The sequence below is a fragment of the Hemiscyllium ocellatum genome, chromosome 1, assembly GCF_020745735.1.
Source record: "Hemiscyllium ocellatum isolate sHemOce1 chromosome 1, sHemOce1.pat.X.cur, whole genome shotgun sequence".
NCBI classification, from domain to species: Eukaryota; Metazoa; Chordata; class Chondrichthyes; order Orectolobiformes; family Hemiscylliidae; genus Hemiscyllium; species Hemiscyllium ocellatum.
The window spans coordinates 83,118,518-83,361,025 of NC_083401.1; the positions used below are offsets into that span (position 1 = coordinate 83,118,518).

The 242,508-nt window shown below is 41.2% G+C and overlaps 2 protein-coding genes across 3 annotated transcripts; one reads left to right on the plus strand and one right to left on the minus strand.

Annotated features, from left to right (window-relative positions):
• Nucleotides 1-5,012: 5,012 nt before the first annotated feature.
• On the plus strand, nt 5,013-144,133 carry LOC132819047 (E3 ubiquitin-protein ligase RNF180-like). 2 transcript variants are annotated; one of them, XM_060830340.1, is made up of 7 exons: nt 5,013-5,234; nt 14,830-14,955; nt 19,455-19,550; nt 34,329-35,375; nt 105,419-105,647; nt 111,208-111,333; nt 143,608-144,133. In XM_060830340.1, exons 2-7 carry the CDS (start codon nt 14,845-14,847, stop codon nt 143,799-143,801), a joined length of 1,803 nt encoding a protein of 600 aa, XP_060686323.1. In that variant the 5' UTR covers nt 5,013-5,234; nt 14,830-14,844; the 3' UTR covers nt 143,802-144,133. The 2 variants fall into 2 exon arrangements, with proteins under 2 accessions (XP_060686323.1, XP_060686334.1); XM_060830351.1 differs by having other exon boundaries at nt 5,013-5,167.
• Nucleotides 144,134-157,531: 13,398 nt separating this feature from the next.
• On the minus strand, nt 157,532-220,092 carry LOC132811747 (NAD 5'-nucleotidase-like). The gene is made up of 9 exons (XM_060822906.1): nt 220,085-220,092; nt 214,873-215,024; nt 209,059-209,642; nt 202,300-202,447; nt 186,445-186,610; nt 171,884-172,031; nt 159,274-159,457; nt 157,627-157,788; nt 157,532-157,545 (listed from the first exon to the last, which is right to left on the minus strand). Exons 1-9 carry the CDS (start codon nt 220,090-220,092, stop codon nt 157,532-157,534), a joined length of 1,566 nt encoding a protein of 521 aa, XP_060678889.1.
• Nucleotides 220,093-242,508: the final 22,416 nt, after the last annotated feature.

A 242,508-nucleotide genomic window follows, 5' to 3' on the forward strand; every position in this document is an offset into this window, starting at 1 on the left:
TGTGGGAGGAAACTGGAGTACCTGGCGGAAACCCACACAGACACGGGGAGAATGTGCATACTCCACACAGGCAGTTGCCCAAGGCTGGAATCAAACCCAGGTCCCCCTGGTGTTTTGAGAGAGCAGTGCTAACCACTGAGCACCGCACTGCCCAATAGCAAGAAAAGGGACAAGTACCTCCGTCTAACTTTCAATGGCCTCAACATTCCCAGTCTTTCACTGATGGTGCCTTATGGCTTACTACTCTTTAGCTGACTACTGGACCAGGGTGTCAAATTAGTGCCTACAAGACTGCAAGGCAGTTTGCAAATTCTATATTTATGGTTTATCTCCTGACCCCCTCAAAGCTTTTCCACAATTGGCAATATTTTACATAATTGGCAACACAATTGCAGTGAAAATTAAGAATCTATTCACTCTCCAGGTCAAAGCCTCTGCCGTGGTATCTCAATATTTCTCCCCACCATCATGGTGACTGCACCATGTATACATTCAGGCAGACCTTCAGCAATTCACCAAGTTTAATTGGACAGAACCTCTCACTGCTATTCCAAAGTTAACTAGGTATCCTCCAAAATTGATTATCTTCAGATTAGCTCAGAGATCCTAAAACTAGTGGTCAACACAAACTGATTATTTTGATCTCTAAGTGTTTTGTTCTGTATAAAGATTTATGATCTGCAAGCTATTGCCTCAAGGGGGCGCCTAAATACTGTTATATTGCAGGAAATGGAGCCTGTTAAATCGCTGCAGGACTGGCCTGGCCGAGTTTCAATGTGAGAAACATGCCTCAGATAATGGATCAAAGATTCAACAATAAAGATTTTTTTTCTTTAAAAATTGGAAACGGTTTATTAAACCCTAGACAAAGAGAATTGTTGCAATGCATTTTGAGGAACCCTAACAATCCACAAAGTGGTGATAAGCAAAAAAAGGGCACTTGGATTTTGCGTTCCACCAGCACACATATTAATACTGAAGCACATAACATACCGTTGTCTAAATAATTGTCCTCGTATAAACTGATTTTGGTAAGAGTTATTGCTTAGATGAACAGTTTGCCAATCTTTTTTAACATAGCATAGGTATGCAAAATTACAAAAGGTATGAACAAAATAGATCATAAGAATCTCTTCCCCTTTGCAGACATGTCTAAAACCAGAGGGCATACGTTTAAGTGAGGCTTTACTGCAGATATGAGAAGGACTTTTTCACCCAGAGGGTGATAGATATGTAGAATGTGATGCCATAATGGAGACAGAGACTCTTATAACGTTTAAGTATCTAAATTCCAGACCACAGGAGACTATGGAACAGGTGCAGGTGAATGGGATTAGTGTAGTTTAGTGTTTATTAGTTGGCATAGACATGGTGGACTGAAAGGCCCATTCCTATGTTGTATAACTCTATAACTCTAGCAGTGAAAACAAAAGGTCACTGTCATTTTAAATGTGATGAAAGGACAAAAAAATATGGAACAAGTGGCAATCATGTTTGTAACATGAGTCACAAAGTTAATAGAAAATTCTGATACAAAATCCAAACTATCAGCAAAAGAGACTAGCAAAATCTCTCCACAACAAATTGACTTATTCCAGTATAATAAAAGAAAAATACTGCAGATGCTGGAAATTTGAAATAAAATTTAACAGAAGAGGCTGGTGAAACTCAGCAGGACTGGCAGCATCTTTGGACACAGACAATCATATTGGAGCTGCTAAGTTTTTTTGCAGCACTTTATGACCTTAATCCAACATGTTTCATCCTAAAAATTAGGAGTTATATTGATGCAATTCAGTTGGGGTGAATTTCCTTGATGCACCCCTTACCATAACTTTGGTGGAACCGCAGAACCAGAATTTGCAAGGGCAGGTCATAGAGCCATAGAGATGTACAGCACTGTGTGGAATTAACCTCCAGAGTAAGTGTTGGAGGATAGTACAATTGCAACATTTAAAAGGCTTCTGGATAAATATATGAATAGAAAAGGTTGAGAGGGATATGGACCAGGTGTTGGCAGGTGGGACTAGATTGGGTTGGGATATCTGGTTGGCATGGACAAGTTGGACTGAAGCATCTTTTTCCATCATCTAATGTTATCTATCATTAGTGATGCTTGCCCACTGCACCTTCTAGTTCAGAACATCTCTGCCCACAAAGTTGACAAAAGTGCTACGTAAGGGCAATGATGTATGAAATCTGAGTGCATGGGGCAGCCAACTATATGTGAAAACAAATGTGATTTTACAATAGGGAAATAACACAGAAATACTGAGCAGACTGAATTAAAAGAAATGCATTCCATATTAAGTAATGCTCAGCAAGAGAAATACAGATATAAAAAATGGATTGAGAGAAAAAAATGAGAAAATGGAATACTTAAAATTTCACATTTCTTCTCACAAAATTCAAAATGCAAAATAATTGGATAGTCACCACAACAGAAATTGCTAGAAAAGCTCAGCAGGTCTGACAACATCTGTGGAGAGAAATCAGAGTTAACGTTTTGGGTCCAGTAATCCTTCCTCAGATCTGGATAGTTGGACCTTCGGTCTGTACGCAATCAGGTCCTGGAGCTTCCCGTGGCTTGCCACTTCAACGACAATCCTGCTCCCATGCCCACATGTCTGTCCTTGGCCTGCTGCAATGTTCCAGTGAAGCTCAACGCAAACTGGAGGAACAGCATCTCATCTTCTGACTAGGCACATTACAGCCTGCCGGTCTCAACATTGAGTTCAACAACTTCAGATGATTATTCCGTCTCGACCTCTCTGTTTTCATTCTGCTTCGTAATTTTATTTCATTTATTTTGTTTATTTTTTTTATATTTTTTTCACTGTTCTGTACCTCTTATTTCTTGATTGTCTCTCTCTTTCTCGCTCCCCACTCTCTCATCACCTTTTTCCTCTCCTCTTCCCCCTTTGCTATCCCTCTCCCCTGTTTTCCATTTTGCCTCTGCTTCACCCATCTCTCCCATCCCCCATGTATTTTGTCACATAGCACTGGCTTCAGCCTTGGTCATTCGCAGCTCCTAATTTCCCTATAATCTCTCCATACACTGTCATTATCACCACTTTATTGCTACCTTTGCTTCTGGAGTCATGACTCACCTTCTCTCAGCCTCGTATAAATACCTCCCTATTACTCCCTTTTTTCAGGTTTGACAAAGGGTCAGTTAGACTTGAAAGGTCATTTCTTTTCTCTCCTTACAGATGCTGCCAGACCTGCTGAGATTTTCCAGCATTTTCTCTTTTGGATAGTTGGATAGTCCCTTGTTACTGGTGCTAAAGAGGTAGATTGTCTGTCTTTAACATTATATCCTCAGAAGATTACTTTTAGCCCTTGGACCAATCAAAGTATTTTCATGAGAATATTAGGCTGATTCCATGAACTGAAAAATGTGTTGCTGGAAAAGCCAGCAGGTCAGACAGCATCCAAGGAGCAGGAGAATTGACGTTTCAAGCATAAGCCCTTCCTTCCTGAAGAAGGGCTTATGCCTGAAACGTCGATTCCCCTGCTCCTGGGATGCTGCCTGACCTCCTGCATTTTTCCAGCAACACATTTTTCAGCTCTGACCTCCAGCATCTGCAGTCCTCACTTTCTCCTAATTCCATGAACTGACTTATACAAGGAATGCTTGCAAAGAAATCAGCCTGTGATATTCTGCGGGATTAGTGAATGATAGATATATCAGGACATATCTGATGAGCTAGATACTTTGCATTTATTTGTCATTCTGAGTTTGATGCTAGTCTGATACTATTCCACAGAGGTTAGATTTTAGGCAATGAAGGGAGATTTTCCAGTTTGGCGGATCCACTTTGATAAAACATTTCAGGAAAAGGTGAGGGGAAGTGGGAATGCAGATTGGAGTCAGGTCTGTGAGACCATTAAGCAGTGCAGAAAAAAAGGTCTAATGAAGAAAAAGCAGTCAGCTGGAAAATAAACTTGAAATGCTTCAGTTTAACAAGCTTATTATGAAACAGGTTTCTTGCAGTTTATTTGAAGGTTGGAGCACTTGGCATCCTGTCACCATCAATACCAGCTGTAAAAATAGAACAAATATAAATAATTATCCTTTTATTTCTTTCCCTTTATATTTAGATGTTTTTAAACTATTTTTGTTTAAATTGTATGCTATCATTGAGGGCATAGGTGTAGAAAACTTCCTAAATCTTGTCTGATGAATCCTTAAGAAACAAAAATTGTCAGTGGCTTCTAATTTATTGAAATTCACATTTCTTCTAACAGTTTTTCTTGTTTCCACAGTAAAAGTCCAAAAGCAAGGCTGACTCCCTGATAACTGAATTTATGGCCATGAGTGTGAAGTACTCTGAAATGACATGATCTAGAGGAATACTTGATCTTTCCATTGTCTCTGGATTGCACAGAGATGGAAATAAAGTTAGGAATTGTGGAGACTGTCCTTAAATCCTCACAGGATGTGGATGTGGATGAGGACTGAATATTCCTGCCAGTTGATATACTGCTTATCCTAATTCAGAATGAATGATACCGATAAGGAATATAAGGAGAAACTAAATTATGCGGCAGAATAGACAACACAGAGAGCACTCATTTTAAACTGATCGCTAACAAAATTCAGAAGCAATATGACTTAAAGAATAGGGATTTGGAAGGGGAAAATATAGAGTCAAGGGGATATTGCGAGTGGAGAATCGAGCACAGGTAAAGGGGGGAGCTGGAGCGAGGAGGAGAAATGGTTAAAGGAGGAAAGGGATGGAGGGAAGTGGGGCAGGGATCAAGGGAAGGACAAAATGAAAAGAGGGTGAGTGAAAGAGAGGGAGGAGGGTGGAACGGGGGGAAAGGAGGGAGAGAGAGCATGAAGGATAGACCGGGTGGTGGGGAGAAAGGGTATGGGAGGCAGGCAGAGAGTGGGGAGTAGAGGAGGGAGAGAAGAGGGGAGGAGAGCAGAAGGTGTGTCTCAGTGTCGGCGCCCGGAAGCTGTTCGGGGAGCTTTTACGGATCATTTCCCGGAGCAGCTAGAGCTGATCCCGGGCCGGGGGAGAGCCGGGGCCGGGACTGGGACTGGGTCGCTGGCGGAGCCGCAGTATGTTCTGGCTGTGAGCGGGGAATCCTATGTTCCTGATGTGAAACAAAGTTTTACACAAATTCGAATGAGGAGACTAGAGCTCGGATCCAGGAGGTGAATGTTAATATTTAGCTTGAATCAAAAGATTTGAAACATTTTACTTCAAAGGCGCTAGATCAGTGTAAGTTGTGGGTTTATTTGATGTTGGTTCTTGCTGCACCTTTTAAACTTTCTGCAGCGCCCCCCCCCCCCCCCCACACTCACACACACAGACAGACACAGACACACACTCACACAGACCCTTGCTGCGGTCCATTCTGGCCTAATGTTTCCAGGCGATGTCTTCTCATGACCGTCACCCTCCCCAGAGCCGCTTTACCAATTTATTTCCATCTGTTTAAACCTGTGCTCCTCTGGAACATCTGTGTAGTGCCCCCACAAGAGACTGTGGGGCATACTCATGTTAAATGCATTATTTACAGCTGCAATCTGCTATCAGAGGACCTGAGAGAATCTCAAGCTAAAATGATGAGGCACGTACCACTTCAGCATTTAAAAGTTATCTGGATGGTTATACGAATAGGAAGGGTTTAGAGGGATATGGGCCAAACGCTGGGAAAGAGGACGAGATTTAATTAGGATATCTGATCGACATGGATGAGTTGGACCAAAAGATCTATTTCTGCACTGTATATCTCTATTTTATGTTAAGGCCAAATAGCACATTTACAGTTTGTTTTTTATTAATTTGTGAGACAGGATGTGGGCATTGCTGGCTGGCCAGGATTCATTACCCAATCTTAGTACCTTGAGAAGGTGGTGGTGAACTGCATTCTTGAACTGCTGCAACCTACTTGCTTTAGGTTAACACACAATGTCCCTGCAGAGGCAATTCGAAGATCTTATACCAGTGACAGTAAAGGAATGCGATATGTTTCCAAGTCAGGATGGTGAAGGGCTTGGAGGGGATCTTACAGGTGGCGGTGTTCCCATGTATTTGCTGCCCTGGTCCTTCTAGATTAAAGTGGCCATGGGTTTGAAAAGTACTCTGAGAAAAGCTTTGGTGAATTTCTGCAGTACATTTTGTAGTTGGTATACACTGTTGCTACTGTGTTGGTGGTGGAGTGAGTGGATGTGATAGGAGAAAGTGAGGACTGCAGATGCTGGAGATCAGAGCTGAAAATGTGTTGCTGGAAAAGCGCAGCAGGTCAGGCAGCATCCTAGGAGCAGGAGAGTCGACATTTTGGGCATGAGTCCTTCTTCAAGAATCCTGAAGAAGGGCTCATGCCTGAAACGTCGACTCTCCTGCTCCTTGGATGCTGCCTGACCTGCTGAGTGGATGTGATGCCAAACAAATGAGTTGCTTTGTCCTGGAGTGTTATTGGAGCTACACCTATTGCACTCCTGAGTTGTGCCTTGTAATGGTGGACAAGCTTTGGGGAGTCAGGAGGTGAGTTATCACTGTATGATTCCTAGCCTCTGACTTGCTTTTGTAGCCACGGTATTCATATGGGCTAGATTAGGTTCTGGTCAGTGATAACCCCAAGATGTTAGTAGTGGGAGTCCCAGTGATAGTAATGCTATCACTGTTAAGGAGCAATGGTCAGATGCTGTCTTGTTTATATGGTCATTGTCTGGCACTTGTGTGGTGCACATGTTACTTATAAGATAGTGAGGGCTGCAGATGCTGGAAAATCAGTGTCAATAAAGTGTGGAGCTTTAAAAAGCAGCATCAGAGGAACAGGGGAGTCGACGTTTTAGGTTGAGCCTTTCTCCAGGATTGGGGACCCAAGATTTCCATCAAGACATTACTAATCACTTCTTATCTCAAATCTAGCTATTGTCCAGATCTTACTGAAGAAGTACACTGATTAAACCTGAAGAGAGAAATAATAACCAGCATAAAAAGCATCAGAGCTGAGGGGCAGGTTATAGTATATGGTCTAAGTTAGGGTTTATTGTCGCATATACCAACATATCGTGAAAAGCTTTGTTTCTCAGCAGTACAGGCAGATCATAGTCAGTGAGAATATACAGGTCAAAAGACTTAGAAAAGGCAAACAAATTACATTGCACAGGGCCTGTGCTAGGTGAGATCAACGTTAGCAAGATCAGCATTATTTGAGGCTGGACAGTCCATTCATAAGTCTAATAACAGCGGGAAGAAGTTATTCCTGAACCTGCTGGTGTGTGCATTCAGGCTTCTGTATCTTCTGCCTGATAGAAGAGGTTGTAGGAGATCATTACTGGGGTGTGATGGGTTTTTGATGATGATGGAACCCTTTCCACAGCACCCGTGGCGTGTAAATGGAGTCCATGGATGGAAGATTGGCTTCTGTGATGGTCTGGGCTGTGCACACCACCTTCTGTGTGGACTGCAGATGCTGCAGAAGTCAGAATCAACAAAATATGGCGCTGGAAAAAGCACAACAGGTCAGGCAGCATCTGAGGAGAAGAAAGTTGATGTTTTCGGCATAACCTTTCATCAGGGCACTGTATGATGCTGTATGTTCAGTAAATAGCTGAAATACTGCTGTGGTCATTTCTTTAGTGTATGTAGACCTCTATCTAACATAGGACCAATTAGTAAGACATAACTTTGGATTTCCTGATATTACTTATTTGGGTTTTTGAAATGTATGCTTGCTGTATTTACGTAAGACCCCTATTTAATGGCTATCTTTCCATAATATTTCAGTGAGTAGGATTTCAGTTAAGCAGGTCAGGCAGCATCAGTGGTGAGAAAACCCACATAATATTTTGAGTCCAGTAACCCGTCTTCAGAACTGGTAAAAAAGATAAATACAGCTTTTTCCCAGATGCTATCATTTCTGAAGAATGGCAAAACATTTACTCTAGTTTCTCTCCACAGATACTGCCAGACCTGCTGAGTTTTCCAACAATTTCTGTTTTTGTTTCAGATTTCCAACATCTGCAGTGCTCTGTTTCATCTGAGGACTTTCATCAATTTTTTTTAAGCCATCTTACTAGAATGATAATGTTTATCATTTTTTATTTAAAACATTCATGCTTTTTTTAAACCTTGAAATGCTATCTATTTTTGGATTTTTTTTAAATACTCAGTGTTTGACAGACTGATGTGATTGTATTTAATTTCCCTTGTTTGTGATTGAACAATGCATTTTTGATAGATACATTTCAAGAAACTCTTTGTTCATTATATTATGTGCAATGTCTGTTCAGAAGAGGACCAGAGTCACCAAATGTCTGATGATTTTTTTTTCACTTTTCTAAGGAGTGCACTTTTAGTATGGTAATAATTAGATTCTAATTCATTTAAATCTGTGGACTCATAATTGCAATCCTTTTAAGAGTAGAAATAGTTTCTCCCTTTCACCTCTGCCCTGAGCCCTCATGATTCTGAATGCCTCTATTACATCTCCTATCAGCTGCCTTTCCTCCGAGGAAAATAGTCCTAACATCTCCAATCTGTTTTCCTGGATTGTGGGAAGAAACCGGACCACCCAGAGCAAATCCATGCAGACACGGGGAGAATGTGCAAACTCAAAGCAGACAGCTGTCCAAGGCTGGATTCAAACTCAGGCCCTTTTTAAATCTTTCCCCTCTCACCTTATACCTATGTCCTCTGTTTTGGACTCCCCTTCCCTCGGAAAAAGATCTCGGCTATTCATCTTATCCGTAGCCCTCATGATTTTATAAACCTTTATTCAGCTTCTACCTATAATTCAAACCCTCCAGTCCCAGCAATATCATGCTAGTGTTTTCTGTACCCTCTCAAGTTTAACGATGTCCTCCCTATGGAAGGGCGACCAGAATTGTACGCAGTATTTCAAATGTGGCCTCACCAATGTCCTGTACTGCCACAACATGACCTCTCAACTATATTCAATGCACTGTCTAATAAGGATAAACATACCAAGCACCTTCAGCACTCTGTTTACCTGCCACTCCACTTTCAAGACCGAGGGGTATGCACCTGTACCCCTTGGTCTCCTTATTCGGCAACACTCCCCAGGACCCTACTCTGGTTTGCTTTATCAAAATGCAACACCTCCCATTTATCCAAATTAAATTAAACCTGCCAATTCTTTGGTCTATTGGCCCAGTTGAAGAAGACCCCTTCATAATCTTAGATAGCCTTCTTCACTGTCGATAATACCACCAAGTTTGGTGTCAACTGCAAGCGTACTCACCATGCCTCCTAAATTCTCATCCAAATCGTTTATATAAATGACCAACAATAGCAGACTGTGGAATATCACTGGTCACAGGCCTCCAGTCTGGAAAACAACCCTTCACCACCGCCTTCTGTCTCCTACCTCCAAGCCAAACTTGTATGCAATTGGCTAGCTGTTCCTGGATCCCAGATTTATCTAACCTTGATAACCAGTCTACCATGCGGAACCTTGTTGACTGCTATGCTGAAGTCCATGTAGACAGCGCCTACTGCTCTGCCTTCATCAATCATCTTTGTCACCTCTTCAAAAGTGAAGTGTTGTAGGATTTTTTTTATGTTCACTTGGCCAGATATCCAGGATTTTTTTCCTATTCAAATGGTGGGGTATGTGAGTTGCTGACTGGTCAGCATTTATTGCTCATCCCTTATTGCTCTTAAGAAGGTGGTTATGAGCTGATGCTTTCAACTGCTACATTCCACCTGCTGCGAGCTGACTTACAAAGCCCTTAGGGAGTGAATGCCAGGATATTGATCCAGTGACAGTGAAGGAACATTGATATATTTCCAAGTCAGGATGGGGAGTGGCTTGGAGGGGAACTTCCAGGTGTTCTCATGTATTTGATGCTGTTGTCCTTCTGTTTAGGATTGCTGTTAACATGAGTTCCACTGTTACACAGAGCATGGTAAAACTATAAACAAAAACAACCAACAATTGGGTGAAGAAAAGAAAATTCTCATATTGTGACTGCTTTTTAATTGTTGGTAGTTGCTTCCAAAATCTCATCTCTAAGGGGATTGTATGTTAATGATATGTAAATGGCTCATTCAAAATTGCTTGAAGACCATACTTTGCCTGAAATTAGCAAAGCCTTTTAAGTTACTAATTACAGGGTAAGTATTTATTGAGCTGCCCAAAATAGTTTCTGCTCTCAATATGTTATAAGTGACGTCTTTGTAATTGACTCATGGTAATGGCAAATGGTTTATGCCATCTGTGTAAAGCTGCTGCCCTGCTAAGCATGGACAGTTTAAGTGGTAGGGGTTATAATGGATAGCAGTGATCATTAACCAGGAATGTGATATGTCCCACCATTGCATGGTTATTTTGGTTTGATTGACACTTCTCTATCCAGAAGCCTGCTAATTCTGCAGGCTGTTGATCCTTCTTTCAGTCACTTGTATTTTCATTTCCATATTCTGCTTGAAGAATTTGCAGGCTGGGCATCGCTTCCTATAGAGAATCATTGAACTACTCAGGAAAAGACTCCTAGAATGCAAATATTTTTATTTCACAAAACACTTAAATTTACAAAGTGGGGAGCAGTGGATATCTTGGGAAGTTTTGGCTGGTGTGCACAGGAAAGGGAAGAAAGTGATAGCAAAGAGGATCATGAGCATTTTGGACTTATTTATTTGACGGTGCAAAAGTCTCTCTCTGTAATATCATAATGATTGCTAATTGCAGAATTGCTTCTTTAATGATTGCTGTTATGTATATTTAATATCTGCTGTTCTCTGGAATTCTATTCTATGTGCTATTCAGATTCTAGACCAATTGCAATCTGTTTTGTCATTACCTTTTTGTCACTATTAGATAATTTTCTCTACTTGCATTTCTTGATCTGGGTATTGAGTCACATTCAAGAAAGTGATTGATAAAGTTGTGATATTAAAGGCATCAAGAGATGTGGAGAGAAAACAGGAATACAGCATTGTGATAGAGCATCTGCTATGATATATTGAATGGCAGAGCATGTTTGAAGAACTAAAAAGCGTATACATAGAGTCATGCAGCATGGAAACAGACTATTTGATCAGTTTGGCGAAAGTGAGGACTGCAGATGCTGGAGATTAGAGTGGTGCTGGAAAAGCACAGCAGGTCAGGCAGCATCCGAGGAGCAGGAAAATCGATAATTCGGGCTGGAGTCCTGCATCAGGAATGAGGCTGGAAGCCTTGGGGGTGGAAAGATAAATGGGAGGGGGTGGGACTGGGGAGCAGGTAGTTGAGAGTGCAATAAGTGGATGGAGGAAGGGGTAACCTTACACTTGCAAGGATGCCTACCTTGAAGAAGTTCTCCTCCTCTCTCTACAAGGTTCTCAGTGAGTCTCTCTCTCACTGCAACCCCCAGGTTGTCTCCTCTGCCCCTGAAGCTCTTCATTCCTCCTGTCAATCTTCCTTCCCACCTATCCGCTTCACCATCCTCACCATCCCCACCTCCATCCACCTTTTGCACTCTCAACTAGCTTCTCCCCAGCCCCAACCCCTCCCATTTATCTCTCCACTTCCCGAGGCTTCCTGATGAAGGGCTCCTGCCGGAAACATCGATTTTCCTGCTCCTCGGATGCTGCCTGACCTGCTAAATTTAGAGCGCCACTCTAAATTTGATCAATTTGTCTATGCTGACCAAGTTTTACAAACTAAACTAGTCCCATTTCCCTGCATTTAGCCCATATTGCTCTAATATTTGGGCGGCACGGTGGCACAGTGGTTAGCACTGCTGCCTCACAGCACCAGAGACCTGGGTTCAATTCCCGCCTCAGGCGACTGACTGTGTGGAGTTTGCACGTTCTCCCCGTGTCTGCGTGGATTTCCTCCGGGTGCTCCGGTTTCCTCCCACAGTCCAAAGATGTGCGGGTCAGGTGAATTGGCCATGCTAAATTGCCCGTAGTGTTAGGTAAGGGGTAAATGCATGGTGGGTTGCGCTTCGGCGGGTCGGTGCGGACTTGTTGGGCCGAAGGGCCTGTTTCCACACTGTAAGTAATCTAAAAAAAAACCTTTCCTAGTCATGTACCTGTCCAAATATGTTTTAAACATTATAACTGTATCTGCATCTATCACTTCCTTTGGCAGCTCATTCCACATACCTCTGTGTGGATCAAGTTGCCCCTCACTTTCCTTCTAAACTTGCTTCTCTCACCTTAAAATTATGCCTGTCCCAAGTTTCTACAATTCTGTTTGATCCAATCTGTGATCTTCCTGTTGCTTTACAAATTGTAGCATTTAAGTTGCTTATTACAATTATTCCAATGTTATTTTTTAAATGCATTCTTGGGATGTGGGCATTGTAGTCTGGGCTAGTATTTTTGCCAATCCTTAATTGTCCTGGAGAAGATGGTAGCAGGTTTGTGCACTTAACAAAAAAACTACTACTACAAAGGAATTGATTCTAATCACAGGCAAACAAACAAAACTATGGATTGTCAGCATGTGTCATGACTGGCTGAAACTGTAACTCCTTTTTAAACCCCTACACACACACACTAGAGACAGACATAGACAAGCAAACACACATTGATGCTGTTGTTGGTGAAATAAATGCTGGGGATACATAATCAGTATCACTAGTCCACTGGATCCGATGAGGTGTTCTTTTTGCTGCCCATGACCTCCTATTTTCTGAGCTCCATATTTCCAGATTCTTTCAATTCTTTAGGAAAGATACAGGTTGTTGGTACATTAATTGTGAACTTTTTGATCCATTGGTTAGAGGCAATAGCTTGCAGCAACTAGTGGAAGAGAATATGTAGTTGTCTTCCAGGCTTTAGTTACTTAAGAGAGAGAGAGAGAGAGAGAGAGACTCCTTGTCTATTGTCATAGAGTCATATCCCAACCCAATCTAGTCCCACTTGCCAGCACCCGACCCATATCACTCCAAACTATTCCTATTCATATACCCATCCAGGCGCCTTTTAAATGTTGCAATTGTACCAGCCTCCACCACTTCCTGTGGTAGCTCATTCCATACCCGTACCACCCTCTGCGTGAAACAGTTGCCCCTTAGGTCACTTTTATATCTTTCCCCTCTCACCCTAAACCTATCCCCTCTAGTTCTGGTCTTCCTCACCCCAGGGAAAATACTTTGTTTAATTGTCCTATCCGTGCCTCTCATGATTTTATAAACCTCTGATGCTCCAGGGAAAACAGCCCCAGCCTATTCAACCTCTCCCAATATCTCAAATTCTCCAACCCTGGCAATGTCCTTGTAAATCTTTTCTGAACCCTTTCAAGTTTCACAACATCCTTCCGAAAAGAAGGAGACCAGAATTGCACACAGTATTCCAAACCAATGTCCTGTACAGCCACATCATGTCCTCCCAACACCTGTACTCAATACTCTGTCCAATAAAGGAAAGCATACCAAACGCCTCCTTCACTATCCTACCTACCTGTGACTCTACTTTCAAAAAGCTATAAACCTGCACTCCAAGGTCTCTTTGTTCAGCAACACTCCCTAGGACCTTACCATTAAGTGTATAAGTCCTGCTAAGATTTGCTTTTCCAAAATGCAGCACCTCACATTTATCTAAATTAAACTCCATCTGCCACTTCTCAGTCCATTGGTGCATCTGATCAAGATCCTGTTGTAATCTGAGGTAACCTTCCTCGCTGTCCACTACACCACCAATTTTGCTGTCATCTGCAAAATTACTAACTATACCTCTTCTGTTCACATCCAAATTATTTATATAAATGACAAAAAGTAGAGGACCCAGCACCGATCCTTATGGCACTCCACTGGTCACAGGCCTCCAGTCTGAAAAGCAACCCTCCACCACCACCCTCTGTCTTCTACCTTTGAGCCAATTCTCTATCCAAATGGCTAGTTCTCCCTGTATTCTATGAGATCTAGTCTTGCTAACCAGTTTCCCATGGGGATCTTTGTCAAATGTCTTACTGAAGTCCATTTAGATCACGTCCACCACTCTGCCCTCATTCTTCCTTCGATACTGGGTCCAAAACTGCTCAAATCCGGTCCGACCAGAGCCTTATACACTCTCAGCAGAATATCCCTGCGTTTGTACAGAGGAACCTCGATTTATCTGAATGACACGGGCAGGGAGTATTTTGCTCAGATTATCCAATGCTGGATAATACAGTTTAGCCAACCTTTGGGACCTTGCGATCTTGATGCATAATCCAAAATTCAGATAATCAAATGCCAGATAATCTAGGTTCCTCTCTATTCTAGCCCTCTTGAGGTGAATGCTAACATTGCCTTTGCCTTCCTAACTACCAACTGAACTTGCATGTTAACCTTTAGAGAATTTTGAACTAGGATTCCCAAGTCCTTTTGTGCTTCAGATTTCCCAAGCCTTTCCTCATTTAGAAAATAGTGTATGCCTCTGTTGTTCCTACTAAAATGCATAACCTCACACTTTCCCACATTGTTTTCCATCTGTTATTTCTTTTTCCATTCTCCAAGCTTGTCCAAGGACTTCTGCAGTCTCCCCCATTTCCTCATCATCACTTCTCCTCCAACTTTGTGTTATCTGCAACGTAGCAACAATGCTTTTAGTTTCTTCATCCAGATTATTAAAGTGTAACATTAATAGCTGTGGTCCCAACACTGAATTCTGTAGAACTTTAGTTACCAGCTGTCATTCTGTAAAGCAACCCTTTATCCCTGCTCTCTGCCATCTGTCAGTCTTATATACATGCTACTACCTTGCCCCTAACACCATGGATGGGCATTTATCTCATTTAGCAGCATCCTGTGCAGCACTTTATCAATGGTCTCTGGAAATCCAAATAGATCATGTCCTCAAATTTGTGGTTGAATTCATTATAAATTTATTGGCTACTCCATTTGGGTATCTTGTGATAATTTTCATACAGGTAAATAAGGATTCAATGGGTATTCACATAATGGAAGGATTTCTACGATGCTGGAAATGCCGAAGATTTGTGCTGGATGCTCATAGTTTATCCCCTTCTCAATGGATGCAGTCTTCAACATTACAGGTAAAGTACAAATTTGATCGTTCTGTTACAATGTGTATGCTCCCTCAATCGTGAAATAAAGATTGGATTCAGCGATGCACTTTGTTCCTGTGACTTTTGTAGCCGGTTTAATATTTTAAACTTTATTAAATTCAACAACTGCATCGCTTATATGATTAAACTTGGAAAATTTGACTTCAGTAAAAATCCAACTGATCATTGTATGAACAGTTTAAGACATTTCAGAGCAAAATATAATGAAAGAAACACTTTGATAATCTGCAATATTTTATTTCCTCGTTTTTTTTCTGAAGCTGTCATCAAAACTGCATGAAATAATTGTTGACACAAAATTGTATTCATTAATATATATTCAGTAGATCATAAAATTAATACCTGTTTGTTGGTTAAAATATAGTTGCTATAGTTTGGTCTTCAAGGGTTTCCTTTTACCATTTAACTTAGATGAACCTATGGAAAACATATAGTACTTGCTAATTTAGAAATGTGCAAAATAAAGTGGATAAATCCCCAGGATCTGATCAGGTGTACCCGAGAACTCTGTGGGAAGCTAGAGAAGTGATTGCTGGGCCTCTTGCTGAGATATTTGTATCATCGATAGTCACAAGTGAGATGCCGGAAGACTGGAGGTTGGCAAACGTGGTGCCACTGTTTAAGAAGGGCGGTAAAGACAAGCCAGGGAACTATAGACCAGTGAGCCTGACCTTGGTGGTGGGGCAAGTTGTTGGAGGGAATCCTGAGGGACAGGATGTACATGTATTTGGAAAGGCAAGGACTGATTCGGGATAGTTGACATGGCTTTGTGAATGGGAAATCATGTCTCACAAACTTGATTGAGTTTTTTGAAGAAAGAGCAAAGAAGATTGATGAGGGCAGAGCAGTAGATGTGATCAATATGGACTTCAGTAAGGCATTCGACAAGGTTCCCCATGGGAGACTGGTTAGCAAAGTTAGATCTCATGGAATACAGGGAGAACTAGCCATTTGGATGCAGAACTGGCTCAAAGGTAGAAGACAGAGGGTGGTTGTGGAGGGTTGTTTTTCAGACTGGAGGTCTGTGACCAGTGGATTGCCACAAGGCTTGGTGCAGGGCCCTCTACTTTTTGTCATTTACATAAATGATTTGGATGCGAGCATAAGAGGTACTGTTAGTAAGTTTGCAGATGACACCAAAATTGGAGGTGTAGTGGACAGCGAAGAGGGTTACCTCAGATTACAACAGGATCTGGACCAGATGGGCCAATGGGCTGAGAAGTGGCAGATGGAGTTCAATTCAGGTAAATGTGAGGTGCTGCATTTTGGGAAAGCAAATCTTATACACTTAATGGTAAGGTCCTAGGGAGTGTTGCTGAACAAAAAGCCCTTGGAGTGCAGGTTCATAGCTCCTTGAAAGTGGAGTCGCAGGTAGATAGGATAATGAAGAAGGCGTTTGGTATGCTTTCTTGTATTGGTCAGAGTATTGAGTACAGGAGTTGGGAGGTCATGTTGCGCTGTGCAGGACATTGGTTAGACCGCTGTTGGAATATTGCGTGCAATTCTGGTCTCTTTCCTATCGGAAAGATGTTGTGAAACTTGAAAGGGTTCAGAAAAGGATGTTGCCAGGGTTGGAGGATCTGAGCTACAGGGACAGGCTGAACAGGCTGGGACTGTTTTCCCTGGAGCGTCGGAGGCTGAGGGGTGACCTTATAGAGGTTTACAAAATTATGAGGGGCATGAATAGGATAAATAGGCAAAGTCTTTTCCCTGGCGTCAGGGAGTCCAGAACTAGAGGGCATAGGTTTAGGATGAGAGGGGAAATATATAAAAGAGACCTCAGGGGCAACTTTTTCATGCAGAGGGTGGTATGTGTATGGAATAAGCTGCCAGAGGATGTGGTGGAGGCAACATTTAAGAGGCATTTGGATGGGTATATGAATAGGAAGGGTTTGGAGGGATATGCCCCAGGCGCTGGCAGGTGGGACTAGATTGGGTTGGGATATCTGGTCGGCATGGACGGGTTGGACCAAAAGGTCTGTTTCCATGCTGTCCATCTCTATGCCTCTATAACCATTTCCTGTAGACTCTGAAGAAGAGTTAAGCCATTTTATGATCCTAAAAGTTTTGCAACAGTAAATGCCAGTATCATTGGAGATGGCTGTATGTGGCAAAAAAAGTGTATTTGGCTCTGATGATGCAGGTGCTGGATGGACACCAATACCTGATATAGAATGGTGAAAGCAATATGGTTGCAAATTTTGATCATCAATTAGATTTTGAGTTGGCGATGCTGTATGCTTGTGCATTCCTCAAGGTCACCTGGAATCAGTAGATTTGATTATCATTGTGATAGCTTAGGCTGCTTTCTGTATAGGCCTACTGAGTCCTTGCACTGATTAATTCTCTCTTCCTCCTTCTGGTAAAGCCTGACATGCTAACCGTCATCTTCCCACAACAGCTAGGAATAAGGAGGATTCTTTTTCCCCTTGGAGGGTCTTTGGAAATGGAGACATCAAATGTATTTAAAGTAAAAACAAGGAATGCAGGAGGTTATTGGGGGTAAGTGGGAATGTAGAGTTGAGGCCCAAACCAGATTGACTATGATCTTGTTTAATGGTGGAATTGACTTGAGGGGCCAGATGGCCGAATCCTCTTAACCTGTAGGCTATATGTAAAATAAGACTTTCAGACCAAATATCTCTTCTACCACATGCCCACCCACTCAACAAACAGAGCTTTTTCCTCTTCCCTGATAAATTGTCTGTCTGTCTGTCTCTAGTTATGAAGCTACACCACCTATCTTTGGATATTTCACACCCCAGAGAAAGCCTTTTCCATGTTTGACAATTTCCCCAAAGGATTGGAGGGGGGAAAGGGGGTTTCTAAACTCCCCTGGGTTCCTAAAAAGATGAATTAAAGTATTTAAGAGCTTTTTAATATCCTGACCCTGTAAAGGTTTGGTCTCTTCCCACGGCCAGGTGGCTTTCAGCTACTGTCTGCCTCAAACCAGCTGCAGGCAGGTGAGGGCCATGTTGGGCAAGTACCATCACACAGCAAAAGTTGAAAAAGACAAGTGTTCCCGCTTCTCTGAGATTAAAGGCTTTGAAGTTAGTCCATGACAGATCACAGGAGGATTCTTTATTGAGGGTTTTGCTAGTTTGGAGACTCATCACCTTCCTCGCAACATGTGGCCATAAGAGGTGTTTGGACTTCACCTGAGCACCAGAAAGGTTATATCTGAAAATGGGTGGCTGCACCCTCAACAGCCCAGGTCAATGGAGTTATGAAACAGCAGCCTGCAAGGAAGTGTGCAGCGCTGGGCTTCAAGGCAGATGACATGAAAAGAGAAGGAAATACTGCCATGAGCACCGGTTAGGTTGCCTGGACATGTTTGAGAACCAGTGCCAAAATGAGATTGTGACTCTTTAGGCTGATAGTCACTGATGACTGTGCACTCATCAGTGTAGCTCTGCAGCCTCAGAGACAGTTGCACACTGGTGACAGATGCTCTGTACTGATGTTGGACAACATGAGCTGGGTGGCACAGTGGCTCAGTGGTTAGCACTGCTGCTTCATAGTATCAGGGACCTAGGTTCAATTCCAGTCTTGGGCAATTGTCTGTGTGGAGTTGGCACATTCTCCTCAGTGTGTATGGGTGTCCTCTAGGTGCTCCGGTTTCTTTCCACAGTCCAAAGATGTGCAGGTTAGGTGGATTAATTGCCCATAGTGTCCAGGGATGTTTAGGTTAGGTAGGTTAGCCATGGGAAAGGCATTATTGTAGGGATAGGGTGGGATGTGCTTTGGAGGATTGGTGTGGAGTTGATGGGCCAAATGGCCTGCTTCCACACTAGAGATTCTATAATTTTATGAACACATCAAGCTCACAAGTTGAAGGGGTATTGGTGTCAGTGCATATATCTATTATATATATCTACCTTGCTCAAGTCTAAGGGTCTTAGCCACTGTGATCAGATGTTCTGCCAGAGAGGTACAGGCCTTGAGGATGGTGAGATCCTGGAAGGGAACAGCTCACCAGGAGAAGAGCAGAAAGTGAAAGAATGGGAGGAATTGGAGCGGAGTAAGATGGGTCTGAACAGAAAGATCTCCCTACTCTATAATGGGCAAGCTCCGTTTGGCAATTCTTTGGGAGGAAGACCTCTTCCCCTCCCACACAGTTACCAGGCCTTCAGCTTCTCTCTGATAACATACCTCTCTGTCACACTTTGGCACAAACTCTCTCCCTCAGGACAATTTGCTGGCTCTCTCTGGGCTGTCTTTGGTGTCTGAAATCTGTCTCCTAATCAAACAGGAAACCCATCTCTAGATCAGGAAAATCCAAGCTTCACTCTGTTTCCCACTAGAGACAGGGATCTGACAAAAAAACAGTCTTGTCTCCTGTTTCCATGACAAAATCTAGCTCTGACTAGTTCTTCTAAGCTACAATGGAGTACGTTTGTTCTCTTTTATATAAAGTGCGTTGAGGAAGTTATTTCTTTAACAAATCCTGTTGTCCTTGATTTTAGAATGCTGCTGAGGAATCTGCTGGGCAAAACAGCTGCATGGTTTGGCATCTGAATGTAGAGGCTCTTCCCTCCTGGATAACAAAAGAAATAGAGAAGGTAAAGATTACTGAATTTAAAAACAGGAAATGCTGCAAGTCCATAACCTATGACCCCTTGGAGGAGTGGTTGCAGTTTTCATTGCCAGCTTACATCTAATGTAGGTCCAGGGTTTTTCTTCTTAAGTTATTGAATTATTTATTATTAAAAATTTGGATCCAGAATTAAATCAAGAAACGTTATAATTAGGCTAGTAATACAGAAAATGATTTTGATTTATATGCTGCTTTCTCCCAACTATGGCATAAACTTATTGTCCATCTTCTTACACCAGTCTTTCCGAAATAAAACTGTTGTAATGTCATTTACAGGATTCAGGTAGTCTTGACTAACATTTGTACTCAAATATAAGACCTAAGTTTTAACCTGCCTTGCAACCACACTGAGGTTGTGCTATACTTGGATCTCTGTGAAGCAAGATTTGGAATTCTCATCATTTCTCATTTAACACCATCGATAGGATAGGTTCACTGGCTGATCAAGGTTTAGAAAATGTTCAGGAAATCGGTTTGGGGGCTTCCTGTGTAAATTAATACGGCAAGAGTGGCAACCTGTGAACTGTTGTCTCCATATCAGGAATTAAAACTCTAGACACAGAGGTTGTGCTTATGATAAGAGCGAATGATACTCTTAGACAACACACACAATAGGAAGACTGCATGAAACTTTTACAACTACTGGTCATTTTCCCTTCCTTTTTTTGTAAATATATTTATTAGCAAAATGATTTTAACTTTACAAACATATAAAATTATTGAAAAATATAATCAATAACAAATATCAATATAATAAAAATTTAAAAAAACACAAGTTACAATATAACTACTAACCTACCCTATAATACAAAACAAACTCTAACACTGAGAAAGCAACACCAAAAAAAAGCTAAAGAAACCAAAAAAAAAACCACACACAATACAGAACAGCTATACTCGGCGCAAAGCTCCCAAACAAAGGAACGGGAGCATTGTATACATACCCAGATTAACTCGGGAGACTCCCTCCAGGGCCCAGGGCTTGACAAATCTAATCATCCTGGTTAAACGAACTCCATAGTTAAGATAACTGACAAATCTATATCCAAATAACTCAAGTAGGGCTGCCATGTTTTATAAAAATGGTCTGTTGTGTGGTGCACCATGTTTGTAAAAAAAAAAGTCCAAGGGAATGTGCTCCATAATTAATTTCTGCCATCTCAGCAAACTCGGCGGGTTCTCAGACACCCAATTCATCAGAATATTCTTCCGTGCACAGTATGCAAGAATATTAAACAGTTACTTCTCATGCCCATCTAAAGGTGGTAAATTCAGTAGACCTAAGAGGAGAGATATCAGTCAACTTTGACATCACTCTCCCGATCTCTCCCGCCACAGCACGCCAATAAACATGGAGCCTGTGGCATGTCCAGAAGCAATGGGTAAGAGTACCTACACTTATTTTACATTTGGGGGACACTGAAGATGCCCCTTTTTTAAACTTCGTCAGACTGTCTGATGCCAGATGAGCCCTGTGCAGAACTTTTAATTGTGTAGCGCATGTCCAATTACAGATTGAGATCTTTTGAGTATTCTCCCATATGTTCTCCCATGTTTCAGAAGAGATGTCCACTCCCAGCTCTTGCTCCCAGACCTCACATAACCGGTTAGTATCCTGCCAGGCCCTGCCACCCGGCAGGTGATAGAGGGCATTAACCGAAAGGGTGCTTGCGGAACGTAGCAACAACCTCTCTGTGTCGGGCTTATAGGGCTTAGTGAGAAGTGTAGTCTTCTTCTGGAAGAAATCCCTAACCTGATTAAAAAACAGGAAAGATCTCTGTTGGGCAACCCGTATTTGAGGCTCAGTTGCTCAAAGACATCATAACCTCCTCCTCAAACAAGTCTCCCAAACCAGAAACTCCGCTCGCTGCCCATACTTAGAACCCTGAGTCCATCATCCCTGATCAGAACCCTGGCATGCCAACTATAGGCGTTAGTGGCGAAGTCTTGGAAAAACAACACTCACTCTGATTCATTGCCCTCCAAGCCTTGACTGTACTAATGACAATGGGGTTGTGGCAGTGGTCCATAACTGTCCTCACCTTATCCATGAACAACAGGTTAACAAGAGGGCACTTTGCCTGGGAGGCCTCGATATCCAGCCGCATTGAGTTTGGATTGTTACCTGCCCAATCACAGACAAAGGAGAGCAGGGAACTCGACTGATACCTCCTGATGTCTGGGAAATCAACTCCTCTCCCTCCTTGAGGCAACTTCAATTTGGTAAGTTTGATGAGGGGCCACCCACGCTGCCAGACAAAGGAACCAAACCACCCCATAAGTTTCCGCAGCGTTGACCTTGGAAACATTATAGGGAGCATACGCATGGGATAAAGCAAACGAGGAAGAACATTCATCTTAATGAGAGATATTCGGCCCAGCCATAAAATTGGAAGAGCCTTCCATCTCTGAGATCTCGCCTAATATTGTCGAGCAAGTGAGCAAAGTAGTCCAAAATAACAGATCAAACTTGGGGCTAATAAAAATGCCTAGATATTGGAACCCTGCCCGTGACCACTTAAAAGGGAACTTAGGGCCACCTTCAACTTCTGACACATCTTTAAGATTCCCCAAAGGCATAGCTTCCAATTTTGCAAAGTTAATCTTATATCCTGAAATAGCCCCAAATGAATTGATACATTGTATGAATTGGGGTACAGAGGTCATCGGGTTTGATAAAAACAGAAGGACATCATCCGCATACAGTGTAATCTTGGGTGCCCTCGATCCCACTTCCAGAGCGGTTATGTGGACGTTCTGACAAATGGCCTCTGCCAGCGGCACTCACTAACGTAAACAACAACGGTGAGAGGGGGCACCCTTGCCGGCTACCTCTACCAATTGTAATATTCCCAGACTTCACTCCGTTGGTGATGACAGTGGCCAGAGGGTGGTGATATAAAACCTCCACCCACCTAGCAAAGACTCCACCCAACCCAAACTGTTCTAAGATATAAAAAATATATGGCCATTCCACCTGGTCAAATGCTTTTTCTGCATCTAAGGAAATCACCAACCCCTGAATCGATCATTGCTGACAAACTTAGACCACATTCAGCAACCTTCTAATATTATTCGAGGGCCTACGGCCCCTTAAAAGCCTGTCTGGTCCTCTTTAATAATATGGGGCAACACCCTTTCCAATCTCAGTGCCAGGATCTTGGACAGAATCTTGAAATCTGAATTTAAGAGAGCGATGGGCCTTTATGAGGCACAATCCTCAGGAACCTTCCCCTTCTTAAGAATTAAGGAAATATTAGCTTCTCTCAAAGATGATGGTAGGCATTCATGCATATAGAAGTGATTGTACATCTCCAACATCGACCCTGACAGAATCCCTATAAACTCCTTATAAAATTCACCCAGGAGACCATCGGGGCCAGGTGCTTTCCCACTCTGAAGTTGCCTCGCTGACTCCTGTATTTCCTGAACTGTCAAGGGGGCATTAAGGAGAGAGGCCTGTTCCAAGGTTACCCCTGGGAGGTCCAAGTTCTTAAAAAAGGTCTCCATTTTAGCCCACCTGTCTTTGCAACCTTCAGATTAATTCAATTCAGAGTAGAAGCTCTGTAAAGCCTCATTAATCTTTTTAGCATCGAATGTAAGGACCTGTCTCTGATTGCAGTAATGGATTGGGCAGCATGCTTTTTCCTAGTCAAGTATGCTAAATACTTCCCTGGCCTATCCCCGTATTCAAACAGCTTTTGTCGAGCAAAAGCAAGTTCTTTCTTTGCGTTTTGAGTCAGTATTGAATTCAAGGCAGCCTGGAGGGCCGTGATCCGCTGTAGCTTAGTCACTGAAGGCTGTGTAAAATGTGCTGCCTCGGCAGCTTTCAACTGCGTCTCAAGTAGACACTGCAGTTCCTCCTTCTGTCGTTTCCACCTAGTTGAATAGGAAATAGCCAAACCCCTAGCAAAGGCCTTAGCAGTCTCCCATAGCATAGACGGACTACTAGCCATGCCTCAGTTGATAGGCAAGAATTCCTGAAACTCTTTCAAAAAGTATTCCACAAATTTGGAATCCTTAAGGAGAAAAGGGTCCAAATGCAGTGCCTCACACCGAGCCCTTCAGTCTTGGTCTTAACATCCAAATATACTGCCGCGTGATCAGAGATAGCTATGTTCCCAATTTTACAACCCATAATCGAATCCAGAAGGGTCGAGGGAGTCAAAAGGAAGTCAGTCCTCGTGGGACATTTATGTGGGTTTGAAAAAAAGGTGAAGTCCCTGCCGGTCGGGTGAAGACATCGCCAAATATCCACCAGCCCCAACTCCTCACATAAGTCAACCACCTGCTTGGCCTGTGAAGAAATAGTTGGGGCCCACAAGGCATCCTGTCCACTGTCAGATCCAAAAGACAATTAAACCCCGCCCCCCATAATAATGTGCCGTGTTCCAGAGGCACTCAACTTAGAGAAAGCACTCATCAAAAATTTGAGGGGATGCGCTGGAGGACAGTAGATCTTTTAACTTGCCATATTCCTCCCCCATGTATCAGGGCTTTAAGTATCACAAACTGTCCTTGCTCATCTTTCACCTGCTCTAATAATGTGAATGGAAGATTTCTCTGGAAGTACTGCCACTCCCCCACCTTTAGTAGTAAAGGATGAAAAGAATACCCAGTCATAATCCCCCTGTTGTAATTTCAGGTGTTCCCCCTCATCAAGATGGGTTTCCTGCAACAAAGCGATATTAACCCTTTCCCTCTTAAGGCTAGAAAACACTTTTTTCCTTCTAACAGGCGAATGACTTCCATTAATGTTCCAGTTGCACCATTTAGTAAAACACTTAACCATATCCCTTTAAGACACCCTTGAACCCCTGGGAGGGAGAACCCTGCATACAAAGCACAGAGCATAAGTAAATAAAGACTCATAGAGTCGAAGAACTATATGTACAAAAACTACTCTATAATAACCAAAAACAACTATTACTATCAAAGAACTACAAAGAAAACCAACTATAAAACCTTGAATGGAAGACTCTTTCCCCCCTGCCCATAGGAGGCACTCACCCTACCCATCCCCTTTTTCACAGCTCCTTCAAATCTGGACTGTGCCCCAGCCTTAGGCCAGAAAAAAATAACAAGCAGATGATCCTTAAATTAACAGAAAAAACACAAAGTCAGGATGAGCACTCCACCCATCCCTGGCTTCATGTTACCCGTACTTGTGACTAAAAGAGAAACAGAACAAACTAAAATAAAGGGGGAGAGACAACAAAGAACATCCACAAAATTTCCCATTAGAAAATCCAGTTATTAAAAAAAAGGAACAACTTATTCCAAGGTCTTTTCCACCTTTCCAAAAGGGAAATTATTAGGGAGAAAGAAAGGAATAAAAAAGGAAGGAAAAACATGGGGAAAGATAGAAATGAGAACAAACATTAACCATATTCTTCAGGCCAATCCATCTATTTTAAAGTGTCTACAAAGTTTTTAGCTTTATCCACTGAGTCAAATGTATAAATTGAGTCCTTGTGGCTAAAGTGAAGCACTGCAGGGTATCTCATGGAGTACTGGATGTCCAGGTTCCTCAGCCTCTTTTTAACTTCATTGAAGGACTTCCTCTTTCAAATTACAGCTGCAGAGAAATTCTGGAAAACATGATTTTTGACCCCTTGTACAGCGGTGCCTGTGGATCATTTCCTAGGGATCTGGAAGCTTCTATGACTTTTTGCTTGTCTTTTTTTGAGGGGAAGTGCACTAGAACCGAGCGGGGGTGCTGCACTGGGTCTGACCTGTGCACTGTAACCCGATAAGCCCTTTCAATCTGCAACTTGCTGGACTCTGTGTGAAGGCCCAAAAACTTCGGCAGCCAGCTTTCAAAGAAGCTGACTGGCTGCTCACCTTCCTCACCTTCAGAGAGCCGGACAATTCGGAGATTTATCCTCCAACCTCGATTTTTGAGGTCGTCGATATGGTTTCGCAAGGCCTGCACCTCTCGCTTCAGAACCTGGATCCGATTGTTTGAGGAGTCCATCGCAGCTTCCGAGGCCTTAGTTTGACCCTCCACCTCCTCCAGCCATTCACCGAGGCCTGGATCACCTGCTTGTGCTTCTGCAGCACGGATGCGATGGGTTGAACCTGGGCACGAATCTCCCCATGGAACTCCTCAATCGCAGCCGCAACTTTCAAGGTAAGTCTCTCCATCACCGCAGCCAATTCCTGTGAGTTTGTCAGGTCCCTGGGGGGTTCAGGAGAGGCTGCTGTTGCTGCAGTCTCTGGTGTGGTAGGTGCTGCAGGGGAGCTGCTGTTTGCTCGCTCTTTTTCCTTTTGACATCCTTCCCACTCCCAAATATTAGCAAAGGTGTGTTCTGTAAGATTTTAAACTAATAATTCCACCATATACGTTGGTCAGGGATGGCAAAAAAACACCAGTATGTCTTGGCTGTTAGACAGAGCTGTCCACAGCAGTTCTACAGAATCGCCACCATCTTGCTGAGTCCATTTTCCCTTCCTTTAATAGTCTCACTTTTTAATCTTACAGCTAAAAGGCTACATCTTCTCTCATCCTTCACCTTTTCTATGACTTTACACTAAATTACATCTGCTTGGCATTCCTTGTAAGATATAATAAGAAATGTACACAAAACAGAGTCATAGAGGCATACAGTATGGAAACATACCCTTGTCAAACAGCTATAAGGCTATACAAGATATAAAAATGATGGTGTGATATGATAATAGTGCAGCCTTTCAAACCAAAACACAACAACAGATCATTGATATCCTGTGAAATCTCAAAACATTTAATTTTAAATACCAAGAGCACAACGTGGTCTTGTGAACATGGAGCTCGTTTCTATCGTCCCAATTGAACCCAGTACCCTGCTGCTAATGCAAAATGTATAGTAAAACTAGGTGTGCTCTTTATAACCATTTTATTCTCAGTATCTCTTCCTATGATGCTAAGTGTATTTCTGCATGTCAGTCATAGTGAGTGTCAACAGACCAAAGTGCTACTACTTCCTAACCAATAGATCTGTTGTCTAACTTGGAAAGGGCTGGGAAAAATACTTTTGAAAATACTGTTTAACAGCAGTGTTTAGTTAATTATCATTGATTTGGTAACCCTCTTGATATTGAATAATGAAAACCAAAAGCACAATGTGGAATACTGGCTGAGCATTTTAGAAATGGTAAATTTATATCTCAACATGGCAATTTGTGAAGCTGAATTTAGCCAGACTGATTGACTTGCCTGCTACCATGCTTACCAATCAGTCTACATCTAACTCCAATCCCAATCTACAAGGTTGACTATTAGTCCCCAAGAGCAATGAGCATATGCAGTATAAATTGGACAACATCTTTTTGAGAGAATCCTTGAGTGGAGATGATCCACTGTATAATAGTGCTTTTATACAGTCTATAGGGACAGAATTAAATATTCACTCCATATTTTCCAGTCTCAGTTAATGGTACAAATGTAATGCAAATGTAATATTTTTCACAAGAAAGTTGGGGGAAAAGGATGAGAGGCTATTTCAAACTTAGTGGGTCGGTCACTTATGGAATGATTAACAAACAAGCTGACCAAGCTTTTCAACTAAGCAATGGTCAGGAAATGTGAGATAGTGGGGAAAAATCCTGCAAAAATGAAATAGAAGCAAATAGGTAAACAATGCCAGTAGAAAGGATTTTGCATGTTTAGTGATTTTCAATGTCTAAATATAAAAATAAATTGTAATTTGTAACAACGAAAGTGGACTAGAAGAAGACATTGATGTATCAGCAGGATGCAGCCAAAGTGATTAAGTTGCACATTTTATAAAGTATATAGCAAGTACCAATTTTACTATTTTTGTACTGCCTTTTGTTGCTGTGCTTATTTTGATAATTGAAGAGGGACTGTTAACCTGTGTTTCAGTTTTGTCTTTTAACAATAAAAGTTCTTTCATTCCACACAGTACTAATTTCAGAAGCAGTTAAAATGCATTGTTCTTAACAACTGAAGTTTTGCTATGTTATATTCAGGAAATGAAGATGTTTCATACATTTGCCTTTTATTGGTCAGTGCATTGAGTATAGGAGCTGGGATATCGTGTTGCGGCTCTACAGAATATTGGTTAGTCACTTTTGGAATACTGCATTCAATTCTGGTCCCCCTGCAATAGGAAGGATGTTGTGGAACTTGAAAGGGTGCAGGAAAGACTTAAAGGATTATGCTAGGGTTGGACGGTTTGACCTATTAGGAGAGGCTGAATAGGCTGGGGGCTGTTTCCCTGTAGCGTCGGAGGATGAGGAGTGACCTTGTAGAGGTTTATAAAATCATGAGGAGCATGGGTAGGATGAATAGACAAAATCTTTTCTCCAGGATAGAGGAGTCCAAAACCAGAGGGCAGCATATTAAAGGGACCTAAGGGGCATCTTTATTACACACAGGGTGGTACATGTATAGAGCAAGCTGCCAGAGGTAGTGGTGAAGGCTGGTACAATTACAACATTTAAAAGACATCTGGATGGCTACATGAAGAGGAATATAGGCCAAATGTTGGCAAATGGAACTAGATTAACTTAGGATATTTGGTCAGCACGGTGTGTTTCTGTGCTGTACAACTTGGACTCTTAATGCTAAATCATTAATGTAAGGATTTGATTTTATTAAAAAATTCTAAGCTGCTGTTTTTGAAGTTTTGATCGTGTCAGCTTAAATTATTTTACCTTCAATATAACTTCATTCCTTGTAAGGAATCTTCCTTCTACCAACATTTGTCATCCCCTTTGCACCTATGTGCGATAGGGTTAGTCACCATACGTAGGAAAACTGAGTGCAAATGTCTTTTAAATAATTAGATAGGAAGGACAGCAACGCTAAATGGGTAGGCTAAATGCTATTGTGTTATACAAAATGGACTTAGTAACCCAATTCTTCATCAGAGGCTCACAATTCCTTGCTGCATGTCTGTGTGTTTACAGAAAGTGTCTAGTTGACATAGGTGGGTTACAGCTCTGGAGTCAACAATATAACCATTGAAAAGTTATTGCACAGAAGGAGGCCATTCAGTCCATTGTGTCTATGCCAGTTGAATAAAAAGCCGGCTAGTCTATGCCACCTTTTGCCTCAAGTACCAAACTGGGCAGCAGATTCCAGACACCCACCATCCTCTGGCTGGAAAGGTTTTTTTCTCATGTCCCCTCTACCAATCACTTTAAATCTGTATTCTCAGATAATCGATGTCTCTGTTATTCTATCCAAGCCCCTTATTTATTTGCATGCTTTAATTACATCACCATCTCAGCCTGCTCCAATCTTTCCTCACACCTGCAATTTTAGGGCCATGGCAATATTGTAAATCTCTTCTCGTGCGTTTACTGCAATTATGTCTTTCCTCTAACGTGGTGACCAGAACTGTACATAAAACTCCAGCTGTGACCTACCTTACCAGCATCTTATTTAATTCCAGCATTACTTCCCTGCTCTTGTACTTAGTTCCTTATTTCATAGTTCCAGTGACAGAAAACATCCAGTTACTTTCTTCAACTTGTTAGCCTATCCTGCCACCTTCAGGGACCTGGAGACATACACGCCAAGGTCTTTCATTTCATCTACTCCTCTCAGTACCCTCCCATTTATTATGTAATTTCTGTTTTGTTTGCCCGGCCCAAATGCATAGCTTTGCAATCTTTGGGTTGTATTCCACTTGCCACCCACTCAATCAAACATTGATGTCTTCCAACAGTCAACATTTATTGCCTTCACTGTCAAGTACCTGTCCCAATCTTTATGTCATCTCCAAATTTCCCAACTATGCCTCTCATGTTTAAGTCTAAATCATTACTATATATCACTAACAGCAAAGGACCCAATACTGAGCCTGGTAGAACATCAATGTTAGTCAACGTGGATGGGTTCCAGGTGTTGAGGAGTTAATTTTCCACATATTGGTGATAACTGATAAAGTTAAAGATTATGACTTTTGGATCAGAAGCAGTGAATTGTGCATGATTGTGAAAGACTTTCATTTTGGGTTTGTTAAGATCCAAACAAATAGATATTACGAGACAAGTCAGAAATCTGACTTGATGGATTTTTAGTTTGTTTAGTTAGTTGAATTGGTGTTTAATTACTGTGTTTATTCATTTAGGCTGTAGGTTTTCTTTTATGGAAGAAAAATTTGTAACACAAAGAAAAAGAAAAGTGAAGCAAACCAAAGCTATCTAAATATGTAATTTAGATAGAATGATCTTTCTCACACAGCAAAACAATGTTTCAGCTTGTTTCCCAATAGTCTCAAGTCCAGAGAAAGTATTCTCCCTGTCCTAACTCTTTTGTGATCTACTTAATTACTCCTTCCAGATTCTAAACCATAAACTTTGTTTGAGACTTTCTAAATCTGCTCGTATGAATGGCTGTCAAATTTGACACCATAACCTTTCTTGGTCCTGTAGATTTCTAACCAGACTTGCACGATTTGAAAGTTTCACAAACTATCCTTTTGCTGAAGCAACATATTCCCTGAACTGTCCTGAATCTTTACTGTAGGAAGGAAACAATACTGACTTCTTAGTTCAACAGAGTTTTCTGAACAGAATTGAAAAACTTGCTTCTGATCTGAATAAAAAGACCTTGCTCACCCTGGCTACTTATGAACTGAGAACAAAACTAATGTCATTCCACAAAAAAACCCAAAAAATCACAGATGCTGGAAATCAAAAACAAAAACAAAAACAGAAATTGCTGAGAAAACTCAGCAGATCTGATAACATTTGTGGAGAGAAAGCAGATTTAACATTTCAGGTCAAGTAACCCTCCTTCAGACTTGACTATAGCTTGCTAAAAGTGGGGATGGGGTAATGCTGGAGTAAACAGTAGATGTAGATGGACTCAGCAAGAGAGAGAGAGAGAGAGCGAACAACAGTTGGACAGAAATGGAATAGGTAAAGATCAGCCTGGGTGAATCAATAGCTGTTAATTAGAACCATTATTGTCTGAAAATTAGATGGTTGTGGTAGCTGGCCCATGTCATGGCATGGCCTGGTGGGTGGAGGTTTGGGTAAGGACATGGAAGATGGTGCTCAGGCCTTACAATTATTGAACTCAATATTGAGTCCAGAAGGCTGCAGAGTTCTCAAGTGGAAATTTAGGTGGTTTTCTTCCAGCTTGGACTGGAGCACTACAACAAGCCTGAGACAGAGATGTTGGTCAGGGAACAAGGTGGTATGTTGTAGGGGCAGGCATCTGGAAGCTCAGCGTCTTCTTTGTGGACAGAGCGTGGATGTTCTGTCACCCAATCTACGCTTCATTTCCCCAATGTAGAGCAGACCACATTGTGAGCAGCAAATAGACTAGTTTGAATAAAGTGCTACTTCACCTGTAAGGTGTCTTTGGGGCGGGAGGGAGGAAGTAAATAGGCAGGAATTACACCTTCTGTAATTGCATGGGAAGGTGCCATGGGGCTGTGGGAAGATGTTGGGAGTGAAGGAGTACCAAGGTATCCCAGAGGAAATGGTACCTATGGAAGGCTGGCAAGGAAGGGAAGGGGAATGTGTATCTGGTCGTATCATCCTGCTGGAGATAGCAGAAATGGGAGTCGATGGTTTTGTAGTGGATATTGGTGACCAGACTATTCTCAGAAATGGAAACATGGATGTTGAGGAAGGGATGGGTGCAGTCAGAGATGGACCAGGTGAAGATAAAGGCAAGTTGGAAATTGAAAGCGAAATCGATAAACCTTTCCAGTTCCGGACACGAGAGGGAAGCAGCACCGATGATGTCATCGATATTGTGGAGAGAGAGTTGTCGGTGGTGTCCAGAGTAGGTTTGGCATATTCCATGTACCTCACAAAGAGACAGGTCTAACTAAGCTCTATGGCCTTGCTGCTGACCTGACAACAGTGGAAGGAGTTAAAGGAAGAGTTGTTCAAAGTGAGGACAAGCTCAGCCAGGTGGAGGAGAGTGGTGATAGACGGAGATGGTCTGGACCTTTTCTTCCCCAGAAAGAAGGGGAGTGCCCTGAGACCATCGAGTTGGGGGATGGACATGCAATCAAATTTGATTTGATTGATTTATTGTCACGTGTATCTAGGTGCAGTGAAAAGCTTTGTTTCCAAGCAGTACAGGCAGACTAAAGTAAGCAAGGACATGCAGATCATAGGGCGAAAAAACACTAGACAGAGGCATACAGGTTACATTGCACAGTGTGTGTGCTATGCAAGATCAGCATTACTTGAAGTTAGAGGGTACATTTATCAGTCTAATCATGGCTGGGAAGAAGCCGTTCCTGAACCTGCTGATGCGTGAGTGCAAGGTTCTGTATCTTCTGCCTGACAGAAAAGGTTGTAGGAGATGGGTGCAATGGGTCTTCGATGACGTTCCGTGTAAATGGAGGCCATGGATGGAAGGTTGGCTTCCAGGATGGTCTGGGCTGTGCCGTTTCTGGGCAGAGTAGTTGCCATACCAGGCCATTGCAGCAGGTATAACACCTGCCCATTTACCTCCTCTCTTCTCAATATCCAAGGACCTAGACACACCTTCCAGGGGAAGCAGCGATTTACATGCACTTCACTCAATCTAGTCTATGTATTGACTGCTCACAATGTGGTCTCCTCTACAGTGAGGAGATGAAATACAGATGGGGTGGCGTTTTGTCAGCAAAAATGACCCTATGCTTCCAGTTGCCTGCCACTTGAACACACCACGGTGTTCCCTGGCCAACATCTCTGTCTCAGGCTGGCTGCAGTGTTGCAGCAAAGCTGAGTGCATGCTGGAACAACAGCATCTTGTTTTCCACTCGGGGGTCTTTGCAGCAAACTGGACTCAATATCGAGTTCAAGAATTTTAGGGCCTGAGTATTTTCGCACATGTCCTTACCCCAACCCCATACACAATGTGGTGTTACAGTAACCATCCCATTGTCAGCTACCAATCCTTCTCTATTAGCAGCTATTGATTCTATCAGGATTACCGTTACCCATTCCTTTGTCTAACTATTGTTCTCTCTGTTTGGGCTTCATCTCTACCTGTCATTTAGTCCTCTCTCTCCCTCCACCCCATCTTCAGTATATATACCGGTCTTTTTCCTAGCTATACTCAGGTCTGAAGAAGGGTCACTGGATACATAGATCTGCATAGATACATAGGTGGAACTCAGATCTTTTGAATTTCTGACATTTTGAACTCCTTCACTAAAGATCTGTAAATGTTTTATGCATACAATCTCCCAGACCCAAACATTGTACAGCTAATGTGGGAATTTTACTCCGCATGCCTCTGGAAATAAGGGTGTATTCTGCTATGAAGCTCTCCTTCCACTGAAATCAAACTGAATACAGGGGTGTGAAGGAGGTACACTTACAAGTTGCTGCATGAGACTAGGCTCTTGGGCATCAGACGCAATGCTGCTGACTAACACATTGGAGGAAGAGTTCCATAGTGTCTTCCTTGCAATGCTCCCATCCCTTGTCAATTAATTTCTGTGGTTCAAGGAGAATTATTTCTAGAATTAAAATAAAATCTTGGGTCCCTTCCATTCCATTTCAGAACTACTTTTCATTTGATGCAGAATTTTGTTTTCCCGGAGCAGAGTGCTCCACCTTACTGGTGCGATTCTCTGCTGGTAAGTTCCCTGCCTAAGTCATCAGCCAAGGGAGGATTACTACTGCAGATTTTTGTCTCTTCCAGTGCAAACATAATTCAAAGCTTTTGTTGTTATTATTGTTTGTATTAAAGGTGTTTACGTTTGCTCTTGAAACGTTTTCTGTATTTAAAAGGAATCCTTTATCATATTGTGGCACATTATTTATATTACTTGATACAATCAGATGTAATTTTTGCATTCGCCTTGTATTTATTCTCCTTCCATAGCTGAATGACACAAATACATTAATGACAAGTGATGAATTTTAATTATTTTTCAAATGTCATTCACAGACTTTTGAATTATTTTAGGTGAGCAATACCGAGAGCTTCTTTTCCATTTGTATGATTATTCAGCGCGTTCACGGGGCTATTTAATTCCATAAAGATTGACATTTTTTAAGTATCTCTTCACAAAATCTAGATTATGGTTGAGAACACAAACCTTTACAGTAAAAGTTCTATTTAGGGTGAGAAACGATGTAAATTGGAATTTACAAGACACACTGTGATGAATATCTACTCACTGTGATAAGGATGTAATTTGTACCATCTTCAAATAAATCATTTTCCATACATTTTAGGCCTAAAGAAACATAACAAACTGTGTTGACCTTGACCAATTCATAATTATTTTCAACGATATTTAATACTTTTCAGAGGATTCTGAAATAGCAATGAAGCTATGCAACAATTTAATTTGTATTTGTTTTAATGCTTTGTAGGTTAATGGTTTAGCTTTGAGATTTTGTTGAACTATATGCTGTATTCCGACAGTCTGGTCTCAGTTGCACATACATGGCTATTGCTTTTTGTTCATTAAAGCCACTTATATTCTTCACAGTTGAAGATGGCGTCTTATACCTTTTTGAAATTTGACGTGAAATAGTGTGGAATTTTCAGGCTTTGCTGAAAAATACTAATATCAATGGCAACATATATTTCTAAAGTCTGCTGCTACATTTTACATTGTAAAAAAAACACAATTTGCTATGTCAGGTGTCTCAGCCTTACTGTTGTGTTGGTTTTTCTGTGTTGTACTAGATTCCACACTACACACAGAAAAGAAAAGCTGACCTTGTGAATTGTATAAAAGAGTTTATGTGGCCTGTTTCCCACTTTTTTTTTGTTACAATGACCAGATTGTTTTCTATTTCTTTTCCATAGTCATGGTGGACAATTGGGAAACTGAACTGCCTACATTGTGGGGCCCGCCTAGGGGATTTTAACTTTGTCAGCAAAGCAAAATGCCCTTGTGGGCAAGCAGTGACTGTACATATTTGTAAGAGTCGTACTGACTATGAAACACCACGTTTAATCAGAACCATTGAGTCGGCAAAGGTGAAATCTCGCCCGAAACTGCGACGCATTTACAAGTTAGAAACGGTGGGAAATGTGGAGCATGGAACAGAAAACATCATGTCCAACAAAGTGTTTAAAGATTTTTTACACTCTTCGAGAAAAATGGATCGTGAAAGAATAACTGAAGCACTTTGCCTGGAGGCAAGATCACGCAACCGAGAAATGGTAAAAGTTGACAGCAATGAATTTAACTTCAAAGAAGCTTATCCACAGCCAGGCTCTTCTGCTTCACAGCCTCTGAGAGCCAGATGTGCATTGATTGGTTTTCATAAAAAGTCTCTCAGTCTGGATTTTAGCAGCACAAACTCAAAGGATGAATCTGTTAGTTTTTCTAGCATGCATGGATTGTGCCCACGGTCAGCTTCCTGCGGAGTTATAATGCATCATCTAGGTGAGGTTACTGGTTCTAGACAGTTTCCATTGATAGAAGATGTTAACCTGCAACAGCCTGCATCTGCAGAGTCCAGCAGTTCTGCATTTCAGAGTCAGTACAGTCGAGAGTCTGATTTTATGGCATGTCCTCAATCATTCACTACCAGTCCTGTAGAAGCACAAGAAAGTTTGGATCCTGGACCATCTGTGCCAAGACATTGCAGGAGCAAATTTACCAATGCTACTTTTAGAGGTTGGTCGTCTGATTCGAGTACTGAAGCAAGAAGCATTGAGGAGTGGGAGGAAGGGCACGATGGAAGCACAAGCAATCCTTGCAATGAATCACCTCCATACGTTCCCGTATTCTCTACTCTAAGTGGAAAAGCACTGAATAAAAGACAAAGAAATAAACTTAAAAGTTTGAAAAGGAAACAACGAAGACGAGAGCGGTGGCAGAGCAAGCTGAAGGAACAGAAACAGGTGAGTGCCTGAAAGCAAGATCCATCTGATATTCATACTAATGCCATCTATCACACTGTGAAAATCAACAAATTTAATATTTGAAGAAAATAATCAGCAACATAGATTCCATTTGGCTTCTGAAGGGAATTAAAATTATTCCTAGACGGCAAAAACTGCTTTTTGACAATGATAATTTAAATTCACATTTGAAAAAGCAGCCACTGCACAACAGTTTTGTACTATATTTAGTATTCAGTTTTTAAAGTTGCATTGTAAAATTGTTTTCTAATTTTTGTGCCAAATATTAATAGGGTATACTGGAGGCTATGCAGTATATAAGTATGCAAATTCCAGTTGGTTGCAGCTAGAAAACTGGTGTTATTCTGGAAGCACAGTGAGAGGAATGTCAAGGAAGTGTTGTGGAAGCGTGTTTTCAGACATTCCTGAAGTGAGGAATGCAGATGCTGAGAGTTAGAGTCAAAGTTAGTAAAATGTGGAGCCCACAGATTGCCCGAAATATTGACTCTCCTGCTCCTCTGCTGACCAGCTGTGCTTTTTCCAGCTCCACACTTTATTGATTCAGAATTCCTGGACAATTCCAGGAATTTCAAGCAGTCCTTTCTTCTTAGAGTGTAATCTGGGTCTGCAAAAGGCAGACCCTAGGTCCTAGTGCACCTCCAGGCACTAGAAGTAAACAAGAAAACTGAGGCTTGAACTATTGTATAATAGAAACCTGTAGTAAAAGTAGGTATTTTTATGCAGTGGATTTAAAAGTGAGCTCTGTTTTCCTTTTCTTTGGTATTTGTGGTGAGAGCTGAAAATGTGTTGCTGGAATTGCGCAGCAGGTCAGGCAGCATCCAAGGAACAGGAGATTCGACGTTTTGGGCATAAGTCCTTCTTCAGGAATGAGGAAGGTGTGTCCAGCAGGCTAAGACAAAAGGTAGGGAGGAGGGACTTGGGGGAGGGGCGATGGAGATGTGATAGGTGGAAGGAGGTCAAGGTGAGGGTGATAGGCCAGAGTGGGGTGGGGGCGGAGAGATCAGGAAGAAGATTGCAGGTTAGGAAGGCGGTGGTGAGTTTGAGGGATTCGACTGAGACAAGGTGGGGGGAGGGGAAATGAGGAAACTGGAGAAATCTGAGTTCATCCCTTGTGGTTGGAGGGTTCCCAGGCGGAAGATGAGGCGCTCTTCCTCCAACCGTCGTGTTGTTATGGTCTGGCGATGGAGGAGTCCAAGGACCTGCATGTCCTCGGTGGAGTGGGAGGGGGAGTTGAAGTGTTGAGCCACGGGGTGGTTGGGTTGGTTGGTCGGGTGTCCCAGAGGTGTTCTCTGAAACGTTCCGCAAGTAGGCGGCCTGTCTCCCCAATATAGTGGAGGCCACATCGGGTGCAGCGGATGCAATAGATGACGTGTGTGGAGGTGCAGGTGAATCTGTGACGGATATGGAAGGATCCGTTGGGGCCTTGGAGTGAAGTAAGGGGGGAGGTGTGGGCGCAAGTTTTGCATTTCTTGCGGTTGCAGGGGAAGGTGCCGGGAGTGGAGGTTGGGTTGGTGGGGGGTGTGGACCTTACGAGGGAGTCACGGAGGGAGTGGTCTTTTCGGAATGCTGATGGGGAGGGGAGGGTAATATATCCCTGGTGGGGTCCATTTGGAGGTGGCGGAAATGATGGCGGATGATACGCTGTATATGGAGGTTGGTGGGGTGGTAGGTGAGAACCAGTGGGGTCAAACCTGACTGCCCCGGCCGACCCATTGTCTCAGCCTGCTCCTGCCCCACCGAACTCATCTCTGCATACCTTGACACGGTCCTGTCCCCCTTAGTCCAAGAACTCCCCACCTACGTTCGGGACATCACCCACGTCCTCCACCTCCTCCATGATTTTCGCTTCCCCGGTCCCCAACGCCTTATCTTCACCATGGACATCCAGTCCCTGTACACCTCCATCCCCCATCATGAAGGACTCAAAGCCCTACGCTTCTTCCTTTCCCGCCATACCAACCAGTACCCTTCCACTGACACCCTCCATCAACTGACTGAACTGGTCCTCACGCTGAACAATTTCTCTTTCCAATCCTCCCACTTCCTCCAAACCAAAGGAATTGCCATGGGCACCCGCATGGGCCCCAGCTATGCCTGCCTCTTCATAGGATATGTGGAGCAGTCCATCTCCCTCACCTTCCTAGACCTTTCCATTTCTATCTCGGGCGACCGAATCAACACGGACATCTACTATAAACTGACTGACTTCCACATCTACCTAGACTACACCTCCTCCCACCCTGCCCCTGTAAAAACGCCATCCCATATTCCCAATTCCTTCATCTCCGCCGCATCTGCTCTCTGGAGGACCAGTTCCAATACCGTACAGCCAGATGGCCTCCTTCTTCAAGGACCGCAGATTTCCCCCAGACGTGATCGACGATGCCCTCCACCGCATCTCCTCCACTTCCCGCTCCTCCGCCCTTGAGCCCCGCCCCTCCAACCACCACCAGGACAGAACCCCACTGGTTCTCAGCTACCACCCCACCAACCTCCATATACAGCGTATCATCCACCGTCATTTCCGCCACCTCCAGCATCTGCAGACCTCACTTTCTCCTCTATTTGTGGTGAGAGCTTATTACAGGATTTAAAAGCTACAACGTGTATTGGAAATAACAGTTAATTAGGAATAGTAGGGTTTTGGAACAATGATGAGAAAGAAACTGCAAAGCTAAGTGTGTGAGATTAAAGGGAGCTTAGTTCTAATGGTATACAATTTACAGCTGTTATAATTTTACGTGGTAAAAGTTGTTGGTGAAATATGTTTGATATGTTCCTGTACTCTCATATTTCACATAATGTATATGGAACCCTCAGTCTGAAAGTTTACTAGTAAGAGCTAGTTTGGACTGGATGCTGTTGAACCTTTTTGGTTGATGTAGCTGTATCAGGTGACTACTTCCAATTTAAACAATGCATGGAAGAGTCAGTGAAGCACTTAACACAAGATGTCTATAATCTTTTCTTGTAGCCATGATATCAGCAGGACTGGTCAAATGAAGCTTCCAGTCAGAGGTGACCCCATGAATGTTAATGGTGGGGTGAGGTGGAGATGTGATGGTTGTGACCCATTGGAAGTCAGGAGAACATGTTTAGATTTTCTGTATTTGACGGCGGTGTTAATGTCAGATGCACAGCGCAGTGCTTTTACTCCAGATGCTTTTATGTTGAATTGTTGAAATAATTTCATCTTTTTTATAATAAAGTTAATGCAATTGTAAAGTTTTTAGGACTTTTCTTTAGGCTAGCTTACATTGCCTTTTTAACACTTCTATTTGTCAGTGTTTCTGAATATTTTCATCTGGTATGGCATAGCAGCATCCTTTCTTTAGTCAAGACTGTGCTGTTTAAAATTCATTTTCTGATTTGGCAAAGTGAAACTTCCGTGTAAGTAATTGTAAGAAATATTTATTTAATCTGATTTAATCAGCAGTGGCAAGTTAAACTTCTCACAGCTTCACTGATCACATAAAGCACATGTTACACAATGGGCAAGTGTCTCAACTGCTTAGTTTAGGAATTCAATACTTTCATTTTAACAGCAAGTGGTGAAGTTAGTTATTAATATGAATGCTTCATTGTGTTACTACACCTTCAATTTCAGTTATAGATTTTTGTCAGATTTGATTCCCATGTTGTAGTCATAGTAAGGTCTCCAAGTACTTGAATTGCAGTTGGAGGGTTTGGACTGAAATAAGGTCCTGAGCATAATGAATATTCTTTTAAAGGGAATAACTAATAACCTTAATCTAAACAAATGTCATGCAATAGAGCTTGTACCCATCGTCTGCTCCTCCTCCTCCACTGTATGAGAAGTCATGGCCATTTCCAGTGTCCTTGTTGACCCCGTGTGCAGGATGTGTGTCCAGCTGCAGCTACTGGCTAATCATGATTCAGAGATGGACTCGTTTGGGAACATCCATGATGCTGAGATTGTTGTGGACAACATATCCAATGAGGTGGTCATGCCACAATTTGGGACTGAGCTGGTAGAAAGGGACTGGGTGACCAACAAGCACAGTAGAGGAAGGCAGTTAGTTCAGGAGTCCACTGCCCCTTCCTCACACCCATTATCACTACCACCAATAAATGTACCACATTGGACACTTTTGAGGGAGATGTCTTCTCAGGGAATATCAGCGAAGGCCAAGTCCATGGCACACTGGGCGGCTCTGGTGTGCAAGAGTGGAGGAAGAAGAGTGGCAGGTCTATAGTGAGAGGGATTTCAGTAGTAATTGGAGCAGAAAGGTGTTTCTGTGGGCATAAAAGAAACTCCAGGATGGTATGTGGCTCCCTGGTGAAGAATGTCTGTAGCTGAATGGAGACATTCAGAAACTGGGAGGGTAAATAACCTGTGATCATGATACATATCAGAACCAAAGACATAGGTTTAAAAAAAAGGATGAGATCCTACACGAAGAATGTTGAGACTTTGGAATTAAATGAAAAAAAAAGGACCTCTGAAGTTTGTAATCTCAGGATTGCTACCAGAGCCAAGTGCTAGTGGGAATAAACATAACCAGCTATAACAGATAAATGTGTGGCTAGAGGAACTGTGTAGGGGAAGAGGATTCAATAACTAGGGAAACTGATCACATTCTCTCCCTTTCACACCTTAATTGACACCACTTTTATATCCCTTTCTTTCTCCTCTAAGAACTATTCCTTTAACCTTTGTGCTGGGTCTCTCTACCACCTCCCCATTTCTGCCTCTGTCAGAAATATTAAAAAAGAAGTTATTTTCCAACACCTTTCAGCTCTGAACAAAAGTCATACCAGACTCAAAATGTTGACTCTATTTCTCTCTCAACAGATGCTGTCTGACCTAGTGAGTTTCTCCAACATTCTGTGTTTGTTATTAAAAATATTCAGAATTATTTCTAGTTGTATTAATGTACTGTAGTTATTCTCCTAGTAAATTTAAAAAATACTTTGCAAGGTTTTTTTTATAATGTGTATACAGCTATTAGTGTGCTCAGATAAACCAACAATTTATTTTTATCAGCTCCATGAATGCTTACAAATAGAACTCCCAGAGATGATTAGTTTACCCTGGGAGCCTGGGTAGTTTTTTGGGCAGGACCCATGTTTTCTAACTTTAAAGAAAAGCACAATAGATTGTAGAAACTGAAATGTAACAAGTGTAATTTGTGCTTTAACTTCTGCAATTTTTTTGTATGAGTTATGACTTGAGACAGAAAAATATTATGACTAAGGGGAAATGCTACACCAAATATCAGTGGGGGGAGGGGTGGGTGGAGAAAGAGCGGAATTCTTCTTGCATAACTTTTTCTCATATTAAGAAATCTACAGTTGGTCCAAAGTCACTGAGTTAGAGAAGATTGACCAGTTTCTGATTGCTGTAAAGTGTGCGAAAAGATACGCACATTGGCAGTGGATAGGATAAGATTGAGCCTTGTAGTTGAGTCTGCCACTTTTCTCAAGCTTGTGCATCTAGAATGCCCAATACTTATTGACCTATACCTTTAGAAGCAAATGGGAAAATGACAAATAAAGGAATGTTTAAAAAAAAGTGCTGGGAACACAATTAATCCTGATTTCAAATGGCCTTTCTGGCCTTGTAAAAATCTATATAATAGAGTTCGTATTGTAGAGTGAAACTTAAGAACTGTAAGTTGAAGTTTGCCAAACTTGTAATGTGTATTGCTAAAATATGTAAAAGCCTATCCCACATGAAGGTATTCTTTAAATATGTGATATATTTAAGAAAGTGAAGCTTTAATTGTATGTTGATCCCTGCAGTGTTATATACCATTTTTGTACCATGCTCTGAAAAGCTGCAGAAATACAACTTTTTATTAAGAAACAACATGCTGTGAGCCTTCCTATGCGCACCATTTGATTATATAGTCTGGAACTTATAATACCTATAAATATGACGGTAGCAGCCAAGCTAACGTGGAATGGTGTAAGAAAAGATTAAGTAAGAGGAATCTTTGTATAGAAAGTCATACTTTGTCTGGACATTGTACCCAGACAATATGAAAGAGTTTGCAGGCTCAAATTTCGTCTTTAAACCCTTCTCATAATGTAAAATATGACTAAAATATGTGCCTTTGTGTGTAAACAGTATGATCCTGCAGAATAAAATAAGTATTAGTAATTTAGTTTTTGTTTTGGTGCTCTGAAACTTGTATGGATACCATACAGGAAGGGTCACTTGGCCCAAAACATTAACTCTGCTTTCTCTTGTGACAATGCTGCTCTATTAATAAGGTTACGTTGTCCTTGGTTTATTTTCCAGAGGGGTCGGAAAGGCAGAGGTTCTGATATGTCTTAGGGTTTATCTACTTGAAGAAGCTTTTAAGTGTTGTACAATGTAAGGGGAATAGCCAGTTCTCCCAGTCTAGGGTTTGATTTGAATTGGTTTTAGCGAGCTGTTTGGTTTGCAGCTGCTGGTCAAGTTTAAGCTGAAGACCCAAAGAAGCAGTTCCATGCTGATCATCTCTTTGACATCTCTCCCCTAAGAGCCTGTGTTTGATTTTAACTTTTTTGCCGAGGAGTTGTTTATGGGGATGTTGCAAGTACTTGGAACAGTATCATTAAGTTGCGTTTCCGTGTGATTGGGTATTCAGATAAGTTATGGCATTCTATATTCTGTTCTTTTTTTGTTCATCTGGAACAAAATTGTGTTTTGTTTAAAACTGAATGGTTGAGCCAGCTACATCACTCCTGGAATATCCACTTTACACCTGCTTAAAACAACTGCAAAGTTAGGGTCTAGGCTACCGTCTTGAAATGTTTTGAGGGGGTCTCGCCTGGTCTATAAGACTCTCCAGACCTGCTCCAGCCATTTTTGTTTATGTTATCGATTTCTAGCACTTGCAACTCTTTGTTTTTTTTTTGCATATTGTATTCAATGTGACTAATGCACTATATATCTTGAAGGCTTAATATAGACAATTTCCTACTCAAAAACTCTTAAATCACGTTGGTCAATCTGCACAGTACTCTCTCCGAAGCCAGTATATTTGTCCTGAGGTGTGGTGCCCAAAATTGAAAACACCATTTTAATTTGAACTACAACTCTGTATAATCGAAGGATTACTTACACTCCTTGCTCCATTTTGTATTTACAACTGCTTTGAGATAAGGGCTAGCATTCCATTAAGATGTTTATTTATTGTATTTGTCTATTAGTTTTAATAATAGTGTACTTGTACTGCTGAATCTCCTTGCTTCTTTACATCTCCTAGTTTTTAATCATTTAAAAATTAACCCAATTCATCTCTTCAAAGACAATGACCTTGAACTTGCCCAAATCGAGCTCTATTTTCCTTAACTTTGCCATTGGGGTCATATTCAGATGACATGAATCTCTAGCCATGTCAAAGTTGTCAGCCATTCATACGAGCAGAATAGCAAATCCAGTGGATCGATGCTTCCGATCAGCTGGAATTCCGCACTGGTAACCTCCAGTTAGCTGAACTTGTGTAAGCTTGCTCTATGATTGCTAATGGGTGGGGATGGAGTTAAGCCATGCAACAGCACAAAATCATAGAATGCTAGGAAAGCCATTGTTTGACCTTTTCTCCCTTAACTCATGGGATGTGGGCATCACTGACTGGCTAGCATTTATTACCATCCCTAGTTGCCCTTGAGAAAGTGGTGGTGAGCTGCCTTCTTAAACAGCCACAGTCCATGAGCTGTAGGTTGACCCAACATACCCTGCAGGTGGGAATTTCAGGATTTTGACCAAAATTTCTTCATTTTGACAGTGAAGAAATGGTGATATATTTGCAAGCCAGGATGGTGAGTGGCTTGGAAGGGAACTTCAGATGCTGGTGTTCACATGTTTGTACTGCCCTTGCACTTCTAGATTAAAGTGTCATGGATTTGGAAGGTGCTGTCTCAGGATCTTTGGTGAATTTCTGCAGTACAATTGTAGGTAGCACCCTCTGCTGCCACTGAGCATCAGTAGTGGATGGAGAAGATGGTAATGAATGTGGTGCCAATCAAGCAGCCGACTTTGTCCTGGATAATGTCACAACTGTTGATTGTTTTTGACCCCTCAAGGCAAGGGGGGAGTGTTCTGTCATACTCGTGACTTGTGCCTTGTAGTTATTTGATGGACAGGCTTTGGGGAGTCTGGAGGTGAGTTACCTGCCCCACTATTCCTAGCCTCTGACCTGCTCTTGTAGCCACTGTGTTTATGTGTTGAGTCCAGTAAGTTTCTGGTCAATGGTAATCCCAAGGGTGTTGATAGTTGGGGATTCAGTGATGGAACACCATTGAATGTCAAGGGGCAGTGATTAGATTGTTGCTTATTGGACATGGTCATAGCCTGACATTTGTGTGGAATGAATGCTATTTGTCAGCCCAAGCCTGGATATTGTCCAAATCTTGATGCATTTGAATATTGTCTGCATCAGTGTCTGAGGAGTTGTGAATGGTGCTGAGCATTATGCAGTCATTGCTGAACATCCCCACTTTTCACCTTATGATGGAGGGAAGGTATTGATGAAGCAGCTGAAGATGGTTGAGCCTAGCACACTACCCTGAGGAAGTCCTGCAGAGATCTTGAGATGTGTGCATCCAAGCAACAACATTGCTTTGTAAATATCATGACAATTCACATGCAAGGCCAGGCTAACAAAGCCTCCTAAATAACCTATTTTTGAGGTGTGGTTCAGGACAGCGGTCAAAATATATCAACAGAAGAAAGAGAACATTACTATCATTGGACATGTATCCTGTAGACCCCAAAATCACTGGCCTCAGAATGTCAAGCTGACATTATTGCCTCCCTACACCTTGGCCAGTCTCCAGGCTTAGGATTGGACTTGAATGGAACCTGAAAACCACTGCTGATATCACTTGATTTCTCGGATTAACAAGGTCATCAGTAAGAAGCAGGATTATTACCCAGCTGTTCAAGAGGCCAGGGTCAAGATGAAAAAGGCATGTTGACTGAAGTCATAGTTGCCAACTGTTTCTACCACACTGGGATCAAACAGGCACATTCTGCATCAGATGTCAAAAAGAAAGGGACCAGGTTGAGGCTATTTAACCCTTTGAGGCTCTTTTTGTTTGCATGTGGGAAACTGGCATAGACCTTTCAGCTGAGCAACCGTAGAAACTTATGCAGATATGGTGTTACACAACAGAACTGACAGGTAAGATAGTCATGGATTCTTCAACCAAGGAGCCTGAGGAGGCCAAAGACCCTGAAGAATCTGACAAACACCTGGTTGCCTACTTCTTTCTCTAGCCAAAGCTCCATACTCTGGGATTTCACCTGACGTCTTTGACTGGGTTGATGATGCAATTAATTTTATTATTTGTTTGAATCCCGCACATTAAAAATGACTGAGCTTCTCTGGAATTAAAATCTGACGATTTTACTGTGATTCATAAGGTTAGGACAAGGTGCCAAAAGATTAAATAATGACATTTTTCACATTGCTTAGTTGTGTTTTTATTTGGCAATTTTCAGACAGTGAATTTGCAGGAAAATTATGTTAGATGGGAGCCTCTTTAAACAATTTCTAAGCTTTATTTAATACACATTTTGGGGAAGGAATTGTCAGAATCATCAGAGGGGTTTGACTCATCAGAATTTTGCTGTTCTTTTGTAACTTCCCAGCCCCAGCTCCAAACTGTAGTGTCTTCAAACTTGAATATGCAGCGCTCTATTTCCTCATTTAAGTCATCAATAAATAAGGCGAGTAGTGGACTTCTGGGAACAGAGTGTGGCCTAAGATTTAGGACTTTTAGGGAATGGGAAAAGTGTTGTGGGGTGGGAGTTGGGTGTATTCAGGATTATATCTACACAAAAATAATTGAGTTTTAATACTGGTGCACTTTCTGATATTTTAGAGTATATGAGATTTAGCATTTAAAAGCAATTGTTTGTTTGGGAATAGACATTAAAGTAAACGTAATTTTATGACAAATTGGAGTTTACTCTTTAGTTTTGCAGTATCAGAAAGTTGTATTCAAGTTCACTTGAACCACTGTGACTATTTAAGAACTGAATAGAGCTATTTTTAACATTATGATTGAAAACTCAGATGGATGTCAAATTCATACTTAGCCCTAATCAGTACTTGATAACTGCTTTTTTGTCATTAAAAAAATCCTTTGCATTTAGTTGAAGAAAAGCTTCATCAAAACTACAGTTTTAATGTTGGTCACACCTAAAATAGTAAATTAGAAAAGCCTACCTTTAGGTTCCTTAAATTAAATTAAACAATGACCCGATATCTATGCCTGTCAATTTTGGCTTGAAATGATCAACGGGGTTATGTAAAAAGAGCTTCAAACACAAAACGTTTGCAACATAAAGCTGATGCTATTTCCCTTGCTGAAACCTTTTAGTTCATCCTCATTTACACCTTCCCCAATAAGGGATGTTCTAAATTTCTTTTAATGAATCATGCTTTCAGAAAAGAAGTTGGTTGCTATTCCTGATAATGTTTTCTCTTCTTATTGGAAACACAGTATGTCACTGCATTGTTGGAACTGTTAGTGGCAAAAACTTGCCAGACAAAATAGATATGTGCTATTTTGTAATAAATAGTTTTTCATTATCTGTGTAATTTGCTCTGCCACCTTCGTAGTTTCAAAGCATCGTTGAATTTATTCCTGCACATTGTCTTGGGAACCAGATGCTGTCTCCATATGAAATCTTCTTTACAATTTTTGTGTTAAATTTTTAATTTGCATGAGCACAGTGCAGAGTAGTCTAGTGCACTGACACTAAAGTGGGTGAGCATTCCACTATCAAAGGACATTCAAATGTGAGCTCTGGACCTATTTCAAAATTTGAGCAAGATTCTTTGAGAATTTGACAGGGAACTCACAGGTTGCTTCCTGTGAGAGAGTCCAGGGCCAGAGGGTATAATCTTAGAATCTGGGTTTATACATTTAAGATAGACACCAGGAGGAATTTCTTTTGTTTGAAGTTGTGAAATCTGGAATTCTTTACAACAGAGAGCCGTTGAAACTGGGTCACTAAGTATATTCAAGGCTGAGATCGATTTTAATCAGTAAGGGCATCAACTGTTATGGGGAAAAGGCATGAATGTGGAATGAGGATTACCAGGTCAGCCATGATCTCATTGAATGGTGAAGTGGACTTAATGGGCTGAATGGCCCAGTTCTGACACTCTAGTGCAGTACTAAGGGAGTGCTGCAAGATGGATGTGAAAGATTCTGTGGCATGATTTTAGGTAGAGCAAAGAGTAATCCTGCTGCATACATAACCCTTATTCACTTTTTTATAGTGATAGTAATTATCTACTGGTCATTATTTGTGGGATTCAGTTGGGGACATTGTATATAATACTATGTTTTCAAACATATTTAATTGTAAACTTTATTGACCTGTACTTGGTGAGCTAATTGGCTTTGTTTTGTATGTGAAGAACTCCTAACTCTATCGTATGTTATATCTATAGTGATTTCATGTGGTCTTAGAGCATGTTTTTCCCTTAGTGGTGTGAAGTATTGTGTGATGTGTTCTGTCTCCCAACCAAGCCTTTACGATACTCCCTTTGAATCACATTTGCTGCAGTTTCAAAAATGGAGACCTACAGACAAAAAAAAGGATCTAAACTGTCAGATGATATCGATGCAAATGCACCAAATAACAAGGTGCACGGAAATGAATTTTAAGTAATTCACGTTGTATTGTTAGCTAAATGTTTTCAAACTAAGCATTGTGTCTGTTGAAGCAAGCAATGGGCTTTACATACCAGCAGAGGGCACTGGATTTCATTTGAGCATGCAGTATAATAATTGTAAGCGACAGTTTATTTAAGTACTTTTATAAATCTGACTCTGAAAATTAAGTATGTTGGGAATGTTAACTTATTTCCCCTTTTTACCATCTGTTTGGTTTATTTGGTACTTTTATCAATTTATTTGACATTTTCTATTTTATTATTTTGCATTGGTTTAGTTTCCTCCTTTCTCATGTTAGACAATTCGTTTTATTTTTAAATGTGTTAAAATTTTAATACTTGCAACAATAAGATCTAGTCAACAAACTCTTTTGACTTCCTGTTGAGTATAATCCGATGTTACAGATGCATCTTTGAGCTTTAAAGAGAATTTAGTTAGTCACGGTTTTCCAGAGATTCAGATTCCATAGTTTTGGCAGTAACAATAGTAGGGTTAAAATGTTTGTTTAATCATGTAGCTGGAGCTTGGACAAATGGAGCAAAAATGAATAGATAGTAAACATTGTGGCCTTCACTGACCTCTCTGTCTAAATTCCTGCTGTGCATGTTCAGTTTCCAGTAGGGTTCCACCTGGTACTGTGTTGGGGCCCCTTGTTAATGATCTGAACTGAAATGTAGATATTATGGTTTGTGGATGAATGAAAGTTGTTAGGATGGTGAGGAGGATAGCTATAAATTGCAGGAGGATATGTATGGATTGGTCATCTGGACAGAGCAATGGAAGATAGAATTCAAACCAGAACAGTGTGAAGTAGTGCACTGGGACCAACTAGGCAAAGGGTAGGTGCTTGTTATTGAAGAACAGAGGTACCTCAATGTACAAATCTTAAAGGTAGCTGGTCAGGTAGATAAGATGGTTAAGAAGGTAAATCATTACTTGCCTACATTAGCCAAAGCAAAGACTGCAAAGTCAAGGAGGTTAGACTGCAAAGTAAATATATAGAACTGCTGATCAGGCCACAAGAGTATCTTATGTGGTTCTGGTTACCATATTATAGGAAAGATGGGATTCCACTGGAGAGTGTGCAGAGGAGATTTACCCCCCCAGGAAGTAGCTTAGGCTGGAGAGTATGAGTTATGTGGAAAGATTGGATAGCCTGGGATTGTTTTCTTTGGAGCTGTGAAGGTTAAGAGGGGATCTGATAGAGGTCTAGAAAATTATGAGGGTGTGGATTGGGAAGACAGAAGTAGAAGTGTCAATTATCAGGAGAGAAAGACTTAAGGTAAGGGGTGGAAGGCTAAAAGGAGTACAAAGAACAAAGAAAATTTACAGCCTAGGAACAGGCCCTTCGGCCCTCCAAGCCTGAGCCGATCCAAATGTACTGTCTAAATAAGTGTTGAGTGGAAGCTTTTTGGTGGGAGTCTGGATCTCATTGACTGAAATGGGGATTGAGTCAGAAACCCTTGTAAAATTTGAACATATTAACTTGCGTTGCCATAGTCTCCAGGGCAATGGACCAAAAGCTGAAAAATAGGATTTGTGTAGTCAGATCTTTACTGACCGGCATGGGCACAAAGGTTTTGTGGCTTCTTTCGGTGCTGTAAATGTCAATGAGTCTGAATGTAAATGTTTGTAAAATCATTCGATTAAGCACTGGATTTATGCCATCAACAATTTTATGCAGCCAGAAATGATCTGGACTAAAGTAAGGCTTTCTTGAGTCCACACAAGCCATAGTGGAATTGCAGTCACAAAAGGCAAGAGAATTTTGGGAAAATGGTAGTGTAGTGTTGATGTTACTGGGTTAATAATCCAGCTAGTGTTGTAGGGTAATGGGCCCAAATCCCACCATGGTGGTAGCAGTTAAATTTGAGACGGTATATTGGTTCAATGCTTAGCACCGCTATCTCAGAGCAACTGGGACTCAAGTTCAATTCCACACTCGGGTGGCTGTCTGTCTGGAGTTTTCATGCTCTCCCTGTGTCTATGTGAATTTCCTTTGGGTGCTTCAGTTTCCTCCCACAGCCCAAATGATGTGCAGGTTAGGTGGATTGGCCATGTTAAATTGCGCATAGTGTCCAGGGATATGCAGGCAAAGATTAGCTGAGGGAAATGTAGGAAGAGGATAGTGGGATGGGTCTGGGTGGGATGCTGTTCGGAGGGTTGGTGTGGACTCGATGGGCTGAATGGCCTGCTTCCATACTGTAGAGTTTCATGATTCTATTTGGGAAAGAACAGTTTGAATTAGAGTAGACTCAGTCTAGATAGATATGATTGATAGAGCAGTAGCCAGGTAGAACTTTTGTATGAGCAACTCAGAAAGAGACCAAAGCAGGTGCAGAATGAACAGACCAAGAATGGAACCAGAGTACCAGACCCAGCAATGTTTTAGAAGAATGCTTAATAAATGGAGTTGTCAGGAACCAGGCACTTCTATGCCAATTTTTTTTTGCATTTTTACAAGTTTATTGTGTTATAAATTATAATAGTTGACCATGTAACCAACTGCGCTGAAAATGTGTTGCTGGAAAAGCGCAGCAGGTCAGACAGCATCCAAGGAGTAGGAGAATCAACATTTCGGGCATGAACCCTTCTTCAGGAATAAGGAATTGGCTGATTGAAAAATAGGTAAAAACAAAATAGGACAAATATTTTGAGGAATTTAGTTCAGTTTGTTTTGATTGTTCGGTTTATTTATCTTTTGTGCAACTATGGAGTTCTAATTTATTACTCCTTTGTAAAAAAAATTTAGCAAGTTAGATGAGAAAATGGCTTAAACCTTTCAAGTGTCTAATGAGAAGTGCAGGGTAACTGCAGCATTTCTGAGCTGATCTCCTATTCCATTGGTCATGCTGAATTTTACATTGATCGGGGTATCATGTAGTCTGCTGCACATCATGTTATTAGAGCACATGATTTGGTCGTGTAATAATTCTGTGACAAAATTTCTTTGATTGTTTATAGCGTGTACTTGGGTGTTCATTTCATAACATTTGAAAATGCCATATTTCAAAGGGAGCAATAAATTTATGCTACATGAGAAAAAGAGTGTTGATTGTTTGGCAAATCAGCTCTGATTGAGGTGCTGCTGTTAAGAATGTACCAGGGAGTATATCTGAACATGCTACTTCTGTTGGCAAAGCACTAGGCTTGTCTGAGCATGATCAGTTATCTTGGAAATGAACACTTGGCTCTAGTACGCTCCATTGGAAACATTCTATAGAGAACTTGTCTGTTTTAAAGTGTGAGTCAAACTATGTCGCCTTTTTTGAATTAAACAAAAGTATGAGGACTTTAGTTCCTTTGTGCATTCTTCTTGGCTATACATGGACCAATTAAAGAAGACTTATTAACCGATGCAGATCCTTTCCATTGGCATAAAAATTCTTGCTTCTTTTGAATATTGGGCCTGGATATTCTGATGACCAGAGTGTTATTGGAGCAGCACAGACTAGATTGTGTCTGTGTCTCATCAAGGAGGTCTTCACAGAAATCTGCTGGCTCTGCCACAGATGCCATGTCAAACATGGACAAAGGAAAACTTTACCTGTGAAAATAACTTATTATTAAACCTTTGAGCCCGACTCTTTCCATTCTTAAACAAGCACCATTTGCAACAATATTTATTGTGCAACAGTGGATAACAAAATGAGTTCCGTGAAACTGTATCCCATGAAAGCCTAGTATGTTTCTTTCTCCCATAAGAGAGAAGCAGACAAAGTGAGTATACACTTTGCAAGGACTGCAGGCCTATCCATGGTGCAGAGATGCCATAGACTGCACCAGGGATGCTCCACTCCCACAATATCTAGCTGATTTGAAACCATGCACAGCTTAGCATTCAGGCCTATGCTCTGTTTCTATGCAGCAAAGCAATATGTTTTCATTCTGGAAAGCATTGTGTTTTGGCCTCAACTACTTCCTGTTACAGAGAATTCAACAACCTCACCACTTCTGGGCTGGGGAAATTTCACCTCGTCCTGTTCCCTTAAATCATAACTTGTCGCTCTGGACTTCCTTGTCATTGGGAACATCTTTCCTGCATTTACCCTGTCAAGTCCTGTTAGAGTTTTAACAGGTTTCTACAAGATCCTTTCCCCCTCCTCCTTCAAACACTATTGAGTATGGTCCTAACCGATCCAGCATGTCTTCATACACCAGCCGTGCTATCACAACAATCAGTCTGCAACCTTTCTTGCGCTGTACTCAAATTGCTTTGCTATGAAGGCCTTGTTTACCAGCAGCTCTGTTTGCATGATCACTTACAGCAACCAGTACATAAACCCAGCATTTATTGCATTCTTCTGCCTTTCCCAATTTATTGCCATTCAGATCATAATGTGAATTCCTATTTTTGTTACCAAATCCATTATAGTTCATCTGCCCGCTCACTCAACCGGTCTAAATCACACTGAACCGTCTCTACAGCCTCCCCACAGTTCATCCTCCCATCCACCTTTGAGATGTCTGCAAACTTGGCGATATACATATAGTATCACTAACTAAATTATTAGTGTATATTGTGAATAACTGAGGCCCAGACACTGATCCCTGTGGTATCCCATTAATCACAGGTTCCATTTATTCCTACTCTTTATTTCCTGTCTGCCACTTGATCTCTATAGTACCCCTAATGCCATGTGCTTTAGGTTTACATGCTAATCTCTGATGTGGAACCTTACTAAAAGCCTTCTGAAAATCCAAGTCAACCATATCTGCTGGCTCCCCATTATCATCTCTAGTTATATCCTCAAAACTTCCAGAAGATTAGTCAACCATGATTTCCTTTTTCATAAATCCATGCTGACCCTGTCCAATCTTGTCAACATTTTCCGAATGCTCTGCTGTTAAATCTTTTATAATGGTCTCTAGCTTTTTCACCACTTTCAATGTCAGGCTAACTAACCTATAATTCCCAGTTCTCTCTCTACCTCATTTTCAAACAATGAAGTTACATTAGCTACCCTCCAACCAACTGTTCCAAAGTCTATAGAATCTTTAAGGATGACCACCAGCCGTTATTTCTAAGGCCAATCATTTAAGTACTGAAACAGAAATTGCTGGAAAAACTCAGCAAGACTAGCAGCATCTGTGGTGAGAAAGCTGAGTTTTGTGTTCAATGACCATTCTTCAGGACACAGAAGTACTTTAGAATTAGATTGTTGGACTTCAGAATTTATTATCCTTTTCATTCCATCAATTTGACCAACATCATTTCTTGACCAATACTGATTTCCTTCCCTCTCATTACACCCTGCATTCCCCAACATTTTTGGAATGTTATTTGTGAAGACAGAGCCAAAAGATGTATTTAATCTTTGTTTCCCATTATAACCACCCATGTTTCTGACTGTAAGGGAGCTACCTACATTTGTCTTCACTAAATATTTTTTCTTCACGTACATGTTCAATATCGGCAATAAATGTTGGTCTCGTGAGTAATGCTGACATCTCTCATTACAGTGGGGAAAAACAGAATGGCAGAGCATTATTTCAATGGTGATAGATTGAGAAGGACTGATTTACACCGTCTTTACAAAGATTTACAGATTGTTGTACACTGGTGCAGGTGTGGCCAGCAGTTTGGAAAGTATGTTGCCCTTCATTGCAAGAGGGTTATATGAAAATCAAAGAAGTCTTTCTGGAGCTGTACAGGGCCTTGGTGAGACCACTCACTTGGTGATTATGGCGTGCAGTTTTCTTTCTTCTTACCCAAGATGGACTTCACATAGAGAGATGACATTGAAGGTTACCAGGTGATTACTGGGTGGTATGAGGAGAGATGAGATCCACTGGGCCTGTGTTCTCTGGATTTTATAAGAATGAGAGGTGACTTTGATGAATCATATAAAATTTTGTCAGGGCTGGAATCACTGGATACAGGAATGCTGTTTTCCCCCAGCTAGGGTATTCAGAACAAGGGGGTCACATTCTCAGGCTGTGTGTTAAGCCATTTAGGACTTTTCTTTTATTCAGTCTTGGGTTGTGGGTATCACTGGCTGCACAGTATTTATGATGATAGTTATGATGAGGTGCAATTTCTTCACTTACTGTGGAATTCTGAGACACAGATGCTGTGAAGGCCAAGTTGCTGAATATAATAAATAAATAAATAGTTAGATTTCTAGAAGCTGGAAGTGTGAAAGTGTATCAGCGAGAGCAGGAGCGTGGCATACCTGGAGGATTGGCCGCGATCATGTAGATTATGTTAATGGGCTAAATGGCCTATCCCTATTTTCGATATTTCTATTTGGGAAATATACATAAACAAAAACCTACCTGTCACACAAGAAATCAATCAAGAAGCTGTCAATGGAAGTGATTGTGTATGTAAACTAGTAAGAAACACAAAAATGGACTGGGGAAGTTCTGTTGATTTGTAAAAAGGAACAAATCAGCAAATCATGGTAATTACAGACAGAAACAGGGAAACGAACTAATTACTTCGATTTGCATTTTACAAAAAAATTGTCTAGTTGTTAATTTCACGGAATTTCAAAGAGATTTTTCTCAATGAGCTCAAGTGAGTTATCTCATGCAATTCTATTTTGCTCAGCTCATTATGTATGCAGGTGAAAATGTGTTGCTGGAAAAGCGCAGCAGGTCAGGCAGCATCCAAGGAGCAGGAGAATAGATGTTTCGGGCATGAGCCCTTCTTCAGGCTCATGCCCGAAACATCGACTCTCCTGCTCGTTGGATGCTGCCTGACCTGCTGCGCTTTTCCAGCAACACATTTTCAGCTCTGATCTCCAGCATCTGCAGTCCTCACTTTCTCATTATGTATGCATCACACCTCTATGACGCTGACAAGAATTTGCCCTCACCAGTGGCAGGGATACTCCAGCACTGCTGAGACCTGCCAGGATTTCTCCCAGCAGCACCATATTTAAAGCCCAGCTGTGCACCAGGTCAATCATTGCCCGTGGTTAATAGTCCTTCATAGATCGCATACTGAGAGGAAATTGATAAAACAAAACTTCTGAGGTTACATAAGTGGTATATTCCTAAGATTACATTCATAAGTATTTTGCCACTTTATATCATCACCTGTCTCACATTGTAACCACAATTCCAAGAATAAAGCTATATAAGCTACTCATCCTGAGCACCTTACTATGATTGAATCCTGTCTAAGGGAGTGCTACTTATTCCCTAGCACCCAGTGTGGCGTAACACCTCATCGTTGTTCACGACTGATTATGGCCCACTCCTGACTAACTTGGATGACAGATTCAATTGATAAGTGGCAAGACCCCTGACTGATCTCATTGCAGCTCCTACACTGACTTATCACTAATCCCCTGTGCAAACAGTAATGATACGGGACCTCTAACTCTGATGGTTGTTCCCAAACAATGTCAAAGATCCTGGACTGATTTGAAATAATACTCTTGACTTACTCTACCAGTTTCCTCTCAACTGATAACAGTTCCATTGGCTTGACTGAGGATGGCATCCCTTAGATTTCAAAACATGACCATTTGATTGAAACACATTCTGTGAGCTCTGTAAGATGTAAACGTGCGGTTCGACCACTTGGCCCATGCACTCTGCTCTGCCATTCCATGAGGTCTTGGTTAATATAAAGTCATAGAGACGTACTGCACAGAAACAGACCCATCAGTCCAACTTGTCAATGCCGATTAGATAATCTAACTTAATCTAGTCCCAATTGCCAGCACTTGGCCCATATCCCCCTAAATCCTTGCTATTCATATACCCATCCAGATGCCTTTAAATGTTGCAATTGTACCAGCCTCCACCACTTCCTCTGGCAGCTTATTCCACACATGCAGCACCCTCTGCGTGAAAAAGTTGCCCCTTAGGTCCTTTTTATATCTTTCCCCTCTCACCCTAAACATGCCTTCGCGATCTGGACCTCCCAACTCAGGGAAGAGACTTTGTCTATTTATCCTATCTATGCCTGTCATGATTTTATTAACCTCTAAAATGTCTCCCCTCAGTCTCCAATGCTCCAAGCCTACTCAACCTCGCCGTCAAATCCCTCAACCCTGGCAACATCCTTGTAGATCTTTTCTGAACCCTTTCAAGTTTCACAAAATTCTTCCAGAATTGCCCACAATATTTCCAGAAGTGTCCTAACTAACGTCCTGTACGGCCACAACACAACCTCCCAACTCCTGTACTCCGTGCTCTGACCAATAACGGAAAGCATACCAAATGCCGCCTTCACTATCCTATCTACCTAAGAGGCAGCACAGTGGCTCAGTGGTCAGCACTGCTGCCTCACAGCACCAGGATCCCAGGTTTGATTCCAGCCTCAGGTGACTGCCTGTATGGAGTTTGCACATTTTCCCCATACCTGCCCTGATTTGCCTTTCCAAAATGCATCTCCTCACATTTATCTAAATTAAACTCCTTCTGCCAAGATCCCATTGTACTCTGAGGTAACCTCCTTCACTGTCCACTACACCTCCAATTTTGGTGCCAGCTGCAAACTTACTAACTATACCACCTACTTTCACATCCAAATCATTTATATAATGGATGAATAGCAGTGGACCCAGCACCAATCCTTGTGGCACTCTATTGGTCGCAGGCTCCCAGTCTGAAAGGCAACCCTCTGTCTTCTAAGTTGGAGCCACTTCTCTATCCAAATGGCTAGGTTTCCCTGTATTCCATGTGATCTAACCTTGCTAACCAATCTACTGATGATCCTCAACTCCCTTTTTCTGCTTTTATGTCTATAACTGTTAATTTTGTTACTTTTAAAAATCTGTCTATCTCAGCTGTGAGTATACTTAATGAAAGCCTTGATGGCATTCTTTGGTTAGGAATTCCATGGATTCACTAACCTTGAGGGAAGAAATTCCTTCCCATCTCTGTCTTAAACGGAAACCCTCTGATATTATATCCTCTGGACCCAGACCCTTCCACAATTGGAAATAACCACTCTGCATCTACCTTGTTAAGTTCCCATTGTATCAATAAGGCCTTGTCTCATGCTCCTAAAGTAAACAAGCCCAAACTGCTCAACCCCACTTCATCAGAAAATCTCTCCATTCTTGGAATCAGCCTAGTGAACCTTTACTGGACTAGGAGAAAGTGAGCACTGTAAATACTGGAGATGAGAGTCGGGAGTGTGTTGCTGGAAAAGCGCAGCATTCGGGGAGCAGGAGAATCAACATTTCTGGCATTAGCCCTTCATCAAGAATGAGGCTCCTGATGAAGGGCTCTTGCCCAAACTGTGGATTCTCCTGCTCCTTGGATGCTACCTGACCTGTGCTTTTCCAGCAGCACACTTTTGAACCTTTTCTGGACTGCCAGTATATCTTTCGTTAGATAGGGGAACCAAAACTGTTTCCATTATTCCATCTGATTAGTATTTTGGATAGTTTTAGTAAAACCTCCCTATTTTTAACCTCCCTATTACCTACTGAACTTGGATGCTAGCTTTTTGTGATTCATGCACACGTACACGCAAAACCTTCTGTGCTGTAGATTTGTTCAGTCTTTCATCATTTAAAGAATATTCAGCTCTTCTTTTGCTGCCACAGTGCATAACCTCAAATATCCCCATATTAATTTTCATCAGCCAAGACTTTGTCCACTTACTTAATCTGCAGACTCTGTCATCATTGCCACTTGCCTTTCCACTTCATTTTGTGTCATCCACAAACATGAATATTTGCTTCACATGTCTAAGTCATTAATATATTGTAAATAATTGTGGCCCCAGTACTGAGCCCTGTGGCACTCCACTCACAATGGGTTATCATCCTGCAAATGACCCCTTGTATGGTTAATGAAGAGGAAGGGTTTAATGGGAATTGGGCCAAATGCTGGAAAATGGGATAGATTAATTTCGGCTATCTGTTAGGAATGAACGAATTGGACTGAAGGGTCTGTATCCTTGTTGTACAACTTGATGACTCTGTTGTTTATTAGTTTCCAATCCTCTATCCAGGCTAGTTTACCACTCCCAACTCCATGGGTTCGTACCTTATTAGTCACCTTATGTCTAGCATCATGTGAGAGAATAGTAGATTGCACACAAATGAGGTGAGATTAGGTACTAATTAGATGAAAATATATGTAAATCAAGCTCTTGTTGCTCATTAACAGATTCTATCTCACTGTTCAAACCTTGGTTAGAAAGTTGCACTATTCTTTCTTATTACCGAGAATCTTATTTTTACAAACTCTGTGTTTTCCCAATTGAATTGACTTTTCTCACATAGCTGAGAGGCTGGGAAATTTGTGTCTGCTTTCATGGTGGAAAATGCATGAAATCTCCCAAAGATCCAAAGGTCTAGTGAGAATATTGGACTGAAAGAAATTGGTATTTGTAAAAGGAAAAAGGTCACATTGGTGATGTTATTGGGATTGAATGTTAACAAATCTTCAGGACTCCATGATCTACATCCTTCTGTTGAAAGAGGTGGTTAAATATATAGTGGGATACATTGATCATTTTACAACATGGTACTGATTCTGGAATGATGCTTGCAGACTGGAAGATTCCGGTAAGATGAAGGTGGAGTAGGGCTTCTGAGTCTGGGGCTCGTCTGCTTTTCTTTTTATTTCTTTTCTTTCTTCTCTCAATTTGTTTCTTTTCTCTTTTATTTGACTTACCTCTTGGTGAAGAGCTTGGTTACGGTGATGACATCAGCAGTGAGTGGGCCCAGCAGTGCAAACTTATGGCAGCGGCATTGGAGAGAGTTTGGGGTTACTGCCAGCTTCTGTGTTGACGAGGCGGTCCTAACGCTGTCTCACGTTTGAGTCCCTGGCAGTGTGTGCGTCCAGCGCAGATTCAGGGAAGTGGCAGTGGAAGAGATTTAGGCCCAGTGTGAAATGCGGCAGCATTAGCAATGGCTGCATCGGTGAGGTGGGCCTGAGGAGGACTCAAGGCCATGGTAGGGGCAAATTAGAGCCAGTGCGGTTGCCAGCAGCATCTGCATGGGCACGATCCAGCGAGGACATGTAGTGGCATGGCTATCGGTGGAGGCAAGATGGCGCCGAAGACTGGTGACTTCCATTCCAGCGGTGGTGAAGGAGACTCATGCCTGGCCACCAGGCCTATGGCCCATGACGGAGCAGTTACCAAGAAGGACTGTAAAAGTTGGACACTTTACTTCTTCTGGTTCTTTGAACCACTTTGCAGTTAGAGAGGAGAATCAATTCCCTGAAGACCAAAGAAAATGTTGGGGTGATCCACAAACCTCAGAAGTCTCATGCTGAGTCTATCAAGAAAGGAATTTCCCAAGCGGTCTAAGGAGTATCCAGACACACACCTTGTTTTAGGAGAAGTGAAAGTTGTTATGCATAATGTTTTAGTTCAAAGAACAGACCTAGGACAGAGCAATGGAAAGAAATGATGAGGATTAACAACACCTTTGTTGTTTCCAAGTTTTGGCCGTCCTCGGGATGATAAGAATTGTGGCAATTGACATGATAGAGTAAAACCTTTATCCTTGCATCATTTTGGATGAGAAACTTGGAACTTGGAAGTATTGTTAAAGGGGAACCTGATGTCTAGCAGCTGGACAGTATGGAGGTTTAGGTCATTAGTGCGTTTGTGGTGTTTGTCATCAGTGAATTGAAGTGAAAGTAATTGCATATCCCTGGTAGCACCAAATGTCATTGGTAGAGGAATGGGAGGGCAATGTTCCAGGTAAAAACAAGGACTGCAGATGCTGGAAACCAGAGTGTGGATTAGAGTGGTGCTGGAAAAGCACAGCAGGTCAGGCAGCATCCGAGGAGCAGGAAAATTGATGTTTCAGGCAAAAGCCCTTCAAAAGCTTCTATTCCTGATGAAAGGCTTTTGCCCGAAACGTCGATTTTCCTGCTCCTTGGATGCTGCCTGACCTACTGTGCTTTGCACCACTCTGATCTAGGGCAAGGTTCCAGATCTAGGCTGTAGTTCTTGCAGACAGTGACACACTGCCCTTCTATTATTGTGTTGAATCATCAGCTCCCTCCAACCTTTCTGGAGCTGCTCAGTTTCTTGGCATTTTCAGCATTTCGGGCTTTACTGCTTTTGAGGGGCTGGTTGCTCATTTTCCAACTAGCTCCCTAAATTCTGACTGCAGGACCACATACTTGTATCTGTAATATCAACATGGGTCACAATCTCTGGTTGATCATTTTTGAGAGTTCTCCCTGTGAGTCCCGTTGACTTTAATTTTATTAGGGATCCTTGATGCCACACTCGGTCAAATGCAGCCTTGATGCCAATCAGTCATTCTCACTTTACCACTGGAGTTTATCTCTTTTGCCCATGTTATGTTAGAGACAAAAAGACTGCACATGCTGGAATCCAAGATAGATGAGCAGGAGACTAGAAGAACACAGCAAGCCAGGCAGCATCAGGAGGTGGTGGAGAAATCAACATTTTTGGTGTAACCCTTCTTCAGGATTCATGTTTGAACTGTAGCTGTAATGAGGTCAGGAGCTAAGTGGCTCTGGCAGAACCCATGTTAGGAATCAGAGAGGAGGCAATTGCTAAGTGACTGCTGCTTGATAGCACTGTTAATGACAACTACAATTGCTTTATTGATAATCAAGAGTAGACTAATGGGGTAATAATTGCCCAGATTGGATTTCTCCTGCTTTGAGTGTACCAATCATACATGAGATTCAGGAAGGGAAGGTTGTGTTTGACAAACTTACTGGAGTAATTGAAGATGTAACAAGGGCGGTGGATGGAGGGGAACAGGTGGATGTTATATATTTGGATTTCCAGAAAGTGTTTGATAAGGTACCACATAAAAGACTCATCCATGAGATAAGAATGCATGGAGCTGTAGGGAATGTACTAGCATGGAGAGAGGATTGATTAACCAATAGGAAGCAGAGAGTTGGGATAAATGGGTGTTTCTCCGGTTGGAGATTAGTGGTGAGTGGGGTGCCACAGGGGTCAGTGTTGGGCCCGATATATATAAATTATTTGGAAGAGGTGACTGACTGTTACGTATCCAGGTTTGCTGATGACACTAAATTGAGTGGAAAAGCAAATTGTGCAGAGGATGTGGAGGGTCTGCAGAGAGATTTAGATAGGTTAAGTGAATGGGCAGGGGTCTGGCAGATGAAGTGTAAACGTGAGGTTATCCACTTTGGAAGTAAAAATAGTATGTCAGAGTATTACTTAACTGATGAAATATAGCAGCAGAGACACTTGTTGTGCAGAGACACTTAGGAGTCATACAATAATCGCTAAAAGTTGATTTGCAGGTGCAACAGGTAATCAGGAAGGCAAATGGAGTATTGGCTTTCATTGCTGGAGGGATTGAGGTTCTGCTGCAATTGTACAAGGTGTTGGTGAGGCCACACCTGGAATATTGTGCACTGTTCTGGTCTCCTTACTTGAGGAAGGATATACTGGCTTTGGAGGCAGTGCAGTGGAGGTTTACCAAGTTGATTCTGGAGATGAGAGGGTTACCCTATGAGGAGAGTTGAGCTGTCTGGGACTGTACTCGCTAGAATTTAGAAAAATGAGAGGGGATCTTATAGAAATATATAAAATTATGAAAGAGATAGATAAGATAGAGGCAGGCATGTTGTTTCTGCAGGTGGGCGAGACTATTATTAGAGGGCATGGCTTCAAGATTAGGGGGAGTAGATTTAGGACAGAGATGAGGAGGAACTGCTATTCTCAGAGAGTAGTGAATCTATGGAATTCTCTGCCCAAAGAAGCAGTGGAGGCACCTTCATTAAGTATATTCAAGACACAGTTGGATGGGCTTTTGCATGGTAGGGGAATTAAGGTTATGGGGATAGTGCAGGTAGGTGGACTGAGATGATGAATAAATCAGCCATGATCTTATTGAATAGAGGAGTAGGCTCGATGGGCCAAATGGCCTACTGCTTCTATTATTATGAAACTATGAAAACATCCAAATTGTCAGGTAGATATTGGGATTGCGAACTGCTACTGGGCAGTTTTGTTAAGAATATGGAAAGTTCTGCAGCCACATCTTCTGTACTACTTCTGGGTAGTTATCAAAGGCCCATAGCATTTACAGCATCCATTATGGTTCCTTGGCATGATTTACAGACTCGTTAAAACTGGAGTCAATGCTAAATGTTTTCCACAGCACCCCATCATCTCACCAGTGTTACAATGGTGCCCTTTGTATACTGATGTACACCTTGATGCACTTTAATGGTACAGTTTGCCTGAATAGCATGCAAAACCAAACATCTCACCATATTTCGGTACATGTGACAACAATAAGTTCGTCAGTCAATGGTGGCAGTGTTTAAATGACATCATAGATATTTTTTAATCATCCCATTCAGAAACATTGTTACACACTTTTAGAGCAGATGAGATTTGAACCTTGGAGTCCTGGCCCAGGCATAGGGACACTATAATTGTACAACAATCCATAGTTAAATGACTGATAAATATGGTCATATGGTGCTGATATAGATATTTAAATCAATTAGATGGAATAGAAAAGGAAGATTTAACGGGAACTAAATCTTGTAAAATTCTAAAATTAAGGTCTGAATAAGGTCTGTAGCATCCAAATTAATTGCTGTATTTACATTTTGAAGACATCTTTATGTATTTTAGGATTGTCATTTTTTTGTTGCATATTCATTTGCTAATTGAGTGTGAGAACAGTCAACACACATTATATTTCTGAATCCAAGATTCTGTCTCACAGACTCCCCCGCTCTATCATACCCTCACACTTTCTTTCATGCTCTGATACACAATCCCCCAGTCTCTCACATCCTTGCACACACTCCTCTGCTGTCTCACTCCCGCACTCACGCACTCACTCATGCCCCCTAGGTCTCGATATTCTGTTCTGTGATCTTGACCGAAAACAGGAGACTGGTGCTTCCATTGTTGGGTCAGTACCTGCTCGACAATAGGCCTCTTCACCCACTCAGCCAGCAAGTTCAAGTCACCCTCCTGATACTTATCCACTTCCTGCAGGTTCACAGCAATTGTCAGGATTCAAACCTCAGTTTGAACGAATCCACTGCATTCACACTGCTTATTGCTCTTCCAATCGCAGAATGTTTCTCCCTCCCACATTTACACTGAATAGCTGACTGGTGATCTGTCAGCAGCAGATGTCAGAGACAGCTGGCCTGTGTTTGGAAGAATTGCTCATTGCAAAATCTTTCCCTTCCATTGACCTGTGTTTATACACAGGCTTCGGGCACATAAACTCTCGGGCACATACAAATCTTCTCACAAACTTTGAACATAAACTCTGTTGAATGTGCCTAGTTAACCCTCCATATCCCACCATCTTAACTTCAACTGATGGTCTGTAGAAGCCCCTCCCTTCAGAAACCTTCAGTCTTTTAACACTGACTTTATGTACTTTTCCTTTGGCTTTCCAATGGTTACAGAATATTCAGCATTTTGAACCTCGCTGCTGGAACTCCTTACCCATGTCCCTATGCTTTCCCACCTCCCTTTCCAGATCAAGAACTTCTTTCATTAGTCCATGTGTAATTCATGGTAAGTGTCATTAAGCTCAATTTCTCAGACTGTTGTTTATTCTTCCACCTAGTGAGAAATATTTGGTAAAGTTAAGCTGAAGTTGCCATCCTACTATTAGGTACTGAAATCACATTGTTTCAGATGTGTATCTTTGTTTTTTTTTGATTCACTCATGAGACATGGCCATCGCCAACTTCTTAGCACTTATTGTCCATCCAAGTAGCCCTTATACACCTGGAGGAAAGGTTCATTTTCATTCTTTAACCAAATGTACTTTAAAATATAATGTATAAAGTAAAAAAAAAATTAGGTTTTAAAGTGTTAAAAATGTTATCAGCAAAATTATTTGTTTACTTTTTTGGCAGTTCTGATGAGAATGGAAGAGTAAATTATTTTTTAATCAACATTTTTGTGTTTGCTTTTAATTGCTTTTTTCTAATTAATTCAAATCCAGGCATTATTTAATTGACTTTGACTTTGAATTAGGAGTCAGGACCATTTTTCTCTTAATTGGTTAAAATAATGAAATTCTTACAGTGAAGAAGATAATCATTCTTTTTAATCATGTGTACTGACTTTAAGTGCAACTTAGCTTGTAGCATTCTCCTTCCTGATCCCCTTAGCACGACAGCTTTTTTTCTTCAGAAAATGATATCATTTTCTTTGGAAATCAAAAAGCTGAGAAATTTATGGGTAAGTTTGATGGAAGAGGTCATTTTGTGTTATTTATATTTCAGTGTTTGGCTAGCCTAAGGATTAAAGTACATGTGCATTTAATCAATTCATTGTTATAATTCTTAAGGTCATCATAATGGTGTTTTTTTTTAACTTATTGCAAAGGTAGAACAACTTGTACTGATTATGTTCCTACAGCATTAGTCTGGGTTTCTAGAAAACCATTCCAGTAGCTACACAACTAACTCCCACATTTCCATCTGCAATGGTGATGGTCAGATCACGTCACCTCGCTGCCTGTTCCATGCTCAGAGACATTTGATTTGTACACAGAATATGGATATTCCTGGCAAGGCCAATATTTACTTGCTGTCAAGAAGGTGGTGATGAAGTACTTTTTGAACTGCTTAAGTTTTTGTGCACTTAAATCCACTGTGCTGTTAGGGAGTAAGCTCCAGAGTATTGCACCAGCAAATAAGGAGGTGTAGATACATTTAAACATTGCTAAAAGGAGGCATGAAGTCAAGTCTTTTCATCTTGCACTCATCAAAACTGGGATGTAAAGAACCAGACTTCAAAAAGAAATACCTATTTATATAGCATGAGAAGAAAATGGTGATTGGTTAGACTATTGTTAGCATGGAGCAATACAGGAACTGTTAGCTGTCAATCTTCATTCTCATATCAGGCAGATAAACTGACTTGTCAGGTTTTTGCCAGTGGAGTGCAGCAGAGATTGAGAGTCACCATGACCCCGTTCCTAACGAGAATGGTGGGATGTAAGTATGAATCCCTTTTATCAATACCAAATACAGTCTTAGACCATAAGATATTAGCAGACTTAAATCATTTGGCCCATCTACTCCTCCATTTAATCATAACTGATATATTTCTCAACCCCATTCTCCTGCCTTCCCTCTGTAACCCTTGATCCCCTTCTTAATCAAGAATGTATCTATCTCTGTCTTAAATACACTCAATGACTTGGCCTTCGCAGCCTTCTGATTCAAAGCCATCTGGCTGAAGAAATTCCTCCTCATTAAGGCTCTAAGGGCATTCCCTTCACCCTGAGGCTGTGTAGATCCAGAGCCCTCAACCATTTCTAATATAACAAGCCCTTCATCCCCAGGATCAGTCTTGTAAACATCCACTAGGCCCCCTCCAACATTCTTCCTTAGAACCCTCAACTGCTCATAATATTCCAAACGCAGGTTGACTAGAGCCTTATACAGACTTAGTAGTACATCCTTGTTCTTGCATTCTAGCTCTCTCAAAATGAATGCTAACATTGTATTTGCCTTCCTTACTGCCAATTGAACCTATATCTTAGCCTTAAGAGAATCTTGAATTATAACTCCCAGGTCCTTTTGTGCTTCAGATTATTGAAGCCTTTCCCCATTTAGAAAATAGTCTATGCCTCTATTCTTTCTAACAAAGTGCATAATATTACACTTTCCTGCATTGTATTCCATCTACCACTTGTTTGCCCACTGTCCTAGACCATTCAAGTCCTTCTGCAATCTCTCCACTTCCTCAACCCTACTTGATCCTGCACTTATTTTCGTGTCATCTACAAACTTAGCAACATCCTGAAAAAGACTCTTTTATCCCCATTCTCTGCCAGTTAGCCAATCGTCGATCCATGCACTATCACCGTGGGCTCTTATTTAGGTGTAACACCTCGTTAAAGGTCTCCTGGAAATCCAAAGAGATCATGTCACTGGCTCTCCCTTGTGTAACTTGCTCATTACCTCCTCAAAGAATTCTCACAGATTTGACAGGCATGACCTCCCCTATTTTACCACGATCTTTCAAGGCCTCTACAATCTCATCCATAGTAATAGACTCTAAACTCTTATTGACAACCAAGGTCAAAGCCAACTGACCTATAGTTACCTGTCTTTTGCCTCCCTCTCTTCTTAAAAGGATGTAACATTAGCCATTTTCCAATCCTCTAGGAACCTTCCTGACTCCAATGATTCCTGAAAGGTCACAACCAATGCCTTCACAATCTCCTTAGCTATCTCATTTAGAAATCTGGGGTGTAGTGCATCTGATCGAGGTGATTTATCCACCTTCAGAACTTTCAGTTTCCGTGATACTTTCTCATACACTTTGAAAATAGGTTGAGATTGTTTTGGCCACAAGACCTCTAAGCATTCACTTTACCGGACTGCTTGGCAGTCGAGCACCAGCTATCCTGTGGGAAACTTTGGACTGAACCAGCTACTAAATAGTTTGATTAGTCTTTCACCCCTATACCAAGGTCAGACAATCAAATTGCACATCAGGACTTCTACAGACTTCCACCAGAGTTTTCCTCTGGCTTTGCCTTGCCCAGGCTCCTTAACGATGGCCACTACACTCAACTCTGTTTACTGATTATCTGGAAGTTCTGTTATGCAGCTGGTGTTTTCTACTGTGAAAATGATACAAAGTCCCAATTCAGTTCCTCCACCATTTCTTTGTTCTCTATTACTCCTTCTGCAGTCTCATTTTCCAGTGGTCCAATGTTCACTGTTGCCTCTCACTTACCTTTTAGATATCTAAAAAAACTTCTTGCAATCTTTTATATTACTAGCTGGCTTACCCTCATATTTCATCTTCTCCCCTCATATTGCTTCTTTTAGTTATCCTCGTTTTTTTAAAAAAGGTTTCTCTATCCTTTAGTTTCCCAATAATCTCCACCATATTGTATGCTTTTTCATTTGCTTTTCTGCTGTTCCTAACTTCCCTTATCAGCCATGGTTACCTTGTCTTCCCCAGAGTATGTTTCTTCTTCCTTGGTTCTGCTGTGCCTCCCAAATTATCGCCAGAAACTCCTGCCATTGCTGCTCGAACTTCTTCTCTGCTGGGCTCTCATTCCAATCAACTCTAATCAGCTCCTCCTTCATTTCTTTGTAATTGACTTTACTCAATTGTAGCTGAAAATGTGTTGCTGGAAAAGCGCAGCAGGTCAGGTAGCATCCAAGGAACAGGAAATTCGACGTTTCAGAACTCAATTGTAAAACTGTTCTATTTGATTCCAGCTTATCCCTCTCAAAATACAGTGTGAATTCTATCATATTATGGTCACTGTCCCCTCGGGGTTCCTTCATCTTAAGCTCCCTAATCAAGTCTGACTTATCACACATCAGCAAATCCAGAATTCCTTGTTTCCTACAGTATTGACCCACAAACTGCTCCAAAAAAGCACCTTGTCAACATTCCACGAATCCTTTCCTTGGGACCTATTACCAACCTGATTTTCCCAGTCCATTGCATGTTGAAATTCCCCATGATTATTATAATTTTTCCCATGCCTTTTCTATCTCCTGATTTATCTTCTGTCCCACATCCTGACTACTGCTAGGAGGTCTGAACATAACTCCTATCATGGTCTTTTTCTCTTTATGGTTTATCACCCCAACCATTTAGATTCCATGCTTTCCGACTCGATATATCACGTCTTGTCATGGATTTAATTTCATTTCTTATTAAGAGGGCTATTCTGCCCCACTCCACATCTTTCTGTCTTTTCAATAGAACATATATACCATGATATTTTGTTCATAGTCCTGGTCTCTTTGCAGCCATGTCTTTGTGACATCCACCAATTTCAATCTGCCCTACAAGCTCATTTACCTTGTTTCATAAACTGTATGTTTTTAAGTACAACACCCTCAGTCTTGCATTAACTGCCTCTCTTCTCATATTCATCCCCTTATCTGCTGTGTCTGAAATTAGATTCCTGGCCCTTTCCATACTCTATCCTTTTACTTTAACCTCTGCTGAGCCCTCCGCCCTTTAACCTTTTCCATAACTTTCCATGCAACTGAATCCACATCCCACTATTCAGTTGAAAGCCCAAACCACAGCCCTGGTTATATGATTTGCAACTGGCACGATTCAGGTGGAGCCCATCCCTTGATAACAGCTTGTTCTTTCCTCCGTACTGGTGCCAATGTTCCATGAATTCAAACTCATTTCTCACACACCGATCTCTGAACCATGTGTTTGCCTCTTTAATCTTCTTGACCCATTACCACTTTGCTCGTGGTACTGGTGGTAATCCAGACATTGTTACCTTTTTGGTTCTGCTTTTTAATTTAGCCCCTCGCTGCTCGACTTTCCTTAGCAGAACCTCTTTCCTCTCTCTACCTATATTGTTGCTACCTATGACAAGTGGCTCTTTGCCCCCCCCCACTCCAAGTTTCTTTGCTGACCAGATGAGATATCCTGAATCTGGCACTGGGCAGGCATCACAGTATTTGGGGCACTCTATCCTGGCCAGAGCGAACAGTGTCTATTGTGCTGCCCATGCCATCCTGAGTACAACTACATTTCTCTATCTTTCCCGCTCTTGAATGGCTCCCTGTACCACAGTGCTACAGTCAGTGATAGCCCACACTCTTACTGCCTGGATCTCTCTGCCTTCCTCTCTTGTGGTTACGCTTTCCTATCTCTGACCCTGACCACTGACTTATTTCAAAGTGTATGCAGCTTCTAGAATCTGCACATGCAGCGCACTGTGAACACTAAATTGGTTTCCAGTGCAATTTGTAGAATCACTACAGCTTGCAAACAGCCCAATTGGTCACACTAACCCTTTGAAGAACAACCCACTCAGATCCATTACCTATCTCTGTAACCTTGCTATCCCATGGCTAATCCACCTAGCCTACACGTCCCTGGATTGGGAGAGGAAACCAGAACACCCAGAGGAAACCCACACGGACACAGGGAAAAGGTACAAACTCCACACAGACATTCGTCCAAGAGTGGAATTGAACCAGGTCCCTGGCACCATGAGGCAGCAGTGCTAACCACTGAGCCCCCGTGCCACCTTAACTTTTAACACAGCCAAGATTACTTAGTGAATGTGCATAACATTCTGAGGCTTGCAGCATGGCCAATTGAGTATGCATGGCATGGTACCCGCTAAGAATGGTAAATGAGACACATTGTTTGATACAGTTCATCAGTTATTGGAGGTAACAGCCTACATGCCTGGCTTTACAGTAGCACGAAAACACATCACATTAGTCATTTGTGTGATCAGCACGATGTATCTTTGCAGCAGGCATTGTGTCAGTTGTGCTCAAAAGCCACACTTGCAACTTCCGAACACCATGTCCTACATTAGTTATGATTCTGCTATTGGACATTTACTGAATAATCCAGACTGTGCTAAGACTTGCACCAGAAAGCAATTTAAGGCTAAACTGATATATCAGCTTTTAAATGCTGATACCACATTCAAACATAATTGAAAGATTCAAATACCTGTAACATTTAAGCTATTGGTTATGTGACTGGAGTAAAGATTTCCACTCAACTTATCAATGTTACCAACTATCTATGTGTTCTATCTTATGCAGTGCATGCTAGTGAGAGGCTGTATATAAGTCTGTCTTAATTGAATATTTAAATAAATATAATTTACAAAGTGAACCATTAAGCTCAGCTGTTATTTTGTCAATATTTGAGTATGTAGTTCAAATTGAACTCCACTCTATCTCCATATTTCTTTGAAACCCTTTTCCCTCATCTGTCTACCCATTAACTCTTGTCAAACTTTCTGCCTGAAATGTTTCCTTGATTGCATTAAAAGTATGTTTCTTCCATCATCATCATCTGTCGAATTAGATTTTAGCAATCCTAAGACATGACTTGCTGTCTACGTGCAGTACAAAGTATCTATGTCTGTTAGCAGTGACAAGAATAAGCTTAATGAGACAAAGTTACAGCATCTCTGTTTACAACCTGTTTTCGATTTGTTTGCCAGAAAGAGCTCTCCTGAAGGATGCCGAGTTGTTGTGCCAGTTAATCTGAATTTGTGGCACAGGTAATGGTGCTAAATGGCTTATTTTAGTTTTGGCCCAATCCACTATTTTGTAAGCAAAGTCCAATGTGCATCTTTTAATCCTCCAAGCCAATATTATGTTGAACACTCATCCCATTATTGACCTGACCCAATGTAGGTCAAGGATCAAACCCAGAAACAGCTTGGTCTAAAACCAAAAAACTGCAGATACTAGAAATCAGAAATAAAAATAGGAATTGCAGGGAAAGTTCATTCTCTGGGATTCATCTCCACCTATTGTTTACTCCTCCTGCATTCCATCTTCTGTATTTGTGCCAACCTTTTCCCTAGCTACAATCAGTTCTGAAGAAGGATTACTGGACCTGAAACGTTAACACTGCTTTCTCTGCACAGATGCTGCCAGACCTACTGAGTTTTTCCTGCAGTTCTATTTTGATTTTGAACTTCCTGATCTGTCTGGTGTACATTGCAGCCAACCCATGATCTGTTTATCTATATTGGTATTAGGTGGTATGTATATATGTATTTCTCTAAAACTAAACTACTTAACAGTTCAATTGATACATTTTTGTTATGCATGGGCATTAAGGGTTATAGAATCAAGATGCATGTAATTGAATCGCAAAATCGACATAGAAAATTGAATGGATTATTACTCTTACTGTGTTTTAAAATGTCAGTTATGCAACCACCACAGATAGCTTTGCGTTTTTAAAGGCAGGCCCCGTTTTAGTTTTGGTTGTTGATGCAAACGTATCAGTCCCTCGCAGTCTCACTCTAAATCAGATGTTGACGGTTCAAGTCCCATTCCAGTCTTAAACACAATATAGGCTGGAACACCAGTGCAAAGATGTGAAACTTTATACATTGCCAGAGTCTTTCTGATGAGACCTTTGACTGAGTCTCCTTCTGCTTTCAGGTGTCTAGAAAAGATCACATGGATTACTTCAGGGAGAAATAGGGGAGTTAGCTAGATGTCTTCGTCAATTGTTATCCTTCCAATATCTCAAATGCAGATTATTTGGTAATTATCATGTTGCTGTTTATGGGAACTTGGCTGCTACATTACAACAGTGATTACACTTCAAAACAAAGTACAACATTGGCTCGAACGCACTTTGGGGAGTTCTGAGGTCATTAAAGGTGATATTTAGTTGGAGGTCCTTTTTATGCAATTAATGGTAATAGGCCTCAAATTATTAAGATTTATTGTGAATAAACTGGACCATGTGTATAATATTTTGAAAAAAGTTTACCTAAACCTGTACTACTTCTACATGGGCAACAATTTAGATGTTACTAAGCAACTCAATGCAAGTTCATTGGCTAAGTCACAACTACTCAGCATGTATCACTTTACAAATATACACTGCTCTTTGCAGATAAATAAAACATCCAGTATATTTGAAGATGAGTACCATCTCTTTCATGCTGCTTATCTTAGACATTATCTTCACACTACATTATCTTCAATCAGTGCTTCCTGGACAGCTAAAATGCAATTTAAATATACTCACTAACATAAAAGGGAATAGTGCAAGGAAAAACACATGATTTATTTATTTGAGAAATGAATAAAGCTTGGGACATTTGAGCCTCTTTATTACTTTGCACTTTAATAGAATTACAGTAAATTCTGTCATCCATCAGATGAACTGACTTTGAATGCCGCAAACAGACTTACATTCCCCCGTTATAGTCCAGTCAAATTTAATTCATCATTTACCCAAGAATTTTCTCTTTCTATTGACTCTGATCGTGTGTTAGGGAATTAAAATAGGAAATGGGATAAAGTGATGCTCTTGAGACAACACAGTGAGCTGATTTTTTGGCTTTTGTGTTTTCATTCAGTAGTACAGTACTTTATTGCTTGTGAAGCAGCTGGAACTCTGTGCACAAAGGGAGCATTACAATATATGATAAATAACTGTACAACGTTCAAATGAGCTGTACAGTTCGACAATATAAAGCTGAAACCATTGCGCAAGATGTAGCCAATGTTGAAGAGTATAAAATGTTAGAATTTCAATTACAGTTCTGAATAATCTGTAGCAAAGGGAAGTTCCAACATCTGGATTCCATTTGCACTGTTTTCCCAGGATTTGTGACTTAAGACGAGTGGACAATTCTGATGGGAAACTGCCTTCAAAAGTAATTATTATAAATCCTTTAAAATTTCTTTATCTCCACTTGGAAATAAATTTAAATTCATATTTTTAAAATGTGATAGATAATGCATGTCAGAATGGCTCATTTGGTAGCACTCTTAGCACTGAAAATTGTTATGGGATAAAATGTCATAACTGGACTTGAACGCAAAATTCAAGGATGACATCCAATGCAGGACAGAGGGAATAGCACAGTATCAAAGGTGTACCATTTAAATGAGATATTAAGTGAAGGGCTCGATGGACCAGCTAAGATGGATGTAAAAAATCCTATGGCACTATTTTGAAGAAGAGTTGGGTAATTATCTCTGGGTGTCCTGGCTAATATCCTAAATTGAACATCATAACACTAAACAGATTATCTGGTTTTTAACAAACTATAGCTAGTTGCTGATGCAAATTTGTTGCTGCCTTTCTCACATCATCGCAGTGACTGCACTTCAAAGATGCTTCATTAGTTGTAAAGAGTTTTGAGATGTCCAGTGGTTGAGAAAAAATGCTTATATACATCCATTATTTCTCTATATAATAGGAGACCATTGAAATGAATAAATCCATAATATCCCTCCACATAAAAGGTTTGACAATTTTAAACACAATCTATCTTTTAAAAAACCCATAGAATCATAAAATGCTTAAAGCAGAGAAGAAGACTTCAGCCCACTGCATCTGTGTTGACTGTCTGAAAGAACTTTTTCACTGTAGCCCTTTTCAGGTAATGATCCAATTCCCTCTTGAAAGTCTCCACTGACCCAGCCTGCACTATGCTCCCCAGCAGTGCATTTCAGATCCTAATCACTTCCAGTGTGAAAATTAGATTAGATTAGATTACTTACAGTGTGGAAACAGGCCCTTCGGCCCAACAAGTCCACACCGACCTGCCGAAGCGCAACCCACCCATACCCCTACATTTACCCCTTACCTAACACTACGGGCAATTTAGCATGGCCAATTCACCTGACCCGCACATCTTTGGACTGTGGGAGGAAACCGCAGCACCCAGAGGAAACCCACGCAGACACGGGGAGAACATGCAAACTCCGCACAGTCAGTTGTTCTCACTGTCTCCATTGCTTCGTTTGAAAATTTCATTAAATCTTTACTCTCTGGCTTCTTGATCCTTCCACCAGTGGAAACCGTTTCTCTCAATCGACTCTGTCTAGATCACTTATGGTTTGGATGTGCAGTACATTAAGTTTGTGCTGATTTTGATGGACGGTTTCACCCCTGCAATGGTCAGTTGCATTCCTATTATTCAGCGCAAATGTCTTTGATGTAGTTTCAGGCTCATTTTTATTTAACAAAGGAAACACAATTCCCTGATTTAGCAACAAAACATTTTAGGTTCTGACTTGAGGAGTGCATTTACAGGATGTGGGAATCACTGGCTGGTCAATGTAAACTTCACAACTTGAAAATGTTTATGGATCGCAAGAGTCGGCAATAACTCTTTCTGGAATAAATTTTTTTCTTGAGGTGAAAGGGACACAAAGAAACTGTTATAAAGGAATTCACAACAACTTGCGAATTAACCATCCCTAGGAAGGAGCGACATAAACAATCTGTTTCTTGGGAGAGAGGCGATAACAACTTTTTAAGCTGCTGCCTTGTAACAGATGGGCAATTGCAGAAAAAGCTGTGTCTTAAACAGCCAGGATATGATGGTGCTGGTGTTGGACTGGGATGGACAAAACTTAAAAACCACACAACATCAGGTTATAGTTCAACAGGTTTATTTGAACGTACAAGCTTTCGGAGCGCTGCTCCTTCATCAGGTAGCAAGATCATAGGAACACAGAATTTATAGTAAAAGATCGATGTGTCTCACAACTGCTGTTAAGTTTTTAACCACTTAAACTAGGAATGCAGGTCTCAAGTGATTAGATTACATTCACTACAGTGTGGAAATAGGCCCTTCAGCCCAACAAGTCCATACTCACCCAGTCCCATTCCTCTACCCTATATTTGCCCCTGACTAATGCACTTAACACAATGGGCAATTTAGCATAGCTGATTCACCCGACCTGTACATCTTTTGGATTGTGGAAGGAAACCCATTCAGACACTGGGAGAATGTGCACACTCCACACAGACAGTCAGCCAAGGCTGGAATCGAACCTGGGTCCCTGGCAATGTGAGGCAGTAGTGTTAACCACTGATCCACCGAGCTGCCCATTAATATGTAAATCCCAGAACTTCTTTCAAGTTACAGTCCCGAGATAACTAAAGGTTTTATGAAAAAAAAAGTGACATCTCAACTCAGACATGCATTACAAGTGTGAGGGAAGAGTCTGTATACCAAACTTGAGTCAGATTGTTTCTATTTCCAAAGTAGGAATTGATAAAATGTGACATGGACTGACTGCCTACGGATTGTGTGTTTTTTGAACAAAATAAAATGTATCTGCAAATACAAATTCACCCCATAGACATATCTATGTGTGTGTGTGTGTGTGTGTGTGTGTGTGAGAGAGAGAGAGAGAGAGAGAGAGAGAGTCTGTGTGCATGTGAGAGTGTATGACACTTTGATCTTTTACTATAAATTCAGTGTTGTATGACCCTGCCCCACTAGTTAGCCGATCAAGGATCAGCGCTCTGAAAGCTTGTACTTCCAAATAAACCTGTTGGATTATAACGTGGTGTTGTATGACTTTTAACTTTAAACTGACAGATAACACTGAATATAACAAGAAACAAGGGAGCTACGTCTGGTGGGCAAGCTACAGACTTGAGGTCTCCAAAAGAATAATCAATTTTGGGGATGAACGAATCTATTGAATCTTCAAAAATGTCGCACCACAAATCTGAAAGAGAGAAAAATGTATAAGAATCTAGCACCAGAGTAAGTCTGTAACAGAACTTCGAATAATAACACTGTACAAGGATCAAACCCTAGACTCTTCCAGAGACAGATACTGTCGATGGAATCTTGGCCAGATTCCATCCAATTGGATAACAACCAAGTTGGGTCGTGAAGCTTAACTTGCTTATTTGAGGGGTCTTACTTTGGTTGTTGCATGAAATAAACTTCATATTATTGTTTCATTACTTGATTGTCTGTAAGATTTCTTAATATCTACACGTATTAAAGATAACTTGTGGTGAGTTACCCACAACACATCCCTAACTGCCCAGAGGACAGTTAAGAGTCAACCATATTGCTATTGGTCTAGAGGTACATGTCGGACAGACCAGGTAAGGATAACAGATTCCTTCCCTAAAGGATAAAAATGAATCACGTCAGGTATTTACAATCTATATCAGGTTTGCTCACAACTAGGTGGGAAAATGGATTGTCAGGAGAATGTCAAACTACTGTAAAGTGTAGTTATGTGACAGTTATTATAACACAGAAGGAAGCCATTCAGCCTATTGAGTCTGTACTGGCTCTATTTCCAGTTCTATGCATATGGCCTGATACATCTATTTCCTTCCCATTCCAAATCAAGAAGATGGCAGTTGATGCATAATGTGAAGACTTCTCAAATTAACTGTTTTGACAGGAGGAATGGAAAAATGGAATTGTAAAGCAAAATGAAAAAATGAGAGATCAGTAAATGTTGGTATTTAGAACAAAATGGGGATCCTTACACATAAATCACAAAGTTAGATGTGCTAAATGGTATATTAGCCATTATTACCAGTGGATTGGATCATAAGAGTAAACATGAAAATATTAAGTTAATCAGCATATAGTTAGGTCTTCTGTTTTGCACTGATATGCTCTGCCCATTTGTTATTGAAGATGGGGATATTTTCTTCCTGTGCTTCTACTCACCAAGTTTACTCAATGAACGACAAGACTCTGGGATGCTCAGAAGAACAGAGGACTCTTCGGGTGATCATCTGCAAATTCCTGAAGATGGCAGCACGGGGTCAGTAGGGTGAACATATGATGACCCCTTTTAACGCCCACGGGGAATCACTAATTAATCTCCCTTTGGAGTTCATTGAGTGTGAGGTCCCTTACTAACAGGCCATGGCCTGCCCAGCTGGAACTTATCACCTTGATAAAGCAGGTCCATTATTATCTGTCTCTGAGTACCATAAGTTGTGGATCGATTTTGTTTTCAACAGTGGACAATGTTTCCTTCCACTTGGGCTTTGTGAATTATCACACTGGTGACGTAAGTAAAGGAAAGTTTTGGATAGCCTTGACTTTGAATGAACCCTGTAAGACAATGGGGAGGAAAGATTGGAAATGCCACTGTTTGAGAAACTGGAGTCTTATGGTGCAGGTAAGATGGGGTTGTTTTCTTTGAACTGAAATGGTTGAGGGGGAACCTGATCGAGGGGCATGGACAGAGTGAATAGAAGCCAGCTGTTCCCCTTATTTGAAGGGTAATTTAAAAAATAAGGAGCATATTGTAAAAGTTTAAAGCAGGAGGTTTAGTTGGGAAAAACGTTTATCATCCAGATTTTCTGAATTGAAATTCCTCCATCTGAATGGTGGGATTTAAATGCGGGGTCCCTGAATGATCTGGATTATTAGCCCAGAGGTGATAGCACTGCACCATTGCTTCCCCTAAATTCCCTTGTTTGACTATTTTATAGTCAACTAGTGATTAGTTGACTATTTTATTTTTCATAGAAGCGTTGTTTTAGTAAAGTGATGCCAGCTGTATTGACCATATAAAGTTATGCTTCGAATCAGAAATCTAAATTGCAAAACTGAGCTTCATGTTATGCCAGCATTTAAAATATCATTGAATAAAAAGAAATATAATGTGAAAATTTTCACCAAGGTCTATGTTTTCGCCAAAGCTAACAAATTGATCTTAATCTCTGACATGAAATTATTGGTTTAAAAAAAATTACTTCTTCAATAATCTAAACGAAAAGCCACCCTGTGTTCGTGAACCATTACTTCATTCATGCTATGTTAAAACAGTCAAAATATTTCACTTCAGGGAATGACTGCATAAATTTAAGGAAGAAATCATCTACTAACAAGAATAAATTCTGCAACACTTTCACTTTCCTATGTGAAGTGGAGATAATACTTCATATCGTCCTTCTTCTCCTCCCCCAGTATGTTTTCAAAGAGTTGTTGTATTTCCTCTTCCAGCTGAGAGATCTGGCCTAACATACTCTCTACAGTTGCTGTCAGCACCATACTGTTTTGGTCTGATACAAGGTCTGTTCCTGCCAAGTGGAACAACTCCTGTCAGTTGTTTCTCACAGACGACAGAATGCTGTTGGTATGACAAACTGCAGCTTGACGCAATCCAGAATTCACTGACTTTTAAAAAATTGAATAGTAGAATTAAATTGACAATGTTTAATGATCTAAACAAAATGCTGCAGTTATCTAGGATTATTGGTGATACTTACATCATTTTCATAAAACTACAAAATAGTGGCAGAAGTAAACCATTTGGCCCCTCGAGCTTGCTCCACCATTCAGGAAGATCAAGGCTGATCTGTTTGTGCTTTGTGTTCCACATTCCCATCTTTCCACAATAACATTTGAACTTTAGCGAATAATTTCCCCACAATAGCGCTATTCCAACAATGCACAAGAATAGATGTTATCACCACCACAAAAAAATCCTATGCAACTTGCTAACAAGCTTCACACGATTAATATGGCAAGTTTGTATGAATCACTAACAGATATAAAGAGTGTGAAGTTTCTCTCGGCCATCACTATTCTTGTTCTGTGTCTGTAACAGAACTGCAGGGATCAGCATAAACAGATATTTCTGTATCTTGTCAGAGATTTTATAAGTTTCCCATTAGAGTTACAGAGTTGCAGAATTTCTTAATATGGCTTAATAGAATTATTTAAATCTTTTTTTGAAATGTTGTATGATCTCAGCTACACTCATCATTACCAGCTACATTTTATGCAAGTGGAAGTAAACTTTTCCCATTTGGAAGGACTTAAAATTAAATGTCCTAATCAAAATTGTGTTAACCATCTCAGGTGTCATCTCAGTCAGAACACTTGAGTCACAGGATAAATGGAACAGGGTGAGGAATTGTTGCAATTTTAGAATTGTTGATTTTCATATGAGACATTAAACCCAAGTCTATTTTTACATCTCAGCTATACACATAGACCACAACATGTCATTTGATCCAAATGATCCATGTTAACATTTTTGCTCCACACATGCCTATCTCTACCTGTCTTTCTCTCAAGTTATCAGAATATCTTAATATTGCTTCCTCTGTCGTCTGCTCATCTAGCATCTCCTTACATATATTTTTGTTGGTTGTCTCAGCAACAGCATTGAATTCCATCTTTTTGCCAATCTTTGGGTTAAGAAATTTCTTCTGAATGTTGTCCCTTGGTCCTGGAATATGTCATTACTTCCCAAATCCATTCCTGTTTTTCTCGCAGCTTGACATTTGAATTTCCCCACCTCTACCCCAATCACATGTCCACCCTTGTGGATCAGGTAAGAGCCACATTAATGGTTCTTACCTAAGTCATGTATGACATGTGACTGTGACAGAAGCACACTTTACCTCTTCATTCTGTCTGCAGCCTTTAATACAGGTGACTACAGTTGACTTCACCAAGGCTTCTTCACTATTAGCCATTTTTTGGAACTGCCCTCACCTGGTTAATATCCTGACAAGGATGGATACATGATTGGGGTGGAGGAGTGGAAATTCAAACTGTCCTCATCTGGTTCCATTCTTACCTATTTAACCATAGCTTGAGACCCATTTGCATTGTTCTCTGCATCATTACTGCTGGTGTCCCCACTGCTCCCCACCGAAGCTTCAGCTGGTGTTTCCACAGATGCCAAGGAGAGTTGGACAGCCAGGCGTTGGTGGAAGGTCCCCAAGAAATCTTATACCACAGGGAATAGTGGGAACAATGAGGTGCATCAGAATGAACTCCTGCGAGTTGTGACACACCTTAATTTGGTCCCCGAAGCAGGAAAGGAACCTTCAACATCCTGTAAAGTACCAGAGAACCCACGGGTGTAAATAACAGTTGAGATTTTGAGATTGAGAATGGACCAGGAGCAGGCAGGTGGGACTAGTTTAGATTAGGATGCTCCATTCCAGGATCTTACTGTCCTTACTTATCTAACTGTACCATTGTAATGCTCTTTCCATTGTCAGAATCATAGAGATGTACAGCATGGAAACAGATCCTTCGGTCCAACCTGTCCATGCCGACCAGATATCCCAACCCAATCTAGTCCCACCTGCCAGCAACCAGCCCATATCCCTCCAAGCCCTTCCTATTCATATACCCATCCAAATGCCTCTTAAATGTTGCAATTGTACCAGCCTCCACCACTTCCTCTGGCAGCTCATTCCATACACGTACCACCCTCTGCGTGAAAAAGTTGCCCCTAAGGTCTCTTTTATATCTTTCCCCTCTCACCCTAAACTTATGCCCTCTAGTTTTGGACTCCCTGATCCCAGGGAAAAGACTTTGTCTATTCATCCTATCCATGCCCCTCGTAAAAGCTGAGATCTCCTTACAAGTTTGTTTCTCAATTTCCCTCTGACTATTAGGGGGTCTATAATACAATCCTGATAACGTAATCATCCCTTTCTTATTTCTCAGTTCCACCTAAATAACTTCCCTGGATGTATTTCTAGGAATATCCTCCCTCAGCACAGCTGTAATGCTATCCCTTATCAAAAATGCCACTCCCCCTCCACTTTTGCCTCCCTTTCTATCCTTCCTGTAGCATTTGTATCCTGAAACATTAAGCTGCCAGTCCTGCCCATCGCTGAGCCATGTTTCCGTAATTGCTATGATATCCCAGTCCCATGTCCCTAACCATGCCCTGAGTTCATCTGCCTTCCCTGTTAGGCTCCTTGCATTGAAATAAATGCAGTTTAATTTATTAGTCCTACCTTGTCCCTGCCTGCCCTGACTGTTTGATTCACTTCTGTTCTCAACTGTACCAGTCTCAGATTGAACTCTTTCCCCACTGTCTCCCTGGGTCCCACCCACCCCCCCCACCTTACTAGTTTAAATCTTCCCAAGCAGTTCTAGCAAATTCCCCTGCCAGTATATTAGTCCCCTTCCAAATTAGGTGCAATCTGTCCTTCTTGTACAGGTCACTTCTACCCCAAAAGAGATTCCAATGATCCAAAACTGTGAATCCTTCTCCCATACATCAGCTCTTCAGCCATGCATTCATCTGCTCTATCCTCCTATTCCTGCCCTCACTAGCTCGTAGCACTGGGAGTAATCCAGATATAACTACCCTTGAGGACCTCCCTTTTTAAATTTCTGCCTAACTGTCTGTAGTTTCCCTTCAGAATCTCAACCTTTTCCCTTCTTATGTCGTTGGTGCCAATGTGGACAATGAACTCCTGCTGGCCCCTCTCCCCCGTGAGAACATTCTGCACCCTCTCTGAGACATCCTTGATGCTGGCACCAGGGAAACAACACATCATTCTGCTTTTTCTCTGCTGGCCACGGAAACATCTGTCTGTACTTCGGACAACAGAATCCCCTAACACAATTGATCTCTTGGAAGCTGACGTACCCCTCGTTGCATTAGAGCCAGTCTCAATACCAGAAACTTGGCTGTTTGTGCTTCGTTCCCCTGAGAATCCAGCACCCCCTATATTTTCCAAAACAGCATACCTGTTTGAAATGGGTATATCCACAAAAGACTCCTGCCCTAGGTGCCAACCTCTCTTACCCTTCCTGGAGTTAACCCATCTATGTGACTTTATCTGAAACTTTCCCCCCTTCCTATATCTGCCATCCATCACATACTGTTGCAGTTGCAAATTCCTCATCGCTTCTATTTATCTCTCCAACGATCCACTCGATCAGATAAGATTCGCATCCAACAGCATTTATGGCAGATATAATCCGCAGTAACCCTGAAACTCTTTTTAAACTCCCACATCTGACAAGAAGTACATATCTCTGCAAAGGCCATTTTTGCTCATTCGCAATCTACAGATCCAGAAAATAACACCGTCTTATTCTTCTACAAAACACTGTCCCAGGTTAAATTAAGAGCTATGGCTTATATTTTAAGTTTAATCAAGAAACTTATCTCCAAAAACACATAATCAAGAAAGAACCCACTGTACTCACTACTGCAGCCTTTCTCTTGGACAGATTTAAAACAACAATTAACTTATCTGATTCTGTGCTGTGAACTTTGCCCAAACCGGATCCTCCAACATTAGTTGTGAAATTCACTCTTTGTTAATTTTCCCAGATGCACTCTGATGTTCAGCGACACATGAATTCAAATCTCTCTCTCTCTCTCTCCTGCACTGTCCTCACCATGTGCTTCCTTTGACTGCTCTTCTCCCTTTTAAAACTGCTGTTGTTTTGACTTTTTTTCCAAAGTTCCTAAACAATGCAACAGCATATAAAACAGTAATTGCTGCTCCTGGAATTTGAGGAAATCACCTCCAACACCTAAAATACCTCAAAAAAAGGAGCAGCTCTTACAGCCAGAAATTTTTCCCGTCCTCCATCTTGGATTACCCAGAATCCTGTCATTTAATTGTCATTAAATAAAAAAAAACTGGTGGGTGACCTAACAGATCTTTAAATTATGGAGAGTATTAATAGATTGGATGGCAAGAGAGTGATTCCTCTTATGGGGACATCATAACTAGAAGCCATCGATATAAGATAATCACTAAGAAATACAAGTTATGTTTGCTAACTCAGACATCACAAATAAAATCCTTACAACCACAGGTGATATTTTCTGAAATGATGAAATGCAAGATTAGAAAGAAATACAGGTGGTGTGATAATGAAACATATTCAAATTTCATTTTTACTACTGCTTAAGAAAACTAAATTCTAATGAAATAGACTTTCCTGGTACAAACATACGTCTTCACAGATGTATGGTTAAGTCTACCCTTGTTTTTGAACAGCTACCAAGACTGTTTCTTTTGTATTAAAAAGATAAAAGAACCGCAGATCTTGGAAATCAGAAACAAAAACAGATATTGCTGGAAATGTTCAGCAGATCTGGCAGCATGTGTGGACTGAAATCTGAGTTAACTTTTCAAGTCCAGTGACCCTTCCTCAGAATTGATAGCTTGGAAAAAATAGGTTTTTATGCAGAAGCTAGGGTGGTAGGAGTGGGTAAGGAGTAAACGATAAGTGGGGATATAGTCCAAGAAGAGAGAACAGTTGGACAGACAGAAGTGTGAATAATGATCAGCTACTAATGGGGACTATTAATGGCTAACAATGGGTTGTGTGTAATAGGAGATCATGTGATAACAAAGTTAAAACTCACACAACACCAGGTTATTGTCCAACAGGTTTATTTGGAAGCACTAGCTTTTAGAGCATTGTTCCCTCATCAGGTGGTTGTGGAGTCTAAGATTGTGGGACACTTTTGCTGTAAATTCTGTGTCCTATGATCTTCTACTCCACAACCACCTGATGAAGAAGTAGTGCTCCAAAAGCTGCTTCCAAATAAACCTGTTGGACCATAACCTGGTATTGTGTGACTTTTAACTTTGTACACCACAGTCCAACACTGGCACCTCCAAATCATGTCTTAACAAGGCCTGGTATGTGGGTTGTAATAAGAACATAGGAGAAGCTTCCTCAATCTCTAAAGTTGTTAAATTCGATATTGAGTCCAGAAAGCTATAGCGTTCCGAAGCGGAAGATGAAGTGCTGTTCTTCCAGCTTGTGCTGAGCTTTGCTGGAGTACTGCAGCAAGCCTGAGACAGAGATGTTGGCCAGGGAGCAAGGTGGTATGATGGCGTAGCAGGCAACTGGAGGCGCATGGTCTTTTTTGCGGATGGAAGATAGGTGTTCTATGAAGTGACCACCAGTCTATGCTGCTTTTCCTCAGTGTAGAGGAGACCACATTGTGAGCAGCCAATGCAGCATACTAGATTGAATGAAGTGCAGATAAAGCACTGCTTCAACTGGAAGGTGTGTTAGGGCTCTTGGATACCAAGGAGGGTGAACTAAATGGGCAGGTGTTACACCTTCTACAATTGCATGGAAAGGTGCCATGGACTGTGGGGGAATGTTGGGAGCGAAGGAGGAGTGCACTGTCGTGTCCCAGAGGGAACGGTGGATCCTGCTGGAGGTAGTGCAATGACAGCTAATGACCCTCTGGATGTAGGTACTGGTGGAATAGTAGGTAAGGACAACAGGGACCTTATCACTGTTGTGGGAGGGAACATAGGGGATGAGGGCAGAAGTGTGGGAGATGGTCAAGCCTGACCTGAGGGTCCTGTTAGCAATAGTGCTGGGGAACCTTGGTTGTGGAAGAAGATAAACATTTTGTAGATCCTCTTGTCGAAGTTGGCATAATCAGAATAGATATGACCAGGAGAATGAAATAGAAGCTTTACAGGAAGCAAGGTCTGGGAATGTGTAATCCGAGTAACTGTGGGAGGCAATTGGTTTGTAGTGGATATTGCTGGCCAGTCTATCCTCAGAAATGGAAACAGATGTCGAGGAAGGGAAGGAAGCAGGCAAAGATGGACCAGGGGAAGATGAGAGCAGGGTGGCAATTGGAAGTGAAACTAATCCAATTCTGGATGAGAAAGGGAAACAGCACCAATGATATCATTGATATACCGGAGAAAGAGTTATGGGTGAGGGCCAGAGCTGGACTAGAACAAGAAATATTCCATGTACCCCATGATGGCCACCCTGTTGACCAGAAGAAAATGAGCGAAGTTAAAAGAGAAGTTGTTTAGGGTGGGAATGAGCTCAGCCAGACAGATGAAGGTGGTGGAGGGTGGGGGTGGTTCAGCCTTTGCTCCAGGAAGAAGCTGAGAGCCCTGAGACCATCCTGGTGGGGGATGGATGTGTAAAAGAATTGCATGCTCAAGGTAAAGAAGAGGTGACTGGAGCTTGCAAACTGGAGATTTCCTAAACTGAAGTAAAGCACCAGAGGAATCGCTGAAATAAATGAGCAGGGACTGGACAAGTGGAGAAAAAGATTGAGTCAAGTAGGAAGAGACAAGTTCTGTAGGGCAGGAGCAGGCGGAAACAATGGGTGTGCTCAGGGGACAATCCTATTTGGGGATCTGAGGAAGGAGTTAGAAGCCAGCCGTGTGGGGTTTGGAGACTATGAGCTTGGAGGCAGTTGGGGAGAACTCACCAGATGAAATGAGGTTAGTTACCATAGTGGTCACAAAGGCCTGAGGTTCCACGGTGGGGTTATGGTCCAGCGGGGGATAGGATGAGGAATCAGATAAATGGCTTTCAGCCTCAGCAATGTAGAGGTCAGTCTGTCAGACAACAACAGCACCACCCTTAATTGGTCAACAGGCTCAATCGCAAAGTCAGGGTTGGACCTGAGAGCACATAATGCAGTCAGTTCATGAGGAGATAGGTTAGAATGGGTTGGGGGTGGGGATGGGGGGGTGCGGGGAGAAATCTTGCAATATGTTTAAAAATAATTGGTGTAGCCCAAATATTCATAGGCCTGAGTCTTTGAAATCCTCAGAAATCTATGAGAAAGTTATGTGCTTTTTACTTCAAAAACTCAGTGGATGCTTTTTGTTTTTATTCACATTTATTGCGAAAGTTGTTATCTACTGACAAAAAGATTCTCCTGAATGCATTTTAAGAATTCTGTATCCTGGATTTTTTTCGTATTGAGTTTTACTAGTTAATTTTAAAGGAATTAAAATTGCACACTATTATTACCTTATTGTTTCTGCAATTCTCAGCAAATTGCCTAAATACTTGCTGGACTACTACTTGCTCTGACTATGTGTGAATCTGCCATATACTCCCACCAGTGAAGTGTGTCAGATTAGCCATGATCCTATTGAATGATGGAGAAGTCTCCAGGGGTAACACCGCCTACTCTTGTTCTCATTTCTGATGATCTTATGGTCTCAGTGTGATTTCCCCTTTTTGTTCCTCAGTTTACCTGATATACTGTTGAATATGTTTGTCATGAAATAAGTGGGATTACCATACAGTTCTTTATTTGGGTCCTAGAAAGCTGTGAAACCAAATGATATCTTAGGGAGATTACTTTCTATTTGAATATGCATCCAAAAAAAATGCGGAAGTAGCAATAACAAAAATCTGTGGTGTGACACCTTGATATCGACCAGGACCACATTTAAACTGTGAAATGGGTCTGAATTTGGAGAGTTATCACTCCCTTGGCCTACCCAAGATGATATGATCAAAAATAGCACATTTACTCACTAGGGATGGGCACCTAATAATAGCACTCAAACTCAGGGTTATTAATTGAAAGAGTGAGCATTCAGTATTTTAGAAGTAGAAGTTATGGGAATTGTTATTTAGGACACGCATTCATGGAAACTTGTGAACTTGTGCATGCGATAAATTCATGTTTTATGCACCAGAAATATCAGGACCTCTGTGTATTGAGCATTGCAATTCACAGAACCTGAAACTTGTCCTATTGCAGAAATAACAGTAATAATAAAGTTCTGTTAAAGTTGCTAAGTCCACAATAATTAGAACATGTTTATCATATTACTTGGGACTGAAATGTGGATTATTTTAAACAATTTTTGTAAACTGGCTGAATAGATCCAGAAATTCCATTTACTAATATAGACACTCTTTTAAAATATTGAAAAATAATTAATTTCTATAATTGCTTAATTCCACCAATTTTAGTGTTACTTTGTCGACTTAGGTAATCTGAAGTAGAAAGTATTTACCCCAGGGGTGGGTGAATGTGGATGTCTAAGTGTAATTGCAGTGGAGGAATACCCTGTGTTTACTTGTGTGCAGAAACACTGAATTTCTTTAGACATTGTCACTATCTCCTACCAAAAGCGTTGGCGGTCTTTAACCATCAATGTTGTTTTTCTAGGCTTCTAATGATTTCTCACCAAGTCACTCTTTGGAGTGGAGAAATAAAAAGTCAAATGCAATGCCAGAGGAATAGATCAAGATTCCGACATGCTAAAACCTTTCCTTGGTCCTTCAAGAGCTAGGAATTGCACCCAGCCTTTACAGAGCAGTACAACAAGGAGTTTTGGAGCTTTGAATGAGTGACCTTTGAAGTTCTTTCACCCTTCATTTCCCTGTTGGAAGGGACAAGACAGTGTCCATATAGAATTATAAAATGGTTAAAGCTTTGAGCCTGGACTAAGTTAGTAAACAACAGAGGTGTTGCACATTTGCACACCAGATCAAGATTGTAACATTGTTTTTGAAAACCTCTATATTACAAAGGCCATTTTCAGATTTCCTGCTTTCACTAACCTGGCTGATAGTTAAGGTGTGCTATGTCATATTAGGTCGATGTTGAATGATATAATTTATATTATTACAACATTTGTAAATTAAAATAGAATTATAAAATCATTTTGTGTTTTTGGCAGGGAGTATTATAATTAAAGAGTATTATATTACAGCTGCATGCCTGCAATTTTCTTCCGTCACTCCCTGTGAGCAATAACTGGATGTGTAGAAACATAAGATATGCTTCTGTTTGAGTTATTACCTTAGCCTACTTTTCTCTTATTCTCAGGATTTAATATTAAGTTGTACAAATTAGTTTATGTTATAATTTATTAAAATGTTGTTCAATGTTGAGTTTATGAAATCATCGGTCTTCCATATGTGAATTTATAAAGAACATGGTATGTTTCTAAACAGGTTTGTAATCCAGGGAAAATTGGACACTCAATTCTAAATTAGGAGCTAAATACTAATCAAGTATTTGGATGGTGCTTTTGGAAACCATGTATAAAAATTTTCTTCATCAAACTAGATGTACCTTGTCAGCCATATGGCAGAGACTGATCTGCAAGGTTAAGGGTTGGTGGGAGACCTTGGCACCTGAAGAATTTTTTTTTTAAAACACATGTGAAACTTCTTTCAGGGTTTTGCATTAACACTGTCATTCCCTAACTCCCCACTCAGGGCAATTGCACCAGAAGTTGCTATATTGGGGAATCTCAGTTGTGTGTTCTCCTACGACCAACACATCAGGTGATACTTATGGGATTCAGTGCAGATTCCCCCTCTTCGGAAATCCATTTCAAGAAGGAGTGTTGGGGGAGTTAAAAGGGCATCTGTAGAAGCTTCATAAATTTTGCATTAATTCCACTTAAGACATTTTTTAGGCTCCAAACCATTATCATGAATGAGACTGATTGACTTCCTCAAGGGATCTACCTTATCTGGTATCTGTACAAAATATAAGAGATAATTTTTGTTGCGTCTTCTATTTGTAGAGTGATCCACCTGTCTAACTGAGGCTTTAGATTAACACCATTAAAGTAAGCCATCCAGATCGATCTACATAATTTGGAACAGATCTGTGTCAATAGATGAGACAATTCTGTTCTGCTAAATTTGGAGGGTTCTGTTTGTAAATTTGTGTGTTTAACCAGTTGTTAACATAATTTAAGTTAATTCGTGTTATTGTTTCAGTTCTGAAAAATTTTAACAATGTGAGATGTTAGCTCCATTTCTCTGTGCAGCTGCTGCTTGACCTATTGAGTATTTACAGTGCTTTTTGTTTTCATTTTATAGTTCCAGCATCCATACAGTAACTCGTTTTCAAATTGTGTATGAACCAGTTTACTTTGCACTTAACATTCTGTTGAAATATATATTTGAAATGTTAACTTGATTGGTTGAGAAATTGTTTCAACCATCCAGACTCAATTTAGTTGGGCTCTGGTCACATTGCTGAAACATCACATCCTTTATGTTTTATACCTGTTCCCCAAGGTAAAAAGAAGATGTAATGTAGTGCTGCAGCAGACCTTTTTGAGATTGAATTGAAATTCAGTTTATCACTCAATGTCATGTCCTTTCTAAATATGCGTGAGGCAAACTATAATTGAATTATTATATTTTTGGAAGAGCAAAGCTTCAGGCTTCCACTTAATGAATTGGAATTAAGTGTTACAGGTTATATGAGAAATATAGTATTCACTGTTTAAAAAAAATTAAACACTGTTATTGTTTGTACAGAGTGATTAGGTAAAAATTGCTTCAGCTATTTTGTTCTTTGTTATTTATGAATAGGGTCAACTATTAGCATAGCTTTAAATTAAGGGGTGGTAGGTATAGGACAGATGTTAGGGGTAGATTCTTTACTCAGCAAGTTGTGAGTTGATGGAATGCCCTGCCAGTCGCAGTGGTGGACTCTCCCTCTTTATGGGCATTTAAACGGGCATTGGATAGACATATGGAGGATAGTGGGCTAGTGTAGGTTAGGTGGGCTTGGATCGGCGCAACATCGAGGACCGAAGGGCCTGTACTGCGCTGTATTTTTCTATGTTCTATGTTTTCTATGTTCTATTAATAAAACAGTATGCAGGAACACTCCCAGTCAGAAGCCCGAAGAATCATAATGTCCAAAATCGAATACAAAAGAAATATATAATAAAGAATATAAAAATAAAAAGACGCAATAAATAATTAGGCCAGTGTACATTGTTATTAGTCATTTAGATACACATTGAAAAGAATGTCATTTGGGATGTCAATGCTGTACTGTACCTGAAAACAGTGTCGTTGCCCCCTCAAGAAACCAAACCTTGAGCCTACCATTCTTGCAAATCACTTATCAGTCTCAAAACTCCTAAATGTCTTGTTGCCTCCCAAATTTGGGTTTGCTTTTCCCAGAACTCCATGTTTTAATCTCTCAAATCAAAGTTCCATCCTACAACCGTATCAGAACTGCTCTTTGCAAACTCACAAATTACATCCTTTGTGATTGGGGTAAACTGTCCCATCTCAATTTGATTTAGTCTTTGACACATTTGAGCACCACCCTCCTCCAATGATCGATGCAACTGCACTAAATTAGTTCCTGTCTTGTGCATCGTATCATTAGCAAAGATATCATTATAGTGGTGGCATTTTTCTTTTTCCTGCACCTTACCTGCAATGGTAGTCACCATTGTCCTATCGAATCGCAGGGCTGCTCTCTTATTAGAGAGACAACTGGTGGTGGTTTAACCTGAGAGTCAGCCTGCTTCAGGTGTGGGGGAGGGTTGAGATGGAGAGTCCTTCATGGTAGCCTCAGCCAGAGTGATAATTGAACCCATGCTGTTGGCATCACTCTGCAATACAAATCAACCATCAAACCAACTGAGCGAAGCGATTCCCACTTTACTTATATGTTACCCAAAAGAATCTATGCTTGGCCCACTCATATTCCTATTATACATTTGACCTTTCTTGTTCCAAGTTCAGTTCACTTATCATTCTTATTGCTCTAATATTAATCCAATCTCCATATTTTTCAATACCTTTTTGGATTCTGTTACCAAACCTGATAATGAACTTGATTTGAACTCTTAAATCAACATGTTTTCATGCTTATATGAAATGAAAGTTTCACTAACATATTTTGACATCAACAAGATATTCATTTTGGTTATATTTATCCTTTCAGATAATGTACGAACAAGCTTAATTTAATTGCTATGTAAACGTGATAAAAATGTCCAAATTTTAACCTTAATAAGAAATGTGTGTAAAAATAGTGCACATAACACCTTCATGGTGGTAAGACATGGCCTGTTGATATTCTATTCCTGTGTCTGATTTTAATACATGGGACTTTCATGGACTGAAATCATTTTTAAAAATGGATAAATCACTGGTCTAAAATAACCACAGCAATTGCTTTACTGTACAATTTAGCTAGGTTTCATTAAACCAATGTGGAATAAGCAAAATAATCTGAACTAAAATTGACATTTTATCAAAAGTCACTGAAACTAGTCCTTTTCAGTTATGTCTGTTTCTTAATTGTTTATGGAATGTGGGCATCAATATACTTGGCAAGCATTTATTGCCCGTCCCTAATTACAGTGGTGGAAAATTCCAACGACAGGTTACTCGGGTATTAGGAAACCACTGGATAAAATGGTTTATCATTTTTATTGGCCCAGATGACACAAATATGTTGCCAAATTTTCTCAGATGTCAGGTCTGAAATCTGAAATAAAAACAGAAAATCCTGGAGAAACTCAGCAGATCTGGCAGGTCAGATTCAGCTTTAAATTTTATATCAGAAATTCTCAAAGAAATAGTGAATAGTTTGGGTGTAAACTGTTTGATGTCTTCAGCTTATCACCCATACTCTTAAGGAACAGTGAAAAGATGGCATCAACTTTAAAGAGCATGATTAGAGATTATTGACAAGAATGCCCTTATGATTGGGTAGAGGAGTTCTGTTGTTGCCTTTTACCATTAGAAATGCCATGAAAAAGTCAAACGATTCAGTCCTTTTAAACTGATGTAGTGACTCCTGATGGTATTACTGAACATGTCAGATTCCAGAGTGACACCTGGGTTGAAAGATTACAAGTGTTTTTTTAAAGTGTGGTTACTGTATTAAATATTCGCTGAACATATCCTCACCAGGCTGAAATTGACTTTTCACAGAAGAGTGCAAGTTTATTACACAAAGGTAAACAAAACAATATAAATAATAATTTAGAAACATCTTATCATAAATAGCAAAAGTAAAGATTCATCCTGATTTTTCCTGTTTATAGATACTCAGCATAGTGCAGTGTTGTTCCTATTTTCACAGGAAAGTTTCATATTGAACTGATAAGGTAAAAATTGTGATATAATTTCATTTCTTACAATACTGGAGGCCTATCCACTGCAGTATTGCTTGCATTGATGGACCCTGCCAGCACTAAGTGCAATTCCCCATTGTCTTCCTGCTCTCTGATTGTAAAGAGTCTATCCTTCCTGACCAGAGCTTGTTACATCCACCACTTTCACAGCAAGTTCATTCCACATGTGAACATCTTCTGTGTAAAACATTTTTCCCTCGTATCTAAATTTAAATCTCTCTCATCTCACTATAAAAATATGCCCTTTAGTCTTGGAATTCCCAATCCTAGGGAAAAGACACCTAACATTAATTCTATGTATACCCCTTATCAATTTATAAACCTCTGTCAGATCACCTCTCAACCTCCAATGCACCAGTGAAAAAAATCCCAGCCTATCTAGCCTTTCATTAAAACTCTAAAATTTTGTACCCAGCAACACCCTGGAAAATCTCTTCTGAAATCTCTCAAGCTTAATATTATTCCTCCTGTAACAGGGCAACCTGAACTGGACACAGTATTCCAAAAGAGGTCTCACCAATGTCCTGTACGACCTCATGGCTATACAACCTCAATGATTTCCCAACTCCTATCTTCAGTTTCACAGCTTGTTTCTGTAATATTATTACAAAATATAATTTCTCATTTAAGTTGCTGTAGACCTTAAGGGTCTGTGAGAGCGCATGAAAGCGCTTTCTCATCAGCATGCACCATCTGTTCTTGCAAACCTTGTTTACTTTGCTCCACAATATTGAGTCCTCACAGCCGTTCTGCATATTTTGCAAATCTCTCCCTCAACCCTTCTGCTTTGTTGCACTTTAGAGTCATAAAGTTCTACAGCACAGAAAAAGGCCCTTCGGCCCTTCATGTCTATGCCAGTCAAAAACAACAACTAACTATACCAAACCCATTTTCCAGCACTTGGTCCATAGCTCTTTTTTTGCTTTGGCATTACAACTGCACATGTAAATACTTCTTAAATGTTACGACAATTTCTGTCTCTAGTACTCTTACAGGCAGTAAGTTACAGATTCCTGTCACACTCTGGGTAAAAATGTTTTGCCTTACTTCTCCTCTAAACCTCCTACCCTTCACTGTAAAACTATGCCCCCCTGGTCATTGATCCTGTCTCCATGGGGAAAAGTTCCTTACTGTTTATTGTGTCTATGCCCTTCATAATTTTATACATCTTGATCATGTCAGTCTCTCCTGCTCAAACGAAAACAGTCCCAGTCTATCCAATTTCTCTTCATAAGTGAAATTCTTCAGCCCAGGCAACATCCTGTAAATCTGCTGTGCACCCTCTCTAGTGCTTTTCATTCTCCGAAGTTTTCTCAAAATTTACCTTTTCACCTATGCCTTCAGCACCCCAGCCTGCTTCCTTTGTGTTCACTGCTTTCCAAAATCTTGTAGAACCAATAAGGATGTGAAAGAGACTTTTTAAACATAAGGAGTTTTTGAGAAGTGCTGAGCACAATATAATGCACCACGTGAAGGCTAAAAGCATTATTGAAAATTTGGTATCACTTGAGACAAGAGCTTAAAATTCAATGGTGTTAACCAACTGTATCTGAAAAATCATACTGGGTTCACTAAATTTATTTAACATCAATTTCTTTTAACAACAGGGAAATACAAACACAATACAATTTTTCCAATTTTATTCTGAAATCCAAGTGAAGATAATTTGGCAAATATTGATCATGTATAAGAGAGTGTAAGAGATGTGAGAGGGCAGCTATATTCAAATTGGCACAGCATTGAACTTCAGATACTGAACTTTTCAGAAGCACCTGTTTTTGTTCATTTTTGGGGTTGTGATCATCACAGTATTTATTGCCCATTCCTAATTACCCAAAATGCAGAGGGGTTGGTTAGCAATGCAAAGTAATACTAACATCATGGGTTCCATTCCCACACTGACTGCGGGTTACAATGACAGACTCTGCTTCTCAACCTCTCCCCTCTCTTAAGGTGTGATGACACTTGGGTTAAACTATCACCAGTTACCGCTATCTAACGAGAAAGCAGCTCCGTGGTCTGGTAGTCCTGTGACAACTTTACATAAGTGCACTTCCAAAGTGGTACTTTGAGCCTGTTTTATGGATCATTGCTATTTGGTGGGGTGGGAAAGCACATTTGTGCTTTCCTACCTCTCTTACTCCTTACAAAGCTAAGAAAAAGATTTTATCTTTTCCCCTGCAAGAGATGACGGCTTGTGGTCCTGCTGGAAGAGCGGTGCTCCAAAAGCTAGTGCTTCCAAATAAACCTGTTGGGCTATAACCTGATGTTGTGTGATTTTTAACTTTGTGGTAATAAGATCTTCTTTGGGGAGATATATTACTACCAACCCTTCTTGTAAGGTTAGTGTACAGGGCTTGCTAGTATTAAGTGGTGAAGGATTAATCATTGATAACCCTTCAAAAGGTAAAGTAGTTTATTACATAATAGTATGATAACAGATTACATTTGTTAAGTACATTCACATTGTATAAGTGACATTGTTGGCTCATAAGAGAGAATAGCCAGGTATATGCTACACAGCTGAAAACAAAAAATGTTAGAGATCACAGAGGGTCAGGCAGCATCACCAGAGAGAGAGCAAATTTCTGTTTCAAGTCTGGACATTCCGTCATCAGAGCTGATATGGTAGTAGCTGTAGACTGACTAGTTTAGGACCAGCATAGACCAATGTCTTCAGCAAAATAGCTCAGTTAGATGAGTGTTATGCAATGGAGGTGCCTTGTGACATATTGGTAGTATCCCTCCCTCTGAGTCAGGAGACCAAGGTTCAAGTCCCACCTCCTCCAGAGGTGAGTGGCAACATCTCTGAACAGGTTGATTAGAAAATACTTAGAACAACTGAGTAGTGCCTCTCAGGGACAGTCATTGCTGTATCAGGGAGTACAGCTATTCCAAACCTTCAGAGTTAACCCTTTCAAGCCAACTGCCTTTTTTAGCATCTCAGTCAAGGCTTTTTCCACTTGTTAAACCTGTTGTTCAACTCCTTAAATAACTGTCAAGTCTCTACAAATTCTTCTTGACTTGGATGAGTGAGCAATTGTTTGAGGGTGATCTACTAAGATGTTGCTGTTTGTCATTTTGTGTCACTGCAGGCTCTTTTATTTCTTGAATGCTTTTTACTGAAGATACTTATTGGTGTTGGCATGGCTGGTGGATTGTTGTCCTGCCTGGAGGATCTTTAATTAAATCAAAGCATGTAATAGAAGTTAATTGAGTTTGACTTTGTTGCAAGGTACATTTAGATGACAATCTTTCACTATGCCACCTATTCTTTTCATCAATGTCGTCACTAGCTAGGGTGTAACTTTGTACACCTAGTCCAACACTCGCATCTCCAAATCATCATTTGTTTGTTTTGTTGTCAGTGGCACTTGCTGTGCATGACTGGTAATCTCTCTCCTCTGAACGGTTGTGGTCCCTAGAATGAAGAGCTTCACCAAAGGTTCCACAATGACAGTTCTACTCGAGTTTTCTAGAAGTCGAGTTCTGAATAGTTTCCCATAGTTGAGGAATGGATTAACAATTCTTTCAACCTAGTGACGTGAGTAGATGTTTCCGTGTTGGGAATGTGAAAAGTTGTTTGTTTAATATCAGCATAGCTGATCTCAGTTGGTGTGTTTTTCTTTCAATGTTCATCAAGCATTGTCTTATTGCTGACATTTGTCAAGTTGGTCAGTGTTGGAATCCTTTTCTAAATGTTAAGGTTTTTGGGACAAAATATGCTTTCCTGCTCAGAAGTAAAATCTTCTGATTCTGATTGACTTGCGCATGTTCTGTGAAATTATAATCTTTATGTCTTAAAGAAACTTTTAATTAACTTGTAACTTCTTTAACCTTGGAGGTTGTTCCACCCACTTGTGTAATATCAAATCAGTGTGTATAAATTTGTTTTTCACCTGCCATGTTTTATTGGATGATGCAGTGATTCCCATGCTTGTAGCAAGCTGAAATTGAGTTGCATTTCCATGGACATTGCTGAGCTGTGTCATGTCGGGTTCAGATGGAACACTTATTCCTCCAGGAATTGTTTGGTACTTCTATTCAAGAAGGTATATCATCATATAAACATACATGTTTCATGTACAGATTCTTTTCTAATAGTTTCTGATATAAAATATTGACTGCTTTGTGGATGTAATCAACATTGTTTCTGTTATTCAAGGATTGTTTTTGTATTTTGCAAAATATTTTTTTAAAAATCACATCCTTCCAAATATGAAGTTCTTATGATACAGTTGGACATTGCTTTAGTTTGCATGGATTTGTTATTATTCTTCTTGAAGTGTGACTTTTAGCATCAAAAGATTTGAACAGTCTTGCGTTAGTTTGTCATGTGATTGTTTGGAGTGCTTGTACCTTATGAAGCTAATAGATTCTTGTCGTCTTCTGCAGTAAATTTGTCCTCCTGTTGCTCAGATTTTTCTGGGTTTTCTTTCGAATCTCTGTGTCTAACATAAGCTGGATGGCCTTTTCCAATGTGAGATCTTTGAGGTAAAAACAATGACTGCAGATGCTGGAAACCAGATTCTGGATCAGTGGTGCTGGAAGAGCACAGCAGTTCAGGCAGCATCCAAAGTGCAGCGAAATCGACATTTCGGGCAAAAGCCCTTCATCAGGAATAAAGACAGTGAGCCTGAAGCGTGGAGAGATAAGCTAGAGGAGGGTGGGGGTGGGGAGAAAGTAGCATAGAGTACAGTGGGGGGTAGGGGGAATGAAGGTGATAGGTCAGGGAGGAGAGGGTGGAGTGGATAGATGGAAAAGGAGCTAGGCAGGTAGGATAAGTCCGGACAAGTCACAGGGACAGTGCTGAGCTGGAAGTTTGGAACTCGGGTGAGGTGGGGGAAGGGGAAATGAGGAAACCGTTGAAGTCCACATTGATGCCCTTGGGTTGAAGTGTTCCGAGGCAAAAGATGAGGCGTTCATCCTCCAGGCGTCTGGTGGTGAGGGAGCAGCGGTAAAGGAGGCCCAGGACCTCCATGTTCTCGGCAGAGTGGGAGGGGGAGTTGAAATGTTAGGCCATGGGGCGGTGTGGTTGATTGGTGCGTGTGTCCCGGAGATGTTCCCTAAAGCGCTCTGCTAGGAGGCGCCCGGTCTCCCCAATGCAGAGGAGACCGCATCGGGAGCAACGGATATCATAAATGATATTAGTGGATGTGCAGGTAAAACTTTGGATGTGGAAGGCTCCTTTAGGACCTTGGATAGAGGTGAGGGAGGAGGTGTGGGCGCAGGTTTTACAGTTCCTGTGGTGGCAGGGGAAAGTGCCAGGATGGGAGGGTGGGTTGTAGGGAGGCGTGGACCTGACCAGGTAGTCATGGAGGGAACGGTCTTTGTGGAACGTGGAAAGGGGTGGGGAGGGAAATATATCCCTGGTGGTGGGGTCTTTTTGGAGGTGGCGGAAATGTCGGCAGATGATTTGGTTTATGCGAAGGTTTGTAGGATGGAAGGTGAGCACCAGGGGCGTTCTGTCCTTGTTACGGTTGGAGGGGTGTGGTCTGAGGGCAGAGATGCGGGATGTGTGTGCGATGCACTGGAGGGCATCTTTAACCACGTGGGAAGGGAAATTGCGGTCTCTAAAGAAGGAGGCCATCTGGTGTGTTCTATGGTGGAACTGGCCCTCCTGGGAGCAGATACGGCAGAGGCAGACGAATTGGGAATACGGGATGGCATTTTTGCAAGAGGTAGGGTGGGAAGAGGTGTAATCCAGGTAGCTGTGGGAGTCGGTGGGTTTGTAAAAAATGTCAGTGTCAAGTCGGTCATCATTAATGGAGATGGAGAGGTCCAGGAAGGGGAGGGAGGTGTCAGAGATGGTCCAGGTAAATTTAAGGTCAGGGTGGAATGTTGATCTTCGGTCAGTTGTAAAAGATCTGAAAGAGGCTAATCAGAAATTCCAACAACAATTCTGTCTCTAATTAGTTTGGTTGTAATGCTCCATATTCATGATTCAGACAACATATAAAGATCATTGATGAGGTTGTCAAAATGTTCTCCTGAAAACTATATTTTTCTATTAAATCTATAACTTTTTGTCTGTTAGTGGTCCGGTAGAATTGTGCTAATTTGTTCTACTGATGATTTGATACATAGACTTGAAGAAACATTGCTATTCAATTATTTGTCAAGGAAAATCTTCTTTGAAATGTCTCCAGTACATTTATATCATTCCTGAAATAAGATGATCAATACTGTGCTCAGTTCTCTAAATGCAATTCCATCAATGCCCTATGTAAACAAAGTCTTACCTCTCACTTTGCGTTTGGTTCCCTTAGTGACAAATAATAAAAAGTCCATTAGCTTTCCTAATCACTTGCTGTAGCTATATACTAACCTTTTGCATGTATGAGGTTATACATGAGAGTTGTATGCATCGGCTTCTCAGATCTCTGTAATGTTTCTCCATTTAAATAATACGCTTACTTAATACGCTTATTATTGCCAAAATGGGCAAATTCAGATATTCCCCCACCACACTCCAGTTTTCACGTCTTTGCCTAATTATGTTTTAGTTAGCTTCCTTAAGTCCTCTTCACAACTTACTTTACTGCCTACTTTCAGCAAATTTGTACCTTCTGTCCTTTCATCCTAGTCACCTGTGGAAATTGTAAATAGTTGAACTCCCAACACTTGAGGAACATCTCCAAAGCAAATGGCACTCCATTTGTTAAATCTTGCAGACCTGAAAAATACTGATTAATACCTACTGTGTACTTCCTGTTTGCCAATCTACTATTCTCATCAATATGGTACTCCTTACCTCATAACATTTTATTTTCTGGAATAACTTGTGGATGTGGCACCTTATTTTTTTGACTGAGTACATTACATCCACTGAATTTTCTTTATTCTCAGCACATAGACCTAATTTAAAAAGCTCCTTTCTCACACACAAGTTGATTCTGCCTGATTACCTTGAAGTTATCCAAGTGCCCCTGCTGTAACTTATTTGATAATAATTACTCTAATTTTTCCCAATGACGGAAGTCAAGCTAACTGGTCTGTAGTTTCCTGTTTTCTATCTCCTTTCCTTTTTCAGTAGAGAGATTACATTTGCTACCTTCCAATCCAATTGGAACATCTCCAAAGCAACTGAATTCTGGAAGACTAAAAGCAATGCATCACTGACCACTGCTTTTAGAAACTAACCACTTGTCAGTACACAGCTCCAACAATTTACTCAGTATCATTTCTTCAATGATTGAGTTTTCTAAATTCCTCCCTCCTTTTCCATCTCCTGATTTGTTACAGCTTTTGGGATGTTACTTGTATCCTTGTAAAGACTGATACAAAATGCCTGTTTAATTCATCTGCCATTTCCTTATTTTCCATTATTATTTGTCCAGACTCTTACGCTTCACTGAGGTAGTGTATTAGAAATTGAGTCTCAGTAAACCAGGAGTCATCACAAAAGTTGAAGATTTTATAAAGATATGCAAAACTCCCCAATTTTTCTGTCTTCTAGACCTGAGTTGATGAAAGCATAGACTGGGTTTCTGTACCTAACAATGATAATGACAAATAAATAGTTTCTAGCTACAGGTAAACAGTTAGGAACTACCAACATATAACTACTATTTCAAACACTGACACCTCCACACACACACACACACACACACACACAGACAGACACGCACACGCGCATACACACACGTACACTATGCACACAGGTAGACATGTGGAGAGAGAAAAAAAAGCAAACATGAGTGTGATGGGCAGAGGAAATGACTGGGAAGGCAGTTTATTGGTCTCAGGTGAAAGTGAGGACTGCAGATGCTAGAGATTAAGAGTCGAGAATGTGGTGCTGGAAAAGCACAGCAGGTCAGGCAGCATTCAAAGAGCAGGCGAATCGATGTTTCATGCATTGAGATGATCTTTTTCATAGAATCATATGGAATATCTACAGTGTGGAATTGGGCCATTTATCCCTTCGAGTCCCACTGGCACTCTGAACCCAGACCTGCCCTCAACCCTATCCCCGTAACCTTGCACTTCCCATGGCCAATCTACCTGTGCATGTTTGGTCTATTGGAGGAAGCCCATACAAACATAGGGAGAATGTGCAAACTCCACACAGACAGTCACCTGAGGGTGAAATTGAGCCACAATGCCACCCCCCACCCCCCTTTTGGTTTTACTGGTCCTGTTGCTGCTCAGTCTTACTTGTCCAGGAACCTTCACTTGCTTTAGATGGCACAGGTTGACTGGTTCTTACTTATAAAGCCAATGATGTATTGCTTAAGAGCCACAGTTAACAGGGGAAATAAACTAACTTTCTTTTGAGGTGTTGCTTACTGCAAATAAGGAGCGGCTCCTTCCTCTCTCTCAGTCCAATGGTTTTTGATCAATGGTCCTTCTAACTTTCTTCTTCTTCTGCATGGTTCATGCATGGCAGCATTTCCTAGAACAAGAAGTCGATGCTACAATACGTTTCAGTGTGCCAATCACCGTGCACCGGAATTTGGAGTGGCAGCACATGCATGCAGATACACAGCTTGGAGTAACCATTACTTCTCAATCAAACATTCACATGTGCAAGCTATTCATCCACCTGGGAACCAATTGTATAGTTGTTGTCAGGCAGAAAGTCTTTGTCATCAATAATGACTCACCTTTTCCCAGGCCAATCAGCTACTTATTGCCAACCACATTCTCTGGTGCCATCTGTTCCTCAGTTTCTCCCCACTGGTTAAACAACAGTGTAAAAAGCACTTACAATAAGTACTGGTAGTTTTCTTTTACAAATTGAAGCAATCCTTCCAACCACTCTTGGTCTTTAACACAAGTCCTTTTCTCAGTTTAGTCCACAATCAAAAATAAAGGAAAATAAAAAGATATGGTCTTCACAAGTCTCATTTTCCATAAAACTAGCGCTCACTTTGTTAACTGCGTTTTTCTTTCAATAAAGTCTTACTATTTGTTTGTCAATTGATGGCTAGTTTTCTCTCAGACTTTAATACTTTTCCTCTTAAGATTTTGGTTAATTCATGCTGTTCTTTCATGTCCAGTTTTCGGACCTGCCACTTGTCTTGGCACAACTAAGTACTTTTTCTTTTAGTTTTTATACCATCTTTAAGATTTTTAGTTAATCCAGGTAATGGGCCCACCCTTTGGAATTTTTCTTACTCATGTATCTGTTCTGTGTAATTTGACATTTTTTCTGAATTGTATTTGAAATAGTTGATTACGGCTTTATATAAAGTGATAAACTATTTATTTTGCAAAGAATACTCTGCTTATAAAACATAAAACAAAAAACTTTTAAACACCCACCTGCTGATATAATAATTTCAAATAGTGCCTAATATAGCATTGCATGAGAATCCATGGTTTTTCGATGCATTATTGTTTGTTTTGCAGAGTGGTATTTCCTTCAGGTTAATAACAGTGAATTCCATTTAAGATTCTTTTAATTCACTTAAAAAAAGAACTAGAATTGTGGCTCAGAATCTAACAAGACTACAGAAAACGACAAGTATATAAAACAACTTGGCAGTTCTGAGTCAGTCTATACACATGGAAATAATAACCATACTGCGATGAACCCTTAGAATAGCACAATGCAATTTTATCTATGGAGGAGGAAGACAACAGTATAGATATCTCACAGTGTTAATGATATCTCATTAAAAATTGTCTGTTGGGAATGCCTAGCTTGGCACAAACAGAACTGTTTTTAACCAGATTTGGACAGGATTGGTGAGTCCAAGAGTGCCTTTGACATGCAAATTGCATTCTTATAAAGAGATCTCTGTGGATTTGACTCTACTTTTAACGCTGTTGAATCTTTTACTGAAAGCAAATCTTGATGATAAAATTTTACACAGAGTGGAAGTGCTAGCCTCGAGGCACCAGTATGTTATTTTTAGGCAGCTAAGTGTTAAGCCACAAATAAAATATTTTTCCACTTCGTTTCTCATGTCAATATCAAACTGAAATATAATGTTAAGTACAAGACAAAATTCCCCCTGTGCAGACTTGAAGAGAATTTGTTCATTCTGCATGCCTTTCCAATATTACAGATTGGATTATGAGGTGAGATTGACTGCCATTCATATCAAGGCCACGTTTGACCGAATGGGACATCAAGGAACTCCAGCAAAACTGGAGTCAGTGGCAGTTAGGGGGAAATCTCTCTGCTGATTAAAGTCTTAGCTGGCACAAAGGAAGATGGTTATGACTAGTGGAGATGGTCATCTCAGTTCAAGGTCATCTCTGCAGGAGGTCCTCAGGGCAATGTCCTAGCCACAGCAATCTTCAGCTGGTTCATCAATGATCGTCCCTGCAACGTAAGGTTAGAGATGGGGGTGTTCGCTGCACATTTCTGGAGGCTTACTATTGACCAGAAGCTGAACGGAATAGTGTGGCTCCAACGCAGGTCAGAGGCTAGGAATTCTACAGCATGTAATTCACCTCCTGATTCCCCAAAGCTTGTCCACCATCTACAAGGCACAAGTCAGATCTGTAATGAATTGCTCGTCACTTGCCTGGATGGGTGGAGAATCACTCAAGAGGCTTGTCGCCATCCAGGACAAAGCAGTCCACTTGATTAGCATCATATCCACACATGTTCACACCCTCCACTATCAGTGCTCAGTAGGAACAGTGTCTACCATCTACAAGATGCACTGCAAAAATTCACTAAAGCTTCTTAGATAATACATTTCAAATCCACAATCACTATTACCCAGGTGGATAAGGGTGTATGATACATGAAAAACCACCACCTGCAAGTTCCCCTCCGTGCCCCACACTGTCACTTTGGAAATATTTGCAATTCCTTTAATTGCTGTGTCAAAATCTTGGAACTCCCTCCCAGACAGCATTGTGAGTGTTTATACACAAAGTTTATTGCAACAGTTCAAAAAGACAGCTTATTGTCACCTCTAAAAGCCACCAAGGATGTGCAATAACTACTGGCCCAGCTGATGATGTCCATGTGTGAATTTTAAAAAGCTGCTGTTCAGTATGTGTGTCAACACATTAGTATGAAATTATTTTAATGAGTAGGTTATGACCATTGTTTAATTTTTTGACTTTGTATGACTGTTTTAAGACAATTCATCCATTTCAAATGTATAGACTGGAGAGCTAGAAACCAAGTAGTGAAGATGTCAGTAGGGGTGTAGTTTAATGGAATTACTTCATAGCTTTTAGCTTCTTGGTACTTTCAAATTTGTTCTATTACTGACGATTTCCATCTTTGTATACTCATGAACATAACCCCATTACAAAAACACCAATAAAAGAGCATTTACAGTTGGCATGATGCACCAAGTAACTTCCCTGCAGACCATTATTAATAAATGCCAAGGAGAAGTGTTTCAGTTTCAAGTTCATGACTTCTGCGAACAGTAACAGATCACCAAAATTTGTTTCATTGAGGCCAATTATTGTCCAATTTAATTTAAACCATATGCTGAAAATAGATTATTGTTACAGTCTATTATGGGGAGGTGATTGCCTCGTGGTACTATCACTGGACTGTTAACCCAGAGAAAGTGAGGACTGCAGACGTTGGAGATCAGAGTCGAGATTGTGGTGCTGGAAAAGCACAGCAGTTCAGGCAGTATCTGACCTGCTGTGCTTTCCAGCACCACACTCTCGACTGTTAATCCAGAGACCCAGGCAATGTTCTGGGGACCTAGGTTCAAATTCCACTATGGCAGATAGTGGAATTTGAATTCAATTTGAATGATGAGTCTACTGATGACCACGAGTCCATTATCGATTGTTGGAAAAATCCAACTTGTTCACTAGTGTCCTTCAGGGAAGGAAACTGTCATCCTTACCTGGTTTGACTTACATGTGACTCCAGAGCCACCTTAATGCAGTTAACTCTTAACTCGCTTCTGGTCAATGAATAAAAAAAAACATGCTTTAGTGCTCAGTCTGAGGCCTTTTAGTTGACACATGCCTGAGACGTGGCAAACATTTAGCAATAATTTTAAATAGCACTTGACTGAAAACATGAATGTAATGGTTAGCACAATCAGATTCTGAGTTAAATAGTGTAAAACACTGAGGAGGGAAAAGGATTAATGTAGCAGATTTTAAAATTAAACCTACTAAATCGTAAGAGAATTAAGGACTTGTTTTAGTTTGCCTCTAACTAAATGCTAACATCAACAAAATCATATAATAGCCAGAGCAGTTTAAAAATAAGCAGTATTTTGCAAATATAGAATATTATTATATGTTCATTTGTTCTCATTAGCAATACATTAAGACAGCATTTTCACCATTAGCAACCTCTTGTTTCTTTTTATGTACAACAATTTTCTTTCATTTTTTTTGGGATGAAGGTAATGCTGGCAAGACTGCATTTTATGGAAGCTATTTGTAGGTAATGCCCTCTCTTTTGCAAAAGTTTCAACTTTGTCCAGGCAATTTCCTTCACTGAGCACTCCACACTCTGTTTACTGAATAGAATATTTCTAGGAGTGTCAGTCTTCCAAAACAATGCTGCCTGCCTTTAAGAATGTACTAGCACTTTTATAGCTTTTAATTCCTTCCATAACCAACCTGACACACGTATCAGCATTTTTTGCAAGAAAGATCATGTGGAGAAATTACTTAAATTTCCATTGAACAATATTGCAAGATCTAGTGGGAACTCATTTCAGTTCAATCATCACAGGTGCATCTGGTAGCACAGGCCATCTGCACCCTGATTTCAGATCCACTCTGAATGTTGTATGTTATGTATATGCCTCCCACAAAATTGAAATAGATTCAGTAATTTAGTAGGAAGAAGACGGGCAGAGGGGGTGAGGTGGTCATGTTGGTAAGGGACGATATTCAGTCCCTTGCGAGGGGGGGACCTAGAATCGGGACGTAGAGTCAGTATGCATAGAGCTGAGAAATTCTAAGGGTAAAAAGACCCTCTTGGGAGTTATCTACAGGCCCCCAAACAGTAGTCTGGATGTCAGATGTAAGTTGAGTCAGGAGCAGAAATTGGCCTGTCGCAAAGATGTTACTACAGTTGTATGGGGGACCTCAACATGCAGGTAGACTGGGAGAATCACGGTGGTATTGGACCTCAAGAAAGAGACTTTGTGGAGTGCCTCTGAGATGGATTCTTAGAACAGCTGGTGCTGGAGCCTGCCAGAGAGAAGGCAATTCTGGATCTGGTATTGTGCAGAATTGATCAGGGACCTTGAAGTGAAGGAGCCATTGGGAGGTAGTGACCATAATACAATAAGCTTCAATCTGCAATTTGAGAGGGAGAAGGTACAATCGGAAGTGACAATATTTCAGTTGAATAAAGGGAACTATGGAGCTAAGAGGGAGGAGTTGGCCAAAGTTCAATGGTGCAATACCTTAGCAGGGATGACAGTGGAGGAACAATGGCAGATATTTCTGTGTATGATGCAGAAGATGCAGGATCAGTTCATTCCAAAAAGGAAGAAAGATCCTAGGAGGAGGCATGGGTGGCCGTGGCTGACGAGGGAAATTAAGGAAAATATAAAATTAAAAGAGAAAAAGTATAACATAGCAAAGATAAGTGGGAAAACTGAGGACTGGGAAGGTTTTAAAGAACAACAGAGGATTACTAAGAAGGAAATACGCAGAGAAAAAATGAGATACGAAGGTAAACTGGCCAATAATATAAAGGAGGATAGTAAAAGCTTTTTTAGGTGTGTGAAAGGCAAAAAAATGGTTAAGACTAAAATTGGGCACTTGAAGACAAAAACAGGGAAATATATTACGGGGAACAAAGAAATGTCAGAAGAATTGAATTGGTACTTCAGATCTGTGTTCACTGGGGAAGACGCAAGCAATCTCCCTGAAGTAACAGTAGCTGAAGGACCTGAACTTAAGGGAATTTATATTTGCCAGGAATTGGTGTTGGAGAGACTGTTCGGTCTGAAGGTTGATAAGTCCCCGGGGCCTGATGGTCTACATCCCACGGTACTGAAGGAGGTGGCTCCAGAAATCGTGGATGCGTTGGTGATTATTTTCCAGAGTTTGATAGATTCGGGATCAGTTCCTGCGGATTGAAGGATGGCTAATGTTGTACCACTGTTTAGGAAAGGTGGGAGAGAGAAAGCAGAAAATTATAGACCAGTTAGTCTGACCTCCGTGGTGGGAAAGATGCTGGAGTCTATTCTAAAGGATGAAATTACGACACAATTGGATAGTAGTAACAGGATAGGTCAGAGTCAGCATGGATTTATGAAGGGGAAATCATGCTTGACTAATCTTCCGGAATTTTTTGAGGATGTAACTCTGAAGATGGATGAGGGAGATCCAGTAGATGTAATGTACCTGCACTTTCAGAAAGCTTTTGATAAAGTCCCACATAGGAGGTTAGTGAGCAAAATTAGGGCGCATGGTATTGGGAGCAAAATACTAACTTGGATTGAAAGCTGGTTGGCTGACAGGAAACAAATAGTAGTGATAAAGAGCTCCATTTTGGAATGGCAGGCAGTGACCAGTGGGGTACCGCAGGGATCAGTGCTGGGACCGCAGCTTTTTACAATATAATATTAATGATATCTATATGGTATCAGTAATAACATTAGCAAATTTGCTGATGATACTAAGCTGGGTAGCAGGGTGAAATGTGAGGAGGATGTTAGGAGATTACAGGGTGACCTGGACAAGTTAGGTGAGTGGTCAGATGCATGGCAGATGCAGTTTAATGTGGATAAATGTATGGTTATCCACTTTGGTGGCAAGAACAGGAAGGCAGATTACTATCTAAATGGAATCAATTTAGGTAAAGGGGCAGTACAAAGAGATCTGGGTGTTCTTGTACACCAGTCAATGAAGGTAAGCATGCAGGTACAGCAAGTAGTGAAGAAGGCTAATAGCATGCTGGCCTTCATAACAAGAGGGATTGAATATAGAAGCAAAGAGGTTCTTCTGCAGCTGTACAGGGTCCTGGTGAGACCACACCTAGAATATTGTGTGCAGTTCTGGTCTCCAAATTTGAGGAAAGACATTCTGGCTATTGAGGGAGTGCAGCGTAGGTTCACAAGTTCAATTCCTGGAATGGTGGGACCACCTTATGATGAAAGACTGGAGCAATTGGGCTTATATACCCTTGAGTTTAGAAGACTGAGAGGGGATCTGATTGAGACGTATAAGATTATTAAAGGATTGGACACTCTGGAGGCAGGAATCATGTTTCCGCTGATGGTTAAGTCCCGAACCAGAGGACACAGCTTAAAAATACGGGGTAGACCATTTAGGACAGAGATGAGGAGAAACTTCTTCACCCAGAGAGTGGTGGCTGTGTGGAATGCTCTTCCCCAGAGGGCAGTGGAGGCCCAGTGTCTGGATTCATTTAAGAAAGAGTTGGATAGAGCTCTCAAGGATAGTGGAATCAAGGGTTATGGAGATAAGGCAGGAACAGGATACTGATTAAGGATGATCAGCCATGATCATATTGAATGGTGGTGCAGGCTCAAAGGGCAGAATGGCCTACTCCTGCACCTATTGTCTATTAAAATTGTGGGGCAATCTATCTTGCCACATGCAAATTTGTTGTCTTTCTCCTAAGAATAAATTTGGTTTTGTGCATTTGATGATACATGCATGCTGACTTCGTGGTTCTTAATTAATAAGCCAAAAAATGCAAATTTAATCTGGTTACTGGTTTCACTGACTATATCTTAAGACTGCTTGCAGCACACACATTTTTATTCTGGATAGGATCTTCATTTCAATCATTGTTTCTGTTTGTATAGTTCTTTATGCAGAACTATTTCTTCAAATATTTCTTTATTGTGTTTAAAATAAAATATGGTTTTCTATCTTTCAGACTTCTAGTTCAAATCTGACCACTTCAGGCGATGAAGATGAAATCAAGTGGGAGAAGGAAGGCTATGTATGTGCTGTTTGTCTGGATATTTTCTTCAGTCCATATATGTGTTATCCATGTCATCACATCTTTTGTGAGCCCTGTCTTCGGACTCTTGCAAAGGACAACCCCACCAATACGCCGTGCCCTTTGTGTCGCACTGTCATCTCAAGAGTTTTTTTTCAAACAGGTATGTGATAAAATAAAAGTGGTTTTCTGAGATTTGTCTTCCATGATTCAAAGAAACGCAGATAAAAAAAATCGCTCATCAATATCACCCTATCCTATAAGACCATACAAATTAGGAACAAGAGTAGGTCACTTAACCCCTCAAGTCTCTTCCCAATTCAATAAGATCATGACTGAACTGAGATGCCTCATCTCCACTTGCCTGCCCATTTCCCATAACTCTTGATTCACCTACTCATCAAGAATTTAATTGCTCAGCCTTAAATGTATTGTGACTCTGCTCTCATAGTTCTTTGTGGCAAGGAGTTCCAAACACACTCAACCCTCTAATAAAATAAATTCCCCCTCATCTCAGTCTTAAACTTCTAAGGCTGTACCCTTTGGTTGTAGACTCTGCCATATGGGGAGCATTTTATCAGCCTGTCAAGTCCCTTAAGAATCCTATCTATCCTGCCAGAAAGTCAGTGGAGCCGATGTCGTTTATATCTTTCTGATGAAGTGAGAGGTAAGAGAAATCCTACAGAAATCACTATGTCAAATTGACATCAAATCTTTTTCTGAACATCTATGAATTGAAGATGTGTAGGTGCTGGAAACCGTCAGGTCTAATGCACCAGTGGAAGTATTAATGAGTGGATGGTTTTTCCCATTGACTCCAGGAGAATGTCCAGGGTCATGTCAAGGTTAAATGATACAAATGCCAATGACTACTCGCTGTGCTATTATGGATGTATCCTGGGAACTAGCCAATGGTGGACATTGGATAAACAACACTTGCAAGCAACTGGAGATGCAGTCAGTGCCAAGATTCTGAATAATTCTTTAAATCCCTGTACATTTGAGTCACTTTGGAAGAGACTAAAAACATTGTGGCACTGACTTTCTAATGGCAATCCCCAGCCCTTGCAGTCTCCAATCTCTATGTCTCCCAAAGTGAGCCTTAATGTTGCGCTGTCATCAATAAGTTGTGTTTATCCTGCAGGTCAGGATACAGGAAATTTCCTCCTCTTACCCCACCCCTACCATCTTTACTGCCAAGAACCATATTAGGGTTGGATGAACTAGGACTTTGAGATTTAAAACTGATGTGGATTCACACAACTTGAAGATTCCCCATCTTAGCTGGGCTGAGTACCCATCTTACACTCCAATACTATCAATACGCTCATGAATTTTCATCTTCATTTTGTTTTTTGGGAAATATTTTCTTTGATCCAAATAAATCGATTATTTAAAAAAATACTTTAGCAAACAATCAATTAATTTCTCTTACTTTATTTAAGATTAAAATACGAATTACATGGGCTATTTGTTTCCTTCAACTGTGACCCCTGGTTTTGGACTATCTGGTCATCCAGAAACTACCTTTCTGCATTTACCCCTTCTTGTGTTGTTAGAATTTTAAAGGTTTCTATGAGACCTCCCAGCTCCCCATTTTTCTAAACTCCAGTGAATATAATCCTAACTCATCAACTAGGAGAAAGTGAGGACTGCAGATGCTGGAGATCAGAGCTGAAAATGTGTTGCTGGAAAAGCGCAGCAGGTCAGGCAGCATCCAAGGAGCAGGAGAATCGATGTTTCGGGCATGAGCCCTTCTTCAGGAATGAGAAGGGCTCATGCCCGAAACGTCGATTCTCCTGCTCCTTGGATGCTGCCTGACCTGCTGCGCTTTTCCAGCAACATATTTTTAACTCATCAACTAAACCAGTACCCAGTAATATGCATCAAAATGTAAGTTTGTAAACTCTATACTTTCCTACCATTGACAATGACTTGAATTTAACATTTTCCTTCAGAATTTTATTTTCTGTCTTAATCAAAAAACAAATTGACTTTTGATGAAGTATTTCAGTTTCCACTCAGTGATTGAAAACAGATCATTCAAGGAGTGAAAGCTTAAAATATCAGTATTGCATAGCTGGTTATGTCTATATATTCACTTTGATCCATAACATAAATACCGACTGATGTTGATGTGTATCTGATGTTCAGTTAGTGGTACTGCTCAGTCTGCAACATACATGTAATTAGTGTGCCACTGTACAAAAGTTCTCACATTAAATTTGAATTTGGCTATGCATGGTTTCCAATGTTTGCCTGTTCATTCCTTTATCATGTTTGTGCTGCAAAGGAGTATTTTGATTGATTAGAGTGGTCATATAATTCCTGATTTTCAGTATATTCTGTTTGTCTGCTAGTTTAACAAGAACACACTTTAAGCATCACCAATAAATGTATGAAATAAAATACTCTTGTGGGAGCAGTATTGGAAGCGGTAATATGAATGAAATGATACAATTTTAAAGGGAGTGCATGAATGAATGAACTGGAAGTTTTGTATGCAATGTATTAGGACGTTAATGAGCTGCTTTTGTTTGAGAAAAAGAAAACAGGATCCTGGGGTTTATAAATAGAAGCATTTGTACAATAACAACACTGCAAAACCCATATAATCACTGCTTATATTCAATTTTGAGCACCCCATTTTAGGAAGGATATTCGTGCCTTGAAGGGGGCGAAAGGGACATTTACCAAAAATCAACTAATTATGAAGCACGTCCCTCATGCAGAGAAACTAGATTATTCTGTGAAGAGACTTGGAAAAATAGGATTGTTCTGCTTAGAGCAGAGAAGGCTGGGGGAGATTTAATACATGTGTTTAAAATTATAAAGGATTTGAATACACTAAATAAGGAGAAACAGTTTCTGCTGGGGAGTAGTTGAGTAATTAGAAGGCATTCTTTTAATATATTTGGCTGAACAACCACAGAGAAGATTAGGAGGAACTGTTTCACGCAGTTTGTTGTTATGGTCTCTTATGCACATTAATTTTCAAAAGATTGTTGGGTCCATACCAGAAAAGGGGGGAGAAATTTATGTCTCAGAGAAAGAGTGGCACAGTGGGACTACTTGGAAAGTTCTTTCAAAGAACTGGTACATTGGGCACAATTGGATAGGGCTGGTATCAAAGCACATTAATTAATTTGCATCTGTTGTTGTTGATGCAGACTGCATGCAAACCGCAAGTTGCCTGAAATAGCTACATGCTATTGAATGGGATTGAATGTTGAATACGCTTCAGGGGCCAAAGCTGTGCAACCTTCCAGCAGCACTTTCAGTTAGTCTGCAGTAGTTGAGCTGCATTTGGCTGAAGCAAGTACCAGAATTGGTTGTAGAAGAGTGCGAGCAAGGTGATCATTGAATTGTAGTGCACAGGAAATGACCATGCTCCAGGGTTATTCCCTCTTGGTGAAGGACATGGATAAGATGAGAGAACTCATCAATCTACATGGAATCCACACTGTGCAAAGACAGTGAAAGTCAGGCAGCTTTGGGTGATGTAGTCCAGACCAAGTAGAGATGGGAGTTTCCTTCCTGAAAGGACATTAGTGAACCAGATTCCCGGTTTGACAATGGATTCATGGTCATTTTTAGACTCTCAATTCCAGACATTTAATGAATTCAAATTCAATCATCCGCTGTGGTGGGATTCGAACCAGGGTCTCCAGTACATTACCCAAGTTTCTGGATTAACAGTCTAGCGATAATTGTAATAATAATAAGACCATCACCTCCCCTCTGCTTCAATTCTGTAGCTTTCTGCAATCTCTGTTTAAATCATGTTCAGCTGCTGTGCTCTTCATTCCAATGTGTATAACTTCACATTTCTCTACATTACATTCCATCGTTCAAGTTTTTGCTCACTTGCTTAACCCTGTCCTTATTCCTATCCAGACGCTTTCTGTCATTCTAACTACTTGCCTTCCCATCCATTTTCTTGTTGTAGTATGTTCACTTTCCTAATCCAAATAATTAATCTATGTCGTTAGTAATTGTGGCCCCAGGACTACCTATTACTCATGTATACAACACCACTGCAATGTTAACACATGCATCTTACAGTTTAGACACATTACCAACCACTCAACAGTGACGCACCCAAACGCATTGATGAGTTTTAATGACATACCAACTAGGTCAGACTCTGCTGCATGCCTATCATGGAGAAGATGGTGTTTGACATTATTGGAATAATTGTATCTGATGCTGCGGCTGATAGTCAGTGTGAACTCATTGATGATGACAGTGGTGAAATCTTTTGTGCAACTGGCCGACACAATGTTTGGCCGAGTGTGTGCAGGGAGCGTTTGTGGTGTCAGGGTTTGGTTGGATGACAGCAAATGAGGGAAGGTGTTGCAGGTTATAATGAGAGAGGTAGAACTTGAACCTTGGTGGGAAGTGAGTACAGTAGCAGAGATAGAATGAGTGTGAGGCATTGGAGAGAAGATGGTGACATTTATGCTGTCAGAGTGAAGACTGTCACTGGATACAATGCTGTGCAATCCTTCAGTTGCTGAGAGTACTCTAACGTATGTGGTACTCTCAGCTTAGGCTGGCAATGTCTGGTTTCATGGCCCCCATTCCTGGTCATGGGGGAAGAGAAAGTTCCACATCTTTGCCACTCATTCACAAATACAGGCAGGTCCCTGCTTACATAGCAGGGTCTCAATTGCTCCCTGTCTGCCATGTCCATGACAAACATCAGGTGCAGTGTGGTGTGGCTGCAGACTGACAGTCATTGTCTGGGTGCACAACAAATTGTTTAAGGAAGGCACATATGGGTGTAAGTCTTGCCAGATCTGCCGGCGGGTATCTGCAGAGTGATCAGTTGTTCCGAGAATGGAGTATGGCAAAATGGAGCAACATGAGGGAGCCAGGAAAGGCAGTTAATGAAGTGCATTTGGTCAGCTACAGTGAGAGATTTTACAGGGAGAATCCCTCCAAAATACCTGACACAACTCACATTTAACCAAAAAAAAGTAAGATTCAGCCCAAGGAAATTAAATTTGTTTTCTATATCTTTATTGGGAGTAATCATTAGCTTATGTAATTCTAAAAGATCTGTGTAGAATACATACTTTATTTTCTTTCTCATTTGATTATTAGTTGCACATTCATTTTCCAAGTTGTCCATTCATCATGAATGACGCTGGATGATGAATCTCAGCAAGCCACTTTACTATAAGCAGGCATCCCTGTGTACACCCAATGTCATGTACACTTTCACTGACAATAGATGTCACCGGATAGTTATAAGGAACGTGAACCATAGCTACTCTGCTTCTACAGACTCAGGGTCTGAAGCGATCTGTTATGATTTGCCACCATCCAAGCTGAGATCCATCAAGAGAATATAAACTAAGGATTGGACCTGGAATCTACATGTGTTGGTTACTCATTGATCTGTAAACCATCAAGGAAACCCTAAAGAAATTGAAGCCATCTTGCTAACCTTTCCCGTTCTCGTACAATATTGCTCCACACTACTGAATATTTATGTTTAGCATAATCCTGAGTAAATCTCCCTTTGACTTTCCCTTGTTATCAGTTGGAAATTGGCTTCCTTTCACTATATAGCTCCCTGCAGCAGCACATTTGAGGCTGAGGACTCTGTGTGACATTTTAATTAACACTGACTACTTCAGAGATTGACATTTACATGTACCTAACTAATCATTACCAGCAACTTTTAATTTCTTTTATTCTTCTCTGCTTTACAGAGTTGAATAACACCATGAAAAGTTTATTCTCTGAGGAGTATTTAGCCAGAAGGCAAAACTTCCAAAAAGCAAGCTGTGCAAAGTGGCCGTTACCTAGCTGCAGGAGATTGTTCAGAGTCTTGGGAGGTAAGACAATATTTCAGTACTTCAGATATTTGCAAACAATTACTTAAGCTTTAACCACTATTTAGAACCAAATTTTGAAGTTTTATACTTCAAAAATTAAGGAATAAAAATTTAATGTGACCCTCACTATTGTAAACATTTAATAATTTCCTTTGCCTTACCGTTACTAAAGCACATGGGATTGGGGGTCATGTATTGAGAGGGATAGAAAATTGGTTGGCAGGCAGGAAACAGAGTAGGAATGAAAGGGTCCTTTTCTGAGTGGCAGGCAGTTACTCGTGGGATACTGCAGAGATCAGTACTAGGACTCCAACTGTTCACAATATATCAGAGAATCATAGAATTCCCTACAGTGTGCAAGCAGGCCATTTGCCCTATCAAGTCCACACCAACTCTCTGAAGACCATCCCACCAGACCTACCCCATCCCTGTAATCCTGTATTTCCCATGCCTAATCCACCTAACCTGCACTATGGAAGGAAATTGGAACACCCAACCCCAGCTCTGTGAGGCAGCAGTGCCAATCACTGACACACTGTGTTGGCAGAAATATGTCATCAGAAGCTCATCTTGAAATCAAGATTTTCCAGTGTACTGATTTTGTTTTAGACCTTTGATGATTGGAGCAGTAGCTAAGGAATGGTGTTTGAAGAATGGACAAAAGCAATGGCCTTTCCCAATATTTAACTGGAGGAAGTATCTGTTCAGTCAAAGCAGGCTGCTTACCTGAAATCCAGCAAAGTTAGCAACATTAGAGGAGTCAAAAGAAGCATTGAGGAAATAGAACTGGGTGTCATCAACATACATGTGGAACTAATGCTCTGCTTTCTGATGTGTAAACGGAGGTGGAGTATATCGATGAGAAATAGGAGAGAACTAAAGACAGATGTTTGAAAGACATGAGAGGTGGTAACCTGGGAATGGGAAGAGAAGGTATTGTGTGATGCTCTCTTTACAATTGGAGGCAATTGATGTGATCACACATGTAAAAAGTGACAGACAAGTTGCAAAGGAGTGGTAATTATTGTGGTAAAAAATGCACAGTTATCATTTAAATCTTGATTTAAAAAAGTTTTAGTACTATGTAAGGGACAGAAACCAGCTTGAACTTTTTGAGGAGAGGGTGATGATAAAGGAGTGGTGCAATCTGATGAACCATTAACAAAAATCAGCTAATGTGGGGTCTGGGGGAATTGGATAGTCAGCAGTTTAGTGTGAGGGGACCAAGAGAACGGGAAGTCAGTCTGTTGGACAAGAGAAACTCAGAGAACACATAGGAGGAGATTGGAGAGAAACTAGAGAAAAATACAAGCAGGGGGCATCTTTAGAGGAAGGTTGACTGGGCAGGTTACTGTGTGGGAGAGTCCTGGCAGAGGCAGCTGATAGAATGGAATCAGGGATGCTCTAGAGGGTGGAATCAGACCAGCACTGGTTTACCCGAGGGTGGTAGCTCCAAAGGAGATTAAAGATAAGGAGGAATGGGGAGGAATTTGAAAGGGATTTGCAGGTTAGCAGTATGAATAGAATATTGAGTCAGCAGATTCTTTTTTGTGGAGGATGGAAGCTAGGAGTCAAGATTAGGTGGAATAGTCAAGTGTATTGGTAACTAAGGCAATGTTGAGTGTATCAGCAGCAGATGAGTTGAAGCAGGGCCATGGAAACACAAATATGCAATCTTACTGATGGCATGAAGGTCAGCTTGGGTTCAAGATGATACAATATGATGCCAAGGCATTGAATAGCCTGGTTCAACCTAAGGAGAGGAGTGGTTTTGTAGAGTTTGTGGTGGATCTAAAAGAATGTGTCAGGCTTTTTTTATTCAACTTTGTTATGCGCCATGTTTTTCTTTTAGCAAAACCCATATTATTTTATTTTTACCCGTCAAGTTGAAAATTGCTAAGATTTATCTACGTTGGTAACCCCAGAACACTGGATCAACTGGGCATAAAATATAAAGTCGACAGGCTGGAGCAAGCACCTGTGCATTTTTTCTTAAGCCATTCATTTATACTCTATGCTTCAGAGACCACTTATAATAATTTTACCTGAGACAAAAGGAACTGTCTAAAAGCACTTTTTCTGGAGTACAGTTAAAAATCATTTATAATATGCTATTAACTTTATCTTAGGATCATTTCATCTTGTGATTCAACTAGAAAAGAACAAATAACATTCTTTTTATGATGGCAAGCTCTGAGGCAATGACCTGTGGCCTTCCTATAATGAGCTAATTAGAGCTGTTATTCAGTATAACCATGGTAATTTGTGCCTCATACTGCGCTAGTGTCAGAACATTGATGGCTACAGAGAGAAATCCTTAGAGAACGAAGGGAAAATAAATCATTGGAGAGGGCTCAGTAACCTCATTATTTCCTATTAATTGATTACATACTGCCACTCAATAGAAGTACATGAATTCTGTCACATTTGTGAATTCTTCAATGTCGGCATCATTATTACATGAAATGTACTGACCACGGCTGCATCCCCAAGCATTGGCTGCTACTACTTTTACAAATTGAAAGATTAAAACAGAGTTTCATTTTCCAGGGAGCTTCAGTATCCAAATTGAAGATAAGTGTGGACCCACGCAGGCCCTTTCAGAACTCACCCAACAATCCCACTATGACATGACAAATATTGTTGCCTGAGTATTGAACAAATCTAATAAATTGTGTAATATCCTTTAACTTTAAGTAAAACCTACAAAATATCTCAACTAATGAAAATGTGTAAATATTAATGAACTCAACAAAGGCCTATTAAAAAAAAATTAAGTGACTCAGTTTCAAAGGTGCTTTTTAAAAAAAGTTGTTTAACTGCTGGTTTGTCTGTACCAGGGAACAGAGGGATATGAGGAGAGGGTGAGAAAGAGGAATTGAGGTCAAAGATCAGCCAGGATCTTATTGAAGGGCAAAGTTATCTACTAAGACTATATGACTACTTCCTGCTCATATTTCTTATATACATCAAAAGTCTATTATTATGTTGGAAGCACTCCTGATTGTTCTTTATACCATAACAATGTTTTACACGTGGGAGATATGCTGTGCAAAGATAGGAAACGGTTAAGGCAGATTAGGGTAAAAACACACATGGGCAAGTAATATTATTATTGAAGCAATGCATAATTTCAAAATGCATGGATATAGTAACTGAATGTTCAGATCTAAAATCATGGAAGAAAGCATAAACAGCAGTTTGGAGTTAGAGGGAAACTACAGTGGGCGGCACGGTGGCACAGTGGTTAGCACTGCTGCCTCACAGCGCCTGTAGACCCGGGTTCAATTCCCGACTCAGGCGACTGACTGTGTGGAGTTTGCACGTTCTCCCCGTGTCTGCGTGGGTTTCCTCCGGGTGCTCCGGTTTCCTCCCACAGTCACAAAGATGTGCGGGTCAGGTGAATTGGCCATGCTAAAAATTGCCCGTAGTGTTAGGTAAGGTGTAAATGTAGGGGTATGGGTGGGTTGCGCTTCGGCGGGTCGGTGTGGACTTGTTGGGCCGAAGGGCCTGTTTCCACACTGTAAGTCTAATCTAATCTACAGCAAAAGATCACTGAAATCAGGTGCTATGAGACATTCGGTCTTTGAAGATGAAGATCTGAAAATGCTAACGGACAGGGAGCCCAATGATGCTTGACAGTGGCTGTATGGGTGTGAGAGAGTTTTGCATTAAATAATTTGAGAAATCAGTAATAAAGGCATTGATGAAAGTGTTGGCAGTAGAATGGAAAGGTAAACGTACAAATTGAAAATATTTCAGACACGGCTAATTGTGGCAATTCACATTCATACGGGGTAAAAGCAGAGTTCAAGGTCTAACCTGAGTGTGCAACAGGAAAGGTAATTGAACTTGAGCTAGCAATGAAAAAACAGAAAAATTATATGGCACTCTCAAACCTCAGTTTATCTTAAAGTGATTCACAGCCAATAAGAAACATAGAACAATACAACACAGTACAAGCCCTTCAGCCTTCAATGTTGCACCAACCTGTGAAACCAATCTGAAGCCTAGCTAACCTACACTATTCCATGTCCATATTCCAATCCAATGACCATTTAAATGCCCTTAATGTTGGTGAGTCTACGACTGTTGCAGATAGTGCATTCCACACCTCTACTACTCTCTGAGTAAAGAAACTACCTCTGACATCTGACTATCACCCCTCAATTGAAAGCTATGTCCCCTCGTGCTAGCCATGGCCATCCGAGGAAAAAGGCTCTCACTCTCCACCTATCTAACCCTCTGATTATCTTAAATGTTTCAATTAAGTCACCTTTCAACCTTCTTCTCTCGAATGAAAACAGCCTCAAGTCCCTCAACCTTTCCTCGTAGGACTTTCCCTGCATACCAGGCAACATCCGAGTACATCTCCTCTGAACCTTTCCAAAGCTTCCACATCCTTCCTATCATGCAATGACTAGAACAGTACACAATATCCCAAGTGTGGCTGCATCAGAGTTTTGTACAGCTGCAGCAAGACCTCATGGTTTCGAAACTTAGTCCCTCTATGGCTATCACGCCGTATGCCTTCTTAACAACCCAATCAACCTGGGTGGCAACTTTTAGGGATCTATGTACAGAGGAACCTCAATTATCCGAATACCAGTTATCCGAAAATCGAATTATCCGGCCAGGAGAGGCGGAGTCGGGAGTGGATGGGGAAACGGTATTGGGGGAGGGCTTGGGGCAATGTTGTACAGGGTTTGAGGCGGGGGCAGGCTGGAGGCAGTGTTGGGGGCAAGCGGTGTGCTGTATTGGGGGCAGGCAGGGGACCGGTGTTGTACGGGGTTTGGAAGTGGGGGCAGTGTTGGGGGCGGGCGTGGGTGATGTTACGGGTTGGCGGGGGGGGTGATGTTATGGGTTGGCGGGGGGGGAGTTGGGGTTGGGCAGGGGGCGATTTTGGGGTCGGGCGGGGGGGACGATGTTGGGAACAGGCAGGGGGCGATATTGGGAGCAGGGGGCGGCAGTGTTGGGGCTGGGCAGGGGGCGATGTTGGGGGTGAGCGGGGGTGGTGTTGAGGCAGGCAGGGGCGATGTTGGGGTGGGTGGGGGCATTGTTCTACAGGGTTTGGGGCTGGGGCAAGCGGGGCCAGGCGGGCGGGGGCGTTGTTGTACAGGGTTTGTGGGGGGGGAGGGCGGGTGGGGGGTGATGTTGGGGACAGGCAGAGGGCAATGTTGGTAGCGGGCAGGGGGCGATGTTGGGGCGGGCGGGGGACGGTGTTGTACGGGGTTTGGGAGTGGGGACGGGTGGGGGTGATGGGGCTGGGCGGGGTGCGATGTTGGGGCAGACAGGGGTGTTGTTGCGGCTGGGGGGCGCAATGTTGGGGGCGGGCAGGGGCATTGTTGTACGAGGTTTGGGGGTGGGGCTGATGTTGGGAGCGGGCGGGCGTTATACGGGGTTTGGGGATGGGGGTGGGCGGGGGGTGATGTTGGGGCTGGTTGGGGGGGCGATGTTATGGGCAGGTGGGGAGCGATGTTGGGGCTGGGCGGGGGTGGTGTGTACGGTGTTTGGGGTGGGGGCGGGTGGGGCCAGTGTTGTACAGCATTTGGGGATGGGGCGGTGGGGGGCTAATGTTGGGGGCAGGTGGGGGGCAATGTTGGTAGCGGGCAGGGGCGATGTTGGGGGTGGGTGGAGGGTGGTATACTGGGTTTGGGAGTGGGGGCGGGCAGGAGGTGATGGGGTGGTGTAGGGGCTGGACGGGGGGGCGATGTTGGGGGCGGACAGGGTGGTGTTGTATTGGATTTGGGGTGGGGGTGGGCGGGGGGACGTTGTTGGGGCTGGGCAGGGAACAATGTTGGGGCAGGCGGGGCGGAGTTGGGGCTGGGCGGGGGCAATGTTGGGGGCGAGCGGGGGCGGTGTTGTACGGGGTTTGGGGGTAGGGGCGGGCAGGGGGTGATGGGGTGGTGTTGGGGCTTATCTATGTCCCTCTGTAACCTACAACATCCTTTGTCACTATCCACAAGTCTACCAACCTTAGTGTCATCCACAAATATACTAACTCACCCTTCTATGCCTTCATTCGGGTCATTTATAAAAATGACAAATGACAGTGGATCCAAAATAGATCTTTGTGATACACCAGTAGTGACTGACCTCCAGGATGAACATTTCCCACCAACCACCACCCTCTGACTTCTTTCAACTAGCCAATTTCTGATCCAAACCGGTAAATAACCCTCAATCCCATGCCTTCATATTTTGTGCAATAGCCTACCATGGGGAACTTTACCAAACGCCTTACTGAAATCCATATACACCACATAAACTGCTTTACCCTCATCCACCTGTTTGGTTACCTTCTCAAAGAACTCAGTAAGGTTTGTGAGGCATGGCCCACCCTTCACAACACCATGTTGACTATCCTTAATCAACTTATCCTTTCTTGATGATTATAAATCCTATCTGTTCTAATCCTTTCCAACACTTTACCCACAACCAAAGAAAGGCTCACTGGTCTATAATTTCCAGGGTTGTCTCTACTCCCCTTGAACAAGGAAACAACATTTGTTATCCTCCAGTCTTCTGGTACTATTCCTATAGACAATGACGACATAAAGATCAAAGCCAAAAACTCAGCAATCTCCTCCCTGGCTTCCCAGAGAATCCTAGGATAAATCCCATCTGGCCCTGGGGGCTTATCTATTTTCATATTTTCCAGAATTGCTAACACCTCCTCCTTGTGAACCTCAATCCCATCTAGTCTAGTAGCCTGTATCTCAGTATCTTCCTTGGCCACGTTGTCTTTTTCTAGTGTGAATACTGATGAAAAATATTCATTTAGCGCTTCCCCTAAGTCTGCTGACTCCAAACACAACTTCCCACTACTATCTTGATTGGCCCTAATCTTACTGTAATCATTCTTTTATTCCTGATATACGTTTAGAAAGCCTTAGGGTTTTCCTTAATCCTTTCCGCCAATGACTTCTCATGTCTCCTCCTGGCTCTTAGTGCTCTTTTTCGGTCTTTCCTGGCTAACTTGTGACTCTCAAGTGTCGTAACTGAGCCTTCACATCTCATCCTAACATAAGCCTTCTTCTTCCTCTTGACAAGAGATTCAACTTCTTTAGAAAACCACGACACCCACACTCGACACCTTCCTCCCTGCCTGACCAGTACATACTTATCAAGGACCCACAGTAGCTGGTCCTTGATCCTATGTATCCTAAATCTTGCCTAATCGCATCATAATTACCTTTCCCCCAGCTATAACTCTTGTCCTGATTTGCATACCTATCCCTCTCCATCACTGAAGTAAAAATAACCGAATTGTGGTCACTATCACCAAAGTGCTCACCTACCTCCAAATCTAACACCTGGCTGGGTTCATTACCCAGTACCAAATCTAATGTGGCTTCACCCCTTGTTGGCCTGTCTACATACTGTGTCAGGAAACCTTCCTGCACACATTGGACAAAAACTGATCAATCTAAAGTACTTGAAGTATTGTATTCCCAGTCAATATTTGGAAAGTTAAAGCCCCATAACAACTACCCTATCACTCTCGCTCCATTCGAGGATTATCTTTGCTCTCCCATCCTCTACATCTCTTGAAGTAGTCAGAGCCAGTAGAAAACTTCAAACAGATAACCTCTTCTTTCCTGTTTCTAATCTCAGCTATTACTAGCTCAGTAGATGAGTCCTGAAACATCCTCTCTGCAACCTTAATACTGTCCTCAAATGTCCTTTCTGCAACCGTAATACTTTCTGCAACCATAATACATTGCAAATGTTGTTATGTCGGATGTACAACATTTATTTGATTTTTTAATCATTCGTGGGATGAGTATATTGTGAACAAGGCTGACAGGTTTTGATTATCTTTTAATACAGGTACAATCCTGTTAAGGTGAAAGGCAAGGCTAGTAGGTGGGGGGATTGCTGGATAACTAGAGAAGTTGAGGTTTTGGTCAAGAAAAAGAAGGAAGCATATGTCAAGTATAGCTAGCAGAGATTGAGTGAATCTCTAGAAGACAGAGAATCTCTAGAAGGCAGTAGGAGTATACATAAGAGAGAAGTGGAGCAAAAAGGGTTAAGGAGAATCCAAAGGGACTTTATAAATACATTAAGGGCAACTAGGGCGAGATTAGAGACCTTCAAAGATCCGCAAGGTGGCCTATGTGTGGAACCACAGGAGATGGAGGAGATACTAGAGGAGTATTTTGCAGCAGTGTTGACTGTGGAGAAGGACATGGAAGATACAGAATGTAGGGAAATAGACGATGGCATCTTGAATAAAGTCCATATTACAGAGGAGGAGGTGCTGGATATCTTAAAATAATAATGGTGGATAAATCTCCAGGACCTGATCAGGTATACCCTAGAACTCTGTGGGCAGCTAGGTATGTGATTGCTGGGCGCTTTGCTGAGGTATAGTGCAGGTGAGGTGTTGGAAGACTGGGGGGGTTGGCTAGCGTGATACCACTATTGAAGAAAGATGGTAAGGGAAAGCCAGGGCTCTATAGACCGATGAACCAGACATCGTTGGTGGGCAAGTTATTGGAGGGAATCCTGAGCGATAGGATTTACATGTATTTAGAAAGGCAAGGACTGATGAGGGATAGTCAACATGGCTTTGTGCATGGGAATTCATGTCTCACTAACTTGATTGAGTTTTTTTGAAGAAGTAACAAAGAGGATTGATGAGGGCAGAGCAGTGGACATGATCTATATGGACTTCAGTAAGGCATTTGACAAGGTTCCCCATGGGAGACTGGTTAGCAAGGTTAGATCTCATGGAATACAGGGAGAATTAGTCATTTGGATATAGAACTGGCTCAAGGGTAGAAGACAGAGGGTGGTGGTGGAGGGTTGTTTTTCAAACTACAGGCCTGTGATTAGTGATGTGCCACGAGGATCGGTGCTGGGTCCACTACTTTTCATCATTTATAGAAATGATTTGGACATGAACGTAGGAGGTACAGTTAGTAAATTTGCAGATGACACCAAAATTGGAGGTGTAGTGGACAGTGAAGAAGGTTACCTCAGATTAAAACAGGATCTTGATCAGATAGGCCAATAGGCTGAGGAGTGGCAGATGGAGTTTAGTTTAGATAAATGAGAGGTGCTGCATTTTGGAAAGGCAAATCAGAGCAGGACTTATACGCTTAATGGTAAGGTCCTGAACCCAGCGATCTTGGAGTGCAGGTCCATAGTTCCTTAAAAGTAGAGTCGCAGGTAGATAAGATGGTGAAGAAGGCATTTGTATGCTTTCCTTTATTAGTCAGAGTATAGGAGTTGGGAGGTCATGTTGCAACTGTACAGGACATTGATTAGGTCACTTTTGGAATATTGCATGCAATTTTAGTCTCCCTCCTATCTGAAGGGTTGGACAGTTTGAGCTATATGGAGAGGCTGAATTGGCTGAGGCTGTTTTCCCTGGAGTGTCAGAGGCTGAAGGGTGACCACATAGAAGTTTACAAAATCATGAGTTGAATGGATAGGGGAAATTGACAAGATCTTTCCCCTAGGGTCAAGGAGTCCAAAACAATAGGATATAGGTTAAAGATGAGAGGAGAAAGATTTAAAAATGACCTAAAGGGCAACTTTTTCACGTAGAAGGTGGTGAGTGTATGGAATGAGCTGCCCGGAGGAAGTGGTGGAGGCCGATACAATTATGACATTTAAAAAGGCAACCGGATGGGTAAATGAAGGAAGAGTTTTAAAGGGATATGGGCCAAGTGCTGGCAAGTGGGACTAGATTAATTTAGGATTTCTGGTCTGCATGGATGAGTTCGACCAAAGGATCAGTTTCCATGCTCCACCTCTCTATGACTGTAAGATGTCTTTGAAGCACCACCTTGGACCACTGCAGGTCCTTTGATGTAAGTACTCCGACTATTATTTGATAGTGAGCTCTAGTATTTCAACCCGCTGATGAAGAACGAACAACAATATATTCCAAATCAAGATGGTATGTAACTTCGAGAGGAATCTGCACATGGTTGTGTTGCCATGTGCCTTAACCTTCCAGGTGATAGAATTGGGGTTTGGAAGGTGATGTTGGAAATGTTTTGGCCAGTTGTTGCAATACATCTTGTATAGGGTATACACTTTTTACAAGATATACCAGGGACATTGTATGCATTTAGTGATGAATGGAGTGCCAGTTGAATAAGTTTGTTTGTCCTGCATGGTGTTCAGTTTCTTTGCTGTTTTTGGAATGACACTCATCCAAGCAAGTGCGGAATACTCCATTATATCCCTGACATTTTCCTTGTAGTTGGGGGAAAGGGTTTGAGAAATCAAGCGTCAAATCACTACCTTGGAATTCCCAGCCCATGACCTCTTTTAACTACAGTATTTATGTGATTAATCCAATTATGTTCCCTGTCAATGGTGATCATCAGGTGGGTGACTGTATGTCTCTGTCATGGTGAAGGGCTTCAGTGATGTTGAATCTCAGGCTGATTAGATTCTCCCTTGTTAGAGGTGATCATTGTCTGGCATGTAGCTTTCCATTTATCAGCCCAAGCCAGAATGTTGTCTAGGTCTTGCTGCATCCAGGAATGTATTCATATCTGAGGACTCGTGAATGGAACTGAATATTGTGTAGCCATCAGCTAATATCTCCACTTCTGACTAATGCTGAAGGGAAGTTGATCAATGAAGTGACTAAGGATGATAGGTTTATGACATTACCCTGAGGAGCTTCTGCATATCCGTTTTCTGGAATTGACCTAATTGGCTTCCGACCACCAAAGTCATTTTTTTTTATGCTAAGTACAAGTTTTCCCTTTGATGCACATTGAATTTGATTTTATTTGGATCCCTTGATATCACTCAGTCACGTACTGCACAGGGTGGCCACTGTGAACTTATCTCTGGAATTCATTCCCCTTTTTTTCTAGTTTGGATCAAGGCTGCGCAAGTAGGTTATCATTGAGCAACTATCCCTTGATGTCACTGTGTGCAACACTTGATGATTGAGGTTGACTGATGGATTGGTAGTTGGATTTGACCTGAATTGTTTGGGGAATATACCTGGGTATTTTTTCACTTTGTCATTTAAAAGCTGGAGCACACCTCGTTCCAGAGCACAAGTCTTTAACAGCACAACTAGATAATGTAGTGCCTCATTCTTTATTTCATATAAAGGAAATCAAATTGGCTAGAAAAGGACAACTTTGATATGGGAGTCAAGGGGATGGATTGGTGTTTCTGGCTGTAGGTGTTTGTAAAATGCTTCAACATTTTCTTTTGTACTTATGCAGCTCTCTATCCTATGTAGAATGCAGGTGTTGTGTGGTGTCCTCCTCCCACTAGTTGTCCACAATTATTCATGACCAGCTGTGGCAGGACTGTAGAGCTTTGATCTGATTTGTTGACTGTGCAGTGACTTAGCTCTGCCGATAGCATACTGCATCCATTGTGTACAAAAATGTTATAATAGTCTTCATCTTCATTTGCTCCAAGTGCTATTACTGACATGTAGTTCTGCACTGCTTCTTAAGCCAAGGTTGGTGCCCTGTCTTGTTAGTAATGGTAGAATGAAAGATTTGTTGGGTCTGACAGTACAAGTTATAGTGAAATATAATTCTGTTGTTGCTAATGGCCCACAATGTCTTATAGATGCCTGTAGGACATGTCATTAGAGCTACATCTCAGAAGACTTTAAACTAAACAGTAGGGGTTGGGTTCAGTCGCATGGAAAATGAAAAATTCAAAGATAAAGTAGAAAATAGGATTGGTGATGAGGTTGATGCTACCAGAAAATGAAAGGAAGTAACAGAATATGTGAATGTCGTATTGTATCAAGCATTAAAGTGTTGAGAAATCTAATAATAGGCTTTGTATTTTAATATGAATGAAGCATTTGGAACAAAATAGAATAACTTATGACGCAAATGAAGATAAATTGAGGGTTGCCATCAATTTAAACTAGTTAAATTGGTAGAGGGGGAAGGCCCAGATTGTTGAAGTTTTTAGAACAAGTAATAGGACAGAGCGTTTTGAAAGAATCAGGAATCTAACTTCAGTTACAGCAGATAAAGGACAACTATGGCAAGGGGGCAGTCAATGCAGGGCCGATGGTGTTGTACTTAAATGCAAACTGTACAGAGGAACCATGATTATCTGGCAATCGATTACCTGAACTTCAGATCATCCAAATAAGATCGCTATGTTATCCGGCATTGATTATTCGGCATTCAATTAACCAAATGAAATACTCTCCGCCCGTGTCCTTTGCATAATTGAGTTTCCTCTGTATGTCAAACAAGATAACTGAGTTTGTAGCACAGATTGAAATTGGCGGGTATGATGTGGATATCACAGAGACATGGCTGTAAGGAGATCAGGTCTGGGAGCTAAACATCCAAGGATACACATCCTATCAAAAGGACAGGTAGGTGGGCGGAATGGAGGGGTGGGAGAGGGTGGAAGTTAGGTTGTCTTGTTAATATAAAATTAAATCAAATTGATAGCAAGAAGTGATATAGAGTCAGGAAGTGAAGAATCTGCGTCAGTGGAACTAAGGAACTGAAAGGAAAAAAGACCCTGACGCGAGTCATGTACAGGCTTTCTGGTAGTAGGGGCAGAAAATAAATGAGAAGATAGAAAAGGTGTGGAAAAAAATGCACTACAGGGTACTACATGTATTATAGTAATCATGGGGGACTTCAACATGCAGGTGGACTGGGAAAATCAGGTTGGTATTGGGACCCAAGAAAAAGAATTTGTGGAATGTCTATGAGATGCTTTTTTTTTGCTGCTTCAACAACAGCAGCTTGTGGTAGAGCCCACTAGGGAACAGTCAATTCTGGGGTTATGTGATCTGTAATGAGGCAGACTTGATTAGGGAGCTGAAGATGAATCAACTCCTAGGGGCAGTGACCATAATATGCTGGGCTTCACCTGTTATTTGAGAGGTAGAAGCATGAATCAGAAATAACTGTATTATAATTGAGTAAAGGGAATGTAGTGATTGTAACGAGGTCAGTCAGGTGGACCTCATAGAATATGAGTTCGCAGATTGGGGCTGTTAATCTGGTCCAATCAGGGAGCCCTGACTGACAGATAAAAAGTATCAAGACATTCTGTCACTCTGAGAGCTGGCTTTGAGGGAGCTACATCAATATCAAGGAATTTCCATGTGTAAATAAACAGTGACTTGATGGGATATTGGCCTCTGTGGGGTTTATTTCAGATAACTAAAAAGGCATGAGAGGGAGGAACTGGCCAGAGTTGATTCAGCAGCTGTTCATTCTCCAAGGCTGACTTTTACTCACTCATTTGTGGGTTCAACTCTTCTTCCCCTCTCTTTGGGCTCTATGTCCACCTATCGATTACTCCTTCCCCTACCCCCACCCCACTTTCTCCATAAATACCACCCTTTTCCCTGGGACCATCAGTTCTGAAGAAGAGTCACTGGATCCAAAACATTAACTCTGCTTTCCCTCCACAGATGCTGCCAGACCTGCTGAGTTTTTCCAGCAAGTTCTGTTCTTGCTTTTGATTGGAAGTGATTATGGAGTCATAGAGATGTACAGCATGGAAACAGACCCTTCGGTCCAACCCTTCCCTGCCGACCAGGTTTCCAAACCCAATCTAGTCCCACCTACCAGCACCCAGCCCATATCCCTCCAAACCCTTCCTGTTCATATACTCATCCAAATGCCTCTTAAATGTTGCAATTGTACCAGCCTCCACCACTTCATCTGGCAGCTGTAAACCCTGTGCCCACACCTCCTCCCTCACCTCCATCCAAGGCCCTAAAGGAGCCTTCCACATCCATCAAAGTTTTACCTGCACATCCACTAATACCATTTATTGTATCCGTTGCTCCCGATGCGGTCTCCTCTACATTGGGGAGACTGGGCGCCTCCTAGCAGAGCGCTTTAGGGAACATCTCCGGGACACCCGCACCAATCAACCACACCGCCCTGTGGCCCAACATTTCAACTCCCCCTCCCACTCTGCCGAGAACATGGAGGTCCTGGGCCTCCTTCACCGCTGCTCCCCCACCACCAGACGCCTGGAGGAAGAATGCCTCATCTATCGCCTCAGAACACTTCAACTCCAGGGCATACATTTCCCCTTGCCCCACTTCACCCTAGTTCCAAAGTTCCAGCTCAGCAGTGTCCCCATGACTTGTCCTACCTGCCTAGCTCCTTTTCCACCTATCCACTCCACCCTCTCCTCCCTGACCTATCACCTTCATCCCCTCCCCCAATCACCTATTGTACTCTATGCTACTTTCTCCCCACCCCCACCCTCCTCTAGCTTATCTCTCCACACTTCAGGCTCACTGCCTTTATTCCTAATGAAGGGCTTTTGCCCGAAACGTCGATTTCGGTGCACTTTGGATGCTGCCTAAACTGCTGTGCTCTTCCAGCACCACTGATCCAGTAAAGGGAGAATGTGGAAAATCAGGGACTGTATAAAAACAAAAGAAAAAGCATACAATGTGTAGTGAAGATTAGTGGGAAACCTTTAAAAATCTGCATAGGACAATTAAAAAAGCATTAAAGTCAGTAAAAGATGAATATTCGAGTAATCTAGCTAATAGATTGCCCTTTTTTTAGATATATAAAAGGTTTAAATAGCCATGTGACCTAATTGATAAGGCATCTGATTTGGTATTAATCAGGGTATGATCAGGAGAGTTTGAACTCTGCTGTGATTGTGTTATCTTGTACTGAGGAATGAGCCTAGCCAGTTGATTGAAGTTTCAGCAGGGGACCATTTTGAGAACAGTGATCTTAATTTCTTAAGTTTTGAGATACTAATGGATAAAGATAAGACATGTCCTTGTGTGAAAGGGCTAAACTGGGGAAAGGCCACTTACAAAAGTATTAAGAAGGAATTGGTGAAATTAGACTGGGAGATGGCTATTTGAGGGTTTGACATGTGGGAGTCTTTCAAAGGTCAGTTCAGGACCAGTGAGTCTCTGTGAAGATGAAAGATAAGAATGGCAAGATTTGGGAACCCTCGATGACAAGATATATTCACAGTTTAGTCAAAAAGCAAAAGATGTATATGTAATGCTTAGGAAACTAAAATTAAACAAGGTCCTTGAGAAGATTAAGCGAGCGAAAGGAATTAGGAGGGCTGGAGGAGCCATGAAAAATTCTTAGCAAGTAGGATTAAGGAGAACCCAAAGGCGTTTTATATATATTAAGAGCAAGAAAATAGCTAGGAGAGGGGTAGGTCCAAGCAAGGGTAAAGGAGCGAGTTTATGCTTGGAGCCAGAGGAAGTGTGTGAAATCCTTAATGAATACTTTGCATTGGTATTCATCAAGGAAATGAACATAGAAGATGGTAAGAATAGGGAGGGTTATGTTGATATTCTAGGGTATTAAGAAGGAGTAGGTGAGGGTGTCTTGAAAAACATTAAAGTAAGTGGCCTGGGCCTGAGCCCCAGCTGAGGTCCCAGAAGACTGGAGAACAGCCAATATTGTTTCTTCGGTAAATGAGAGCAACATAGATAATCCTGGAAACCATAGGCCTTACATCCATGTACTAAAATTGTTGGAGAAGATTCTTAGGGACAGGATCTTCTCACATTTGGAAAGGCATAGACTTACTGGAATAGTCAGCATGGCTTTATACAGGAGAGATCTAATCTCACAACTTTTTTTGAGGAAGTAACAAAAATGACTGATGAATGTAGGGCAGTGGATGTTGTCTACATGGATTTTATTAAAGCATTTGACAATGTTTTTCATAGCTGGTCAAGAAGATTAAGTCACAAGCGAACCATGGTGAGTTGGTAAGCTAGATACAGCTGGAGATCAGTGACAAGTGGTGTTCTGCAAGGAACAGTGCTGGGACCTCTGTTGTTTGTAATTTATATCAGTAATTTGGATAAAAATGTAGGTGGTGTTATGACACAGAGGTCAAAACCCTCTGTTAATTAAAACCAAACACCCAGAAAAGCTCACCTTACTTCATAATTTGTTAAAGTGTAAGTGAGTGACAGAGAACTCCTAAATCCCACTATTTAAAGAATAATAACATCGAACAGTACAGTGCAGACCAGGCCTTTCGGCCCTCAATGTTGCGCTGACCTGTGAACTAATCTTAGCTCATCCCCCTACACTATCCTATCATCATCCACGTGCTTATCCAAGGATTGTTTAAATCTCCCTAATGTGGCTGAGATATCTACATTGGCAGGCAGGACATTCCACGTCATTACCACTCCCTGAGTAAAGAACCGGCCCCTGACATCTGTCTTAAATCTATCACCCCTCAATTTGTAGTTATGCCCCCACGTATAAGCTGAAATCATCATCCGAGGAAAAAGACTTTCACCGTCTACCTTATCTAATTCTCGGATCATCTTGTATGTCTCTATCAAATGTCCTCTTAGTGTTCTTCTTTCCAATGAGAACAGACCCAAATCTCTCAGCCTTTCCTCATAAGACTTCCCTCCAGACCAGGCAACATCCTGGTAAATCTCCTCTGCACCTTTTCCAATGCTTCCACGTCCTTCCCGAAATATGGCGACCAGAACTATACACAATATTCTAAATGCAGCCGCATTAGCGTTTTGTATAGTTGCAGCATGACATTACGGCTCCGGAACTCAATCCATTAACCAATAAAACCTAACACACTGTATGCCTTCCTAACAGCACTATCAACCTGGGTGGCAACTTTCAGGGATCTATGTACATGGACTCCAAGATCCCTCTTCACATTGAAAACAGTTTGTTTTCCTAACTTTAATAGTGAATGTTAAGCAAAAAAATTCACAAATCTAAGCCCCCCTTTTAACTACTTACAATCTGACCTCAATTATATTAAGTAATATGCTATTCCAATAACACACTTATTAAACATTACATTAATTTAATCTCAAACCACATAACCTCTTGTCGTCTTTGGTGTTTTCACTCTTCCAGCTGCTGATCTCCCCGGGTTCTTTCTACATCCACCTACAAAGTATTCCTCAGATTCACTACCCTCTTAGAGATGAAATTCCTCCTTATTTCCGCCCTCATCAAGTGATTGCTTTCTCTGAGATTATTCCTTCTGGTTCTAGACTTTCCCACAATGGAAAGCAACATCTCAACATCTACCCTGTCAAGTCCCTGAAGAATCTTGTATGTTTCATTAAAGTTGCAAAGTTGCCTCTCATTCTTCAGAACTCTAATGAGTACGGGCCAAACTTTCTCAAGAAAATTGCTCTGTCCCTGTGATCAACCTGATGAGCCATTTCTGGATTGCCTCAAATGTCGATATATCTGTCTATAGATTAGGGAACCAAAATTGCTCACAATATTCTAGATGTGGTTTAACCATGTCTTGTACAGTTTTAGCAAGATCTCCTTATTTTTATATCATTTCCTATGAAATACAGGCCATAGACATATCTGAAATAAGTAGGTTGATGAGGGCAGGATCAAGTAGGTTTTTCCCTTTGTGTTCCCCTCTCACTACCTGCACAGGCCCAATCTAACAGCTGTGTCCTTGAGAACACAACCAGCTTTGTCCAACATGATGCTACCAGGCCATTTTAGTGATGTCATCAACCCATATAATGTTCTGTGCTCTTCCTGTTCTTAGTACTTCTGCAATGGGAAGAGTACTGATGCTTCAACAGAGGATGGATAGTCAGTAGCAATCTATAGGAGCTTTTGTGGTCAGTGTTCCTCCTGATATAGTAAGATTTCATATGAGTTATTGCTGAGGACTCCCTCTCAACGGTATATCCCAATTTTCTCATCTTCTTCATTGCTATACTGCACTTTACCTCCAGTATGTTACTCACATTGGAGTTAGTCTACTGAACCTACAGAAATCCATTCAACCTATACCTCCTTCAGTCCAAAGCTAAGATGATTCTGAGCTCAGAAATAGAGCGACAATATACTGATGACGTTTGTACACACTCAGAAAATGGGCTCCAGGTCACTGATCAACTCCTTCTCCAAAGCATATTTGAAAATTCCCTTTTATAAAGCAGCAGGAAAACTAAGGCTTTCTTCCTACCTGCTCCCACAGCAAAATAATTCTTATCATCAATTAAGATTAACAGTGAGATCTTGTGAAGTGGAGACTATTTTCCATATCTTAGGAGCAGCTTCTTGATGAAGACAGACATGGTTGACAAAACACATGATTGTCTGGAATGTGTCAGCTCAGCCTTCAGCCAATTGAGGAAAGAGGTATTTGAGAACCAGGATCTCCCAGAATAAGGTCACGGTTTTCCCAGGCAGCAGTAATCTCCGTGTTTGTACTTGATTCAGAACCTCAGACAACCAACAGCAGGCATCTCAAAGCACAGGAGAAATATCAAAAATGATATTTTGCAAGATCTTCCAAATCTTGTGGCAAGGTAGCTCAACAGTGCTGATGGGGTTAAAAATTTTGGTTAGAAGTGTATTTTAGAAGTGTAATGTCAGCAGAAAAGTGTGGAACAGAAGATTAGCAAATTTACTGTAGACAGGATAAAGAATGACAAGTACAGGGAGTGGATGATGGAAACAAGGAGACAGCCGAGACAGTATGATCAGTAAGATATTGGAAGCTTTGTGTTATGACACAGGGTAGACACCCTGTGCTAATTTAAACCTGCAATACAGAAATGATTTGCCCCGTGCTGTAATCTGCTAAAATTAGAGAGGCAAAGAACTATCCCAAAAGTCACTTTTAAAGTAAAAACTAACAACTTTTTAAAAGCCTAACAGAGAATAATTAACTAACATCTATTTACAACTCATTAATCTGAACCTATATTTTACCTTCCTCCTTACAATACTAATCCTATAAAACCCCCAATTAAGATTTATAGAAAAGTTCAAATTTCAAAACCAGCCAGCTGTCGAATCTTCTCTTGGTATCTTCCTCTGCAGATTTGCTCTCCAGGCCGATGTCAATCTTTTTCTTATGAAACTCCTTCTCCAGACAGATACATTTCAGAGAGTTCTTACTAACAGCCTATATCTCTTGGTCTTTTAGCAGTTCTCCAACTGTTCAATTTGTCCTGGTCACATTGTCTCATTGGTGTTAATATTGTCAAAATACGAAATTCAAACTTGATTGGAGTTTAGTATCTTGAGGCATAATTTAAACTGATTGGCCAAAGTTGCATTTGTTTTTTTGTCACATAACAACCCAGTGACTGCTTGCTGCTGGATCAAATGTTACAATGTAAAATCTCTAACATTCTGTGTGCTTGCTAAGTCCTTCAACTCTCTTAAAGATATAATACATCTCTACACCTTCATAACACTTGCATGAATGAGGACAATGTCTTTCTACATGCACACAAGAAATTTGTAACTGATGCCAGCAACATCTACTTAGCATGTAGTATTTTGAGTATAAGTTGACAAGGTTAGAATTGAATGATAGTATGTCCACCTGAACAAAGGTAGTTACAAGGAGTGAATTCTTGCAAATGTTTTAGAGTTCAGTCTTTGACAAGGCTAGCTCTCCATGCGAATGTTTGAAAAATTAATCAACGGCTGTCCTTGAGTCTCCTAGTTTTTTAGGTCATACCACAGCAATATTGTTACAGTTGGCAGGATCTCAGGCCACATCACCGGAACAAGCATTGCAGGGAGGCCAATACTTTCTAACTTACCACCCATACGTAGGGCACTTAGCCTCACCAAACCAACATGGGAGAGAGGGAATCTACAGGACTGAGGACAGGAGGTGCTGGTCAAGAATGCAGAACTGTGTTGGCAGGATAGAGACAGGAAGCCAAAGATGCGCAGATAGGTTGAACCCCAAGAATCCTTTAACAGAACAAATTAGCCAAGCTTCACATGTTGAGAAGCTAAGATCACACAGGGCAGGTGGAAGTCTGAAGGAACATCTTAACAATGTGTTTGGGAGAGATGAATGCAGCAAAGAGTACTGTAGACACTGGGTACTACAGGGATCATGGAAGAGCACCAGAAATAGATTGTTAAGAAAATGGAAGATGGGCAGAACCCAGAGGAGAACCCCCAAGACTTACAAAATCTTCTGATAGGTCAAAAAAATGGAAAGTATCCCACATGATTGGCACGGTATCCACTCTCTCCAACACCGACACTCAGTAGCAGCAGTGTGTACTCTTTCCAAGATACACTGCAGACATTCACTAAAGATCCTTAGCACCTTCCAAACCCATGACTACTTCCATCTAGAAGGACAAGGCCAGTAGAAACTTGGGATCACCACAACCTGCAAGTTCCCATCCAAGCCATTGCCAACCTGACTTCAAAATATATCATTCCTTCACAGTTGCTGGCTCAAAATCCTGGAATTCCCTCCCTAATGGCATTGTGTATGTACCTACAGCACATGAACTGCAGAGGTTCAAGAAGGCAACTCATCCCCATCTTACCAAAGACAACGAGAGACAGGCAATAAATGATTGCTTTAATACAACCAGGGGTCATAGAGGAACCAGATTACATATCATAGAGCTGCTAGGAATAACAGGCTTTAAGAAAAGCTTGAAGAAAGGCCTGCTAGGGAAGAGCAAGTCCAGTCTTGGAAACACAACATAAACAAAATCCACCCCAGAGTAGAAATTTGGCCTTAAGTAGAAAGGATGCCTTGATTCATGGATTTGCAGGGTGTTCAAGGTCTATTTCACTACTGTCAAAATTTTGTGGAGGATTTTGCAATGACCATAACACCAATTCAAGATCTAACTAAAGGGAGGAAGGCATCACAGGATGATGTAGTATGGGTGGGGGTTCAACAGATATTATAGCAGGCACTCATGCACCAGCTCTGGGGCTACCTTGTATGGAAAAACTGAGCCACCTGTCTGGAAAAATTGAGCCACCTGATCTCAGTGAGCCTCCCCCACCTTACCCCAGTTCCAAACTTCCAGCTCAGCACCGCGCTAATGACCTGTCCCATCTGTCAATCTTCCTTCCCACCTATCCGCTCCACCCTCCTCTCCAACCTATCACCTTTACCCCCACCTCCATCCACCTATTGCACTCTCGGCTACCTTCTCTCCATCCCCACTCCCCTCCCATTTATCTCTCTACCTCCGAAGCTCCCAGCCTCATTCCTGTTGAAGGGTTCTGGCCCGAAACATCGATTTTCCTGCTCCTCAATGCTGCCTGACCTGCTGTGCTTTTTCAGCAAAACACACTCAAGTCTGATTTCCAGCATCTGTAGACCTCACTGTTTTCTGCTATTAGACTAGCTTTAATTCCAGATTTCTTAAATTCAAGTTTCATCATCCACTATGGTGGGATTTGAACCCCTGTACCCTGAACAATGGCCTGGAGTTCTGGATTACTCGTCCAGTGATGTTACCACTACATCATTGCTTCCCCTTTGATATTGGACAAGTTGTGAATTGTGAAATAGGTTGACCAGGAATATCATGCTAAGACATACTAGGACACTTTCCTGAATCAAGGTAATATATTAAGTTTGCAATTTTTTTTTGAGGTATAAGATGGGTGGGTTGCACCTGAACCAGAATGGGACCAGGATCCTTGCAGGGAAGTTTGCTGATGCTGATTGGAAGGATTTAAACTAACTCGGCAGTGGGATCCAGAGAAAATGTTCAGCAGGTGAGGTTGAATAACCAAAATTAGAAGTGACAGTGAGTGAATCAAGAGGTTAAATAAATTATAGGTCAGTTAAAGCACAAGGAATTTGGTAAGGCTGGATGGTATTTATTTTAATGCAAGGAGTCTGATCAACAAGGCAGATGAGTTGAGGACATAAATGAAAACTTGGGGTGTAATGTAATTATTTCACTGAGACATGGTTGAGAGAGTGTCAAGATTGTTCTAGGATATTGGATCTTCAGGCGAGACAAAAGAGGTAAGTATAAATCAGGGAATCAATTATGTAAGGAGGGATGACATCTTGGAAGGTTCTTCACAACTGATGCTATCTTGGTAGAATTAAAAACTAAAAAGGAGCAGCACATTGCTGCGTGTATTATAGGCTCCCTCACAGTTAGAGAAATAGAAGATCAGATATGGAGGCAAATTTCAGACAAGTGTAAAAGTAATAGTGTAATCATAGAAGGGGATTTCAACTTCCCCAGTATTAGCTAGGGTAGTCATAATGTAGAAGGTACAGAGGGACCAGAATTCTTAAAATGTATTCAGGAGAGCTTTTTAAACCATTGCATAGAAGGCCCTCAAGATGGTCCTGGACTTAAGTTCAGGTAATGAAATCGGGCATGTGGTTGAAGTATCAGGAGAGAGCATTTTGCAGACAGTGAAACTAACCCTGTTAGATTTCAGTTTGTTCTGGAAAAGGACAATGATAAGCCTGAAATCAAAGTCGTTCCCTGGGAAGCACTGAAGATCAGATTGCTGTGCACATCCTTTGGGATAGGTAGATGAAGCGGTTAAGAAGGCATATGGGATCCTTGCTTTTATTAGCTAAGGCTTAGAGTTTAAGACCAGGGAGGTTATGTTGGAGCTAAACTACAGTGAGAGTATTGTGCACAGTTCTATAATTCACAGTATAAGTGAGAAATGATTGCACTGGAGGGGATGCAGAGCAAATTTCATAGAATCCCTACAGTGTGGAAACAGGCCCATTGGCCCAACATGTCCACAATGACCCTCTGAAGAGTAACCCACCCAGACCCATTCCCCTACCCTATTACTCTACATTTCCACTGACTGATGCATCAAACTTACACATTCCTGAACACTATGGGCAATTTAGCATGGCTAATTCACCTAACCTGCTCATCTTTGGATTGTGGGAGGAAACCAGACCACCCAGAAGAAACCCACGCAAACATGGGGTGAATGTGCAAACTCCACATAGACAGTCACCTGAGGCTCGAATCGAACCCATTCACCGTGCCATCCATGATGTTTACCAGAATGTTGCCTGGGCTGAAGAGTTTGGGTTAGGAAGAGAGATTGGTTAGACTGGGTTTGTTTTCTTTAAAGCAACAGAGACTGAGGGGGGTCATAATTGAGATGTATAAAATTATGAGGGGCACAGATCAGGTAGACAGGAAGAAACCTTTCCCTTGGTGAAGGGAAAAATGACCAGGAAGCAAAGATTTAAGGTAAGGCGCAAGAAGTTTAGAGAAGATGTGAAGATAAGTGTATTTTAACCCAAAGGGTGGTGGGAATCTGAAACTCACTCCCAAAACAGTGGTAGAGGCAGAAATCCTCATGACATTTAGGAAGTGTTTAGATGTACCCTTGAGATGCCAAGACGTACAAGGCTAGGTGCTGAAAATAGGATTCGAATATTGCTTATGACCTATGTAAGTTTGATGAACTGAAGAGCCTTTATCTGTGCTGTGGGTGTCTGTCATCTGAGATGTACTGTTCCCAGCTTCCTCAGGCGATGAGAAACTGTTTTAAAACTTTTGTCACTCCTACCAACCATTGAAATCAATGAAATGCTCATTTTATGCCTTCATATAATCTTTTATTCACTTGAAGGACATGGCGTTGCTGGCTATGGCAGCATTTATTACATATCTGTGGTTGCCCATGAGAAAATGATGGTGAGCTACCTTGTGAACTGTAGTCTGTATGCTGTAGGTAGATCCACAATGATGTTATGGAGGGAGTTCCAAGATTTTGACTCAGTGACAGTAATATATTTCCAAGTCAGGATGTTGAGTGACCCGGCGGGTAAAATTTCAGGTGGTGGTGTTCCAATGTACTTGCTACCCTTGTCTTCTAGTTGGCAGTAGTTGGGTGTTTGGAAGATGGTGTCTACGGAACATTGGTGAATTTCTGCAGTGCATCTTGTGGATGGTATACACTACTACTGTTAAATGTCAGTGATAGAGTTACTGCATATTTGTGGATGTAATGCCAATCAAGCGGGCTCCTTTATCCTGGATGGTGTCAAGCTTCTTGAGTGTTGTTGGAGATGCACTCATCCTGGCAAACGGGGAGTATTCCATCACACTCCTGACTTTTGCCTTGTCATAGTGGACAGTCTTTACTTTCCTTTGCTATTGATCTCTCATTTCCACCATACATTCTTAACCATTTCAAAGGTTGGGATCTAACTTCTACTGATTCTCAAAGTTGCCAATAAGTATTGTTTTGCCTGTGACAGAAGTGGCCACAATCCTTTATTTATTCAAGAGAATTCTAAGTAGCTGCCAGTGAAACAGTTCCTTGTTTCCCTCTTTCCTTACAAATTAGGCTAGTTTTCTGCCTCAAGGTAGTGTCTGAATTTTTATTTCAATAAACTGACGTCACAATATTCAGTGATAAAACCCATCATATGCTGCAAGTTTGAGCTTCTCTGCATATCTAACTTTAAGCTATTTCAAATTCCCCATGTTACACATGAGTGCGAAGAACAGATGCCCCTCTCCAATTTTTAAATTATGTACAAAGTCGTCTCCTCTTTCCTGCAGCAAGGTTTCACAGGTCATGTGCTCATTTATACTTAATTTAAGAAATATTCTCTGTGTGTGCGCACACATATATAATGTGTTAAGCTGATTGCTTTGCTTGTTTTTCTACCTGAAGGGATATCTTACGTGACAACTGTACCTAAAGCAACAGGATGTTTCTAATTTTAGTGACTGCCCAAAAAGACGTCCCTCAGCATTATATAATAGTGACATTTCTGGCTGTTTAGTTAGCTACAGAATATTCTTTATATTGCCACATGTGATTTGCATATCCTTAACTGTTTGTCCAAAGATATAGGAGTAGAATTGCCACTGGACTTGGTTGCTTTTTCTTCAACTTAATTTGCTCAAAAGCTGATCTCCGTAGCTGGAGTATTGTGCACAGCTTCAGTCTCCTTATCTGAGGAAAGATACATAAATAGTTCTGGCTATGGACAGAGTGCAACAAATGTTCACCAGACTAATTCCCGGGATGGCAGGACTGACGTATGAAGTGTGACTGGATCAGTTAGGATTATGTTCTCTGGAGAATAAAAGAATGAGGAGGGATGTCATAGAAACCTATAAACTGGACACAGTAAACACAGGAAGGATGTTCATGAGTGCAAAACCAGGGGTCACATTCTAAGGGTATGGGTTAGGCCATTTAGTACTAAACATGGAGAGCCTATCGAATTCTCTGTCACAGAAAGCAGTTAAGGCCAAAACATTAAATGTTTTTCATAAGGATTAGATAGAATTCTTAGGGTTGAACGGATCACAAGGTATGGGGAGAAAGTGGGAATGGGTTACTGAGTTGGATGATCAGCCATAATCGTATTGAATGACGTAGCAGGCTGGAAGGGCTGAATGGCCTACCCCTGCTCTTACATTCTTTATGTTTATGAAGACTGTTAAAATATTTTGTTTTAGACAGAAGGGCATTAGTGGGCACCTTTTCAAAGATTTTAGGTATGAAAAATGTATTTAATTAACTTAGAAACTGACTATCCTCCATCTTAAAACTGATTGTTGCTTTTTTATGGTATTTTAAACTTATTGTCAGCTCTTTAAGATTAGTTTAGTCATAGATGGTGCATTAGAATGTTTTTAGTAAAAATGCTTTTTTGTGATAAACCCATTTTCAGCTAAATGAATGAAATAGCTCTAGGTTATTTCTCTTAAATATATATATCAAAAAATGCTGTTCAACCTGACAAAATAAAGTTAAGTTCTAAAATGGTACTCGATTATGCAAACAAAATGCAAAGGTTGCCCAATTTACCTGATTTTCAGACCCAGGTTGATAGAAAGCATGGACCAGGCTTCTGTACTTAGCAAGAATTATTATTTATTTCAAGTAATTCAACTGAAACTACAGTTAAACAGTTATGAACCTTCGGTATATAATTCTACTAATTAAAACTCTAGTCCCTTTGCTTCTCAGTCTTCCGTCTGCCAGTTGCCTCCACCTGTTTGTAGGTGGCACAGTTCGCTGTTCACTGAGAAAAGGTAACTAACTTACTGACTAAAAGTCATGGCTTACAGCAACTGCTGAGTAAAAAGTGAACTGGTATCCTTCAGGCTTAAAATGGTTTTTCTGCAGGGATCAGGCTGGTAGTAGTCTGAATAGCTTCTCTGTATCTAATTCATTGTTACACAATATTCAGCTGCCTGACAACCGATCATACAATTCTTGGCAAGCAGAAAACCTTTGTGATTGGTAACTGGCCATTAGTTCACAAACCAATCCACTAGTTGTTGCCAACCAAAGCTCTATTTTCTCTAACTCTTTAGCTCCACTTCATCTACAGCCACTGCTATAACCCAGAGTTGTACAAACAGTGTTCACAACACACTTCAAATTACTTGCTTTCAAACCATGAAGCAACCCTTGGTTTTAAAACTGCTCTTTTCTCATTTCAGTCCACAATTTAAAAAAAAATCTAATCTTGGGGCTTATTATTGGTCAGAAACATACGAGGACTAGCTATATAAGTACTTTGATTGAAATGGCAAGTCATACGTAGAGAATTCTTCCACGAGCAAATGACCTAACTCCATTTAATGACAGATACAAGTCAGGAATGTGCTAGAATACTTACTTGAATGAATACCACTCTAGTAACACCTGAGAAGCTTCATATCAGCTATTGTCATCTTGTCCCCAACCTCATACATTTATAGACTTCATCAGAGATACACATTGCAATAGTGTGTGCCATCTACAAGCTACACTACAATACCTTGTCAAAACTTGTTAAGTAGCTACTTCCAAATCCTGAAGTAGTTATGGGGAAGAATTAGTGTTCACTTGGAGAGAGAAAAAATGGATCAGAAACAACTATGCTAAACATAATATGCAATGATAATGAAATGACAACAGAGCTAGTTTGAGTAGACTGGAACTAACCCTAACATTATCGATTGGCCTATTCCTGTTACTATTTTCTGTAATTCTGAGTTGAGTATTATTTAAATGGAGAATGATCATAGGCAGCTACATTGCAGAGGGATTTGGAAGTCCTCACAGCATATGAACAAATAGCAAGAGTAGGCCATTCACTCCATCATGTTTACATTGCCAATCAATAAAATCATGGCTAAAGACCTAGTTTTAAACTGTGTATTCCTGCATATCTCTAGTAAACGTTCATCCTCTTGCTAATCAACAATCTATCTAACTCTGTCTTTAAAATATTTGAAGATTCTTTATACACTACCTTTTAAGGAAGGGAATTCCAAGGATTCTCAACCTGCTAAGAGAAAAAGTTTCCTCATTTCTATTTTAAATGAGCAATCCTTATTTTTAAACTATGATATCTAGTTCTGGATTTTCCCTCAAGAGGAAACATCATTTCAACATACAGGATCTTGTATGATTCAATTCAGTGACTTCTGACTCTTCTAAACTCAAGAGGATAATAGGCCTAACGTGTCTAGCCTTTCCTGAGGATGGGTATTGGTCTAGTAAACCATTTCTGAACTGTTTCCAATGCTTTAAGATCCTTCCATAAATACAATGACCAGTACTATACACAGTACTCCAGATGGGGTCTCACTAATACTCTGTATAACTAAAGCATAACCTCACTACTCTTGCATTCAATTCCCCTCAAAATAAAACACAACATTCTATGACTCTCCTGATTAATACCTTTACTTACACACTGAGCTACTGCAGTTATGCATGCGGACACCCAGCTTGTTAAATAGGCATGAAAGCTAGCATACCTGTTCAGCAGATAATAGGGAAGGCAAATAGAATGGTAAAAAATGAGGTCTGCAGATGCTGGAGATCACAGTTGAAAATGCGTTGCTGGTTAAAGCACAGCAGGTCAGGCAGCATCCAAGGAATAGGAAATTCGACGTTTCGGGCTAAGATAAAAGGTAGGGAGGAGGGACTTGGGGGAGGGGCGATGGAGATGTGATAGGTGGAAGGAGGTCAAGGTGAGGGTGATAGGCCGGAGTGGGGTGGGGGCGGAGAGGTTAGGAAGAAGTTTGCAGGTTAGGAGGGCGGTGCTGAGTTGAGGGAACCGACTGAGCTGAAGAGTTTCTGTGCAGAGGAGATGACCTGGGGGGTGCAGTGAGAGAGAGACTCACTGAAATCCTTGTAGAGGGAGGAAGAGAGCTTCTTCAAGGAAGGCATCCTTGCAAGAGGATTCGCAGTAGGTTAAAATCTTCGGGTAAAAAATGAGGTCTGCAGATGCTGGAGATCACAGTTGAAAATGTGTTGCTGGTTAAAGCACAGCAGGTCAAGCAGCATCCAAGGAATAGGAAATTCGACGTTTCGGGCATAAGCCCTTCATCAGGAATGAGGAAAGTGTGTCCAGCAGGCTAAGATAAAAGGTAGGGAGGAGGGAAATAGAATGTTGGTCATTCTATTTAAAGAGGAATAGTGTAAAAAATGGGGACACAGGACACTATTACACAGGACACTAGTTAGACCACAGCTGAAAATACTGTGAATTATTTTAGTTTCCTTGTCTAAGGAAAGGTATATTGGCTTTAGAGGCAGTCCAGAGAAGGTTCACTAGATTGATACCAAATATGGAGGAGCTGTCTTGTGAGGAGAGATTGAGTAGGTTGGGCCTGTAACCGTGGAGCTCAGAAGAATGACAGGCAACCTAACTAAAACATATAGAATTCTTAGGGTAGATGCAAAGAGTTTTTATTACCCTTGTAGGAGAGTGTACGATCAGAGGGCATTAGCTTAGAGTAGGGAATCACCCAATTAGGAATGAGATGAGGAATTTATTGTCTCAGAGGGTAGTGAATCTGTGAACTTCTTTACTATAGAGAGTTGAAGTATATCCAAAGCTGAGATAGACAGATTTTTGATCAGTAAGAATCAAGGGTTATTTGCTAAAGGCAAGAATGTAGAATTCATAGTTCAGATAGGGTTTATCTCCTCCACGATCCGCACCTCTGCCCTTCAACCCCCATCCCTCCAACCGCAACTAGGATAGAATGCCCCCTGGTCATCACCTTTGACTCCACCAACCTCTGGATACAACACATCATCCTCTGCCAGTTCCACCAGCTACATGAGACGCCACCACCAGAGATATTTTTCCCTCCCAACCCCTATCAGCATTCTGCAGACACCATTCCCTGTGCAATGCCCTCTGTGAGGTCCATGTCTCCCACCAACCCAACCTCTACTCCCGGTACCTTCCATTGCCACTGCAAGAGGTGTAAAACCTGCGCCCACACCCCCCCCCCTCACTTCCATCCAAGGCCCCAAAGGATTCTTCCACATCCGGCAGAGATTTTCCTGCACATCCAAACACATTAACTACTGTGTCCGTTGCTCTCAATGTGGCCTCTTCTGTATTGGGGAGACAAGACGCCAACTCATGGAAGGTTTCAAAGTACCCCTCTGGGGGATACACACACCAAACAGCCCCAGCACCCTGTGGCTGGTCACTTCAACTCTCCCACCCACTCCCTCAAGGACATGCAAGTCCTGGGCCGCCTCCACTGCCAAATCCTTGCTATCCGATGCCTGGAGGAAGAACACCTTATTTTGGGACCCTCCAATCACATGGCATCAGCATCGATTTCACCAGTTTCCTCATCTCCCCTCCCCCCACCTCATTCCCAGATCCAACCCTCCAACTCAGCACCACCTTCTTGAATTGTCCCATTGTCCATTTTCCTTCCCACCCATTCACTCCACCCTCCGCTCTGACCTATCATCATTACCCCCTCACCTGCATTCGCCTTCACCACTACCTTTCCCTCAGCCCCACCTGTTCTCCTATTTACCCCTCAGCCCCTGTTTATTCCCCTCCCACATTCCTAATGAAGGGTTTATTCCAGAAACGTCGACTCTCCTGCTTCTCTGAGGTTGCCTGACCTGCTGTGCTTTTCCGATGTCACACTCTTTGACTCTGATTTCCAGCATCTGTAGCCCTCACTTTCTCCTAGGGTTCAGATGAGCCACGATATGAATGTCAGAGCAGACCTGATGGACTGAATGGCCTGCTTCTGCTCCTACATTTTCTGCCTTAGGTAGCTCAGCAGCGGTTTCATGTAGATAATTAGGAATCGGCAATTAATTCTTGCCTTCATATCCAGTGAATGAAAGATAAGTAACATAAATAATTTAAAATATGCACATTAGAAATGTATATTTAAAAATTTGGCTTTTTTTGAGCAGTTGGAATATTTACTGTCCTTGTGCAGACTCCAGAAACTGCTTTCAGTTTCAGGGAAATAATGATGGCAAATGCCAACCCATTGTCATTCCTACAATAAACGTCAGGACTTCAGAAATTAAGAATCTGAATAGATGAAGTAATATCACCAATGTTTGATCAGACTTTAGACAGACTTGTGAAATGATGCTCTTGAGTAAGAAATGTGTTTCATTGATATCAATTTACATCTCTTTTTTAACCATTAATACTGTGCGTCATCAAATAGCTTTAGAGAAACAGGTTTGTGATGTATTTGAGAACCCCATGTTCCAACAAAATGAAAAATGCTACCTTACTTAAAATAATTTTTTTTGTGATTTATAGTAAAACAACTTTACTAATGAGTCAGAACAGCAACATAAAAATTCCATTAATAAATGTCTGAAAAGACATTTATAAAATGGGGCAGCATGGTGGCTCAGTGGTTAGCAATGCACCAGGGACCTGGATTTACAGCACCAGGGACCTGGGTTCGATTCCTACTGCAGGCAACTGTCTGTGTGGAGTTTGCACATTCTCTCCATATCTGCATGGGTTTCCTCTGGGTACGCTGGTTTCCTCCCACAATCCAAAGATGTGCAGGTCAAGTGAATTGGCCATGCTAAATTGCCCATAGTGTTAGGTGCATGTCAGGGGTAAATATAGTGTAGGGGAATGGGTCTGAGTGGGTTAGTCTTCGGAGGGTCAGTGTGGACTTACTGGGCCGAAAGGTCTGTTTCCATACTGTGAGGAATCTAATCTAATTTAAAATAGCAATAGACGATTAAGTAAGAACTTGGACAATCTTGAACATGATGCCATCTTTGCCCCATATGAAATGTTGACGAATGCAATTAATGCTGAACTATTGATATGCTCGATTATTTATGCTCAACTATGATATTTTTCATGCATGGAGAATTTAATTGAATATGAAATTAATATAGATATATAAAAATATCCGTGTATCACTGGAAATTCAGACTTCTAATTGTTTCTGAATTTGTTTTGAGTGCTGAGTAAAGTTTTCATTATAAGTAGTTTTTAAATGTAGACTGTCATTGTCAGTCATTTGATACTGATTAAAGAAGCGAATATGAGAATGTATACTATGAATGAGCTCTGTTCATAAAAAAAGTTAAAAAGTGTCATAAAAAGTAATTCACTGTCATTATGGTTCCATTGAAGATACCTTTTATTTTAATTTAAGAAGCTAAAATAAAAGTTTTTTTTCTTGTTCTGTGTAATAAAGCATGGGATAGAGGAAATGTTATACTCCACAGATTCATTTTCAATCAGAATTGATTTTAGATTTTTTTTGTGATTGGTTGCAGCTGATGATCAATAGCCTAAGACAGGTCCACATTTAAATGTAAAAGATGTTTACTTGTCTCTGTGGGCAATGGAGCAACAGTAGATTTGAACAGTAGGCTTGTCTCAGCCATCTGCTTTCACTATCCATTGGAAATAATACCTGTTTACACATAACTCAGCTCTGTGCAGCTTTTGACAGAAATGTTTATGATTATGTATTTGAGATGTCCTAACTTTAGAAAGAATCCCTTCACAATGTGACTGGCTAAAAATACCTTATAGCATAGACATTTTAGAAACCACAAAAGTGTTGATCAAGAGGAAGAAATAAAAGTGCTTCAACTACAACCCAATAGTTGAAGCACTTGAACCCAAGAGAAACATCAGCGCCATAGTCAGAAGTTGGGAATATGATCAAATGAAGCCTCACACACACGTTGCTTGAATTGCTTGGTCATTCACATCAAGATTATTTCCACTCCATCTTAAAGTAGTTTCTTCTTCAGTCATGGATTATTATTATTAATGGCATGACCAATATTTAATGAACTTGAGAAACTTCAGCTGCATTTTTAAACAAACACAATCATATTGCAAAGATACTATCACAGGTGAGGAATTCCAGGACTTTGACTCAAAGGTGATGAAGGAAGTGCAATATATTTCCCAGTCAAAGTGGTGTGTGTGGCTTGGATAAGAACTTAGATCCTTCAGAATTCTATGTATGAAAGCAACTGTCAACATTGAAATGATAAAATTGAACAGAAGTCTTAATGTTCCTCAGATATCAGAAATTCAACTGGTCTCCAACCATATTGCACCTCTACATTTGAGTTACAATTTGAAAATTCACATGAAGTGAATTAAAAGACAGAAGTTCCTCTATCTTTGTAGCACTGCACTTTATGGCCTACACTGTTCAGCTGTAATTTTTAGTGATTCTGTAGCAGATATATTCTGCTGTCGGTGACTAATGAGCCATATGCCATTAATTGTTGTGTATCATTGCAGGTGTTGGAAGACATTCAGATGCTGTCACAAGAAGACAGTTCCCTCATGGTGCCTACAGACTGGATTTTGAAGATGACAATCGTGGCTGGAGATTTGATATGGACATGGTTATCATTTATATCTATTCTGTCAATTGGGTCATTGGATTCATAATTTTTTGCTTTCTCTGCTACTTTTTCTTTCCATCTTTTTAAATTGGTGTATTAGTACCTTGGCAATGCGAGGATTGAGAAAAAAGTTGAATCGCATAATGCTGATCAGTGGCAAGTTTTCATTGAACACGTTTTCTTAAGTATTGCACATTTTCAGTTGAAGATCCCTGGGGACATGATAAGGGTAAATATATTTGAAGGCATAAATTTGTAATGTTCTTTCTAGTTGCAATTACCTTCTGCGTTATTAACCAAGACTATTGAAATCCAAACTGCCATTAGTGGAGTCTGCAGAGTGCAGTTAATACAATTTACTCTAGGTTCAATTGCCATAAAAAATTAAACACGATTTGTACTTAGTTCAAAAATTTGAATGTAACCAACTCAAAGTACGATTAATTTATTCCATAAAAATAACTTTTGGCATTTATTTCCTCTGCCAAGAAGCTATTGACTAAAGATTAATACTGCAAGTAACTGGAGGTACTGGAGAATACATTCTGTTAAAAACTAGAATTCTATTGCAGGTTTTAGACAAGTCACTTTCATTTATTTAAGCTCATTTTTTAAATGCAAACTTGAACAGAATGTTAACAATACATTAGATATCCAAAAGCAAAAATATCAGTGCATTGAAACAAGTTTAAAATAATTTCTCGCTTAATCTTTCCTTGTTCCTAATTTTATTTAAAATTGCTACCTTAAATTAAACATTATCATTTCCATTTAAATAAAGGTTAGAAAGATAATGGTGAATAATTTTTTTTAGTAATGGTAACTAATAGAAATATTAAAATCCCACTTGTTTTAACTTAATAATTAGTGTTTGCTAGTGTGGTGTAATTTGATCAGAAAGAAGTTCTTTATTATCGTATTTGACTCACATAAATGCTAGATAACACTTCTTTACTTCCTTTTGATTTTTCCAGTAACTATAATTATTAAGAGGTCAATGATGAATCCTTGACAATTGATGAAAACATTGTCTCCACTATTCCAACTTTATACCATTTGTAGCAATGGAATCTATGAGATCAATTTTCATGAAGGCCAGACATGGGATCAATAGTCATGCCCAGGAAGACTGATGAGAAACTGGAATTCTGTTATAATTGGGTGTCATTTGAATTGGATCTAGTAGGTACCAACAATCATTGATAGGTGACTTGCCTGTCTGATGAGTGGGAATTCATTTTGGATTACAATACAATTTAATGAGGCTACACACTTCAAGTTCTCCTACAAAATTATCACTACTAATTCTACTGCCACGAATGAGATGAACTAAATATACTTGTAGATTCTTTTCTAACCCATTACTGCTATGTTCTCTGCTATATAATGGATAAATGGCACCATATGCCAACAATTACTAAGAAAAATTACAAGGCCTTGATTAAAATTTGTCTTAAGAAGAGAAAATGTGCTCTTGCTATTGAAAACATTTACTGTACTTACCTGGCAAGTAGAAAAGTTGGAGTCAGAGGCCGTGTGCCAGAAATGTTGTCCAGTAATTTTATAAGAAGACTCCACTGGAGGAAAAGCAGTGAAGTGTTTGACCCTCACTGGACCTTCAAGAAAAAATGTAAATGACGGGAGGGACTCTCTGCCTAATAGTTTTGGGTAGTTTATTCGATATTTGCCATGTCATGATTCCAAGAAAAATGACCTCATGGTCTTCTTGCTTTGTATGCTCATTGGTTTTACAAATTGTTGACATATTTCTTTGATTTCTTCTTGCTGACTTTATTTTTTTTGTTATCGTGTTTTTCCTTTTTTCTTTTTTTTAATTGTAAGACTTTTACTGGTTTGCAACTATACCTTTTGGTAAAATGGGCCTTCCGTTTAGATTTCCCTATGCTGTCAGCAAATCAAGAAAGGAGTTTCAGGAGAATGATTAAAGCAGGGATACCTGAGATGGGTACATCAACCAGTATTATCAAGTACATGTGGAGACAGTAGCACAGTGGTAATCTTACTACATTAGTAACCCAGAGGCTCAGGCTAATGCTTATGGGGCATTATTATTTCTCACCATGGCAGCTACTGAGATTTAAATTCAATTAATAAAAACATTACATTTAAAATTGGTATCAGTAATGATGACTATGAAAATAGCATCGATTTTTGTAAAAACCCATCTGGCTCACTAATGTCAGTTATGGAGGGAAATGTGCCACACGATTCCAGATCCACAGAACTGTCCTCAAAGCCCTGCAAGCCATTCCATTCAAGAGCAGTTGGAGTAGGATATAATACCAATTTTTCCCACAATGGGATTGTGTAATTTAGGTAGCATCTTGTACAAACTAATTTTGAGATATTAAAAGTTGAAAGAAGCATATGCATAGAGACAGATATGCACAATCCACATATGAAATATGAACAGGAGTAGATCATTTGGCCCCTCAAGCCTGCTGAGCTATTCAATAGGATCATGACTGATCCAACATTCCTCATGTCCACTTTTCTATATCTTCCCCATAACCATTTTCCCCAACTAATCAAGAAACTATCTCTTTCAGCCTTAAGTATACACAAGGACTGTGTCACCACAGCTCTCTGTGGCAAGGAATGCTAAAAACACTCAACCTTCTGACAGAATAAATTCCTTCTCATTCCAGCCTTAAATTGGCACCCATTAATTCTGAGAATATGCCCTCTGCTCCTAGACTATCCCATGTGGGGTAACACCCTGTTAGCATTTATTCTGTCAAGCCCCTTATGAATCCTGCATGCTATAAAATATGGCTCTGGATTACGTTTCTTTGCATTTAATTTCTGCCTACTACTTCAATACTGCTAGTTAACTGGTTCAAAGATATAACAATAATTTGGATATTATACCAATAGATAAGACCTTTCTTCTTAATTCACCTTCTTGAAGTTTGAGAAGTTAAATTAACTTTTTGTTATTTATTCCTCATGGGATGAGATTTATTTCCCATCATTTACTGCCACAGAGAAGGTAGTGATGAGCTGCCTTATTGAACTGGTAGAATCCATGGAGTGAGAGAACACCCATAGTGCTTTTAGAAGTTCGTGGCATTCGTAGCCTCTGACCTTCTGTTGTAGCCAAGATATTTATATGGGTTGACAAGTTCAGTTTGTGCTCAATGGTAGTGGGGGATTCAGTGAGAATAATGTCATTAAAGATCATGGAAGATGGTTAGATTCCATCTTCTTGTAGTTGACCATTGCCTGGAAATTGTGTGGCGCAAATGTTACTTGCCATTTAACAGCCCAAGGCTGGATGTTGTCCAGCTGTTGCGACATGTGGACCTGGACTGCTTCAGAGTCTGAGAAAATGTGAATGGTCTTGAGTATTGTGTATTCATTAGTGAAGATCTAACTTCTGATCTTACGTGGAAGAAAGGCTTGGGACACTACCTTGAAGTACTCCTGCAGAGATATTCGGAGACTGAGATGTTTGATCTCCACCAAGTATAGCTATTTTCCTTTGTAATAGGTATGGCTCCAACCAGAGAGTTTTCCCTCTCATTAACTCCAGTTTTTCTCAGTTGCTTGATGTCAAGCTCATTAAAACACTTGATGTTAAGGATAGTCAGTCTCAGTTCCCCTTTTTTGTTCATGTTTGGACAAAGGCTGGAATATGGTCTGGTGATGTGGTCCTGCCAGAACATCAGTGGGAAAGTTATTTCTGAGTGTCCTTTAGCTCTACCAAAAATTCCTTTCATCACTTTAATGACTTGGTACATTCATTGGGAAGAAAATGGCCAGCTGGGATTTGTCCTGATTGTTGTACACGGGACATATCTGGGCAATTGTCCACATTAGAACATAGAACATATCTGGAAATTGTCCACATTAGAACAGTACAGCACAGAACAGGCCCTTCAGCACACAATGTTGTGCCGACCATTGATCCTCATGTATGCACCCTCAAATTTCTGTGACCATATGCATGTCCAGTAGTCTCTTAAATGTCCCCAATGACCTTGCTTCCACAACTGCTGCTGGCAACACATTCCATGCTCTCACAACTCTGTGTAAACAACCCGTCTTTGATATCCCCTCTATACTTTCCTCCAACCAGCTTAAAACTATGACCCCTCGTGTTGGTCATTTCTGCCCTGGGAAATAGTCTCTGGCTATCGATTCTATCTATGCCTCCCGTCTTACCTCCACTGCTGCTCGCACTCAAAATGGCCGTTGGTGTCGAAGGGTGAGAATTGATACTCACTGCTTTCCTTCCCGGCTGCCTCTCTGGTCCTCGTCACTTCCTCCGCTGCTCCCACTCCTTCTGTGAAAGGGAAAACACCGCTGTCAGCTACCGGTAAGTAATTTTTTAAAAACTGCCTTAACTTAGCCATTGGCGTCGAAGAGTGAGAATTTATACTCACTGCTTTCCTTCCCGGCTGCCACTCTGGTCCTCGTCACATTGTTGGGTAGTTTCCAGTGTTGTAGATGTACTGGACCAGCTACAACATGTCTTCAGCACGATTGTGGGAAGATTGTCAGAATCCATAACTTTTGTTGTAACCAGTGCCTTCAGAGATTTCTTGGTAGCATGTGAACTGAATTAATAGTTCAAAACTGACATACATAACGCTGGGGACCTCAAAATGATGCCATTCGGCACAATTCAGTCATCTGCAATTTTCTGCCATTTTACAGCAGAATCTTCAATATGCAGTTCAGCCTTAGCAGACCCCAATGTTCCCATCAGAACCCTACCCAACACCCTAGATGGCGAACATGACCACCATGGCCACAAAGGATAAATAAAAAGATCACAGTCCAAAATTTCTAATTTGGTCCGCATCGCATCAGTGCAGAGAAGAAGTATGCATGCAAGTGCATCTAAAGCTTATCAAGAATGCTTTCAAGATTCCTCCTCAGAAGTTTGAAGGGTTACTAGTTAAGTGTATATAAAAATGCAATATTCAATTTGATCCATGTGTAGATAATGTTTTTTTAGGTCTTTTAATATATGGTCTAACTCTTCACTGGGTCACTAGACCCAAAATGCATGCCAGATCTGCTGATTTTTTTTCTAGCAAGGTTTGACTTTTTTTATAAACTAGAATATAATACTGGCACAAGAGGCATAATGACTTAATCCTTCTCCAATGTTCCTAGCTTTCCCTTCTTTTCACATTGTTGCTTTCCTTTGTTTCACCATTGGCGTTAAGTGCTGATGTTATCTGCTTTACTTAATCTTTCTCGTGCATATGCCCCATTTTTAATACAGATCATTTTAAAGCCAATGTCAAGCCATTTTTCAGGCAAGTTTCAGGGCATCTGCTGAAGAGGAACTTGCCACAGGATGGAGAGGATCCAGTTGTCATGGTCCACGTCAGTATCAACAACATTTAGATATGGTGCAGAGCTGGGCTGAGGAGTGGCAGATGAAGTTCAACCCTGTCAAGTGTGAGGTTATCCATTTTGGAAGGACAAATAAGAATGCAGAATACAGGGTTAACGGTAGGGTTCTTAGTAAGGTGGAGGAGCAGCGGGACCTTGGGATCTATGTTCATAGCTCATTGAAAGTTGCCAAGCTCTATCCATAGAGCTTGTAAGAAGGCCTATGGTGTATTAGTGTTCATTTGCAGAGGGATTGAATTCAAGAGTCGTGAGGTGATGTTGCAGCTGTACAGGACCTGGTAAGGCCACATTTGGAGTACTGTGTGCAGTTCTGGTCGCCTCACTTTTGGAAAGATGTAGAAGCTTTGGAGAGGGTGCAGAGAAGATTTACCAGGATGTTGCCTGGAATGGAGAATAGGTCGTACGAGGGTAGGTTGACAGTGCTAGGCCTTTTCTCATTGAAACGGCGAAAAATGAGGGGTGACTTGATAGAGGTTTATAAGATGCTCAGGGGAATAGATAGAGTAGACAGTCAGTGTCTTTTTCCCCGGGTACAACAGAGTGTTACAAGGGCACATAAATTTAAGGTGAAGGGTGGAAGGTATAGGGGAGATGTCAGGGGTAGGTTCTTTACCCAGAGAGTGGTGGTGGCATGGAATGCGCTGCCTGTGGGAGTGGCAGAGTCAGAATCATTGGTGGCCTTTAAGCGGCAATTGGATAGGTACATGGATAGGTGCTTAAGCTAGGGCAAATGTTCGGCACAACATCATGGGCCCAAGGGCCTGTTCTGTGCTGTATTGTTCTATGTTGTATGGTCTGAACAAAAAAAAATCTGTATAATCAGTATGGGGAACAGAGCACTAAATTAAGAAGAAATAATTTTTATGGTGATAATCTTGAGATTATGACCTCAACCACAAGCACATTTGCACAGGCAAATACAACTGAAGAAATGAATCCATGTCTCAAAGACTGGTGTGGGAGAAGGGGGTTCTAGTTTGTGCAGCACTGGTACTGATATGGGGAAGTGGAATCTGTAGAATTGAGATGGTCTACACAGCTGGGGCTGGATTGAATTATTCAATAAGTAATAGCAAACTATTTGGAAAATAATAATCTAATCAAGCAGAGTCAATATGGCTTCATGATAGAGAAATCATGTCTGACTAATTTATTAGAACTTTTCAAGGAAGTCTCAAACTGAGTGAATATAAGGGAACCAGAGGAGATGTTGTATTTGGATTTGGCAAACTTCTTCACAAAAGGTTAAGTCATAAGAAGGCCCCTGGCGTTAGTATAGAGAATTGGCAAATGGGCAGGAAAGAGTAAGTGGGAAGAAGGCATTATTTTTCAGATAGGCAACCTGAGACCAGTATCCATATACTAATGTCTTGGACGAAGGCAGCAAATGCACTGTGGCCAAATTTGCAGATGACACAAAAATAGAGTTAAAAGGCAGTTTATGAGGAGGATACAAACAGTTTACAGAGAATTAATGATAGGTTATGTAAGTGGGCAAATAGTTGGCAAATGGAGTAAAATGTGGGTAAACGAGAAGTTGTTCATTTTGAAAGGAAGAACAAAAGTATGTGATTTAAATAAGAATGATTTAAGTAACCGATGGGTATAGTCTCAGGACTAAGAGGCATCAATTTAAGGCTGAAGTGTGAAGGAATTTCTTTTCTGAGGTTGAGTATCTTTGGAACTTTTTCATGCAGAAAAGTATGGTGGCAGATTCCTAATGTGTATTTAAAACCAAGATAGAGAGATTCTTGATCAGTAGGGGAAGCAAAGGTTGTTATGGAGAAAAGGCACAAAAGTGGATGTGAGGAATGTCAGATCAGATATGATCATACTGAATAATGGAGCAGGCTTGAGGGATTGAATGTCTACTCCTGTTTCAATTTCTTAAGGTCTTGAGAGAAAGCTTGCTAGAAATATAAACATATCTATTGAAACTCTTAACGTGTAGTTTGAAAGGAATGGATCCCATAGGAAGTGAATCTGCAAGGATGAATAATGGAAATTAAGATGATGGCAGGTGAATTGAACAGGTATATATTAGTCTATGCTGTAGATGATAATGGTGACATGACAAATATTGATATAATTCAGGAAATAGAAGAAAAGGAGTTGAAGTAAAATGCAATTACTAGGGAAGTGGTACTGAGAGTAATAATTGGGCTGCTTGCTGACAATCATGTATCATGATAGATTTCATCCTAGGGCCTTAGAAGGAGTGGCTAATGATATAGTTGACACATTGGTTTTAATTTTCAAGAGTTCTGTCGATGATGGGAAGTTTTCATTTGATTGTTAAGAAGATGTGGGTGTACCCATAAGAGAGTTAAAAGCAATAGAATTACCTGACAGAACCAAGTGTTCTGAAAAAAAATTTGATCAAACAACTTGATTAGCTGGTTGCCTGGAAAAAACAAAACAGATTCAAATTAGGCTAATTCACTTAAATTATACCCCCCAAAAAATTAAACCCCAATCAAATTTGAATTAAGTATATTAACAATCTTAAAAGCCAATAATACAATCCGATGCTCTGGGGTGTATAAGACCAGGAGGAAGTTGAGCAGTTGAGAGGAGAACTGCCAAGTCCTAGTCTGTAACAAACTGCTTTAAAAAAATCTCTTTTAAAAGTAACTTTTCGATCAGTAACTTGTGATGCTGAAATTCCTAACACGGAGAAAAGACACATGAAGATCTGAAGACAAGAACCTAAGCTGCCTAGTTTTAAGATACGAAGTGCTGTTTTATAAATTTTAATTGGGAGTTTTATTGGACTGGTATTATAGAAGGTAAGGTAAAAGATTGATTAGTGAAAGAAATTGTAAATAGTAGTTAGTTAATTATTCTCAGTTATACTTTAAGAAACAAAGCTGTTAATTTTTACTTTACATAGTTCTTGGCCACTCGAATTTTTACAGATTATTACATGGGATAAATCTTTCCTGTGTTGCTGGTTTTAAATTAAGCAGGAGAGTTTACCCCGTGTTGTAACAATTGGAAAACAACAAATGTAATTGTTATTCAAAAAAGGAGACAGACAACAAGAAATTAAGCTTAACATCTGTGATAGGGAAATTGTTCAATCTATTATTACATAAGTTGTAGCAGCAACAGTTTGGTAAAAGTAATATCACAATTCACCAATATATTGGAATTCTTTGAAGAACTCTAGATCGGTCAGAACTGGTGAATGGACTATACCTATGATTTTCAGAAGGCAGTAAATAAGACACATCAATGGTTCTTGTAGAAAGTAAAGGCTTATGGTATGGGATATTATATTGGCATATACACATTGCTTAGCTAACAATGGACAAAGAGTAGAAACAAATGAGTATCTTTCTGGGTGGCAAGATGTAATAAGAGTTGCATCACAGGAACCAATGCTGGGGCCTTAAATTTTCACTATAGATTTGGATGAAGGGATCAACGATTTGCCAGATTTGTTTATGGTAGTTAGGAAAGTAGGTTATGAAGAGCACACTAGGAGGCTACAAAGACATAGTTAAGTTAGTGGGCAACACGTTAGCAATTGGAGTATAAAGTGAGAAAATGTGAAATTGTCAATTTTGGCAGGATGTACTTTTAAAAATTATCTAAGTTGTAAGCAATTGCAGAACCTTGAAATGCAGAGACAACTGGGTGTAAAAGTTTAGAATGTAGATAACTGCAATCAAAAAAGTTAATAGAATGTTATTGGCAGTGGGATTCAATTAGTTCTGGCCAGTTGGTTTGTGATGCAGAGTGATGCCAGTGATATGGATGCAATTCCTACAGTGGTTGAAGTCACCATGAAGGTCCTGCCTTCTCAACCTCACCTGAGACATGGTGACCCTTACGATAAACTCACTACCAGTTATCTCTGTTTAACAAGAGAGCAGCCGTTTGGTCCTCTTGAACTATGGTGACTGTATTAATTGCAAAGGAATAGAATGCAGAAGTGCAGAGGTTATGCTTCAATTAAACAAGGCACTGGAGAGACTGCATTTGGCAGTATTGGTCTCCTTATTTGAGGAAAGATGTTAATGAATTCTAAACAGTTCAGAGAAGTTTAGTTAGACTGATAATTATAATGGACAGGTTGTTTAGGCTTATATCCATGGAATTACTGACTTGATTAAAACATTTAAGACCCCTCAGGATCTTAACATGGTGGATATAGAAAGGATGGTTCCTTGTTTGAAAGAATCTTGGAGTTAGGGTCATAGTTGAAAAATAAGTCATTGCCCACTTAAGACAGTACTAATGAGCACTTGTTTTCTCTCTGAGGATTGTATGCCTTTGGAACTCTAGATCAAAAATAGGCGCAGATTGCTTGAATACTTTTAAGGCAGTGGTGGATAGAGTTTTGGCAAGCAAATGGATAAAGGTTCTCAGTGGTAGACAGAAATGTAGTGTTGAGGTTATGATCAGCCATATTCTTTTACATGGTAGAGCAAGCTTGAGGGGCCAAATGGCTCTACTCCTGCTCCCAACCTGTACATAACCATACCTATAAATTGCCATTAAATTTTCCTCTTCATCTTGATTCTCCAATGTCAGTTATAAATTAACAAGCCAAATTTGACTCTTTGGACACAACTTTGGTTAAAATATTACTTGGTTGATTTTTTTGAAGTAGTAACAAAGAGGATTAATGAGGGTAGAATGGTAGACATGATCTTTATGGACGTTAGTAAGGAATTTGATAAGGTTCTCCATGGGTGGATGGTTAGCAAGGTTACATCTCACGTAACACAGGGAGCACGAGCCATTTGGATACAGAACTGGTTCAAAGGTAGAAGACAGAGGGTGGTGGTGGAAGGTTGTTTTTCAGACTGGAGGCCTGTGACCAGTGGAGTGCCACAAGGAACAATGCTGGGTCCAGTACTTTTCATCATTTACATAAATTATTTGATGTGAGCATAAGAAGTATAGTAAGTTTGCAGATGACACCAAACTTGGAGGTGTAGTGAACAGCAAAGGAGATTACCTCAGATTACAACAGGATCGTGACCAGATGGGCCAATAGGCTGAGTGTCAGATGGAGTTTAATTTAGATAAATGTGAGGGGTTGCATTTTGGGAAAGCCAATCTTAGCAGGACTTATACACTTAATGGTAATGTCCTAGGGAGTGTCGCTGAACAGAGATCTTCGAGTGCAGGTTCATAGCTCCTTGAAAGCGGAGTCTCAGGTAAATCAGATAGTGAAGGCAGCATTTGGATGCTTTCCTTTATTGGTCAGAGTATTTAGTGCAAGGGTTGGGAGGTCGTCTTGAGGCTGCACAGGACATTGGTTAGGCCACTTTTGGAATATTGCGTGCAGTTCTGGTATTCTTCATTTCTGAAGGATGTTGTGAAACTTAAAAGGGTTCAGAAAAGATTAAGAAGGATGTTGCCAGGGTTGGAGGATTTGAGCTATAGGGAGAGGCTGAATAGGCTGGGGCTGTTTTCCCTGGAGCACTGGAAGCTGAGGGTGTATAAAATCATGAGGAGCATGAATAGGATAAATAGACAAGGTCTTTTCCCTGGGATGGGGGAGTCCAGAACTGGAGGGCATAGGTTTAGGGTGAGAGGGGAATGATATAAAAGGGACCTAAGGGGCAACATTTTCATGCAGAGGTTGGTGTGTGTATGGAATGAGCTGCCAGAGGAAGTGGTGGAAGCTGGTATAATTGCAACATATGAATAGGAAGAGTTTGGAGGGATATAGGCCAGGTACTGGCAAGGGGAACTAGATTAAGTTGAGATATCTGGTCGGCATGGACGAGTTGGACCAAAGGGTCGGTTTCCATGCAGTACGTCTCTATGACTCTATTAATTGGAGTATATTTACAACAAGTGGTCGGACCTTTCATGCTACCCAGCCTATATTGTACCAGTTGTTTTAACAGCTTAATGGGCTTTTCAAAAATATCTGGAGATAATAGAGCCTTATTCTCAACCAAATAGCTTTCTTGTAAGAAATCTACACCATTAAGAAACAAATGAGGAACACCAAAAGTTGTTTCAAATTAATACTATAAAAGGGCATGAAGGAATATCTTCTATCAATCCCTTGAATGTTCATCTCAACATTCATCAACCTTAGCATTTATCTATCTAGAGAGAGTGTCATTTAACTGGCCAACATTAGTGACGGTTTCACCTGGTATCCCAAAGGATAATAATAGATCTGTCTGACCAGATGAACAAAGTACAAAACTCTTCAGCTTTTCATCTGCTGATTTTATGTGGGAGAAATTCGCTATGTGTCATGAACTTTACCAATCCGTAAATCATTAGACAGTGAATACCCAATTAAGTAATCAATGATAGGCCTGCTTGTTAACTGCCAGCATCAGCTTTTATATGCCCTTGTGTCAAAAGCAGCATGTCATTCCTCTTGAAGTAACCTGTCCACGAACCTTGATGTGTATTAACTGATGATGGGATTTGGTCTTCCAGTTTTCTACCTTTTTCATCATTCACATTCCTTTCATTGTAGTTTATTTAAAAGATTCCAAAATGGGCATTGTTAGTTACGAGTTAACTTCCTATTGGTACTCCTTCCAGATCAGGGGTGCTCACTGGAGATAGAAACTATTCCCATTGATAAAAAATGACACAAATTTAAGATGATTGGCAGAAAAAATAAAGGTGATATGAAAAATATCTTTTACATGAGTGGTTATGATCAGGAATGAACTGCATTGAAATGTGGCAGATTCAATTGCTGAATTATCTAATTATCAAAGATAATTAGTGAAGTACTTAAAGTAAAGTTGTCTCCTTGCATGCTGTAACCATTTAATGATTATATCCATGCCAATAGAAATTCATCTCAATTACCTGTCAACAAAGGAATGTACAAAGTATGTGGTGGAACTTAAGAGCTGACCCCTTATGAAGGACAGGAAAGACATTTAGACCATGGGAAATTAATGGATGATGTAGGTTAGTGTGTAAAGTTTATCTTGCACCATTGCTTGTCTATGTAGCAGCTGTCATGTAAAATCCTCCTCAGCCTTCAACATTTCCTGTCTCAAATGGTTATGCCCATCTGTTATATTGCTTTCTTATATTGCTGTAGTTGCATTACAACAGAAAAAGTGATGGAAAATGATGAAATGGATAACAAAATAATTTATTTCTAGTATATCGTAACTGTGATTAAGATAATGAGGATGGGGAGAGTCAGGCTACAGATAAATTACAAGATTAATCTCCTCATACTGTCATCTGGTTCCTTAATCCAATACTTCAGCTCATATTTTTATCATAGGATGTAATATTTGGCATGAGTAAGGATATAGCATCACGTAATTCTTAAGAGTTTAAGGGAGCAGAGGAGTAATGATGTGCTAGCTCCAGAGCAGAGAAGATTTGGGTTCCATCTTCCTTGAGACAAAGCATGTTCAAAGAATATTACACTCACTATGCTTCAGGATATGTGGAAACTAAAACAGGTAATTAATTTGTATTTCTTGTAATAACCACAATGCTGTGGGTCTGGAGTTTCCTTCCCTAAAGGACAAGAATGAATCAGATGGGTTTTTCAGTCAATTGATGGTTTAATTCCAGGTTTCTTTTATTGAATTCAAATTCCACTGTCTAGTGGGATTCAAACCCAGGTCCACACAACATCATCTGGGACTCTGGATTAATAGTCTGGTGTTAATACCACTAGGCAATCACCTCCCCCTAATAATGCAATTTTATATTAAGTTATGATGAATGTAATGATATTAATCAGTTTGTATATATTTATTCTAAGACATGGGAAAGATTTATACATCTTTAATATTTTTCTTGTTAGTTCTTTGGTTAAATTACAATAATTAACCTTAATTCAACTATACCATATTATCTGCATTTTGGGGTAGCCGTTCCTAATTTTTTTAAACTCCCTTGTCCACACAGCTGTGAAGTGCAATACTATACAGTTCATGTTATGTCTGGTTTGCTATTTATATTAACTATGCCTTTAATCTGTTGAAGCATGACTGAACAAATTGTGCCAGATCCATATCTATGCCAAGAACATAGTGTCAGTTAAATCCCATTTGCCAGATCAGCAATGGGTCAGGACAAATATCTGCAAGTGTGTCATAGAAAACATTGTTACCAGATTTACTGTTCTTATTAGATATTATTTCAACCAGTCTTTATTCTGATATCTTATACACTTTGACATTATCTACAATGCAAAAATACAGAAAGCACAAAGATACAGAAATAGGATATATAATGTGAACATTTTTGCAGGTTTCCTCTGTGATATCACAAAGCAAAATGATAGATTCAATCTCTAAAAAAGATTGTTTAACAACAGAAGGAAACTACATGACAGGCATTTAAAAAAAACATTGTTTAGGCTGGTTTAATATCAAACCTGTGTTTTACTAGTTCGCAAAATCAAAGTTTTCCTATAACACTTGTTCAAACACGGAAAAATACTTCTGTTAGAAGATTTTTCCTGAAAATAACATTTAAAATTAAGCACTAAAAATGCAAAATTTCTATTTTTACTACTTTAATTCACAACCAAATGTGTTACTTGCACTACAGCGATCTAATGGAAATGTCTTTTGGCCTAGTTCTCGTTCAGATCGCAGTTGTCTAAGGTGTTGTTTCATTTCCTTGGTAACATGATATATTCTTCCTTCCACATCGGGGACAGGGGCAACTACAATTTTTTCATCAGCTTTCTTCTCAAAATCTAAAGAAAAATAATTATAACTAAGTCATTAGCCAGATGGAGCTAATTGAGAAACAACAATTGCCTGTTTTTTTTCTCTGTTAGCCAGCAACTTACAAACAAAATTGCAACATCTTTGAAATATGCATATTGAGAAAGCAATTTCATCAATGGCACACAGTTGAGAAGTTTAATTTTCTCCTAACTTCTGCAGGTTAAATGTTGATTTTTATTCATTTATGAAATGTGGGCATGACTAGCTAGGCTAGCATTAATTAGCTATTTCAAAGGGCATTTAAGAATCAACCACGTTGCTGTGAGTAAGCATTCACACGTAGCCCAAGGAAGCAGATTTCTTAAAATGCCGTAGTGAACTAGATGGGTTCTTGATGACAATCGATGGTATTCACATGGTCGCCATTTAGCTAGCTTTCAATTCCAGATTTTATTGAATTCAAATTTCATCATGTGCCAAGGTCAAAGTCGAATCCATTTCCCCAGAACATTAGCCCAGCTTTTGGATTACTAGATCAGAGACATTATACCAATTACCACTAGACTACTATTCTGCCAAGCAAGAATGTATGTAGATAATGAAAAATACAGTACATTTAAAGGAAATAACTTTGATTCATTAAAGCTCAAGTAATATGAAAGAAGAAAATCATCCGCAGTTGGACTTTACAATTTTATATTCATTTTGTTAATCCAAATGTCTATATTTATGTGGATGGAAATTAAAGTTGCAGTTTTTCAATTTCAATCTACTATATCACTTTGATAAAGTACAGATATACAATTACAGATGCAATCATTTTCTCAGGATAAAATGAATCATTTAATGTCAATTGCATCGTCAGAAATTATAATCCTAAAGTACTACATTTCTATACTGCTAACAAGTGCAGTTCAGGCTTCACTACAGTTCTATCATACATACATATTTATTTTAAAATTTCTGAAAGCTTTTTGGAAAAGCTCTTCTCATTCTAGATAGTTAACAGGGTATTTGACAGTGTGGTCAAATTTCTAATTCAAATCGTTCAAGGGTTTTCCCTGGTTACTCAATCAAGAGCATAAAATTTATCAAAGTATTTTATTTTTATTTTAAAATATTTTACACAAGCATTTTAAATACAATAGTGGAAGCACATCTGACATGATTTAATAATAATAATGTCAATAAATAGGTGAAAGAAAAGCTAACAAATTAAACAGCAACATCAGTGTAGCGGAGTGAACTGTTTTTCAGAGACATGGAACAAACATGATACAACTTAATATCCTGTGGTTTGGTTTGATCCACTTAGAGGCTATTAATGAAATCTAATATATAGGACTTTTCTAAGAAACAGTTAGGTTTTGTTTTACAAAGGCCTCGACTACCTCTAGAGTTGTATAGTATCAAAGTCTATCACATTGGTCCCTATAAGATACATTGAGGAAAACAAAATCAGTTGTAGTATCTTAAAGATTATTATCTTTAACTAGCTCAAATAAATTTACCTGTTATTGATGCAGCTTGAGAGACTTTGATTAAACTCATCCGATGTCCGGATTTACATTTCTTGAGTCCCTGGAGAATTTTTACTGATTCAAAATGGTTAATGACAACAGTGGAGAGACTGGGAGCCGTTTCTGTATCAACCAGCCATTGACAATTCCGAAACATCACATATCCATCTTTCCCCTGCAGGAAAGCAATTTTTTTTCCATTGTAAAGCTGTCATTAAATGACTACAAAATCTATGGGGAGGGTGAACTGCCCATGTATGTACTAAAGCCAGCAGATAGCATTGTGACAGAACTTTGCATGACAAGTGGGGATTCCCTCCGTGATTACCTGGTAAGGTCCACGCCCCCCCCGGTCCACGCCACGCCCCCCCCCGGTCCACGCCCCCCCCCATCCTGGCACTTTCCCCTGCCACCGCAGGAATTGTAAAACCTGTGCCCACAACTCCTCCCTCACCTCTATCCAAGGCCCTAAAGGAGCATTCCACATCCATCAAAGTTTTACCTGCACATCCACTAATATCATTTATTGCATCAGTTGCTCCCGATGCGGTCTCCTCTACATTGGGGAGACTGGGCGCCTCCTAGCAGAGCGCTTCAGGGAACATCTCCGAGACACCCGCAGCAATCAACCACACCGCCCCGTGACCCAACATTTCAACTCCCCCTCCCACTCTGCCGAGGACATGGAGGTCCTGGGCCTCCTTCACCGCCGCTCCCTCATCACCAGACACATGGAGGAAGAACGCCTCATCTTCCGCCTCGGAACACTTCAACCCCAGGGCATCAATGTGGACTTCAACAGTTTCCTCATTTCCCCTTCCCCCACCTCACCCTAGTTCCAAACTTCCAGCTCAGCACTGTCCCCATGACTTGTCTGGACTTGTCCTACCTGCCTATCTCCTTTTCCACCTATCCACTCCACCCTCTCCTCCCTGACCTATCACCTTCATCCCCTCCCCCACTCACCCATTGTACTCTAATGCTTTTCTCCCCACCCCCACCCCCACCCTCCTCTAGCTTATCTCTCCACGCTTCAGGCTCACTGCCTTTATTCCTGATGAAGGGCTTTTGCCCGAAACGTCGATTTCGCTGCACTTTGGATGTTGCCTGAACTGCTGTGCTCTTCTAGCACCACTAATCCAAAGTCTGGTTTCCAGCATCTGCAGTCATTGTTTTTACCAAGTGGGAAATATTGGACCATACTTTGAGTAAAAAGTGAGGTCTGCAGATACTGGAGACCAGAGCTGAAAATGTGTTGCTGGTTAAAACGCAGCAGGTCAGGCAGCATCCAAGGAACAGGGAATTCGACGTTTCGGGCAAAAGATGAAGGGCTTTTGCCCAAAACGTCGAATTCCCTGTTCCTTGGATGCTGCCTGACCTGCTGTGTTTTAACCAGCAACACATTTTCAGATTGGACCATACATAACAGTCCCAGATGGAACCTTTTAGTTTAACCCATTTCTTTTTAAAAACTGTAGTTTCCTCAGAATCACTGAATTCAGCAGAGAATATTTCAATTTACCATTGTTCTGAATTTAATATTTGTTTTGTTTAAAATACAAATAATTTAAATTAAGTACAATTTTCTCACACAATAGGCAAGAATTCTTACAAAGTGAGCGTGCAAGGAAGTGTTAATATTATGTCAAAAATTGCACATTGGATGCAATATGGGAAATGGAGAAAGTGCAAAACTAGAAGTCAAAGAATGCAAATCAGAATAGTGCCTTTGCCCTAGATGTGCAAGTAAAGAGACTGTGAAAGTACCAGTAAAAGAAATTTTCAGGCAAACTCCAGCCCCCGCCAGCATCCTCTGTCTCCAGAAGGATCATTTGGGCTAAAAACAGTCGAATTGTAACATCCTTATACTACAAATAACTCGCGTTTGACCTGTAGATCAGATTGCTCGTCACTTACTGTTCTTATCATTTCAAAGTGAACACTACTCACATGTAGCTCACTTCATTAAGCTGAATAGTAAACCTGTTAAAATGAGCAAATCCCTCTCTAGCTATTATGGAAATGGTAATGATTGTATTTAATTTAGAGCATATTTGGGATTTAGTGAAGGTTGGGATAGTGTTAGAACATAGAACATAGAAGGATACAGCGCAGTACAGGCCCTTCGGCCCTCGATGTTGCGCCGACCGAATCCTACCTAACCTATACTAGCCCAATAACTTCCAAATGCCTATCCAATGCCCGCTTAAATGAACATAAAGAAGGAGAGTTCACCACTGATACGGGCAGGGCATTCCATGAACTCACAACCCGCTGTGTGAAGAATCTACCCCTAACATCTGTCCTATACCTACCACCCCTTAATTTAAAGCTATGTCCCCTAGTAACACCTGACTCCATTAGCGGTAAAAGGTTCTTAGTATCTACCCTATCTAAACCCCTAATCATCTTATACACTTCTATCAGATCTCCCCTAAACCTTCTCTTCTCCAATGAGAACAGCCCCAAGTGCCTCAGCCTTTCCTCATAAGATTTTCCTACCATTCCAGGCAACATCCTGGTAAACCTCCTCTGCACTCGTTCTAAAGCTTCCACATCCTTCCTATAGTATGGCGACCAAAACTGCACACAATACTCCAGATGAGGCCTCACCAGAGTCTTATACAACTGCAACATGACCTCAGGACTCCGGAACTCAATTCCTCTGCCAATAAAGCCCAGTACACCATATGCCTTCCTCACAGCACTATTTACCTGGGTGGCAACTTTCAGAGATCTGTGTACATGGACACCAAGATCCCTCTGCTCATCCACACTACCAAGTAGCCTACCATTAGCCCAGTAATCCATCATCTTGTTATTCCTACCAAAGTGAACGACTTCGCACTTAGCTACATTGAATTCCATTTGCCACATTTCCGCCCAGCTCTGCAACTTATCTATATCCCGCTGTAACCTACCACTTCCTTCCTCACTATCCACAACTCCACCGACTTTTGTGTCATCCGCAAACTTGCTTACCCAGCTTTCAAGTCCTTCCTCTAGATCATTTATAAAGATAACAAAAAGCAATGGTCCCAAAACAGATCCTTGTGGTACACCGCTAGTAACTGCGCTCCAAGATGAACATAATCCATCAACTACTACCCTCTGTCTCCTTCCAGCCAGCCAATTCCTAATCCAAACCTCTAATGTATCCTCAATGCCATACCTCCGAAGTTTTAGCATTAGCCTACCATGGGGAACCTTATCGAACGCCTTACTAAAATCCATATACACAACATCTACTGCTTTACCCTCATCCACTTCCTTAGTCACCTTCTCAAAGAACTCAATAAGGTTTGTGAGGCACGACCTGCCCTTCACAAAACCATGCTGGCTATCCCTGATCACGTTATTCCTACCCAGATGTTCATAAATCTTATCCCTTACCATTCTCTCTAAGACTTTGCCCACCACTGAAGTCAGACTCACTGGCCTATAGTTACTAGGGCTATCCCTACTCCCTTTCTTGAACAATGGGACCACATTCGCTATCCTCCAGTCCTCTGGTACTATTCCCGTAGACAATGACGACATAAAAATCCAGGCCAATGGCTCTGCTATCTCCTCCCTAGCTTCCCATAGGATCCTGGGGTAAATGCCATCAGGCCCAGGAGACTTATCTATATTCATCCTTTCCAATATTCCCAAAACCTCTTCCCTGCATATTTCCAGGGCATCCATTCTAATTATTTGTGATTCCATATTCACATCAGCAACAGTGTCCTGTTCCTGAGTGAATACTGATGAAAAGTACTGATTTAATGTCTCTCCAATCTCCTCCGCCTCCACACACAACTTCCCACTACTATCCTTGACTGGACCGATACCTACCCTAGTCATCCTTTTATTCTTGACATACCTATAGAAAGCCTTTGGGTTCTCCCTAATCCTACCAGCTAAAGACTTTTCATGTCCCCTTCTCGCTTCTCTTAGCTCCCTCTTTAGCTCCTTCCTGGCTACCTTATAACTCTCAATCGCCCCTACTGAACCTTCACGCCTCATCTTTACATATGCCGCCTTCTTCCCTTTCACAAGGGACTCCAATTCCTTACTAAACCACGGCTGCCTCACAAGGCCCTTTACACCATGCCTGACTGGTACATACCTATCGAGGACACGCAGTAGCTGCTCCTTGAACAATCCCCACATCTCATTAGTGTTCTTCTCTTGAAGCCTGTTTTTCCAATCCACACATCCTAAGTCATGCCTCACTGCATCATAATTTCCCTGCCCCCAGCTATAGCTCTTGCCCTGCGGCGCACGATTATCCCTCTCCATCACTAAAGTAAAAGTCACCGAGTTGTGGTCACTGTCCCCGAAGTGCTCACCTACCTCCAAGTCTAACACCTGGCCTGGTTCATTACCTAGAACCAAATCCAATATAGCCTCCCCTCTTGTTGGCCTGTCGACATATTGTGTCAGGAAACCCTCCTGCACACATTGTACAAACACCGACCCATCTAATGAACTCGAGCTATAGCTCTCCCAGTCAATATCTGGGAAGTTAAAGTCCCCCATAACAACCACCCTGCTACCTTCACTCTTTTCCTGAATCATCCTCGCAATATTATCCTCTACTTCTCTAGGACTATTAGGAGGCCTGTAGAAAACACCTAACAGGGTGACCTCACCTTTCCTATTTCTAACCTCAGCCCAAACTACCTCAGATGGCAAGTCCTCTTCCATCGTCCATTCCACTGCTGTGATACTGTCTTTGACAAGTAATGCCACGCCTCCCCCTTTTTTACCCCCGTGTCTGATCCTACTAAAACATTTGAACCCTGGAACATGCAACAGCCATTCTTGTCCCTGTTCTACCCACGTCTCTGTAATGGCCACAACATCGAAGTCCCAGGTACCAACCCACGCTGCAAGTTCACCTACCTTATTCCTTATACTTCTGGCATTGAAGTATACACACTTCAATCCACCTTTCTGGTTACAGGCACCCTCCTTAGAGATCGCTGCATTATTCCTAACCTCCCTACACTCAAGGTCCTGTACCCTAAAGCTACTCATTACTCATCTGCCCAATTCCTGTCTCAGTATTGCACCTTTGGATACTGGATTTGAAGCTGGGATGTAATTTTGAAATCAAATCCTACTAGGATTACCCCTTCACCCAATGTTGATATCTCCTTCCGATTTTTCCTATCCCAGTGGTCTTCCCCTCCCTTTTCTCTGCCCCTTACATAACTTCTTTCATTTCCCTTAACTATAGCCTTACCTTTCTCCTATTCTTCACCAGTTCCAACCCTTCCATTCCCTTGCTGATGCCTTCTCAATGTTTTCAATTATTCCTCTCAATTATTTGCTACCCTCTCACCCTGAACAATATAATTGGTCTTGCTTTTCTGTCTGCAATGCAAAATTTCGATTTAGATTTTATTGTCAAGTATACTCAAGTACAGGAGTAAATGAAAAGTGTAATGTCACCACACATGGTACTATCTTAGGTACAAAGGTACTTAGGTACAAGGCAACAAAAGAAACAAAATTTTAAAAGTCACGCATTACATTCATTGAATAAGTTGAAAAATAAAGAAATAATATGCAAGTTAACATTAAAGTCCTTCTTAACATAAACAGGAAAAATAAAGAAATAAAGTTCAAAGGTGATGAGTCCTCCACTTTGATCATTCTGGGAGACCTTAGCTGTCTATTCGCGCCACTGAGACCAGGGGACGTTCCTCACTGCTGCTGCTGAAGCTGCCACCTCCCTGATCTCTTCTTGCTACTTCTGGAACGTGGCCAGGCAGGATCAACTGGCATGCGGAGGTTCTGCCACCGGCTGCTGAGACCGGGCAGAGACGCCACTATGGGACATCGAGAGACTGAGCCAGGACACTGCCATGTGCTGGTGAGACATCACCACTGGCTTGGCCGAGAGGACGCCTTGTTGGGTCCTTAGAGACCAGGGGTGAAGAGTTGGGACACCAAGAGAGAAAAAAAAAACAAAAGGACAGAGCGAACAAGCTCCAGCTGAAGTGTCCTACTCTGGCACCATCTTAGTCAAATGTTTAGTCAGTCAGTTGGAACCCAAAAGGTTTGGGGTTAACATATACATATTACAATTATATGAAGAAAGTAAACAGGTCATTTCTGCTAGGGAATAAAAAAAAAAATCAGAAAATTATAGATCTATCAGACTCACACAAGTAGTAGAAAAATCTATCATAAAGGACATGATACATTGACACTTGCACAAGAGTGATCAGAAATAGCGTTTGACAAATTAGTTGCTTTTCTTTATGTTACTAATGAAGTTAATAAAAAGGAGTCAAAATACATTTGAATTTTCAGAAGGCATTTGATAAAATCCCTCACAGGAGCTGGTTAATTAAAGCACACAAGATAGAAGATAATGTAAGGCATAGATTAAGGATTGGCTAACAGACAGAAAACAGAGGAGCAATAAATGGCTCATTCTCGTGTTGACAGTCTGCATAGTGAGTTACTATAAGAATCAATACTTGGGCTCTGGCTGTTCACAGTACATGTTAGTAACTTGGACATGCAGCTCAAACATAATATTTCCAAATTTGCAAATTATGCAAAGCTTTGTTGTGAAACTAATGTAGAATGTTTTTTACAAGGATTTAGACAGACTTATGATCGAGTGAGAACATGGCAGATGAAATAGAATGTGGAAAAATGTGATGTGATCAACTTTGGCAGTAAGAATGAATATACATAAAGTTTCTTATATAGTAGGCGGTTATTAAAAGTAATGGAATGCTCTTCTTAATTGCAAGGGGATTGGAGTACAAGAGCAATAAAGTTTTGCTTCAATTGTGTAGGAGCCTGGTTAGACTGCACTGGAATACTGTGTTTTGGTCTTCTAATCTCTGGAAAGATATTATTGCCTAGAGAGTGCGCAGTGAAAGTTAACCAGATGTTCTCAGAATTGTGGGATTGTCCTATGAAGACTGAGAAAACTGTATGAGTTTTGAAGAATGTTGTCATTGAAACCTACAAAATAATTAACAGCATCTGTCCCACTTATCGTTGTAAGATGTCCCCCCAGTCTGCAAGTAGCTAATGTTGTTCCTTTGTTGAAGAAGGGAAATAGAGTTAATCCAGGAAACTACAGACCGGTGAGTTTCACATCAGTGGTTTGGAAGCTATTGGAAAGAAATTCATAGGGATAGGATTTACGCGCATTTGGAAAAGTATGGCCTAATTAGGGACAGTCAGCATGGCTTTGTGCGGGACAGGTCATGTCTTACTAACCTGAAGAAAGTTTTCGAGGAGGTGACAAAGGTGTTCAATAATGGTAGAGTAGTGGATGTTGCCTACATAAATTTTAGGCTGTTGACAAGGTCTCTCACAATGGGCTTATCCAGAAGATTAAGATGCTTGGATCCATGGTGACTTGCTGCTTGTATTCAGAGTTGGCTTGCCCATAGAAGGCAGAGGGTAGTGGTGTAAGGCTGTTTTTCAGGCTGGGTGTTCCGCAGCAATCTGTACTGGGACCTCTGCTGTTTGTTTTTGGGCATGTCAGAAAGGCAAGGTCACGGTGATCATGGGGGGACTTCAATATGCAAATGGACTGGGTGAATAAATGTTGCCAGTGGATCCAAAAAAAAAAGGGAATTCATGGAATGCTTACAGGATGGCCATTTGGAACAACTTGTAATGGAGCCCACAAGGAAGCAGGCTATTCTGGACTTTTGCTATGTAATGAGCCAGACTTTATAAAAGATCTTAAAGTAAGGGAACACTTTGGAGGCAGCGATCATAATCTGGTAGAGTTCACTCTGCAGTTTGAAACATAGAAGGCAAAATCGGATGTAACAGTGTTACAGTTAAATAAAGGTAATTATAGGGCATGAGAGAGGAACTGATGAAAATCGACTGGAAGCAGAGCCTAGTGGGGAAGACAGTAGAGCAACAATGGCAGGAGTTTCTGGGTGTAATTGAGGACACAATACAGAGGTTCATCCCAAAAAAAAAGATTATCAGGGCAGAGGGGGGAATTTGACAGCCATGGCTGACAAAGGAAGTCAGGAAACGTTTCAAAGAAAAAGAGCACTGGGAAATCAGAAGATTAGGAAGACTACAATAACAAACAGGCTAACAGAGAGAAATAAGGAAGGAGAGGATCAAATATGAAGGTAAGCTAGCCAATAATATTAAAAATGATAGTAAAAGTACCTTTCAATACATAAGAGACAAATAGAAATTGGGCCACTCCAAATTGATGCAGGAAGGCTCGTGATGAGAGATAAGGAAATAGCTGAATAAAGACTTTGTGTCAGTCTTCATAGTCGAAGACATGAGTAATAGCCCAACAATTAACAAGAGTCAAGGAGCATAGTTGAGTATGGTAGCCATTACAAAAGAGAAAGTGCTAGAAAAGATCTAAAAATTGATCAATCTCCTGGCCCGAACGGGCTACGTCCTAGAGTTCTGAGGGAGGTGGCTGAAGAAATAGCGGAGGCGCTGTTGTAATCTTTCAAAAGTCCCAAATGATTAGAAAATCGCTGTTGTAACCCCCCTTGTTCAAATTCCTGATGAAGGGCTTTTGTCCGAAACGTCAGTTTAACTGCTCCTCAGATGCTGCCAGAACTGCTGTGCTTTTCCAGCATCACTCTAATCTAGACTCTGGTTTCCAGCATCTGCAGTCATTGTTTTTACCAAGAATGCATCATGACAAAAGATGGAAAATTATAAACCAATTAGCCTAACCTTGTTTGACGGTAAAATTCTAGAATCTATCATTAAGGATGAGATTTCTAAATTCTTGGAAGTGCAGGGTCGGATTATGATTCGGATTAGAACAAGTCCGTATGGATTTAGTAAGGGGAGATTGTGCCTGACAAACCTGTTAGAATTCTTTGAAGAGGTAACAAGTAGGTTAGACCAGGGAAACCCAGTGGATGTTATCTACCTAGATTTCTAAAATGCCTTTGATAAGATGCTTCATGGGAGGCTGCTGAGTAAGGTGAAGGCCTATGGTGTTCAAGGTGAGCTACTGGTATGGATTAAGGATTGGCTGTGTGACAGAAGGTAGAGTTGGGATAAAAGGTTCTTTTTTGGATGGCAGCTAGTGACAACTGGTGTACCGCAGAGTTCAGTGTTGGGGCTGCAGCTGTTCACTTTATATATTAATGATCTGGATGAGAGGACTGCGGGTATTCTGGTGAAGTTAGCCAATGATACAAAGTTAGGTGGACAAGCAGGTAGTTCTAAGGAGGTGGGGAGGCTGCAGAAAGATTTGGACAGTTTAGGAGAGTGGCTGAGGAGATTCATCGTGAGCAAATGTGAGGCCTTGTATTTTGGAAAAAAAAACACAGGCATGGACTATTTTCTAAATTGTGAGAAAATTCATAAAGCCAAAGTACAAAGGCATCTGGGAGTGCTAGTCCAGGATTCTCTAAAGGTTGACTTGCAGGTTGAGTCTGTAGTTAAGAAAGCAAATGTAATGTTGTCATTTATCTCAAGAGGGTTGGAAGGTAAAAGCAGCGACGTGCTACTGAGACTTTATAAAGTTCTAGTTACGCCCCATTTAGAATATTGTGTCCAATTCTGGACCCCACACGTCAGGAAGGATATACTGACACTGAAGCGTGTCCAGTGGAGATTCACACAAATGATCCCTGGAATGGTAGACCTAACATATGATGAATGGCTGAGGATTCTGGGATTGCGTTCATTAGAGTTTAGAAGGTTGAGAAGAGATCTAATAGAAACTTACAAGATAATGCACAGATTAAAAAGGGTGGACACTGGGAATTTGTTTCCGTAAGGTGGGGAGACTGGGACCCGTGGGCAAATTAGAAGGGGTCAATTTAAAATGGAAATGTGAAGACATTTCTTCAGCCAGAGACTAGTGGGCCTATAGAATTCATTGCCACGGAGCGCAGTGGAGACTGGGATGCTAAATGTCTTCAAGGCAGATTCTTGATCTTGAAAAGGAATTAAAGGCTACAAGGAGAGTGTGGGTAAGTGGCAGTGGAATGCCGCAGTTCAAGAAGACAGCTTACCACCACCTTCTCAAGGGCAACTAGGGATGGGCAATGAATGCTGGCTCAACCAGTGATGCCCACATCCCACAGAATTAATAAATAAAAAAATCAATTCTTGGAAATGCAGCTGATATTGGGTGTCCCAGCATACGAATCACAAAAGGTTAATGTGCTGGTACAACAGATATTTAGGAAAGCCCATAATAATATCATTGTTCGGTGTGAGGTGAATCAAATACAAAGTTGGGTTATGCTTAAGTCAAATGAGGTGCCTTGATGTGAGAACACATCTGGAGTGTTTGTGCACAATATTTTCTTTTTCAAAGTGTAATGATGCTGCTCCTTTAACAAGGTTATGTTGTCCTTGGTATTTTTTTTCCCCCCAAGAGTCATAGAGATGTACAACATGGAAGCAAGCCCTTCGGTCCAACTCGTGCATGTCTACCAGATATCTCAACCTAATCTAGTCCCATTTGCCAGCACTTGGCCCACATCTATCTAAACCCATTCCTATTCATATATGCATTCAGATGCTTTTTAAATGTTGCAATTGTACCAGCCTCCACCACTTCCTCTGGCAGCTCATTCCATACACTCACCACCCTCTGCATGAAAAGGTTGCCCCTTAGGTACCCTTTATATCTTTCCCCTCTTACCCTAAACCTACGCCTGCTCGTTCTGGACCCCACCCCAGGGAAAAGACCTTGTCTATTTATCGTATCCATGCCCATTGGCTCGTCTGATCAAGATCCCGTTGTAATCTGAGGTAACCTTTTTCACTGTCCACTACACCTCCAATTTTGGTGTCATCTGCAAACTTACTTTATCTCCTCTGTTCACATCCAAATCATTTATATAAAAGATGAAAAGTAGTGGACCCAGCACCGATCCTTTTGGCACTCCATTGGATACAGGCCTCCAGTCTGAAAAACAATCCTTCACCACCACCCTCTGTCTTCTACCTCAAGCCAGTTCTGTATCCAAATGACGAGTTCTCCCTGGCAGGGGTTCCTATTTGGGACTTAGCTAATGGTTAACAGATACTGCTTAATGCAAAAATCAGGCAAAAGGCTTTTAAGTTTTTTTTTTAAGAACACTTGTACAATGAAAAGGGAGTAGCCAGTTATCTGGGTTCATTATTTTTTTCCTGGTTTGGTTTGGTTTTAGCAAGCAGTCTGTTCTCAAAGCTGTTGGTCAAGGAAAGCTGCTGGGAAAAAAGGTTCCCTGATTCAATAGATGTTGCTGGCGGACTCTCTCTCTAACATCTCTCCTGTAAGAGCCTGTGTTTGAATTTAACTTTTTTTGCCCAGGGGTTTATTTATGAGGATGTTGCAGGAAATTAGAAAGCTGTTTGTTAAATTTCAGGGATTTTGTGTCAATTGGGTTTTCATATAGGTGTTATTCTCAATTCTGTTTTCTTTTGCTTGTATTTCATTTGGTGGTATGTAAGTGGTTTGGTCCACTTCATCACTCCTGGAATTTCCACCTTACATCTGTTTAAAACAACTGGAAAAATTTGGGTCTGGGCTACCTTCTTGAAATGTTTTGAGGGAGTGGTCTGGCCTGGTCCATAACAAAAGATATAAATGCATTGAAAGCAGTTTGGAGATGGATTACTATAGTAATACTTGAAATGGAGGAGTTATCGTATGAGGAGAGATTGGACAGGCCAGGTATGTATTTCTTTTAAGTTAGAAGACTTTGAGGCAACCTGAATGAAGGGTCTTGACAGGGGGGATATAGAAAAGATATTTCCTCTTGTGGGAGAATCCAGAACTAGGGGGTCACTTACTCATTTAAATCAAAGATGAGGAGAATTATTTTCTCACCAAAAGTAATGTGCCTTTGGAACACTACTTACACTGTCTTTTAGGAATAGAGACCTTGAATATTTTTAATACAGAGTTAGATAAAGTCTTGACAAACAAGGGATTGAAACATTGAGGATAGGCAGGAACATAATCAGATCAGCCACGATCTTATTGATTGGCACAGCAGGCTGAAGAAGCCAAATGGCTGACACCTGCTTATAAGTTCACATGAAACACCAATCAGTATCACGAGGTCTTAGAAAGTCAAGGTGCAACTTTGTATAACTTACAACTTCACTAATCCTCACAATGTCAAAGTAATCTATGTTCTTAATATGTGCATTACCATTAATTTGTCCAAAATTTTGGGGTGAAGGGATAAAGCCTGAAAGCAGAATTGAAGGCCAGTATCCTCTAATACCTCAACATATACTTCATTGTATACATTGTTTGTTGGAGATCTATGTCATTTTCCAGAGAGGTCAGTGAGTCACCTGCTGAAATTATAGCAGGAGACCAGCATGATTCTTATGAAATGTTGCTGTTTCAATAAACATCTTATAATCTAACAAGGGATAAGGAAAAGAAAATGGCCAGCTGGAAATTACTTGACAGGTCAATGCTTCAGCAACAAACAATAAAGTGACATGAATCTAATTTAAAAACATTAACATTTGCATGCTAATGCCATAAATAATAGCGAGTGAAGCTTATATTATATTTTATAACACACAACTAATGCATGTGTTATACACAAAATAATTTTGCTTTTATTTAAAGCAACAGTATAAAAGGTACAATATTACTACTTACTTTTGCCAGATATTCCTTGATTGCAAGTAAGTATGTTCTATTCCTGTCCAAGTACTGTCCCTGTACCTTCACCGAGTCTACAACAATTCTGTGCCCTGGTTCTGCACTTGGATCAAATCCAAACTCTAATCCTGCCACTTGAGGGAACCTTTAAAATATGAAACCTAAATGACATTTCAAATATTGAGTGAAGTTTATGGAGATATTTAGCTACTCTTAACATGTTTAATTGTTTATTAGTATCATAGTGTCACAGAGATGTACAGCACAGAAACAGACTCTTCGGTCCAACTTGTCTATGCCAAACAGATATCCTAAATTAATCTCGTTCCATATGCCAGCAGTTGGCCCATATCCTTCTAAATCTCTCCTAATCACATACAACATTTCAAAAGGCATAACTGGGTAATTGACCAGCCTCCACATTTTCTCTGACAGCTCATTCCATACACATACCACATTCAGTTTGAAAACATTGCCTCTTAAATCCCCTTTAAATCTTTTCCCTCACACCTTAAGCCTATGCCCCCTAGTTTTGGACTCACCTAACCTGGGAGTAAGACTCTGGTTTTCACCCTATTCATGCCCCTCACGATTGTATCAAGCACTAAGGTAACCTCTCAGCATCCGATGCTCCAGATAAAACAGCCTATTCAAGCCTCTCCCTCTGGCTCAAACCCTCAACCCTGGCAACACCTTTGCACATGTTTTCTGAACCCTTTCAAGTTTCACAATATCATTGTTTCACAATGACATCACAAGACCAGGACTGAAAGCAAAATTCCAGAAGTGGCTGAATCAATGTTTTGCACAGCTGCAAAATGACATCGCAACTCCTATACTTAGTGCACTGACCAACAAAGGCAAGTATATGGTCAATTTAATATTAAATTATTCATTTTTTATGTTCTATTCAATATTCAACTTAGTTCAAAACATTCTTGATTGATTGAACAAAGGATTCTACATAAATCCAATTCACATTATCTTTGATTTTATCTTAAAGGAATTTACTCAAATGAAAATGTGTATCCAATGCAGGCTTATTCAGTTTTATAATGAAGGGGATATATATTTTAAAATCAAATATTAGAATGGGGTCATATTACAATTGGTATACCATTTATAAATTTATTTTACTTTCCGCATATTTGATGGTAGAACAGGCGTTGTGCTAAATTGTGATAACTGAAATATGTTAAATTAACTGTGGCAGGAAATAAATAGATCCTTATATTCACTGCACTGTATGGACAATTACAGGAGCAAAGTCTCATTCTTTTCCTTTGCCCTGGGTAGAATTTAGGCATTTGGTGCATGCTGAACCTCTCCACCTCAGGTGTGTCACTGTTTCTCATCTCAAGTGTTCAACTCAACCTGGGACATCCAGCACAATCCAACAAAACCAGCGTACAATTTAACAGAGCTGTAGGCCTTGTGGCTGTGTAGCAGACCTGCAGGGTCTTACAAAATTGTCTTTGGCCTGCTCCCTGGAACAATGCTGACAATTTGGTTGACAGTGATACAGTGGCAAGAATCATTGAATCCCTACAGCGCGGAAAGAAGCCATTTGAATAATTGAGTCTGCAGCAACCCTCCAAAGACCATCTAGACCGAGTCCCCACCCTATCCTCATAAACCCACAAGAACTGGTGTCAAATTTCATTAAGTACCTATGCAAAGGTAAACTAGTTCAAGTCTTATCCAAAGTATATACAATGCGTCTCTAGCAATAGCCTCTCATCTAATCTCCCCACTGTCACTTTGGCAGTCCTCCACTGATTACCTCTTTGTTAATTCTTTGTCCTCATTTACATGTTGCCTTTGTAACAGCTACTGCAGAGATGCGGTCAGCTTTTTTTTGTATGCCTATATGACAGCACTCTCCATCACCTTTCTCGATTCTTTTATTAACTCCATACTAACCAATTACCAGGTTAACATCAACTCACGGACGAAATGTAATTTTCTCCAGTCTAAGAGTGTGACACTGGCAAAGCATAGCCGGTCAGGCAGCATCCGAGAAACAGGAAAATCGATGTTTCGGGCATAAGCTCTTCATCAGGATGGAGGCGTGTGGGCCAAGGGGGCAGAGAGATAAATGGCTTGGGGGGGGGGGGGCGGGGGTTGGGGCTGGTGGAAGGTAGCTGGGAATGCGATAGGTAGATAAAGGTGGGGGTGGAAGTGGTAGGTCGGAGAGGACGGTTGGACAGATATGTGGGAAGGAAGATGGACAGGTAGGACAGGTCAAGGGGGTGGTGTAGAGTTCGATTTTCTCCAGCCAAACATCAAGACAACCAACTGTCAGTTACTACGAAGTCCTTTCTAGTCATTCGGAATAATTGAAATAACTGAAAATTAACTGGATGATTCGTAACTTTGAAATTAATACAACCCCAATCTCAGAATCAGATTGATGACCTCAATGTCCATGGCTTTGTCATACAGGGAACAATTCAATTATTCTTTTGGCTTCTCATTCTTCAATATTGGAACATAAAAACAATGTTCAGCCCATTAAACCTGCTCCATCAGTCCAGATCATCTCCTCAATATCACTTTCCCACATTATCTCCATATCCCTTAACATCATTATTCTTCAGAAATCTATCAATCTGTGATTGAACTGGCTCAATATTGAGCTTCCACACTCGTCTGGTGTGGAGCCTTCCAAAGATTCACCACTATCTTAAGTGAACTTCCCTTAACCTGAGGCTATGTCCCCTGGTCTAGTCACCAGTCAAAGGAAATGTCTTAACTATATCCATCCTATCATGACCTGTAAGAATTTTGTAACTTTCAATGAGATCAGCTCTCATTCTTAAACTCTATACCCAGTTGTCTCAATCTTTCCTCAAACAATCCCCACCATCTCAGGGAATAATCTGGTGAACTTTAGTGTAGACTCTCTATTGATTAGATAAGGAGATGAAAGCTGTACACATACAAGAGAGGTGTCACCAAGACCCCACACAACTGCAACAAGACATTATATTTCAGTAGTCAAATCCTTTTGAAATTAATTTTATTTTTAATTTTTTATTCACTCGTGGAATGTGAGCATCACCAGCTGGGCCAATATACCTTTTGCCTTTGTAATTGCTTGCCGCTCCTGGGTGCTACCTTTTAGTGATTTATAGACAAGGATAACCAGATCCATTCCCTAACTCTTTCCATTTAAAGAATTTCTCTGCCTTTGTGTTTTCTACTAAAGTGAATAAATTCACAGATTATATCCTATCTGCCATGTTCTAGCCCATTCACTTAGCCTGTCCAAGTGTTCTTGAAGCCTTCCTTGCCTCTTCCTCACAACTAGCATTTCCCACCCAATTTGGTGTCATCAGCAAATGTGAAAATATTATAATTTGTTCACACATATAATTGTTACAAGCCTCGCATCATCCTTTGCAGCCATTAGTAACATGCCCCATCCTAAGAATGATCTGTTTATGCCTCTGCTTTCAGTCTACTATTTCTCAACCTACCCATGCACTTTAATTTTATTTACCAAGTACTTTTGTCAGAATTTATGAAAAGCCTTCTGAAAATCAAAATTCACATCCACTTGTTCTTCATTGACAACGCTGCAAGTAATATACTCAGAAAAACGCAACAAATCTTTCCATTGGATTCTAAGTAATCCAAGACGGAGGACAGTAAGAATTTTTGGCTGTAACAGCTTGCTCCTTTTTTTGAGATATTTTAGGTGTTGGAGGCGATTTTCTTGAATTCTAGGAGCAGCAATTACTGTTTTATATGCTGTTGCATTGTTTTGGAACTTTGGGAGATTAAAAAGGTCAAAGCAACAGCACTTTTAAAAGAGAGAAGAACAGACAAAGGAAGCACATGGTGAGGTCAGTGCAGGAGAGAGAGAGAGAGAAAGAAACCCACATTGCTAACTGACAGAGTAGGCAGTTACTGTCTTTGCTGTTGAATTCATGTATCGTTGGACATTGGATTTAAAAAATTTAAAAAACTGAAATTTATATCTGATCTTGGCAGAACCTGTCTGGGAGAGGTCATAGCACAGAAGCACATAAGTCAATTTTAAGTGTGGCCTTAAAGTAAGTGAGCAGAGTGGAATCTTTCTTGATTATATGTTTTATTTAGCTATGTCTCTTGATTAAACTTAAAATGTAAGCCATAAGTATTAAATTAACCTGGAGCAGTGTTTTGTAGAGGAATAAGACAGTGCTATTTTCCGGGTCTGTAGACTGAAAGAAGCAAAAATGGCCTGTATTAGAGTGATATGCTCTTCTTCTCAGATGTGGGAGTTTAGGGAGAGTTTACGGGTTACTGAGGATTATATCTGCAATAAATGCCGTTGGTTGCGAATCCTATTATATTGAATGGATTGGTTGAAGAGGCAGTTAGAGGCAATGCGGAATTTACAAGAGCAAGGGGATGTGTTGGATGGCAGTTATAGGAAGGGGGAATAGTCACAGATACAGTCACATAAATGGTTAACTCCAGGAAAGGAAAGAGAGGTAAATAAGTAGTGCAGCAGTCTTCTGTGGCTATCCCTATTTCAAACAAGTACGCTGCTTTGGAAAATGTAGAGGGTGATGGATTGTCAGGGGAACATAGCACGAACAGCCAAGTTTCTGGTATTAAGAACTGTCTCTAATGTAATGAGAGGTATGTCGGATTCCAAGCAATCAATCGTGTTAGGGGACACTCTAGTTCGAGGTACACACAGACGTTTCTGTGGCCAGCGGCAAAAAGTCAGAATGTTGTGTTGCTTCCCTGGTGCCAGGATCAAGCATGTCTGAGAAAGGGTGCAGACTGTTCTCGAGGGGGAGTGGGGCCACCAGGAGGTCACTGTACACATTGGAACCAGTGACATACGAAGGGAAAAGGTTGAGATTTTGAAGGGAGATTACAGAGAGTTGCAGGAATTTAAAAAGGAAGTCCTCTCGAGTGTAGTAATACTTGGATTACTCCCGGTGCATAGAGCTGGTGAGGGCAGGAATTGGAAGATAGAGCACGTGAATGCATGGCTGAAGACCTGGTGTATAGGAGAAGGATTCACATTTTTGGATCATTGGGAGCTGTTTTGGGGTAGAAGTGACCTGTACAAGAAAGACGGATTGCACCTGAATTGAAAGAGCACTAATATATTGGCAGGGAGATTTGCTAGAGCTGCTCGGGAGGATTTAAAAGAGTAAGGTGGATGGGATCCCAGAGAGATAGTGAAGAAAGATTTCAATTGAGACTGGTACAGTTGAGAACAATGGTGGGTCGAACAGGGCAGGCAGGGACAAAGCAGAGAACAAGATAGGACTGATAAATTAAACTGCATTTATTTCAATGCAAGAGACCTAAAAGGGAAGGCAGACCCATTACCCTACATTTACCCCTTCACCTAACACTATGGGCAATTTAGCATGGCCAATTCATCAAACCTGCACATTTTTGGACTGTGGGAAGAAACCGGAGCACCCGGAGGAAACCCACGCAGACACTGGGAGAATGTGCAAACTCTACAGTCGCCTGAGGCGGGAACTGAACCCAGGGTCTCTGGCGCTGTGAGGCAGCAGTGCTAACCATTGTGCCACCATGTGGAGACAAATTTGTTAAGTGTGTACAAGAAAATTTTCTGATTCAGTATGTGGACATACCTACTAAAGAAGGTGCAAAACTTGACCTATTCTTGGGAAATAAGGCAGGGCAGGTGACTGAGGTATCAGTGGGGGAGCACTTTGGGGCCAGCGACCATAATTCTATTAGATTTAAAATAGTGATGGAAAATGATAGACCAGACATAAAAGTTGAAGTTCTAAATTGGAGAAAGGCTAATTTTGATGGTATTAGGCAAGAATTTTCAAAAGCTGATTGGGGGCAGATGTTCGCAGGTAAAGGGACGGCTGGCAAATGGGAAGCCTTCAGGAATGAGATAAAGAGAATCCAGAGACAGTACATTCCTGTTAAGGTGAAAGGAAAGGCTGGTAGGTATAGGGAATGCTGGATGATGAAAAAAATTGAGGGTTTGGTTAAGAAAAAGGAGGCAGCATATGTTCAGGTATAGACAGGATAAATCAAGTGAATCCTTAGAAGAGTATAAAGACAGTAGGGATATACCTAAGAGGGAAATCAGGAAGGGTCGTGAGATAGCTTTGGCAAGTAGAGTCAAGGAGAATCCAAACAGTTTTTACAAATACATTAAGGAAAAAAAGGTTAAGTAGGGAGAGAATAGGGCCCCTCAAAGATCAGCAAGGTTGCCTTTGTGCGGAGCCGCAGGAGATGGGGCAGATACTAAATGAGTATTTTGCATCAGTATTTACTGTGGAAAAGGACATGGAAGATATAGAATGTAGAATAATAGACGGTGAAATGTTGAAAAGTGTCCATATTACAGAGGAGGAAGTGCTGGATGTCTAGAAATGCACAAAAGTGGATAAATAACCAAGATCTGATCAGGTGTGCCCTTGAACTCTGTGGGAAGCTAGGGAAGCGATTACTGAAATAATTTGTATCATCAATCATCACAGGTGAGGTGCAGGAAGACTGGAGGTTGGTTAACGTGGTGCCACTGCTTAAGAAAGGTGGTAAGCACAAGCCAGGGAACTATAGAGCAGTGAGCCTGATGTCGGTGGTGGGCAAGTTGTTGGAGGGAATCCTGAGGGACAGGATGTACATGTATTTGGAAAGACAAGGACTGACTGGGATAGTCAACATGGCTTTATGTGTGGGAAATCATGTTTCACAAACTTGATTAAGTTTTTTGAAGAAGTAACAAAGGACTGATGAGGGCAGAGCGGTAGATGTGATCTACATGGACTTCAGTAAGGCGTTCGACAAGGTTCCCCATGGGAGACTGGTGAGCAAGGTTAGATCTCATGGAATACAGGGAGAACTGGCCATTTGGATACAGAACTGGCTCAAAGGTAGATTACAGAGGGTGGTGGTGGAGGGTTGTTTTTCAAAATGGAGGCCTGTGACCAGTGGAGTGCCACAAGGTTCAGTTCTGGATCCTCTATTTTTTGTCACTTACATAAATAATTTGGATGAGAGCATAAGAGATACAGTTAGTAACTTTGCAGAGGTCACCAAATTTGGAGATATAGTGGACAGTGAAGAGAGTTACCTCAGATTACAGCAGGATCTTGATTAGATGGGCTGAGAAGTGGCAAATGGAGTTTAATTTAGATAAACATGAGGTACTGCATTTTGGGAAAGCAAATCTTAGCAGGACATATACACTTAATGGTAAAGTCCTAGGGAGTGTTGCTGAACAAAGAGATCTTGGAATGCAGGTTCATAACTCCTTGAAAGTGGAGTCACAGGTAGATAGGATAGTGAAGATAGTGGTATGCTTTCCTTGTTGGGAGGTCATGTTGCGGCTGTACAGGACATTGGTAAGACCACTGTTGGAATATTGCGTGCAATTCTGGTCGTCTTCCTCTTGGAAAGATTTTGTGAAACTTGAAAGGATTCAGAAAAGATTTACAAGGATGTTGGCAGTTTTGGAGGATTTGAGCTATAGGGAGAGATTGAATAGGCTAGGGCTGTTTTCTCTGGAGTGTCGGAAGCTGAGGGTGACCTTAAAGAGGTTTATAAAATCATGAGGGTTTCGCTAGGGCAGTGAAGTTCAGAATTAGAGGGCATAGGTTTAGGGGCAACGTTTTCATGCAGAGGGTGGTACGGATATGGAATGAACTGCCAGAGGAAGTGGTGGAGACTAGTACATATGCAACACTTAAAAGGCATCAGGATGGGTATATGAATAGGAAGTGTTTGGAGGGATATGGGCCAGAGGCTGACAGGTGGCAGTAGATTGGGTTGGGATATCTGGTCGGCATGGACGAGTTGGACAGAGGGGTCCGTTTCCGTGCTATACATCTCTATGACTATATCTTGATTTCCCTTTCATGCTGATCTATCCAATTTTGACAATCTTTTCTAAATATTCAGGTTATCACATCCTTTACAATAGATTCCAACATTTGCCACACCATGGATGTCAAGCTAACTGGATGGGAGGTATGATGTGCAGGAGCCAGTGGTGGACTGGGGTGGACAAATCTAAAAATCAAACACCACCAAGTTATAGTCCAACTGGTTTACCTGGAAGTACAAGCTTTTGGAGTGCTGTTCCTTAGTCAGGTAGCTAGTGGGACAGAATGAAAATTTTGAGTTATACGTTTCTGACTGGCTTCCAATATTTGCACCACACTTCAATGCAGCCCACTTTCCAGCCCCCTGAGGATCCCAACCCACCCCATACTAAAAGCCCAATGCTCAACTCAAGATTCTCCCAATTGAGACTGTAGTATTCAGTACTGAGTTCTGGAACTCTGATACTACAGGAGCTGTCAGCCATCACATTAGACAGCAGCGGTTCTCAGAGATGGTTCTTCTAGTCCACTGAGAGACAGAGGTCCAAACTTCAGCTGAGTCTACAATCGAACATGTTATCACTGTGGAGTAGGATCTTTATAAGTCAACTGGTTTAGAAGTCACCAACTGATCCCTGCAGGTACAGCCATATAAAATCCTGATAAAATCTCACCAGGAATGCTCAGCTGCCATACCTACGACATTTGCTCTCATTTCTCCAATGTTGTGCAGAGATCCATGCACAGCAGCAAGTGAAAGAAGCCACAAAGGGAACACTGTGTCACATTGATTGGCAAGCACAGTTCAGAGAGAATATAACATACCTTCTCTTTGTGAAGTCATTTGTCAGCAACTGTTAAGTATGGCTTCCTAACTTGTGGTGTCTGAGCCCCAGTAGAATTACCAGTCAAAATGTTGGGGTCACGGGCTTTGATGCAGCAATGGCTATTGTGGAGCTCCAAACATGGGCTATCAGACGCGAGGTCTTTTAAATCTCCCATATTTTGTAAAAATGCAAAGTAGAAATTAGACTTTGCCTATTTGCCTGAATTAGATTTATGGGCTTTTATCTTAAAAGCTCTGTGAATTAAACAGCCCTCCTCCTCTCACTGACATTCCAAACCACACCTGTCCTACAGGCATGGGGTCTCCACAACTTTCCAGCCGAAAAATGGTCCAAATGGAAACAAAATGCAGTAAGTTTTGAGCTATGATATACTTCCACATGTTTTGTGCACCCTCTTCATGTGCCTTATTCTTGAAGCATATTCTATTAAGAGCACAAATTCCTATGTTGTCTACCTTCTCGTTTTTATGTCCTCACTCTTCAAAATGTGCATATGTAATTTCTGTTCTCATTTTCAAATTTGCTTCTTGCCCTTCTAAACTTATACTCAGATTCACGTCCATTGCCAAACTACTTTTAACCTTATCCAACACCACCGGAAAATCTCATATGACGATATTGGCTGCAGCCCTACTTAGGTGCAATCCATCCAATTTAGAGAATATAAACCATTTTTTGATATAAGTGCAAATTCCTCCATCAAAAGTTTTCTTTGTTGTAATATCTAAAAGTATTAAAGAACTTACTGTGAAAAATACATTAATGATTTCTACTTTTTGTCATTTACATAAATGATTTGGATGCGAGCATAAGAGGTACAGTTAGTAAATTTGCAGATGACACCAAAATTGGAGGTGTAGTGGACAGCGAAGAGGGTTACCTCAGATTACAACAGGATCTTGATCAGATGGGCCAATGGGCTGAGAAGTGGCAGATGGAGTTCAATTCAGATAAATGTGAGGTGCTGCATTTTGGGAAAGCAAATCTTAGCAGGACTTATACACTTAATGGTAAGGTCCTAGGGGGTGTTGCTGAACAAAGAGACCTTGGAGTGCAGGTTCATAGCTCCTTGAAAGTGGAGTCACAGGTAGATAGGATAGTGAAGGCGGTATTTGGTATGCTTTACTTTACTGGTCAGAGTATTGAGTACAGGCGTTGGGAGGTCATGTTACCGCTATACAGGACATTGGTTAAACCATTGTTGGAATATTGCGTGCAATTCTGGTCTCCTTCCTATCGGAAAGATGTTGTGAAACTGGAAAGGGTTCAGAAAAGATTTACAAGGATGTTGCCAGGGTTGGAGGATCTGAGCTACAGGGAGAGGCTGAACAGGCTGGGGCTGTTTTCCCTGGGGCGCTGGAGGCTGAGAGGTGACCATATAGAGTTTTACAAAATTATGAGGGCATGGTTAGGATAAATAGGCAAAGTCTTTTCCCTGGGGTTTGGGGAGTCCAGAACTAGAGGGCATAGGTTTAGGGTGAGAGGGGAAAGATATAAAAGAGACCTAAGGGGCAACTTTTTCACGCAGAGGGTGGTACGTGTATGGAATGAGCTGCCAGAGGATGTGGTGGAGGCTGGTACAATTGCAACATTTAAGAGGCATTTGGATGGGTATATGAATACGAAGGGTTTGGAGGGATATGGGCCGGGTGCTGGCAGGTGGGACTCGATTGGGTTGGGATATCTGGTCAGCATGGACAGGTTGGACCGAAGAGTCTATTTCTACGCTGTACATCTCTGACTCTCCGATTTCTTGGTTTAACAAACTTCTGAAACATGTTTAGTAGGTTCAATATTACCATTAATGTTCCTAACAGGGAGTAAAAAATGAGGTCTGCAGATGCTGGAGATCACAGCTGCAAATGTGTTGCTGGTCAAAGCACAGCAGGTTAGGCAGCATCTCAGGAATAGAGAATTCGACGTTTCGAGCATAAGCCCTTCATCAGGAATAAGAGAGAGAGAGCCAAGCAGGCTGAGATAAAAGGTAGGGAGGAGGGACTAGGGGAAGGGGCGATGGAGGTGGGATAGGTGGAAGGAGGTCAAGGTGAGGGTGATAGGCCGGAGTGGGGTGGGGGCGGAGAGGTCAGGAAGAGGATTGCAGGTTAGGAGGGCGGTGCTGAGTTGAGGGAACCGACTGAGACAAGGTGGGGGGAGGGGAAATGAGGAAGCTGGAGAAATCTGAATTCATACCTTGTGGTTGGAGGGTTCCCAGGCGGAAGATGAGGCGCTCCTCCTCCAGCCGTCGTGTAGTTGTGTTCTGCCGGTGGAGGAGTCCAAGGACCTGCATGTCCTCAGTGGAGTGGGAGGGGGAGTTAAAGTGTTGAGCCACGGGGTGATTGGGTTGGTTGGTTCGGGCGGCCCAGAGGTGTTCTCTGAAGCGTTCCGCAAGTAAGCGGCCTGTCTCACCAATATAGAGGAGGCCACATCGGGTGCAGCGGATGCAATAGATGATGTGTGTGGAGGTACAGGTGAACTTGTGGCGGATATGGAAGGATCCCTTGGGGCCTTGGAGGGAAGTGAGTGTGGAGGTGTGGGCGCAAGTTTTACATTTCCTGCGGTTGCAGGGGAAGGTGCCGGGGGTGGAGGTTGGGTTGGTGGGGGGTGTGGATCTGACAAGGGAGTCACGAAGGGAGTGGTCCTTGCGGAACGCTGATAGGGGAGGGGAGGGAAATATATCCTTGGTGGTGGGGTCCGTTTGGAGGTGGCGGATAATACGTTGTATGCGCAGGTTGGTGGGGTGGTAGGTGAGAACCAGTGGGGTTCTGTCTTGGTGGCGGTTGGAGGAGCGGGGCTCAAGGGCGGAGGAGCGGGAAGTGGAGGAGATGCGGTGGAGGGCATCGTCGATCACGTCTGGGGGGAATCTGCGGTCCTTGAAGAAGGAGGCCATCTGGGCTGTGCGGTGTTGGAATTGGTCCTCCTGGGAGCAGATGCGGCGGAGACGAAGGAATTGGGAATATGGGATGGCGTTTTTACAGGGTTCAGGGTGGGAGGAGGTGTAGTCCAGGTAGCTGTGGGAGTCAGTCGGTTTATAATAGATGTCTGTGTTGAGTCGGTCGCCCGAGATAGAAATGGAAAGGTCTAGGAAGGGGAGGGAGGAGTCTGAGACAGTCCAGGTGAATTTCAGGTCGGGATGGAAGGTGTTAGTAAAGTTGATGAACTGTTCAACCTCCTCGTGGGAGCACGAGGCAGCGCCGATACAGTCATCGATGTAGCGGAGGAAAAGGTGGGGGGTGGTGCCAGTGTAGTTACGGAAGATGGACTGTTCCACATATCCTACGAAGAGGCAGGCATAGCTGGGGCCCATGCGGGTGCCCATGGCAACTCCTTTAGTTTGGAGGAAGTGGGAGGATTGAAAAGAGAAGTTATTCAGGGTGAGGACCAGTTCAGTCAGTCGAAGGAGGGTGTCAGTGGAAGGGTACTGGTTGGTGCGGCGGGAAAGGAAGAAGCGGAGGGCTTTGAGTCCTTCGTGATGGGGGATGGAGGTGTACAGGGACTGGATGTCCATAGTGAAAATAAGGCGTTGGGGACCGGGGAAGCGAAAATCCTGGAGGAGGTGGAGGGCGTGGGTGGTGTCCCGAACGTAGGTGGGGAGTTCTTGGACTAAAGGGGACAGGACCGTGTCGAGGTATTGGGAGATGAGTTCGGTGGGGCAGGAGCAGGCTGAGACAATGGGTCGGCCGGGGCAGGCAGGTTTGTGGATTTTGGGCAGGAGGTAGAAACGGGCGGTGCGGGGTTGTGGGACTATGAGGTTGGAGGCGGTGGATGGGAGATCCCCTGAGGTGATGAGGTCCTGGATGGTCTGGGAGATGATGGTTTGGTGGTGGGAGGTGGGGTCGTGGTCAAGGGGGCGATAAGAGGAGGCGTCCGCGAGCTGGCGTTTGGCTTCAGCGGTGTACAGGTCAGTGCGCCAAACTACCACCGCGCCTCCCTTGTCTGCGGGTTTGATGGTGAGGTTGGGATTGGAGCGGAGGGAGTGGAGGGCTGCACGTTCTGAGGGTGAGAGGTTGGAGTGGGTGAGAGGGGTGGACAGGTTGAGTCGGTTGATGTCACGGCGGCAGTTGGCTATAAAGAGGTCGAGGGCGGGTAGGAGGCCAGCACGGGGTGTCCAGGTGGATGGGGTGTGTTGGAGGCGGGAGAAGGGGTCGTCAGAGGGTGGGCGGGAGTCTTGGTTGTGAAAGTAGGCACGGAGGCGAAAGCGGCGGAAGAATTGTTCAATATCTCGCCGCGTGTTGAACTCATTAATCCGAGGGCGTAGGGGAACGAAGGTGAGGCCCCTGCTGAGGACTGATCTTTCATCCTCAGAGAGGGGGAGATCTGGAGGGATGGTGAAAATCCGGCAAGGCTGGGAGCTAGGACCTGGTGTGGGACTGGAGCTGGAGCTGGAGCTGGGGGCGGGGTTAGGGGCGGGGACAGAGATCGAAGTAGGGGCGGAGTTAGACGTGGTGACGTTGCTCGACGTGGGGGCGGGGTCATGCGTCGTGACGGAAATAAGCGTGGGGGCGGGGTTACGTGAAGCGACGGGAGATGGCGTGGGGGCGGGGTTATGGGCGGGGTTATGCGTAGTGACGAAAGACGGCGTGGGGGCGGGAGTCAACTATATCACAAACGTGCTATAAGATTGTTGTTATGTAATATATAGCACTTTACATTCCGTTTTGTATCTTTGTACAGAAATACACTGCTTCATTTAATAAAATCTTTGTATGAAATCCACCATACAATTGAGTACTTTGGGACCAGTGACTCTAACTCTATTAGTTTTAAAATAGTCATCGTCCACAAGTTAAAGTTCTAAATTGGGGCGATTTTGATGGTATTAAACAGGAACTTTCACAAGTTAAAAGCTGTTCGCAGGCAAGGGCAATTGGGAAGCTTTCAAAAGTGAGATAACGAGTGTTCAGGGCCAACAAATTCTTGTTGTTAGTCAGTTATATAAACGATTTGGAGGAGAATATAGGAGGCATGGTTAATACATTTACAGAAGATACCAAAATTGATGGTATAGTGGACAGTGAGGAAGACTTCTTAAGAGTACAACAGGTTCTTGATCAACTGGGCCAATAGGCTGAGGAATGGCAGATGGAGTTTAATACAGATAAATGCGAGGTGTTGCATTTTGCTAAGACACACTAGGGTGCGAATTACACAGTTAATGGTCAGACCCTGGGGAGTGTTGTTGAACAGAGAGACCAAGAACACAGGTACCTAATTCATTGAAAGTGACATCACATGTTGTCAGGGTGGTGAAGAAAGCATTTGCCACACTGGCCTTTATCGGTCAAAGCATTGATTATAGGAGTTGGGACATTATTTTACAGTTGTACAAGACATCAGCAAGGCCACATTTGGAGTACTGCTTACAGTTCTGGTTGCCCTGCTGCAGAAAGTATGTTACTAAACTAGAAAGTGTGCACATGGATGTCACTGAGACTGGAACATTTGAGTCATGAAGATAGGCTGGGACTTTTTCCCTGGAGCATAAGAGGCTGAGGAGTGACCTTATCGAGGTTTCTAAAATCATGAAGGGCATAGATAAGGTGAATAATCAAGGTTTTTTCCACAGGGTAGGAGAGTGCAAAACTAGATGGTATAAGGTGAGAGAGGAAAGATTTAAAAAGGACGTCAGGGAAAATTTTTAACACAAAAAAGGTAGCGCGTACATGGAATGAGGATGTGGTAGAGGTGGGTACAGTTACAACATTTAAAGAATTTGAGCAGGTACATGGATACTAAAGGTTTATAGGGATATGAGTCAAAAGCAGGCAAATGGGACTAGCTCAGTTTAGGAAACCTGGTCGGCATGGTCGAGTTAGACCAAAGGGCTTGTTTCCGTGCTAGATGACTCCAAGACCATAAAAATTTCAGAAATACTTGCCTTCCATCAAGTTCTGGATACATGCTGACTCCATTTTCTAAAGCATCCAACAGCTGTTCTGCAGTCACTTGAACAACCAATAGTGGGTCCACAATAGGCAGAACCAACAAAAGATCATGCATAGTGAAGTCACCTGGTGGATGAAGGCGATCTGAACGTAATGTACCTAGAAATTTGAAAACAATGGTTGATTTTATAGATTCATTCTATGGAAGTCCAAAGTGTTTCTATAGTTATGCCAGATTAAAAATTGGTCTGCATGTGTTTTTGCTTTGAAACTTCATGCTATTTCCTGATTTGTCTAAATGTAACATGCAGATGGACATGACCTGTGCTGCTGACTGGCTGTACATTCTGTATGTAGGATTCAACAGGAAACACAGTCATTGACTGCCTGTAACTGACTGCAATTGGCAACAAGGAAAACAGTATAAGGGCAGAGAGGGTGCACATATGTAAAACAGTGATGACGACTAACTGGAGAAGAGGGTCAAGTTTTCAAAGGGTGTCCAGAGGCCACCAAGGTATGCTCTCAGAGGTATTTTGGAGCAGGTCATCTGGAGCAAGAGTTTGGGTGCTGAGAATCCAACAGCTGTATTAGGGAAAATTCAGTGAGATCACATGGGTGGCCATGAGCTGGGAGGTGAATACATCCTCACATAACATCTGCCTACAGCATCACCTACCTCTCATGCTGCTAAAATGAACCATATTGATTATCATTTACCCATTAACAATCCCTACCACTAAGATCTTAAGATAGGCCAGATATGCCAGCTCATCTTCACACTTAGCTTTTGTTGCTTCCAAATACCTTCAACTTTTCAGCCATGATAGTCAAATCACTTTGAGCAACAGAATCACAGATTCAAATTTCTCTTTGCAAGTCAAAATGAAATAAAGTTGAAGGGAGCAAAGCAGAGGCTGCAGGAGTCAAGAATGCCTCCCAGCCTTAAAATAGGAGATTGATCTCAACTTAATATATCTGCAGCATCTGAGTACCTATCATCCAGCATCATCAAAAACAATGAGGGTAGCAGTTTGTTAGACTTCGTCTTATCTCAACTCCTACCTCACACTCATCCCGATATCTCGCATGGTTAAACTGCACATAAAATAACAGGTGTATTGCGATGCAACCCTGGAATTTTCCTGTTTTCAGATACCTAAGGGTACAACCCAACCAACCACGGTTGCCTGAAAGATAAGAGAAATAGCAGACCTCTAATAAGGAAGCAGCATTACTTGATGTGACATTTTCAGTCATTAGTTCAAGTTGCTGTCATTATGAGTCACATGGAAGAAGACTGCAGGGAGAAAGAATAGCTTAGGTGCCAGGTGACAGGACGGTGCAAATGCAAATGAGTCCTGAAGCAGGGATCTCAGCTGAGCACTTCAATGCTCAGCTGAGGACTACAGGAGAACACTGATGAGGGCACAGAGACATTTAGTGAATTGACAAGCCTGACATACAACCACCTGTCACTGTCAAGGAGCACAAAGGGGTCTGATTCCAATGTGGTACATTGGATGGGATCCAAGCTCTGCATAAGCCAATCAAGAACAGTAGTGATGAACAACTATATGAAAGCACTTGTGACCCATCTGAAATGCAGCACTTGCTCTTGCTGTCTGCACAGGTACAAGTTACCCAGCATCTTAGTGGATGCTCAATCTGATGTTCTCAAGTTCATAGCTGCTTGCCAAGGTCTGATTCAGACTGTTGCCAACATGACTGCAGATTACTGCTTAAAAGATTAATCCAGGTTCTTGATGCAGTCCAACAATCTACGCTCCAACAGATTACTAAACTTGGTTTCTTTGAACAGAAATTTCCAAGAGTGGCACTATTGAGCACAAATCTGCTGCCCTCTATTAGACAGCAATCATGCTCCCACTGCCAAAGCTGTTGCTCTCAGCCAGCCATCCCAAGCAGGTGCCTCCATACAGAGATAACACACTCCAAAGTTAGGCATTTTAGGATCAGACATTTGAGGCTATTTTCCAATGCTGTCTGCAGACTTTCACTTGAGTCAACAGATTTCCACCAGTCACATTGCAGTCACTGGGATAATGTCTTGAAGACTAAGGCATAGAACACACTTCCAATATATGCACTTAGGGAATACACAAGAATTTTACAAATCATTATTTTAAATTATTTGTTTTTAGATAAAACATTGGGCATTTTTCTACCTTGCACAGACTTGATGGGCCAAAAGAACTTTTTTTGTCTGTGCTGTAGACCTCAATGGCTATGACTCAATGTTAATCATGGTGGCTTTCATCACAAGACTTTGGACAAGAAAATAGAATGATGGGAAGTATATAGATGGTAAAGTAAGAAACGGGGAAGCCATGGTGGTAATGGAATGTCTTCCTAAGTGAGCCTGATATTACAACACTTGATAGCAGTTAAACAGCTACCATTAAGCAATGATGTTTTATTGAATTCAAATTTAACCATCTGTCTTCACAGAATTTGAACCCATGTCCCCAGAACTTTGGCCTGTGTTCTGGAATATTAGTCCAGAGATACATGTAGTTTGCCTATAATGCTGTAGTTACATTCCAGCAAAACTTCACTTAATAGAAATAATGGGGCCTTTGGGAAAAGCGAGGTTAGGAGCAGACCAGCAAAGAAAAAAATCACTCACAATTGCTCAAAATTCACCCAAATGTCGAATGGAAAATATAGCACAGCCTGGAGGAAGGTTGAAATCATATTTATAAAATGAAACAAAAGTAAATTTAACACAATAAATTTTAAAAATGCAAGAAAGCTGCTCTCTGTACAGTACCTCTCACAGAAAGCTGCTCTCTTGGCAGCTGACATTGGAGCATGTGCAGAAAAGCACGAAGACTGGCACCTACATCGTGCATGCGCAAAACATCGTAGAGACTTTGGCGCTGACATCCCACATGCACAAAACAGTGCAGAGACTTGGGCACAAACATCAGTGCATACACAGAACAGCACTAAGACTGGCACAAACGTCAAGCACTTGCGGACACTGGGGCATGCACAGAATGGTAAGAACATTCGCGTATGTGCAAAAATGGCACAGACATTTCAGCGCGCACATCGGCGCATGCACAGAATGCTGTAATCGCGCTATTGCCAATAGAGATGAGAGTTCTCCAAAATACCGTTCCCTTAATCTTCAGCGATATTATAGCTAAAATCACACTTCCAGAATGTGCGTTATCCGAGAACTACCTGTATTACCACTACTCTACACGACCCTTGATTAGAAGGCTAATCACTCAGAGTCATTGAGTCATATAGATGTACAGCACGGAACAGACCCTTCGGTCCAACTCGTCCATGCTATTCAGATATCCCAACCCAATCTCGTCCCATTTGCCAGCACTTGGCCCATATCCCTTTAAACCCTTCCTATTCATCCATCCAGATGCCTTTTAAATTTTGCAATTGTACCAGCCTCCACCACATCCTCTGGCAGCTCATTCCATACATACAACCCACTGCGTGAAAAAGTTGCCCCTGAGGTCTCTTTTATATCTTTCCCCTCTCACGCTAAACCTATGCCCTCTAGTTCTGGACTCCCCGATCCCAGGGAAAAGACTTTGCCTATTTATCCTATCCATGCCCCTCATAATTTTGTAAACTTCTATAAGGTCACCCCTCAGTCTCCAACGCTCCAGGGAAAACAGCCCCAGCCTGTTCAGCCTCTCCCTGTAGCTCAGATCCTCCAACCCTGGCAACATCCTTGTACATCTTTTCTGAACCTTTTCAAGTTTCACAACATCCTTCCAATATTCCATACAATATTACAAAAAGGTCTAATCAATGTCCTGTACAGCCGCAACATGACCTCCCAACTCCTATACTCAATGCTCTGACCAAACGCCTTCTTCATGATCCTATCTACCTGCGACCCGACTTATAACATTAGATTAGATTCCCTACAGTGTAGAAACAGGCCCTTCAGCCCAACCAACCCTCCGAAGAGTAATCCACCCAGACCGATTTCCCTCTGACTAATGCACCTAACACTATGGGCAATTTAGCATGGCCACTTCACCTGAATTACACATCTTTGGACTGTGGGAAGAAACCGGAGCACCCGGAGGAAACCCACGCAGACACTGGGAGAATGCGCAAACTCCACACAGGCAGTCACCCAAGGCTAAAATCGAACCTGGGACCCTGGTACTGTGAGGCAGCAGTGCTAACCATAAGGAGCTTTGAACCTGCACTCCAAGGTCTCTGTTCAGCAACACTCCCTAGGACCTTACCATTAAGTGTACAAGTCCTGCTAAGATTTGCTGTTCTAAAATCCAGCACCTCATATTTATCCAAATTAAACTCCTGGATGTAGGTTTGCTCGCTGAAATGAAAGATGCATTTTCAGACATTTCGTCACCATACTAGGTAACATCATCAGTGAGCCACCAGACGAAGCACTGCTGATGATTCCTGATTTCTATTTATATGTTTGGTGATGGTCGGTGATGTAATTTCCTGTTATTTTTCTCAGGGGGTGGTCAATGGGGTCCAACTCAATGTGCTTGTTGTTCGAGTTCCGGTTAGAACGATATGCTTCTAGGAATTCTCGTGATACATACAGATAAGGAAAGACACCATTTTGACTGGGACAACACATCGAACCTAGGACAAGCCAAACAAAGGCACACACAAGAATGAAGATGTTACCTAGTATGGTGACGAAATGCCTAAAAATGAACCTTCCAGCTCAGCGAGCAAACCTACATCCAGAACCTCAACCTGAGCTACAAATCTTAAAAATTAAACTCCATCTGCCAATCCTCAGCCCACTGGCCCATTTGATCAAGATCCAGTTGCAATCAGAGGTAACCTCCTTCGCTGTCCACTACACCTCCAATTTTGGTGTCATCTGCAAACTTACTAACTATACCTCCTTTGTTCATACCCAAATCATTTATATAAATGACGAAAAGTAGTGGACCCAGCACCAATCCTTGTGGCACTCACTGGCCACAGGCCGCTCAGTCTGAAAAACAACTTTCGACCACCATCTGTTGTCTTCTATCTTCAAGCCAGTTCTATATCCAAATGGCTAGGTCTCCCTGTACTCCATGAGATTTAACCTTTCTAACCAGACTCCCATCGGGAACCTTGTCGAAAGCATTACTGAAGTCTATATAGATCACATCCACCGCTCTGCCCTCATCAACCTTCTTTGTTACTTCTTCAAAAAGCTCAATCAATCAAGTTCAGAAGACATGATTTCCCATGCACAAAGCCATGTTGACTATTCCTAATCAATCCTTGCCTATCCAAATACATGTCCATCCTGTCCCTCAGGATTCCCTCCAACAACTTGCCCACCACCGAGGTCAGGCTCACCGGTCTATAGTTCCCTGGCTTGTCTTTACCGCCCTTCTTAAACAGTGGCACCATGTTTGCCAACCGGTCTATAGCAAAGGTAAAATCTCCACTGACCTTGACACTGTCCTATCCGTTCTAGTCCAGGAACTCCTCACATACGTTCAAGACACCACCCACACCCTCCACCTCCTCCCAAACTTCCATTTCCCTGGCCCCAACGCCTCATCTTCAACATGGATATCCAATCCCTCTACACCTCCATCAGCCATGACCAGGGCCTCCAAGCCCTCCGTTTCTTTCTCTCCCAACGTCCCCAAAAGTACCCTTCTACCAACACACTCATTCATTTGGCCGAACTGGTCCTCACCCTTAACAATTTCTCCTTCGAATCCACCCACTTCCTCCTGACCAAAGAGGTAGCCAGGGGCACCCGTATGGGCCCCAGCTATGCCTGTCTCTTTGGTGGCGACATAGAACAGTCCATCTTCCGTAGTTACACCAGCACCACTTCCTCCACTACATTGATGACTGCATTGGCACCACCTTGTGCTCCTGCAAGGAGGTTGAGTAATTCATCAACTTCACCAACGCATTCCACCCCGACCTTAAGTTCACCTGGACCATCTCTGACACCTCCCTCCCCTTCTTGGACCTCTCCATCTCTATAAATGACGATTGATTTGACATTGACATTTTTTTACAAACCCACCGACTCCCACAGCTACCAGGATTACACCTCTTCCCACCCTACCTCCTGCAAAAATGCCACCCCGTATTCCCAATTACTCCGCCTCCACTGTATCTGCTCCCAGTTCCACCCCAGAACACATCAGATGGCCTCCTTCTTTAGAGACCGCACTTTCCCTTCCCACGTGGTTAAAGATGCCCTCCAATGCATCTCGTCCACATCCTGCCCCACTCCTCCAACCGTAATAAGGACAGAACACCCCTGGTGCTCACCTTCCACTCTACCAACCTTCGCATAAACCACATCATACGACGACATTTCTGCCACCTCCAAACAGACCCCACCACCATGGATATATTTCCCTCCCCACCCATTTCCGCTTTCCACAAAGACCATTCCCTCTGTGACTACCTGGTCAGGTCCATGCCCCCCCCCCCCCCAACAACCCACCCGTCCTTCCTGGCACCCTCCCCTGCCATCGCAGGATTTGCAAAACCTGTGTCCACACCTCCTCCCTCACCTCCATCCAAGGCCCCAAAGGAACCTTCCACATCCATCAAAGTTTTACCTGCACATTCACCAATATCATTTATTGTATCTGTTGTTCCCGATGCGGTCTCCTCTATTTTGGGGAGAGCACTTTAGGGAACATCTCCGGGACAATCTCCTATACCAATCAACCCCACCGCCCTGTGGCCCAACATTTCAACTCCGCCTCCCACTCCGCTGAGGACATGCAGGTCCTGGGCCTCCTCCACCGCCACTCTCTCACCACCTAATGCCTGGAGGAAGAACACCTCACCTTCCACCTCGGAACACTTCAACCCCGTGGCATCAATGTTGATTTCACCAGTTTCCTCATTTCCCCTTCCCCCAACTCACCTCAGCTCTAAACTTTCAGGTCAGCACTGCCCTGACCTGTCCAACCTGCCTATCTTCCTTTCCACCTATCCACTCCACCCTCCTCTCTGACCTATCAGCTCTATCCCCACCACCATTCACCTATTGTACTCTATGCTACTTTCTCCCCACCCCCACCTCCAACCCCCTCTCATTTATCTCTCCACTCTGCAGACACCTTGCCTCTATTCCTGATGAAGGGCTTTTGCCCGAAACGTCGATTTTCCTGCTCCTCAGATGCTGCCTGACCTGCTGTGCTTTTCCAGCACCACTCTAATCTAGACACAGGTCTACAGTTCCTTGGCTTGCCCTTACCACCACCCTTCTTAAATAAGGGTACCACGTTAGCCAACCTCCAGTCTTCTGGCACCTCACCTGTGACTATCGATGATACAAATATCTCTAAAAGGGGCCCAACAATCACTTCTCTAGCTTCCCACAGAGTCCTAGGGTACACCTGATCAGGTCTTGGGGATTTATTCACCTTTATGCATTTCCAGACATCCAGTACTTCCTCCTGTAATATTTTTCAAGATGTCACCATCTATTGCCCCATATTCTATATCGTCCATGTCTTTCTCCACAATAAACACTGATACAAACTACTTGTTTAGTATCTCCCCCATCTCCTGCAGATCCACACACAGACTGCCTTGCTGATCATTGAGGGGCCCTATTCGCTCCCTAGTTACACTTTTGCCCTTAATGTATTTGTAAAAACCCTTTGGATTCTCCTTAACAGCATTTGCCAAAGCTATCTCATGTCCCCTTTTTGCCCTCCTGATTTCCTTCTTAAGTATACTTCTACTACCTTTATAACTAAGGATTCCTCGATCTCTCCTGTCTAACCCTCAATTTCTCTAGTCATCCAGCATTCCCTACAGTCACCAGTCTTTCCTTTCACCCCAACAGGAATATACTATCTCTGGACACTTGTTACCTCATTTCTGAAGGCTTCCCATTTTCCAGCTGTCCCTTTACCTGTGAACATCTGTCCCCAATCAGCCTTTGAAAGTTCTTACTGATGTCATCAAAATTAGCCTTTCTCCAATTTAGAACTTCAACTTTTAGATCTGGTCTATCCTTTTCCATCACTATTTTAAAACTAATAGAATTATGGTCACTGTCCCAACGTGCTCCCCCACTGACAACTCAGTCACCTGCCTTTCCCTATTTCCCAAGAGTTGGTCATGTTTTGCACCTTCTCTAGTAAGTAGATCCACATATTGACTCAGGAAATTTTACTGTACACTCTTAAATTCATCTCCATCTAAACCCCTAACACTATGGCAGTCCCAGTCTATGTTTGGAAAGTTAAAATCCCCTACCATGATCACCCTATTATTCTTACACATAATTAAGATCTCCTTACAAATGTGTTTCTTAATTTCCCACTGACTATTAGGGGGTCTATAATGCAATCCCAATAAAGTGATCATCCCTTTCTTATTTCTCAGTTCCACCCAAATAACTTCCCTGGACGTATTTCTGGGAATATCCTCAGTAAAGCTATAATGCTATCTCTTATCAAAAACACCACTCCCCCTCCTCTCTTGCCTCCCTTTCTGTCTTTTCTATAGCATTTGTATCGTGGAACAGTCCTGTCCAACCCTGAGACACATTTCTGTAATTGCTATGATATCTCAGTCCTATGTTCCCAATATGTCTGGAGTTCATCTGCCTTCCCTGTTAGGCCTCTTGCATTGAAATAAATGCAGTTTAATTCATCAGTTCTACTTTGTTCTCTGCTTTGTTCCTGCCTGCTCGGACTGTTTGAGTCACTTCTTTTCTGAACTGTACCAGTCACGAATTGATCTCTTTCTTCGCTATCTCCTTGGTTTCTCCCCACCCCACCAGCAACCTTAATTGTTTAAATCCTCCCGAGCAGCTGTAGAAAATCTCCCTGCCAGTCCCTCCTGCTGATCCCTCTCCCCTTTGAGAACATTCTGCACCCTCTCTGAGACATCCTTGATCCTGGCACCAGGGAGGCAACACACCATTCTGATTTTTTCACTGCTGGCCACAGAAACGTCCATCTGTGTCTCTAACACAATCAATCGCTTCAAGCCTGTCTTGATATCAGAAACTTGGCTGTTGGTGCTACATTCCCCTGAAAGTCCATCACCCCATTTCCTAGAACAGCATACTTGTTTGAAATGGGAATAACCACAGAAGACTCCTGCACTACCTGCCTACCTCTCCAAACTTTCTTGGAGTTAACCCATCTACCTGGCTGTATCTGCGGCTTTTCTCCCTTCCTATAAACTGCCATCCATCATACCCCATATATTTTGTAAATTCCTCACTGCCTCTAACTGTCGCTCCAACCGATCCATTCGATCTAACAGTATTTACAACTAATGACATTTATTGCAGCTATAATCCTCAGTAACCCGTAAACTCTCTCGAAACTCCTACATCCAACAAGAGCATGTCACTCTACTAAAGGCCATTTTGCTCTTTCCAATCTACAGACCCAGAAAATAGCACCGTCTTATTGCTCTACAAAACACTGCTCCAGGCTAACTTAATACTTATATTCTTAAAAATTAAATCTAGAGATAGCTCCCAATAAAAACATAATCAAGAAAAAAACCCACTCTACTCACTATTGTAGATTTACATCAAGGCTATACTTAAAATTAATCACCTGTTTCTGTGCTGTGGCCTCTCCTAAACAGGTTCCTCCAAGATCAGTTGTGAATTTTGCTGTTTGGTAAGTTTTCCTAGACACACTCCAATGTCCAGCGATACATAAATTCAAACAGCAAAGGCAGTGACTGCGCAGATTCACTGCTGTGTCAGTTAGCAGTGTAGGTTTCTCTCTCTCTCTCTCTCCCTTACAGCTCACGTGCTCACTGCCTTTGTCTTTCTCCCTTTTGAAAGTGCCATTGTTTTCCGAAGATCCAAAGCAATTGCAACAGCACATACAACTGCAATTGCTACTCCTGGAAATAGAGGAAATCCAACACCTAAAATATCTCATAAAAGTAGTAGCTGTTCTATCTATAAATGTTTCCTGTAGTCCATCTTGAATTACTTCATAGATAAGTAAAGCTAAGCCTTTCAAAATTAACATGATGTGGAAAACTGTGAACTATGAATAATAGGCCTCATGGAGGATAAGGTTGTCTTGCTAGTTCTTTCCCCTTTGTCCTCTCTGAAGGCAACGGCATGTGGGGCAATATGGTCCCAAAGCTATCTGTAAACATTCAGAACCACATTAAGTGCTTTCCTTCCCCAACCGGAGGGCAGATAATGAATCCGGGCAGATAATGAATGCCGGCAGATCAATGATCATGCAAGCAAAATAGCTTATAACTAATCCTGCTCTTAACAACTAAAGTACAGTTTCAAGTACACAACAAAAAACAGGTATTAGGAGTAGGATTGCTAACCTAAAATATTCTATAAAAATTTTAACTGCCAAGGAGAAGTGGTTTCATGTGCATTCCAAGTTAAGGCTCCAGAAAATGGTATTGGGCTGTGAACCTAGCATAATCCTGCCCACTTCTGGTCTGACCCAGGTAAATGTGGAGGTAAATTTGGAGCCCATGTGGTACTGTCAGGAATATTAAATGAAATATTCATAGAGGTAATTCACAAAGTGTGAATTTACAGAGCATTCTGACTTTAACAGTGTTCCCAAGATGTGTTAGACCTCATCAAAGTCAACAAGGCAGGGTAGGAGATTCAGCAGTTAAACCAACATGCTGAGAAGCCTTTAAGAATGAAATTGCAATGCTTGTGACAAGTCTCAATAAAGGTTTATGCTTCCAGGATCCTCTCATGAGAGTCTAAATTAACTGCTTTGAGTCATTTCTATCTTTTCTTTTGAAGTACTTTCAACTACTTTAATCTAAATTCCCTGTGGTCAGCCTTGATTGCATCAGGAGAGCAACTTACACAACAGTAGCATGAACCTCTGATGAGGATCAAAAGTGGCCAGCAATTCAGCAGCACCAGGAGCAGCAATACTAACAGCAACTGACTTCTTCAAAGCCATATGCACTTCATAAGGGAATGGACACAGCTGCAGTTTGAAGGAGTTTAAATAGGTAACTTGGAATATTCTGTACACTTTTAACATCATCATGGCTTATCAGTTTATTCCACAATCCCTCTGAATCCCAATAAACTTTCACCCCCTTGTTTATCAAAGATCAATCAACTTCTATCTTTAAAATTCTACTTCCATCAACTTTCTAGGAAGAGTGTTCCAAAGAATCTGAATTTTCAAGAATGTTTTGAAAGCTTGAAAATTGCAGCTATGTTCCCTTTAGGAGCCTGAGAGGTGACTTAGTTGAGGTGTTTAAAATACGGACATTTTTCATGGGTGGATTTTGCTGGATAAGGGGACATGAACTGCCCATCCCCAACTGCCCTGACAGCAGTTAAGAGTCAACCACAAGAATCAGTCACATGTAGGATGATAAAGATTTTCTTCATTAAAGAGTATTTAGGAAACTGATGAGTTCTATGACAAATAACACTAGTTAATGGTCACCGTTATGCTAGTTGTTTTTATTATTGAATTCAAACTTCACCACCTGCCATTGTGGGATTTAAACCAAGGTTCCCAGAATATTAACATGGGGTTCTGAATTACCTGTCCAGCAACATTATTACTATGCCACTGTCTCCCTTAGGATAGAGTGACCAGTCATCAGGAAACACAAATTTAAGCTGATTGGTAGAAGGTTTAGAGGGGACATGAGGAAAAATCATTTATCCAGAAAGCGAAAGGGGTCTGGAATTTGCCAGCCAGTTGGTGGTTGAGACAGAAATCCTCAACTCATTTAAAAGGAATCTGGACCTCAACCTGAAACAAAGCACTACAACTTGAACGGTTGCAGACCAACTGCTAGAAAGTGGGTTTTGAATGGGTAGCTACCTTATTCAACCTTAAAGCCAAGGATTGCCCTTTGAAGGCATGGTTGATAACTCCTGCATAGAATGCTATCTGTAAATGAGATAACAGGATATAACAGGAGCCAAATAACCATGAAGGTGACCACAGAATCAGTCACATAGAAATGCACACTTCAGGAAACTTGACAGATCTGGAGGCATAATTGATTATGCCATTCTAAGAATGTCCATTAATGTTGTAGACTGCTGTGCTCATCACATCTCACTGCACAAAGGAGTGGAGCTACACAAAGAGACACGTGCAGAATGATCTTCACCCAAGGAGGAAAAGAAATGTTTAAATACAGAGTGATCAGAAATCCTATCACCTCCTTCAACTGTCAGAATCCAATGCTGTATTCACACCATTTCCTACTTTTAATAATTGCCATACTATTGACCTTAAGACCACTTTCCATGGCAAATGAGTAATGCAATAAAGGAGGAGTACAAGTGGCTCGCTCATCGATATAAACATGAACACGACATGAACATGAATACAAAAACATTGTATGCACACCCAAGCAAATCCCCCTAATACAACTAAAAGATCTTTCTTATCCACTTTCTATTGCTTCTTTGTGGTGTAACCTCAGCTGTTTCAGTAGAATTGTAAGAAAGTTTGATCATTCCCCTTCTTTGAAAAAGGGAAATGCTCTTGGTGGAATTCCTCTGGGTTTTGGAGCACAGAAAGCAGTTCCCTACCTACTCATCCCACCCAACCCAACCAATTTGTCTGCACCTCTACAAAAAACAAACCCAGACATCAGGTTGCAGGCAAAATGTACGGTTCTGCAAAATGTGTGGTTCTGTTGACAGGGTGGTGTGGGGTAATGTTGGTTGGGAGTGGCAGTACCTTTAGACAGATCCCGCTGTCATGTACTCTTTCCAAATTTTCCTTGTTATAATCTATATGTACTTTCCCTTTCTAAGAGAAATAGAGAGCAGTTGGCTGCATGGCAGTGAGGTTCACATCTTATTAAAGCAAAACCTTTATACCATCCCATGTCGAAAGGTGTGGTGCTGGAAAAACACAGCAGGTCAGGCAGCATCCAAGGAGCAGGAGAATCGATGTTTAGGACATAAGTCCTTCACCATTCCTGACGAAGGGCTTACACCTGAAACAACGATTCTCCTGCTCCTTGGATGCTGCCTGACCTGCTGTGCTTTTCCAGCACTATACTTTTCTACTCTGTTCTCCAGCATTTGCAGTCCTCACTTTCTCCTTTATAGCATCTAATGTCAAGTAGCTAGCAGAGTTTGCAAATCATGGACCAGCATGCACCCAGTGGCCTTCGTGTCTGCTTCTCCATCTCTATGCTTTCAACAGAGGTGGATATCGGTGCACCCATGCTTGAGACAGACTCAGGTGAGTCACTTTCTCAGGGCATGTACTATCTATCTCTGGAAATTGTGACAAAAATACACACATTTCCCTTTTCACGATGATTCCGGAGACTCAGCATGAATGTTCAGCCGTGTGAAGTTAGTTCTGCATCTTACAATGGAACCTTTTCAATACCATCCATATCTACAATACCTACACTTGCTATTTGAGATTAGTGCCTTATTACTGTAGTTATCTCTGCTACAAAACCCACAAAGGTATGAATATCTGAACTTTTAGAGGGTGCGTAAGTTATGTGTCAGTGCATCCTCAGAGTGTTCACCTTGCTCTGAGAACTCCTTAGCATGCTCCCTAATCAGAATCTCCATTCCTTCTAAAGGTCATGTGGGAGATCAAAGAAATGAGATATTGCTGAAGTAAGGAATGCATTCAAACTGAACATTGAGATATCATGATTTGCCAACTTAGTGCTAAAATCATTTCAATACGAGTGAGGGTTAAGTGTCAAGTGACAATGTAAACTTCAACTCTGCCATTAGGTATAGGAGTCACCCTTATTTCTCCATTGCTGATGCCTTAGTTATGTGCCAACTTGCTGACCTCCAAAGTGTCCTCCTCCACTGCAGTTAGATTTGCTATGCAGGTCCAACCTCAATTCTCTCCCTGGAATTATGCACTAACAATCCCTACAGTAACATAAATCAGAGAAATTTAAATGTGAGAAGTGGACTATGTGTTGGGAATGGAGAATATGGATGGGACGGGGGAATGGCGATCATTACAGGATGCAAATGGCATGACAATGAATGTTGTTAACTGTTCAGCTGGAGATATGAGGAGTATGGAGAAAAAGGAATGCATAAAACTGCAAGGTTTGTTAGCCAAAAGAATATTGTACAAAAGAATGCTTGGGAGGTCGAATGAACGTCACCTGAAAGTCATATATGCATTGAAACATAGAAAATAGGAGTAAGAATAGGCCATTCAGCCTTTGGAGCTTACTCCTTCATTCAATATGACCATGGCTGATTATCTAACACAATAATCTGTTCCTATTTTCTCCCCATATGCTTTGATCCTTTTAGCCCTAAGAATTATATATAATTTCTTCTTGAAAACATCCAATAATTTGGCTTCTGTAGCAGAGAATTCCATAGGTTACCACTCTCTGGGTGAAGACTTTTCTCATTTCAGTCCTGAATGGCCCACTCCATGTATCATTAGACTGTGATTCCTGATTCTGGACTGGCCGGTCATTGGGAAGATCTTATCCTCTCTACTGCTGTACAAATTTTATAGATTTCTAGGAGATTCCCCCCTCATTCTTCTAAACTCCGGTGAATAATGTCGTAACCAATTCAGACTCTCCTCGTATATCTGATCTGCCTTCCCAGGAATCGGTCTGGTGAACCTTTGTTGCAATCCCTCCACTACCAGAACATCTTCCTCAGGTAAAAGGAGAACAAAACTGCACCCAGTACTTTACCGTATGAACTCACAAGGACCCTATACAATTGCAGCATTCCTCTCTAGAATCTCACCATGAAGGCCTACATATCATTTGCTTTATTTACTGTCTGCTGTACCTGCATGCTTAGTTTCAGCAATTGGTGTATAAGAACACTCAGATCTTGTTGTACCTCCCCCTTTCCCAACACCATTCAGATACCATCTTCCTGTTTTTGTTAGCAAATTGGATCACCTCACATTTTAATCCTACAATCTAGCACTTGGCCTATTGCCTTGCAGATTACAAGGATTTAAATGCAAATCCTGATTCCTTTCAAATGTGTTGAGGGTTTCCACTTCAACCACTAAACTGAGCAGTGAATTCCAGAAACGTACTTTTCCAAGTAACAGTTAATCCCATCTCTCAATAATGATTATTTAGATTGTCTACCAAAAGGACTAAAATTATTTGGCTTATCCCTCACCCATTTTGAATAGAAGTGCAGCATTCACAGACCTCTGATCATCTGGTACTTTGTCTTCTAGTGAGGACCAGAAAACAATCCTCAGAGCAATTGCTACTTCCTCCCTGGCTTCATTTGACAGCCCAGGATACAATTCATCTGGGCCTAGTTATTTATCCACCTTCAAGGTTAATCCTCCAGTATTTCAAGACTGAAGAAGAGTCATAATGAACTTGAAGCATTAGAGTGGCTAGGCAGGACCTATTTCCATTAATAGAGCGATCAACAACTCAGGCTATAAATGTAGAAGAAATTGATCAGAGGAAAATTGACCTTTTTTTCTCACCAAGAGGATGCTGGGGTCAAAAACCTACTGATATAAAGGTTGGAAAAGGTAGCAACACTTAATATATTCAAAAATGGACTTGGAAATGCAATTTCACATTGGATGCATGTTTCTGTAATGTACATAGCTAATTCAGACTAATATAAAAAGTTGCTCATAATCTTCTTGACTTCACCCAGTCCCTGAAAATCATAAAAGAATAGGTGTCTTTATTTCTATTTAAAATTTGAAAATTTAGCAAACTCAGCACACAAGTTGTTTCATAACCTTATAAACTGGCATTACTGATGCTAAGTAGCTGGGATAAGACTGCTAGCCATGTAGATCTCAGCTTCTCAAATCAACTTAAAGCAAGAGCTTAGTTGTTTCTACTATATTATTTTAAATAATGGTAGTTAGAAAGCTATATACCTGAATTAAGTAATGCCACATCAGCATGAGTGGCTTCAAGCATGGCATTGGTAACAAGATTCCCTAGACTGCTCTCTGATTTTCTTACTGTAGTAAAACGTCCATCCAGTTCTACCTCGATCTGACAGAGCACTTCTCCTAATAGGTGCTGAACAGGTAAAGAAAACATTTCTTATTTGTTTTGTACATAACTAATGCTCTAGTAAATTATAACTTGCACCTGCATTGAAGCAAATCTCAGTTTATATTAACATATGCATTAATTCTAATAATTATAAATTAAGAAATAATTTCAGACATGTTCATAATGTAAATCATAGACAAAATCAAACCACCCATAAATTAGTTAGAGCTTTCTACTAGTAAGATGCTAACAATGGCAAAAAGCTCCACAAATGAGCAATCTATACCTTAAAGACAGATTTACCAAGAATTTTGGGATCAAAACGATGCATAACCATTTACGATACCAAATAACAATAGATGGTCTTTTAGATTTCACAAAAATGTCCTTCATTCAAAAATTGCCTAATCAGGTATGCCATGTTTCACGTTCACACACCATCCTCTACATACTGTAAGGAGGTCCTATTGGTTCCAGAGAGACAACCTCAGTGTTTGGGCTGACAATAATAGAGCCAAGTTCATCCTCAGCTAATGAGACTAAAGCACTAATATTCATTTAAGTTCCTGAAAGAATATTTTAATATTGGTCCATGCTAGCATACCTAAAATAATTCCAATAATATGAAAATGGAGCATGATACTTAATTGTTTTAACATCTACCATATTTTCAAAATTATATTAGTATAGACACATGCACCTATTTGATGCAAAACATTCTACAAAAGCTATTCTTCTACAAACATAATATCCCTACATACAGCAGGAAGTCCATGAGTATGCTGACTCTTTTTGAATAATTTTACAACAGCCAGGATTGCACCAAAAGTCTGATAATTGTCTTCAGCACCTTTGAGCTAGGGAGCAGAAATCAGCCTGGCCACACACTTTCACTGTCAAGTTCAGAATAATGGTTATTTAGGCAAATTATATACCATTATCATCAGCATGTTCAGAAAAGTAAAAAGGACAATGGGGATGGGGAGAGCATTTTTAAAAAAATATTATTCAAACAATGAATTCAACAGTTGCCTTGGGCTGCTTTCTGCATTCCAGGTTTGAAACAGAGGAAACACCAAAGTGGGATTTCAATGGCCATAACTGAGCATTTAACTGGTTGGCTCTGTCTAAAAATAAAGTATGCACAAAGTCCTGGCCATCCCCAAACCTGCAGAATCAGAAAGAGAGAGTATCTCCACCATAGCAAAAAATGGGCCTGCAGACATAAAAGAAGAATAGAAATGTCATGCTTTGCATTACATCAATCCTCCATTCTGATTTTATTAAAGCCATGTTTGAAAAAAGGTGACCATATTGAAGATTGCTTCTTTCTGGTACTATCAACTTTAGCATAGTCACAGGGAAGCCAATAAGGCACTAACTCACCAAGCAAAATGACCTTTAAATGAATGTTTCCTACCAGCAAAAGGCAGGTTTTAGGGTCAAAAGGTTGAGCTGGAGCAGATTGATTGGAAACACAGTTTGGTAGATGAAACAATAAATGAAAAATGGGAGAATTTTTTTTAAAAATGACGAATAGGGCGCAAGCTAGGTACACAGCCATGGGAAATAAGTATGTGGTATCCAAAGGTAGAGTACTCCAGATAATGAAAGTAGTGATAAGAAAATAAGGGATAAAACAGCAGCAGATGGTGTATATTAGCATGTTAATAGCTATAGAAATCAGGAAGAATTTCAGAAATGCAGGAAAGAGGCTAAGGCTGGAATAAGGAAGGTTAAGAGAAACATGAGGAAATGACAGCAGGCTGCACTAAAACAAATAGTAAAATATTCTTCAAACGTGCAAATGGTAAACAATTAGTGAAGGAGTGGAGTCCATAAAGAATAAACAGGGTAAGCTGTTCATTGAAGCACAGGGTATTTGCTTTGTCTTTACCAAATTAGAAAATGGTGACACTGGTCCAGTTAAAAATGTGGGTGTTAAGCAACTGAGCAGTATAGTGATGGACAGAGAAGAGGTGCTAAAAAGGCTAGTAGCACTCCACATAAAGAAGTCATCAGAACTGGATGGGATTCGTCCTCGATCGGTGAGAGGGGTAAAAAAGCAATTTGCAGGGCTATTGGCAGAAAGTTTAGTCCAGAGGAAGACGAAGGATTGCAAATGTGACACCACTGTTTATGAAAGTGGCAAAAGGATAACCCAGGAAACTACAGACCTGTCAGCATAATGTTAATCTTGAGAAAACTGATGGAGGTCATAATATGGGACAAGGTAAACATACACTTTACAACAAAAATATGGATAGGTGTCCCTCCAACAACATTAGAAACGACACCATCCAAGACAACACAGTTCGCTTGATTGGCATCACATCCACAAAACATCCAATTTCTCTTCCACTGATACACAAGATGCACTGCAGAAATCCAAAGACCCTGAGACAGCACCTTCCATTGACCACTGACATCGAGACATACAAGGGCAGTAAATACATGGGAACATCACCACCTGCGGGTTCCGCTTGAAGCTACACAACAAAAATAAATGAATACTTGACGATCAACATGGCTTGGTCAAGGGTAGGTTATGTCTGACAAATTTAATTGAATTCTTTGATGAGGTGGCACAGGCAGTGGATGTGGTGGTTTTCTTTATTCTTTGGCTGGCCAGCATTTTTATGACCTATCCCTAGTTGCCCTTGAGAGGGTCTGGTGAGCTGCCTTCTTGAATTGCTGAAGTCCAAGTGCCAAAGGCTGATCCATAATGCCTTTAAGGGAGGGAATTCCAGGATTTTGATCCAGCGCCAGTGAAAAACTGCAGTATATTTCCAAGCAAGTGTGGGGAGTATCTTGGAGGGGAACCTGCAGGTGATGTTCCCATGTATTACCTGCCCTTACACTTCTCGATGTAAGTGGTCAACAGATTGGAAGGTGCTGTCCTAGGGGTCTTTGGTGGATTTCTGCAGTGCATCTTGTAGATAATACACACTGCTGCTAGTGTGCGTCAGTGGAGAAGAAATTAGATGTTTGTGGATGTGATGCCAATCAAGCGAACTGTGTTTTCTGGATGATGTCAAGTTTCTTATGTTGTTGGAGGGACACACATCTAGGCAAGTGGGGAAGTATTCCATTACACTCCTAACTTGTACCTTGTAGATAAGTGGACAGGCTTTGGGGAGTCATGTGGTGAGTTACTCATCACAGTATTTCCAGCCTCAGACATGCTCTTGTAGCCACTATGTTTGTGTGATGAGTCCAGTCAAGTTTCTTGGTGAATGGTAAGTTCAAGGGTGTTGACACTGGGAGAATTCAGTGATGGCAACACCATTGAATGTCAAGGGGTAATGATTAGATTGTCTTTTATTGGAATTGGCTATTACCTGGATTTTGTGCAGTGCAAATGTTGTTGCCACTTGTCAGACCAGGCCTGGATATTGTCCAAATAACATTGTCCATATTGTTTCATTTGAACGTGACTGCTTTAATACCTGAACAGAGCTAAATGGTGCAGAACATTGTGCAATCATTAGTGAATATCTCTACTCTGACCTTATTATTGAGGCAAGGTCATTGATGAAGCAGCTGAAAATGGTTGGGCCAAGGACACCAACCTTCAGAACTCCTGCAGAGATGCCCTGGAACTGAGATGACTGACCTCCAACAACCAGAACCATCTTCTTATGTGCCAGGTATGACTCAGACCACTGAAGAGTTTGTCCCTGATACCTATTGATTCCAGTTTTGCTAGGCTTCCTTGATGCCACACTCAGTCGAATGCAGCTTTGATGTCAAGAGCTGTCACTCTCACATCACCTCTGGAATTCATCTCTTTTGTCCATGTTTGAACCAAAGCTATAATGACTGCTGTGTAAGTTGTATAATTGAATTTTCAGAAGGCATTTGACACAGTGGCAAATCCGAAATGCTTAAGATTAATGGATCCTTGGCAGCATGGATTTGACGTTGGCCAAAAGACAGTAAACAGAGGGAGGTATAAACGATCATTTTTCAGACTGGACACAAATTGAAAATGGTGTTTCCCAGGTACTAGTGTCAGGATTCTTGCTTTTTCTGATTTATGGAAACAATTTGGAGGTGGGTTGAAGGAAAATTCTCTAAATTTGTAGATGACACCAAGCTCGGGAGAATAGTGAATTGTGAGGATGATGCTGGGTGACTTCAGAGGTATACTGACAAGTTAGCAAATGGACAAAGAATCTCAATGCAGACAAATGTGACATCATGTATCATAGAAGAAATGTGGAGAGACAATTAAGGGTAACTTTGAGGGGATTCAAAGGCAGGGGAACTTTAGGGTTCATATGCATAATTCTAGGAACATAGCCAGGCAAGTTGAAACAATTAGTAAGAAGGTTGATAGGATTTATAAATAGAGACACAGAGTATAAATGTAAGGAAGTACTGCTATATCTCCACAAAAAACAATCATGCCATCTTTGGAGTACTATGTTCAGTTAAGGATGAATGTTAATGCCCTGGACAGAGTGCAAAGCAGATACCATGACTAAGGGATGTTAGATTTAAGGAAAGATTATAGAAATTTGGTTTATTCTTCTTGGCGTAGAGAATACTAAGAGGTGACCTTACGGAGGTGTTCAAAATTCTGAACAATTTTGACAGGGTAAAGGAGGATATTCTGTTTCCACTAGTTGGGATGTCAGTAATTATGGATCACTTTTTCAAGGCTGTCATCAGGAGAGCTAGGAGTGAGATGGGGAGATTTGTTAGGATTTGGAATGTGCTACCTAGGAGAAAGGTGGAGGTGGATAGCATTGGAGGTTTCAAAAGACAGAGCTAGATGTAGATTTAAAAGTGATTAATTTAGAGGGCTACAGAGATGGGACTAGAGAATGGGACTAACTGGACAGCTTTCAGGAGCTAATACAAACATTATGGGTTGGATGGCCTTCCAACTGCTGAGTTCCTACTGCAAAATTGAAGGAAAAGTGAGTTCCTGGTTTTGTCAAGAAGTCTGGAAAAGAAACCTATTGCGTGTCTAAGAACAACCAACACCCTTGCCCTCAACACAATCACTTTGTCTACCGGAATCTTATTAATTTTCCAAGCCAAGACAAATATTACATAAGAAAAGTTGTCCGTAAGATTCTGAAGCTACAAATCAAAAAGTTATAAAGCAAATTTACAAGCCAGTGTATTGTTGCAAGAGAAACCCAATTTAGCATGATGAAAAGCAGCAAAAAGTATTATCCTGTCACTTCGGATTTCTGTGGGAGCAGGTTTGGGACAGCACCAGTTTAATGTGTACAATTCACAGAGACAGCTAACAATTTAAATAATCAATTATGTCTTTGAAAGTCCATTGTGATAATTCAACGGTTAGAAACCTGGAGTACGAAGAGCAATGTAAAATTGCAGTAATTTCTTAGTCTGCATATGATCTCTGGGTGGCTATTGTTTTAATGAAGTTATTTTGGATAACTAGGGTATCTTTGGAGAGCTGAGTGCTGGGGTGCATTTTTAAGTTGTGGGACTAGTTGTCCTTTGGAATTGTTAAGTGTATATGAATTTGCCCAAAGACTGCATAAACTCACTGGAAATCGTCAAAGAATATTAAATATAAATATTTGTTTTCATAAGAGACTTGCTCAAGAAATTTTAACGTTTTGATTTTTTTGGCAAATTAGAGTTTTGTTTTTAAAGAATTACATTATTTTATGTCATCAGTATGGTTTTGTCAAGTTTACACATTGTGGACAGCTGTTGAGTCAGCACGCTAGTGGAAGGGAAAGTTGGCTTTGGACCGTAAAGGGACAGGGTAGTGGGAATATGGGTACAGGTAAGCACAATTTCCAAGAAGGTCTAGAGTGGAGATAGAGGAAAATAGGGTGCATTAAGGGGTATGAAGGGACATGGGGAGTCATAGACTGGCATAGAGGATACTGACTTCATGGTCCATGTGGGTGAGATCGAGAGGCAGTATATGAGGTTGCATGGAGTGATGCGAGTGGTGAAGGTTGGAGGGATTTTGTTAATTCTTATAAAGCGGTAGTACGGCACCAGTGTATAGAGGTGGTCCTTCTACCCAGCCATATCCACAGATTGCAGTGTCCACTCCTCCTCCATTCTCAATGCTAGGGTGAAAGATTGGATGCAATGGAGCTTGGCCTAGCTTTATGGATCATTCCCAGCATATCCAAAAGCAATACATCACCTACCTTGACAAAATTCAACACCAATGTACACTTTATGCAAGATTTTTAATAATGCATTGGTATAAATCTATTGAAATCTCTGGAAAATCAATGCTCCTAACACTGACTCCAAGAGTCCATGGCATCCATTTCTAAATTTTCTCCAATACAAGCAAACCAGAATTAACCCTTTGCTTCCCATCAAACAAATCTCTATCCTTCCAATTTTTCTGTCTGGAACACTTTTTTAATGCTCTCATTGAATTTTCTATATTTTGGCATCATCCAGAAGGAAATTTTATTGAAAAAATAGTCTTTAGCTTTGTCTGATAAAATACTACTTTCACTTTGTAGTTAAGCATGTAGATGTTCTGTGCAAGAATATTTCCTATCATTAACTAATACTGATCCATTTTCTGAACACTAAAGACAGTTGTAACATATGTATACCAGCTAAATAGATGGAAGCAGTTCATAAGATAATTACATTGGCTAACATACCTCCAGATTAAAAGTAAACTCTTGGACAATGTTGTTCACAAGGATGTCTTCCTCCAATTCTTTTGTAATTTCTATCTTCTGAGTAGTACACTGGTAATTATTCTCACCAGTTCTTGTAATATCAACTTTACTTAAGCTTCGAAAATCTGATCCACTTTTGATAATAAGAGTACCATTAACTTCTTTGGTGCCATAGTCATGATCATGCCCTCCTAAAATCAGGTTCAATCCATCAGCACTCCTTGCAAGTCTAATATCATTACTCCATTTCATATGTGTCAAAGCAATTAGAAGTTCTGCACCTTTGGCTCGAAGTTCTTGAGAAAGTTGGTCAGCAACAATGACATAATCAATAAAGTTCACACTTGACTTATCAATAGTAGCCAAAGTATCAATCCATTCTTCCTCCACTAAGCCCATTAAGCCAATTTTTAAACCATTCCATTCTATTATCTTGCTTTGTATGCCATGCCCTAGTGGCTCAGAAGTAAATAAATCATAGACATTGCTGAGCAACCAAGGAAAATTCATCTCAGATATAACTTCCTCCAGTAGGTCAACTCCAAAGTCAAATTCATGATTTCCTGTAAGCAGAATATATTGATGTATTTCTGATATTGTCAGATACTCAGATTTATCAAGAATATTAGATTCAATAACCAGATAACTTATAAAACCTTGCAAATAGTTCCCCTCATTACTCATGTAAGGCAAATAAAAATGCAGTGACAATAGTTATTACATTACATTGAATAAAATGTATAAATGCTAATTTCAACAGGAGAAGTTAAAGGCTACCAACTTAAAATTAAATTTAATTTACTTTATATATGCTTTCAACTGATTATCAACAAATTTTAAATTGTTTCATTCTCCTATTTTCCCTCCCTAAAAATATTCTAAAATAGCAAAAGTCAGAACTGTTTGGCATCAGTGACCAAAGTGCTTTTGTTTGTGGGTAATAAAATGGCTACCATTAAAAATTAAAAGTTACCAATTCATGAAAAGTAATTCCAACACTTGCTCTATTTAAAATGTTCAGCCCACCTAACTGCCTTAACTTTTCAATGACATATTTTGAATGGACATTTCTGGCAATGAAACTCGTGCAATAATCATGGAACAAAGTAATAGTGCTGGAATGCTGTTGTTGATAAAATTTGCTCTGTCCTTTTTAAGTACTGAGGTGCTTGCAGTGGAAAGTGCTATAAATAAAACAATCCTCGTTTCAATCACACGATATAGATTGGCATCTGCTTTTAAAACTCAAACACCTATAGCCCTGGGCAAAGTTAGAAATGTCAGAAAGAAAAGCATGTTATAACCCCAAAACATGTTTCAGAAGAATCTACTCAATAGAGAAATTAGGAACATTAAAAGATGCAGAATTTAACATAATTTTGCAACATGGCTAAGTGCTTGGTATGGAGATAGGACATGAAGAATAGGGCCAAAGGAAATATTCCCTGATTGGATGGATGTGAGAAGAGGCCCCAGTCTCATCAATTTTATGAAAAATAATTTCATCACAACGATTATCCCTTTGCTTTTATTCAGGCCATTAACAAAGTCATATTACAATACTTAAATGCTCACAGTATATGAAACAAGGCATGTGAGCTTGTAACATAGATTGAAATTGCCAGGGCCAATGTCATGGGTATTGCATAGACATGGGCAACAATGGGATCAAATATCGAACGATACATGATCTACCAAAAGGACGGATACATGGGCAGAGAGATGGGGTTGCCTTATTAGGAAGGAATTAAATTAAATCGATAGTAAGAGTGTGGGTATTTTTCTCTGAAGTGTTGGAGGCTGAGGGTTGACCTTACAGAGGTTTATAAAATCATGAAGGGCATGGATAGGGTGGACAGCCAAGGTCTTGTTTCCCCAAGGTAGAGGATCCAAAACTAGAGGGCATAAGTTTAAGGTGAGAGAGGAAAAATCTATATATAGATGGGTGGTGCGCATATGGAATAAGCTGCCAGAGGTGGTGGTGGAGATGCATACAATTACATCATTTAAAAGACATCTGGATAGGTACATTAATAGGAAGGGTTTAGAGGGATACGGTTAAATGCTGGCACATGGGACTAGATCAGTTTAGGATATCTAGTCAGCGCTGATAAGTTGGACCAAAGGGTCTACTTCCGTGCTGTATAACTCTAACTCTGTAAGTGATATATAGTCAGAAAGCACAGAATCTGTATGGAGTGCGTTAAGGAACTGTAAAGGAGAAAAAAAGAACCCTGACTGGAGTTCTGTACAGGCCTTCTAGCAGTAATTAGAATGTGGGCAAGAAAATAAATTAGTAGAAAGAACAAACATGTAAGAAAAGCAGTATTACTGTAGTCATGGGGGGTGTATTTCTACTGGGAAAATCAGATTGATGGCAGGTGTCAAGAGAAGGAATTTTGGAATGTCTGAGAGATTTTTTTTTAAAAAAAGAGCAGTTTGTGGTAGAACAGCCAAGGGAATTCTGGATTTGGTGATGTGTAACGAGACAGACTTGATTAAGGAGCTTAAAGTAAGGGAACCACTAGGAGACAGTGACCATAATATGATCATTCAACCTGCAGCTCTATTGGGAGAAGCTGGAATCAGATGCAACCGATCACAATTGAGTAAAGGTGATTAAAAAAAGTGAGGGAAGAGCTAGCCAGATTTGATTGAAAGGGGAGACTAGCAGGGAAGAAGGTGAGCAACAATGGCAAAGGTTTCTGACATAGCTTGGGTGGCAGAAATTTATCCAAAGGAAGAAGAAACATTCTAAGGGAAGGCTGAGGCAACCATGGCTGACGAGGAAAGTCAGGGGCAGCGGACAAGCAAACGAATAGGCGTACAATGTGTTGAACATTAGTGAAAAACCAGGTGACTGTGAAGCCTTTAAAAACTAGCATGGGATAACTAAAAAACCAGTAAAGGAAAGATGAAGAAATCTGAGAGTAAGGGACTAGTAATATAAAAGGAGATTGCAACAGTTCTTAAAATATATAAAAAGGTAAGAGAGGCAAGAGGCACTGAACTGAAAATGAAGCTGGAGAAATAGCAAGGGGGTACAAAGAAAGAACAAAGGAACTGAATGGGTACTTTGCCTCAGTTTTCACAGTGAAAGTTACCAGCAGCATAATAGAACTTCAAGACCGAGGTGGGCAGGAGTAAGTGTCGTGGCCATCATTAAGGAGTGTGTGCTGGAAAAGCTCCACAGTGAATAAATCCACCCAGACCAGACGGACTGCACCCCAGAGTTCTGAAGGAGGTAGCTCAGGAGACTGTAGATACATTGGTGGCAATATTTCAGGAATCACTGAAGTCAGCCGGGTTCCAAAGGACTGAAAAATGGCTAATATAACACCCCTGATTAAAAAGGGATGGAGGCAGAAGACAGGAAAATATATTCACCTCACCGTGGTCATTGGTTAAAAATTTAAGAGTACATTATCAAGGATAAGATTACTTGGAAGTGTATGATCAAATAAGGCTGAAGCAGCACAGTTTTGTCAAGGGGAGGTCATGCCTGACAACTCTGGTTGAATTCATTGAGATGGTAACAAGCGGATTAGACAAAGATGCCAGTGTATGTGATCTGTTTGGATTTCCAGAGGTACTTTGACAAGGTGTCGCATAGGAGACTGCTAAATAAAATAAGAATGCATCCATGGCATTAGGGCAAGGTACTGGCATGGACAGAAGATTAGCTGACTGGCAGAAGGTAGAGAATAGGGATGAATGTGTCTTCTGTGGGAGGCTAATGGAGTTCTGCAGAGGTTCGTACTGGGACCATAAATATTCACATTATATATTAACTGTCTGTACAAAGAAACGGAGGGCACTGTTGCTAAGTTTTCAGGTGACACAAAGACAGGTGGATGGACAGGCGGTGTTGAGGAAGTGCGGAGGCTGCAGAAGCACTTGAACAAGTTACAAGAGTTGGCAAAGTGGCAGACGGAACACAATATGGGAAAGTTATGCAATTTGCTGGGAAGAATAGAAGCATAGAATATTTTCTAAAAAGCACAGAAAGGCTTTAGAAAAAGAGTCTTGGGAGTCCTAGTTCAGGATTCTTTTAAGGTTAATATGTAAGTTCAGTTGGCATTTAAAAAGGCAAATTCAATGTTAGCAATCATTTCAAGAGGGTTGGAATAAAAGTGCAGGGGTGTAGTGCTGAGACTATAAGGCCCTTGTCAGATAACATTTGGAATATCGAAAGCAGTTTTGAACCCCATATTTAAGGAAGAATTGCTGTCTTTACACGGGCTACAGAGGAGGTTACAAGAATGATCCCAGGAATGAAGGGCTTGCCATTATGAAGAATGGTTGAGGACCCCAGGTCTGCATTTAATGGGGTTTCGAAGGATGAGGGGAAAATCTCATCGAAACTTACAGAATACTGAGAGGTCTGGATAGATGTTTCCACCAGTAAAAGAGAGGAGGTCCTGAGTGCACAATCTCAGAGTGAACACTCGTTAGAACTAAGATGAGAAGGAATGTCTTCAGCCAGAGGGTGGTTATTCTGTGGAACACATTGCAGCAGAGGGCTGTGGAGGCCAAGTCATTGAGTGTATTAAAGGGATCAATGCTTACAGGGAGAAGGCAGGAGAATGGGGTTGAGAAATATATCAGAGTTTTAAAATGTGTTGCTGGAAAAGCGCAGCAGGTTAGGCAGCATCCAAGGATCAGGAGAATCGACGTTTCGGGCATAAGTCCTTCTTCAGGAATGAGGATGGTGTGCCAAGCAGGCTAAGATAAAAGGTAGGGAGGAGGGACTTGGGGGAGAGGTGTTGGGAATGCGATAGGTGGAAGGAGGTTAAGGTGGGGGTGATAGGCCGGAGAGGGGGTGGGGGAGGAGAGGTTGGGAAGAAGATTGCAGGTCAGAGAACACCGCTGGGACACCTGCACCAACCAACCCAACCACCCCGTGGCTGAACACCTTAACTCCCCCCGCCACTCCGCCAAGGACATGCAGGTCCTTGGCCTCCTCCATCACCAGACCATGGTAACACGACACCTGGAGGAAGAGCGCCTCATCTTCTACCTAGGAACCTTCCAACCACAAGGGATGAATGCAGATTTCTCCAGCGTCCTCATTTCCCCTCCCCCCACCTTATCTAAGTCCCAATCCTCGGACTCAGCAACGCCTTCTCGACCTGAATCTTCTTCCTGACCTCTCTGACCCCACCCCCCTCTCCAGCCTATCACCCTCACCTTAACCTCCTTCCACCTATCGCATTCCCAACGCCCCTCCCCCAAGTCCCTCCTCCCTACCTTTTATCTTAGCCTGCTTGGCACACCTTCCTCATTCCTGAAGAAGGGTTTATGCCTGAAATGTCGATTCTCCTGCTCCTTGGATGCTGCCTGACCTGCTGCGCTTTTCCAGCAACACATTTTTCAGCTCTGATCTCCAGCATCTGCGGTCCTCACTTTCTCCTGAGAAATATATCAGCCATGATTGAACGGCTTAATTCTCCTCCTATATCTTATGGTCTTATCTGTTATGACTGACCAACCACATTCAACTCTGCCCATGTGGAATTTTTTTCTCCATTTAGGCCTTAAGTTCTTATTCAACCATTTCATACCATCACATTTCCATGAACTTACTACCCCATCATCATTTATTCATGGTATCTGCAATATAGTCTGGTCAAAATTACACCAATTTATGGAAGAAAAAGAACAAATAAAGCTTTTAACTATTCAGATAAATATCACAAGGTTAGAGTTCTTAGTGATTTAATAGTATAAGTGGTACAAGAAAGACAAATGAAAACAATAATTAATGATGTGTGACATTAAAAATGTACTCACCAAATACTGCACACTGTACTCCAAAAGCATTAAGAATTGGTATCATGTGCCGTCCTTTTGTGGTGGTACTTAAGAGTGAAGGATTTAAACAATCACCACTAAAAAGGATCAGGGGATTAAGTGCTTTATACTGTTTTAATGCAGTGGAAAACCTGTTAAAAAGTTATTTGTGAAATAAGTAAAATTCAAGCAGAAATGAGCAAATTATTTGATGGTATACTCAAAATTATGCACATTTAAGGAGAATGAAATATCTTCAACATTTGCTTGCAAAATATCACATATTTTCAAACATTTAACATTTGAAACAGTTCAACAATCATCTCCTGTCACAGCCACCTGAGATTGTACATACAGATAATAAATACAATAAAATGCTGAAAGAGTTTGAAGTAAACATAGGCTTTCTGGGTGTTAATTCAGATTAGAACATAAGAAATAGAAACAAGAATAGACTAAATGTTCTATTTAGCCTGGTCCACCATTCAATGAACTTCTGCTTCAACTCCACTTTCCCATCCATCCCTGCATCCTTAGATTACCTGGAAGAACAAATGTGTCAACTTCAGCTTAAAATATAGTCAATGACAGAGCCTCCATAATTTCTGAGTAGAGGACTGCAAAGATTCACAATCCTTTAAATGCAGAAAATTCTCATCCCAGTTCTAAACTATCATCCCCTTATCCAAAGACTAAGAACCTGCCGTCTTACGCACCCATCAGGGAAACAACCTGATGTGCAAGTTAATTGTAAATGTCTTGCAATATCACATATTGACACAGTCATTTCAAAATCCTCTGTCCATCATTTTACCAAAGGCATCAAACATTAAATATACTATCCATTTTTTAACAAAATGTTCAAAAGGAAAATAATCAATTGTAGAAGGATCCAATATGACTGCCTGCAGTGTCCACACAATATTAGGAGAGCATTAATGAAAATCTGGGGTGTTTCTGTTCTGCCCACACTCCCCTCCTCTAACCCTCAGAGCAATTAGACTCAAAGTGGACTAGGAGAACATAAAATGGCAATAGAAGATCTTGCTAAATATGATTGTCTAGCGCAAGAGAATGTCTAATCATAGTATCACAGCAGGATTCAGTAAATGAAGTTATTTCAACCCTTTGCTAACTGTTTGGTGGAGTTTTTCAATTAATTACATTTCACTCTTTCTTCATACCTGTAAATTAATTATCTTCAAGAATTTATACAATTCCCTTTTCAATGTTACTTATGAATCTGCTTCCATTATTAATTGAAACATGCATTGGGAAAAAAAATCACACCAACTCACCAGACTGAACCTTACTCGAAAGTGTGGTGCTGGAAAGGCACAGCAGGTCAGGCAGCATCTGAGGAGAAGAACTGATGTTTCAGGCATAAGCCCTTCCACCAGGACTCTTATATTTTTTTGATTAAGTGTCGGTTTCACCATGTTTCATGAAGGGCTTCTCAATGCAATTCCCAGCCAGCTTTCTCACCATATCATACCAAACAAACCTTCTTTAGTTGCAACTAAAACAACAGTCAATCAGACAGGTGATGTAACATGAAACATATCTATAAACATGAGTTTCTATTTACAATGAAGTGTCAGCCGTGCCAGCCATGTGCCCTCAACAGATATTCGTTTCCTTGATCCTTCAACTAAGTCCACAGCTGGAGCAGAGGAAACTGCCTTCCAATGCAATCTGTTGGCCTTAAGAGTTTTGAGAAATATTTGTGCTAGGAACTGGACATTCTGAATTTCCTGACCAGACGCAGGATCCCCCTTCCTGGTTGAATTTCCACAGAATTGACAGTCACAGGCAATGTGAAGGTGAAGGTTTGAGCTAGGACTGCACCAATTTCCAACTTTTGATCCAGTTTAACAAGTATCTCTGACAAATCTGTTAGTTGCTGCTTTGGCTTTTAGTACATTTCACAAGGGTATTAAAGGAAGTTATTAAAGGACTACACCATAAGAGTTTTCCTCTACCTGGGGACAAATAGGTGCTTGGGCTACAGCAGGAGCCACTGTGCCGCACTGTGTTAGGTGCATTTTAGATTAGATTACTTACAGTGTGGAAACAGGCCCTTCGGCCCAACAAGTCCACACCGACCCGTCGAAGCGAAACCCACCCATTCCCCTACATTTACCCCTTTTACCTAACACTACGGGCAATTTAGCATGGTCAATTCACCTGACCTGCACATCTTTGGACTGTGGGAAGAAAACGGAGCACACGGAGGAAACCCACGCAGACACGGGGAGAATGTGCAAACTCCACACAGTCAGTCGCCTGAGTCGGGAATTGAATCCGGGTCTCTGGCGCTGTGAGGCAGCAGTGCTAACCACAGTGCCACCGTGCCGCCCACTGTCAGGGATAAATATAGAATAGGGGAATGGGTCTGGGTGGGTTGTTGTTCGGAAGGTCAGTGTGGACGCGTTGGGCCAAATGGCCTGTTTCCATACTGTGGGGCATCTATCTAATTAGTCCGAGTGCTGGTGACCTGGGATATTACTTCTCCAACCAGCTGCGGAAATGTGTCAGTGATGTACTCACCAGAATAAGCTTCCAACTATAATCATGGAGAGGTCAGTTTCGAAGTTGGTAGAAGGTGTAGGAGAAGGCCTTGTCAATGTTTTCGGAGGGATTTTTGTTTTCGCCCTCAAGTGATGAAGCTATTACCTGTGCTGTGGTTCTGCTCGCTGAGCTGGAAGTTTTTGCTGCAAACGTTTCGTTCCCTGGCTAGGGAACATCATCAGTGCTGTTGGAGCCTCGTGTGAAGTGCTGCTTTGATGTTTCTTCCGGTATTTATATTGGTTTGTTCTTGCCGCTTCCGGGTGTCAGTTTCAGCTGCAGTGATTTGTATGTGGGGTCCAGGTCGATATGTCTGTTGATGGATGTTCTTGCCGTTTCCGGGTGTCAGTTTCAGCTGTAGTGGTTTGTATATGGTGTCCAGGTCAATGTGTCTGTTGATGGAGTTTGGGGATGAATGCCATACTTCTAGGAATTCTCTGGCTGTTCTCTGTCTGGCTTGTCCTATGATAGTGGTGTTTTCCCAGTCAAATTCATGTTGCTGGTTGTCTGAGTGTATGGCTACTAGAGATAGCTGGTCGTGTCGTTTTGTGGCTAGCTGATGTTCATGGATGCGGATTGTTAGCGGTCTTCCTGTTTGTCCTATATAGTGTTTTGTGCAGTCCTTGCTGGTATTTTGTAGACTACGTTAGTTTGGCTCATGCTGGGTATTGGGTCCTTTGTTCTAGTGAGTTGTTGTCTGAACGTGGATGTTGGCTTGTGTGCTGTTATGAGTCCTAAGGGTCGCAGTAGTCTGGCTGTCAGTTCTGAAACGCTCCTGACGTATGGTAGAGTGGCTAGTCCTTTTGGTTGTGGCATGTCCTCGTTCCTCGGTCTATCTCTTAGGCATCTGGTGATAAAGTTGCGTGGGTATCCGTTTTTGGCGAATACCTTGTATAGATGTTCCTCTTCCTCTTTTCGCAGTTCTGGTGTACTGCAGTGTGTTGTGGCCCTTTGTGTGTCTGTGTGTGTATTCTATGTAGACAAAGAAGAAACCATGGTATCATTCGACGTGACGGCACTGTTCACTTCAATTGACAAAACCCTAGCCAGAGAAACAAAAGCCAACCTACTGGACATACATAACAGAACACAGGAGGCCGAACCTATCAACAAGGACGGCATACTTAAACTACTGGACCTGTGCCTCACCACACACTTTACATTCAACTATCAGATATACGAACAAATCAACGGAACACCCATGGGATCACCAATCTCGGGACTCATAGCAGAGGCAGTTATGCAAAGGTTAGAACATACAGCCATACCATAAATCCAACCCAAACGCTGGATCAGATATGTTGATGACACCTTTGTAATCATCAAAAACACATATAGAAAAAACACACCGAATCATCAACGCCACACTCACAGGAATCCGATTCACACGAGAAGAGGAAAATGATAGCCAACTCCCATTCCTAGACGTGTTAGTAGAGAGAACACCCAACGGAGAATTCACCACAAGGGTACACAGGAAACCAACACACACAGACCAAGTCTTAAACTATGAAAGTAACCACCCCAACACACACAAATGAAGCTGCATCAGGACACTATTCAAAAGGGCCACAACACACTGCAGTACACCAGAACTGCGAAAAGAGGAAGAGGAACATCTATACAAGGTATTCGCCAAAAACGGATACCCACGCAACTTTATCACCAGATGCCTAAGAGATAGACCAAGGAATGAGGACATGCCACAACCAAAAGGACTAGCCACTCTACCATACGTCAGGAGCGTTTCAGAACTGACAGCCAGACTACTGCGACCCTTAGGACTCATAACAGCATACAAGCCAACATCCACGCTCAGACAACAACTCACTAGAACAAAGGACCCAATACCCAGCATGAGCCAAACTAACGTAGTCTACAAAATACCATGCAAGGACTGCACATAACACTATATAGGACAAACAGGAAGACAGCTAACAATCCGCATCCATGAACATCAGCTAGCCACAAAACGACACGACCAGCTATCTCTAGTAGCCATACACTCAGACAACCAGCAACATGAATTTGACTGGGAAAACACCACTATCATAGGACAAGCCAGACAGAGAACAGCCAGAGAATTCCTAGAAGCATGGCATTCATCCCCAAACTCCATCAACAGACACATTGACCTGGACACCATATACAAACCACTACAGCTGAAACTGACACCCGGAAACGGCAAGAACATCCATCAACAGACACATCGACCTGGACCCCACATACAAATCACTGCAGCTGAAACTGACACCCGGAAGCGGCAAGAACAAACCAATATAAATACCGGAAGAAACATCAAAGCAGCACTTCACACGAGGCTCCAACAGCACTGATGTTGTTCCCTAGCCAGGGAACGAAACGTTTGCAGCAAAAACTTCCAGCTCGGCGAGCAGAACCACAACAACGGATACCCGAGCTACAAATCTTCAATCAGATTCTATTACCTGTGCTTCCAGAAGTCAAGAGAGAGAATACAGGTTGTCCTGCTATAAAGTGCATTTCATCAATGATGAATTGGGGACACTGTTTCTAAAGCGTGAACTTTTAAAATGTGCGTTGGCTGTAACATGATTACATTAGAAACGGTGCTTAAAGTGTTGGCAAAGTACATTTTTTCTCTAACGCGGGGTTGCATAATTACGCAACCATCACGTTACAGAAGTACTGACTTCTATGTTGCACAACAGGAGTGAAAACTTGTGCATGCTCAGAACGCATTCACAGTGTTGCAAATGAGCAGCACTGAATCGTATTTTGTTGCTGAGATGACCTCCATGAGCAGTCAAGTTCCTCTCTCTCTAACGAAAGGTTTCTCTCCTCTCAAGGGGTGAGAGCAGATGTCCATCAGTTACCCAACAGAAGTCTTTTCCCTCTCTGCTCTATTGTGGATTGTCGTCACTTGGAATGAGACAAAGGCAAGGATTAAGCAAGATGAAAGTGGAAGGCAGAGCTATTAGAGATGATGCAGATGAAGGTGAAATGTCCAGAGTGAGTAAGCAGCGCAGACAGTATGCAGGATTAGTAATGTGGGGAAGTGGGTGAGTGAAATATATCACGGAAGGATGCTGCATGTGTCATGCCTTAAAAGAAAAGCCCAATAATTGTGCCCCAGTGTTATACAAATCGTTATGAACTATATAAAATCACAAGGAGACTACCAAAGTGACAACCATGCCTTACCAGCTTCTGTTCGGCACAAAAGCAATTCATACCAAGTTTCTTCAATAACAGGAAAAAAAACACTATTTATTGTAGCACACAAAAGCAGTGAAAATAAATTTCTTATTGTTTATGCAACTTAATTCATACCCCTTCAAAATCTCAAAAATATACATTCAATCACAATTGACAACTGGTTTAACACATATTATGACTGCAAAAAAGAATACAGACAGGGTAAACAAAATTCCAGATATCAAAAAGGCCAGACCACAAGATGAAAAAAATTACTATCATCATAGTTCTTTCGATTTTTGCAGTGATGACACAGTGTTGTCTGCAGGGTGACAATCATTCTTCAGTTCAGTTGTTGATCGGGTGAACTGAAGTCTTTTCCCCATATGGATAGAGTGATAGAGCTTTTCAATCTGCAGCACTGGCTGTTTCTTCAAATCGGCTGCTCTTGGCACTAATAGCTTGTGCTAATAAATGCCTGGTGTTTTGCAGTTCAGCTAGTGTGCTGTCGTCAGACAGAACTTTTGACTCAAAGATCTTCTTTAACCTCCAGTCTCAAATACTCTCACTCACTACTTCAAAAAGCAACATTGCATTATGCAGCTCAACAAAAATGCAACATTCGAACTTTAATTTGCAGACTTTTTCCCTGGACTTGGAAGGAGGTGCCAGGAGAGTGGAGAAGTGCAATTATCATTGCTTTGTTCAAGAAAGACTGGAAAGATTATTCTAGTAATTATAGATCAGTCAGTCAGTTTAATTTCTGTGGTGGGGAAGCTTCTAGAAAAGATTATTCAGGGTAGAATTAGTAAGCACATGGAAAGAGGTGGATTGATTAGTCTGAGCAGAGATTTCTATAAGAGAAATCATGTTTAACTAACTTAGAGTCATAGAGATGTACAGCATGAAAACAGACCCTTTGGTCCAACTCAGCCACGCCAATCAGATATCCCAATACAATCTAGTCCCACCTGCCAGCACCCAGCCCATATCCCTCCAAACCTTTCCTATTTATATACCCAACCAAATGCCTAGTAAATATTGCAATTGTACCAGCCTTCACCACTTCCTTTGGCAACTCATTTCACAAACACACCACCCTCTATGTGAAAAGTTGCCCCGAGGTCTCTTTTATATCTTTCCCATCTCACCTTAAACCTATACCCTTTAGTTCTGGACTACCCCAACCCAGGGAAAAGACCTTATCTATTTATCCTATCCATGCCCCTCATGATTTTATAAACCTCTATAAGGTCACCCCCTCAGCCTCTGACGCTCCAGGAAAAACAGCCTCAGCCTATTCCACCTCTCTACAGGTCAAATCCTCCAATCCTGGCAACATCCTTGTAAATCGTTTCTGAAGCCTTTCAAGTTTCACAACATCCTTCCAAGAGGAAGGAGACCAGAATTGCACGCAACATTCCAGAAGTTGCCTAACCAATGTCCTGTACAGCCGAAACATGACCTCTGAACTCCTGTACTCAATATACTGACCAATAAGGAAAGCATACCAAACGCTGCCTTCACTATCCTATCTACCTGCTACTTTACTTTCAAGAAGCAATTAACCTGCACTCCAAGGTCTCTTTGTTCAGCAACACTCCCTCGGACCTTACCATCAATTATATAAGTTCTCCTAAGATTTGTTCATCCAAAATGCAGCACCTCTCATTTATCTAAATTAAACTCCATCTGCAATTCCCATTGGCTCATCTGATCAAGATCTTATTGTAATCTGAGATAACCTTCTTCACTGTCCACTACACCTCCAATTTTGGTGTCATCACCAAACTTACTAACTATACCTCTTATGCTCACATCCAAATCATTAATATAAATAACGAAAAATGGTGGACCCAGCACCAATCCTTGTGGCACTCCACTGGTCACAGACCTCCAGTCTGAAAACAACACTCCACCACCATCACCCTCTGTCTTCTACCTTTGAGCCAGTTCGGTATCCAAATGGCTAGTTCTTCTTGCTAACCAGTATCCCATGGAGAACCTTGACAAATGCCATATAGGGTCACATTTACCAAATTCTTTTAAGTTTTGGAAGCGACAGTAGAAAGTCATGATGAGGGTAACATAGTTGTGGTATATAGACTTGAAGACGACATTTGATACAGTGCCACACAACAGACTAGAGGAAACAGATAGATTGTGATATAAAAGAAACAGTAGTAATGTGGATATAAAACTGGGTGAACAACAAGAAACAGAGAGCAATGATCAACGGATATTTTTATGGCTAGGAGAACTTTTGTAGCAAAGTGTCCTGAGGTCAATATTGGGACCCTTGCTTTCCCTGATTTGGATTAATGATTTGGATGTTGGTATGCAAGGGACAATTTCAAAGCAGATGACACAAAACTTGGATGAATTATAAATCTGAAAGAACACTAACAAGTTGGTGGAGTTGGTAGCAGATAAGGTTCAATGCAGAAAAGTGTGAAGTGATTCAATTTTGTCAGAACACTAAGACAAATTCTAAACAGCAAATCCAAAAGGTACCTGGAAGTAAGTGTACACAATTCATTGATGTTGGTAGGACGAGAAGCGAGAGCATCAGACGTGATAGCCCTGACAAGTTACTGCTTCCTGGACCTGGAATATGTAACAATAAAGTGTACTACCTGCTGGGGGTGTTTACTTCTGCTATCCTGACAGCAGTTTACATCCTAACCCATACGGAAGTGAAGAGCGCACTTCATGAAATCACCTTTGCAACAAATAGCCTTAAGACGAAATATCCCAAGGTTTTGTTCATTGTAGCCGGTGACTTCAACCAGTCCAACCTCAAAAGTATGCTACCAAGATACAACAAACATATCTCATGTTCTACCAGAGACGCAAACACCATGGATTATTGCTACACATCCAAAGATGCCTATTGCTCCATTCCCCACCCGCATTTTGGTAAATCAAATCATTAGGCTGTGATCCTTCTTCTGGCTTACAACAGAAACTGAAGCGTAAGGATCCAGTACAGAAAGTCATACATTGCTGGTCTGAGTTGAAATATGAGCTCCTACTAGTTGGAGTCAGTGGACTGCTCCATATTCAAGAACTCAGCAGCCATCCTAATGAGTATGCCACTACTGTCACAGACTTCATCAGTAAGTGTGTAGATAACTGCGTGCTAAGTTAATCAGAGTGTTCCCCAACCATACATTACAGATGAACCGGAAGATCCACTCCCTACTGAAGTCCAGGTCTGAGGTGTTCAAGTCAGGTGACCCTGACTTGTATAGGAAATCAAGGTATGATCTTTGCAAAGCCATTAGGGATGCCAACAGACAATACCAGACTAAGCTAGAGTCCCAAACTAACCACATGTAAGCCTTGCCACAGTCGACATGATAGAAGCAGAATTGCTGGCCACAATGCATTCCACCACAATGAGCTCAATTCATTTTATGCTTGTTTTGAACAGAAGGTCAGTGAAATGATGTCACCTGCCCCGACAGCCTCAGGTGCACCCATACCCACAGATGTGCTTTCTTGTGCATAAACAAGATCAGCTTTCTTGAGGGTGAACCCATAGAATGTGACTGGCCCTGTCGGAGTACCCAGCCATGCACTCAAACCCTGCTTGGACCATCCGGCACAAGTATTCATTGACATATTTAACCTCTCCTTTTGCAAGGTGAGGTTTCCACCTGGTTCAAGAATATCACTATCATCCCAGTGTCAATGAAAAAAATCAGACAACATGCCTTCATAACTACCATCCAGTGGCTCCAATATCCATCATTATGGATTGCTTCAAAAAGCACATATCAACTTCAGCCTCCCAGATTGCCTTGACCTGCTACAATTTACCTATAATCACAATAGGATATACATGCATTCAAGCCAGATGGCAGCTCCCTGGCCTAACACTCATCCCTGGATCATAAAAATAATAACGACACCTATGTTAGACTTCTATTCACTGACTTGAGCTCTACCTTCAACACCATAATACCAATAAAATTACACTCAGCCCCTTACTATACATCTTAGACACTCACGACAGTGTGGGCAAATTTAGCTCTAACCCCATTTACAAATTTGCTGATGCCACCACTGCGGGTTGGATCTTAAACAACAACAAGATAGAGTACAGGATAGAGATCGAGTGCTAGTGGTACGGTTTAAAGGCAATAATCTCTCCATCAATGTCACCAAAACAAAGGATCTGGTCATCAACTTCAGGACATGTCCCTATATCAATGATGCTGAGGTGGAGGTGGTCAAGAGCTGCAAGTCCCTAGGAGTAAGTATCGCCAACGATCTATCCTGGTCCATTCACATTGATGCAACAATCAAAAAAAAAGCACATCAACACTTCTACTTCCTCAGAAGGCTAAGGAAACTTGTTACATCCACAGTGAATCTAACCAATTCTTATAGATGAACCACAGAAAGCATCTTATCCAGACGCATCACAGCTTGGTATGGCAACTCCTCTGCCCAAGACTACAAGAGGTTATACAGCGAAGTGAACGCAGACCAGTACATCACAAAAATTAGCCTTCCATCTATTGACTATTTTTCCCACTGCCTCGTGAAAGCAACCAATATAATCAATTCCCTTCCCACCCCAGTTATACTCTCTTCCACCCTCTTCTGTCGGGCAGCAGCTACAGAAGTTTGAAAACACGTACCTAAGATTCAAGAACAGCTTCTTCCCCACTGTTATCAGACTTATGAATCGTCCTCTCAAACATTTGAATTGATCTTTCTCTGTACCTTCTCTGCAGCTCTAACCATGACACTTTGCATTCTGTTCTATTACCATGATGTATTTATGCAAGACATGATTTGGCTGGTTAGCATGCAATACAGTACTCTTCACTATCTCAGTACATGACAATAATAAATCAAATCAAGCAGTTAATAAAGTGCTCTTGGCTTTATTAATAGGGGCAGAGTCAGAGAGTCATAGATATGTACAGCATGGAAACAGACCCTTTGATCCAACTCATCCATGCTGACTAGTATCCCAACCCAATCTAGTCCCACCTGCCAGCACCCAGCCCCTATCCCTCCAAACACTCTATTCATATACCCAACCAGATGCCTTTTAAGTGTTGCAATTGTACCAGCCTCCACCACTTCCTCCAGCAGCTCATTCTATACACGGACCATCCTATGCTTGAAAAAGTTGCCCCTTGGGTCTTTTTTATATCTTTCCCCTCTTACCCTAAACCTATGCCCTCTAGTTCTGGACTCCACCACCCCAGGGAAAAGACTTAGTCTATTTACCCTATCCACACCTCTCATAATTTTGTAAACCTCTATAAGGTCACCCCCTCAGCCTACGATGCTCCAGGGAAAACAGCCCCAGCCTATTAGCCTCTCCCTGTAGCTCAAATCCTCCAAGCTTGGCAACATTCTTGCAAATCTTTTCTGAACTCTTTCAAGTTTCACAACATCCTTCCGATGGGAAGGAGACCAGAATTGCATGCAATATTCCAACAGTGGCCTAATCAATGTCCTGCACAGCTGCAACATGACCTCCCAACGCCTGTACTCAATACTCTGACCAATAAAGGAAAGCATACCAAACGCCTTCTTCACTATTCTATCTACCTGCGACTCCACTTTCAAGGAGCTATGAACCTGCACTCCAAGGTCTCTTTGTTCAGCAACACTGCCTAGGACCTTACCATTAAATGTATAAGTCCTAAGATTTGCTTTCCCAAAATACAGCACCTCACATTTATCTGAATTAAACTCCATCTGCCACTTTTCAGCCCATTGGCTCATCTGATCAAGATCCCATTGTAATCTGAGATAACCCTCTTCACTATCCACTACACCTCCAAATTTGGTGTCACCCACAAACTTACTAACTATACCTCTTAATCTCACATCCAAATCATTTACAGAGGAACCTCAATTATCCAAATATCTAATTTTCCAAATATTTAATTTTCTGAAGGGGATCTCAAGGTCCTGGTAGAAACATTATGTCAAAGAGCTGTTTCAACCCTGATCACATCCTCTGTTGACAGGTACAATGACTAAAAACGAACTCAGCTCACTGAAATGCTTCCGAGAACAGTCCAAGCACCGCCTCGAAATGTCTGACCTCCCGCCCTCTCTCTTGCCCCCCTAAACTTTTCTTGAAGTTCTACACAGAGCTAAACCCTAAACTCCCCCCTTCCCCAGATAATCTCTCCAACATTGTCCTGTATAAGACAGAGGTGGAATCTGTCAAAAAGTTGTGTGTGTGTGTGTGTGTGTGTGTGTGCGCGCGCGCGCGCGTGCTATTTGAAGACTTACCCCACAAAGTGTTGGTATACAGTCCGGCTGCCCGGAGGGGGGAGCAGACGGGAAGGGTGGGCTGGTTGGGGGATGGGGTTTGCAGAAAGAGGTCAGAGGTGGGTGGGGAATGAAGGGAGTTTTTGGATTAGGGGACCGGGGTTGGGGGCAGGTGGGGGGACAGTGTTGGACAGGGCTGCTGGCAGGTGGGGGTCGCGGGTTGCGAGAGGACGGGATTGGGGGTGGATTAGACAGGGTTGGGGTGGGCAGGTGGCAGGGTGGGAGTGGACGGGGGCAGGGTCTCCTGAACAGGGAGCAGACTTCACAGAAAACTCCAAGCCCCAGAGGAAAATCAATTAAATCGAATAATCAAACTTCCGAACAAAATAGTGCCCGCCCAAATCATTCGGATAATAGAGGTTCCTCTGTACAGAAATGATGAAAAGTAGTGGACCCAGCACCGATCATTGTGGCACTCCACTGATCACAGGCCTCCAGTCTGAAAAACAACCCTCCACCACCACCCTCTTGTTTTCTACCTTTGAGCCAGTTCTGTATCCAAATGGCTAATTCCCTCTGCATTCCATGAGATCTAACCTTGCTAACCAGTCTCCCATGAGAACCTTGTTGAATGCCTTACTGAGGTTCATATTGATCATATCTACCACTCTGCCCTCATCAATCCTCTTTGTCACTTCCTCAAAAAACTCAATCAAGTTTGTGAGACATGATTTCCCACGCACAAAGCCACGGTGACAACCCCTAATCAGTCCTTGCCTTTCCAAATACATGCAAATCTGTCCCTCAGGATACCCTCCAACAATTTGCTCACCACCGACGTCCGACTTACTGGTCTGTAGTTCCCTGGCTCATCCTTGCCACCTTTCATAAACATGGCAACATGTTAGCCAACCTCCAGTCTTCTGGCACCTCACCTGTGACTATCGATGACATAAATATCTCAGCAAGAGGCCCAGCAATCACTTCCCTAGTTTCCTACAGAGTTCTAGGATACACCTACTCAGGTCCTGGGGATTTATCTACCTTTACGCGTTTCAAGACATCCAGCACTTCCTCCTCTGTAATGTGGACATTTTTCAAGATGTCACCATCTATTTCCCTACGTTCTATATCTTACATGTCCTTTTCCACAGTAAATACTGATGCAAAATACTCGTTTAATATCTCCCTCATCTCCTGCGGCTCCAGACAAAGGCCACCTTGCTGATCTTTGAGGGGCCCCTTTCTCTCCCTAGTTACCCTTTTGTCCTTAATATATTTGTAAAAACCCTTTGGATTCTCCTTAATTCTATTTGCTAAAGCTATCTTAAGTCCCCTTTTTGCCCTCCTGATTTCCCTCTTAAGTATGCGCCTATTGTCTTTATACTCTAAGGATTCACTCAATCTATCCTGTCTATACCTGACATATGCTTCCTTCTTTTTCTTGACCAAACCATCAAATTTCGTTATTCATCTAGCATTCCCTATACCTACCAGCTTTTCATTTCACCCTGACAGGAATATACTTTTGCTGGACTCTCGTTCTCTCATTTCTGAAGGCTTCCCATTTTCCAGCTGTCCCTTTACCTGCGAACATCTTCCCCCAATCAGCTTTTGAAAGTTCTTGCCTAATACCATCAAAATTGGCCTTTCTCCTATTTAGAATTTAAAAAGAGCATGGAGGTGAGGTTGAACTTGTACAAGACAATTGTTAGACCCTTATTGGAGTATTGTGTACAGTTGTGGGTGTCACATTATAGGAAAAATGTGATTACACTGGACAGAATGCATAAAAGATTTACCAGAATGGTCCCAGTAATAAGAAATTTCAGTTCCAAGGATAAACTGAAGATGTTGCGACAGTTCTCCTTGGAGAGCAGAAGGCCGAAAGTACATTTGATGAGTTGACTAGAGGCGATAAGAAGATGTTTCCACTCAGAAAAGGAACAAGAGCAAAAGAGCATAGACTTAAAAAGGATGTGCAAAAGAAGCAAGGTTGATGTTGGTGGCGGCAGGCTTAATTGAGGCATTCACAAAGGTTTTGGCTAAGTATTTGGATAAAAAGATTGTACGAGGATATGACAAGCAAAAGCAAGAGATTGGCATTAGGTAACAATGATCATTTGAGCAGCATGTGCATGCATGATGATGCTAACTGTTTTTGTGCCATACTGTCACTACAGAAATCATGTCACCTAGCACCAGCCTTCCTTCACTGAAATTGCATGAGTCTGCTCTGGGTCAATATGGGCAATGCAACTGCTGTTGAAAAGGTTGGGTCCCGAACTGGACCCTCCACATGGAAGCAACCTGCACCATCTTTGGTTTACGTTACTGATGCTACCACCTCCTAAGACAGCCATTTCAACAAAGAAAACCGCCACCGCCAACCCCTGGGAAGGAACTGCTCCCACCCGCCACTGCTGACACTCTAGGGGATACTACCCCTACTGCTGACTCTCCCAGGAATGGGACCTCTCCTGTCTCTGCTGACGCTCCTGGGAATGAGACTGCTCCCATTGCTACCAACACTCCCGAGAAGGGATCCTCTCCCGCCAAAAAGGGAGAAAGTAAAAGCAAAAGTAAAAGAAAAAAAAAGGCAGACGAAAGTGAGCAAGCTCAAGATCTAAGCCTGACCGTTGTTACTAGGAAAAAATCAGCCTGGCATTTTTAAAACTAGAATTTTCAAAAATATTTTTCATGATATTTCAGCTTCAACATTAACCCCCTGGATATGTCCAAATCTGTGCTTCATCCTAATATAAACGTTTTAAAAGCATATTGATTTTTGATGCTTTTCTTTTCTTGGTTTGTTGGCTACGATCATCCTTTTTCATGAATAATTGCTTAAACAATTTAATGATATGACTAAACATCAACACAGGTCTCCCTTAAACAACATTACAATCATTTGCATGTTGACGGCAATAAAGATTCACAGATGTTTCTGCACAGCTTCAAGTTCAGAAGCAATCAACATTGCTTTGAAGCTAATCACAAATTATGTGCCATGGTTATCAGACACTTTTTCACCCTAATACAATGTCACAAAGAGATTAATCATCACACAAATGAAAGTGACTCAAATAATTTTAACGACATTAATAAATAAAAGAATACAAGGAGGGAAGTGGTGATCAAACTATTATTTGCAGTAAATTGTCAAGCAGTAAATTGAGCAAGTAACTTGATGTGGCGACATGGTAGTAAAGTAATTGGATTAAATAATCCAGAATACTCTGCTAAGGCTCTGGAGATCTCTGGGTTTGCATTCCACCATAGAAGCTAATGAAATTTTGAAAATTCAATTAATAAATCTGAAAATCTGGAATATAAAACTAGTCTCAGTAACAATGCCATGAAAACTTCATTGCTAAGTTATAAAATTACATATGATTCTGTAACATCCCATCAGGAAGGCAATCTGCCATCCTTATCTTGTCTAACTTATATACAAGTCCAAGCCCACTGCAATATAATTAACTCTTTGCTGCCCTCTAAAATGACGCAGGAAGCCAGTTAGTTCAAGGCGATTCGAGATGGAACAAATAATGGTTTGCCACTAACATCATGGGAAAATATTAACTTCCTCGAGAAACAAGTAGCATTCAAGTGTGACTGATTTGTCAAACATTCCTTACGTTTCATATATTTTGATTGTCTTTGATTAACCCATGAATTTCCAAAGGCTTCCTAATTTTATCTTGAATAATGGATTCAAAGATTTCTCACAGCTGATGTTGTATTAACTGGTTTCTTTTTTCACCATTAAAGACGTGTTGAAGCTTTTAGTCTTGCATTCATCAGGAGAGATGTAAAAGTGCCAAATTTCAAAGGAAAACAATTAAATTTATTGGGTTATGATTAGTTAGTAAGACAATTCTGATTGGTTGACACATTGTTATGGGGAAAAGGAACCAGGAACTATAACCTACCCATGTTCCTGGGTAGTTTAAAAAAAAGCACAAGTCTTGAACATATTTTTTTGTATGTCCCCATGTACAAACAAATTTCACTTCTAATGAAAGCAAATGAACTACATTACCAACTCAACTGATTACCTTAAGGTATTTACTACCGTGGGTATGTTGCAACTTAATTTCAATCCAATTGCAGAATCTCATCTAAGAGTTGACATTTTGTTTTGGATTTTGCAAGTGTGGACTAAATGAGTATGAGCTATACACTGCCTAAAACGAACTGCAAGAGGAATAGCCAATCATTGGTACATACAACCAATCAACCTGTCTAGCACGGAAATTCATACATGGCATTTCTTGTCTCCAGTTACACAGTTTAAACATCTTCCCCTTGTTGAATAACAGCATTCCGTTGGCTCATGAGGCAATTTGCATAACCAAAGAAAACTCCCTTTACCATCATCTCTGTAGTGTTTAAAATAACTCTGAATTCAAATCCCAGTCTTGTGAACAGCCTCTTCTAGAAGCCTTCACACAGAGTCAGAGAGATGTACAGCATGGAAGCAGACACTTCGGTCCAACCCGTCCATGCTGACCAGATATCCCAACCCAATCTAGTCCCACCTGCCAGCACCCAGTCCATATCCCTCCAAACCCTTCCTATTCATATACCCATCCAAATGCCTCTTAAATGTTGCAATTATACCACACTCCACCACATCCTCTGGCAGCTCATTCCATATTTTAAACAATTCCTTCAGTGTTTAAACAAACATGTCTGCTCTGGAACTTTTACTAAACCCATTACAGGGACATATCGTATTTTTAACAATTCTAAAATATCTCCTCCTTTTCTCAAGAATTGCTTTATACATCCAGCTTTCGCCAAGACCTTGCAGAATTGCCCAAACTAAAACTAAAAGACAAACTTTTTCCAAGTTATGGGTGTTGCCCTTATGCAAATGAAAAAAAAAGAGTTTTGAGAAGATTTGTAGTTCAGGTTCAGATTTTGGATGTAAATTTGCTCGCTGAGCTTGAAGGTTCATTTCGAGACGTCTCGTCACCCTACTAGGTAACATCTTCAGTGGGCCTCAGGTGAAGCACCGCTGAAAATTCCAGCTTTCTATTTTTCTGGAAAAAGAGGAAGAAGAACACCTATACAAGGTATTCACCAAAAAACAGATACCCGCGCAATTTCATCAACAGATGCCTAAGGGAAAGACAACGGAACGAGGACATGCTGCAACCCAAAGGATTAGCCACACTACCATACATCAGGAGTATTTCCGAACTGACTGCCAGACTGCTGCGACCACTAGGACTCATAACAGCACACAAACCAACAGCCACTCTCAGACAATAACTCACCAGGACAAAGGACCCGATACCCAGCATGAGCAAAACCAACGTAGTGTACAAAATCCCATGCAAGGACTGCACAAAATACTACATAGGACAAACAGGAAGACAGCTAACAACCCGCATCCACGAACACCAACTAGCCACGAAACGACACGACCAGCTATCCTTAGTAGCCGCACACGCAGATGACAACAACATGAATTCGACTGGGACAACATTACTATTATAGGGCAAGCCAAACAGAGAACAGCCAGGGAATTCCTAGAGGCATGACACTCATCCACAGGTTCTATCAACAAACACATCGACCTGGACCCAATATACCAGCCACTGCAGCGGACAGCAACTGACAACCGGAAGGGGAAGAGACAAGCCGCTATAAACGCCGAAGGAAACATCACAGAAGCGCTTCACAGGAGGCTCCCAAGCACTGAGGATGTCACCTCGAAAGGGGACGAAACGTTTGCAACAAAAACTCCCAGCTCGGCGAACAGAACCACAACAACACTTAGCAACATTTGAAGCCATATTGCAAGTTCAATCTGCGCAAAAAACTTCTATACAACACTGTTATGTTCTTAAATTCAATAATTTTAAATAATTAACAAAAGCTCCCACTTGTTAGCACACCAACTGATAGCTCAACTAGACAAGTCAGACTGTAGAATGAAATCCACCCTGCTAGACCACACACTTACTTTCGTTACACAAGTCTACAGAATTTCTTTAACAACAGAAGTTTTCACAAAAAACAAAAATAAAAATTACCTAGATATAGAAGTTAGAAAAACCTTAGAAACGCCGAAAGTTTCAATCTATTCCCCAATGCGATCGATTTAGTAACAAATCCAGAGAAATTACATTTCTATATGTCCGATTAAATTCCATCTGCCATTTCTCTGCCCAAGTCTCCAGCCGATATATATCATCCTGCTGTATCCTCTGGCAATCCTTCTTACTACCTGCAGCTCCCCCAACCTGTCGTCTGCAAACTTAATAATCAGACCACCTACATTCTCCTCAAATCACTCACAGGTATATATGACAAATAACAGGGGTACAAGTACTATTCCCTGCAGTACACCACAGGTCACAGGTCTCCAGCCAGAAAAACTGGAGGCCGAAGGGCCTGTCCCTGTGCTGTACTGTACTGTTCTTTGTATATCAAATCTTAAATTTCACTTATCTGATTGTCCTCACTTCATGAACCGTGACATTTTTTGCATGAATATTCACCAAACAGACAACTTAGACACTTCCTCAGCATCTGATAAACTGTGGATTTCAAGCAAGAAATATACCTAATCTAAAACTAGCATATATTAAAAACTTTTCTACTGAGGGAGCCTATTCCCTTTTTGCTCTGAAAATAGCAGATTATATTTGATTCTGATCCCAATTAGATTTCGTCCAAACTGTCCCAAAAAAAATCTTCATCTCTCAGTTTTCTAAATGTGAATCAACCTTTAATTATTCTAAACAGAGAATAAGTTAGTGGCCTTCACTGCTTACTGTTTCCATCATAACCCATATTAAGGACAATTTTACATGAAAAGACAGGTATTCACTGCTCTTCCAGATGTACTGGATTAAGTTACTCCTCTTGAATGCCTGTCTGATTTAGTCTATTTTTTTAAAAAACCTTTGTAAAAGTTACCAATAGCGATATTCCACTATTTTAAAAACAAAACTCAAAAATTACATTTATACACATATATAAAATTAAACTCTCAGTACCCATGTAAACATGCAATTTTAATTCATTGAATTGCTGTTTGCCCAGTGACTGACTTTTCTATCCAATTAACAGAGCCCAATCCCTTTACATTTGACTGAATTGCAACTCTATCTTTGCCTCCTGGTTATCCTTTTATATTCCTGCACTGAATGCAACTGTGTCTGGTCATTATTTCTCCAAGTTGTTTTATTTTCTATTTGCTCATGGGATGTAGTCTGCATTGTTGATAAGGCCCAAATATCTAATAATTCTCAAGAAAGGGATGGAAAGCCATCATTTTCAACTCTTGCAGTCTGTGAAATGTATGTACACTAAAATGCTGTCAGATAGGTAGTTTGAGGAATTTGAAATAACAGTGATATAGTTCCAGGTCAGGAGATAGTGGCATTCCAATGTATCTGCTGACCTTCTAAGTAATTGGGGTCATGGATTTGAATGGTACTTTCAAAGAAGCTTTGGTGAATTCTATGCATATTGCAGCCTTGATGCACTGGAGGGAAGATTTCAGGAAACTATGGAACCACAGATCTAATCACTGTGCGAGAAGTCACTGAGAAGCAGAGTACTAAATTTGTAGTAAGAATGAGACAAATGTCTGAAAGCAGGAGCAAAAGCAGCAGAAAATCTGACACCAGTGTAAACAGGGATCCCAAGTCCTTGGTATACACTAGGCTTAGGAGAATGTTTTGTAGTTCAGGAGAGTGGGAGATAGGTAAAGTAGTGTTACTTCTGCAATCATAATTACTTATGCAGGGTAAATTAACTCACACCAGTGTATAATTGTTTCAGCCAAGAGCTGAGTTAACAAGAATGAAAACTATGTGAAGGAAATATATAATTGTTTTTGTAATAGCTAAAATGTGCATACAAGGATGAAATGTGCCTGCAAACAATGGTAGATGTTACAGACAAATAGATAAGGTGCTGTGAGGGTGTAGGTTAAGCCAGATATGCCTGTACAAACAGTAGTTTATAAGCATCTGTTTCCCGCTTCTGCAAAAACAAGAACAAACCAGAATTAAAAGGTCATAAGGCTCAATATGGATGAGGAATGGGAGGAAATGTTACAAGTAAGGGAAACAGATGGTAGTGAAGGAGGATATACCTAACAATGGACCACAGCAGGATGTGATCAAACAGCCTTGTGAGGCCAGAAATAAGCATTTTGTCACAGACAAGGCAAAAGATAAACAAGAGTAATGGGCGCCGGTCTTAGAGAATTGGGAGATGTAAAAGGGGAGGAGCAATGGGAGGAGGGAGGAGGAACACATTACTTAAATATTATGTACTCGTTAAACACGGTGTGTGCGCGTGACTATTTTGTAAATAGATACCACACCCCTCTTGCAAGAGCGTAATAAATGATACTACTGCTTCAGATCTTGTCTCAGACTGAAATTATTGAAGTGAGTGAGCTTCGTTTCTCACAATTTGGGGGCCATCCAGGATATTCCTGGGAAGACGCGTCCCGTTCCTGATTGAGGAGTGGTCTCATGTCCCGGTTTGGTCTGTTCCCTTGGGCGACTGGTACGAATCCCACAAGAGAGACATCTGAATCAGACAGTGAAAGGAAGTCGATAGAAAATACGGCAAAAAGGGGCCAGGTAACTCTGTGCACAGGCCAAGGTAAGAAAATTCACTTCTAATTACTACCTTGGTGGCCAGGATTGAGGTTTAGTAGTTAAAAAGGTACTAACGAAGGAACTCAATATGAGCTGTGCCATGGGGAAAGAAAAAGCCTCCAGGAAAACAAAAGGTGGCAGCAATGGAAATGGAGGTGAGGTCCCTTACAACATACCTCCAGAAAGTCCATTGGGCTGGATGTTGTGGAATTGGAAAAATAATACTTGTACAAGGGAAAAAAGATAGGAAAAAGATAATTAAATATTGTTGCTTTGTATGGACTAAGGAATCCATTCTTCGTCCCACCGTCTTCTGGTCAAAGTATGGGTCGGACGAAGACTGGGTTTGTAAATATTTGAATTTATAGGTCAATGAAAATAGCCTTACAGTCAGGAGGAATCTGATTGTGCTTCGTGTCAGAAGGGCTAGTAGCTGGAGGGTACATTTTGTAACCGAATCATGGCCAGACATCCAGAAAAATATTCATAAGATAGGAGGGATGAAGCGAGGAGCACCTGGAGGTGTGGTTGTTGGAAGCTCATAAAGTGTCTGTGGGATACAGTGTGTGAGAAAGAAAGAGAGAGAGAGAAAAGAGCTGTACAGCTAATGGAAAGTTTAGCCGTTGTGATTTGGTTTAAATGCACATTTGTTTGTTGGTGATTGAATGTTTGTGCTTTATTCCCTGGAGCTTCAGATCCAGGACTGTTTTGAATCTGATTTTTATTATGGAAACATGATATCTTTTTAAGGTTAAGGATTCTACAGTGATTATGAAATAAAATGTTAACTCCTGTTCTTTTTACAGGTCATGACTGCCTTACTACCAGTTTCTAACTAATCTCTTTTATCCTTACATAAAAGTGATTTATGGAGGACAGTTGAAGTTTCAGTTCAACATTAGATTATAATATTAAAAAAATCCTATGGTTAATATCTGTGACCTTGGATTCGTCCATTATTCATGCATTAGAAGTTTTTTTCTAACTTGGATAGACAAGTCCTTTGCAGGCAGCTCCGATTATTTCACAACCTATAGCATTGTAATTGAGCAGTGATTGGTCAGGACAACTTAAGAAACATAATTTTGGATTTAAATTAAGGGACTAAAACTGGGTAATTATAGTGTATTTCAAAGTTGGGAACTATATGCATTTTACATTTTAAATATTAATACAGAATAAATGAATTTATAATATATAAATATATATTTACAAGTTAGGAACAGGCATTAAAGTTAGACAAGCATAAATTGATGAATTGGTATTTGAAGTTATAGGGAGCAAGAAATATTGCAATATCTCTTAAGGTCTAAACAAACCATTGGGTGGTGAAGAATGGCCATTAGGTGGCTCTAAAGCTGTTCAATTGGCTAAATCGGGTCAGCAATTGATCTGGCAATGTAACGTGAGAAGTAAAAACAAGAGGCAATAATAATGATAGCCACGGTTGATGACATAATAAAGAAAAAGACAAAACTAAAAGAAGGAAACCAAAATAGTCAGGGAGGAGATGTTTCAGGGGTCTGGTGGACAGGAACAAGGATCGAAGTGGAAATCCCCACAGGTGGGATGTTGTGGAAGGACAGGTCACTTTAAGAGAGTGTCCAGATCTGAAAAAGGAAGTAAAGGAAGGACTTTATAAAGAGGGCGTAGTTTTCCTCATTGATGCGGGAGCAATAAGGTCATCCTTAAAATTTAAGCCCACGGCAGCGGGAACAAAAGAGTTAATTGGATTATGACGACAGTTTTGTGATGAGAGGTACAAAGAATCAGTTTTGTGCTCATGACAAGATACTACCACCAAATTGGGGATTGAATTAACTGCAAATGGTGCTATGAAATCTGTTGAGGGCCTTAAAAATGAATGTGCTTGAGCAAAACAATTACAGAAACAGAATGAGGGTCACAAGTGACTAGTAAACAAATAGAACGGTGTAATTACAGTTTTTTAAAACGTTTTAGTCACTTGTTGCATTTCCACCCTGAATTACAGATAATGATTTTTATATTTATATAATATATAATTAATATTTATAGTAAATCGATTGTGTTAGCCTGAATCAATATTAATTGGCAGGATACCTTCACACATTTTCAGTGACCTGTCATATTGATTCAAGGTTAATTTAAAACATGACTGCATTAATTCATTGTTAATTAAAGAATGGAAAGCTACATTACTGGCTGATGAGGTAACTAAAGAAGCAGCCCTGAATCCACAGGAAGCGGTGGTTTATTCCTTAATACCTACTGTCCCTGGTCCTCGGGAAGCTCGTATCTCTGGCCACTGCCAATTCTAGAAATTAAAGATTTGTTCTTAAAGAAGTATATACTGGGCTTGTCCTCCTCTTTGTTTTTCCTCAGGAAACAGGGTTTATTGGCACAGACTCCACTCCTTGAATTCGCTGTTCATCTGATTCGACCGGGAGACTGGGTTTTAGTAAAATCATGGACAGAGACTAAATTGCAACCAGACTGGGAAGGGACATAGCAGGCTCTTTTGACCACCAAAACGGCGATAAGAATGGCGGGGAAAGGCTGGATTCACTACACTCGGGTCAAAGGGCCAGTGGAATCTCCAGTTGAGGAAGACGTCTGGACAGCCAAATCAATGCAAGAACTGCTGAAACTCAGACTAAAGAGACTTTGAGTAACCGATTATACAGTGGTGTCGCTAGCACGGGATTATTTCAGTAGGATTCTATATTAAGTCTTTTGGTGCTTCAGCACGATTTTTAGAATGCTAGGAATGCTTAGGGTTATGATTCTAGCTCGTTTAGTATTGGGATTTTGTCAAACATTATTTTCATATGTGTTATTAACGGTCCCCGAGTCTGATAATCCACAAATAATAGACCTGATGCATGTAGCTTAGTAAATTGTGGGGATGTAGATAATCAGAGACAGTACAGCAGCTCAGAGATACATCTTAAATCCTTTGGGGATGGTCTCGGGGATGGTACTTGGTATAATCATTTCGTCACAGTACACCGGACCCCCTTCTGATCAGCTCTCGACTGTCCCAATCTACCTAACGATAAAGAAAACCACATGCAATGAAGAAACTCGGGGGGGGGCACCTATGAGATACAATTAAATGAAACATTTGGGATCGGAATGAAAGCAAACAGGAAGGATTTCTCGGGCTATTGTTTTCAAATTAGCGTAGGAAAGGGAAAATGGACAGAACTACTAGCTAATAAGATTCAACCTTTCACCCCTCCCAATGACCTTTAAGTAGTTAAAATGATAGAGGTGAAGGACTTGAAACAGATCATCGAAATAGAAATTGGGTACAGGGATGCAAATACCTGGGTTGAACGGGTAAAGTATACTGTAAAAAGTCTGAACAAGACCAATTGCTATGCATCTGTCTCCAGTAGATCAGTAGTCCAGGTGGTACCCTTTCTGCTCGGGTGGAAGAGAGACAGGAAGGGCATGAAATGTATGATAGCCCCATATCAGGATGAGACTGCATGGAATGATAGGAACTGTACCTCCCTATCTCTAATGTTCCCTCCCTTGGAGAAGAAAGACTTAAAAGCACCCCCCACTACGTTTTCAGCCGCAGTTGGAAACCACACGTCATGTGTGCGTAGAGGTGGTACAAATTGCTCTAGAGATTTGTAGAAGCTGAAATTATGTACAGAGATTAACAATGTCACCGAAACAGACAAGGGATGGAACTACTCAGCATGAAAGATTCCCCGAGCGGATCTGTGGTGGTACTGTGGAGGCAAAATATTGAGACCGACCTACCTCCGGATTGGAGAGGGATATGTGTAATTGTACAATTGGCAATTCCATTTACCTAACTTCATTTACCCTGGCACTTTAGAAGGAAAAGATAGTAGAGAAAAAGAGAAGAAGTACATGATCGTTATTAGACACCTCTTTTGATGACGGGATTTATCTAGACTCCATAGGAGTCCCGGGGGGGGGGAACCTGATGACTTCAAGGCTTTGAATCAGCTCTCTTCTGGTGGGTAACAATTAATAAAAATGTAGGTTGAATAAATTACATTTTCTATTATCAACAGCGATTTATAAATTATACAAGAGATGCGGTTAAAGGAATATCAGAACAGCTTGATGCGACAAGTAGGATAGCATGGGAAAATAGAATGGCCTTTGATATGATTCCAGTGGAAAAAGGGTGGTGTGTGTGTGTGTGATGTTAGGAGGAAGCTGTTGTACCTTTATTCCTAATAACACTGTGCCTGATGGTTCAATTAATTGGGCCTTCAGGGGATTGACTACCTTAGCAGAGGAACTGGCCGAGACTTCATTAGTAGACACATCTCTCACGGGATGGCTTGAATCATGGTTTGGAAAATGGAAGGGGATGGTGGTTTCCATCCTTACTTCCCTGATAGTAGTAGCCAGGGTATTGGTAGCCACTGGCTGTTGCATCATACCCTGTATATGACAGCTCACCCAAAGACTGATTGAGACAGCCTTAATGAAACAGATGCCCCTAAAAGGGAATTAGGCAGAGGAACATTATCTATTAAATAATGAGGGGATGAGTGAGACCAAGCTGGATGAAATCTCTGGAATGATGCTTGTGAATTTTGGGGGTGATGCTTAAAAGAAAAATGCAGAAGATAATAAGTGATAATTAAAGAAAAAGAGAGAAATTGTGGGAGATAGGTAAAGTAGCGTTACTTCTGCAAGGTAAATGAACTCACACCAGTGTATAATTGTTTCAGCCAAGAGCTGAGTTAACAAGAATGAAAACTATGTGAAGGAAATATATAATTGTTTTTGTAATAGCTAAAATGTGCATACAAGAATGAAATGTGCCTGCAAACAATGGTAGATGTTACAGACAAATAGATAAGGTGCTGTGAGGGTGTAGGTTAAGCCAGATATGCCTGTACAAACAGTAGTTTATAAGCATCTGTTTCCCGCTTCTGCAAAAACAAGAACAAGCCACAATTAAAAGGTCATAAGGCTCAATATGGATGAGGAATGGGAGGAAATGTTACAAGTAAGGGAAACAGATGGTAGTGAAGGAGGATATACCTAACAATGGACCACAGCAGGATGTGGTCAAACAGCCTTGGGAGGCCAGAAATAAGCATTTTGTCACAGACAAGGCCAGATAAGGCAAGAGATAAACAAGAGTAATGGGCGCCGGTCTTAGAGAAGTGGGAGATGTAGACAGGGGAGGAGCAATGGGAGGAGGGAGGAGGAACGCATTACATAAATATTGTGTATTCGTTAAACAGTGAGTGTGTGACTATTTTGTAAATAGACACCACACCCCTCTTGCAAGTGTGGAATAAACTATACTACTGCTTCAGATCTTGTCTCAGACTGAAATTATTAAAGTGAGTGAGCTTTGTTTCTCACAAGGAGCAACAATGATCTTGATTTCAGTATGGGGTCTGTCATTGTGGCATCCAGGAAGTACAGTTCTAGAAATGAATACCACTGGAAACAGGGAGAGGGAGTCAATAAAAATTAAAGTCTAGGATACACACTAGTGGAAAGTGGTATCTGTAAACATTAGGAGCAAAGGAAGAGTGTTGAGGAAACCGACGTTATGTGGAACCAAAATAGAAGGGATTCTTGATTTTAAAAAAAGGTAGAAATATTGATAGTAGTGCCCAGCTTTAATGGCAATATAGAAAATCTTAATTTCAAATACATATTCAGATCTCTAGAAATTTACCACTGTACACTGCCATACTATTCAGGCAAGGTAATGTTGACCATACATCTCATTAAATATTTCCCGAGGTTCTTTTGCCATTGATGTTAAATTCGTCTGGTTACAAACATTCCTGGCAGTGAAACATCTGGTGTAAAACCCACGATTGCTAACTACGCCCGTTGTCACTAACTTTGCCCAATTAAAGTGATATTGAAGGATCAATATTATTTTGATATTGTTGACCATTTATCAAACATTTTACATCTATAGTAAATGCAGCATACTGTGTTCCCCTTTCTTCGATCAATTTCCCCAACCATGCGTAACTCTCACGGTCAACTGCTCATGGATTTTAGGTCACATTGTTTCAATATACAATGCAGTTGTGTTAAAAGAATGACTGTAACCTGGACGCGCCTCCCACAGGTTCCTCTGAACGTGGCTGGATCTCATAAACATCATTAAAATGGAGAATCGTGAGCAACGGAGCCACCCCTTCAGACGACACATTGACTCCACTCACGCTCGACGCCGCCATCTTTGATTTGAATAATCACGAGCACCAACCGCCGGTCAGGCAGTCGCAATAGCAACGGAGAACCCATTCACGTGCCGATTAGCAACTTCATTGTGATGTAGTAATCGTCAGGTCAAGCCATCGTGGTGGCAACATGGAACTTGTCAGCGAGGCTGCTTCTTGCCTTGCACGTGACGTTGGGGAAATGGCGTCTTCTGTTGAGATGAGTTGTCAGTGATGATTCAATTAGTTACAAAATAAGCCTTTTTAACTTTTTTGTTCATCAAACCAAATCCGAACTGTGCGAAGAAGCAAATTTCATACCAGTACAGGCCATGAAATGCAAATTGATGGAAAACATATTAATTCACGTTTGAGCAAAACTACATATAGGGTCAAAATATGCCTTAGTATTTCTTTTGTTATTGGGAAGTAGCACAGATTAAGTAATGAGTATTCAAATTGCTTGACAATGTTGTATAGATTTATTTATGGCCTGTCTTTACATATAATGATGGACATAGGCTCTTTCAGGCATGTTTGGCAGTTAGTCATGTTGTTACATCCTGTTCTTTGCCTCATTAGCATATTAAGCTCTTCAAGAAATAATAGGATATTAATTTTCCAAGATAAAATTACATGCACTGAGAGAAAACCCGTATACACGAGGGTAATGGTAAAACTATTTATTCAAAAACTATAATTACAACGTCAAAAAGTTTGAGCCTAAGAATTAATATAACGTATAAGCTCTTTTCTCTCCTTACAGATGCTGACAGACCTGCTGAGATTTTCCAGCATTTTCTCTTTTAGTT

Bases quoted from the DNA above. Each gene is read 5' to 3' on its own strand.
- LOC132819047 (XM_060830340.1), top strand. From the start codon at position 14,845: ATGGGTATTCACATAATGGAAGGATTTCTACGATGCTGGAAATGCCGA. The intron at 14,956-19,454 runs GTAAAGTACAAA...CCTTGATTTTAG, and splicing joins TGCAGTCTTCAACATTACAG to AATGCTGCTGAGGAATCTGC. The intron at 35,376-105,418 runs GTGAGTGCCTGA...TCTATCTTTCAG, and splicing joins AGCTGAAGGAACAGAAACAG to ACTTCTAGTTCAAATCTGAC.
- LOC132811747 (XM_060822906.1), bottom strand. The intron at 186,611-202,299 runs GTATATAGCTTT...TCAAATTTCTAG, and splicing joins TGTGGCATTACTTAATTCAG to GTACATTACGTTCAGATCGC. The intron at 157,789-159,273 runs GTAAATTTATTT...ATTTTTCTTTAG, and splicing joins TCAAGCTGCATCAATAACAG to ATTTTGAGAAGAAAGCTGAT.